At 41.5% G+C, this 237126-nt stretch overlaps 3 protein-coding genes and 1 long non-coding RNA gene across 10 annotated transcripts; 2 read left to right on the top strand and 2 right to left on the bottom strand.

Moving 5' to 3' along the window:
- Positions 1-16813: 16813 nt before the first annotated feature.
- Positions 16814-28103, bottom strand: fdx1 (ferredoxin 1). Its single transcript, XM_002937956.5, has 4 exons — positions 27886-28103; positions 22978-23102; positions 21034-21163; positions 16814-17604 (listed from the first exon to the last, which is right to left on the bottom strand). Exons 1-4 carry the CDS (start codon positions 28017-28019, stop codon positions 17490-17492), a joined length of 504 nt encoding a protein of 167 aa, XP_002938002.1. The 5' UTR covers positions 28020-28103; the 3' UTR covers positions 16814-17489.
- Positions 28104-46984: 18881 nt separating this feature from the next.
- Positions 46985-90890, top strand: rdx (radixin). Its single transcript, XM_002937962.5, has 14 exons — positions 46985-47266; positions 60952-61008; positions 67547-67630; positions 68499-68594; positions 70505-70779; positions 72392-72475; positions 72914-73060; positions 74632-74728; positions 76859-77022; positions 79055-79185; positions 82497-82657; positions 84151-84243; positions 85665-85928; positions 87750-90890. Exons 2-14 carry the CDS (start codon positions 60997-60999, stop codon positions 87912-87914), a joined length of 1773 nt encoding a protein of 590 aa, XP_002938008.3. The 5' UTR covers positions 46985-47266; positions 60952-60996; the 3' UTR covers positions 87915-90890.
- Positions 90891-97654: 6764 nt separating this feature from the next.
- On the top strand, positions 97655-178217 carry LOC108645819. 4 transcript variants are annotated; one of them, XR_004221396.1, is made up of 4 exons: positions 97655-97852; positions 101358-101853; positions 174848-174931; positions 177994-178217. It is a non-coding gene; the product is annotated as an uncharacterized LOC108645819 (long non-coding RNA). The 4 variants fall into 4 exon arrangements; XR_004221395.1 differs by having other exon boundaries at positions 97655-97868; XR_001924116.2 differs by lacking the exon at positions 97655-97852 and having other exon boundaries at positions 101158-101853; positions 178103-178217.
- Positions 178218-190201: 11984 nt separating this feature from the next.
- On the bottom strand, positions 190202-229674 carry lats2 (large tumor suppressor kinase 2). 4 transcript variants are annotated; one of them, XR_004221052.1, is made up of 10 exons: positions 228255-228575; positions 224960-225169; positions 222010-222545; positions 205649-205781; positions 202658-204168; positions 196962-197544; positions 195754-195936; positions 195293-195399; positions 192690-194349; positions 190202-190892 (listed from the first exon to the last, which is right to left on the bottom strand). XR_004221052.1 is itself a non-coding variant. In XM_031895589.1 (9 exons), the coding sequence occupies exons 3-9, from the start codon at positions 222352-222354 to the stop codon at positions 193858-193860; spliced, it is 3354 nt and encodes a 1117-aa protein (XP_031751449.1). In that variant the 5' UTR covers positions 222355-222545; positions 224960-225169; positions 229607-229674; the 3' UTR covers positions 190281-193857.
- Between the last annotated feature and the right edge of the window lie 7452 nt (positions 229675-237126).

The following is a 237126-nucleotide window of genomic DNA, read 5'->3' as shown; positions in this document are numbered from 1 at the left end:
GTGTCTATAGATCATAATCATAGGCAGCTTTATATCATGCAACATTACATCACTTTCTCGTTTGATGGAATTGATGCATTTATTCTGCAGTCATGGAAATGTATCCCAATGGGTTCCGTATAAAAGACCTGATTTATTAGCGAAGGAGGGGGAAACAAAACAGACATTGGGTCTTAACAGACATGTGCTTGTGCCTTTCGTCTTCCACAAAACATAAGTGTGGAACCTGGAGCCGTAGGTTCTACTGCATCGGAATGATGGCAGTTTTAATGCTGGGACCATAGATTCTAGAATGATAGAAGGGACATCCTCCTCACTTAGGGAGTTCACTAACTGTGTTTGGGTTAGAGTTTTGTCAGACAGCCCTAACAGCTAGATAGAATGTGTTGGTGGGGTTTTAGGGGTTTTAGACCCTGTTACCAGGGTAAAAGTGCAGGGCCTGGGTTGATTGGGCCCGGATTTTTTTTGAGTCAGTTGAAGACAGTATAAGGAAAGATTTTCATTGCAGAACAGATAAAAGTGGGGGATAGCAAGCACCTTAATAAGAAGCCTTTCTAGGGGTTTCTTTCCATGGTTGGAAGTGAACTATGGCGTAACTATAGAGGATTCAGACCCAGCAGTCGTAGGAGGGTTGTCCCTCTAGTTGTAGAAATCCCCTTTTCCTCTCTGTAAGATGTAAGCAAGTGGTTGAAAGACTCTGTGAGCCCAAAGGAGGCAAATAGTAATTGTAACCCCAGACATGTGGCTCCCTGCTCTATGCACTAATAGTATTAACTAAACCTAGAGCCCAGACTTGTGGCCCCTGTCAGATGCACTAATAAGATTATCAGACCTGTGCCCCCCCCCCCCCACTGCATATGAAATAATAGTTATAGCAGACCCCAAATCTATGGCTCCTAGCTGCATATCAAATAATAGTAATAGCAAACCCTAGACCTGTGGCCCCATGCTACTAAATGTGCAGTAATAACAGACCCCAGACCTGTGGCCCCTACTGAACATGAAATAATACTAATGGCAACCCTAGACCTGTGGCTCTCCCTGAATATGAAATAATAGTATTAGCAGGCCCCAGACCTGTGGCCCCCCGCTGGATGTGCAGTTATAGTAACATCAGCCCCCAGACCCGTCATCCCCTGCTTAATGTGCAATAATAGTAATAGCAGACCTCTGCCCCCCCCCCCACTGAATATGCAATAAAAGTAATAGCAGACCCCAGACCTGTGCCCCCCCGCTGTATATGAAATAATAGTAATGGCAGACCCCAGACCTGTGGCCCCCCGCTGTATATGAAATAATAGTAATGGCAGACCCCAGACCTGTGGCCCCCCGCTGTATATGAAATAATAGTAATGGCAGACCCCAGACCTGTGGCCCCCGGCTGTATATGAAATAATAGTAATGGCAGACTATAGGCCTGTGGCCACCCACTGAATATGCAATAATAATAGCAGACCCCATAGATGTGCCCCCCACTGAGTGTGCAATAATGGCTGCTGGAGCACTTTGTTTGGGGTAAAATAGTGTATTCATGGAAATGAATGTCAATATATTCTCGAAAATTTGGTAAAACTTTCACTAATATTCTCATATTTATTAATTACAAATTATTTTGACTATTAATAAATACATCACTGAGTTTTTTTCTAACCAAAAAACTCAGGAGTTTGTGTGAGTTTCTAAAAACAAAACAATCTGATTTTTAGTAAATCTGCCCTTTATTGTTGATTTGAGTTTGTGGCTCCCACAGTCATATCATAAAATATAAAATGTAAATTGGGATGGCATACCTGGTGCGAAGTTGCAATCGCGCCGCCGCTTATACCGGTGGGATATCATATTGGGGAGATTAGTCGCCGCTACATCATGTGCCACAGCCCTAAAGGGGTAGTTCACCTTTATATTAAGTTTTAGTATGATGTAGACAATGATATGCTAAGACAATTTGCAATTGTTTTTTATTTTTTTGTGGTTTTTCAGTTTTGTTCAGCAGCTAATATGCCTTGGGCAAATCCATAAGGACGGCTAGAGGTCTTGCGAGTACTTGGGAGCTCCATCAGTAGTATAAGTTTAGGGCAGCTGCACAGGGCAATTTGTACAGCAGCTGCAGGCTATAAGGGAGGAGGCAGGGAAAACTTGATTGCTTTCAAACATAGGCTCAAAATACAATTTGAGAGCATGGGCGTAAGACAGTGTTAATAGGCAATGGGCTCCCTTTCTAATCCATGCAACTTGCAGCTCTCCGGATTTTGTTGGATGACAGCTGCCGCCAGAATCCTATGAACAGAGCCAGGCTGCTCGTGTCTGGCAGATGTGCTCCTGGGGGGGCCCAGAAGTTGCACTGTGCAGCCTCAGAGCAGATCTGGAGAGCTCTACAAACAGGAGAGATCTGCTGGTCATTACGGTCGCCCCTTTGACTTTCTCTGAGCTCTGTGCCGTGTAGCTTTGATGGGTTTACTGTAATCCTCCTATCTACATTATCAACATGGAGGATGAAACGAGGCTGTGCGTCACGTGTATAATCACTTAAGTGGGTCAAGTATTTTTGCAGTGATGTCATCCATAATTAGTATTCATTGGTACCATGCCGAGCGAGCTGGGAGTTGCAGTCATGTGGCTCATACACACATCAGGCTCGGGCTGCAAAGCAATGGAAGGAGCTGGAATGAGAAGGGAAAGCAATGACAATGTGCCCAATGGCCCCCGGTGCTGTTCCTTATGGATCCCTCCTGCAGACACAATCTGCACCTTCCAACATTTTGTTCCGACTGCTGCTCCGAAACACATGGGCCGGGGAGTTTAACACCAGTCCAGTTGCCCCACTTCTGTTCTTGTTATGATTGTATCCAGTCCCAGTTTCTCCTGCCAGTGGTAGGGCACGAGTGCCCACTGTTTGGGCCCTAAAGGCCCAGTGTTTTAGTAAATTTACCCTCTGCAGTGCTGGTGAGCAAAACAATATTCTGTTATCCAGAATGCTCATGGCCAGCGGTTTTCTGGATAAGGGATCTTTCCATAATTTGGATCTCCATACCTTAAGTCTACTGAAAAATCATTTAATCATGAATTAAAACCAATAGGATGTTTTTGCCTCCCATAGGACTTAATTATACCTTAGTTGGGATCAAGTACAGGTACTGTTTTATTATTACAGAGAAAAGGGAATCATTTAACCATTAAATAAACCCAATAGGGCTGTTCTGCCCCCAATAAGGGGTAATTATATCTTAGTTGGGATCAAGTACAAAGTACTGTTTTATTATTACAGAGAAAAGGGAATCATTTAACCATTAAATAAACCCAATAGGGCTGTTCTGCCCCCAATAAGGGGTAATTATATCTTAGTTGGGATCAAGTACAGGTACTGTTTTATTATTACCGAGAAAAGGGAATCATTTAACCATTAAATAAACCCAATAGGGCTGTTCTGCCCCCAATAAGGGGTAATTATATCTTAGTTGGGATCAAGTACAGGTACTGTTTTATTATTACAGAGAAAAGGGAATCATTTAACCATGAAATAAACCCAATAGGGCTGTTCTGCCCCCAATAAGGGGTAATTATATCTTAGTTGGGATCAAGTACAGGTACTGTTTTATTATTACAGAGAAAAGGGAATCATTTAACCATTAAATAAACCCAATAGGGCTGTTCTGCCCCCAATAAGGGGTAATTATACCTTAGTTTGGATCAAGAACAAAGTACTGTTTTATTACAGAGAAAAGGGAAATTTTTAAAAATTAGAATTATTTACTAGTGATGTGTGAAATTTCTCGCAGGTGAGGACTTGAGGCGAATTTCCGCGCTTTGCCAATTGGTGGTGGAAACATTCGGCACATGTGGACATGTGTCAATTTGCGTTTTGCAAATTTTTCACCATTTTGTGAATCTTTTTAAAGATTCACTCATTTTTTGCCAGACAATGGATCACATACCTGTATATAATTAGAGTAAGATAGCAATACAGCCACAGATGCACGAGATTTAGAAAGCGATGTCCCAATATCTCAGGTAAAAGCCAATACATCAGCCACACTTTGTACCTGCAGTATGATTGCACTAAACATGTTACCCAGTCACACAGTTCTGGCTGTTCCATCCCACCACAAATCCAGCTGCCTGGAAGAAGTCAAGAGTAACTAGGTACCCCATCTAAAGCTGAAACCCCAGGCTTCTATAGGTATGCCTCATTATGGTGCCCAAAACCAACCAGCAAGTACAAATATTTTCCATACAACAGCCTCTAGTACATCACCTTAGCAGCAACTATTCCTTTTGTCCTAGCATGCCAAGGAAAATTTTGCGAACCAGAAGTTACAGGTCCTTTTCAAAAAATTAGCATATTGTGATAAAGTTAATTATTTTCTGTAATGTACTGATAAACATTAGACTTTCATATATTTTAGATTCATTACACACAACTGAAGTAGTTCAAGCCTTTTCTTGTTTTAATATTGATGATTGTGGCATACAGCTCATGAAAACCCAAAATTCCTATCTCAAAAAATTAGCATATCATGAAAAGGTTCTCTAAACGAGCTATTAACCTAATCATCTGAATCAACAAATTAACTCTAAAAACCTGCAAAAGATTCCTGAGGCTTTTAAAAACTCCCAGCCTGGTTCATTACTCAAAACCGCAATCATGGGTAAGACTGCCGACCTGACTGCTGCCCAGAAGGCCATCATTGACACCCTCAAGCAAGAGGGTAAGACACAGAAAGAAATTTCTGAACAAATAGGCTGTTCCCAGAGTGCTGTATCAAGGCACCTCAGTGGGAAGTCTGTGGGAAGGAAAAAGTGTGGCAGAAAACGCTGCACAACGAGAAGAGGTGACTGGGCCCTGAGGAAGATTGTGGAGAAGGACCGATTCCTGACCTTGGGGGACCTGCGGAAGCAGTGGACCGAGTCTGGAGTAGAAACATCCAGAGCCACCGTGTACAGGCGCGTGCAGGAAATGGGCTACAGGTGCCGCATTCCCCAGGTCAAGCCACTTTTGAACCAGAAACAGCGGCAGAAGCGCCTGACCTGGGCTACAGAGAAGCAGCACTGGACTGTTGCTCAGTGGTCCAAAGTATGTCATTCGGAAATCAAGGTGCCAGAGTCTGTAGGAAGACTGGGGAGAGGGAAATGCCAAAATGCCTGAAGTCCAGTGTCAAGTACCCACGGTCAGTGATGGTCTGGGGTGCCATGTCAGCTGCTGGTGTTGGTCCACTGTGTTTTATCAAGGGCAGGGTCAATGCAGCTAGCTATCAGGAGATTTTGGAGCACTTCATGCTTCCATCTGCTGAAAAGCTTTATGGAGATGAAGATTTCATTTTTCAGCATGACCTGGCACCTGCTCACAGTGCCAAAACCACTGGTAAATGGTTTACTGCCCATGGTATTACTGTGCTCAATTGGCCTGCCAACTCTCCTGACCTGAACCCCATAGAGAATCTGTGGGATATTGTGAAGAGAAAGTTGAGAGACACAAGACTCAACACTCTGGATGAGCTTAAGGCCGCTATTGAAGCATCCTGGGCCTCCATAACACCTCAGCAGTGCCACAGGCTGATTGCCTCCATGCCACGCCGCACTGAAGCAGTCATTTCTGCAAAAGGATTCCCGACCAAGTATTGAGTGCATAACTGAACATAATTATTTGAAGGTTGACTTTTTTTGTATTAAAAACACTTTTTTTTTATTGGGCGGATGAAATATGCTAATTTTTTTGGATAGGAATTTTGGGTTTTCATGAGCTGTATGCCACAATCATCAATATTAAAACAAGAAAAGGCTTGAACTACTTCAGTTGTGTGTAATGAATCTAAAATATATGAAAGTCTAATGTTTATCAGTACATTGCAGAAAATAATGAACTTTATCACAATATGCTAATTTTTTGAAAAGGACCTGTATATGAAGGGGGCGCTGGGTCTTTTTTTAGATTCCATGTAAAAATAAAAAAATCCACTGGAGAGCCAAATGCGTTCTGTGTTGTTTATTAGTTTAGAGATGCATAGCACTACATGTTTCGGACCAGTCTGCACCAGAGGAAGGACCCCAGAGGTCCAAAACATGTAATGCTATGCATCTCTAAACTAATAAACAACACAGAACGCATTTGGCTCTCCAGTGGATTTTTTTATTTTTACATGGTACGTACTAGTAGACCTGGCGAAAACTATACCATTGTGATTGAGCCTCTTCACCGAGTTTCACATTTTGTGGCACATCAGTTGTATTTTTCTTTTTTTAGATTCACCTGAGATCCAGGGTAGGCTTCTCATTATGGTGCTCTTATGAGGCAAGAGGAACATGGCACTCTGCATGTCAGAGATACTTTATTATTACTGTGTATTGATAAACTGCCAACGTATTCAACATACAATAAATAGGTTTATAAATTGAACATACAGAATTATAGACAAAGCAACCAACAACCTACACAAGAGGTGAAGTTGGCCCCGACAATCTATAAGGAGAAGGGGTTGAGACACAAGGTGTGGGAATGGGCAAGATCAGATGTCGGCAAGGTGAGAGATGTAGCACAGGGTAATGCATTTAGCAGCCTTCTGAGGTTGTACTAAACTAAATGAGGAAAAGCTTCTCTAAATAAATACACTTTAAGACATATTTTGAAGGAAGAAAGCATTCATTATGGACTGGAGAGGGGCAGTCTCTGGAGGGGAAGGCCAACTAATAGAGACTTACAGTAGTGCAGGTGTGATATGATAAGAGAGTCAATTAGACAATTGACAGCATCTTGGTTGATAAATGGTCATATTTTGAAAATATTTCTTAGGTGAAAGTAATGATTTGATAAGGGACTGGATATAAGGAGTGAAGGACGGGGCAGAATTGAGGATAAACCCAAGGCATCAAGACTGGGGAGATGGGGTGATAATGGAGTTGCTAACTGTAATAGATACCTCAGGGACATTATGGGTGTTGGATGGGGGAACCAATTCTGTCTTAGAGAGGTTTAACTTAAGGTAACGTTGGGACATCCAAGTAGAGATAGTAGACAGGCAGGAAGAGACCCAAGGTAAGAGCTCTGAGTTGGGATTAGGAGAGGAGAGATAGATCTGAGTATCTGCAGCATAGAGGTGGTATTGGAAACCATATGAGTTGATTGGTTTGCCAAGGGAGTAAGTATAAAGAGAAAATAATAAGGGGCCCAAGATAGAGCCGTGAGGAACCTCAACAGAAAGAGAGATTGAAAGAGTGATCTGATAGGTTAGATGAAAACCAGGACACTTAAGAGTACACGGCTCATAAATAACTGTTGGCAGCTATCGTTACCAAGTAACATTCATGCTGTAGGATACAAGTTCATCCTCTATACATTAACCCAATAATGGGGATTCCCTCATCCCAGGAAACTTCACTTGTACAGTAGAATTTGGGACAACGGAAAGATCTGGAAAGACAATAGAAAGAACTATAGGCTAATGCTTTTCTCATTCTATATGGAAGAGAAGGTGTAGGCATCAGTAGGTGTTTGTAGACCAATGAGGCCAAGGCAGGACTTAGTGCTCATTGTTTCAGCCCACTACATTTAAAGCCTAATAGGAAGGCCAGCAGTGCAATTAATATAAATAGTTATTTGGATGAATCCTCAGCAATAAACAGGCTCCCGTGAGTGCTAATGAGGCCACCATGGACTGTTTACTGTTGAGTCTTCCACACTATGAGCAGCCGAGCAAAACTAATTGATAGTTTGGAAAGAAGAACTTATAATTACTGTTTGGAGGGGAACATTGAATGGAGGCGCTAAATATATTCTCATAGAATCCATCATCAGAAAGGCAAATCTAAATAAACCCAGTTTGGCGCGGCAACATTCTCACAGTGGAGGTGATCCCAGATTCATAGTGCTACACACTTGTCATTTGGTGAACTGGCCCTTTAATTCAGCAATTGAATTCAGTGACTTGTCAGCCTAATGGAAAGCAACACAGGCCGCGAGGGAAACTGAACTCTGTGTAGCAACAGTTACACTTTCAGCACCAAAGAGAAAATGATCAGTGTATAAATGAAAGGTAGAGAAATCTGTTTATTGGGAGGAAGGCTCCCCTGGATAAGGACTAGGGGGAGCCATGCAGTGCAGAGTACAGTTCATTGGCTGGAGCCCCCAGGATTTTGTTATAGGGACACAATCGAAGCATTTTTAAAAGAAGCAACTTCAAGCAACTTTGCAATTTACATCAGTTAAAAAATAAGCAGCCTCTTCATGATTTTTAATGTAATAATATGGTTTGGAACAGTTCCCTAAGCCCCGCCCCCTGTTCCCCTGCTGATCTGGCTGACTACTTTGTGACTCAAATAAAATGTAACAGTAGTCGCCTGTCCTCAGCCTGCCTTCAGCCTGCCTCCTCCCAATCCCACAATTCCCTGCACACATGGTGTCAATAAGGAAAGGAACATCAGTGCAATGCATTGTGGGTTATGTAGTTCCTGCATGCTGTCTGTAAGCTGTGGAGAAGTTGTTACAATCTGTCACATCAATGTTTTAGTCCCTCCTCCCCTGCCAGGATTTCAAATGATGCAGAAAGAAAAAACTGTTCTGCAGCTGGATTTCAGTATTTATTGATAATTTTGAAGGAACAGATTACAGTAATCGATATATTAGGGGTTTCTGTGTTGTGTGGGGCTTTTTAATAAATTTTAGTACAGAAGCCGGAGTTCTCCTTTAACAGGGAATACAATTGTACAAAAATTCAGATTGGGAATAAAAAATGTAACTACAAACATTAAATGATAATTTTTCATCAAATGTGGACTTGGTCCCATAAATGTGAAATAAAATGAGCAGGGAAGTAACACTATAACCAGCCTGGTCTGTGGGGGTAGTCTTCTGTCCCAAAGCAGCCAATGTCAAACTCCATTCTGTTTTACTGGGTGTTAGAGACCAGAGGCATTGCTGAGCCCCTTTAATCTTACATAATGCAAAGACCCACGGGTGTTCCTGGGCACAATAAGGTGATTCCAGTTTGCTGGAATGTTATATGAACCCTGAAATACCGGCCCAGGTTCCAACACTGCTTTGCTGCTGGACTCCTCTTTTTGGGGGTGTAAATCAGTGGATGGGGGTGCCCAGCCAGAATGTAGGATGATATTTTCTTTTGTTGAAATTCTGGAACTATATGTGTGTTCACTGTCCAGATTTTTTTACACTATTTAATATTGCTATGCAATGTTTAATTTCATTTGCTTTTGATACTGGCAGGTATCATTTTATAAAGTGAGTAATGTACCCTTTAATATGCTTATATGCATATGTGTGTGTGTGTATATATATATATATATGCTGCATCTTTTTAATAGATTCTATATATAATGGTGATGTACTTGAAAATATTTTGACTATTTTGTTTAGGCCCATAGTGTGAATACGGCTGTATGTATGTGTGTTTGCACATGCCTTCATGCTTATGCACCGTCTGGATGCCACAGGCTGAACGTAAGGGGCTAAATATGAAAGCTTCCTATTGCTTAATAGAATAACCAAACTCTTCATCTGTCTGAACCTGACAGTGAATCCAACAGCGGTCATTTACTGGCAGGAACTAGGGGTAGGCAGAAGAGCCAGGTGCCTAGGGTGCAAAAAAATGGGGATTTTGGGCAAATACTTGTTTGGCTTTCTGAAGCTGCCTCTCTGCCTGGCAATGCATGATGGGTGCCTTGGGCTTGTCAGCATAGTGCATCACTTCTGTCACTCATCGCAACCACTCCACCCCCACGCTTGTCGCTTTACTTAACTCAGAGATTGCCAACTCGGATCCAAAATTGTCCGGTGGCATCTTGGACATGCCTCTCAATCCCTGGCCCTACCCCTGCTCTGCCCCTTAAATCCCCCCTTCCGACCCTGTCCCTCCCACCCCCAACATGCTCTCTGCTCCACTGCTTCACACAATATTGGAGGATGTGTGATGATTATATGCATTTCAATGGAGCAGGTAAATTAGAATTTGGGGGCAAATTACTGACAGCAGGACATGGACCTGTTACTGTGGAAGACTGGGGGGAATGGGGCTTAAATCTGGGACACTACCGACAAATATGGGGGGGAGTCTGTGAACTTTTGGGGAGGCTAAGCCTCACTTAATTTTAGTTGTCCACCTATCCTCCATTTCCATTTTGTTAACCCTTTCTTTGGAAACCATGAGACTTAACCTCTGAGTTATGGTGGGCATCTAGGGTTCCATGAAGTTGTTGCAGGGTTCTGTTTATAGTCCTAATGGTACGTAAGTCCTTACTGTGCAACAGTACTGGCTATAGGTTAGTGAAACAAGCACATGGATTGGAGGAGTTTGCACACTGACCTGTAGCTGAGTAGAGGTCTCAAAAAGAAGAAAATGATTTTAGGGCTCTGGCTTGTGGGGCCCCTGGATATCATGTTCTTTGGTAGGCCCTTGGTGTCCCAGTCTGACATGGTGCTATTGGGCAAGCTGTTGTTCTGTGGCTAAAGTCCAGTTTTGTCAGCATTTAATGACATCCCACTGATGCCCTTGTTACCCGCCCACCCCTACATACCTTGAGTACAGAATGTTGGGATAGAAAGATATAAAATATATGATTTTTTACGATATTTCTTTGTATCCATCCATATGCGTGCCACCTGTCCTTTTCCGCAGCATTACATTCCATACATGCCGGCTTATGGCTATTTATATTTTGTTTGGCATTGTTATGGAAGCTACATTGTATATCTAGAATTTCTATAAAGACAGAACATGCTGATATGCTTATAGCGCATTTGTAAGGCCAAACCTTATGACAGTTTATTGGACTGTTACATATTTGGAGGCCAAGCGCATGGTAATGATTGACCCTTTTCCATCAATCGATTGGCATAAATGATAGTGAATAATACGGTACCTTGAGTGAAGGCAAATCTATACAGTATATAGCAAGATCCTTTGGTTAGAGGTCATTAGATAAACAGATCTTAGCTCCGTTTGATCACCCAAAGTGCTAGGTCAAAATGGTCCAACCTAATTGTTTCGCCCTGGCCCCAAAGATTAGATCACATGGATGCAGACCTCATGGCCACATACTACAGATTCCCATATAATGGCATTTCCAGCCTGCATGATCAACATTGGGCTGAACCCCAATAAGATATCTATTGGAGAGGGCACTGTTTGGCCCACGTGATAGTGGCCATTCAGGCACAGATAGTCTCATATGAAACTTCCTGCCCCCACAATTCCAGCGATTGCCGTCAAATCAAAAGATAGGAGTATTAAATGTACCAAGAGGCTTGGAATTTCAGAAGTAGGATTTATGATTTTAATTGGTTAAAATTTACATTTGACATTGGAGACCAGGGACAGCATGACACACTTTGTAAAGATAAACAAGGTTAGGTGGCCATATACTGTATGTGTATGGCCCACCATACAGTTTCCATCTGTCTGTGGGCCAATTGGTTGGCCCACATGGGCACCATAAGAAGCTAAAGAGGGTCCCAGTTATCCCATAACCCTGCTGCGAATGCATCTGCCCTTTTCTTCTTACAAAAATAAAAAAGATAACTTATACACCTACCCTCAGACCCAGTCCAACTGACCATCACAGAATGCTAGAGCTCAGTGTTTTGAAACTGAACAAGCTGCCCATGTCTCTCCCCAACTGTCCAGTTATCATACAAAAAATGATATTAGCAGCCAGAATTCAGTAATGTTTCTTATTAGACCAGAAGTATGGGCCAGATTCATACTCTGCATTCCTGATACCTGAGAAGACTTTGAAGTCCTCCAAGATTTATATGGTCCAGATTCCCAAAAATTAGAGACGGCTGCATGAGCCTACCAGCTCCCGACATTGTATCAATGTGAGATGGAGCAAAACTATGTAAAGGGACTGAATCCGTGCAAAATGTCTCGTTTTTTTATCCATATACATTTGAAAATCGGGGCGTCTAATGGACAGTCAGATCCACCGACGTATTGTATTTAGAGAATAGGCTGGTGGGAGGAATGTAAATTTGCCCCTTATAAGGCACTGGCAATGTCTCATCTACAGTAAGATATATAAAAGTGCTCCAACTAAAAACCTGCAGGCCATATGTGTTCCTTTAAGAGATTTGTATGGCCCAGAGTGCTCAGAAGCTCCATCAACCTCTTTAGATGACATCATTATAGTATAATCTGGCCCTTAAATCTGTAGGCTAGTGATTAATTGGCCCAATATGGAATAGGCTAAGAGAAACTCTTATATGGGAGTATCTGGACCTTTAAATATGTAACCTAGTGAATAATTGGTCCAATATGGAATAGGCTAAGAGAAACTCTTATATGGGAGTATCTGGACCTTTAAATATGTAACCTAGTGAATAATTGGCCCAATATGGAATAGGCTAAGAGAAACTCTTATATGGGAGTATCTGGACCTCAAATCTGTAAGCTAGTGAATAATTGGGCCAATATGGAATAGGCTAAGAGAAACTCTTATATGGGAGTATCTGGACCTCAAATATGTAAGCTAGTGAATAATTGGCCCAATATGGAATAAGAGAAACCACACATCCAGTTCTCAATGAATATAGAGAAGTCTGAGGGAGTTCTGACGTGTTGCCACCAGGCTTCTCATTTACAATATGAGCTAATTCGGGATCCTATGACCACAGTCACGCATCTCACGGGGTTCCTACTATGAATTTGATTATCATGGTTACGATATCCCGGGGACAGTAGATTTGGTTCGTTTTTAAAATCCATGAAAATGTTGTAAAGCAGTAACTGAAGGGATGAGCGTTATTTTGGGACATTGATATACAAAGACCACTCTCTACTCTGCTATAGATATTGTCATCCAAGAGCCTGGGGGGGCATTCCTTGCTAATGATGAGCACTTTCATGCTTTCTTGTACCAAAACAAAATCTATTTGTAGGTTCTATAAAAAGCAGAATTCTTACCGACATCTAGGAAATACCCCATGGAACTGTTTGATTCGGTGCTCACTGAATAAATAAGCCATTAATTAAGGTTAGGGAATATTGATGGTTCCCAAAGTTTCATAAACATTACTGTTACCATTAAAGTAGAAAAAGTGTCGCATGAAAGACCACTGAGTCCATCTAAGGGCCTGGCCTCCCACTAGGACTTCTCCCAGTATGCTGGTGAGCCACTCTGACGTTGAGTAGAAATCATTTAAAAAAGCACTGTACCAGGCCATGTTAAAATCTATGCAGCTATATGCATTGGCAGAATCAACAGAAAGAACCCAGATCAACCAATTAACATTCAGCTTTGATTGATCAACTGTAGATCTAATGAATGAAAAGATCTAATTAGTAGCTGTGGCCATTTATTTAACTATGGTACCCATTATGCTCCCCACTAAAGGCTTCCTGTATGCAGAAGAGAAAGGTTTGGGTTCTGAGGTACTCAGTATGGCATTTTGCCCCATTGAACCTTCCACCCTAAGGAACCAATGCTGGGCTGGATCATCTTGGTTCCACCAGTGACCCTGACACTCTGGACAAACTCACACGAGGGCCAGTGCCAAGTAAAATAGGTATACAGGCCCATGGTGATAATAGGCATAAGCTGATGGGCATCCTTATGCTGGGGCTGACCAAAAGATCCTCTGGTTGGCCAGACCAACGCTAACAAGTAAACCAATATGGAGGTTGGGGGAAAGGGTTCACTGTGTACGGTGGGCCATTTCTTATTGCACCCTGTGGCACCTCCTCTGCTGCAACACTCACAAGTTAGATGAGAAATCAAGGTCAGGAGAGTGCGGCCAAAGATATACAGATGTAATGTGAATGAGGTCTGAGCAACCAATGCTAATCCTGCTGAAATAAACATACTACAAAACAGGGCTACTTGTACAGATTTAATCATTTACAGAATAACAATGCCAAATCCAGATCCATGGCAGTCATTGGTTAAAGGGCTTTTACAACACATGAAAATTCTATAAAAATAGATTCTCATAGCTGGTAGTTAGTGTGATGTCACAAGGTCAATAGCCCCCCCCTCTAAAATATGAGCATATTAAGGGGGAAATTTAAAGGTTAACCCTCAAAACAAATGTGAATTTGTTCCTGTTGGCACTTTTGCTACTTTCCTTTTATAGTTTTCAAGATATTAGTAATTATGAAATATCTAATATAATGGATTTGAAACAACGGAATTGCTGAATTTGTCAGACAACATAGTCAGCTGAATATTCCTTCAGTGAGAAGAGAAAGTCCAGTGATGTTGCTCTGCTTAGAAAATAAAGTCAGTGAGTAGAAAAGAGTTACTTGACCTTTCTCTGGTCAGTTCTAAGCAGAGCAACATTATGTTATAACCGAACTGATTAGTTTAAGGGCTCTGGCACACGGGGAGATTAGTCGCCCGCGACAAATCTCCCTGTTCGCGGGCGACTCATCTCCCCGAGTTGCCATCCCACCAGTGAACATGTAAGCCGCCGGTGGGATGGCACACGCGGCGACGCGATTTCGACAAATCGCCGAAAATGCCTCGCGAGGCAACTTTGGCGATTTGCCGAAATCGCCTGCGCAGCGCGTACCATCCCACCGTCGACTTACATGTTCGCCGGTGGGGTGGTAGTTCAGGGAGATTAGTCGCCCGTGACAAGGGAGATTTGTCGCGGGCGACTAATCTCCCCATGTGCCAGAGCCCTAAAAGCTTCTATCTTAAAAACAATGCAAATGGTAACAGTGCTCACCTCTGAGCAATTTATATTAAGGGATTACATTTCCCCATTGCCCCAGGCGCAAGCGCTAGAGAAACTGCACCTTAGTATCTGTGCCCACTGGTGCTCCCTACCTTGTGCATCTGAATGGCAAGTTAAGGGTGCAGGTAGGGGCCACGATAAGGAGTGCCTATGTGCCACCTCTATTGCGGAACACAGGTAGCAATGTATTCATCCAGAGCACACAGGCCCTTGATCTCCATGGGTGCCCATGGCAGGGGAGGGTGCAACGTTTAAGGGGAAAAAAGTGTGATGACGGCTTGTACTTTGTTTTTTGCACTTTGTGCCCTGCCCCACTGTTGTAATTGGGTATATTAAGGCATAACCTGCCTCTATACACTCGTCATTTCTAATACCCTTATAATTTACAGCAGGGCTGATATGTGTGTAGAGAGAGACAGAAGCCCAACAAATACAGAGCAATGGAATCTGCTATCCTCACTAAGGAAGCCGTGCCCTGCATACAGATTCATGTACTAGACGTTAAAAATTAAGTGTTTAAATTAACTGGGTGTTAATGGTCCTCCACGACTACTGATGGCTGAGGGTTTAGGCCTCTCTCCTAAATGGTTTCACATAAACTGCATATGCATGTGGCTGTCACAGCAGGACCAATGGTTTGCCAGCAGGAGCATTAATTAAAACACAGGCTATTTGTGCAATAGAGTTATACTAATTTTGCCCTAATACATGTGGGAATAGTTAAGCAGGGGCCACTTCATTGCAATAGCACCTCCCCTGCTGAGTAAACACACAGCGCTGCTGCTTGTGCTGCTGAATGCAGAGATGTACAGGTAAAGGCAAGCACTATGACAGCTCCCATTCATGTATATGTGTGAGTGTATATTATATATAATGATTTTATATACAATGAGATGCTTTGTGCAAGCTGCAAACAGAAGAGAAGTCAAACTGTAGCTCTGGTTTGTGTCATAATAAAAGATAAATATAACAGCAGCACTAAATAAACAGCAGTGGAACAATGGAGCTTTCTGGGCTGAGTGGGAGGTCAGGGCAGATTCCACTCAGCTGCTTGGATAGGGTAGATTTCACACTCATTTGCTCCAGCAGCAAAAAGACACGCTGAATCGAGCGTTTGTCCCTATATATATATATATATATATATATATATATATATATTATGCACAGGAGTGGCCATCAGGCTCTGAACACAATGAACAATTCCTTAAAGCTACAGTGGCACTTACAGGGAACTGCTTGGAGAATCAGGAAATGCATTATCTCACATCTTCCCTATTATACACATTAAATATATATGTAAATACAGGTATGGGATCCATTTCCTGAAAATCGATTATCCAGAAAGGCCATTCCCCATAGACTCTATTTTATTCAAATAATTACTATTACGATTTCCTTTTTCACTGTAATAATAAAACAGTACCTTGTACTTGATCCCAACTAAGATATAATTACCCCTTATTGGGGCAGAACAGCCCTATTGGGTTTATTTCATGGTTAAATGATTCCCTTTTCTCTGTAATAATAAAACAGTACCTTGTACTTGATCCTAACATATAATGAATCCTCGTTGGTGGCAAAGTATTCCTATTGGGTTAATTAGTGTTGAAATATTTTATTATCAGATTTATGTATGGAAATCCAAATTACACAAAGATCCCTTATCCGGAGAAGCCCAGGTCCCAAGCATTTTGGATAATAGGTCCCATACCTGTACTACGAGAGCATATGCACAGACAAGGAGTAATCCATGCATGTTAGCGTGTTAGCCCCTTTACCCACAAAGGTTAATACAAGTTTAGGATCTATTATCTGGAATCCCTGGGACCTGGGGGGGGGAGGGGTGTAGGTTCCAAGATAAAAGGCCTAACAAGTGTCTTAAAATGTAATAACCCACCAGGATTGTTGTGCTATGAGCATGGCTTTATTCTGGCTCAGTTATTATTAAATACAAATAAAAATAAAGCAAATATATCAATCAGAATTGGAGAGTTCTTAGCTTTAGTAGGATCCTAAGGGAAATGGCTGAGATTACTGGATAAGGGGATTCAAGATAATAGATCATATACCCACAGTGACCCCCCCCCCCCCCCAGTGACATATGGCAACCAGAAAGCAGATTCATTCCAAGGCTAATGTTTAAAACTTATAACATTTATTATAATACTGAGCTGCCATTTTGCTTTCTCCTCCAAAGGCATTGTCCAATGACCACGATTGCTACATGGCAGCTCCACCCCCCCCCCCCCCCTCCTCCCCACAGGAAGTCATATATGGAAACAGAACAACCCTTCTACACATTTTTTCTACACTTTTACAATACACCAAAACCATGTAAAACCTGTCACGTGACTCAATGAGTTCAGGTCATGTGCCCTTTATATGCGCACTATGCTTGGGGCACAATGCTATTATACTTGAGCACAAGAAGACTTCTAATCCTGCTGGCCCGATTATGTGTAAGAAGTAGAAATGCCGACACGAGGCTGCTACATGATGTGCTGTTGTACGGCAGCTTTAGTGGCAGGATACCCAGTCCCACTGAGTATCACTATGGAGTCGCATGGGCAATCAATAGGGGTCTCCCATCCTCCAGCCCAGCACTGTGGGCAACAGGACAACTGCACAGACAACACTGAACTGTGAAACTGTGGAAATATACGTACGTACAAAATATATGTATTTATAGGTAAAATTAGAAATACATTCATATCATTGGTTGTATCTAGCACATAAAAGTTAGTGATAATTACACTGAATCATGAAATCTTATAAAAAGGCAGCGTTTTTCCTAAGTAAGTTCCGTGCCTCATGAACTCTTGCCCATATCCACTGCCTGCCGCACATCGGCCACAGACTCGGGCACCTTCACCGTCATTCCGTTCATGGATTTCTTCAGGCAGATCTGGCAGCCCAGCCGAGACCTGAAACAGGAAGCACAGAGATCCCTTATCAAACCATCAGTGTAATATGGCAGCACCCGCTTACTTGGGACAGGGCTAACTGGCCAAAACTCAGGCATCCAGAATCAGAACCAGAACTGATCTGCAAACTTCAGTGACTAATAATTCAATGTAAATTATCCCCCTGGCCAATACGTGACTTCACTTGTTATTTCCAGACTAAAACTGGCAAACCATGAATGGTGCCCAAAAGCCAACCTATTAGCCAGCCCACCCAATGCCATTAAAGAGAGCTTCTCAGAATGAGGCACTATATATTTCAGCAGTCATTATGCCACTTTACCTTCCAGTAGGGGCTACTTCCCTACTCACATTATTAAAGAGCACATACACGCTACAGGGCATTTCTTTATAGGGCACAAGAGCCATGAATAACCTGTAAAATATACTCTTATATAAGGTGCTTAGTGGTGTCATTAGTTATAACTGGAAGCTGGAAAAACCTTGTGTATTATAAGAAATATATTGTAACAAGTGAGGATATTAGGTGTCACCTTGGTGTAGGACCTGTATAAAAACAAAATAAGGGGTCCACAGATCCCTATATCTAGATGGGAATTTCTACAACTAAGTAGACAGCAATTCAACAGAAAATATTAGTAGAAAGGCAGCACCACCATGAGGCACAGCGAGGAATGGCATGTATAGAATATACTGTAGGCTAGCAGTATTTCTTGTGGTCCATTTAACTGTGGTTTACTGTGAATAATACAGAATCACTGTGTAATGCTAGCCTACACCGCCAGCTACCTGATATGGTGGGGGGGGGGGGGCTTACCGTATATACTCGAGTATAAGCCGAGTTTTCTAGCACTAAAAATGTGCTAAAAAAGGAACCCTCGGCTTATACTCGAGGCAAGTAGTAAATGAATTATACCTTGCATTTGGTGGGGCGTATTTGGCCGTATTCCCTGTCAAACCGGCAATCCGTCATGTTTGCATTTGGCGCGCCGTATGCCCTCTACATCCTCTGTATTTGTATTCCATTTCAAACTGGCCGTCGCGCACATGTCACTGGACTGGCTTGAACTCTGTATGCTGCTTATACAATAGAACTGGGGGAAATTATATCATGGTACCGTCACCGTAATCCCTTTCAAACCGGCCGTCGCACGGGGGGTTGGTGGTTGTGCGCAGCGTGACGTGTGCACGCGCGACGGCCGGTTTGAAAGGGATTACGGCGACGGTACCATGATATAATTTCCCCCAGTTCTATTGTTCAAGTCAGTCCAGCTCTAACTTCAGCTCTGTGTGCCCCTGGTAAGCAGTCGCTAGAGAAAGGACATCAAGATGCATAAGATTGCAGCTGCCATCTGTGTTTTATTAACAGGTACAGCAATCTAGGCTCTGCTGTGGAGCATTTTATAAATTATAGTGAAACCAGAAGTTTCCAGGTTGACTAGTAACTTTATTTGGTAGAAATTGATGCCATATGCATCTATAACGATTTGTAAATAGCTGTCCTGTAATAGCTGTAAATAGCGACTGCCGGTTTGAAAGGGAATACGGTGCGCCAAATACAGAGGATGTGGAGCTTCTGAAGCGAGTCAGTGCAGCAGCCAGTGTTGTCAGTCAGGCACTGAATGATCTCCCTTCAACATGTTCGTCAGTTTGTCGTGGTATGACCAGGCTACTGACACCATCATATCAGTCACTGAGAGTATCTTCAGCTCCATGGGGGATGCAGGTAAATGTCATTGGCTTATTGCATTTTAGACAACTTGCTTTTAATGCATTAGAGTGTGCTGATATTGGGGGAGAAGCATTCAGAAATAGTTATGGAATTTAGATTTTCATTACTTTCCTCCCTCAAACCGATGGGCAGTTTGAAAGGGAATACGGCACGCCAAATGCAAGGTATGATTCATTTACTACTTGCCAAAGTCACTATATCATATATAGCCAGGCAGCAAGAGGAACAAGTCAGTCACATGCAATTGTCAATTTAACTCGTATAGGTATTGGATAGGTAATACGGCGCTGCCCTTACTACTCGGACACAAGCTAGTGTGCAGGTGTGTTAAAAGAAATGGATGCCTAGGCTTATACTCGAGTCAATAAGTTTTTCCAGTTTTCTTAGGTAAAATTAGGTACCTCGGCTTATATTCAGATCGGCTTATACTCGAGTATATACGGTAATTGCCTTTTGCAAATAAAATATACTCTTTAATGTGTTTGTTCTATTTGGGGCATAAAAGCACAAAAATAAATTCAGTAAGCTATTATCTGACCTTAATTAAATACCTTGTGGGCACCATGCATTCTATATGTCAATAAACATTATTTCTAAAATGTACAGACAGGACCCCCAGTACATACAGGTCAAGTTTCCGTTAACTAAGGAGGCGGCTCTGATACACGAAAGACATATATGGCTGTTATAAATGTATATATAGTCTTTAATATTAAGTGCTATGAACCCACAGGGGCACTGGATCAATGCTATGTCTTACTGTGCTCAGTGTTGCAATAAGGATTATTGCCACAGTTCGGTGATTACATGGTTACGCCTCATTGGGCAAGTACAGAGCTGTAACACTGACACCATGTGGCCACTGCTGTGCACTACACCTTCACTTGCCAGTACCTGCTGCTTATGCACTTTTGTACCAATACCAATATCCCACTGCTATTTGATGAGTATTTTGGGAACTATACTTATAATATTATCTAGTTCCTATTAAAATGACATCCTCAAGGTCTTTTGACTAGAGAGATTTCTATATCAAAACAAGGATTGGTTAAAGAAATGCATCCTGGAAAAATTCGTAGGTACACTTATTGAATAATATGTATCTGGTTACCTGTAGACAAGCCATACATTTGAAGTATTATGAGGTTTTGTAACATGTATGTCCAAGGAACAATTTGCAACATAGATATGTCTTATTTGATTAGCCAGATCTGAAATTTTAGTTGTTTGGACATGAACAGAAAAAATGTTGAAGCAGCCCACTGATTAACAGACCCGGAGGAGAACTGACTTCTGCTACACTATTTCAGGAGTTTTAGATGCATAATGAGTGTATATTGGAAAGTAGTTAACACATGGGAAAGCAGTTTTTGGGTGAAGTACTTCTTTGTTTATAAAGCACCTTTATTTTTGTTACTGGCCCTCTAAAGTTGGTCTTTTCCTTCATTTACAGCTAAGGCTGCTGCCAGATGGGAGCCGGCCCACTGGCCTCTGCACTGAGGTGCTGGGTGCAGGAATATGTATGTATTTTCCACTCCTTGTGTTTGCACTCAGGCCGTGCTGGGGCAGTGCACCTCAGAGCAGATATATGATGGAGCAGAGGCCAGCTGATCATGGATTCTTGGCCTGCGAAAGTCAGACCCATCTGGCAGCAGCCTTATAGATAACTCAAGAGATTCCAGCTCTGTCTCCCTTACGTATCAGTCAGTCCGTAGGCCAGGTCCAACATGTCCATCTCTTCATCAGTGATAGGGTCCAGTTGCTGGAATATATGGTCTTCAAAGATAAGGTGGCAGGTAGAGCAGGCTAGCGTTCCTTCACACGCACCTGGCACATACACAGAGTGAGCGCATTAAACACAATGTTACACACAAGAAACGTGCATATTGACTCACTATTACATCACAAACACAGCTGGGTATGGGAGTCCATAGAGCAGCTACAATCCATAATGTCCCTATAGGAGCCAGCTGCTGCTATATGATTGGCTGCAGGTTGGTGGAAGCCCAGCCCACCTCCAAGTTTCAGACACAAGAACATGAAGTACTAGGGTGTGACCAATGAGGGGGGGGGGGACCCATTTAATAACAATGAAAAGAAAGTGTTATTCTATGCTGCATTCATTACAACTTTTACATTTTACAGATTACTGCTGCATTGGTACATGTAGTCGGAACCAGCAGTGCAGGGAATAGCAAGGGACAAATGGTGAATTTGAAATGTAATCAAATTCACCATTTGTCCCTTGCTATTCCTGCACTGCTGGTTCCGACTACATGTACCAATGCAAAAGTAATCTGCTTCCCTCCAGCTAATGCCTCCACAATGCCTTCTCTGTGCTGTGATTCTGCTTTACCAGACAGTTACTTATAGAACCTGCAAGCCCAAAGCCTAGGCTGGCCCCAGTGCTAATGAATTGTTTCATGTAGTGAAAAGCAGCAGTGCAGAGAAGAGGAAGGGGCAGGTACTGCTTTCAGAGGGCAGAAGCTTTAGTAATGGTTTAGTTATGGGATCTGTGGAGAGGCAAGCGGGCAAAGCGAAATGTAGCAGTGGGTAGCTTAATAAAGAAAGGGTTACTGTGCCTTTAATAATGTGTCATTCCTCTTTAAAAAGCCCAATATTACCCCAAATTGTACAGATAACCTTATTTGTAAATACAAATAGCAAATACCCTGAAAACCAGTGCATGGCAGCAGTAAACTCAGAAGCCCAAGGGACACCATAGCAAGTCCCTTCCCCAGATGCCAATGGATGCATGCTGTAGCGGGTAACATAGGGACCCACTGTGTATGAACGGCTTGCTGTCCCTGGGCTGTGTTTATTAAAGGAGCTTCCAACCACAGAGACCTGATATCATTATTCTGCCAGGATGCCGATGTCCATTAGGTTGATATCCCTATGGCTATTAAGCAACCACAGTCATCTTACCTTTGTACCTGTGGGTGGGTATAGCCTTGCCTCCTTCCCTTAGCCTGTATTTGTACTGAACATGACGTATGGGTGTAAATATACCTGGCCTACGTGGGTCATATCACCAGGCTGTGACCAGAGAAATAGTTCCTGTGCTGACTGGCAGCAGTTAGAACTCACTGGGCAGACAGTGTATTGGTGGGTGCTGTAGGAGTGTATGAGAGATGCACGGGTGCTGCTGGTAAAGTAACACAGCAGACCTCGTGCTGTTAGTATATATATATATATATATATATATATATTAAACGGGTGATTCACCTTTAAGTTAACTTTAAATAGGGTATAAAATGTCCTGTTCTTAGCAACTTTGCAATTGGTCCTCATTATTTATTTTTTAATAGTTTTTAAAGTCTTTAATGTCTTTCAAATAGGGGATTATCATCATTACTTTTTATTACTTCACTTTCTATTTACACCCTAACCTATTCATATTACAGCCTCTCATTCAAACCACTGCCTGGTTGCTAAGGTAAACAAGTCCCAAGTAACCAGATAGCTGTTATAATTCCAAACTGGAGAGCTGCTGAACAAAAAGCTCAGTGCAGAAAGGGTATATTATATATATATATATGATGCAGCCATAGCTCCCCTGTACATACCGTGGCAGTTAGAGAAGCATGTAAATCAGTACATGCCAGTTAGTGGCACTGCCAGGCCAGATAAACACTTACCGAAGCCATCAATGTCTAAGTTTTTTTCTACGACAACATCCAGTAGTGATTCCCCGACCTTTCCTTGTGCTACCAGGGTTTCCCCATCTCGATTTATGAACTTTACCGTCACTTTATCTTCAGAGCTACAAAACAAAAGCATAAGGATAAGTAATGTGGTGTGGGAGTAGTGTGTGTGGTGCCTCTAACAGCAGGGACAGAGCAAGCCAAAATCAGATTTATAAGGAGCTAAGGGCCCAATCAGCAGCTTATTGGCTGTGTACGAGGCCTTCCCAACTGATATCTGTCAGGTTAGAAAATTCTCTCTCACAACAAGCACTCTTAGGCACCATTATGACTTGACTGCTAAAACACGAGATCATCTAGATTTTGCCCAATCTGTTGGTAGCCACATCAGCTAAAAATTCGCTCCTTTGGTGGTTGCTAAACAAACAGATCTTTACCTGTTTCAGCAACCAAAATACTGGGCCACCTTAAGGCTAAACCTTAAAGCACCCACTCAATTATTTACTTGCATTAGTGCTGTGGCACACGTAGGCATTCTGGGAGTTTGGTCATCTGGGTGATTAGTAGCCCTGTGGGTGGGCGACCAAACACTCAGAGGAGCCCCCTATTGATTTCAGTGACAATTGGCTGCAGTTGTGAGGCAGCCTTGATTGCAGGCAAATGGCCAACTGGGAAGAAATCAGAGAGTTTTGTTACCCACCTATAATGTTAATAATCACCCCGGCACCCATAGCCCCACCACTCCGTATACATTACAGTGGCTCATAAATAAATACAACTGGTGCAGGTGCCAAAGTGTTTACATTTTTTTATTTGAAAAAGTCTGACTTTGTAGCCTGTACCATGGAGCTGTTAGAGATACCTTCCTGGTCGACTAGCAATCTGTGGGTTCTGGCCAATGCCAGGGGGGCCACAGTCACTATTTACTGGGCCGTGGTTGGGGGGCTGTTTGGGCCTCTATGTACTTGAAATGCCAGGGCCTATTTTAAATCCCAGTCAGTTTCCAGCTAAAAGTATTGGGACATAAATACCCAGAGGAATGCTGTAAGCACTTTAATCTGCATGGTGCAAGGCAGCTACACGAATCCTACTAATGATACCTCACAGCGTGGCGCTGAGCCTTGGTACAAACCCAAATACCCGCAGCACTGGAGCCATAATGGATTTATGTGGATTAAGGCACAGATATGGATTACAATGCCCTCTGGCCGGAAAATCAGAACAGGGCAAGACAATCATGAATTGACTGCTAATCTGTAGCTGAACTTTGCCTTCAAATTAATTAAGAAACACAAAACATATGTTTTGTGTTTGATTTACTTACCAATCGGACCCTTCACCATATTATATTCACGGTAATTTGGCACACCTAAGCGTGAAACAGCCAATTACCCACCATCCATTTATCTGCATATTTTCAACAAGTTTATTAATGCAACTGTCCTAAATCTCAAGACTACCTAATACTTATGCATAACACTATGTTTTGTACTGATATCATATATACAAAACCCCTTGTTACACTGGTTTTTCTATTTTTGTAAAAGATAATATCTTGCATATGTGGAACCCGATTGTTATATAAAAAAAAAAATAAAAACAATTATTAAAAAAAAAACATATGTTTTTTTTAATTAAAAATAATCTATGGTTTTTATAATTTCTTGCTGTTAACAGTGGATTGAAGGGCAGGCAGAGTATGGCACACGTAGGCATTCTGGGAGTTTGGTCTCCAGGTGATTAGTAGCCCTGTGGGTGGGCAGCCAAACGCTCAGAGGAGCCCCCTATTGATTTCAGTGACAATTGGCTGCAGTTGTGAGGCAGCCTTGATTGCAGGCAAATGGCAATGAAGCCAACTGGGAAGAAATAAGAGAGTTTTGTTACCCACCTATAATGTTAATAATCACCCCGGCACCCATAGCCCCGCCGCTCCGTATACATTACAGTGGCTCACAAATAAATACAACTGATGCAGGTGCCAAAGTGTTTACATTTTTTATTTGAAGAAGTCTCACTTTGTAGCCTGTACCATGGAGCTGTTAGAGATCCCTTCCTGGTGGACTAGCAATCTGTGGGTTCTGGCCAATGCCATAGACACTAAGTCACTATTTATTGGGCCGTGGGTGGGGGCTGTTTGGGCCTCTATGTACTTGAAATGCCACGGCCTATTTTAAATCCCAGTCAGTTTCCAGCTAAAAGCATTGGGACATAAATACCCAGAAGAATGCTGTAAGCACTATAATCTACATGGTGTAAAGCAGCTACATGAATCCTACTAATGATACTTTGCTGAACTTTGCCTTCAAATTAACTTAGAAACACAAACCATATGTTTTGGCAATTTTTTTTATAATTTCTTGCTGTTAACAGGAGATTGAAGGGCAGGCAGAGTATGGCACACACAGGCAGGGTAGGGCAGGCAGAATATGGCACACACAGGCAGCATAGGGCAGGTAGAGTATGGCACATACAGGCAGCATAGGGCAGGGAGAGTATGGCATACACAGGCAGTATAGGGCAGGCAGAGTATGGCACACACAGGCAGCATAGGGCAGGCAGAGTATGGCACGCACAGGCAGCATAGGTCAGGCAGAGTATGGCACACTCAGGCAGCATAGGGCAGGCAGAGCATGGCATACTCAGGCGGCATAGGGCAGGCAGAACATGGCATACACAGGCAGGGTAGGGCAGGCAGAACATGGCACACACAGGCATCATATGGCAGGCAGAGCATGGAACACACAGGCAGCATAGGGCAGGCAGAGTATGCACACACAGGCAGCATAGGGCAGGCAGAGTATGCACACACAGGCAGCATAGGGCAGGCAGAGTATGCACACACAGGCAGCATAGGGCAGGCAGAGTATGCACACACAGGCAGAGCAGGGCATTCACAGGCAGCATAGGGCAGACAGAGTATGGCACACACAGGCAGCATAGGCCAGGCAGTACATACAGTGACACAATGCTGGCACTGCTCCTTCAGTCTGTCTGAGTCATCAACAGGTGAACAATGTGGGGGCTTACAGTCTGAGTAGTAAACAATGCAGTGTGTGGACAATGCAGGGAAAAAAGGTGTAAACAATATAGGGGTTTGCAGCCTGACAACTCAATTAAGTAGTACTGATACCATTTAAAGCTTACACAAGTCACACCAGCCAGACAGGTGGCAAACCACACTAGGGGGGGGGGAGGATGTGGCCCGAGGGCCGCCAGTTAGCCAGCACTGGCTTAGAGTATCCCTGTAGCATGTTGGTCCCCAACCAGTTGCTCACAACCCCTTGGATGTTGCTCCCAGTGGCCTCAAAGCAGGTTATTTTTAAATTCTTGGCTTGGGGGCAAGTTTTGGTTGCATAAAAACCAGGTGTACTGCAAAACAGAGCCTCCTGTAGGCTGTCAGTCCACATTGGGCTACCAAATAGCCAATCACAGTCTTTTCTTGAGGTGCCAAATACTTTTTTCATGCTTGTGTTGCACCACAACTCTTTTTACATTTGGATGTGGCTGGCAAGTAAAAAAAAAGGTTGAGGATCCCTGCTTTAGCAGTTTAAGAACCATACAGGGTAGTTAGAGAGACACACTGGCATAAAGGGCAGTTAAAGAGACAAGAGAAATACATACACACACTGGCATAAGGGGCAGTTAAAGGGCCATACCTACACACTGGTATAAGGGGCAGTTAAAGAGACATACCTACACACTGGCATAAGGGGCAGTTAAAGAGACATACCTACACACTGACATAAGGGGCAGTTAAAGAGACATACCTACACACTGGCATAAGGGGCAGTTAAAGGGACATACCTACACACTGGCATAAGGGGCAGTTAAAGAGACATACCTACACACTGACATAAGGGGCAGTTAAAGAGACATACCTACACACTGGCATAAGGGGCAGTTAAAGAGACATACCTACACACTGGTATAAGGGGCAGTTAAAGAGACATACCTACACACTGGCATAAGGGGCAGTTAAAGGGACATACCTACACACTGGCATAAGGGGCAGTTAAAGAGACATACCTACACACTGGTATAAGGGGCAGTTAAAGAGACATACCTACACACTGGCATAAGGGGCAGTTAAAGGGACATACCTACACACTGGCATAAGGGGCAGTTAAAGGGCCATACCTACACACTGACAGAGGGCAGGGAGAGTAATAGTGAGTTAATGGGGCAGGGATAGAGACACACTGTATAAGCGCACAGTTACACACTGACAGAGGGCAGGGAGAGTAATAGTGACAGGTAATGGGGCAGGGATAGAGACACACTGTATAAGCGCACAGTTACACACTGACAGAGGGCAGGGAGAGTAATAGTGACAGGTAATGGGGCAGGGATAGAGACACACTGTATAAGCGCACAGTTACACACTGACAGAGGGCAGGGAGAGTAATAGTGACAGGTAATGGGGCAGGGATAGAGACACACTGTATAAGCGCACAGTTACACACTGACAGAGGGCAGGGAGAGTAATAGTGAGAGGTAATGGGGCAGGGATAGAGACACACTGTATAAGCGCACAGTTACACACTGACAGAGGGCAGGGAGAGTAATAGTGAGAGGTAATGGGGCAGGGATAGAGACACACTGTATAAGCGCACAGTTACACACTGACAGAGGGCAGGGAGAGTAATAGTGACAGGTAATGGGGCAGGGATAGAGACACACTGTATAAGCGCACAGTTACACACTGACAGAGGGCAGGGAGAGTAATAGTGACAGGTAATGGGGCAGGGATAGAGACACACTGACAGAGGACACACTAAGGTGACACAAGAGTATAAGGAGGGGGTAAGTGAATAGATGACACCCAGCAGCACCCAATGGGAAGGCAGTCCCACACACCCAGACCGGAGTGTCTCCTCACTCCCACAGCTCTCTGACACTTACCTGAAGGCCCGAATGTGCCCAGGCCCCAGGCGGCTGCTTCTCGGACACATTACTGTGCGCACAGCGGGGACACCGAGCCTGGAGCTGCCCAACAAGCAGCGAGAGATCCCGAGTAGTTTGTTTGCGGCTGCCATGTTCCCTGCTCTGACCGGACCTCCCGGAACCAAGGAAGTTTACTTGGCCCAGTGCGCCGGGCGCCCCGCCCCTTTCCCCACTACTTACCTGTAGGGGGCGCACGACACTGTGAGGCTTCAAATCCCGCGATATTTTCTCGCCGCGTTTTCTTATCAGTAGTTTCCACAAGTTTCATACAGATGTGCTGCGAGAAAGAGAAGATGCAGTGTAGGCCCTGGAATTGCGGTGTGACCCTGTCCCCAGCGGGGGCCCCTCATATACTGTGTGCCCCGGAGCCTCCGACTATTGTTGATAGTTATTGCCGTGTTATTGATGGGCAGGATAGCTGAATGAATGTCACATTCACAACCTTTTTACTACAACTCCCAGCATCCTTCGGGAGCCCTGCTTACAATTGCAATCAAAGAAGCCTAGCCAATACAGTGTTATCTCTCTAGGGGCTTACATGTTACTCTAAAAGGTAACCAGCATGGCTGTAACTAGATGTTATTGGACCCCACAGCAAATTTACTATAGGCCCCTAGACATCGCCGAATTGACCAATTCTACCAAAATATATTAAAATTGCTAATTTATTAGTGCTCTACTGGATCCCCTGCAATCACAGGGTTTGCTTCCCCTGTACAAATACACACACACTCTGTTTGGGAGACCCCCCCCCCCCCCCAATAAACCACTCCCCATTTTAATAGTAAATAATAACTGCATGCAGTGGCAATTCCATGTATAATTGCACAGAACTCAATAGGATAGCAGTGGCAATTCCATGTATAATTGCCCAAAACTCAATAGGATAGCTGTGGCAATTCCATGTATAATTGCCCAAAACTCAATAGGATAGCAGTGGCAATTCCATGTATAATTGCCCAAAACTCAATAGGATAGCAGTGGCAATTCCATGTATAATTGCCCAAAACTCAATAGGATAGCTGTGGCAATTCCATGTATAATTGCCCAAAACTCAATAGGATAGCAGTGGCAATTCCATGTATAATTGCCCAAAACTCAATAGGATAGCAGTGGCAATTCCATGTATAATTGCCCAAAACTCAATAGGATAGCAGTGGCAATTCCATGTATAATTGCCCAGAACTCAGCAGGATAGCAGTGGTAATTCCATGTATAATTGCCCAGAACTCAATAGGATAGCAGTGGCAATTCCATGTATAATTGCCCAAAACTCAATAGGATAGCAGTGGCAATTCCATGTATAATTGCCCAAAACTCAATAGGATAGCTGTGGCAATTCCATGTATAATTGCCCAAAACTCAATAGGATAGCAGTGGCAAATCCATGTATAATTGCCCAAAACTCAATAGGATAGCAGTGGCAATTCCATGTATAATTGCCCAAAACTCAATAGGATAGCAGTGGCAATTCCATGTATAATTGCCCAGAACTCAGCAGGATAGCAGTGGTAATTCCATGTATAATTGCCCAGAACTCAATAGGATAGCAGTGGCAATTCCATGTATAATTGCCCAGAACTCAGCAGGATAGCTGTGGCAATTCCATGTATAATTGCCCAGAACTCAATAGGATAGCAGTGGCAATTCCATGTATAATTGCCCAGAACTCAGCAGGATAGCAGTGGCAATTCCATGTATAATTGCCCAGAACTCAGCAGGATAGCAGTGGCAATTCCATGTATAATTGCCCAGAACTCAGCAGGATAGCAGTGGAAATTCCATGTATAATTGCCCAGAACTCAGCAGGATAGCAGTGGCAATTCCATGTATAATTGCCCAGAACTCAGCAGGATAGCAGTGGCAATTCCATGTATAATTGCCCAGAACTCAGCAGGATAGCACTGGCAATTCCATGTATAATACCCCTAGAATTCCTAGTAGGGCGAAACACTGGCAATTTCATATATAATACCCCCAGAACTCAATAGTATGATGACACTTGGCAATTTCATGTATAATACCCCCAAAGGTTAAAATTCATAATGGCTAATTAAGGCGGAGTAGAGGCAGTAGTAGTAGTAGCAGTGGCAATTCCATGTATAATTGCCCAAAACTCAATAGGATAGCAGTGGCAATTCCATGTATAATTGCCCAAAACTCAATAGGATAGCTGTGGCAATTCCATGTATAATTGCCCAAAACTCAATAGGATAGCAGTGGCAATTCCATGTATAATTGCCCAAAACTCAATAGGATAGCAGTGGCAATTCCATGTATAATTGCCCAAAACTCAATAGGATAGCAGTGGCAATTCCATGTATAATTGCCCAGAACTCAGCAGGATAGCAGTGGTAATTCCATGTATAATTGCCCAGAACTCAATAGGATAGCAGTGGCAATTCCATGTATAATTGCCCAGAACTCAGCAGGATAGCAGTGGCAATTCCATGTATAATTGCCCAGAACTCAGCAGGATAGCAGTGGCAATTCCATGTATAATTGCCCAAAACTCAATAGGATAGCAGTGGCAATTCCATGTATAATTGCCCAAAACTCAATAGGATAGCTGTGGCAATTCCATGTATAATTGCCCAAAACTCAATAGGATAGCAGTGGCAAATCCATGTATAATTGCCCAAAACTCAATAGGATAGCAGTGGCAATTCCATGTATAATTGCCCAAAACTCAATAGGATAGCAGTGGCAATTCCATGTATAATTGCCCAGAACTCAGCAGGATAGCAGTGGTAATTCCATGTATAATTGCCCAGAACTCAATAGGATAGCAGTGGCAATTCCATGTATAATTGCCCAGAACTCAGCAGGATAGCTGTGGCAATTCCATGTATAATTGCCCAGAACTCAATAGGATAGCAGTGGCAATTCCATGTATAATTGCCCAGAACTCAGCAGGATAGCAGTGGCAATTCCATGTATAATTGCCCAGAACTCAGCAGGATAGCAGTGGCAATTCCATGTATAATTGCCCAGAACTCAGCAGGATAGCAGTGGAAATTCCATGTATAATTGCCCAGAACTCAGCAGGATAGCAGTGGCAATTCCATGTATAATTGCCCAGAACTCAGCAGGATAGCAGTGGCAATTCCATGTATAATTGCCCAGAACTCAGCAGGATAGCACTGGCAATTCCATGTATAATTGCCCAGAACTCAGCAGGATAGCAGTGGCAATTCCATGTATAATTGCCCAGAACTCAGCAGGATAGCAGTGGCAATTCCATGTATAATACCCCTAGAATTCCTAGTAGGGCGAAACACTGGCAATTTCATATATAATACCCCCAGAACTCAATAGTATGATGACACTTGGCAATTTCATGTATAATACCCCCAAAGGTTAAAATTCATAATGGCTAATTAAGGCGGAGTAGAGGCAGGGCAGGTAGTGGAAGTGACCGTGTGACCTGCATTACACTGGGCCTGAACTCACTCACCCCCCACTGACATTCAGGGCTGAATTGTCAGATATAGAGGTAGAAACAATAGGAATTCTACCTCCACCTGCCTTTTCAGCCCTGAACATAGATTTTGCTCGAGTGCCATTGCTCAGCCTCGGGCTCGTTGATTGGTCAAAATCTTTTAACCTGACCGATCAACGAGTCGACCGATATCCACAGCCTTCTGTGATATTGGTCGCCTCTTCAAGCCGCCATACACGCACCGAATATCGTACAAAGCAAGGTTTCGTATGATAATATTGATGCGTGTATGGCCAGCTTTAGATTAAGGCTAATGCCCCACAGAGAGATTAGTTGTCCGTGATCTCTGCTATTGCGGTGACTAATCTGTCCAAAATGCCTTTCCACCGGTACAAAGAGTATCGCCTGTGGAAAGGCGTACATGTTGCTTCGTTTTTGTGAAGTTACGCAATGTTTCCTCCTGCAGGCAAGTTTGCGTGACTTTGGAAAAACAAAGTGATGGCAGTCAGAGATTAGTTTCATATACCCAATTTGTTTGGATAAGACCTGGCTGAATAGGTATGAAGTTCTTAATCTGACCAGTTACAATGGCTGACTATTTGCTGTTATTGAAACTATATTGCCCAAGTCAGCAGTTGGGGTGGGGTTCTAAGGAGTTTGGCATAAAAGAACACCCCTGTTTTGGGTCAGGAGCTTTGACTTGGACTCCTGAACAAGTGGCAGGACATTTGGATCATTGCTTGAAGGTCATGCACCAAAGGTAAAATATCATCATCTTATTATCCCACTTTACAGAGAATATTGAATCGTTCCTAGACCAGGGGGGTCAGTAACCCATAGCAAACAATCAGTGAGTGGCTTTTTTCAGCCAGATACAGAATGAACAATGAAAGCAAGCATCTGATTGGTTGCTGTTTGCTCAGAGTTTCTATATAAGCCCTGTGTGTGCAATTGTGTGCCAATTTGAGTTCTTCAGACTCTTATCTGCCAATGTATGGGAACCGCTGACCAATATTTGGCCAGATCTGTCAGATCGGGGACCGCATCAGCTCAATGTTGCTGTCTGCGTACCGATGGCTGCCATACCTGTCATTGTAATTCAATTGTTTGGCCCTAGGGGCAAATGATCAAATAAGCCCAATATCACCCACCTTAATGTGTATGGCCACCTTTAGTCACACACACAAGTGAATTAGGCTAGTGGAAGACTGTGGGAAATATCAGAAAACATTAAATTATGAGAACAAATGCCCTCATCAGAATTACTTGCAGAGGAAAGGCTGCTAAATCTATTTGTAAAATGGCCAAGCTGGACTCTGGTGTCAGTTTTCTATTTTATGTCTCTTGACAAACCTGTTCTTTCATGTACAATAAGGCATTCACAGTACTCCTTGTACCCTGTGCATTAATCGGAAAATAATGGGCTCTGTAGCCTTATTCATTCATGTCTCATTGAGCCACCTGGAGGCTTTCATGCTGGAGGTCCCACTTCTTGTCATACTGCATACTCTCTCATAGTTTTTCCGCTGTTGACTCATGTCTCACTCCTGCGTTGACAACTTTACATCAAGGCCTTGTCCTCAGGGCTTCAGCTTTTGTTGCTCTACACACACTCCTTTGGTAAACCCCTTTGGTCATTTGGGTTACATTATGTAGATAACACCCAAACTGTTCTGTGCAGATCTGACTTGTTAGCCATGGGTTACAAACTAAATTGGAATAAAATAGTGAAGCAAACCAGTTGATTAGCACTCTTCATATCTCCATGCTATAACCTACCCTACACAAGCATCCCTACAGTCTAATGGTGTGACAACAGGGTGCCTGGACCCCCACACAAAAAAATCCTTGGAGGGGCCCGGCATGCACAGCAGCCTCTACCCAGCCCTGCCTGCTTGCATACCCTGTTCCTGGGCTACTTGCCCCAGTGTAGGTAAGAGAGCGGCTGGGGGTGGTTGGATTTGTAAAATTTATAGAGGAAGCCCCCCAGCAAACAAGGGTTCTGCTTCCTCTTTAGGTAGACCATTGCTACAGCCCCAAAATACATTCTAAATAAGGTAACGTTTGTGTTTTCTATAATTCAAGGTCATTTGAAGTAGAAAAAAATACAAAAATGACCCAAATATGAATTTTAATAAATAACCCCTTTACTGTTTATGTTTGCTTTCCTCATTATTCTTTTCATATACGCTTAATATATGCTTAAGTATGCATTTGGTGCCAAAATCCACTCGGTGTGACTGCACTTGGGCCGATGCAGTGGAAAGTAGTTAGGAGCTTAGGGGCGGATTCTGCCTGGTGTGGCACTACCCATTTTGTTTGCATTAAAAGAATATTGCCATAAAGTTTTACAACATTGACATAGCTGGCAGATAGTTAGATAACTGATGCAATAAAACACTAAAACCTCTTGAAATTACTGTTATACAAAGCACTAAAGTGTTCTTTTGCTCACACCCAAAGGATATATTATCACATACATGAAAAATAATTAATTGAGTGTATAGTAAGTGCAAATAAAAGCATGATGGGAAGGAAAATATCAGGTTAAGAAACAGACTGTAAGCTTTTTGGTGCATGAACTTTTTCTTGTTCTCTTATTGCGTACTATTAAAGTATTGCAATTAAAGTACAGGTATCGGACCCCTTATCCGGAAATCCATTATCCAGAAAGTTCCGAATTAAAGAAAGGCCATCTCCCATAGACTCAATATTAATCAAATAATTCACATTTTTAAAAATGTCCTTTTTCTCTGTAATAATAAAACAGTACCTGTACTTGATCCCAATATAATTACCCCTTATTGGGGGCAGAACAGCCCTATTGGGTTTATTTAATGGTTAAATGATTCCCTTTTCTCTGTAATAATAAAACAGTACCTGTACTTGATCCCAACTAAGATATAATTACCCCTTATTGGGGGCAGAACAGCCCTATTGGGTTTATTTAATGGTTAAATGATTCCCTTTTCTCTGTAATAATAAAACAGTACCTGTACTTGATCCCAACTAAGATATAATTACCCCTTATTGGGGGCAGAACAGCCCTATTGGGTTTATTTAATGGTTAAATGATTCCTTTTTCTCTGTAATAATAAAACAGTACCTGTACTTGATCCCAACTAAGATATAATTACCCCTTATTGGGGGCAGAACAGCCCTATTGGGTTTATTTAATGGTTAAATGATTCCCTTTTCTCTGTAATAATAAAACACTACCTGTACTTGATCCCAACTAAGATATAAATAATCCTTATTGGAGGCAAAACAATCCTATTGGGTTTAATTAGTATTTAAATATTTTTTTTAGCAGACTTAAGGTAGGAGATCTGAATTATGGAAAGACCCCCTACCCGGAAAACCCCACGTCCCGAGCATTCTGGATAATGGGTCCCATACCTGTATATTGCAACTATTAAAGGACATGTAAAGCCTACATTTGCCTACAATGTATATCAGTTGGGCACTCTCCCACCCAAATGGCACCATTTGTACTGTACATATCCCCTCTGTTTGCCAGCACCATGACATTTTCAGCTTTCACCCAGTGGCCATTTTTCCTCTGATACATAATTGGATACATTTAAATCTACAAACAGCATACACACACACAGACCCTTATTCAGCATACATTTCATCAAGAATACAGACTCACACAGGCACAACTGACTCTGATAAAAGTTCTGCTTTGTTTGAGCTGAGCTCAGGAGAGGAGGTTAGGAGAAAAAAATTAAAGCAGACAGCTAGAGCTGAGTTTCTATGGGAACCAGCAGTGCCATCTCTTAACTGGCTGCTAGACTGGAGGCGTGTTTAGTAATCTGAGCTTAGAACAACTGAGCATGCCCACAAGTCAACAGCCAAAGCAAATCCCTGAAGGGGGGGGCGAGTGGGTTACAGGAAGAGAAGCAAATCTAAGTGATTAAGGGGATGCTGCCACCTTACTATTAACCTCTGGACAACCAGAGTGGCAGGTATTGAAAGATTTCAAAGAGGCTGTTCACTGATTACATTTTTGTGTGTGGGGTTTACATGTCCTTTAAATGATTGTGTTATCCCAGTTTATTACTCTATTTTTAATATGTTACAAGTTTTGTAATCTATTAAGGGCAGATATATAAAAAATGTTAAATATTTGTTGCCACTCCTGCCTGTTCTTACTTTAAATCCCCTGTTCCCAGGGTTGGACTGGCCCACCAGGATACAGCGAAAAATCATTGGACTGGAATTACAAATAGGCCCTCCAGTCATTTCAACTATACAGAGACCCAAATAGCCCCCCACCAGCCCACTAAATAGTGACTGTCTTTGGCATCTTACAGCAGCCCCTCTGGCATTTGCCAGAATCCACAGATTGCCAGTCCGGGCCTGAGTATGGCATAGTGAGGCATAGTGAAGCACAGCGGGAGAATCAGAAAATGGAGGTACGACAGCGGGGTAGCGTGGTGGGCCCTGGACTTGAGTATGCCAGTCTGATGTTGTCTGTTCCCAGTTACAGGGGTGTTATGTTGTCCAATCTAAAGGTGTTGCCACTTTGCTCTCCTGACAGTCACCAGTGCTGATGCATGGATTGACAGAGCTTAGGTTTTAATTTTAGCTTGTCAAGACTCCATTGTCCTCCATTGGAAGTTTCTAGAAAATTCTGTTGGTTAGAACCACATTGGGCATTGGTGAAACTTTCTCAAAGCAAATCTGCATCTTTCTCACATGTGCTCTAAATGTTTGTCCATGATCCAAATGATCAGTCATCTAAATCTGGCCCACCCCTGGGTGTCGACATTCTGCAAAGATCTACCTTGTCAAACAAGCTTTTCTTAAGGGGCATGGCATTATTACCCGTCAGCGGGCTATACTGAGAAAAGGAGAAATTGCATAGTCTGCCTGGAAGCTGTTTTTTATGTACAGATTTCTTTGCACAGTCACAATATATTTTTCTCTCATGCTTAAACCTGATATTGAGCATGACAACACTGAAAGGGCCTACAAAAGGATAAAGTATCAGCAGGTACAACATGATAACATAAGTACAACACTACACAATAGTACAGGGTGTCTGTTCTAGTCTAAAACATATTTAGGTTAAGCCCTGGATATTATATTGTACAAGTTAGGTTGGAACAGAGGGAGAACAGAGAGATATCTCATGGTGGTCTCTTCGTTTTCTGAAGTAATGCAAAGTTTCCTCCTGCAGGAACCTTAGTACTTCAGAAAACTGAAGTGACGCATATACCTTTTCATTGGCGATTTACTTTATTGCCTGTGGAAAGGCAATTTGGGGAGATTAGTCAGCCGAATTAACCATGGGCAAATGGCCATACGTTCAGATTTTAGTCTTCTTCCAATGAACATTCTCTTATCAATCATATGTTTAATTGCAATGATGTAAAACTAACATTCAGATTGAAATAATAGGATAAAGTATTAAATAACAAATCCGAGGATGTTCTGAACATAAAATAATTGACAGAAACCAATTGTACGAAAGTGACATCCCAGAAATACATTGTAGGCTCCTCAATGATATTGTCAGATACACAACACATAGACCCAAATTTGTGGAAAGGCCACAAAGGCCCGGGCCTAGGGCGGCACAAATTTGGGGGCTGCATGCCTCCTCGCCAAGTTCGCGCATGCGCGGTAGGGGGTGTACGCACCAATAGCACATTCATGAATGTGTGGGGGGGCACCGGACAGGGGGCGGCCTTGGGGCACCTGGATTGCAAATCCGACGTTGACAACACATGCACAGATTTTATCATTAGCTGGCCAAATCTTCTAACCTGACCAATCACCATGGTACAAAAATTATAGGGTGACAACTTGGAGCCGACACACGGTCCGAAAATCATATGAAACATAGTTTTGTACGATTCTATTGGTGCATGTTTGGCCAGCTTTAGAGAGTGAATCGTGATCGAGACCTTACTTGCATCCTCATCTTTATTTTGTGGATTTCAATATTGATTTTCTGAAAACATCTTAGTTGGATTTCCTTCTTCATAGAAGAAAGAACAAAAAATGGATGAGATGAAAATAGACTTCCATCTGGAGCACCTTTAGGGCTCTGGCACACGGGGAGATTAGTCGCCCGTGACAAGGGAGATTTGCCGAAATCGCCTGCGCAGCGTGTGCCATCCCATCGCCGGTGGGATGGTAGTTCGGGGAGATTAATCGCCCGTGACAAGGGAGATTTGTCGCGGGCGACTAATCTTCCTGTGTGCCAGAGCCCTTAGTCTCCAAACCATTGCTAGTGGAGAGCTTGTGCTCCCATCAGAGGCTGATAGCTGATTTTCACCTTCTTGAAAACTGTGTCATTAAGGATTGATGCAGAAAAATGTCTGATAAGTACCTTCTTGCCATGGTGCTACTATATTTTAACAGAGTACGTCCATATGAATATAGTCACTTAAACTTCTACGCTCTCTACTTGGCACATGACATGGAAGAGGACCCAACCACAGTGAAGTTAAACATACTCCCATGGGTTCTTGGGAGGAGCTAGAGAAAACTTACTGGGGACTTGCTACAAGCGCGTGACAGCTAGTGGTCATGCATGAATTTCAGAGCACTTGTTACCAGAGTGCAAAGATTTGATGTCCCAGCATTGTCCAACACTGGGGTTGGCACCACAACAAACCAGCACATAACAGCATTGCCATTCGCTGGATCGGGAGACCAGTGGCGGAACGCATCATCTACAATCCAGATGACCATCTTCCTCCATGCAGACAGTGTGATATTGCTGTGACAGGGTTATATGTGGAGAACTCCAAGACCAACTAAATGAAGAGGAAACCTTGTGCTTCCATCTGAGACCAATGCATATTTCCACCTCCTTGAAGACTGTGTAATTTAGGATTTCCTTTATAAGGATTTGTGCAATTAAATGGCAAATAAGTACCTTCTTGCCATAGTGCTCATATATTTTGAGAGAGCACATCTAAGGCCATGTGAATACAGTCACCTAAATTTCGTCCGCTGTCTTGCTCTGTCCCTGCCAGTGAAGTTGAACGTACTCCCATGGGCTCTTGAGAGGAACTAAAGGAAGTTTACTAGAATCTTCCTACAATCGCTATGGCAGACAATGGCTGATTATTCCTATACAGGCTGTTTCCTGAGCTACTAAAAACTGGCATTGCCAAAATCCCATGAAATTACAGCCATTATTTTTGTCACTTTACCACCAAGTGGAATTGGTTTAAAAACAAATGCTTATAAAGTTCACTAACTAGTCCACATGTGCACTGCATAGCTTCATAGAAACCAATGCAGTTTATGGTAAGTGAAAGGATATGGTGGAAAGGGGCTCGTTAAAATAAGAATCCGGGCAACAGGTTATACAGGCACCAGAGCTAATTACCAACCAGTAGCAACCTGCACCATGGGGGTTTTTTAAGTGCCCACTTCTAAACAAGTGAACTTGAATGTCCTGAACTGCATAGAAATGCGTGTGCTGTTTGATCTCATTTGTACTCCAGGTTATTGAATAAGCAAACACAGAAAAAGTACATTTGTACAGTTTTTAAATGAGCCATTTTCAATGACAAAAAGGTTTAGAACCAGCAACCAGCCTAAAAGTGAATTACCTACACAGGAGGCCTCTTTAATTACAAGCTTCCTGCGTGAGGTGCCTTTTTTCTAAATCCTTTAGTTCCCCTTTAATAGATAATCTGTGTCTATTTTCCTTTTGCATTCTTTTTCCAAGCTTCCATGACTTATAAACGGGTTATTTAACAGCCCCAATTCTGTCCTCCTCTTTTGCTCTGGGGCAACTCAAAGGGAGGGCATATTGGCCAGGGTAGACAAATTTATATTACAAAAAACAGAAGTTTGTCTTTCTAAGGTAATTAGAGGCTACTTTTGTCAGTGACACTCCACACGCTCAATGTGCTCTGGGTTGCTCTTCAGGAGCTAAGCTTACCTGTCATCAGAACTATCCAAAACAATAATAGGAAGTGGGGTTACATTGTTCATAGCAACCGATGCTTTGCAAATGATTACTAATTAATTTCCAAACCTAAAACATATAAGCACTCATTTATGACCACAGCCCAAAGGGTGGCTGTGCTAAAATGGACGCAACTGTTGCGTATTGACGCTATTCATTAAAGGTAATTGGGTACAAACATGCTCCTTGCACTCCAGTATATCTGAGCCAAGTGCATTCTGTCCATCATGTCATGTTGTGTGCATGTCCATCTATTATTGAAAGGGAATCCTGGGGCTACAATCAACCAAGGGTTACAATCAAGAGTAAGTAAGTAAATTAACAAACAACCCTTTTACATGCTGCATATTGTCTATTGAAGCTGCAAGCCACTGTAACTATAAATGCCTTTTAAAGTGTCTACACACTGATCTGCAGGCGTGTAAGTGATATGTGTGAATCACAGTCACTATTATGGTTGTGTGAATGGCTGTCATGTCTCTAGGGCTTTCTGCTCTCACTGTTTTTGAGAGTAATATACAACAATATCACACAATAAATGTTTACACTTTGGGCCAAAGACTAACAAGCTACTGTAAGCCAACACAAAACCCACTGCATGGTATAAAATATGCAGCTGGTTGGTAAAATACTGTGAGTACAAACTCCAATTTTCTTTAACAGTTTATGTTATGTAGGTCAAAAACCATGAATTACAAGCTTGCCAATTGATTGATGTATTGATTGGCTGTTTATGATGTTATATCCGTACAAACTGGTAGGGTGGTTAATCTCTGCGGGGCCTTTAATGGGCAACTCCAGCCCCTGCACTGGTTCTTGTGACATGACTTGCAGCACATTTTTCATTTATGGCAGCAGCACCGAATGACCACAGTTGTGTTATTGCAGTGGACGCCAACACAGGTACAGGAATGATTTTAGCTTGGAAGGGAAGGATATCAGAAATTCAGACAAAAAATTTTTGGGTTATAGTTCAGCACAAGTAATCAGTAGTATACGGCTGCAGATTCCAGGTGTCTGTGAACCACCCCAACAGTATATCATAAAATCAAAAAAGCAAAAAGAAATCAAGCAGCTCCAGGCAGCATTTGAAAACTGCAGTGAATTTTAATGGCAGTGTCAGCACACTACATGTTTCGGGCAGAGCCCTTTCTCAAGTGTACAAGTACAAAGCTTTGTGGGATTAAATACCTTCATGTGAAACAAACAAGCCTTTCCCCAACCCTTCTTCTTAAAGTGACAGCCAGTGTCCATTTGTGTCCTTAGTGAGTTCATTATGATCCATTGGTGAGTTCGACCATTATCAGAATACTTTCTTGTGAAACAAAAGCCTTTCCCCAGCCTTCCTTCTTAAAGTGACGGTTAATCCCACAATGCTTTGTACTTGTACACTTGAGAAAGGGCTCTGCCCGAAACATGTAGTGTGCTGACACTGCCATTAAAATTCACTGCAGTTTTCAAATGCTGCCTGAAGCTGCTTGATTCCTTTTTGCTTTTTTGATTTTTGAGGATATCAGAAATAAAGTAGGGGAGATGGAGAGCTAGAATTCATTGCATAGATCTGGTGTATGTGGGTAAGTGTACAGTAGCCTAATGTATTGTCACAAAACTGGGTTGTGTTATAATGGAAAATGGTTGTGGTGTGCCTAGTCCCCCATTCGGTGCTTGAAGGACTAAGGAAAGGGCAAGCTTTCCAAATAAAGTAGGACCAGGAACTGAAATGTATATTTTATATATGTCATACTCATCTACTATATGTGATGGGAAGCCGGAGCTCCCTGCTCCCATATGAAAAACATGGAGAAATAATGAAAGACAAAAATATCAACCACCTTGATTCTTGACATGTTTTTTGCTTGTTATTATACTTAATAAACTTTTTTAGTCACTGTAACCACTTGTTACACAAGGAAAGGTAAAGTCGCTGAAGGTGCCAATAAGTTAGTTACTGTAATTGCTGGTCTCTTACGCCAGGCCTCCTTCTTGAAAAACACACCAGCCTGGGAAGTTTTCAGCAGGTTGCTGCCATGTTCCCCTTCATACCCAGGTATCCAGTCCTTCGGGCTTGGTGTACGCTAAGTGCAAAACTAAGTGCACAAAAAAAAGTAGTAGCATGGTGGATGCCTGGGGAGGTAGAGAAATGTGTCAGTGTCCCTTCCTGCTAAAAACTACCCCAGGCTGAAAAGCACCAGCCTGGGGTAAGAGGTGACTAAGGTGTCTACCCCCAGTGACCTGTTCCTTTATACTACACATGTAGCATTAGCAGAGTTATTGGCAGTGTTTGCATTAGATAGAAGAGGGCTATCCCCACATCCATGTCAGCTCTGCAGTCAGATTTCTCATAATTTATATGGCTGTAGACTGAGGCCTTTAGTTTTCTATTTAAGCACAACACATGGGTGCCTGTAGAGAAAATACAGCCCTGGTTACAGGTGAACTCGTTTGCATACACCCCCTTTTTAGCTTTATATTGTTTTTTTTCTTAATTTCCTACTCCTATGGGCATTTACTAATGTTTGATTTTTTTCAACGCTAAAATATGATTTTGTTGTTGGAAAAAAAAAATCTGTAGTTTATTATGCAACAAAAGCATAAAATCTGATCTGGTAGAACTTTCATTGCTTTGTGGTTTTAGTTTTCAGGGTTTTTTTTCACACTTGCTATTGGACAACAATATGTAAAAGTTGCAGTTTTTAAGATTTTCCCTCGTCTTTTTTCATTCGTACTTTTTCAGTTTGAATCTTTTGATACATGACATTTGTGGAAATAAGTTTATATGTGGTTTTGAAAAAATATAAAACCACAAAAACTCAAATGTAAGTAAATTTCTGTAATTTGGATCTCCATGCCTTAAGTTTGCTAAGTCACTTGGGGGTGCCAAAATGTTAGGCGCCCCAGTGACTTTAATCGCTTCCCTTTTACCTCTAAGTGACTAAAGGCCCCCATGCACGGGCCGATAGAAGCTGCCGATATCGGTCCTTTGGACCAACTCGGCAGCTTATCGGCCGTGTAGGGGCAGAAACGAGAGGCCTGGCTGACCGATATCTGGCCTGAAATTGGGCAGATATAGATCAGCAAGGTTAGAAAATCCAGTCGGATCGGGGAACGCATCGGCTCGTTGATGCGGTCCCCGAACCGACTGCCCCATTGCCGCGTGCAGAATTCGAATGCCTCCCCGATATCGCCACCCGTAGGTGGGGATATCAGGGGAAGATCCGCTCGCTTGGCGACATCGCCAATCGAGCAGATCTGCCCGTGTATGGCCAGCTTAAGCCTTTCTTTCTCCTTTAAACAGCAATTAAACCCAATAGGATTAGGATTGTTTTGCCACCAATAAGGATTAATTATACCTTAGTTGGGATCAAGTACAAGGTACCGTTTTATTATTACAGAAAAAATCTGAATTATTTGATTAAAATGGAGTCTATGGGAGACAGGCTTTCTGTAATTCGGATCATTCTGGATAATGGTCATTTATTAAACTGACGTTTCTCAAGGTTACAGGACAGGAACAGAAATTGTTCCTGTCCTCTAACCTTGAGAAAGGTCTCCGCTGAGACCGAAACATCAGTTTAATAAATTACCAGTTTTTTTCACTTTGCAAGACCTGTGAGTGCAGTCTTACATGATGTTATATAGTTTTTTTTATTCTTGCACTGAGGCAAATATCTCATAGAAAGGGAGTGCAAACTATATGCTGGTATATATATGTATATATAGTAATTACATATGTGATTAATCAGCAGTTTCTATTAATCTAGGGAGGCTAAGATAAGGGAACTATAATGATATGACTGGTTGGACTGGGCTACTTTGAGAGTATTATCATATAATTGCCACATGGTGCATATCCTGCCCACGTTTAGTATCATCTGTTTGGTAGTGTGGAGAAGGCAGGGGCAATTGGGGCATGTATTGCACATTGCCCAGGGCCCTATGTCATACAGTGCAAAAGAAGTAACTTTTACAACAAATGTAAGAATATTATCACCTTTTATCAGCTTTTTCTTTATCCTCCTAGAGAAAATCTCATAGGTGCCTTCTTTGATGCTTTATAAATAGGTCCTGTAATTGTCCAGTATATTTTTTCTGGTTGGAGATACATCATACAAAAATGTACTCAAAGTGGTGTAATTAGATGTTACTGGGCCCCAAAGAAAATTCAATTTAGGACCGAAAAATATTAGTAAATTAAAGGAACAGTAACACCAAAAAATGAAACTGTTTTAAAGTAATTGAAATATAAGGTACTGTTGCCCTGCAACGGTAAAACTCGGGTGTTTGCTACAGTAACACTACTATAATTTATATAAATACGCTGCTGTGTAGCCATGGGGGCAGCCATTCAAGCTGGAAAAAAGGAGAAAAGGCACAGGTTACATAGCAGATAACAGATAAGACACCATTGTATTCTACAGGGTTTATCTGTAAGCTGCTATATAACCTGTGCCTTTTCTTCTTTTGAATGGCTGCCCCCATGGCTACACACCAGAGTTTATATAAACTCCAGTAATGTTTCTGAAGCAAATACACAATTTTTACCAGTGCAGGGCAGCAGTACATTATAGTTTAATTTCTTTAAAATACATACATTTTTTTGGTGTTACTATTCCTTTAACCTATTCTACCAATATATAGTGAAGCTGCTATTATTTAGGGCCTTATGGGGCCCTGTACACTCCTGGGACCCCCTGCAACCTCAGGGTCTGCTTCCTCTGTAGCTTTGCCCCTGTGCTTTAGAGAAAGACAGTTGACCCTGTGACTTGCCCCAGTGCACATTATTTATGCTCACAGACAATGTTTTATAGTCTCTCCATTAGTAATTAATTAAAGCAGTGTCCAAATAATAGCTTTCTATATTCCCTCAGGGGCTATTTCCCCTGCACTGACAGTAAAGTACACATGTGTTTATCTTGTCACCGAACTTGCTGCCTAGACTTTCCATAGTGCCTAGGTAATGATGAACTGCAATGTTTTAACCTTTTATATGAATTTTCCTTTATTTGAGTTATGAATAAACTTGGTACAGGTATCGGACCACTTCTCCGGAAACCTATTATCCAGAAAGTTCCGAATTATGGAAAGGCCATCTCCCATAGACTTAATTTTAGTTAAATAATTCAAATGTTTAAAATTGATTTCCTTTTTCTGTGTAATAATAAAATAGTATTTTGTACTTGATCCCAACTAAGATATAATTACCCCTTATTGGGGGCAGAACAGCCCTATTGGGTTTATTTCATGTTTAAATGATTCCCTTTTCTCTGTAATAATAAAACAGTACCTGTACTTGATCCCAACTAAGATATAATTACCCCTTATTGGGGGCAGAACAGCCCTATTGGGTTTGTTTAATGGTTAAATGATTCCCTTTTCTCTGTAATAATAAAACAGTACCTGTACTTGATCCCAACTAAGATATAATTACCCCTTATTGGGGGCAGAACAGCCCTATTGGGTTTATTTCATGTTTAAATGATTCCCTTTTCTCTGTAATAATAAAACAGTACCTGTACTTGATCCCAACTAAGATATAATTACCCCTTATTGGGGGCAGAACAGCCCTATTGGGTTTATTTCATGTTTAAATGATTCCCTTTTCTCTGTAATAATAAAACAGTACCTGTACTTGATCCCAACTAAGATATAATTAATCCTTGTTGGAGGCAAAACAGTCCTATTGGGTTTAAGTATTGTTTAAAAAATTGTTTAGTAGACGAGGTATGGAGATCCAAATAACAGAAAGATCCCTTATCTGAAAATCCCCAGGTCCTGAGCCTTCTGGATAACAGACCTTTTTTATTGTTGTTTTGTGTGTTTTCTTGTTTTATTGTTTAATGTATTTGCCCATTTATTGTTCAACGCTGTAGAATATGTTGGTGTTTTATAAATATGTGTTAATTATAATCTGTCTTAATTGCTAAACTTCTCTAATAAAAGGTTTACCGATACAGGTATAGGACCTGTTATCCAGAATGCTCAGGACCAAGGGTATTTCGGATAAGGGGTCTTTCCGTAATTTGGCTCTCCATACTTTAAGTCTACTAAAAAATCAATAAAACATTAATTAAACCCAATAGGATTGTTTTGCCTCCAATAAGGATTATTTATATCTTAGTTGGGGTCAATTAAAATGTACTCTTTTATTATTACAGAGAAAAAGGAAATCAGTTTTTAAATTCTGAATTATTTGATTAAAATGGAGTCTATGGAAGACGGGCTTTCCGTAATTCGGATCTTTCTGGATAACGGGTTTCCGGATAAGGGATCCCATACCTGTATATGAAAACAGTGCGGTATCAGCTATGCGGCTAATAATATCTAGAACAACTCACCCCAATGTCCCATTATATTTGACCTTCATGCTAACTAATCAGGTGCATCTACAAGAGCAAACAGACACTAGACTTTAGGGTGATCCCACCCCTAAGCCTTTTCCTTCCCACAGCAGCCAGCCTTGCAGTTTGGGATGCATTGATCTGAGGTCAAACATGCTCCGGGCAACGGTATTAGCAGACATTCATTTTCTTGTATGTTTTTGGAGTGTTGAAGGAAACAGGAGTACAGTATACAAAATAACATATAAACTGCTTCTAGGTAGTGTATTAGCTGAGATTAAACCTAGGACCCCAAGTGCAGCAAGGTGGCAATGCTAACCACTGAGCCACTCTGAGTTTAAAGAGGCAGTATAACTTCTTGTTCAACATGAATTCATGGAATAGAGCTTGTGCTGAACATAGTTTTTGCCTATTGGTGTAATTATGAAACATGTATGGTTTTTGTTATTTCTTGAGCTAAACAGGGCAAAAAAGTAACTTGAAGGTCCTCCATGTTTGGTCCTTGCGAGGTAGTGCACAGATAATCCCTCTGCATAATAGACTCCTGCTAACAAAAGAGGCAGAGAAGAGTTATATACCGGTAATCTAATAATCTATTGTGCAAGGACCAAACCCAGCATTTAAGGAGGAATAAAAGCTTGAATGTTCTATGGCCAAATGCAAATTTCAGTAGCCCCTTAAGACCCAACCCGCTATATATGTATAATAAAATACAAAATCATAGAGCATTATTCTTAAAGAAATGTTCCTCAGTCCTATTTGGTGGCCACCATGCTGGTTCTGCTACTTTTTCTGCAGTTCCTGACTAGGGTTGCCAGCTGGCTAGTAAAAATGATGGTGATTGCCAATGTTATAAATAGAGAAAAATCTAAAAAGATAAAAGGCCAATATTTTTTTCAGGAAAAGGTGGCAACTCTACACCCATGGGAAATATTTATATATGTTGACAACTATCTGCCAGGGGTTTTTGAGCCCCCCTTCTGCGACCCATAATCCCCTGACCCAATGGGAAAAAAATAGCATTTTCCATAAGGACAAATATTTCTTTTGGTTTGGAGGATTTTTTTTATCCCTCAAATTACAAACGCATTTTCCATTCACTCTATGATAGCAGTTTACTTTCCAGATGTACAAATTACAATCACCAACACAGTTTTTTTCCAAAGCAGCCATTTGTCTGTGGGAAACAGTTTCCAAATAATCGTCAAACGCAAAAAACCCGTTTCCCCTCGGCAAAAACTGTGGAGAACTTTCTGGATTATATTTAGAAAGTAAAGTCAACTAGGAACCGTTAGGTTTGGGTCGAATGAGTGGGCAAAACACAGAACACACCCCTTGCCCAAAGCCGCCCCCCTCCTCCCGTGTGTGAGTGCGGCCAGCCAGTCCCTAGCCCCACAGGCTCCCGGGCAGCCATGTTGTGTAGCTGCCAGCCCTGACTCCAGCCCCATCCCTCTGCCCCCTCCCTCCGCTCTATCCTCCCTCCTCTCCTTCCTCCCTAGGGAGACTGCGCGGCCCCAGCCCAGACACAGCCGACATCCTCAAGAGCTGCCCGAGTAACGGAGCTAGCGGGAGGGAGGAGGCGCCTCAGCCCTCGGAGCCCAGGCCTTTCTACAGGTAACGGGAACTTCCAGGGGGGAGAGAGGCAGGGCTGGCGGGCCGGCTTGGAAGCCTGCTGGAGACGGGAATAGTGAGGAGGCCGTGTGTGTGGGGGGGATTCTGGCAGACAGAGCTGGGAAGTTTGGCTTCTGCTGTTGTCTCACATAGACTGGCACCGACACACTTTGCTCTTTGAAAGGGTTAACTCTATTGGGCACTGCCTCCACTCTACACACAGTACTGCTGGGCACCCTGGCTATGGGAACAGCATAAATACTACCTGGGGGAAAGCAGCTCCATATTGCTTGGGCCACTGTATAAAGTATGACTTTAGCTAGCTGGGCCACTGTATAAAGTATGACTTTAGCTAGCTGGGCCACTGTATAAAGTATGACTTTAGCTAGCTGGCCACTGTATAAAGTATGACTTTAGCTAGCTGGGCCACTGTATAAAGTATGACTTTAGCTAGCTGGGCCACTGTATAAAGTATGACTTTAGCTAGCTGGGCCACTGTATAAAGTATGACTTTAGCTGGCTGGGCCACTGTATAAAGTATGACTTTAGCTGGCTGGGTCACTGTATAAAGTATGACTTTAGCTGGCTGGGCCACTGTATAAAGTATGACTTTAGCTAACTGGGCCACTGTATAAAGTATGACTTTAGCTAGCTGGGCCACTGTATAAAGTACCAGCATACTCGGGGTACTTCTGCTAGGCACCCCCACCATACTGACTTCTTATGGGGCACAGCGCCTCACAGTATGTATTGGTCTTTGATAAATATCTGTTTAGGATAACAGTGTCACCCCCACTTTAGGGCACTGCATAAAGTATTTTGCCAGGGACTCCCCACCATGTTCCTGGGCCACTGCACCGAGTAGTAACTTAGTGGGCATTCTCAGGGTATTGCTAGGGCATATTGTAGGGCATTACTGCTGCTGAGGGCACTTCTCAAGATGCTGCCACACTTGGCGCTACACAGGCTAACATTGTTTGCACTGTCAGGGCAGTGCCCAGTGAAGGAACCATAACAGTTGAGGGGGGGGGTGCAGATGCAGTGTGTGCCACTCATGGTTCTGCTCAGTTCCACAATACTTCAGCGGCTGCTGGTGGAACCGCAGGGGGTACCATTCATGCCACAATAATATATAAAGTACTGCCAGTACGGCACACTGCTCTGTACTTCTGGACGCACTGCCTTGGTTACATTTCATGACCATAGGATGCATGCTGATCTGCACCACAACACCGTATCATATTGTCATCAGCTTGTAAATAATATTTAGCCTGTCTCTCTAGGCTGATGTTGAGCTACAACCCCCAGAATCCACATTCAGCCATGTATCAGGGGTTGCTGGGAGTTGCAGATAAATATCAGAGCAGCGACAGATCCATTTTTGATGTAGACGGGTAATTGTACTGAATTGATAGCATGTAGAGGAGGCTGGAGCTTCCACATAGAAAGGCTGGATTTTGCGGTCCTGCCCCCAGCTTTTACTGTGACTGTTTTTGAAATGTAACTCCCATAAACCCCTGAGAGTTGGAGTTTAATTAGTGGACAGTGACTCTGTTGGGTACCCATTGGAAGCAGCTGTAGCTCGGGAGAAAGGGGTTGTAACCTGCCTATTGATTCCAAAGCTGGTATCCAACTTGTTGCTCTCCCAGCTGCTGGTGACATACAGAAGCAGCCCCTGTGGTTGTAGCTACAAAAGGGCCCAGGAAAGCTCCCTGTACATAGGAGACAGCTTGTGACATACCTGATAGATTTTTATTATTAACTATAATTAATACTTATATATAATTAATATAATTAATATTAATACTATTATTAATGCAGCGGCTGTTTCAGTACAAATGCCAGTATCCTGCAATTAACTGTTTTTAAAATCTCTGATTTAAGTGAATTGGTTTTTTTTTATTCCTATTTCCATCTGCTTGTAGCTTCCTTGTTGCAACCCAGACTACATGGCCTATATATAATCTAGTACAGGTATAGGATCTGTTACTTAGAACACCTCAAACTTGGGGTTTTCTAGATAAGAGGATAACCATACCTTAATTCTTCTAAAATCATTTAAACATGAAATAAACCCCGTAGGATTGTTTTGCCACCAATATGGATTTTTCTTGGAGTTTTCTTACCATCAAGTACAAGGTACTGTTTTATTTCAAATAAAAAGGAAATCACTTTTGTGAAATAGAATAATTTGCTTATGATAGAGTCTAAGGAAGATGCCCTTCCCGTAATTCAGAACTTTCTGAATAACAGGTTTGCAGATAACAGATTCTAGACCTGTACTGTATATGCAGATACAGAATAACTGTATGGGTGATAAATTATCACATCAAATGAATAAAACTTGCATGTCTTTTCCATTTGGTTAGATGCTTATGCAATATGCCTTATCGTTATGATCCCAACTGTAAGGCAGTCATGTTACCAAAAAAGTCTGGGCTCCCTTTGAGAAGGGATTGAGCTTTAAAGATTGAAGGGCCACATCTGTCCTAATAGTCTCTAGATGGAAACCACAAAATAGATCTGTACCTGAATAGGAATACGTAAAATAACTTACTAAAACTCTCTGTTCGCAATCTATTTTCTGGTTCCAAGGGTCACTAAAGGTGGCCATACACCTTATATGCCCACCTACGGATGTCGGGTTAATTCGGTGGGCATAGGCGCCAACGGAAAACTCAAACCTGCCTGATTGAGATCTGAGCGATTTCAGGCCACATGTTGGTCGGGGAGACCTTTTGTTTGTGCTTCTTACACACCTTAATGCATCAATTACCGGTAATTGATTCTATTATCAATTAATACTCATGAGCGTTCAGAGTCGCGGTTTTTTAGATGCCACGTGCGGCATTTTCTAGCACTTGATGCAAGTTCAAAAGTTAATACAATAGAGGGGTTGCATTTGGAACCTAGTACATTAAAAAAACGTGCATAAATTCAATATAAGCATTTTTATGCGCTCAGCATGCGTTTCTAAATGCATGAAAGAAGTCCCCTGTGTAAGAACCATTAAAAGGTATTTTAATATCAATTTTGAGTTTTGATTCAGTCATGATATTGGAAAAGCATTTTGCACCCATTAAATCCTGCTGTGGCTCAGAGTCTCCTGTTTACTAAACAAACCACAGCCTGTAGTGCTTTGCAAAATATAAAAATCTGCCATGCATTAACAAGCAGCCGCTCTCATTGTGATGCAAGGTGCATTGTAACGGTACAAGGTCTTTTATTTATAAATCCCATTTAAGAAATGCTAAATCTCTAACCCTGCCGCTATGAATTATTTATGTTTGAAGAGAGCCTACATTGTATCTCATTGCCATATGTTGTAAACTCCTGCATTGAGATGAATGGCGAGGGCCACCATACCAGATCAGGGACAGAGTCTATGGAACGTTTGTGTACCTGTGATGTTTTTCTGGTCGATAAGGAAAAAATTTTAATGTATTTTTAATCATAAGCTTGTTACATGAGTGATACTCCTACATAAGCTCTTGCTTATGTGTGCGCTGAAGTCACTAACAACACTTTAGTCTGATATCTGGCCAAGGATCTGCGGGTTTTCAGAGATGCCACTTCTTGGTTAATGATGGCCGGTGGGCAGTTGTGGGTTGGATCAGTTAGTGGGGCCAGGTTTCAGATATTGAACCCTTGCAGAATTCTTCTTTGGCCTAAATGTAAATTAGTAATGCAGGTATAGGATAGATTATCCATAAACCTGTTATCCAGGAAACTACAAATTATGGAAAAGCCATCTCCTATAGACTCCATTTTAATCAAATAATTCACTTTTTTAAAAATATTCTTTTTCCCTGCATTAATAAACGAGTACCTTGTACCAAGATATTATTAATCCTTAAAAAAATCCCATTGGGTTTAATTCATGTTGAAATGATACCTGTATGTGCTGATTCTTAACCAAAAGTGGGTCTGCATTCATTTTAGGGTGGGTCTCCATGTTTCCTTTTATTATGGAAAAATTTTCCTTGGATATAACTTTGGGAGGCCAGATCATTCCTTTAAATCTGCTGAGTAGGGATGCACCGAATGCACAATTTTAGGATCACCAAACGGAATCCTAATTTGCATATGTAAATTAGGATAAGGATGGGTTAAAGGAACAGTAACACCAAAAAATGAAAGTGTTCAAAAGTAATTGAAATATAATGTACTGTTGCCCTGCACTGGTAAAACTGAGGTGTTTGCTTCAGGAACACTACCATAGTTTATATAAATAAGATGCTGTGTAGCCATGGGGGCAGCCGTTCAAGCTGGAAGAAAGGAGAAAAGGCACAGGTTACATAGCAGATAACAGATAAGACACCATTGTATTCTACAGGGTTTATCTGTTAGCTGCTATATAACCTGTGCCTTTTCTTCTTTTTGAATGGCTGCCCCCATGGCTACACACCAGGGTTTATATAATCTCTAGTAATGTTTCTGAAGCAAACAAACAACTTTTACCAGTGCAGGGCAGCAGTACATTATAGTTTATTTTTTTTTAAATATATACATTTTTTGGTGTTACTGTTCCTTTAAAGAGAAACACTTCTGTGTTTATTTGACAAAAAGTCACATGATTTTAAGGATTCGGGCGAATCCAAATCCTGCTGAAAAAGGCAGAATCCCGAACTGAATCCTGGATTAGGTAATTCCCTACCACCAACCTAATGTCATAACAGATCTTTGTTTTTCTGAAACCATGCATTTAATTATAGGCAAATAGCGATTCAGTCTCTCCACCCAGTCACCCTACTCTAGCGGTGGGCAGAGTTTGTCTTTTTTGGGCCATGGGCAATGGGGGAATTAGTTGCGTGCGGTTAAATCTCGGCTACCATACTATTGTTCCCGAAAATGACTTCCCACTGGCAGTAAAGTGAATTACTGGTGGGAAGGCACATGCATCACTTTGTTTAATTTCCAGAAATCTAGGGCAGCAAATACATTTTTACTCCAAATCCAACAGGCATACAGTATAGAAGGTCCCTTGTGAGGGAAGCAATTACTGTATTAGACTGTTGCAGTATGTGTCTAGGGTTGCCAATACTGCCATATTGAGCTCTAAAGTGTTTGAACATTTTAATGGTTGTATGGATAATAATTATGTACATTTTATTTCCTTACCACCCATGTAGCCCTAGAGCGCCAGGTTGAACACAAGTCTGTGTTGTCCCTTTAATATTTCCATTAGACAGTCTCAAAGACAGAAAGATAAATTGAGGTACGATGACCCTTTAAAGAGCCTGTTGTGGCAGTGTCCTTGCAGTTATAAATGTATGATGACGCATGCTTACCGGCAGCTGCTACAATCCCATTATATTGGTGTGTTTCCATATCAAGGATTTCAGCTGTTTAGGAATACCTTTTGGCTCGTGGGTACTATAGCCTTATTATGTATGTACCAGGCTGTAGGCTGCCACCGCACTTTTAATTTTTCATTTTTTTTTTAAAGTGCCATTGAAGTTTTTGTTGTTTAGTGGTTGTTGAGTGGTCCCATGTGGTGAAATGCATCAAAGTGTCACCATACAGGGACGCATACTGAAACGCCGACAAGTAAGGGCCTTAAGGATTAAACACTTATGGGGTTATGTAATAAAAGGCACTTATTGGTTGCAAAGTCATTGTTTTATTCTGTGTGGTTGTACCCATGAGTGTTTTTGTATGCAACAGACTGCCCAGTGCAATTGATGTGCATTCCCAGTACAATAAAATAAATGCATGTTGGATGCACTTGCATTCTAAAAGGGCACATATAAGCAATACGTAGGTGTTCATGCATTTCAATAAACATACATTCAAATACCCGTGTGTAAGGGCTTTCCACAAACCGTTACAAGTCTACTGCTTAAAAAAAAAAAGTTAAAAATGAAAGCAAAAACCTAATTGATTGCTATTTGCAACTGCCTTGAGTAATTTAGCATCTATATATCAAATCTGTAGCAGTCTGGTAAGGCAGAAGGGGGATCTCCACTATGCACTTTACATATAGCAAAGATTTTCCATGGTTTTAAATGTTCCAAATATAGTTGCTCGCCAATGAAAAGCAGAATCCATCGGTCTGTTTTATTTTCTCTGCACTTCCACTTTTGAATCCTAACACAATGTAGGAGAAGACAGCAACAGGAGGACAACCAATGTACCTTGTATACGAGTCAGACCCCGAGAACAGAAAGGAGTCAACAAACATTGCGTTCAGTTGCAGTCACATAAAGTAAATTTAAAACAATTACAAAATTATCATAAATGTATAATGGAAAGTCTTTTAATCTGGCCACACATGTCCTGATATTCATACGAATTTCGGACCGGGAGTGAGGGCTCTGAATTATTGTCTCGATAATTTTCGCACCATGGATAACGATAAAATCTTCACATGTATTGTGTATCGGACAATATCCTTGGGGGACCTACAATTAGGGATGCACCGAATCCAGGTTTCAATTCAGCCTTTTTCGTCAGGATTCGGATCCATTTTAGGATGCTTTTGTTCTCTTGGATATCGTATTCAGTCAATAAAGAAAATAAAAAGCACAGTTCTGTTGATGTTAGATTAAGATGACCAATCTCCCAAAAAAACAGTGGCATCATTTCTAAGAAATTAATTTCTGGAGGGTCCCTGGGATACCTGAGAGATATACAGATGCGTGTGAATTTGTTGGTCTGTAGTGTAGTACTTACTATTGTATATTTATGGCTCACCAACTTGTGATGTGGGTGGGTTACAGGGTGTTGCGAAATATAATTTGATATTGCAGTAGCGCAGGATCATTATAAGTGATGAGATATTTACACGTACTGGAATCTTGTCAATAGTAAGCACTGCCCATACTTGTCTCATGTGTCGAAGTCGGTAAAGTAGAGGTACCTTTCAAAAGTTGATTATTGCTGACTGAAGGGCAGATTGTTAACAAATTACAAATACTTAGGGGAAGAGAGAGCTACATTATGGAGGAGAAGGTACAGTCTATACCAGGGATCACCAACATTTTTTTTTACTCTCGAGGTACATTCAAATGGAAAAAGTGTTAGGGAGTAACACAGAAAAAAAAAATGTACCTTGGGTGCCAAATAGCTAGGATTGGCTATTAGGTAGTACGTATGTAGACAGGCAGCCTATAGGAGGCGCTGTTTGCAGTACATTGGGGTTTTATGCAACCAAAACTTGCCTCCAAGCCAGAAATTCAAAAATAATAACCTTTTTTGAGGCCACTGGGAGCAACATCCAAGGAGTTGGTGAGCAAAATGTTGCTTACGAGCCACTGGTTGGGGATCACTGGTCTTTACCAAGGATAAGCAGCCTTGGGCCATCCAGATCCTGACCTATAACCGGTGACCTATAAGTAGAAAAATTTGTAGGTCAGCAGTGAGTTTAGATTTGTTATGCAGATGGATACAGGTAAAGTGATGGCTGCATGTTATCTGAGAGAGCCGCTTAGTTCCGAAGGCAGTGATCCATACCAGGCATTTGAATGACCTTATGCCAAGTTATGCTTTTGTGTAAAGTGAAATGAGGACATATGCAAGCCAGGACTGGATCGGTGTCTCCCTGATGGCATGGAGTTTGCTGACATGTCTGCATTGTGCAAGTGCTGTCTGAAACCAGACACAGAGCATAAGTAGCCCTGGAGGGATTAGGTTGACGTGATTAAATGTACTCTTCCGTCTTATGTATCGCAAGTGGTTGTAACATCTTTTTCACAAAGGTTCTTACTATGCGATAGGTGCAAAGGCTAGCTGTAGCTCAAGGCTCTCTTGTTACTATGTCTATCTATTGTGTACATTTTATTCTCTAGCTTGCACACTCAGGAGGTGCCCAGCTGCTAGTATTTGTAGTGGTCTGGAGACAGTACTGGGACCTCGTAGATCATTTCCACTGTAAACAGATCTTGCAGGTTCTGTACCCACCAGAAGGGACACACACACACTAGGGCAGTGCTGTCATAGAAGAGGCCCTGAGACCACATGTGGCCCATGAGGACATTTTTTTCTGGCCCACAATCTGATCAAGGGGGCCATACCATTTTTTGTATGACCTCATTATTTCAGTATGGAGGAGATAAAATCCCAATATCCCAGCAACACTTCGACTGCATTGTGATAATAAAATGTGTGCCTGTTCCTGACCAACCCAGTATAACTGACATTTGTAAATATACATTTAAAGAAATTGTTTCTAAATACAGAAGAACTAGCAAACCTTGCTACAGCTAACAGAGTCTGTTATCTGCAAGCACGCCTTTATCCTTCTCAATTAAAAGTTAATTTAAGCCAAAAATATTCCCTCTTTATAAAACAAGATTTGTGCTTATGAAGTATTCTATAATTCTATAATATTCTCTCACATGTAATGCTGCCAGTCTCTGCAGTAGTGTGAGCTGCTTATTGCCGGATCTCTACACTGGTTGCTTTCTTGTTGATAAATCATGGCTTATGAAACCACATCATTATTTAAACTTAAAGATTTAAGTTTAAATAATGACCAAACGACCAAATTAGCCCGATATTGCCCACCCGTAGGTGGTGATATCGGGAGAAGATCCCCTTGTACTAGCCCATGGGATCTACACCAGCCCAAGGCTACCACAGCCCTTTAGCAGTGAAGCCCAAATGTCTAGCCTAGTGTGTGCATCTTTGTGCGAGAGTGTGTGTGTCTTTACATATCACAGTTACAGCCCAGGGAGTTGCGAAGTTGGAGCGCTTTTGTTAAAGACAAAATAACAAGCATAAGTCAGAAGTTGTTTCCTATATTGTTGTCGTAGTCCCTAAGGCACTGCACATTACTATCCAAACGTGACTGCCGGAGTGAAAATAGCAGCTAAATGTCTAAGCCGAGTTCCGCAGTTACCCATATATCATATCAGCTTGTGCTTTCCCAAAAGCATTTGTTTAAGAAATTCTCTACATAGTTGTTTGACAAGGCATGAATAATCATGTCATTTATACAATAAATAGATGATTTTTTTTTATCACTGCAGCAGTGCATGAATTGCTCAGCAGTGCTTTTAAAGGGGATCTAAACCCAAAAATACAATTTTATTTAATGAAAGAAATTATAATTCTAAGCAACTTGTAAACTGCTTTGAAAGGAACTAAAACCTGAAAGCTTGCTGCAGTTCTCATCTTAGTCAGTAATGGTTGTTATATTTTACCCAGTAGATGGTTAATATGATATAGCGCCTTTGCCTAACTCAGTATATACTCATTAAACATGGTCAGTGGTTTTAAAGTTATTTGTAAGTGGAAATGGCAGTTGAAAGCAGCATTTGTTTATCCTTTTTTTGTTCTCCGTTTTTGACTTGTGAAACATTGTAGCACGAGTCATCCCTGCATCCTTTTCTTTCATGTTACCAGGGCTCAGAAAAGAAAGGATCAGGCAGATAGTGCTTTTGATAGCAGCTGTATTTACAAATCACTTTAAATTGTCATCGTCCATAGTGTTCTGTTTACACAAAATGTTCATAATGTCTGACATTTGCTTTTAGAGTAAAAAAACAGTACATTGCACTTGATGTTAACTAAGCTAGCTTATGTACTTTGGCAAACAAGTTTCTAAATATACAGTGGTGTGAAAAACTATTTGCCCCCTTCCTGATTTCTTATTCTTTTGCATGTTTGTCACACAAAATGTTTCTGATCATCAAACACATATAACTATTAGTCAAAGATAACACAAGTAAACACAAAATGCAGTTTTTAAATGAGGGTTTTTATTATTTAGGGAGAAAAAAAATCCAAATCTATTGCCCCCTGAACCTAATAACTGGTTGGGCCACCCTTAGCAGCAATAACTGCAATCAAGCGTTTGCGATAACTTGCAACGAGTCTTTTACAGCGCTCTGGAGGAATTTTGGCCCACTCATCTTTGCAGAATTGTTGTAATTCAGCTTTATTTGAGGGTTTTCTAGCATGAACCGCCTTTTTAAGGTCATGCCACAACATCTCAATAGGATTCAGGTCAGGACTTTGACTAGGCCACTCCAAAGTCTTCATTTTGTTTTTCTTCAGCCATTCAGAGGTGGATTTGCTGGTGTGTTTTGGGTCATTGTCCTGCTGCAGCACCCAAGATCGCTTCAGCTTGAGTTGACGGACAGATGGCCGGACATTCTCCTTCAGGATTTTTTGGTAGACGGTAGAATTCATGGTTCCATCTATCACAGCAAGCCTTCCAGGTCCTGAAGCAGCAAAACAACCCCAGACCATCACACTACCACCACCATATTTTACTGTTGGTATGATGTTCTTTTTCTGAAATGCTGTGTTACTTTTACGCCAGATGTAACGGGACACGCACCTTCCAAAAAGTTCAACTTTTGTCTCGTCAGTCCACAAGGTATTTTCCCAAAAGTCTTGGCATTGAGATGTTTTTTAGCAAAATTGAGACGAGCCATAATGTTCTTTTTGCTTAAAAGTGGTTTGCGCCTTGGAAATCTGCCATGCAGGCAGTTTTTGCCCAGTCTCTCTCTTATGGTGGAGTCGTGAACAGTGACCTTAATTGAGGCAAGTGAGGCCTGCAGTATTTTAGATGTTGTCCTGGGGTCTTTTGTGGCCTCTCGGATGAGTTGTCTCTGCGCTCTTAGGGTAATTTTGGTCGGCCGGCCACTCCTGGGAAGGTTCACCACTGTTCCATGTTTTTGCCATTTGTGGATAATGGCTCTCACTGTGGTTCGCTGGAGTCCCAAAGCTTTAGAAATGGCTTTATAACCTTTACCAGACTGATAGATCTCAATTACTTTTGTTCTCATTTGTTCCTGAATTTCTTTGGATCTTGGCATGATGTCTAGCTTTTGAGGTGCTTTTGGTCTACTTCTCTGTGTCAGGTAGCTCCTATTTAAGTGATTTCTTGATTGAAACAGGTGTGGCAGTAATCAGGCCTGGGGGTGACTACAGAAATTGAACTCAGGTGTGATAAACCACAGTTAAAGGAACAGTAACACTAAAAAATAAAAATGTTTTAAAATAATTAAAATATAATGTACTGTTGCCCTGCACTGGTAAAAGTTGTGTGTTTGCTTCAGAAAGACTACTGTAGTTAACAGAAATAGCTGTTGTGTTGCCATGGGGGCAGCCATTTAAATTGAAAAAAGGAGAAAAGGCACAGGTTACATAAGAAGATAACAGATAACTGTGTAGAATACAATGGGAATCTATGCTACTTATCGGTTATCTGCTTAGTAACCTGTGCCTTTTCTCCTTTTTTCAATTTAAATGGCTGCCCCCGTGGCTACACAGCTGGGTATTTATATAAACTGTAGTAGTGTTTATGAAGCAAACTCACAACTTTTACCAGTGCAGAGCAATAGTACATTATATATTAATTATTTTTATACACTTTCCTTTTTTGGTGTTACTGTTCCTTTAAGTTATTTTTTAACTAGGGGGGCAATCACTTTTTCACACAGGGCCATGTAGATTTGGAGTTTTTTTTCTCCCTTCATAACATAAACCTTCATTTAAAAACTGCATTTTGTGTTCAATTATGTTATCTTTGACTAATAGTTAACGGTTTTTGATGAGCAGAAACATTTAAGTGTGACAAACATGCAAAAGAATAAGAAATCAGGAAGGGGGCAAATAGTTTTTCACACCACTGTAAATAACTTTCTCTTCATAAGCAACAATTCCTTTGTACAGATTGCCACCATAGACATCGTTAGGTTTTTTATTAAAAAACGTTACCCTGAAGGCACATGAGATATTTCCTCCTCCAGGGGTTTGGCCATAAGATAATCACTAAAATCAGCCTCCTTTTGGCTATAATGAATACTGCCTGAAAGTGCCAGTAGTAAGGATGACGACATGGAGCTACTAGTAGCACCTACTTGTCATGGCTAATAAAATAGACAATACTGATGATAATTGTGTCTACATGTGTTTTAGCAGAGGCAATTTTCAGTATTGTCTATGGCTGGATATTTTCTGGCGTTTAGTAGCTGTGACAAGTAGCTGCTACTCGGTAGCTTTGTGTGTCTTCAACCTAATGGTTCTCTCACTTTTGATTGTGCTCAAAGAGTTCTCCTTTAACATTCATAAATTAATTCTTTCTGTTGCTAAAAAAAGTAGCCTGTGTGTGAACGTAGCATTACATGACATATGAGGAGGCTAGATTTGCATTTGTAGAAACATACCTGTGGTTCCAGTCTCCATGACATGTGTAGCTTTGGAAAAACAGTGCTACTCGAGCTTTCTTACCAGTAATTCACTTTATTGCCAGTGGGAAAGCGTTTTGGGGAGAAGCTAAGATTTGTCACAGGCGACTAATCTCCCTGTGTTCCAGTATTCTAATGGTTTCACTTTATATTCTAGGACTGGTTGTTCATCAAAGGCAAGCAATGCATTGAGCTGTTAGCAAGAGAGACTGTACATATGTGCTGTACCTAATGATCGTTACGCAAATAATGTTAATGGAATTAGTGTAGGCAAATGTGTAGCGTGGCAGGCTCAGTGCGTTTTGCATTGCTTTGCGTGAAGGTCAATTCGAGCTTTCCAGAGTGTGTCCCTTTTAAAGCACTGGCTGGAGTTCCCACTAATATGTTCAAAAATCAGAGGGCTGTAGATCAAACCATTATAGTCTGCCATGGTTTGAAAGGCAGTAAAAAACTTGTCCACTCTTAAGGTTACCAGACACTAAGATTCGCTCCTTCGTTAAGGACCACATTTTTCCACCAATATCGAATTAGTGACTGGAATAGGACCCGTTGGAGGAAGCAACACATCAGCGAGCAGATGTGGTCCCTGATCCAACGGGAAAATCCAAACCTGCCTGATTGACTTTTGTCCTTTTTGGATCGAATTTTAGGAAAGCTATTGGTCAAGTAGGTCCGTCGGGAGTCCTAATACACAGGCATCTGCTGGATCAGTCTAAAGGTGGCCTTCCCCGGCCAATTCTAGCTGCTGATATCGGTCCTTTAGACCGATTCTGCAGCTAATCTGCCCATGTATGGGCACGAATGACAGGCCTGGCCTGCCTGACCGATGTCTGGCCTGAAATCGGCCAGATCTTGATCGGGCAGGTTTTTTATTTTACCGTCAGATCAGGGACTGCATCAACTTGTCGATGTGGTCCGTGAAGAGACGGCGCCTATACCTGCCGTCCTGATTCGATCATTTGGTCCCAGGGCCAAATGACCAAATTAGCCCGATATCGCCCACCCATACATAGGTGGGAAAATCTGGAGACGATCTGCTTGCTTGGCGACCTCGCCAAGTGAGCAGATCTTACCGTGTATGGCCACCTTTAAGGACTTGAAGTGACCTAGGTGGGAAAATCTGGAGAAGATCTGCTTGCTTGGTGACCTCGCCAAGTGAGTAAATCTGCCCGTGTATGGCCAACTTTAAGGTAGTCACAGTGTTGTAGGTCGTATACAGCAGCCCTGTAAAAAATTATTAGGCAGGGGTATATTTTACAGCTTTATTTGCCCTATGATGTACATCACAGACTATGCTAGCTATAACCTTGTCCACACAGACCTAGAATGAAACTGTAGCCTTTCTGAGCATTACAATATTATCAGTATTAGAACAGGTAGCCAGTCAGAGATTCAGACTAACTACATGACATGTCAGTGGGATTGCTAGCAAAATGAGTGCAAGCTCCTCTATGTGAAGCTGTCTTTTTACATCCAACTTGTTTTGAAGTTTTTGTTCAATGTGGTATGAACGTTCTTGTAAAATTAAAGCTGTTTTTTCTGCAGGCAAGGACCATCCATTTGTGTGAGAGAAGAAAGGCAGCCGCGAAAATGCCGAAACCGGTAAGATTAAAATCACACTTTTTTCGTTTGTACTGAAAAAACATTATTATAGCTCTTAGCTTGTCTTACATGTGCACAGTAAGCTAGTGGGACACTGGTTTAACAAGGGTCACTGCCTTATAGTGATGAAAGGGCTTGTATCATCTCTTATTAGATCATATCCCTTGCTCCTGAAATATAGTTACTATTATGCTTTGTTTGGAATTGTTGTAGGCATAAGGGTTTTTTTTAAAATTGTTAAAAGGATTTAGAACTTGCAGTGCAGTTTTTTACCATCTTTAAAACCCCTCAGTATTTCCCATAGGGCTAAAGGATAAAAATATAATCAGGATAAAATATTAAACAATATATTCAGAACTGAGCAGGTTCTGTTTAGGAGGGATGGGGCCTTGATGCACAGAGCACTTTCTTGCTCCTTTAAACGGGGGTCCCAACCGGCGGGCCGCAGGCTGCTTTGCACCGGGCCTCCTCTGGTCCCGGCTGTGGTGGATATGTGTTGTGGCAATGACATTACAAACAAAGCATCTTGCGCTTAAAGGCGTGCATAACGACGCAAATGAATGCGTCCAACGCAGATACGAATGAACTTGTGTGAATAATGACGTGGATCATTTTATTAAATAAAGTGCATAATATAAAATAATTACATTTACATTATATGTGTAATAATTATATACTATGCATTGACTAGTTTATTGTGTTTTATTATACAAAATGAAGACTAGTTGCAAATTGTCTCACAATATCAAGCTCTTTATCATACTAAAAGTCAGTTTTAAAGGTGATCTACTCCTTTAAGAGGGAAATATACCCGTAGGCTTCTAACGTTCATAATGTTCCCTGTGTTTTAAGAAACATTGGTTCCCAGTTAATAAGCAAACACTTTCCTGCATTCTTACTTAGTGAAGAGAGCTTAAAGAGAGTTGAAAGGGAACCAAGTCTTTTGCAATAGAGAGCTTTTGTTGCTAATACTTTCTGATTATTTACCCTTTATTTGTCTAATGAAAATACATACATACAATGTAATGGTTATTATGGTAGTTTAGCAAGAGGATCCAGCCAAGGGCACACTGCACATTCCCTGCTTCTTTAGACTTTTCTTTAGGGCCCATGGGAATTTTTAAAACACTTTTTGGGTCCAGTCTCCTTTGCTGCCAGGATATTACATCACAGTTAAATAGTAATAATAATAGCTATAATGTAATGACACTTATGTGACATAGTAATATAATATGCCCATTTAAATAATAATTTATAAGCTCATAACTGCTAATTTAGATGGATTCTCCCATTGCATCATTTATTCCTTTTTATTTTATTACTTTTTTATGCACTATTTTGAGTGCTGTTATTTTGTTTAAGAAAGGAAGATGAAATACAGTTATGTGATCCGTTATCCGGAAATGCTTTATCCACAAAGTTCCAAATTACAGGAAGGCCATTAATCAAATATTTCAATTTTTTTTAATTGATTTCCTATGTTTCTGTAATAATAAAACATTAGCTTGTGCCCAAGATATAATTATTCTGTACTGGAGGCAAAGCAGTTTGTGCTGTCAGGCACGGTATTGTTTTGCTGTTATTCATATGTAAGATGTTGGGCAGTGATGTTGTGTGATCAGGCCTGGCTGGCATAGGAATTCCAGTGCATCCCACAGGGTTTAATTGGCTTGAGGTCAGGGCAAACCCATTCTGTATGGAGCTTTTATTTGGACATGGAGGCATTATCGTGCTGAAATAGGAAAGGGCCTCCCTAAATTTGTTGTCAAAGGAAGCACGGAAGTGTCAGAAATGTCAGTGTGATGTAAGACCGGCTGTTGGCAATTTTGGCTTAAAGGAACAGTAAGGGCAGTGGCACACAGGGAGATTAGTTAAATCCTTGTTGTCGCGGTCGACTAATCTCCCCACAATGGCAGACGTGTTGCTGCGATGTCAAAAAGTTGTCTTGAGAGGAAACTTCGGGCGACTTCAGGACATTGCAGCGTCGCGTATGCCATCCCACCAGCAATTTACATTCTAGCCGGTGGGATGGCATTGCGGGGACATTAGACGCCCACGACAACGAAGATTTGTTGTGGGGCAACTAATCTCCCTGTGTTCCACTGCCCTAACACCAAATAATGAAAGTGTATAAAAGTAATTAGAATATAATGTACTGCCCTGCACTGGTATAACTGCTGTGTTTGCATTAGGAAGTTTATATAAACAAAACTGTTGTGTAGATATTCAAAGGAGAAAAGGCAAAGGCACATAGCAGATAACAGAAAAAACACGATTGTATTCTACAGAGCTTATCTGTTATCTGCTATGTAACCTGTGCCTTTTTTTCCTTTTTCTAGTTGAATGGCTGCCCCCGGGGCTACACAGCAGCTTATTTATATAAATTATAGTAGTGTTACTGTAGCAAACAGACAAGTTTTACCAGTGCAGGGCAACAGTACATTATATTTTAATTAATTTAAAAAAAGAAATTAAATTTTTTGGCCGTACAGTGTATATACTGGCACTTCTTAATACCAACTGAGCACTAATTACTGAATTCACTATGGGTGGTTTTACTGTATTGTTTCTTTTTTCAACTGATAGTAAAATAATTCCATAATAGGGGAAATCTGGAATGTGCATTTTAAGGAGTGAGCTTCAGGTAAGCAAATGCAGTCGGCTAATTGCCTGTATCGCTTGCACAGTTGTCTCATATATTGCATGACGTGTTGCTTACTGGCCACTGGCAGATGTTGTATGTATGGAGGCCACATATATATTGTACAGAAACATGCCAGGATTCTACATCTGAGGAGAATGTGTAGCAGTATATTTTATAGAAAAACATCAGTCAATAGTGTTACTCGTATCTCCCATTGCCATTCCTATGTGAGCAGCCAACTAATGCACCCTGCACGCCTACTGGCTGGCTACAGGCAGGACTGATTCTTGCACACTGTACGGTTTGGTGGTACATCTGGGTAGCCTCATTGCTTTGATCTGCAAGCAGCGGTACAGGTATGGAGTCCCTTATCCGGAAACCCTATATACAGAAGGCTGTGAATTACGGGGAAGGCCATCTCCTTTAAGCAAAGCACAAATATTTGAAGCAAATTATTCTAATTTTTAAAAACCATTTCCTTTTTCTGTGTAATAATAAAAAGTGCTTTGTACTTGATGGTGACTAAGCTGCATGGATCCTACTGGGTTTATTTTATGTTTACATTTTATTTAATAGACTTAAAGGAAAATTAAACCCTTAAAAAAGAATATGGCTAAAAATGCAGTTTTATATACCATACTTACCACACCGGCATAAAGTTTCAGTATCTCAATAGCAGCAATGATCCAGGACTTTAAACTTATCACGGGGGGGGGGGGAGGTCACCATGTTGGAAAGTGTCTGTGACACTGCACATGCTCAGTGCTCTCTGGGCAGCTGTTGGGAAGCTGAGCTTAGGGGTCGTAGAAAATTATCAAGCAGAAAACAAGGTTGGCCTCTAATATAAGCTGATGCTACAGGGCTGATCATTAAATTCTGATTTAATGATCAGTGCTAATTGCACTGGTTTCAGAGCTGCCATGTTGTAATTATCTGTATTAAATACTAATCAGGCTTATATTGTGACATTTATATTCTATATATACAGTATAGTGTGACATTTATATTCTATATATACAGTATATTGTGACATTTATATTCTATATATACAGTATAGAGTGACATTTATATTCTATATATATACAGTATATTGTGACATTTATATTCTATATATACAGTATAGTGTGACATTTATATTCTAAATATACAGGATAGTGTGACATTTATATTCTATATATACAGTATAGTGTGACATTTATAGTCTATACATACAGTATAGTGTGACATTTCTATTCTATATATACAGTATATTGTGACATTTATATTCTATATATACAGTATAGTGTGACATTTATATTCTATATATATATATATACAGTATATTGTGACATTTATATTCTATATATACAGTATAGTGTAACATTTATATTCTGTATATACAGTATATTGTGACATTTATATTCTATATATACAGTATAGTGTGAGTGGGCCCCTAAGCTCAGGTTAGTGACAGCAGCACAGAGTATGGGCAGGGAATCAGCAGAAAAGAAGATGGGGGGCTACTGGGGCATCTTTGGGGGCACAGATCTTCCCTGCTAAGGGCTGTGAAAGACTGGGATAACTGATGGGGGGGCGGTGCCAAAATCGCCAAAGTTTTCTCTCAAGGCAACTTATGTGACTTCGGCAAATCGTGGCGCCACGTATGCCATCCCACCGGTGATTTACATTCTAGCCGGTGGGATGACATTTCGGGGAGATTAGTCTCCCGTGACAAGGGAGGTTTGTTGTGTGGCGACTAATCCCAGTTGTCACAGCCCCAAAGGGCTGTGGTTGCCTTTGGCTGGTACAGAAGCCTAAAATATAATGTACAACATTTCTGCCCTACTTCTTTAGTTGGGCTTTAGTTCTCTTCTAAGGTATGGAGATATAAATTAAGGAAAGACCCCTCATCTGGAAAACCCCTGGTCCCAAGCATTCCAGGTAATATATCCTATGCCTGTACAAGCAGTCAGAGGTATTCGGCACATTTCCAAAGTTAAACATCCCCACAAATGCTGTAGGCAAGTCCAGCTCAGAGGATAGTTATTTGAATTCAAAAACATCAGCTGATCAGCTTATATTGACAGAGGAGGGATTTTCCACTATAAAAGGCTATTCCCAATGTGACGTTAGTGGGAGCCGGCAGTATTATAGTCTGCAGTATCCGAGCCATAGCCGTCTTGTTTGTGTCACCTTATGCAACAGAGCTAAAGGCATTAACTGAATTAGTGCTTCCTCCTGCTCTGTTTACTTGTTGTTGCCTTACTGTAACTGCTACCATCGCTACCTTGATATTTTCTCTAGAATTTCAGAATTTTTGAGCCATGGCTTAATATTTCTAAAGGTGAATTTATTGCCCCATAATTCACCAACACTAAGAAAAATGTTAGAAATTTGTAAAATATATTAAACTCTGACAAATGACCACAGTCATTGTCATGGAGGGGCCACAAATAACCCGGTTAGATGCTGTCAGCATTAGATTTGTGCCACTACATCATGTGTAGCAGCAGCAGCTGCCAGTAATCCTTCATATAACAGCAACTTTGGCAATATTGGAAGGAAAAGCGATTGTGGGTTATTTCTTATTATATTTATATATAGAGAGTGAGTAATGAAAGTGATTAGCACCTCTAAAAATACACCAGGTAAATGGAAACATTTTCCCTGATCATCTGTGCACTTTATGGAATAACAAAGGGGAAAAGGAGCATCATGAGTGTTACACCTAAAGCTTTATTTAATTAAAGGATGTGTGTGTGCAATGCTATTCTGCTTTCCAGTATGTTCAGTTAGTAGTAGTATAATTTACACACCATTTGTTATGCTTCATTAAACCATATTAAACAGGCCATGCATATTCACATGGTTGGCCAGTAAATTGGAATAGAGGGTCATATCTTAGCAGAGATACTATCTGCCAATGCAGCATTTTAGACTATGTATACGTCCAAATTGATGGTCTCCCTAAACATTATGTGATTCCGTTGGATTGTCGCAAATCCCAGAGGGACTATTGTAAGATGCCAAACACAGCCACTATTGGGCTGCTGTAGGTCTGTTTGAGCCACTGTGTACTTGAAATGCATGGGCCTATTTTGAATCCCAGTCTGGGCCTGATTGGCTCCACCAGATGTTGATCAGACTGGGATGAATATCCCATCAGGTGAAGATCACATGGAGCTAAAGGTGCTATCCTCAACTGGTCTGCAAGGGACCCCCCTTGTAACTTGTTCTTTGGGACAAGGGGTTAAGCTGTCATCAAAAGACCTCCAACCAAAATAGCACAACAGCCACTGATCTCTGTGGTGGGCGATGGCCCTGAAAATGCTGTCATGGGCATATTGTATTCATTTGTTTTTTTACTTTAGGAAGATCAGTCATTTTTACAAGTAGATAGGATTTCAGTGTTTACCTTTTGTAGTATATTTAGATACTCACTTGGAAACCCAGCGTTTTGTAGTTAATCTGACTTCTGTTTTTTTAAGTAAATAATTGTCAGTGATCCAAAAAAAAATGAAACAACTTGGGTTTAAACCAACTGGAAGGTATCAGTTGAACTTATTTTTATGCTTTGTGGCACACGCAGGGTGGTACATATGACAAAATAATTCTACTTTCTGTGTTTTTTTTTTTTTTTTTAATCTGATGTGACTTTTGATGGTATTGCAGCTGTCTGTATGGTGTTTTTATCTGGGTCACTAAGCCAGTCTGGAAGGCTTCTTAGGTTTTTGCGGCTGATCGTACATAAACACATACCTATGAGCAGGTTATACGTGAGGAATTGATATTACATAATAACATTTGCAATGGAAAATGGTGAAGATACATGTTTTTATGTTCATAGGTTAACTTGAATTTTTGATCATGTTATCAATCATATATTGATTCTGTTTTTTCTTCTGTTTTGTGTAGATCAATGTACGGGTGACCACCATGGACGCTGAGCTGGAATTTGCTATCCAGCCAAATACAACAGGCAAACAACTGTTTGACCAGGTAAAATTGCTTCATTTCATATAAAAAACACACTTGTTTTAAAGCAGATTTTGCAGGCACTGTTTTGCTGACCTAATATAGTTTTTTGTAAAAATGTTGCTATTTAAAGGACAGGTTTAAAGCCAAGCCTTTGTCTCATGTGACATTATCCTTAAGCTGGCCTTTTTGGGACAAGGACCCCTCAGTGTGCCGATGCACTCCTTTTCCCGATGGGATTTTAAACCAGCCTGATTGACATCTAGCCAACATTGGCAAGCATTTGGCCACCTTTAGACCTACAAGCAGTGTATATGGAGCCACAGCGCACAGGGGTTACACACTCATTTTAGGACCTTTTTATACTTAAGGGATTGCTGGTGGCCATAGGGAGCAAGAAGGTGGGTGCAACTTGGCATAGACAAAAACCAAATCAATCATATTAAAGTATATATAAAGCAGGAACATATTTTCCAGTGCTGAACATGTAGGAATTCTACTATAACTGTGCTTAGGTTAATGCATCCTTGCAAAGAACATTGTTTTTGACTGAACTTCTCATATTATGCAAAAACTATTAAACAGTCATACTTGTGCATGGCTCCTTTTTTTCTTCTTTGTAGAAAGTCTTTGCTTCCTTGTCAGTAAGTTTTACAAGAAAATAAGATGTTTTTGAATAGGGTGTATCTTCCCTCGGCCTAGTGTCACCCAGGTGGGTTAGTAGGTTACGTGTTGCTGACTGGATTCATTGGTGGCTATTTTGCTCCCAGTAGATACAATGAGACTTATTTTTGATCCTTTTCTTACAGCAACAACTAATATCCCCATGTCACCTGTGCCTAAATGGAGAGAAAAGATGTAATTGTAACATTGACTTACTCTTGCCTTTTAGGTGGTAAAAACAGTCGGTCTGCGTGAAGTGTGGTTCTTTGGGCTTCAGTATGTGGATAGCAAGGGTTACTCTACATGGCTAAAGCTCAACAAAAAGGTTTGTTGTGTTTTTCTTTCCCTTTCATTATCTTTCCCTTTGTTCTTTCTGCAGTGCTCTTTGATTGTATTTATTAGACGTCTTTTCATTAGGGACATTAGGTTTAATGCATTTATTTTTAGACTTGCAGTTTGCAGGCACATGTGTTTGCCATAGTAGGCTCGCTGAATGAATGTGTTCTCGATTATGGCCTGAAGAATTATCTGCTAGAAGGCTAAGCAAAATGTAAAGTGTGTGGTGAAAGAAGTAGAATGAGTAGGTGCTGGATGGGAAGGGTGAAAATAATATAAGAAAGAATGAAGAGGAAAGAAGAACAAGGAGGAAGTGGGATGGAATATAGTAAGGGTCTAGGTGGGGGGGACTGGGGGTGGATAACGGTACAAGAGGATGGCTGGCAAGTGCAAATTCCAGGGTGAGGGTGGTTGGACAAAAGGGTAAAGTTGAGCAAGTGGGACAAGAAGGGTGTAATTATGTTGGAGGAATACAGGATGCTGAGGGTGTGGGCAAGGCACAGGGGAAAGTAGAACGGATAAAGGGTCATTTTCGTAATTTGGATCATCTTGGTTTGTGTGCTAAAAATGCATTTAAACTATAAACAAACCCAATAGGATTGTTTTGCCTCCAATAAATATTAATTATATCTTAGTTGGGATCAAGTACAGGTACTGTTTTATTATTACAGAGAAAAGGGAATCATTTAACCATGAAATAAACCCAATAGGGCTATTCTGCCCCCAATAAGGGGTAATTATATCTTAGTTGGGATCAAGTACAGGTACTGTTTTATTATTACAGAGAAAAGGGAATCATTTAACCATGAAATAAACCCAATAGGGCTGTTCTGCCCCAATAAGGGGTAATTATATCTTAGTTGGGATCAAGTACAGGTACAGGTATAGGACCCATTATCCAGAATGCTCGGGACCAAGGATCTTCATACCTTAAGTCTACTAAAAATTCAATAAAATATTAATTAAATCAGTAGGACTGTTCTGCATGAAATAAGGATTAATTATATCTTAGTTGGGATCAAATACAAGGTACAGTTTTATTTTTACAGAGAAAAAGGAAATCAATTATAAAAATCTGAATTACTTGATTAAAATGGAGTCTATGGGAGACGGGATTTCCGTAATTCGGAGCTTTCTGGATAATGGGTTTCCGGATAAGGGGTCCGATACCTGTACTGTTTTATTATTACTGACAAAAAGTAATCATTTTGAAAAATGTAAATTATTTGATTATAAGGGAATCTATAGAAGATGACCTTTCTGTAATTTGGATAATGGGTTTCTAGATAACGGGTCCAATACCTGTAGTGGTTTTAGTCCACAAACCGTATTCATTGAAGTTATGTTAAACAAGGGGGGTTTGCTGCCTTTTTAAAATAATTCTGTCTATAACATTTTTATTAAAGGTGAACTTCACTTTAATTAGGCAATGTAAGACTTATGGGGGACAATTGCTCACTTTTCCAGATTCAGATTTTTAGTGTTAAAAGACGCAGAAAAGAAGTTGCAACGTTTCAGAAATGTACTATGTGTCTAAATGGCTAAAAATCCGAATTAGACAGTTTGCCAGCTAAAACCTGCCAAGATCATGTAGAAGTTAATGGCAGATGTCCCTTCTCTTCCCTGGGGGATCATTCTTTGGCTTTGAAACTTTAGAGATTTGGGATTTTTACCATTTTTACTCAATTCAGAGGAGTCACAGTTGTCATGTGAAGTCAGAAAATCCTGAATTTATCTTGCGCCGACTTTCATTTCAGATTTTTTAGTAGATGCCAGACATTCGTGGAAATGAGTTAATTCAAATTTTAAGAAAAAAAAAAGAGAGAAATGTTGGAGTTTTAGTAAATCTGCCCCTTAATGTCCACAGACTGATATGCACTTGTATTTATTTGCTTTCAGGTAACACAGCAAGATGTTCGAAAAGAAAACCCTCTCCAGTTTAAATTCAGAGCAAAGTTTTTTCCAGAGGACGTGTCGGAAGAGTTAATCCAAGAGATCACCCAGAGACTTTTCTTTCTGCAAGTTAAAGAAGCCATATTAAATGATGAGATTTACTGCCCTCCTGAGACGGCTGTCTTGCTGGCTTCCTATGCTGTTCAAGCCAAATATGGAGACTACAGCAAAGAGGCCCATAAACCTGGGTACCTGGCCAATGACCGACTACTTCCACAGCGGTAAGTGATTGGGAAGTATTAGTAGCAGGAGGTAAAAAGTCTTGTGCCTGCTTACTCATTTCATTGAAATGGCCCATAATTCTTCCTCATATTGATTCCAGTCTGTGAAGATGACTAAAATGAAATGTATTGGTGCTTGTCCTCCTTTGGGAAGGTTAATACTATTTCAGCTTTCAGACAATGGCTTGAGGTCGCCAGGAGAGATCTGAAAGGATAGCTATTAAACCAGTTTGCCTTTATAAATCTGCCAGACTGTATTTGTCCTATATTTCGTTCGCTTACAGATTTCCCTTGAGATTACACTGGTTATTCCTACAAGGTCTAAATGTTTGATTAACCCACATTCTGTTTACATTTAAATATGATTTGTTAAATTCACCTGCTAGTTATCATATTATTTATAAAGCTCTGCACAATGTGCTGGCAATATATAAATGAATGATCAGGTTGATGAAACATACCAAGATGTCATATGGGGAGCCCCTCCCATGTTTTCCCGCCTAAATGTGACGCCAGCACGTCCAAAATCAACTCCTGACCACCCTCATTAGGAATGTGTGACTAAGCAATAGTGTTTGTTTGGTAAATATTGCTTGGAGACTTGCTGGAGAGCTTTTACAGGCAACAATCAAGTGCCAGCTTATAATTTTAATAAGGATATTAGAGTTCACATGGAACTGGCAATATTGTTAATAGGTATGTTTGAGGCAAGGATAAAGCCTACAATGTTTTAGGACATCTTTTCCATTTATTCAGTAATTAAAGATTCAGTTCTAGCAAGACTTAGCCAGCATATGGAAGCAGGTTTGCTATTACTGCCAAGTAAAAGTGCCCATACACAGGCAGATTTCAGCAGCCAATTCAGGCCCTTCAGACTGATTCGGCAGTTTATCTGCTCGTGTATGGGTACCCCCCCAATTGGCCTACCCAACCGATATCTGGTCTAAAATTGACATTGGATTCTTCCCGTCGGATCAGGGACCTCATCGGCTCGTTGTCTTCGGGCCGATGACCTATGTACCCACAATTTCAATTCGAATGAGACCGATATCGCCCACTGTCTGTGGGCATAGCGGGAGACGAACTGCTTGTTTGGCAACCTTGTCATGTATGCCATGTATTGCCACTTTAACTCTCATTAGCTGCAGAGTAATGGGTATTTTTGGAGTGGCAAATGGCAAGGAGCTTAATTGTTATGTAAGTGCATAACTTGGTGCCCAAGCCATTGTTTACTAAGGCAGCTGAGTATTGTAATTTGGAAAATCACAGATTTCAGATCACCGATAATATTATAATGATATAAGTATAATAAGAAGTAATATGTTAAAAACATGTTCCTCAATATACCCGCACAGGTATATTTTCTGTTAGTGGATAAATGAACTTGTTTGCAGAGTGGATTCCTTCTGTTAATGGCCAATTGAAATGCTAATACAGAGCAGTATCTTTTACCCCCGTGGCACTGGAGCACAACAATCATTACACTGATCTATGTGGGGTCTGTCCGTGTGCAGCATGTCTGCCCTGACCTTGCATTGAACTTCACATCAGTTATGGCCTCTCTTTATTGTTTTTATGATATGGCAGCTCACATGATATTATTTTTGTTTAGCGTTCTGGAACAGCATAAACTGACAAAAGAACAATGGGAAGAAAGGATACAGACTTGGCATGAGGAACACAGAAGCATGTTAAGGTACGGCACATCCAGCTGAGTAATTCTATATGCCGAAACTGCGGGACTGCTTAGAGTATTAAGCCTTTGCACAATCAAATCCCCTGTGTGCTCTTATAAACTGGCGTCTTGTTCTTAAATTGGGAACTTTCATAGTTAGAATATTTCAGACAGACTGTATTGATTGTTTAAAAATGAATATCTGTTCTTCAGATAAGGTTTTCAGTTTTTATTTTTGAGGCATCCGTGTGCACCCATACTGTTGTGTTTCCATGGATCTTCTTTATTTATAGTTGCACCCAGTGCAGAAATGGCTACTTTTATTTAAAAATGTAATGCCTTTAAAAAGGCTTGTCTGTTAAAAAGTCTAGCCCCCTGTTAAGAAGATTTGCAATAGGATAATCTTAATCCTGTTAATATCTCACTTGGAACATTTTTATGCCAATTGTGTATTCCCAGGGAAGACTCTATGATGGAATATTTAAAGATTGCGCAGGATCTGGAGATGTACGGTGTAAATTACTTTGAAATAAAAAACAAAAAGGGAACAGAGCTCTGGCTGGGTGTCGATGCATTAGGTCTGAATATTTATGAGCACGATGACAAGTAAGTATAGGAATCTTTTCTATATTCTTTGAATATCATTTAAGCTTGTATTGTGCCATATACAAGGGGTCCTTATTAACACTAGAAGATAGGAAACTGCTATGTGTTATAGAATTAACTGACAGAACTCGCCCAGAATTCACTCCGTTTAGGCACCTATAGCCTGATCTTAGTCACATCTGATCTTAGCGCTATATCACAGATAAGGCTGATGCCACACGTGGCATAGGGCTGATTTTTTCGGCAAGCAAAAAACCGCTTGCCGAAAATTCAGCCCTATGCCTGCTACTTGTGCCTGCACCCGAAAGAATGGAATACGCTCGGGTGCAGGCAAGACTTTGCATTCTCTCGCGTTTTCATGCGTATATCGGCTACATGTGCCTGCACCCGAGCGTATTCCATTCATTCAGGTGCAGGCACAAGTAGCAAGCGTAGGGCTGAATTTTCGGCAAGCGTTTTACCGCTTGCCGAAAAAATCAGCCCTACGCCTCATCTGGCATTAGCCTAAGCATCCTTTAGGCTCCTATGTGTGACGTAGCCCTTAGCATGGCCCACAGGTGCTTATATATATATATATATATATATAAAAAAAATACCCATCACTGGACACTTAAAGTGGGTTTATCCTTTATACGTGTGCTGTACATGTGCCAGTTGCTGAATGGGAGCTGTCTGGACCAAAATACAGCCTTTGTGAAAGTAAAGTCTTATGCCACCATTTTTATTGCTGTAGATCCAGTTGAATGGGATTTTACTCCCTTTTTAAAGATGTGTCCAGTTGTAGTCAGAGGTCTTTGTCATGCAGGTAAAAGAACCCCAAGTAAAAACACTTCAAGGAATGCATCTGCTTTCCTAAGCAAAGAATGCATTTATGAGTGGGTACCCTCTGTTCTGTCATAGGCATTGGCAGTGAAAACACCACTCATGCCATAGCCCTTAAACATTTGTCATCTAGTCTGTGTTTTTTTTTTTTTTATTTTAAGTAAAGTGTTAGTGCAACAAATCAGAATAAGTCACTTGTTGTAGCATTGGGGTTTCCTATAGACTTTTATTGTAGTGAATTTCCCACAGTTTGAGAAATATTTTTGAGAAAAGTCAAAAGTTTTCAGGGTGTTTTTTTAGATTGTTGGTAAAAGTTTTCATAAATCAAACAGCAAGGAGATTGCAAAATGTTATGAGGAAAAAACAATTCAGTGTTTAATTATGATATGTACCATAAGTGGAATGAGAGATTGTCAGGGGTGTCCTTCACTACTGAAAATATATCCCTCATTCCCAGTATAAACATAATTTTCTTGGTAATGTGGGCCGAGGTATTTGGCCGAGGTATTTTGAAGTAGAGTTTAAATAGACACACATGGGTTTGGTGCCTCATTTTCTTCTGCTGTGGGTTAGAAATGAAGGCCTCAGATTTGTGTTTGCTAACATGTATTTATAATTCACTGAGGCTGTAATTGTAGAAACATGTTGGTCAGGGAATGTGCAATTTACTTTGCTCTCTGCACCCTGCTATTTTAACTTCACAAATGCTCTGGTGCCTGTTTGTAATTTTTTTTTTCCTTTTCCTTAAGGTTGACACCTAAAATTGGATTTCCATGGAGTGAAATCAGAAACATTTCATTCAATGACAAAAAATTTGTTATAAAGCCGATCGACAAAAAGGCTCCGGTAAGATCTGTTTATTGTGTATTTATACTACTGCTACAGTATATTTCTGCTGTCTGCCCTTAAATGATCATATTATGCCAGTTACTTTGAAAGTTCATGTTATGGAATTTTTGGGTGTTTATACACTCGCACATATATACAAAGACACACACACACACACATATACAAAGACACACACATAATTCAGAAAGGCGGCACTGCCTTTTGACATTTATTGTAGAATCAAGCCATGACGTGAAGAAGGCAGATGCCTCTGGAATATTAATTTGACATGTACAGGTATATGGGACCTGTTATCCAGAATGCTCAGGACCTGGGGGTTTCTGGATAAGGGGTATTTCTGTTTCAACATTAAATAAACCCAGTAGATTTGTTTTGCCTCCATTAAGGATTAATTATATCTTAGTTGGGATCAAGTACAAGGTGCTGTTTTGTAATTGCAGAGAAAATGGAAATATTTTTAAATATTTTCAATTATTTCATTAAAATGGAGTCTATGGGAGATGGCCTAATTCAGAACTTTCTGGATAACCAGTTTCTGGATAATAGATCCCATACCTGTATATGATTTTATAATACATGTAATGCTAAGAACAGAGTCTTCTGCCAATCAGAAAGACTCCATTGGATGGTTACCATGGGTACAGTCCTCTTACAATGGGTCTGCACGGCTTTACCATGTAATCTGATTTCTGATATCAGTTTAGCCCAACACTTGTGTTGCCAAATGGATTTTTCTCCAGATGTAATATAGCTATTCCAAGGCATAAACCCTGAAAATGGACACGTTTTCTTTTATAGGCAGCAAAAGAACAGTATAAAGAGAAATGAGTGTGCATAAGACCACCCAGGCAACCTAGTATGTTGAAACAAATTGTCACCTACCCTAAACATACAATAGATTCCCACAGACTTGGATGCCAGAGATAATCCTTGCCTTGCACAGCCGTAGCAATTGGTACTCTGTGAACTATAGAATGCAAAAATAGAATGTGCCAAAATGACGTCTGTGAAACATAATGATTAAAACCTGCAGCTTGGCTCCATTTCTGTCTTTTAAAAAATGGGGAAATAAAGTAATCTGATCTGAGAGTTTACACTATAAGGCTAAAAAATGATGAAGGGGAACCAACTTCTAAACCACACAACACAGAAACCCCTAATATACCTATCACTGTAATCTGTTCCTTCAAAATCTATGAATAAATACCATTTTTATGTGCAGAAATCCAGCTGCAAAACAGTTCTTCTCTTTCTGCATCATTTCAAATCCTGGCAGGGGAGGAGGGACTAAAACACTGATGTTAAAGGAACAGTAACGCCAAAAAGTGTATAAAAGTAACTAAAATATAATGTGCTGCTGCCCTGCACTGGTAAAAGTTGTGTGTTTACTTCAGAAAGTCTACTATAGTTTATATAAATAAGCTGCTATGTAGCCATGGAGGCAGCCATTCAAAGGAGAAAAGGCACAGGCACATAGCAGATAACAGATAAAACACTATTGTATTCTACAGAACTTATCTGTTATCTGCTATGTAACCTGTGCCTTTTCTTCTTTTTTCCAGTTTGAATGGCTGCCTCCGTGGCTACACAGCAGCTTATTATATCAATTATAGTAGTGTTACTGTAGCAAACACACCAGTTTTACCAGTGCAGGGCAACAGTGCATTATATTTTTATTACTTTAAAGCTCTTTCATTTTTTGGTGTTACTGTTCCTTTAAAAATTGTAACAACTTCTCCACAGCTTACAGACAGCATGCAGGAACTACATAACCCACAATGCATTGCACTGTGATGTTCCTTTCCTTTTATTGACATTATGTGTGTGGGGATTAGGAGGATGCAGGCTGAGGACAGATGACTACTGTTAAATTTTATTTGAGTGTCAAAGTAGTGAGCCAGATCAGCAGGGGAACAGGGGGTGGGGCTTAGGGAACTGTTCCAAACCATATTATTACATTAAAAATCATGTTAAGGCTGCATATTTTTAATTGCTGTATATTACAAACTAACTTGAAATTATGTTTACTTTTCAAAACGCTTAAGTTGTGTTTGGGAGGAGTTCCCCCTTTAATGATTTTTTTTCTTTCTTTACCTAACCTATATGTACCTGCTGTTTATTTCTTAGGACTTTGTCTTTTATGCACCCCGTCTAAGAATCAATAAACGCATCCTGGCTCTGTGCATGGGAAACCACGAGCTTTATATGAGGAGAAGGAAACCGGACACAATTGAAGTCCAGCAGATGAAAGCTCAGGCTAGAGAAGAAAAGCATCAGAAACAGCTGGAGAGGTAGTGCCATACACCTTTAGCTTCTCTCATATTCCATTATAGAAATTAAAAAGCAAAGCATTGAATTCATCTTTAAAATCTCACCTCTTATAGGTGTGGTTTTGCGACTACCAAAGGCATCAAATATGTGTTTACTCTAGATATCTCCTTTATTGGCATTCATGGTGGGAGTCTAACATTTGAACCTTTAATAAAAGGACAGGCTGGCACAAACTGCACAACAGTAGAAAAAATGCAGTAAAATAATTATCTGAATGTATCTACGTTGGCAGAAAAAAGTATCAAGGGGCACTTAAACCTGGCTTATGATCTTATAGGAGTTATCAAAGCTGATTATGTCAAGTTTATGTCAAGTAGGAATTTACAGCAATTGTGATAAATATCTGGCACAGCCCATTTTTGAGATCAGTAAGGAGTGCTGTTATTTATACCACTTTACGGGGGCCTTTACGGGCTGACCTGACACAGTTTTAGCCTATGGACAAGTTTACTTGTTGCTAAAATGCTTATTAAAAAGGATGTAGACATTAAAAATTAAATTTTGCCTAATGAAAGAAATTCTAATTGTAATTCCAATATATATTCATTAAATATATTAAACGGTTACAACGTTATCTCTAAATGTAATTGCATTTGAAAGCATTAATTGTGTCCCTTTTGTATACTACTGGTTCATGAAGCATCACAGGTGTGTATAGAAATAGGACAGAGATAATACTTTCAGCATCACTTTACAGGGATATCTGATCCAATTTTTATTTTACAACCACGGCCTGGTTGCTAGGTTAAATTGGACCCTATCAACCAGATAGGTGCTGAAATTACAAACTGGGGAGCTGCTGATCAAAAAGCCTAATAATTTAAAAATCATTAAAAAATAGACCAATAGCAAATTGTCTTAGTATAATATAGAGAGTGCTATTCTATAAGTTAATTTCAAGGTAAACTAGCCCTTTAAGTAGGCAAAATTGTATTTTTGGTTTACATGCCCTTTAATGAGTAAAGGAAAGATTTTCTGGTACATCTCTTTGCCCAGGATTTCATATGACTTGGTTTCTTTTTATAGCACTTGTATTTATTACTCTAAAAACCTGGTATGTTTTGCTGTCCTGAGAGGGATAGAGAATTAGTTTGGAGCAAAAAGAATGTTAAAAATGAGTTTGATTTATCATTAAGTATAAGTTAAGATAACAACATTTCAATTATTATTCTCTATGAATGGATGGAGATAAAGACACAACAATTATAAAAGGAAGACTAGTATTATTTTCTGCAGTTGTGTGATTTGGAAAATTCCCTGCTCTCTGCCTTATTGCCTGGTTTGGTGCAGGAGGGGCATAGGGGTGAGAGCCTTGCATTAATTAGTCTGGGGTGGAGCTATTAATCAGCTCAGTGTCTGTATGAGATAATGAATAGCTCCCAGGATGTCCAATAAGCAAGGAGTTTGGGATATTCTGCATCAGATCCGTTTCCTCCGAGTTCTGCTTCCTTTATATGAAGACTTGAATTCTGAAGCCAATGTAACTCTATACAATGATGCACAATCGGGACTGTGTGGATCTTCCATGCCAACGGGTGAGCAGATTAGAATAGATTATGTAGTGCAGAGCTAGTCTGCCTTGGTAACTGCTCATCTTGTGTGCTGATCAGATTTGTTAGTGATAACATTTAACCCCGACAAAAACACCATTCCCAGGGTATGAATATTTCACTTATTTTTCAGGTGCATTAGTGCTGTTATGGCAGTTGCAGTGCGTATGGTATACACTGTTACAATGTAAATGCTACCTACAGAGGTAACACAGAGCTCATACCTACGGTAGTGGCCAAATGTATTGCTGACAGATTCAAGCTCCTGAGGATACTGTGTTCATTTGAGAAAAAATAAGCTGTTTCCTAGGATTATAAGAGAACGTAGAAAATTCTGCACGTGATAACCTGACGGAGCTCTGTGCCCCATAATGCCAGTTCTTAGGGCTGCTATTGTGAATGTGACCTATTTTCTGACTTACATGTGACTCCCATTGTTTAGGGCACAGCTAGAAAATGAAAAGAAGAAAAGAGAAATAGCAGAGAAGGAGAAAGAGAGAATAGAACGTGAAAAGGACGAACTTATCGAACGCCTCCGGCAAATCGAAGAGCAAACACTAAAAGCCCAGAAAGGTAATGGGGCCCCTTTGAAGAACTGAAAACTGTTAACTTGTATGTGTTGTTTTTTCATCAACTTCTGCCTTTTAAAGACTTTCTACTTCTTTCAGCCACTGGGAGTTGTAGTTCAGCAGCAGGCAGAACGCTACACTTTGCACACAGCAGCAATATATAACTGTTCTGCTGTGTATGACCTATAACTACCAGCACTTATCTGCAGCCTTTGGCTAAAAGGGTTAGTCTAACTAATCTGAACAGACATAAGGTGTGAATTGTCCTGCTGTATGATAAACACTGGTATTATGTGCAAGGCATGTCTTTGTATAATGCAATTGGATTATTTTCTTTAAAGACTTTTCGTTTTGTTGACTTTTTTCTTATTTTTTTTTGTTTTAATTCATTTATATGTGCTTAAATGTGGGGAATACTTAGAACAGAATACTAAGGGAAACTGGGACAGGGTTAATGGGATGTATATTTGTTTGCTTAGCTGGAGGATTGAGCAACAAACAGGTAATTATAGCTGTATAGTCTTCACATGTTTCTCAGTCATCCTAAGCAAATACCTGCCCTTTAAAGCTGATTATGCTCTTGGCTTTTAAGAGAGATTTGCATAATCATATAGCAATCTTAAACAGACAATAGAGAGAGACAGAGAGAGTAACTGATTGAAATTCTGTATAATGTTGCATATACTCCTAATATATTATATATATATATATATATATATATATATATATATATATATATATACTTGAACAGAAGGACCGCTTCACACAGGACTTATGAAGAAATATCGTTTTATTCACGCATCACAAATGGAGACTGACGTTTCGGCCGGACTCCCAGCCTTTCTCAAAGTAACATATTGTGCAAACTGAACACCTAAATACATTCAGTGGCGGGAAACAAAGTGATGACGTAGGACGTGACGTGTATCCAAACGGACCCAAAGTGAAATATTCAAACACCAACCCTTAATAAAACCAATAAACATATACAAGTGCATAATATATAGATATCTCGAGGGTTGTTCTAGTACTTCTTCTCTATATACATGTTCAATGGCACCCGTAATTTCTGCAAATATATTGGTGGACCTACATAAGTAACATCAGGTTAATCATATCGGACCGACAGAAATAGGTCATTTATGTGTACACAAAACTATTTCTTATTGTAATGTCTATATGTTAGGTTAAAATGTATTCGTTCCTATATAGATAGTTATACGGTGGTCACACCTCCGTGTGATGTAAGTGATACTATCGTTGTTGCTAGGACTGCGCTTACTTAGTAACTGAAACACACGATTTAAATACCATATATGGAAAAATGGAGACCTAAAAACATGAATAGTAAGTGACAGCGATCGGAACTATATCGCAGAGTCCCTGAAAAACATGCCAAGAAAATGTGTAAACGGAAAGGCAGATAGAGAGAAGTAAGATGGTGAGGCACGAAGTACTTACAGTGTCGAGAGGTCCATTGTCCATATAAGTACAGATTCAACATACGGAGGGATTTAGGAAATAGAAGGAAGCGATAGACAAATCAATAGCTGTCAAGCCGTATTGGTAAGCGGGCACATTGAAGTTATAGCGAGCTGTAGCACTTGCGTCATTAGACCGCTTCGGCTCAAAACTTCATGTAGATTGAGTGAATACCATGTACCATTACTAACATTACTAACATATGTTAGTAATGGTACATGGTATTCACTCAATCTACATGAAGTTTTGAGCCGAAGCGGTCTAATGACGCAAGTGCTACAGCTCGCTATAACTTCAATGTGCCCGCTTACCAATACGGCTTGACAGCTATTGATTTGTCTATCGCTTCCTTCTATTTCCTAAATCCCTCCGTATGTTGAATCTGTACTTATATGGACAATGGACCTCTCGACACTGTAAGTACTTCGTGCCTCACCATCTTACTTCTCTCTATCTGCCTTTCCGTTTACACATTTTCTTGGCATGTTTTTCAGGGACTCTGCGATATAGTTCCGATCGCTGTCACTTACTATTCATGTTTTTAGGTCTCCATTTTTCCATATATGGTATTTAAATCGTGTGTTTCAGTTACTAAGTAAGCGCAGTCCTAGCAACAACGATAGTATCACTTACATCACACGGAGGTGTGACCACCGTATAACTATCTATATAGGAACGAATACATTTTAACCTAACATATAGACATTACAATAAGAAATAGTTTTGTGTACACATAAATGACCTATTTCTGTCGGTCCGATATGATTAACCTGATGTTACTTATGTAGGTCCACCAATATATTTGCAGAAATTACGGGTGCCATTGAACATGTATATAGAGAAGAAGTACTAGAACAACCCTCGAGATATCTGTATATTATGCACTTGTATATGTTTATTGGTTTTATTAAGGGTTGGTGTTTGAATATTTCACTTTGGGTCCGTTTGGATACACGTCACGTCCTACGTCATCACTTTGTTTCCCGCCACTGAATGTATTTAGGTGTTCAGTTTGCACAATATGTTACTTTGAGAAAGGCTGGGAGTCCGGCCGAAACGTCAGTCTCCATTTGTGATGCGTGAATAAAACGATATTTCTTCATAAGTCCTGTGTGAAGCGGTCCCTTCTGTTCAAGTATCTATACGGTTGTGATTTGGACTGCACCCAGGCCACTGATCCTCTACATTATTGTGAGTGCCGTTCCTTCTACAGTAATCTATATATATATATATATATATACACAGTATATGGTCAATCTGTTCCAGCCTGTGTTCTGTTAGTCCCGGCAGCCAAAAAACTTCATGTATGACATTTGCCTAATCCTAAATTCACTGAAAACTCTGTAGCTCTCAAATGGATCATTGATGCATCACATGCAGTATAACCAGGTGAATTTTGTACTGCCATGCTTGGACACATGAACTTCTACCAAAGGGATACTCAGGTTAATTTTAAATACTACACTTTTCCCTTCTATTGCAAGGTTTGAGAAATGTAATTGCAAAATTGCAATTGAAAGTAGTATTTTTTTCCTTTCTGTATTGCTGTTTGTGTTTCTTGAAACAGTGTAGCAGGTCTGTTAATCAGCTGGCTTCTACTCCACTGGATCATAGAATAGATAGGGACAGTCTAATAATGCATATATGTTTTAAAATTTGTAATTAATGTTTATAATTACATTTTCGTTGTTTTTTTTTTTTTTATATATAATTTTTAGGCTTTTTATGCCCTTTAAAAGGTAAAGCCCAGATGAGCTGATTGCAGACAATGTGGTAGGTTTGCTTTTTGCTAACTACATCTAAAAAAAAAGCTTCTTTTTATGTAAAAAACAGAGTTAGAAGAACAAACCCGTAAAGCCTTGGAATTGGATCAAGAGAGAAAAAGAGCAAAAGAGGAAGCCGAGCGCCTGGAGAAGGAACGGCAAGCTGCGGAGGAAGCCAAGTCTGCCCTGGCAAAGCAAGCTGCCGACCAGATGAAAAATCAAGAGCAGCTGGTGAGGAAATCACATGTCTCAAATAATGCTTTGTACCATATGGAGGAATGCAGTTACCCAGTGGAATGTTTTATAGCACCAATATGGCTTGTGATATTACAGTGACCAAACCTGTCCGTTTGTCACAAATGAATTTTGGGAGAATGATTCCACCTTCTGTATCTTCCGTTATAATGACTATTAATGTGGGTGCACTTGTGGTATGATCTGAATTCCACAGAAAGACAGTGTTTATGCAACCAGACATACTAGCACCGTGCATTACATTCTTGCTGAGGAATAGAGGTCATTAGACTACTGCATACAATATTTTGCAGGTCTCCACACAACCATATACCCTGTTCCACCTATACCTGCTTAAGGGTATATGGACTGACCCATTTACACTGCAGTGTATCCATGGGGGAACCTTTGATCCCAGAGCCTGTTGAACCTGCAGCTATACCTTTTTACTTTTAACGTAGCCCAATGACACTGGAGAAGACATAATACTGACCTTATTAAAAACATCCTCTGTAGAGTTAAGTGAAACAGTGCAGTGTGTTTATTACCACTATACATGTATTTTATAAATAGTTCCTCTGCTGAATAGGGTTGCCCTCTCGCCGGTATTTGGCTGGCCTTGCAGACAAAACTGCCAGCTAGGGCTGTTGCCTGCATTATAATTTGTACTTGCCAGTAAATTTGTAATGGTTGTAACCCTACCTATAAATCCCTCCCTTTCCTGACCCTCTTTCCTGCAAATCACCCCAAAAAAGGCCCACCTCTGATCGGCCCCATTATGTTGTGGCCCAGCCCCCAAGCAACATCATTGCCCATCCCCAAACTAACGGCTGGTATTGTTGCAGAAAAAAAAGGTGGCAACCCAACTGTTAAGACAAGCAGTATAGTAGCCCCCAATCAATTATAGATACAAACTTTCAGAAAAGTAATGCACTGCTTACACAAATCACAATATTCTTCAGGTGAAGAACACATATTTTGTTGTAGTTTGAAAGGACCAGATGGCCAGTCTGCAGTCTTACAGGATAACACTCTTAAGGTCCCCATACACGGGCCGATAGTAGCTGCCGATATCGGTCCTTTGGACTGATTCGGCAGCTAATTGGCCCGTGTATGGGCACTTCCTACCCGACCGATATCTGACTTGAAATTGGCCAGATATCGATTGGGCAGGTTAGAAAATCTAGTCGGATCGGGGACCACATCGGCTCGTTGATGCGGTCCCCGAACCGATTTTACCTATGCCCGTCATTATAATTCGATTGTTTGGCCCCAGGCCAAAAGATCGAATTAGCCTGGATTCTCCCGATATCGCCCACCCGTAGGTGGGGATATCGGGAGAAGATCCGCTCGCTTGGCGATATCGACAAGCGGGCGGATCTGCCAGTGTATGGGGACCTTAAGTCCAAACTGAAAATTGTCATTTGGTAAAACGAACATTTGATGTCTACTACTCTCACAATGCGGGTTGAATTTTCATTCTCTTCTAGGCCGCTGAACTTGCAGAGTTTACAGCCAAAATTGCCTTACTTGAAGAAGCAAAGAAGAAAAAGGAAGAGGAGGCATCTGAGTGGCAACACAAAGTAATATATTCATAGTTATGATTATTTTAACAACCACATTTTATGAAAAATTGGGGAACAGTTTCATAAATAGCAAGAAAAAATAAGTAAATTGCCCTTGCCCTTGCTTGGGTTACAGTGGTGTAAGTGAGTAACTGTATATAGGGGTTCATAATTCCAATGGATTTGCACACGTGCTTAATAAATATCCATTCCTTCCCAGAGGTGTTTTGTTCTGAAAGCCCCGTAGTTTAAGGCCCCCCCATCGTGAGCAAGTAATTTGTATTTAGTACCAATGACAATGCTGAAAATGGCTTTTCTTGCAGAATTAAATCTGGCCCAGCATACATGTTGCTTACTAGCCAAACAACCATTTCTCCATAATTGTGACACTACTTATACATATGCCCCCAATTTGTCAAGTCACCCTGCTGAACCTGTCTTAGGTGGTTGGTACCAAAGCTGAAGCAATAATCAGCTAGGCATCGCATTAGCATGGTGTACAGCTCCATGGCTGTAGTAAGACTTATTGACAGATCAAACAGAATATCTTAATTTCATCAGGGACTACTCTTTTATCTAAGTAGGTCACTCACGACATGTAAGAATCCTATTCCCGCACATAACGCAACACAGCCGATTCCAAGTGTATTTACACCGTAATTTGCTTCTGGAGAAGCCTGTGATTACAGCAGTGGAAATGAAATAAATTGGCTTATTTTCAGGATGCATCTTATTCAGAGAGCACTGCGTTGTGCCGTTACCAAGTGATAAATGTGCTTTAACACCAAGTCCACCTTTAGAGTGGATTATAGGGCATTTCTCCTGCCAGCCAGTTCACAGAAGATTTTTCCAGAAGTAACAGAAAAAAAACCCTTTCTGTTGTCCAAGAGAAGGGGGCTTCCATTTCCATCCCTCCAGCAACTGTTCGAACAAATGCATCCAGGTGTTGCTAGTAACGTATGTGTGGAGAAGGGGCCATGGAAATTATTTTTTGCAGGAGGGGGGCTTGGAAAGTCAATTCCTGCAAATATAACCCCACTGTTCTGCTTATAGGGGAATTAACTCCTACATGATTTACCATTGTATAGGATTTTTGAAATTGCCCTTGTGAGGCTCACTTCTAGCCACCTTTATGAAGGAAAGGTTGTCTTTTCAGTTCTTCCCTGTCCCACTGGCTGTCTTGTTTCTTGCCAACCTATCATTTAGTAGTTTACTATCACTAACAAGCTGCTTATTGGAAGCACGTTTAGGTTATGTTACGTTCTCCAGTTAATGAGCTTGTAGTCGAAGTGAACAGCCCACAACATAGACGTTTCTGAAATAAAGTGTATAGGGACTTATTACTACTAGGTTCTACAAAACATTTTCAATGATTGCAAATTAAACCACTCTTTGACTTGGTAATGGAACTTTTTTTTTTGTCTGTTTTCATTGCCCAGGCATATACTGCTCAGGAAGATTTGGAAAAGACCAAAGAAGAGCTAAAGACTGTAATGTCAGCTCCTCCTCCTCCCCCACCACCGCAGCTTCTTCCCCCTCCACCTGTCGCCCCCACAGAGAATGAACATGACCATGACGAGCAGGATGAGAATAGTGCCGAGGCCAGTGCGGAACTATCCTCCGAAGGGGTCATGAACCACAGGAGCGAGGAAGAGCGACTGACAGAAACACAGAAAAATGAGAGAGTAAAGAAGCAGCTGCAGGTACACTGATTTCTGAGAATAATTATAATGTCTCTGCCAGGGTACAGTCTAAATCTGTGGCCAATGTTGCACCTGGTGTACAGAAGCAGATCAGCTCTCATCCGCAGCTCCATGTAGCTGCATTAAAGGGGTGGTCCACCTTTAACTTTTAGTATTTTATAGTATAGCCATCTCTTAGCAACTTTAACCTTTTTAGTTGGTCTTAATTTTTTATTTGTTACAGTTTTTAAATCATTTGCTTTCCACTTCTGACTCTTTACAGCTTTTTAAGGCTACAATCCCATTGTGGCTTTTTTTTTATTACTTATCTTTTTATTTGGTCCCACTTCTATTCATATTCCAGTTTCTCATTCAAACCACTGCCTGATTGCTAGGGTAATTTGGCCCTTAGCAACCATGTTGCTTCATTCAGGCTGAAGCTGTGCTTACAAAATGCAGGCAGAGAGAAGGGAACCATAAACCAGGTGTGACTTTGGCCTAAAGGTAACATTTTTGCCTTTACGAATCTACTGTAATGTCACTTATTGTTAGAGAGGTTTTGTAGGTTGTAGATATTATTGTTTATATCTGTTGGGGAAAATAAAAATGCAATGCCCCCACATGGCCAGTGAATGCATTACAGCCACAGAATCATCCAGATCAGTGCTGTCCAACTGGCGGCCCGTGACTCCACTCTGTGTGGCCCCCCACCTGTCTGGCTGCTTTGATGGCTTACCTTTGAGTAAGCTTTAAATGGTATCAGTACTGAGATTAATTGGCCCCCTGCATGGTTCTCACCTCAGTTTCAGGCTGTAATCAGGCTGTATTGTTTAAACATGTAATCCCCTGTGTTTTTCACACCTTTTAATACCTGCATTGTTCACCCCCTGCAGTGTTCACACCTCAGGCCCAGGCTGTAATCACCCCCATTGTTCACTTCTTCACACCTCAGACATAGGTACTGTAGGTACCTATGTAGGTACTGCCTGGACTATGCTGCCTGTGTGTATGACACACACAGGGAGCATAGGGCAGGGAGGGTATGGTACACACAGGCAGGGTAGGGCAGGCAGAGTATGGCTAACACAGGGAGCATAGGGTTGGCAGAGTATGGCACACACAGGCAGCATAGGGCAGGGAGGGTATGGTACACACAGGCAGGGTAGGGCAGGCAGAGTATGGCACACACAGACAGCATAGGAAAGGCAGAGTGCTGCCTGTGTGTGCCATACTCTGCTTGCCCTATGCTGCTTGTGGGAGGTGAACCTGGCAGGGGTTTGTGGGAGTTTGTTAGCCATTGGAAATAGCCATTAAATGGTCCCTAAGGTGTGTAATTATGTACTGGGGGTTGCTCTGCTATCCACAGGGGAGGAGAAGGCATATGGAATTTAAGGGTATATCTTAATATGACATAATTCATTCACATATGAATGATGGTTGATATCCCCACAGTAAGCACCAAGCATTTGGGATTTTGCTGTGCTACCACCATTGTGATAAAATAGGTGTGGTTTGAAGTGGGTGTGGTTTCAAAAAGGGGAGTGGCCAAAATGGGCTTCCATTAGCGGCCCTCCACCATGTATGCTAGAGAAATTCCGGCCCTCGGCACCGCAGAAGTTGGACAGCACTGATCCAGATAATTTCCCTTGTCAGGAAGACAACAGCACTTATGCTAAAAAATCCAATTATCAGAAAGGTTTTTTCTTATCCAACTCAATTAGAATTATGCCATATTCATTTAATACACCCCCAGTGGCTGACAACAAATTGTCAGATCTGGGAGTTATAAGCATCCCTTTTTTTTTTTGAGGCCTTTCCTGATTGGCTGTTTTGTTTGGACAGGCACTGAGTTCAGAGCTGGCTCAAGCAAGAGACGAAACCAAGAAAACACAGAACGATGTCCTCCATGCTGAGAACGTGAAGGCTGGGCGAGACAAGTACAAAACGCTGCGCCAGATAAGACAGGGCAACACAAAACAGCGTATCGATGAGTTTGAGGCAATGTGAGACTCTTGCTGTGCGACACATTCTACAGTATGCCGAACCATCGACCGAAAAAGTAGGCCTTTGCGGAATTGACGGCACGTGCCCATCTTGCCAAAGCACTTGTACCAGTCTGACTGTGGAGGTTAGATCTTAACCGAGACCATAAAAGAAGAATTAACGTTGCTTTAGTCCCGGATTTAGAATGGGATTGTTATTCTTGTATTTCTGTTGGTGATGTCTATTGTTGTCTGGAAGGTAGACATCAGCTACAAAAAAAGACTTCTAATTTCAAGCCCACAATATGACATGGCTTGTCTTTAGATTGTCTGATTAGTGCAAGGTTTATAGGGATTGCATATTTATTTTTTTCCTGTCACATTTGCAAGTAGGGATTATAATTTTTCTCTGCTCCCTTCTCCATATAGAACCATCCCGGACCGTGCTATACTGAAGATGTGTTCCACGCTGTAGCAATAAACACTCTTTCAGGTTCATTGTAAATTTGTATCAGTCCCAAAGCAGTGAGCAGCATATTTACTACCTCGCTTATACACGACAACTGGCCCTTCACCTTGTAATAATAGGTTTTACACACTATGGCAAGGGCATCCAACCTTCATTAAACTACAATTCCCAGCATCCACCGGACAGCCGAAGGTTGGACTTATCTCCTGTCTGGTGTTATAGGGAATATTTTGTATTTTTTAGTTTTGTTTAATGTTATTTTAGTGCTTATCACTGTTTATCAGCCTATATATTAGTTTGTAAGTAGCCACAGGTATATTATTTTATAGACAAAAGATAAAAAAATATAAATTGCAATGTATAAGGGACTCCCAGCACTATATACATTTATTACATGTTGCAGTTATATTTACCCGTTCCTCTTTATACCATTGCTGTTACAATCCTGAAAGCTTTTTTTTTTTTTTTTTTTTTTTTTGTTACCTCGTTATAGTGTTAATTATAATAGTTAATTATACTTTTTTTTTCAGTTATGAAGTATAATCTTATTAATGGGATTTATATCTGTACTAGGAACAATGTATGGAAATGTGTGTCATTTAGAATGCTTTCTTTTTTTTGTGAATCCCATTTAAAAGGCAATATATGTTATTTAATTTCCTGTAGATACAGACCTTTATTAGGCTGCTTCCAGCTTCAGAATTAAGGAAAGAGTCTTCTAGGTATGCCCAGCTGCAGCACACCATAAGTCCCGTTAGGGTTCAGCGGGTCATGTGATTGCTTAGTGTGCTCTGTTGACCTTATTGGCAATTAGCAAATATATATATGTTTGGTTTTTTTTTAATCATAATATCAGAAGTTTTTACACGGCTAATATTGTTTGTGTAACCCGAGTAACCCTTTCTGTTTGGCTTGGGCAGAACAGCTGCAGCAGGAAGCATCTTTTGTCATTTTTTCTGCTCTGCTCTATCACTCAGTATTACAGGAGCTATAGGACTGAGCAGAGAAGCGTCAGTAGACGCCTAGGCCAAACAGCTCGGGACACATCAATGTAAACAATGTAAAAAAAAAAGAAAAACCTGCTATTATGAAATGCAAACAAAAAATTGCAAAGTAGCACTCTGAGCATTGTTACTATGTTATACATAAGGCATGTATCCCCTTTAAGAGATATTTTAGCTTTTAGAAAGTGACTCCCATAAGCTATTTCAGCATTTTGCCTTGGAAGAATCATTGTCGCTCAGGAACTTCCTGGCAAGCAGACTATTGAATGTGAAACTGTCTTAAGTGAAAGAAACACCCCGTTCTGCTGTTATTGAGGTGCAAACTTGGGGTGATAGCTTTAGCTTTCTGTTGTTCTAGACAAATTCCGCTTTATCCAGCTAGGACAAAGCACGGATTATGAAACAGGGGGATAAAAATCAGACCCTTTTTCCCATTTATTTTGTTTATCCTGCCACACGTGATCTCCATTTAGGCTAAAATATGTTTTAGTAGCAACACGCACATTTAATCCTTAATCCTTTGCTGTAGATTTTGCCTCTCACAAACTGTCATCTGCATTCTAAGCAACTTTCCATCAGACATTCATTGTAGATTTTCAGTGGCTTTAATGTTATTTGTAAATGTAATTGCTATTGGTAGCACTTTATATTTTCTGTACTACTGGTTTCCGACTCCAGAAATAAAGTATCATAAGCCAGCTGACCTAAAAGAGAACTGACAATATTTATGACTGGTACAAGAGTCAGAACCAGGATAGAATGTAGAGAATAGACATGTACTGATTTCAATTACAAATAATGTTAAAAACCATAGGAAATGTCACCAATGTATATTGGAAAGCTTCTTAAAATAGCATTTTCTTTCATTATGCAGAAACAGTTTGTGAGTGGAGATTCCCTTAATGTGCGCTACGTTCCAATCCATGTTGATGCTGTGACATTGGCATCCTGTACCGCTCTGGGATTGGGTAACTGCTGTACTACTCATTTCTAGTGGCGATTGACAGACAGCAAACCAGCCACTCATAGGCTTTTCCTCTACATCCCAGAGGGCAGTTCTCTGCCAGATACTGGGAATTACAGAATTACTCTTAATATGATTGAAAGTCGAGGTACAAACAAGGGGAATGCTCATTCTCCCACGTAGTTGCCTTGGACATTGCATAAAAGGGAAGCTTGTAAGGGATCATGCCGCTGATCTGTTAACCCATAAGCTGCCAGAATAGATCTAAAGTGTCCTTTGATTGTATCTGTGCAGTAGGACACTGCCCGGCATGGGTAGAATTGAACTAGTATTTTTGTAACATGACGACAAGTCTTTTCTCCCAGCAGTCCATTAGAGAAAGGGTAGATAGTTACCATTGCAGAGAGTCATGATCCCAGCTGAGCGGGGAAAGCAAGGCTGAAGGCATATTCCATTAGGATCTCTTATGTCTAACCTTATCCCATGGCATTTTTGTTTTACATTAAAAGCTATGAATACAACTATTTTGGACTATGTTTAACAATAAAGATAAATTGGACATTTCATTTGACTCTGGGAGTGGTTCCTGATGCCTTTAGATTCATACAGACGGACATCTATAAACCTGTTTTACAAAATATCCTATCAAATGTTGTAAAAAATGGCTCAAGGAGCTTCTGCCTTGCTGCCCTGGGCTGGTGCTCCTTTTGTTCAAAACACACCAGGGGCAGATAAAATCATTCAGGGGACCTTTTGGGTGAGGGCTGCACTCTATTGAGCAGGATTCTCATTACCTCTTGAGTCTATTATCAGCTGTATTTTTGTATGTGTATTCCCTTCTGTTGTACAGCACTGCGGAATATGCTCATCCTGCACATGTTTATGATAATATTACAGTCCTCGCCCAATGGGAGCTTCAAACCTGCCAGGTGTTGATCATACAGGCAGTCTGTTAGTGACGGGGCAGTTTAAGGAGATTATCTACTGGCTGAAAACACTCCACATGCCTCTTATCTAGGTGGCCATACATGGGCCGATATCGTCCCTTGGACCGATTTGGCAGATTGGCCTGTGTAGGGGCAGGAACGAGGGGCATGCTCGACCGATATCTGGCCTGAAATTGGCCAGATAGCGATCGGGCAGGTTAAAAGATTTAGTCGGATTGGCTCGTTGATGCGGTCCTTGAACTGACTGCCCCATTGCCGCCATTATAATTTGATTGTTTGGCCCCAGGGCCAAATGATCGAATTAGCCTACATTTTCCTGATATCACCCACATGTATGGGCACCTTAAGACCTGAATAGAGTTGTTTTGTGTATAAAATGACAGTGACATAACATTTGCTGAACAGGCATAATATGTTTATCCAACAGTAAAACACAAAGGGTTTGTGGGTTATACAGTTTCTTGTTTTCCCCAGCAGGCACAATAGCATGACAGCAAAGCAGATAAACCACTTTATTTTATGAAAAGAAACTGATTTGAATGTCATCTAACATCTTTTTTTACAACAAATATTTCATGTAACAGATGAGCACAGTGACCTTGAGCAGTATATCAAAAATGATCAACTCTTTATTATACAGCACTGATAGAAGATATCCTTGAAAACAGCTAAACTGAGAGCTTTAATTATGGTGTCTAATGTTCGATTAGTCAAACCGATTATTTTATCTCGCACCTTTTGAAAGTAGCCCCCCCCTCAGTGATTTTAATCACTTACCTGATGAAAACCACACCAGCCCTGGGGTAGCTGCAAAAACATTTGAGAAAAACTCAAATACCTTATATTTGTGAGGTTTGCAAACTAAAAAAATAAATAAATAAAAACTGGAAATTATGATTTGAATTTGTGAGTTTTTGTGAAAAAAAAAAAAATTGAATTTGTTGATAAATAACCCCCTTAGAATGTCAGCTTCTTCCTAGCCAACACTGTTGTTCAAGGTAACTTTCTTGGGTTGGGATCAGTGTCGGACTGGCCAACCAGGACTCCTGGTAGGTCCTAGTGATAAAAAATAAGATGCCGAGTCTGGAGAAGAGGAAAAATATTGTAGACAGTTGCCTTTGGTCAAAAGTTTTCTGGTGGGTACCTGGCATCCCAGTCTGACACTGGTTGGGGTGGAAAGGACCTTAATTTAAGAGTTTTACTGTCAGTGTGAACAGCTGCTCCACTGCCATCTGAAACAAGCAAGGTCACCTGGGGCACCAAGGTAGGTCATCATTGCTACAGCTCCAATATGCTAGCTTATTTTTCAGCGCTTGGCAGTGAAGGCCCAAATTCCAAGGATGACTGAAAGCATTTACAAAGGCCACCCAGGAACAAACCAGGAACAAATAATGGACATTTACTTGTGCTGAGGTGCCATGAAGTCATCACAAGATACATCTCTTATAGCTTGTAGAACACTCTGGTTCAGTTCCCTCTCCCCTGGATGGGAAGTGGACTTGTTTAGAAGATCCACTGACAAATACTGTGGGTCTGGCATATGAACGCCAGTCAGATCTAATTGATTCTTCTTGGCCCACAAGAAGATTGCTTTGGAAAAATGGAAAATTCAAGTACTCCTTTGCATGGCCAGATACTGCCTCAAGGACAAAGAAGGCTAAAGTTGCCAGTGGGTACGAGTGACCTCCGATAGCTTTTACCTGATGCCCTGGGACAGAGACAGCCCAGGGTAAAAAGCCCCATACTATGTATATGAGATTTGGATAGTACACAGTGTAGAGTATCGCTGCCTTTCGCTGACAGGTCCTCCAGACAAGCACATGTTTAAATGCCCCAAAGTTAGAGATGAGTAATGACTGGAGTCAGAAATGTTGACCATGGTGGAAGTGGCCAAATGCTAGAGTGTAGTACTGATAATGCTGATCCATCACTCTGACTCAAACACTTTTGATCTGATGGCATGATGGGTGCATGAACCTACAAGTTTTGGATATTTATATAGTGACTAGCAGATACTCTGCTCAGACCATTTGTGTTAGCACCCTTGGGGATTTCATCTTCAACATTATTGCAGAAAGGAACTGATTTCAGTACCTTAAATCCAGTTAGCCTGTGAAGACACTATATAGCCTACACTACAGTAACCAGGCACTCCAACTATAATGACAGGTCCTCAACTGGAACAATCACTATGGAGTCTGGGTTTGGCAACAGTCAGAGGAGAACACTCCCTGCCAGAATACATAATGCTGATAGTAAAGTTTGGTGGTCTGTTTTTCATGGTTTGGGCTTGGGGCCCTTTGTACCATTAAAATCAAACCTTGAGGCTACATTCTTGACAAATCTGTTCTTTCTACTTTGTGGCACCACGTTGGGAAAGTATATTTCCAGTTTCAGCACAATAATGCCCCCATGCCAAAGTAAGGTTCTTACAGAATGGGTTTTCTGAGATGGGAGTGGAAGAATCTGACTAATCTGCACAGACCTTTGACCTCCTACCAACTGAACCCCTGTGGCCCTGCTTTTTCATGTTTTCCACCATAAGGATTCCAGTAGCCATATATATATATATATATATATATATATATATATATATATATTAGATGGATAGTGGCAGTCTCTGCTGCAACATTATTAGGCCATATTGTGCATGTTCTTGACACTGTAAAAGTATTGTGCAAACCAAAAAAAAAAATGCACAAAGAGTTGTGCCTGTCTCTGTGTGGCACATTGTCGGGATGTGGGATCCACTTGAATGGCGTCTTTCTTGTATGTTGGTCAGGGAGTGCAAGGGTGCTCCAGAGCCCTGTAACATATAAAAGGGCGGCTTTCGAACCAAAATTTGTTAGGGCCCCCCACAACACAAAAACCCCTAATATTACCTATCACTGTAATCAGTTCCTTCAAAAAGTAGGAAAAATACCATTTTTATATGCTGAAATCCAGATGCAAACAGTTCTTCTCTTTCTGCATCATCTGAAATCCTAGCAGGGGAGGAGGGACTAAAACACTGATGTTACAAATTGTAACAACTTCTTCTGCACAGCTTGCAGACAGCATGCAGGAACTACATAAGCCACAATGCATTGCACTGTGATGTTCCTATTGACATCACATATGCAGGGGATGCAGGCTGAGGACAGGCGACTACTGTTACATTTTATTTGAGTGTCAAAGTAGTCAGCCAGATCAACAGGGGGGCGGGGCTTAGGGAACTGTTCCAAACCATATTATCCAAGCAAGTGGATCTTCACCCAATATGCCCACCTATGGGTGGGCGACGCCAAGCTAAATTGATTTTTGGCCCAGGGGCCAATCAATCGAATTAAAATATCGGGCATTGGCAGGGGCGCTTCTGCCATTAGGCAAGTTGAGAAACAAAAAAAAAGCCGCTCCTGGTAACTTTAAGAGCCGAATTTCCGTTTTTTTGCGCTCTCTGCACTAGCGATCTCACCGCCCCCGGACCCGCTCCTGCGCTCAGAAGGTAAGCACTGGGGAGCGGGGGGGCGGCATCCAGGAGCCGCCTGAGGCGGCGATATGCCCAGAATCGCCCCTGGGCATAGGCACTGTTGGTTCGGGGAAAAATCAAACCTGCCCAATCAAAAGCTGCCTAATTTAAATACCCTCTCATATCACAAAATTTCTTTCTCCTTTTACAAATTTTACATTTTACGTCAAGCATACTAGAACACTTCGATCTCGATCTACAAGGGGAGCGAGGACAAAACACTAGCAAAATGGACTAATATGTCCCCACAGACAACAACACAAGACATATTCAAACTCGAGATTTCTATACTAAGTATGCACCCTCTTAAAATCATGCATTTTGAAGAAGAGGAGTTCCAACCTGATAATCATTATATATGATAAAAACAGATATGATAAGCAAACAATTGCAACAAATAGGGTTTTTAATTTTACAACAGGCGACCCGAAGATATTTCCTGCACATTAGTTGCTATTGGCGAGTAGACAGTAGGAAAATTTTGCACTCCAATTGCATGAATATACAAGGTACCATTAAAATGCTGCTCTTCCTCTGTATAAGGAAATGTTCAGAACAGTTACTTATGGACGTGCTTACACCTATCTATACATACACGCATATCTACTGCACATGTATTTATTTATATCTCGCTAACTGGTCCCTGCTATCTGAAGCCGTGCAATTTTGTTATCAGGTAAATTATTACAATCATCATCATGACACCAAGATAACTCCAACAAGCTATTTCCAAATATCCCTTATGCTGAGAGTGTAACGCAACCCCGCCTTCATGTTGTTTAATTTTAAAGTGATGAATTCTGAGACCTGAAGTCTATCTGCTTTCCATAGTTGCACATATTCTCTGTAGAGCAGAGGGACTTCAAAGTCCCAGAATCCATCACTTCACAATGGAACCGGATAAAGGTTGAGTTGCATTACAGTGAAACTCTGAGGAGGGGTGGGGGGGACAGACAGATAGCAAACACGCTGACAGGCTGTTAAGCTGGCCATACATACACGCACCGTTAATATAGTACGACACCTCGTTTCGTACAATATTCGGTGCGTGTATGGCAAGTAGATTTTGATAGGGCGCCACAGAAGGCGCCTGAGCAAAATCTGCCATCAGGGCTGAATTGGCAGAAGGAGGTAGAAATCCTATTGTTTTTACCGCCTTATCTGCCGTTTCAGCCCTGAACATTAGTGGCACATTGAACGATCTTTTGTGCGACTGATGGTCGCACGAAAGATCAAAAATCGCCACGTGTGTGGCCAGCTTTATGGTTTCCTTTTAATTTGTGCAATTAGGGAAGGCTGTGAAAAAATCAAAAAACATTTATATTTATTTCTAGAAGTTCAAAAAATGTTTATACAATTTTTCTGCATTAACCCAACAGAATAAGTTCATGTTAAAATAGTTGGCATATTTACCCTTTAAAGGAGAGTGTAAATTTACAGGGGGTGCCAAATTGTAAGACACCTGTCATTAATTCTAGTCATTTAGCTGATACCCAGGCTGGCACCCAGGCTTCTTACAAAAAAGGAGCAGCTTGGGGTACTGCTTGCTGAGTACCACACCACCATCTTTTTATAATCTCCAAGGTATCCACACGAGTCAATTCTATGAGGGCATATGAGTAATGAGCAGTTCTATATTGTGTGTATGTGTGCTTGCTTAGCCTTGTTCAGTGGGGTATGTCTGGGAGATCAGAGAAGATGGTAGTGTGGCAATCACAAGAATTCTTGTTGTAAGTGACTGTGGTTTTTACTTTCCATTAGTGCTTCTCAGTGGGACCCACATATACCCATATATTAGCTATGAGACCCAGAGCAAAGCCTCAGTACCTGTCTAGAAGTGATTGTGCAAAGGCTAGAATTCCTTCTTCACTACTGCGTGATACCAAGAGCTAGCCTGTCTCTGGCTTTCCCACGGCAGTACTGACTGGCAGCCAACTGAAACTGCAGGAAGGGAAGGGACCAGGGCTGCCACATTTATTTTTCCAAAATAGCCCAAAACTAGCCAAAATTCACTTTGAAAGTAGCCCAAAAATAGCCCAATATGTGCAATGAAAAAAAATTATATAAAAATAAAAGTATATATGGGAAAATATGCCTTTTTAAAGTGTATAATCACTACCTATTCCCTGTGCCCCCTCTCTAGTTATTGGGAAGGCTGATAATTACCTTCCCCCTGTGCCCAGTCCAGCTGGGAAGTCCCTACAGAAATAGATTCCGAATGTTGCATTAACCCCAGACATGATATACATATGGGTGCGTCGAACTACAACTCTCAGCAAGAGATTCTGAGAGTTAAGGTCCCCATACACGGTAAGATTTGCTCGCTTGGCGAGATCGCCCGCAACAAGGGAGGTTTGTCTCACAGCGACTAACTCCCCACGTGTCACGGCCCTAAATAGTGTATGTTACCCTGCTGCCCTTCTTACCTTTATGCTGGGGAACTTGAGCTTCACAGTACAAAACATCTATGTGATCTCAGCTGCAAGCAGGACTACAGCCAGGACTGCAAGAACAATGGCACCTTGTGGTAGAAAGAGCCTGATTTAAAAAAAAAAAAAAAAGCAAAAAAACCTGCTATTAAAAGGCATGATTATGAATTTAAAAGCCATAATTATGACTCTTAAAAGTACTAATTCACCAGATTTTTTTTTTTTAGTGGTGGCCCCACTGTTCTTCCGTAGCTCTGGCCTGGGGCTGTGAGGGTCTCTAATCTGCCAGTAACTGCTTTGCCTCCTGCAATGCCCAGCCTCATTCCCCGCCCAGTCCCAGCTTGACCCCGCCCCTCTCAGCACTTTCCACAAAGACTCCACCCACACGTCATGCCCTGCCTCGACTCCGCCCTTCCCATGCCCCGCCCCACCTCTTCCTCCCAGGAACACACCCTAACGCCTCCGTCATTCAGTGTCTCTGAGGTACTGCGTCTTCTCTCTCTCGGATTATCCTCTGCTTCTTCCCTCCATTGGACCGGTACAGAACCAGGATTTACACAGGTGGATTTAGTTCTGTTTATCCGGACAATGTGTCTCAGGGACCCGAATCACAGTGAGCCGCCTTGCAACGGAACCGGTACCGTAAGTGCTGGGTCAGGTACAGTAAGTGCTTAATGCAGCCCCGGTATATAGCCTGCTCTGCTAACTGCTCATTGCTACCACTAGCCCTGAAAGCCTGGGTCCTGTACCAGGTAATCTAAAGCTAACGGTCCCCTGCACCCCTTTTATTAGCCCTGAGATCCTATGGAATGTAGCAGATAAAGTAGTCTTCCATTGCACCCCCCTATCATTAATCCATTCATCCTATGTGCTGTAGCAGATAAGCTAGCAATCTACTGTTCCACTAGTCCTTTACACCTGTGTGCTCTAACTCCTATAAGCTAACAATCCAATACATTCTATATCATTTCCCCAGACCCCAGTTGTGTGTGCTGTAGCAGAAAGGCTAGCAATCTACTGTTCCACTAGTCCTTTACACCTGTGTGCTCTAACTCCTATAAGCTTACAATCCAATACATTCTATATCATTTCCCCAGACCCCAGTTGTGTGTGCTGTAGCAGAAAGGCTAGCAATCTACTGTTCCACTAGTCCTTTACACCTGTGTGCTCTAACTCCTATAAGCTTACAATCCAATACATTCTGTATCATTTCCCCAGACCCCAGTTGTGTGTGCTGTAGCAGATAAGCTAGCAATCTACTGTTCCACTAGTCCTTTACACCTGTGTGCTCTAACTCCTATAAGCTAACAATCCAATACATTCTGTATCATTTCCCCAGACCCCAGTTGTGTGTGCTGTAGCAGATAAGCTAGCAATCTACTGTTCCACTAGTCCTTTACCTCTGTGTGCTCCAACTCCTATAAACTAACAATCCAATACATTCTATATAATTTCCCCAGACCCCAGTTGTGTGTGTTGTAGCAGATAAGCTAGCAATCTACTGTTCCACTAGTGTGTGTCCTCTAACTCCTATAAACTAACAATCCAATACATTCTATATAATTTCCCCAGACCCCAGTTGTGTGTGCTGTAGCAGATAAGCTAGCAATCTACTGTTCCACTAGTCCTTTACCTCTGTGTGCTCTAACTCCTATAAACTAACAATCCAATACATTCTATATAATTTCCCCAGACCCCAGTTGTGTGTGCTGTAGCAGATAAGCTAGGAATCTACTGTTCCACTAGTCCTTTACACCTGTGTGCTCTAACTCCTATAAGCTAACAATCCAATACATTCTATATAATTTCCCCAGACCCCAGTTGTGTGTGCTGTAGCAGATAAGCTAGCAATCTACTGTTCCACTAGTCCTTTACACCTGTGTGCTCTAACTCCTATAAGCTAACAATCCAATACATTCTATATAATTTCCCCAGACCCCAGTTGTGTGTGCTGTAGCAGAAAGGCTAGCAATCTACTGTTCCACTAGTCCTTTACACCTGTGTGCTCTAACTCCTATAAGCTAACAATCCAATACATTCTGTATCATTTCCCCAGACCCCAGTTGTGTGTGCTGTAGCAGGTAAGCTTGCAATCCTTTGCTTCCCTATTCCCCTATTTTTGTGACACACAGTGAATTTTTGCGCTGCAAATTTTTGCACCCATTTAGCAAAACAGTCCGCGAATGCATGCCTGCCTATAAATTTCTCTTATCACTAATTATTACTCTTGCACCTCTGTGTGTGCTCTGCTGGATAATGTAAGAATCCATTGTATCCCCCTACCTACTGGTATTCTGGAGTGGGTACACTACAAACGTGCCTTACAGGCAGTGTAGCAGGTGAGCTTACACTCCAGTGCACTCAATAAACAATGCTGCTCTCCTCTGTATCCAGATAAGATAACAGTCCTGCACTAAAGTGAGGGGAGGGATATATGATATATATGTAGGCAAAATAAAAATGTAGTTTTGCCTGCTAGTAAATGGCTCCAGTGGAGCACATTACGGAGGTGACTGGGAGTTATAGGTAGGGCTGTGTGACCTATCACAGAATTGCTGCCTGTATCTCCAGCAGGGTGAGAGGAGCTGGCAGGGACACTGGGTGCTGCCATTACACCTGTTACCGGGAGCTCTCTGCTGGCGGATCAGGAAGCGCGCATAGTGCGGCGCTTACTCTCCAGCACCCAGGGTGTCATAGGGTTAAGCAGCTCCTAGAACAGAGGGGAGAGTTGCCATGCTGGTCAGTGCTGGGAGTTGCCGTTGTTAAATAACAGTGGGAAAGGCTGCCGGATTGGAATCTCTGCCCATAGTTAGTAAGTTCAACATGTTGCTGGCCCATCTAGCTCACACTCTACACAGCTTACAGCCCTGAGTATGTTCCCCTTGTTCCAATGGATCTACTTGAGCTGAAAGAATGAACAGATGAGAAGGAGCAGCGGGCCCTTCTGATTTGGGGACGGGATTACTGCGCACAACAGGGCACTTGAAGGAGAGCAAAAATTCCCCTTCTTAGCCCAGAAACCAACGGCTTTCCCAGTCTGAGAGGGTTCTGTGCTGGGTACTGGCCCTTATTGGCATGTAAGGGAGGGGTTTATAGCCCACAAACATGCAAATGACCCATCTGATGGCACTTCAGCGTGGGGCGCCCAGTGCTTCTCAGCCCACAACCACTGCCAACACTCTGAGATTTTTTTTTTATCTCTTTTTGAGATTTTATTATCCCTTTAATTAGTTTGAAAAATCACCAATAAGTGAAACTATTTTGCCTAAAATTCCCACAACCTTTCTAAGGATAAGCTGCTTGCCTGCGGCACGATTAGCCCTGTCTAACGAATGGCGGTCACTGCTGAACTGGTGCACTGTACAAGGTCATTCAACATTTCTTTGGTTCTGTCTGTATAAATTGGTCAAATTATGTGCCCTCCACAGATAAATATGTAAGGATTAACGTGCCCCCTACTGTAAAATATGACCTGACCTCCCTCTCCCCTGGGGCTGCATTGCTAGGGTTCCCTTTTCTCTAGCTCTACTTCTACCTCTGATTTACAGCTACAGTTGTTAGCATCCCAAGATGAGTGGAGGGGAGCAGCCAAGCCAGACATGAGTTATAAAGGTGTAGGGTAGGAGGCCATTGCCATAGCTAATATCATAGGCATGATGAAGGTGAGAGCCTTGCCTCAGGTGGCAGTGAGCAGCCAGTTACCAGGGGAAGCAAAAAGCCACCTCTGGCAACTTTGAACCAACTTTTCATATTTTAAACTAAATGTTTTTAGACCCTTTTTTAGACCCTTATACAAGTAAGTTGTAAGTGCAGAGTGGGAGTATATGGGGCTTAGTTATCTGCTATGTAACCTGTGCCTTTTCTCCTTTGAATGGCTGCCCCCATGGCTACACAGCAGCTTACTTATATAGTAGCTTTTCTGTAGCAAAAACACCAGTTTTTTTGCAGAGCAACAGCCCATTATATTTTAATTACTTTAAAACTTTAATTTTTTGATGTTACTGTTCCTTTAAACTTTGCTGTGCCTTGAAGTACATTATCGTCTGTATGGGAAGTCCAGCTTCTATTAAAGATGTCTCTAGTTAAAGCCTTAACAGCAAACTCTTAGGAGAAACAGAAGCTCACTGCTCATCACTTTGTTTTACAGGGGCAAGCAGGAGAGTGAGCTTTGGAGTTCCATGGACAACAAATGAGGCACAAAGAAGGTCCAGCCAATGGCAGCCGGGATCCCAAGACAATCAGTCGATGCAGAACTCTTCTAAGCTTCTGTACTCTTTACCACCTCAAAACAACGGACCAACCTGAATAATGACATCCCCATTCCATGATGGCTGTGGGCAACTCTTCGACCTGGAAACTTTTGTCTTCCTTGAGAAAGATGGGCTCCTTCAAGAAACTAAAGTCATCTGTTCTGCAGGGAAGATGCTAATAATATAAGTGATAATGAGACGGATGCTTAGAAGTATAAGCCCAGCAGAGTTCCTTTATCAAAGTCCACGCAGGATGGATATAATTTAGCCAGAGGGTCACAGTCTGATGGATCAGATGCCGAGGAAACAGATAATGCCTTCTGCCGCGCCTATAGATCTGCCCGTATTAATGAGCTAAGTCTCAATGCGGTGAGGGAAGAGAAACAAGAAGAGGTAAGAATTAAGGTGGTCACACATGTACCAATAGCGATGTTTTTTGCAACCATTGGTCGCAGGAAACATCGTTCATTCTCTCAACTAACGTTCAGGTCTGAATCGTCAGATATGGAGGCGGAAACCATAGGGATTCTACCTCCACCTGACGATTCAGCCCTAAAGGCAGATTTTACTCGGGCCCGATCACTGAGTCACATTGATTCCTCCCTGCAAACATACAGCATTTAATGTAACTTATCAGGAGTACTGTAAAGTCTATTTCACCTTGAAATGACACTACTTTATATAATGCTACACATTGATCTGTAGGTGTTAGTGGAATATTTTCTGCCAGCGCTGACCTTTTAATTTCTGATAATGTTTAGGTTTTTATTATTATTATTAGCTGAAGTAGAGATTTCGTTAGTTAGCTGTGTCAAATTGTCAACAAATACAATACTTTCCCACTATTTGAATGGAATTATGTATTATTGAGTTAATCTAAAGCAGGAATTTGGAATTGTTAGGGTGTGTGTGTAACGGTGCTGCTCTATCACATCCCAAGAAAGGGAGCATCAACATATAATGAAGCTAGAATTGTACAAGGGGAGGTGCATCTTTTGCTGTGCTGCTGCCCTCTTGTGGTCAGTATAGGTAACAGGGATCGTTGTAGTATTTATTCATTTATCCATTCGCATTTTTTTTACCTCAGAGGAATGTTTCCCACGGCCGTCGTGATGTGTTTCTAGGAGCAGCTCTCTAAAATCTAAAGGCTAAATGTATTTTGTTCAGAAATAGGGCCCTAGAAGGCATAGTTAATGTAAGATTATAATTTACCTTTTTTTTTTACGTTATGTGAAGTGAAATTTTTGTTGAGGAACGTTACTTAAAGGAGAAGGAAAGGCTAATAAAGAGTTGATCTCAAGCTGCAGGCATCAATAGTGCCCTTAAGTCTCCCCATATTTCACCTGTTCAGATGATCAGAAGCCAAACAGGAAGAAAAAACGCTGAGCTGGGTAAAGAAAGTTCCCATAATGCCTCACTCCTGTACCAAGACCAAGAGCAGTGTACATGCTCAGTTTGTAAGATTATGAGGAAGCTTCCTGCTGATTGGCTCAGATCCACATTCCTAAGGGGGGGGAGTGAGTTCTTAGCATTCTTGAGGGAGGGGGGAGCAGGAGAGAGCAGAAAGCTGCGTGTCTCTGGCACAGGAATTACAGACACAAGAAATCTTTTGACAGAAAAGTAGGTGCAGCATGAGTGCTCATGGCTGTATTTACTTAGACCTTTCTGATAAAGCTTACTTAGTTTTTACCTTTTTTTTCTCCTTTGAATTTGGCATACATGGGCCCCTGCAGGCCAAGTTGACAGCTTATTTTCCCATGTATGGGGCCCTTGGAAGGCCCGGTCTGACAGATACCTGAATGATTTTCAGAAAGATAGAAATCTAGTGGGTTTGAAAATTAAGTTGTACGAGAACTGTTTTGGTCTATTAATTTGGTCCCCGCCCCAGTGGGTCTCCATAGGTCCAGAATGTGATTTTTTTTATTGGTCATAGGGCTTATGCTCACAGCACCCTGATTTAGCCCAGCACATCTGTAGACAAATCATGCAGATATCCGTTCACTTGGCAAGTGTGCCAAACAAGTGGATCTCAAAGTGTATGGCTAGCTTACACTAAAACTGGGCCATAGATAGGTGTTCTGTCCCTGTGATTAAAGAGTATCTCATGCAATGAAAGCAGTGTGGGTGTTGCCCAGATAAAAGATCCCATTGCTGCAGGTTTGCACTTATGCTTCTGAGTGTGACACAAGCATGGTGCGTCAGTGTCTGGGTATGGTGCTGGGAGTCAGTGTCTGGGTATGGTGCTGGGAGTCAGTGGCTGGGTATGGTGCTGGGAGTCAGGGCTGGGTATGGTGCTTGGAGTTGGTTGCTGGGTATGGTGCTGGGAGTCAGTGGCTGGGTATGGTGCTGGGAGTCAGTGGCTGGGTATGGTGCTGGGAGTCGGTGGCTGGGTATGGTGCTGGGAGTTGGTTGCTGGGTATGGTGCTGGGAGTCAGTGGCTGGGTATGGTGCTTGGAGTTGGTTGCTGGGTATGGTGCTGGGAGTCAGTGGCTGGGTATGGTGCTTGGAGTTGGTTGCTGGGTATGGTGCTGGGAGTCAGTGGCTGGGTATGGTGCTTGGAGTCGGTTGCTGGGTATGGTGCTGGGAGTCAGTGGCTGGGTATGGTGCTGGGAGTCAGTGGCTGGGCATGGTGCTGGGAGTCAGTGGCTGGGTATGGTGCTGGGAGTCAGTGGCTGGGTATGGTGCTGGGAGTCAGTGGCTGGGTATGGTGCTGGGAGTCAGTGGCTGGGTATGGTGCTGGGAGTCAGTGGCTGGGTATGGTGCTGGGAGTCAGTGGCTGGGTATGGTGCTGGGAGTCAGTGGCTGGGCATGGTGCTGGGAGTCAGTGGCTGGGTATGGTGCTGGCAGTCAGTGGCTGGGTATGGTGCTGGGAGTCAGGGCTGGGTATGGTGCTTGGAGTCAGTGGCTGGGTATGGTGCTGGGAGTCAGTGGCTGGGTATGGTGCTGGGAGTCGGTGGCTGGGTATGGTGCTGGGAGTCGGTTGCTGGGTATGGTGCTGGGAGTCAGTGGCTGGGTATGGTGCTTGGAGTCGGTTGCTGGGTATGGTGCTGGGAGTCAGTGGCTGGGTATGGTGCTGGGAGTCAGTGGCTGGGCATGGTGCTGGGAGTCAGTGGCTGGGTATGGTGCTGGGAGTCAGTGGCTGGGTATGGTGCTGGGAGTCAGTGGCTGGGTATGGTGCTGGGAGTCAGTGGCTGGGTATGGTGCTGGGAGTCAGTGGCTGGGTATGGTGCTGGGAGTCAGTGGCTGGGTATGGTGCTGGGAGTCAGTGGCTGGGTATGGTGCTGGGAGTCAGGGCTGGGTATGGTGCTTGGAGTCAGTGGCTGGGTATGGTGCTGGGAGTCAGTGGCTGGGTATGGTGCTGGGAGTCGGTGGCTGGGTATGGTGCTGGGAGTCGGTTGCTGGGTATGGTGCTGGGAGTCAGTGGCTGGGTATGGTGCTTGGAGTTGGTTGCTGGGTATGGTGCTGGGAGTCAGTGGCTGGGTATGGTGCTGGGAGTCGGTTGCTGGGTATGGTGCTGGGAGTCAGTGGCTGGGTATGGTGCTTGGAGTTGGTTGCTGGGTATGGTGCTGGGAGTCGGTGGCTGGGTATGGTGCTGGGAGTCGGTTGCTGGTATGGTGCTGGGAGTCAGTGGCTGGGTATGGTGCTTGGAGTTGGTTGCTGGGTATGGTGCTGGGAGTCAGGGCTGGGTATGGTGCTGGGAGTCAGTGGCTGGGTATGGTGCTGGGAGTCAGGGCTGGGTATGGTGCTGGGAGTCAGTGGCTGGGTATGGTGCTTGGAGTTGGTTGCTGGGTATGGTGCTGGGAGTCAGTGGCTGGGTATGGTGCTTGGAGTTGGTTGCTGGGTATGGTGCTGGGAGTCAGTGGCTGGGTATGGTGCTGGGAGTCAGTGGCTGGGTATGGTGCTGGGAGTCAGTGGCTGGGTATGGTGCTGGGAGTCAGTGGCTGTGTATGGTGCTGGCAGTCAGTGGCTGGGTATGGTGCTGGTTTCCGGCCCCTGAGCCACCCAACGCGCCCCCCCCCCCCCCTCGCCCCATCGATAGATTGATCGTGAATTGTTCTAGCAGAGCCGAATTACCGGTTCTGGAAATTGGTCTCTTAAAGTAACCAGAGGTGGCTTTTTCCTGCCCCAGGTAACTGTCTGCTCCCTGCCAATGGAGGCAAGCTTCTCACCTTGTGTGTGTGTAATTGTGTGCTGTTTTAACACTACCCTGGGGTTGGCAGGCAGGGAGGAGCTGGAGGGGATGCAGGAACCGGAGGAGCCTCCTACTCTTCTGATCCAGTGAGTGGGCGGCACTGGGGGGAGGTAGAAGAGCATTCCCTATGGGGCCCCTGGGGGCCACTTCTCTACCTCTGCTGGGGAATGTAGTTTGTACACTCTTGTGGCACTTAAAGGGTTAATCTGTTTCCCTTGGAAACTTTAATCCTGATTATTTACCGAGCTGATCTATAAAGTATAGAGCAGTGCTTCCCAAACTGTGGGGCTGGGCCCCGGGGAGAGCTGGGAGCACTGACATGGCAACTCAGTGTAGGGGCTGGGTTGGGGGAGGCTTGGGGCAAAGTCCTTTCTGCAAATGCCCAGATTTTGAAGGTAAATTTAGGACAGAGCAGGTGGTTTTGGGCTGAAAATGTTGTGGGGAGTGTGTAGGATGGAAACGTGCTGAGACTGCAGAGCTGCCATTTTCCATTGAAATATAAAGGAGCTTCCCCTGTAAATATTCTTTCCCATTTCTCTGTGACACCTACAGTTTTGCACAAACATTCCGTGCTACATTTTACCCATAAAGCCATAGTGCATAGTACATACCAGCAGTATCCCCATTGCCCCCCATTGCAGGCTGATTTTAAATGAGACTTCACATTTGCCTTGGGAATGATTCTGGGTTGAGGGGGGGGGGGGCTGTTTTGAAATCACTGAAAGCTCAGCCTGCCCCCAGCACTGCATGGGGTCAAGTTTTATATGTAAAAAATAGCCCTTTATCATTAAGTGACTTGATTGAAAATGATAAACTCTGTTTGCTGAAATGTATTGCATTTCTTTACTTCCACTCTCATAGCACTTGAGCAGTTGTAGTCCCCTGCAAATAGAGTTTTTCTCTCTATACTCGCCCCCACCCGCCGACATACTTTAGCCGCTACCATACCCCTTGAGTTTTATTTCTGCCTACCCCATCCACTTTTGGTGATATGAATGTATGATCAAGCTTGTTAGCATTGTATGATGTAGCCCCGCCCTGTTCCCCCCCTATCCTCCCTCCCCTCAGCTTTACTTGATGGGAGCAGTTAGAAGGAAGGTGTGCGCTTGAAGAAAGGTTTCTAGCACTGAAGGCACAAACACAGGAATGTTTGTTATTTGTTGTCTTTATTGATTTTATTGATTTTGCCGCCTGTCAGCGGGGCCCCTGCTGAGCCTCCCACACCAACCCACTGCAGGGGACTCCGCTGAGTCTCTTGATTTTTTGTTGTTGTTTGGTTTCGTTGCTTTTATTGCTTTTATTGATTTTGTTGTTTTGTTGCCGCCTATCATCGGGGCCCCTGCTGAGCCTCCCACACCAACCCACTGCAGGGGACTCCACTGAGCCTCTCAATTTTTTTTGTTTTTTGTTGTTTCGTTTAGTTTTTTTTGTTTGTTGTTTTTTTCATTTGTTTTTGTTGTTGTTTTTATTGTTTTGTTGCTGCCTGTCAGCGGGGCCCCTGCTGAGCCTCCCACACCAACCCACTGCAGGGGACTCCACTGAGTCTGTTGATTTTTTTTAGTTGTTTGTTTTTTTTTGTTGCTTTTATTGATTTTGTTGTTTTTTGTTATTTTGTTGTTTTTTTCGTTGTTTTGTTGCCGCCTGTCAGCGGGGCCCCTGCTGAGCCTCCCACACCAACCCACTGCAGGGGACTCCGCTGAGCCTCTAAATTTTTTTTGTTGTTTAGTTTTTTTTTTTTCATTTGTATTTGTTGTTGTTTTTATTGATTTTTTGGTTTTGTTGCCGCCTGTCAGCGGGGCCCCCTGCTGAGCCTCCCACACCAACCCACTGCAGGGGACTCCGCTGAGCCTCTAAATTTTTTTTGTTGTTTAGTTTTTTTTTTTTCATTTGTATTTGTTGTTGTTTTTATTGATTTTTTGGTTTTGTTGCCGCCTGTCAGCGGGGCCCCTGCTGAGCCTCCCACACCAACCCACTGCAGGGGACTCCACTGAGCCTCTCAAATTTTTTTGTTTTTTGTTGTTTCGTTTAGTTTTTTTTGTTTGTTGTTTTTTTCATTTGTTTTTGTTGTTGTTTTTATTGTTTTGTTGCTGCCTGTCAGCGGGGCCCCTGCTGAGCCTCCCACACCAACCCACTGCAGGGGACTCCACTGAGTCTCTTGATTTTTTTTGTTTTTGTTTTTTTCATTTGTATTTGTTGTTGTTTTTATTTATTTTTTGGTTTTGTTGCCACCTGTCAGCGGGGCCCCTGCTGAGCCTCCCACACCAACCCACTGCAGGGGACTCCGCTGAGTCTCTTGATTTTTTGTTGTTGTTTGGTTTTGTTTTTTAGCTGCTTTTATTGATTTTGTTGTTTTTTGTTGTTTTTTTCATTGTTTGTTTTATTTTATTTGTTGTTTTGTTGCTGCCTGTCAGTGGGGCCCCTGCTGAGCCTCCCACACCAACCCACTGCAGGGGACTCCGCTGAGCCTCTAAATTTTTTTTGTTGTTTAGTTGTTTTTTTTTCATTTGTATTTGTTGTTGTTTTTATTGATTTTTTGGTTTTGTTGCCGCCTGTCAGCGGGGCCCCCTGCTGAGCCTCCCACACCAACCCACTGCAGGGGACTCCACTGAGCCTCTCAAATTTTTTTGTTTTTTGTTGTTTCGTTTAGTTTTTTTTGTTTGTTTTTTTTTTCATTTGTTTTTTTTGTTGTTTTTATTGTTTTGTTGCTGCCTGTCAGCGGGGCCCCTGCTGAGCCTCCCACACCAACCCACTGCAGGGGACTCCGCTGAGTCTCTTGATTTTTTGTTGTTGTTTGGTTTTGTTTTTTAGCTGCTTTTATTGATTTTGTTGTTTTTTGTTGTTTTTTTCATTGTTTGTTTTATTTTATTTGTTGTTTTGTTGCTGCCTGTCAGTGGGGCCCCTGCTGAGCCTCCCACACCAACCCACTGCAGGGGACTCCACTGAGCCTCTCAAATTTTTTTGTTTTTTGTTGTTTCGTTTAGTTTTTTTGTTTGTTGTTTTTTTCATTTGTTTTTGTTGTTGTTTTTATTGTTTTGTTGCTGCCTGTCAGCGGGGCCCCTGCTGAGCCTCCCACACCAACCCACTGCAGGGGACTCCACTGAGTCTCTTGATTTTTTTTGTTTAGTTTTTTTTTTTTTCATTTGTATTTGTTGTTGTTTTTATTGATTTTTTGGTTTTGTTGCCGCCTGTCAGCGGGGCCCCCTGCTGAGCCTCCCACACCAACCCACTGCAGGGGACTCCACTGAGCCTCTCAAATTTTTTTGTTTTTTGTTGTTTCGTTTAGTTTTTTTTGTTTGTTTTTTTTTTCATTTGTTTTTTTTGTTGTTTTTATTGTTTTGTTGCTGCCTGTCAGCGGGGCCCCTGCTGAGCCTCCCACATCAACCCACTGCAGGGGACTCCGCTGAGTCTCTTGATTTTTTGTTGTTGTTTGGTTTTGTTTTTTAGCTGCTTTTATTGATTTTGTTGTTTTTTGTTGTTTTTTTCATTGTTTGTTTTATTTTATTTGTTGTTTTGTTGCTGCCTGTCAGTGGGGCCCCTGCTGAGCCTCCCACACCAACCCACTGCAGGGGACTCCACTGAGCCTCTCAAATTTTTTTGTTTTTTGTTGTTTCGTTTAGTTTTTTTGTTTGTTGTTTTTTTCATTTGTTTTTGTTGTTGTTTTTATTGTTTTGTTGCTGCCTGTCAGCGGGGCCCCTGCTGAGCCTCCCACACCAACCCACTGCAGGGGACTCCACTGAGTCTCTTGATTTTTTTTGTTTAGTTTTTTTTTTTTTCATTTGTATTTGTTGTTGTTTTATTGATTTTTTGGTTTTGTTGCCGCCTGTCAGCGGGGCCCCCTGCTGAGCCTCCCACACCAACCCACTGCAGGGGACTCCACTGAGCCTCTCAAATTTTTTTGTTTTTTGTTGTTTCGTTTAGTTTTTTTGTTTGTTTTTTTTTCATTTGTTTTTTTTGTTGTTTTTATTGTTTTGTTGCTGCCTGTCAGCGGGGCCCCTGCTGAGCCTCCCACACCAACCCACTGCAGGGGACTCCGCTGAGTCTCTTGATTTTTTGTTGTTGTTTGGTTTTGTTTTTTAGCTGCTTTTATTGATTTTGTTGTTTTTTGTTGTTTTTTTCATTGTTTGTTTTATTTTATTTGTTGTTTTGTTGCTGCCTGTCAGTGGGGCCCCTGCTGAGCCTCCCACACCAACCCACTGCAGGGGACTCCGCTGAGCCTCTAAATTTTTTTGTTTTTTGTTGTGTAGTTTAGTTTTTTTTGTTGTTTTTTTTGTTTGTTGTTGTTTTGTTGCGGGGCCCCCTGCTGAGCCTCCCACACCAATCCACTGCAGGGGACTCCGCTGAGCCTCTCAAATTTTTTTGTTGTGTAGTTTACTTTTTTTTGTTGTTTTTTTTGTTTGTTGTTGTTTTTATTGTTTTGTTGCGGGGCCCCCTGCTGAGCCTCCCACACCAACCCACTGCAGGGGACTCCGCTGAGTCTCTTGATTATTTTTGTTGTTTGTTGTTGTTGTTTTTTTTATTTTGTTGTTTTGTTGCCGCCTGTCAGTGGGGCCCCTGCTGAGCCTCCCACACCAACCCACTGCAGGGGACTCCGCTGAGTCTCTTGATTATTTTTGTTGTTTGTTGTTGTTGTTTTTTTTATTTCGTTGTTTTGTTGCCGCCTGTCAGCGGGGCCCCTGCTGAGCCTCCCACACCAACCCACTGCAGGGGACTCCGCTGAGTCTCTTGATTTTTTTTAGTTGTTTGTTTTTTTTTGTTGCTTTTATTGATTTTGTTGTTTTTTGTTATTTTGTTGTTTTCTTCGTTGTTTTGTTGCCGCCTGTCAGCGGGGCCCTTGCTGAGCCTCCCACACCAACCCACTGCAAGGAACTCCGCTGAGCCTCTAAATTTTTTTTGTTTTTTGTTGTTTAGTTTTTTTTTGTTTGTTTTTTCATTTGTATTTGTTGTTGTTTTTATTGATTTTTTTGTTTTGTTGCCACCTGTCAGCGGGGCCCCTGCTGAGCCTCCCACACCAACCCACTGCAGGGGACTCCACTGATTCTCTTGGGTTTTTTTTTTGTTGTTGTTTTGTTTTGTTGTTGCTTTTATTGATTTTGTTGTTTTTTGTTATTTTGTTGTTTTTTTCGTTGTTTTGTTGCCTCCTGTCAGCGGGGCCCCTGCTGAGCCTCCCACACCAACCCACTGCAGGGGACTCCGCTGAGTCTCTTAATTTTTTGTTGTTGTTTGGTTTTGTTTTTTAGCTGCTTTTATTGATTTTGTTGTTTTTTGTTGTTTTTTTCATTGTTTGTTTTATTTTATTTGTTGTTTTGTTGCTGCCTGTCAGTGGGGCCCCTGCTGAGCCTCCCACACCAACCCACTGCAGGGGACTCCGCTGAGTCTCTTGATTATTTTTGTTGTTTGTTGTTGTTGTTTTTTTTATTTCATTGTTTTGTTGCCGCCTGTCAGCGGGGCCCCTGCTGAGCCTCTCACACCAACCCACTGCAGGGGACTCCGCTGAGCCTCTTGATTTTTTTTTAGTTGTTTGGTTTTTTTTGTTGCTTTTATTGATTTTGTTGTTTTTTGTTATTTTGTTTTTTTTTTCGTTGTTTTGTTGCCGCCTGTCAGCGGGGCCCTTGCTGAGCCTCCCACACCAACCCACTGCAAGGAACTCCGCTGAGCCTCTAAATTTTTTTTGTTTTTTGTTGTTTAGGTATTTTTTTGTTTGTTTTTTTCATTTGTATTTGTTGTTGTTTTTATTGATTTTTTGGTTTTGTTGCCGCCTGACAGCGGGGCCCTTGCTGAGCCTCCCACACCAACCCACTGCAAGGAACTCCGCTGAGCCTCTAAATTTTTTTTGTTTTTTGTTGTTTAGGTTTTTTTTTGTTTGTTTTTTTCATTTGTATTTGTTGTTGTTTTTATTGATTTTTTGGTTTTGTTGCCGCCTGACAGCGGGGCCCTTGCTGAGCCTCCCACACCAACCCACTGCAGGGGACTCCACTGATTCTCTTGAGTTTTTTTTTTTGTTGTTGTTTGGTTTTGTTTTGTTGTTGCTTTTATTGATTTTGTTGTTTTTTGTTATTTTGTTGTTTTTTTCGTTGTTTGTTTTTTTATTTCGTTGTTTTGTTGCTGCCTGTCACCACCCCACTGTTTTTTTGTTTTTTGATGTTTCGTTTTTTTTTGTTTGTTGTTTTTTTATTTGTATTTGTTGTTGTTTTTATTGATTTTTTGGTTTTGTTGCCGCCTGTCAGCGGGGCCCCTGCTGAGCCTCCCACACCAACCCACTGCAGGGGACTCCGCTGAGTCTCTTGATTGTTTTTTTTTTTTTTTTATTTCCTAACCTATTTTGTTAATTTTTTTTGTTTTTGTTTTTTAATTTCCTATCCTAACTAAGAATCCTAATAACTTGTCCCAGTTGGGAGAAAAGTTATGGATTGATCCTTAACAACCTAAAAAAGAAAACAAACAAAAAGGACATCATTTTGGAAATCTTGGAATGGCTGTTTAACATACAGACTAAGGGCTCTGGCACACGGGAAGATTAGTCGCCCGCGCCATCCCACTGGCGTCTTACATTTTCGCCAGTGAAAATCACGGCAACTAATCGCCGTGTCTGTCATCGCCATAAAGACGCGAAAGCAGCGCAAAGCTTAGCTTCTGGCTTTTGAGTGTTATGTAGAAATGAAAGCATTAAGTACGCATGATGTAGTGAATGGGGTGTATATAAACTAGTGAACTGCACATTAGAGAAAGGGATTTTACCCTACAAAGAATATAGTAATTTAAAGAGGCCTACCTTCAGTTATGTAGAAGTGACAACTTCATTTTATTCCATATCATCTTAACACATTTCAATCCAGCTGGTACTAGCAGACGGGTCAGTAGCCAAGAACTTACCTTCTGGCTTCTTTTTATCCATGATTTAAATGCCCACTAAAATTATATCCATCACCCTACAGATTCTATGTATCATTCACTTCAGTCCCTGCCCCCAGTGGAGCTTACAATCTAAGGACCCTATCACATTCTTATACAGTATCGATAGGTTTTGTTTGTGGGTTTTAAAATAGAAAAAAATGAATCAGTTTTTATGATGTAGTGTATTGCACAGAATGCTAAGGTTTTTCACTCTTTGCATGTTGGGAGGAGCACCCTGATTGATAAAGCCTGGCTTTACCCCTCAATAGAGCAGTGATACTCCGTAGCCTTCATACTCTGAATGAACAGGCACTGCCGTCTGTCTTCCGTAAATGGGGTATGCCTTCTTCCCCCATTACAGTCGAGCCGAAGCTATCAGACGCGAAAGCAGCGAAAAGCTTAGCTTCTGGCTTTTGAGTGTTATGTAGAAATGAAAGCATTAAGTACGCATGATGTAGTGAATGGGGTGTATATAAACTAGTGAACTGCACATTAGAGAAAGGGATTTTACCCTACAAAGAATATAGTAATTGAAAGAGGCCTACCTTCAGTTATGTAGAAGTGACAACTTCATTTTATTCCATATCATCTTAACACATTTCAATCCAGCTGGTACTAGCAGACGGGTCAGTAGCCAAGAACTTACCTTGTGGCTTCTTTTTATCCATGATCTAAATGGCTGCTAAAATTATGTGCATCACTCTACAGATTCTATGTATCATTCACTTCAGTCCCTGCCCCCAGTGAAGCTTACAATCTAAGATCCCAATCACATTCACACACATTAGGGTCATTTTTATATCATGGGTTTTACAGAGACTTTACCCCATTCACTTCAGTCCCTGCCCCCAGTGGAGCTTACAATCTAAGATCCCTATCACATTCACACACATAAGGGACATTTTTATATTATGGGTTTTACAGAGATTATACCCCATTCACTTCAGTCCCTGCCCCCAGTGGAGCTTACAATCTAAGATCCCTCTCTCATTATATAGTAATTTAAAGAGGCCTACCTTCAGTTATGTAGAAGTGGCAACTTCATTTTATTCCATATCATCTTAACACATTTCAATCCAGCTGGTACTAGCAGACGGGTCAGTAGCCAAGAACTTACCTTCTGGCTTCTTTTTATCCATGATTTAAATGCCCACTAAAATTATATCCATCACTCTACAGATTCTTTGTATCATTCACTTCAGTCCCTGCCCCCAGTGGAGCTTACAATCTAAGATCCCTATCACATTCACACACATTAGGGTCATTTTTTTATTATAGGTTTTACAGAGATTATACCCCATTCACTTCAGTCCCTGCCCCCAGTGGAGCTTACAATCTAAGATCCCTATTGCATTCACACACATTATGGTCATTTTTATATTATGGGTTTTACAGAGATTATACTCCATTCACTTCAGTCCCTGCCCCCAGTGGAGCTTACAATCTAAGATCCCTATTGCATTCACACACATTAGGGTCATTTTTATATTATGGGTTTTACAGAGATTATACCCCATTCACTTCAGTCCCTGCCCCCAGTGGAGCTTACAATCTAAGATCCCTCTCTCATTATATAGTAATTGAAAGAGGCCTACCTTCAGTTATGTAGAAGTGACAACTTCATTTTATTCCATATCATCTTAACACATTTCAATCCAGCTGGTACTAGCAGATGGGTCAGTAGCCAAGAACTTACCTTCTGGCTTCCTTTTATCCATAATTTAAATACCCGCTAAAATTATATCCATCACTCTACAGATTCTTTGTATCATTCACTTCAGTCCCTGCCCCCAGTGGAGCTTACAATCTAAGATCCCTATCACATTCACACACATTAGGGTCATTTTTATATTATGGGTTTTACAGAGATTATACCCCATTCACTTCAGTCCCTGCCCCCAGTGGAGCTTACAATCTAAGATCCCTATTACATTCTCATACAGTATCGATAGGTTTTGTTTTTGGGTTTTAAAATAGAATAAAATGAATCAGTTTGCATGATGTAGTGTATTGCACAGAATGCTAAGGTTTTTCACTCTTTGCATGTTGGGAGGAGCACCCTGATTGATAAAGCCTGGCTTTACCCCTCAATAGAGCAGTGATACTCCTTAGCCTTCATACACCGAATGAACAGGCACTGCCGTCTGTCTTCCGTAAATGGGGTATGCCTTCTTCCCCCATTACAGTCGAGCCGAAGCTATCAGACGCGAAAGCAGCGAAAAGCTTAGCTTCTGGCTTTTGAGTGTTATGTAGAAATGAAAGCATTAAGTACGCATGATGTAGTGAATGGGGTGTATATAAACTAGTGAACTGCACATTAGAGAAAGGGATTTTACCCTACAAAGAATATAGTAATTGAAAGAGGCCTACCTTCAGTTATGTAGAAGTGGCAACTTCATTTTATTCCATATCATCTTAACACATTTCAATCCAGCTGGTACTAGCAGACGGGTCAGTAGCCAAGAACTTACCTTCTGGCTTCTTTTTATCCATGATCTAAATAGCTGCTAAAATTATATCCATCACTCTACAGATTCTATGTATCATTCACTTCAGTCCCTGCCCCCAGTGGAGCTTACAATCTAAGATCCCTATCACATTCACACACATTAGGGTCATTTTTATATTATGGGTTTTACAGAGATTATACCCCATTCACTTCAGTCCCTGCCCCCAGTGGAGCTTAAAATCTAAGATCCCTCTCTCATTATATAGTAATTGAAAGAGGCCTACCTTCAGTTATGTAGAAGTGGCAACTTCATTTTATTCCATATCATCTTAACACATTTCAATCCAGCTGGTACTAGCAGACGGGTCAGTAGCCAAGAACTTACCTTCTGGCTTCTTTTTATCCATGATCTAAATTGCTGCTAAAATTATGTGCATCACTCTACAGATTCTATGTATCATTCACTTCAGTCCCTGCCCCCAGTGGAGCTTACAATCTAAGGACCCTATCACATTCTTATACAGTATCGATAGGTTTTGTTTGTGGGTTTTAAAATAGAATAAAATGAATCAGTTTGTATGATGTAGTGAATGGTGTGTATGAAGTAGTGTATTGCACAGAATGCTAAGGTTTTTTCACTCTTTGCATGTTGGGAGGAGCACCCTGATTGATAAAGCCTGGCTTTACCCCTCAATAGAGCAGTGATACTCCTTAGCCTTCATACACCGAATGAACAGGCACTGCCGTCTGTCTTCCGTAAATGGGGTATGCCTTCTTCCCCCATTACAGTCGAGCCGAAGCTATCAGACGCGAAAGCAGCAAAAAGCTTAGCTTCTGGCTTTTGAGTGTTTTGTAGAAATGAAAGCATTAAGTACGCATGATGTAGTGAATGGGGTGTATATAAACTAGTGAACTGCACATTAGAGAAAGGGATTTTACCCTACAAAGAATATAGTAATTGAAAGAGGCCTACCTTCAGTTATGTAGAAGTGGCAACTTCATTTTATTCCATATCATCTTAACACATTTCAATCCAGCTGGTACTAGCAGACGGGTCAGTAGCCAAGAACTTACCTTCTGGCTTCTTTTTATCCATGATCTAAATAGCTGCTAAAATTATATCCATCACTCTACAGATTCTATGTATCATTCACTTCAGTCCCTGCCCCCAGTGGAGCTTACAATCTAAGATCCCTATCACATTCACACACATTAGGGTCATTTTTATATTATGGGTTTTACAGAGATTATACCCCATTCACTTCATTCCCTGCCCCCAGTGGAGGTTACAATCTAAGATCCCTATTGCATTCACACACATTATGGTCATTTTTATATTATGGGTTTTACAGAGATTATACCCCATTCACTTCAGTCCCTGCCCCCAGTGGAGCTTACAATCTAAGATCCCTCTCTCATTATATAGTAATTTAAAGAGGCCTACCTTCAGTTATGTAGAAGTGGCAACTTCATTTTATTCCATATATTCTTAACACATTTCAATCCAGCTGGTACTAGCAGACGGGTCAGTAGCCAAGAACTTACCTTCTGGCTTCTTTTTATCCATGATTTAAATGCCCACTAAAATTATATCCATCACCCTACAGATTCTATGTATCATTCACTTCAGTCCCTGCCCCCAGTGGAGCTTACAATCTAAGATCCCTATCACATTCACACACATTAGGGTCATTTTTATATTATGGGTTTTACAGAGATTATACCCCATTCACTTCAGTCCCTGCCCCCAGTGGAGCTTACAATCTAAGATCCCTATCACATTCACACACATTAGGGTCATTTTTATATTATGGGTTTTACAGAGATTATACCCCATTCACTTCAGTCCCTGCCCCCAGTGGAGCTTACAATCTAAGATCCCTCTCTCATTATATAGTAATTGAAAGAGGCCTACCTTCAGTTATGTAGAAGTGGCAACTTCATTTTATTCCATATCATCTTAACACATTTCAATCCAGCTGGTACTAGCAGACGGGTCAGTAGCCAAGAACTTACCTTCTGGCTTCTTTTTATCCATGATTTAAATGCCCACTAAAATTATATCCATCACCCTACAGATTCTATGTATCATTCACTTCAGTCCCTGCCCCCAGTGGAGCTTACAATCTAAGATCCCTATCACATTCACACACATTACGGTCATTTTTATATTATGGGTTTTACAAAGATTATACCCCATTCACTTCATTCCCTGCCCCCAGTGGAGCTTACAATCTAAGATCCCTATTGCATTCACACACATTATGGTCATTTTTATATTATGGGTTTTACAGAGATTACACCCCATTCACTTCAGTCCCTGCCCCCAGTGGAGCTTACAATCTAAGATCCCTCTCTCATTATATAGTAATTTAAAGAGGCCTACCTTCAGTTATGTAGAAGTGGCAACTTCATTTTATTCCATATATTCTTAACACATTTCAATCCAGCTGGTACTAGCAGACGGGTCAGTAGCCAAGAACTTACCTTCTGGCTTCTTTTTATCCATGATTTAAATGCCCACTAAAATTATATCCATCACCCTACAGATTCTATGTATCATTCACTTCAGTCCCTGCCCCCAGTGGAGCTTACAATCTAAGATCCCTATCACATTCACACACATTAGGGTCATTTTTATATTATGGGTTTTACAGAGATTATACCCCATTCACTTCAGTCCCTGCCCCCAGTGGAGCTTACAATCTAAGATCCCTATCACATTCACACACATTAGGGTCATTTTTATATTATGGGTTTTACAGAGATTATACCCCATTCACTTCAGTCCCTGCCCCCAGTGGAGCTTACAATCTAAGATCCCTCTCTCATTATATAGTAATTGAAAGAGGCCTACCTTCAGTTATGTAGAAGTGGCAACTTCATTTTATTCCATATCATCTTAACACATTTCAATCCAGCTGGTACTAGCAGACGGGTCAGTAGCCAAGAACTTACCTTCTGGCTTCTTTTTATCCATGATTTAAATGCCCACTAAAATTATATCCATCACCCTACAGATTCTATGTATCATTCACTTCAGTCCCTGCCCCCAGTGGAGCTTACAATCTAAGATCCCTATCACATTCACACACATTACGGTCATTTTTATATTATGGGTTTTACAAAGATTATACCCCATTCACTTCATTCCCTGCCCCCAGTGGAGCTTACAATCTAAGATCCCTATTGCATTCACACACATTATGGTCATTTTTATATTATGGGTTTTACAGAGATTACACCCCATTCACTTCAGTCCCTGCCCCCAGTGGAGCTTACAATCTAAGATCCCTCTCTCATTATATAGTAATTTAAAGAGGCCTACCTTCAGTTATGTAGAAGTGGCAACTTCATTTTATTCCATATATTCTTAACACATTTCAATCCAGCTGGTACTAGCAGACGGGTCAGTAGCCAAGAACTTACCTTCTGGCTTCCTTTTATCCATAATTTAAATACCCGCTAAAATTATATCCATCACTCTACAGATTCTTTGTATCATTCACTTCAGTCCCTGCCCCCAGTGGAGCTTACAATCTACGATCCCTATCACATTCACACACATTAGGGTCATTTTTATATTATGGGTTTTACAGAGATTATACCCCATTCACTTCAGTCCCTGCCCCCAGTGGAGCTTACAATCTAAGATCCCTCTCTCATTATATAGTAATTGAAAGAGGCCTACCTTCAGTTATGTAGAAGTGGCAACTTCATTTTATTCCATATCATCTTAACACATTTCAATCCAGCTGGTACTAGCAGACGGGTCAGTAGCCAAGAACTTACCTTCTGGCTTCTTTTTATCCATGATCTAAATTGCTGCTAAAATTATGTGCATCACTCTACAGATTCTATGTATCATTCACTTCAGTCCCTGCCCCCAGTGGAGCTTACAATCTAAGATCCCTATCACATTCACACACATTAGGGTCATTTTTATATTATGGGTTTTACAGAGATTATACCCCATTCACTTCAGTCCCTGCCCCCAGTGGAGCTTACAATCTAAGGACCCTATCACATTCTTATACAGTATCGATAGGTTTTGTTTGTGGGTTTTAAAATAGAATAAAATGAATCAGTTTGTATGATGTAGTGAATGGTGTGTATGAAGTAGTGTATTGCACAGAATGCTAAGGTTTTTTCACTCTTTGCATGTTGGGAGGAGCACCCTGATTGATAAAGCCTGGCTTTACCCCTCAATAGAGCAGTGATACTCCTTAGCCTTCATACACCGAATGAACAGGCACTGCCGTCTGTCTTCCGTAAATGGGGTATGCCTTCTTCCCCCATTACAGTCGAGCCGAAGCTATCAGACGCGAAAGCAGCAAAAAGCTTAGCTTCTGGCTTTTGAGTGTTATGTAGAAATGAAAGCATTAAGTACGCATGATGTAGTGAATGGGGTGTATATAAACTAGTGAACTGCACATTAGAGAAAGGGATTTTACCCTACAAAATATATAGTAATTTAAAGAGGCCTACCTTCAGTTATGTAGAAGTCGCAACTTTATTTTATTCCATATCATCTTAACACATTTCAATCCAGCTGGTACTAGCAGACGGGTCAGTAGCCAAGAACTTACCTTCTGGCTTCTTTTTATCCATGATCTAAATAGCTGCTAAAATTATATCCATCACTCTACAGATTCTATGTATCATTCACTTCAGTCCCTGCCCCCAGTGGAGCTTACAATCTAATATCCCTATCACATTCACACACATTAGGGTCATTTTTATATTATGGGTTTTACAGAGATTATACCCCATTCACTTCAGTCCCTGCCCCCAGTGGAGCTTACAATCTAAGATCCCTCTCTCATTATATAGTAATTGAAAGAGGCCTACCTTCAGTCATGTAGAAGTGGCAACTTCATTTTATTCCATATCATCTTAACACATTTCAATCCAGCTGGTACTAGCAGACGGGTCAGTAGCCAAGAACTTACCTTCTGGCTTCTTTTTATCCATGATTTAAATGCCCACTAAAATTATATCCATCACCCTACAGATTCTATGTATCATTCACTTCAGTCCCTGCCCCCAGTGGAGCTTACAATCTAAGATCCCTATCACATTCACACACATTAGGGTCATTTTTATATTATGGGTTTTACAGAGATTATACCCCATTCACTTCAGTCCCTGCCCCCAGTGGAGCTTACAATCTAAGATCCCTATCACATTCACACACATTAGGGTCATTTTTATATTATGGGTTTTACAGAGATTATACCCCATTCACTTCAGTCCCTGCCCCCAGTGGAGCTTACAATCTAAGATCCCTCTCTCATTATATAGTAATTGAAAGAGGCCTACCTTCAGTTATGTAGAAGTGGCAACTTCATTTTATTCCATATCATCTTAACACATTTCAATCCAGCTGGTACTAGCAGACGGGTCAGTAGCCAAGAACTTACCTTCTGGCTTCTTTTTATCCATGATCTAAATAGCTGCTAAAATTATGTGCATCACTCTACAGATTCTATGTATCATTCACTTCAGTCCCTGCCCCCAGTGGAGCTTACAATCTAAGATCCCTATTGCATTCACACACATCATGGTAATTTTTATATTATGGGTTTTACAGAGATTATACCCCATTCACTTCAGTCCCTGCCCCCAGTGGAGCTTACAATCTAAGATCCCTATCACATTCACACACATAAGGGACATTTTTATATTATGGGTTTTACAGAGATTATACCCCATTCATTTCATTCCCTGCCCCCAGTGGAGCTTACAATCTAAGATCCCTATCACATTCACACACATTAGGGTCATTTTTATATCATGGGTTTTACAGAGACTTTACCCCATTCACTTCAGTCCCTGCCCCCAGTGGAGCTTACAATCTAAGATCCCTCTCTCATTATATAGTAATTGAAAGACGCCTACCTTCAGTTATGTAGAAGTGGCAACTTCATTTTATTCCATATCATCTTAACACATTTCAATCCAGCTGGTACTAGCAGACGGGTCAGTAGCCAAGAACTTACCTTCTGGCTTCTTTTTATCCATGATTTAAATGCCCACTAAAATTATATCCATCACCCTACAGATTCTATGTATCATTCACTTCAGTCCCTGCCCCCAGTGGAGCTTACAATCTAAGATCCCTATCACATTCACACACATTAGGGTCATTTTTATATTATGGGTTTTACAGAGATTATACCCCATTCACTTGAGTCCCTGCCCCCAGTGGAGCTTACAATCTAAGATCCCTATTGCATTCACACACATTAGGGTCATTTTTATATTATGGGTTTTACAGAGATTATACCCCATTCACTTCAGTCCCTGCCCCCAGTGGAGCTTACAATCTAAGATCCCTCTCTCATTATATAGTAATTGAAAGAGGCCTACCTTCAGTTATGTAGAAGTGACAACTTCATTTTATTCCATATCATCTTAACACATTTCAATCCAGCTGGTACTAGCAGATGGGTCAGTAGCCAAGAACTTACCTTCTGGCTTCCTTTTATCCATAATTTAAATACCCGCTAAAATTATATCCATCACTCTACAGATTCTTTGTATCATTCACTTCAGTCCCTGCCCCCAGTGGAGCTTACAATCTAAGATCCCTATCACATTCACACACATTAGGGTCATTTTTATATTATGGGTTTTACAGAGATTATACCCCATTCACTTCAGTCCCTGCCCCCAGTGGAGCTTACAATCTAAGATCCCTATTACATTCTCATACAGTATCGATAGGTTTTGTTTTTGGGTTTTAAAATAGAATAAAATGAATCAGTTTGCATGATGTAGTGTATTGCACAGAATGCTAAGGTTTTTCACTCTTTGCATGTTGGGAGGAGCACCCTGATTGATAAAGCCTGGCTTTACCCCTCAATAGAGCAGTGATACTCCTTAGCCTTCATACACCGAATGAACAGGCACTGCCGTCTGTCTTCCGTAAATGGGGTATGCCTTCTTCCCCCATTACAGTCGAGCCGAAGCTATCAGACGCGAAAGCAGCGAAAAGCTTAGCTTCTGGCTTTTGAGTGTTATGTAGAAATGAAAGCATTAAGTACGCATGATGTAGTGAATGGGGTGTATATAAACTAGTGAACTGCACATTAGAGAAAGGGATTTTACCCTACAAAGAATATAGTAATTGAAAGAGGCCTACCTTCAGTTATGTAGAAGTGGCAACTTCATTTTATTCCATATCATCTTAACACATTTCAATCCAGCTGGTACTAGCAGACGGGTCAGTAGCCAAGAACTTACCTTCTGGCTTCTTTTTATCCATGATCTAAATAGCTGCTAAAATTATATCCATCACTCTACAGATTCTATGTATCATTCACTTCAGTCCCTGCCCCCAGTGGAGCTTACAATCTAAGATCCCTATCACATTCACACACATTAGGGTCATTTTTATATTATGGGTTTTACAGAGATTATACCCCATTCACTTCAGTCCCTGCCCCCAGTGGAGCTTACAATCTAAGATCCCTCTCTCATTATATAGTAATTGAAAGAGGCCTACCTTCAGTTATGTAGAAGTGGCAACTTCATTTTATTCCATATCATCTTAACACATTTCAATCCAGCTGGTACTAGCAGACGGGTCAGTAGCCAAGAACTTACCTTCTGGCTTCTTTTTATCCATGATCTAAATTGCTGCTAAAATTATGTGCATCACTCTACAGATTCTATGTATCATTCACTTCAGTCCCTGCCCCCAGTGGAGCTTACAATCTAAGATCCCTATCACATTCACACACATTAGGGTCATTTTTATATTATGGGTTTTACAGAGATTATACCCCATTCACTTCAGTCCCTGCCCCCAGTGGAGCTTACAATCTAAGGACCCTATCACATTCTTATACAGTATCGATAGGTTTTGTTTGTGGGTTTTAAAATAGAATAAAATGAATCAGTTTGTATGATGTAGTGAATGGTGTGTATGAAATAGTGTATTGCACAGAATGCTAAGGTTTTTTCACTCTTTGCATGTTGGGAGGAGCACCCTGATTGATAAAGCCTGGCTTTACCCCTCAATAGAGCAGTGATACTCCTTAGCCTTCATACACCGAATGAACAGGCACTGCCGTCTGTCTTCCGTAAATGGGGTATGCCTTCTTCCCCCATTACAGTCGAGCCGAAGCTATCAGACGCGAAAGCAGCAAAAAGCTTAGCTTCTGGCTTTTGAGTGTTATGTAGAAATGAAAGCATTAAGTACGCATGATGTAGTGAATGGGGTGTATATAAACTAGTGAACTGCACATTAGAGAAAGGGATTTTACCCTACAAAGAATATAGTAATTGAAAGAGGCCTACCTTCAGTTATGTAGAAGTGGCAACTTCATTTTATTCCATATCATCTTAACACATTTCAATCCAGCTGGTACTAGCAGACGGGTCAGTAGCCAAGAACTTACCTTCTGGCTTCTTTTTATCCATGATCTAAATAGCTGCTAAAATTATATCCATCACTCTACAGATTCTATGTATCATTCACTTCAGTCCCTGCCCCCAGTGGAGCTTACAATCTAAGATCCCTATCACATTCACACACATTAGGGTCATTTTTATATTATGGGTTTTACAGAGATTATACCCCATTCACTTCAGTCCCTGCCCCCAGTGGAGCTTACAATCTAAGATCCCTCTCTCTCATTATATAGTAATTTAAAGTGGCCTACCTTCAGTTATGTAGAAGTGGCAACTTCATTTTATTCCATATCATCTTAACACATTTCAATCCAGCTGGTACTAGCAGACGGGTCAGTAGCCAAGAACTTACCTTCTGGCTTCTTTTTATCCATGATCTAAATAGCTGCTAAAATTATGTGCATCACTCTACAGATTCTATGTATCATTCACTTCAGTCCCTGCCCCCAGTGGAGCTTACAATCTAAGATCCCTATCACATTCACACACATTACGGTCATTTTTATATTATGGGTTTTACAGAGATTATACCCCATTCACTTCATTCCCTGCCCCCAGTGGAGGTTACAATCTAAGATCCCTATTGCATTCACACACATTATGGTCATTTTTATATTATGGGTTTTACAGAGATTATACCCCATTCACTTCAGTCCCTGCCCCCAGTGGAGCTTACAATCTAAGATCCCTCTCTCATTATATAGTAATTTAAAGAGGCCTACCTTCAGTTATGTAGAAGTGGCAACTTCATTTTATTCCATATCATCTTAACACATTTCAATCCAGCTGGTACTAGCAGACGGGTCAGTAGCCAAGAACTTACCTTCTGGCTTCTTTTTATCCATGATTTAAATGCCCACTAAAATTATATCCATCACCCTACAGATTCTATGTATCATTCACTTCAGTCCCTGCCCCCAGTGGAGCTTACAATCTAAGATCCCTATCACATTCACACACATTAGGGTCATTTTTATATTATGGGTTTTACAGAGATTATACCCCATTCACTTCAGTCCCTGCCCCCAGTGGAGCTTACAATCTAAGATCCCTATCACATTCACACACATTAGGGTCATTTTTATATTATGGGTTTTACAGAGATTATACCCCATTCACTTCAGTCCCTGCCCCCAGTGGAGCTTACAATCTAAGATCCCTCTCTCATTATATAGTAATTGAAAGAGGCCTACCTTCAGTTATGTAGAAGTGGCAACTTCATTTTATTCCATATCATCTTAACACATTTCAATCCAGCTGGTACTAGCAGACGGGTCAGTAGCCAAGAACTTACCTTCTGGCTTCTTTTTATCCATGATTTAAATGCCCACTAAAATTATATCCATCACCCTACAGATTCTATGTATCATTCACTTCAGTCCCTGCCCCCAGTGGAGCTTACAATCTAAGATCCCTATCACATTCACACACATTACGGTCATTTTTATATTATGGGTTTTACAGAGATTATACCCCATTCACTTCATTCCCTGCCCCCAGTGGAGCTTACAATCTAAGATCCCTATTGCATTCACACACATTATGGTCATTTTTATATTATGGGTTTTACAGAGATTACACCCCATTCACTTCAGTCCCTGCCCCCAGTGGAGCTTACAATCTAAGATCCCTCTCTCATTATATAGTAATTTAAAGAGGCCTACCTTCAGTTATGTAGAAGTGGCAACTTCATTTTATTCCATATATTCTTAACACATTTCAATCCAGCTGGTACTAGCAGACGGGTCAGTAGCCAAGAACTTACCTTCTGGCTTCCTTTTATCCATAATTTAAATACCCGCTAAAATTATATCCATCACTCTACAGATTCTTTGTATCATTCACTTCAGTCCCTGCCCCCAGTGGAGCTTACAATCTAAGATCCCTATCACATTCACACACATTAGGGTCATTTTTATATTATGGGTTTTACAGAGATTATACCCCATTCACTTCAGTCCCTGCCCCCAGTGGAGCTTACAATCTAAGATCCCTCTCTCATTATATAGTAATTGAAAGAGGCCTACCTTCAGTTATGTAGAAGTGGCAACTTCATTTTATTCCATATCATCTTAACACATTTCAATCCAGCTGGTACTAGCAGACGGGTCAGTAGCCAAGAACTTACCTTCTGGCTTCTTTTTATCCATGATCTAAATAGCTGCTAAAATTATATCCATCACTCTACAGATTCTATGTATCATTCACTTCAGTCCCTGCCCCCAGTGGAGCTTACAATCTAAGATCCCTATCACATTCACACACATTAGGGTCATTTTTATATTATGGGTTTTACAGAGATTATACCCCATTCACTTCAGTCCCTGCCCCCAGTGGAGCTTACAATCTAAGATCCCTATCACATTCACACACATTAGGGTCATTTTTATATTATGGGTTTTACAGAGATTATACCCCATTCACTTCAGTCCCTGCCCCCAGTGGAGCTTACAATCTAAGATCCCTCTCTCATTATATAGTAATTGAAAGAGGCCTACCTTCAGTTATGTAGAAGTGGCAACTTCATTTTATTCCATATCATCTTAACACATTTCAATCCAGCTGGTACTAGCAGACGGGTCAGTAGCCAAGAACTTACCTTCTGGCTTCTTTTTATCCATGATCTAAATAGCTGCTAAAATTATGTGCATCACTCTACAGATTCTATGTATCATTCACTTCAGTCCCTGCCCCCAGTGGAGCTTACAATCTAAGATCCCTATTGCATTCACACACATTATGGTAATTTTTATATTATGGGTTTTACAGAGATTATACCCCATTCACTTCAGTCCCTGCCCCCAGTGGAGCTTACAATCTAAGATCCCTATCACATTCACACACATAAGGGACATTTTTATATTATGGGTTTTACAGAGATTATACCCCATTCATTTCATTCCCTGCCCCCAGTGGAGCTTACAATCTAAGATCCCTATCACATTCACACACATTAGGGTCATTTTTATATCATGGGTTTTACAGAGACTTTACCCCATTCACTTCAGTCCCTGCCCCCAGTGGAGCTTACAATCTAAGATCCCTCTCTCATTATATAGTAATTGAAAGACGCCTACCTTCAGTTATGTAGAAGTGACAACTTCATTTTATTCCATATCATCTTAACACATTTCAATCCAGCTGGTACTAGCAGACGGGTCAGTAGCCAAGAACTTACCTTGTGGCTTCTTTTTATCCATGATTTAAATGCCCACTAAAATTATATCCATCACCCTACAGATTCTTTGTATCATTCACTTCAGTCCCTGCCTCCAGTGGAGCTTACAATCTAAGATCCCTATCGCATTCACACACATTAGGGTAATTTTTTTATTATGAGTTTTACAGAGATTATACCCCATTCACTTCAGTCCCTGCCCCCATTGGAGCTTACAATCTAAGGACCCTATCACATTCACACACATTAGGGTTATTTTTATATCATGGGTTTTACAGAGACTTTACCCCATTCACTTCAGTCCCTGCCCCCAGTGGAGCTTACAATCTAAGATCCCTCTCTCATTATATAGTAATTAAAAGACGCCTACCTTCAGTTATGTAGAAGTGACAACTTCATTTTATTCCATATCATCTTAACACATTTCAATCCAGCTGGTACTAGCAGACGGGTCAGTAGCCAAGAACTTACCTTGTGGCTTCTTTTTATCCATGATTTAAATGCCCACTAAAATTATATCCATCACCCTACAGATTCTTTGTATCATTCACTTCAGTCCCTGCCCCCAGTGGAGCTTACAATCTAAGATCCCTATCGCATTCACACACATTAGGGTAATTTTTTTATTATGAGTTTTACAGAGATTATACCCCATTCACTTCAGTCCCTGCCCCCATTGGAGCTTACAATCTAAGGACCCTATCACATTCACACACATTAGGGTCATTTTTATATTATGGGTTTTACAGAGATTATACCCCATTCACTTCAGTCCCTGCCCCCAGTGGAGCTTACAATCTAAGATCCCTATCACATTCACACACATTAGGGACATTTTTATATTATGGGTTTTACAGAGATTATACCCCATTCACTTCAGTCCCTGCCCCCAGTGGAGCTTACAATCTAAGGGCCATATCACATTCTTATACAGTATCGATAAGTTTTGTTTGTGGGTTTTAAAATAGAATAAAATGAATCAGTTTGCATGATGTAGTGAATGGTGTGTATGAAGTAGTGTATTGCACAGAATGCTAAGGTTTTTCACTCTTTGCATGTTGGGAGGAGCACCCTGATTGATAAAGCCTGGCTTTACCCCTCAATAGAGCAGTGATACTCCTTAGCCTTCATACACCGAATGAACAGGCACTGCCGTCTGTCTTCCGTAAATGGGGTATGCCTTCTTCCCCCATTACAGTCGAGCCGAAGCTATCAGACGCGAAAGCAGCAAAAAGCTTAGCTTCTGGCTTTTGAGTGTTATGTAGAAATGAAAGCATTAAGTACGCATGATGTAGTGAATGGGGTGTATATAAACTAGTGAACTGCACATTAGAGAAAGGGATTTTACCCTACAAAGAATATAGTAATTGAAAGAGGCCTACCTTCAGTTATGTAGAAGTGGCAACTTCATTTTATTCCATATCATCTTAACACATTTCAATCCAGCTGGTACTAGCAGACGGGTCAGTAGCCAAGAACTTACCTTCTGGCTTCTTTTTATCCATGATTTAAATGCCCACTAAAATTATATCCATCACCCTACAGATTCTATGTATCATTCACTTCAGTCCCTGCCCCCAGTGGAGCTTACAATCTAAGATCCCTATCACATTCACACACATTAGGGTCATTTTTATATTATGGGTTTTACAGAGATTATACCCCATTCACTTCAGTCCCTGCCCCCAGTGGAGCTTACAATCTAAGATCCCTATCACATTCACACACATTAGGGTCATTTTTATATTATGGGTTTTACAGAGATTATACCCCATTCACTTCAGTCCCTGCCCCCAGTGGAGCTTACAATCTAAGATCCCTCTCTCTCATTATATAGTAATTTAAAGTGGCCTACCTTCAGTTATGTAGAAGTGGCAACTTCATTTTATTCCATATCATCTTAACACATTTCAATCCAGCTGGTACTAGCAGACGGGTCAGTAGCCAAGAACTTACCTTCTGGCTTCTTTTTATCCATGATCTAAATAGCTGCTAAAATTATGTGCATCACTCTACAGATTCTATGTATCATTCACTTCAGTCCCTGCCCCCAGTGGAGCTTACAATCTAAGATCCCTATCACATTCACACACATTACGGTCATTTTTATATTATGGGTTTTACAGAGATTATACCCCATTCACTTCATTCCCTGCCCCCAGTGGAGGTTACAATCTAAGATCCCTATTGCATTCACACACATTATGGTCATTTTTATATTATGGGTTTTACAGAGATTATACCCCATTCACTTCAGTCCCTGCCCCCAGTGGAGCTTACAATCTAAGATCCCTCTCTCATTATATAGTAATTTAAAGAGGCCTACCTTCAGTTATGTAGAAGTGGCAACTTCATTTTATTCCATATATTCTTAACACATTTCAATCCAGCTGGTACTAGCAGACGGGTCAGTAGCCAAGAACTTACCTTCTGGCTTCTTTTTATCCATGATTTAAATGCCCACTAAAATTATATCCACCACCCTACAGATTCTATGTATCATTCACTTCAGTCCCTGCCCCCAGTGGAGCTTACAATCTAAGATCCCTATCACATTCACACACATTAGGGTCATTTTTATATTATGGGTTTTACAGAGATTATACCCCATTCACTTCAGTCCCTGCCCCCAGTGGAGCTTACAATCTAAGATCCCTATCACATTCACACACATTAGGGTCATTTTTATATTATGGGTTTTACAGAGATTATACCCCATTCACTTCAGTCCCTGCCCCCAGTGGAGCTTACAATCTAAGATCCCTCTCTCATTATATAGTAATTGAAAGAGGCCTACCTTCAGTTATGTAGAAGTGGCAACTTCATTTTATTCCATATCATCTTAACACATTTCAATCCAGCTGGTACTAGCAGACGGGTCAGTAGCCAAGAACTTACCTTCTGGCTTCTTTTTATCCATGATTTAAATGCCCACTAAAATTATATCCATCACCCTACAGATTCTATGTATCATTCACTTCAGTCCCTGCCCCCAGTGGAGCTTACAATCTAAGATCCCTATCACATTCACACACATTACGGTCATTTTTATATTATGGGTTTTACAGAGATTATACCCCATTCACTTCATTCCCTGCCCCCAGTGGAGCTTACAATCTAAGATCCCTATTGCATTCACACACATTACGGTCATTTTTATATTATGGGTTTTACAGAGATTATACCCCATTCACTTCATTCCCTGCCCCCAGTGGAGCTTACAATCTAAGATCCCTATCACCTTCTCATACAGTATCGATAGGTTTTGTTTTTGGGTTTTAAAATAGAATAAAATGAATCAGTTTGCATGATGTAGTGTATTGCACAGAATGCTAAGGTTTTTCACTCTTTGCATGTTGGGAGGAGCACCCTGATTGATAAAGCCTGGCTTTACCCCTCAATAGAGCAGTGATACTCCTTAGCCTTCATACACCGAATGAACAGGCACTGCCGTCTGTCTTCCGTAAATGGGGTATGCCTTCTTCCCCCATTACAGTCGAACCGAAGCTATCAGACGCGAAAGCAGCAAAAAGCTTAGCTTCTGGCTTTTGAGTGTTATGTAGAAATGAAAGCATTAAGTACGCATGATGTAGTGAATGGGGTGTATATAAACTAGTGAACTGCACATTAGAGAAAGGGATTTTACCCTACAAAATATATAGTAATTTAAAGAGGCCTACCTTCAGTCATGTAGAAGTCGCAACTTTATTTTATTCCATATCATCTTAACACATTTCAATCCAGCTGGTACTAGCAGACGGGTCAGTAGCCAAGAACTTACCTTCTGGCTTCTTTTTATCCATGATCTAAATAGCTGCTAAAATTATATCCATCACTCTACAGATTCTATGTATCATTCACTTCAGTCCCTGCCCCCAGTGGAGCTTACAATCTAATATCCCTATCACATTCACACACATTAGGGTCATTTTTATATTATGGGTTTTACAGAGATTATACCCCATTCACTTCAGTCCCTGCCCCCAGTGGAGCTTACAATCTAAGATCCCTATCACATTATATAGTAATTGAAAGAGGCCTACCTTCAGTCATGTAGAAGTGGCAACTTCATTTTATTCCATATCATCTTAACACATTTCAATCCAGCTGGTACTAGCAGACGGGTCAGTAGCCAAGAACTTACCTTCTGGCTTCTTTTTATCCATGATTTAAATGCCCACTAAAATTATATCCATCACCCTACAGATTCTATGTATCATTCACTTCAGTCCCTGCCCCCAGTGGAGCTTACAATCTAAGATCCCTATCACATTCACACACATTAGGGTCATTTTTATATTATGGGTTTTACAGAGATTATACCCCATTCACTTCAGTCCCTGCCCCCAGTGGAGCTTACAATCTAAGATCCCTCTCTCATTATATAGTAATTGAAAGAGGCCTACCTTCAGTTATGTAGAAGTGGCAACTTCATTTTATTCCATATCATCTTAACACATTTCAATCCAGCTGGTACTAGCAGACGGGTCAGTAGCCAAGAACTTACCTTGTGGCTTCTTTTTATCCATGATCTAAATAGCTGCTAAAATTATGTGCATCACTCTACAGATTCTATGTATCATTCACTTCAGTCCCTGCCCCCAGTGGAGCTTACAATCTAAGATCCCTATTGCATTCACACACATTATGGTAATTTTTATATTATGGGTTTTACAGAGATTATACCCCATTCACTTCAGTCCCTGCCCCCAGTGGAGCTTACAATCTAAGGACCCTATCACATTCTTATACAGTATCGATAGGTTTTGTTTGTGGGTTTTAAAATAGAAAAAAATGAATCAGTTTGTATGACGTAGTGTATTGCACAGAATGCTAAGGTTTTTCACTCTTTGCATGTTGGGAGGAGCACCCTGATTGATAAAGCCTGGCTTTACCCCTCAATAGAGCAGTGATACTCCTTAGCCTTCATACACCGAATGAACAGGCACTGCCGTCTGTCTTCCGTAAATGGGGTATGCCTTCTTCCCCCATTACAGTCGAGCCGAAGCTATCAGACGCGAAAGCAGCGAAAAGCTTAGCTTCTGGCTTTTGAGTGTTATGTAGAAATGAAAGCATTAAGTACGCATGATGTAGTGAATGGGGTGTATATAAACTAGTGAATTGCACATTAGAGAAAGGGATTTTACCCTACAAAATATATAGTAATTTAAAGAGGCCTACCTTCAGTTATGTAGAAGTCGCAACTTTATTTTATTCCATATCATCTTAACACATTTCAATCCAGCTGGTACTAGCAGACGGGTCAGTAGCCAAGAACTTACCTTCTGGCTTCTTTTTATCCATGATTTAAATGCCCGCTAAAATTATATCCATCACCCTACAGATTCTATGTATCATTCACTTCAGTCCCTGCCCCCAGTGGAGCTTACAATCTAAGATCCCTCTCTCATTATATAGTAATTGAAAGACGCCTACCTTCAGTTATTTAGAAGTGACAACTTCATTTTATTCCATATCATCTTAACACATTTCAATCCAGCTGGTACTAGCAGACGGGTCAGTAGCCAAGAACTTACCTTGTGGCTTCTTTTTATCCATGATTTAAATGCCCACTAAAATTATATCCATCACCCTACAGATTCTTTGTATCATTCACTTCAGTCCCTGCCCCCAGTGGAGCTTACAATCTAAGATCCCTATCGCATTCACACACATTAGGGTAATTTTTTTATTATGAGTTTTACAGAGATTATACCCCATTCACTTCAGTCCCTGCCCCCATTGGAGCTTACAATCTAAGGACCCTATCACATTCACACACATTAGGGTCATTTTTATATCATGGGTTTTACAGAGACTTTACCCCATTCACTTCAGTCCCTGCCCCCAGTGGAGCTTACAATCTAAGATCCCTCTCTCATTATATAGTAATTGAAATACGCCTACCTTCAGTTATGTAGAAGTGACAACTTCATTTTATTCCATATCATCTTAACACATTTCAATCCAGCTGGTACTAGCAGACGGGTCAGTAGCCAAGAACTTACCTTGTGGCTTCTTTTTATCCATGATTTAAATGCCCACTAAAATTATATCCATCACCCTACAGATTCTTTGTATCATTCACTTCAGTCCCTGCCCCCAGTGGAGCTTACAATCTAAGATCCCTATCGCATTCACACACATTAGGGTAATTTTTTTATTATGAGTTTTATAGAGATTATACCCCATTCACTTCAGTCCCTGCCCCCATTGGAGCTTACAATCTAAGGACCCTATCACATTCACACACATTAGGGTCATTTTTATATTATGGGTTTTACAGAGATTATACCCCATTCACTTCAGTCCCTGCCCCCAGTGGAGCTTACAATCTAAGATCCCTATCACATTCACACACATTAGGGACATTTTTATATTATGGGTTTTACAGAGATTATACCCCATTCACTTCAGTCCCTGCCCCCAGTGGAGCTTACAATCTAAGGGCCATATCACATTCTTATACAGTATCGATAAGTTTTGTTTGTGGGTTTTAAAATAGAATAAAATGAATCAGTTTGCATGATGTAGTGAATGGTGTGTATGAAGTAGTGTATTGCACAGAATGCTAAGGTTTTTCACTCTTTGCATGTTGGGAGGAGCACCCTGATTGATAAAGCCTGGCTTTACCCCTCAATAGAGCAGTGATACTCCTTAGCCTTCATACACCGAATGAACAGGCACTGCCGTCTGTCTTCCGTAAATGGGGTATGCCTTCTTCCCCCATTACAGTCGAGCCGAAGCTATCAGACGCGAAAGCAGCAAAAAGCTTAGCTTCTGGCTTTTGAGTGTTATGTAGAAATGAAAGCATTAAGTACGCATGATGTAGTGAATGGGGTGTATATAAACTAGTGAACTGCACATTAGAGAAAGGGATTTTACCCTACAAAGAATATAGTAATTGAAAGAGGCCTACCTTCAGTTATGTAGAAGTGGCAACTTCATTTTATTCCATATCATCTTAACACATTTCAATCCAGCTGGTACTAGCAGACGGGTCAGTAGCCAAGAACTTACCTTCTGGCTTCTTTTTATCCATGATCTAAATAGCTGCTAAAATTATATCCATCACTCTACAGATTCTATGTATCATTCACTTCAGTCCCTGCCCCCAGTGGAGCTTACAATCTAAGATCCCTATCACATTCACACACATTAGGGTCATTTTTATATTATGGGTTTTACAGAGATTATACCCCATTCACTTCAGTCCCTGCCCCCAGTGGAGCTTACAATCTAAGAACCCTATCACATTCACACACATTAGGGTAATTTTTATATTATGGGTTTTACAGAGATTATACCCCATTCACTTCAGTCCCTGCCCCCAGTGGAGCTTACAATCTAAGGACCCTATCACATTCTTATACAGTATCGATAGGTTTTGTTTGTGGGTTTTAAAATAGAATAAAATGAATCAGTTTGTATGATGTAGTGAATGGTGTGTATGAAGTAGTGTATTGCACAGAATGCTAAGGTTTTTCACTCTTTGCATGTTGGGAGGAGCACCCTGATTGATAAAGCCTGGCTTTACCCCTCAATAGAGCAGTGATACTCCTTAGCCTTCATACACCGAATGAACAGGCACTGCCGTCTGTCTTCCGTAAATGGGATATGCCTTCTTCCCCCATTACAGTCGAGCCGAAGCTATCAGACGCGAAAGCAGCAAAAAGCTTAGCTTCTGGCTTTTGAGTGTTATGTAGAAATGAAAGCATTAAGTACGCATGATGTAGTGAATGGGGTGTATATAAACTAGTGAACTGCACATTAGAGAAAGGGATTTTACCCTACAAAATATATAGTAATTGAAAGAGGCCTACCTTCAGTTATGTAGAAGTCGCAACTTTATTTTATTCCATATCATCTTAACACATTTCAATCCAGCTGGTACTAGCAGACGGGTCAGTAGCCAAGAACTTACCTTCTGGCTTCTTTTTATCCATGATCTAAATAGCTGCTAAAATTATATCCATCACTCTACAGATTCTATGTATCATTCACTTCAGTCCCTGCCCCCAGTGGAGCTTACAATCTAATATCCCTATCACATTCACACACATTAGGGTCATTTTTATATTATGGGTTTTACAGAGATTATACCCCATTCACTTCAGTCCCTGCCCCCAGTGGAGCTTACAATCTAAGATCCCTCTCTCATTATATAGTAATTGAAAGAGGCCTACCTTCAGTTATGTAGAAGTGGCAACTTCATTTTATTCCATATCATCTTAACACATTTCAATCCAGCTGGTACTAGCAGACGGGTCAGTAGCCAAGAACTTACCTTCTGGCTTCTTTTTATCCATGATCTAAATGCCCACTAAAATTATATCCATCACCCTACAGATTCTTTGTATCATTCACTTCAGTCCCTGCCCCCAGTGGAGCTTACAATCTAAGATCCCTATTGCATTCACACACATTATGGTCATTTTTATATCATGGGTTTTACAGAGATTATACCCCATTCACTTCAGTCCCTGCCCCCAGTGGAGCTTACAATCTAAGATCCCTCTCTCATTATATAGTAATTTAAAGAGGCCTACCTTCAGTTATGTAGAAGTGGCAACTTCATTTTATTCCATATCATCTTAACACATTTCAATCCAGCTGGTACTAGCAGACGGGTCAGTAGCTAAGAACTTACCTTCTTGCTTCTTTTTATCCATGATTTTAATGTCCACTAAAATTATATCCATCACCCTACAGATTCTATGTATCATTCACTTCAGTCCCTGCCCCCAGTGGAGCTTACAATCTAAGGACCCTATCACATTCTTATACAGTATCGATAGGTTTTTTTGTGGGTTTTAAAATAGAATAAAATGAATCAGTTTGCATGATGTAGTGTATTGCACAGAATGCTAAGGTTTTTCACTCTTTGCATGTTGGGAGGAGCACCCTGATTGATAAAGCCTGGCTTTACCCCTCAATAGAGCAGTGATACTCCTTAGCCTTCATACACCGAATGAACAGGCACTGCCGTCTGTCTTCCGTAAATGGGGTATGCCTTCTTCCCCCATTACAGTCGAGCCGAAGCTATCAGACGCGAAAGCAGCAAAAAGCTTAGCTTCTGGCTTTTGAGTGTTATGTAGAAATGAAAGCATTAAGTACGCATGATGTAGTGAATGGGGTGTATATAAACTAGTGAACTGCACATTAGAGAAAGGGATTTTACCCTACAAAGAATATAGTAATTGAAAGAGGCCTACCTTCAGTTATGTAGAAGTGGCAACTTCATTTTATTCCATATCATCTTAACACATTTCAATCCAGCTGGTACTAGCAGACGGGTCAGTAGCCAAGAACTTACCTTCTGGCTTCTTTTATCCATGATCTAAATAGCTGCTAAAATTATATCCATCACTCTACAGATTCTATGTATCATTCACTTCAGTCCCTGCCCCCAGTGGAGCTTACAATCTAAGATCCCTATCACATTCACACACATTAGGGTCATTTTTATATTATGGGTTTTACAGAGATTATACCCCATTCACTTCAGTCCCTGCCCCCAGTGGAGCTTACAATCTAAGATCCCTCTCTCATTATATAGTAATTGAAAGAGGCCTACCTTCAGTCATGTAGAAGTGGCAACTTCATTTTATTCCATATCATCTTAACACATTTCAATCCAGCTGGTACTAGCAGACGGGTCAGTAGCCAAGAACTTACCTTCTGGCTTCTTTTTATCCATGATTTAAATGCCCACTAAAATTATATCCATCACCCTACAGATTCTATGTATCATTCACTTCAGTCCCTGCCCCCAGTGGAGCTTACAATCTAAGATCCCTATCACATTCACACACATTAGGGTCATTTTTATATTATGGGTTTTACAGAGATTATACCCCATTCACTTCAGTCCCTGCCCCCAGTGGAGCTTACAATCTAAGATCCCTATCACATTCACACACATTAGGGTCATTTTATATTATGGGTTTTACAGAGATTATACCCCATTCACTTCAGTCCCTGCCCCCAGTGGAGCTTACAATCTAAGATCCCTCTCTCTCATTATATAGTAATTTAAAGTGGCCTACCTTCAGTTATGTAGAAGTGGCAACTTCATTTTATTCCATATCATCTTAACACATTTCAATCCAGCTGGTACTAGCAGACGGGTCAGTAGCCAAGAACTTACCTTCTGGCTTCTTTTTATCCATGATCTAAATAGCTGCTAAAATTATGTGCATCACTCTACAGATTCTATGTATCATTCACTTCAGTCCCTGCCCCCAGTGGAGCTTACAATCTAAGATCCCTATCACATTCACACACATTACGGTCATTTTTATATTATGGGTTTTACAGAGATTATACCCCATTCACTTCATTCCCTCCCCCCAGTGGAGGTTACAATCTAAGATCCCTATTGCATTCACACACATTATGGTCATTTTTATATTATGGGTTTTACAGAGATTATACCCCATTCACTTCAGTCCCTGCCCCCAGTGGAGCTTACAATCTAAGATCCCTCTCTCATTATATAGTAATTTAAAGAGGCCTACCTTCAGTTATGTAGAAGTGGCAACTTCATTTTATTCCATATATTCTTAACACATTTCAATCCAGCTGGTACTAGCAGACGGGTCAGTAGCCAAGAACTTACCTTCTGGCTTCTTTTTATCCATGATTTAAATGCCCACTAAAATTATATCCATCACCCTACAGATTCTATGTATCATTCACTTCAGTCCCTGCCCCCAGTGGAGCTTACAATCTGAGATCCCTATCACATTCACACACATTACGGTCATTTTTATATTATGGGTTTTACAGAGATTATACCCCATTCACTTCATTCCCTGCCCCCAGTGGAGCTTACAATCTAAGATCCCTATTGCATTCACACACATTATGGTCATTTTTATATTATGGGTTTTACAGAGATTACACCCCATTCACTTCAGTCCCTGCCCCCAGTGGAGCTTACAATCTAAGATCCCTCTCTCATTATATAGTAATTTAAAGAGGCCTACCTTCAGTTATGTAGAAGTGGCAACTTCATTTTATTCCATATCATCTTAACACATTTCAATCCAGCTGGTACTAGCAGACGGGTCAGTAGCCAAGAACTTACCTTCTGGCTTCCTTTTATCCATAATTTAAATACCCGCTAAAATTATATCCATCACTCTACAGATTCTTTGTATCATTCACTTCAGTCCCTGCCCCCAGTGGAGCTTACAATCTAAGATCCCTATCACATTCACACACATTAGGGTCATTTTTATATTATGGGTTTTACAGAGATTATACCCCATTCACTTCAGTCCCTGCCCCCAGTGGAGCTTACAATCTAAGATCCCTATTACATTCTCATACAGTATCGATAGGTTTTGTTTTTGGGTTTTAAAATAGAATAAAATGAATCAGTTTGCATGATGTAGTGTATTGCACAGAATGCTAAGGTTTTTCACTCTTTGCATGTTGGGAGGAGCACCCTGATTGATAAAGCCTGGCTTTACCCCTCAATAGAGCAGTGATACTCCTTAGCCTTCATACACCGAATGAACAGGCACTGCCGTCTGTCTTCCGTAAATGGGGTATGCCTTCTTCCCCCTTTACAGTCGAGCCGAAGCTATCAGACGCGAAAGCAGCGAAAAGCTTAGCTTCTGGCTTTTGAGTGTTATGTAGAAATGAAAGCATTAAGTACGCATGATGTAGTGAATGGGGTGTATATAAACTAGTGAACTGCACATTAGAGAAAGGGATTTTACCCTACAAAGAATATAGTAATTGAAAGAGGCCTACCTTCAGTTATGTAGAAGTGGCAACTTCATTTTATTCCATATCATCTTAACACATTTCAATCCAGCTGGTACTAGCAGACGGGTCAGTAGCCAAGAACTTACCTTCTGGCTTCTTTTTATCCATGATCTAAATAGCTGCTAAAATTATATCCATCACTCTACAGATTCTATGTATCATTCACTTCAGTCCCTGCCCCCAGTGGAGCTTACAATCTAAGATCCCTATCACATTCACACACATTAGGGTCATTTTTATATTATGGGTTTTACAGAGATTATACCCCATTCACTTCAGTCCCTGCCCCCAGTGGAGCTTACAATCTAAGGACCCTATCACATTCTTATACAGTATCGATAGGTTTTGTTTGTGGGTTTTAAAATAGAATAAAATGAATCAGTTTGTATGATGTAGTGAATGGTGTGTATGAAGTAGTGTATTGCACAGAATGCTAAGGTTTTTTCACTCTTTGCATGTTGGGAGGAGCACCCTGATTGATAAAGCCTGGCTTTACCCCTCAATAGAGCAGTGATACTCCTTAGCCTTCATACACCGAATGAACAGGCACTGCCGTCTGTCTTCCGTAAATGGGGTATGCCTTCTTCCCCCATTACAGTCGAGCCGAAGCTATCAGACGCGAAAGCAGCAAAAATCTTAGCTTCTGGCTTTTGAGTGTTATGTAGAAATGAAAGCATTAAGTACGCATGATGTAGTGAATGGGGTGTATATAAACTAGTGAACTGCACATTAGAGAAAGGGATTTTACCCTACAAAATATATAGTAATTTAAAGAGGCCTACCTTCAGTTATGTAGAAGTCGCAACTTTATTTTATTCCATATCATCTTAACACATTTCAATCCAGCTGGTACTAGCAGACGGGTCAGTAGCCAAGAACTTACCTTCTGGCTTCTTTTTATCCATGATTTAAATGCCCACTAAAATTATATCCATCACCCTACAGATTCTATGTATCATTCACTTCAGTCCCTGCCCCCAGTGGAGCTTACAATCTAAGATCCCTATCACATTCACACACATTAGGGTCATTTTTATATTATGGGTTTTACAGAGATTATACCCCATTCACTTCAGTCCCTGCCCCCAGTGGAGCTTACAATCTAAGATCCCTATCACATTCACACACATTAGGGTCATTTTTATATTATGGGTTTTACAGAGATTATACCCCATTCACTTCAGTCCCTGCCCCCAGTGGAGCTTACAATCTAAGATCCCTCTCTCATTATATAGTAATTGAAAGAGGCCTACCTTCAGTTATGTAGAAGTGGCAACTTAATTTTATTCCATATCATCTTAACACATTTCAATCCAGCTGGTACTAGCAGACGGGTCAGTAGCCAAAAACTTACCTTCTGGCTTCTTTTTATCCATGATCTAAATAGCTGCTAAAATTATGTGCATCACTCTACAGATTCTATGTATCATTCACTTCAGTCCCTGCCCCCAGTGGAGCTTACAATCTAAGATCCCTATTGCATTCACACACATTATGGTAATTTTTATATTATGGGTTTTACAGAGATTATACCCCATTCACTTCAGTCCCTGCCCCCAGTGGAGCTTACAATCTAAGATCCCTATCACATTCACACACATAAGGGACATTTTTATATTATGGGTTTTACAGAGATTATACCCCATTCATTTCATTCCCTGCCCCCAGTGGAGCTTACAATCTAAGATCCCTATCACATTCACACACATTAGGGTCATTTTTATATCATGGGTTTTACAGAGACTTTACCCCATTCACTTCAGTCCCTGCCCCCAGTGGAGCTTACAATCTAAGATCCCTCTCTCATTATATAGTAATTGAAAGAGGCCTACCTTCAGTTATGTAGAAGTGACAACTTCATTTTATTCCATATCATCTTAACACATTTCAATCCAGCTGGTACTAGCAGACGGGTCAGTAGCCAAGAACTTACCTTGTGGCTTCTTTTTATCCATGATTTAAATGCCCACTAAAATTATATCCATCACCCTACAGATTCTTTGTATCATTCACTTCAGTCCCTGCCCCCAGTGGAGCTTACAATCTAAGATCCCTATCGCATTCACACACATTAGGGTAATTTTTTTATTATGAGTTTTACAGAGATTATACCCCATTCACTTCAGTCCCTGCCCCCATTGGAGCTTACAATCTAAGGACCCTATCACATTCACACACATTAGGGTCATTTTTATATCATGGGTTTTACAGAGACTTTACCCCATTCACTTCAGTCCCTGCCCCCAGTGGAGCTTACAATCTAAGATCCCTCTCTCATTATATAGTAATTGAAAGACGCCTACCTTCAGTTATGTAGAAGTGACAACTTCATTTTATTCCATATCATCTTAACACATTTCAATCCAGCTGGTACTAGCAGACGGGTCAGTAGCCAAGAACTTACCTTGTGGCTTCTTTTTATCCATGATTTAAATGCCCACTAAAATTATATCCATCACCCTACAGATTCTTTGTATCATTCACTTCAGTCCCTGCCCCCAGTGGAGCTTACAATCTAAGATCCCTATCGCATTCACACACATTAGGGTAATTTTTTTATTATGAGTTTTACAGAGATTATACCCCATTCACTTCAGTCCCTGCCCCCATTGGAGCTTACAATCTAAGGACCCTATCACATTCACACACATTAGGGTCATTTTTATATTATGGGTTTTACAGAGATTATACCCCATTCACTTCAGTCCCTGCCCCCAGTGGAGCTTACAATCTAAGATCCCTATCACATTCACACACATTAGGGACATTTTTATATTATGGGTTTTACAGAGATTATACCCCATTCACTTCAGTCCCTGCCCCCAGTGGAGCTTACAATCTAAGGGCCATATCACATTCTTATACAGTATCGATAAGTTTTGTTTGTGGGTTTTAAAATAGAATAAAATGAATCAGTTTGCATGATGTAGTGAATGGTGTGTATGAAGTAGTGTATTGCACAGAATGCTAAGGTTTTTCACTCTTTGCATGTTGGGAGGAGCACCCTGATTGATAAAGCCTGGCTTTACCCCTCAATAGAGCAGTGATACTCCTTAGCCTTCATACACCGAATGAACAGGCACTGCCGTCTGTCTTCCGTAAATGGGGTATGCCTTCTTCCCCCATTACAGTCGAGCCGAAGCTATCAGACGCGAAAGCAGCAAAAAGCTTAGCTTCTGGCTTTTGAGTGTTATGTAGAAATGAAAGCATTAAGTACGCATGATGTAGTGAATGGGGTGTATATAAACTAGTGAACTGCACATTAGAGAAAGGGATTTTACCCTACAAAGAATATAGTAATTGAAAGAGGCCTACCTTCAGTTATGTAGAAGTGGCAACTTCATTTTATTCCATATCATCTTAACACATTTCAATCCAGCTGGTACTAGCAGACGGGTCAGTAGCCAAGAACTTACCTTCTGGATTCTTTTTATCCATGATCTAAATAGCTGCTAAAATTATATCCATCACTCTACAGATTCTATGTATCATTCACTTCAGTCCCTGCCCCCAGTGGAGCTTACAATCTAAGATCCCTATCACATTCACACACATTAGGGTCATTTTTATATTATGGGTTTTACAGAGATTATACCCCATTCACTTCAGTCCCTGCCCCCAGTGGAGCTTACAATCTAAGATCCCTCTCTCATTATATAGTAATTGAAAGAGGCCTACCTTCAGTCATGTAGAAGTGGCAACTTCATTTTATTCCATATCATCTTAACACATTTCAATCCAGCTGGTACTAGCAGACGGGTCAGTAGCCAAGAACTTACCTTCTGGCTTCTTTTTATCCATGATTTAAATGCCCACTAAAATTATATCCATCACCCTACAGATTCTATGTATCATTCACTTCAGTCCCTGCCCCCAGTGGAGCTTACAATCTAAGATCCCTATCACATTCACACACATTAGGGTCATTTTTATATTATGGGTTTTACAGAGATTATACCCCATTCACTTCAGTCCCTGCCCCCAGTGGAGCTTACAATCTAAGATCCCTATCACATTCACACACATTAGGGTCATTTTTATATTATGGGTTTTACAGAGATTATACCCCATTCACTTCAGTCCCTGCCCCCAGTGGAGCTTACAATCTAAGATCCCTCTCTCTCATTATATAGTAATTTAAAGTGGCCTACCTTCAGTTATGTAGAAGTGGCAACTTCATTTTATTCCATATCATCTTAACACATTTCAATCCAGCTGGTACTAGCAGACGGGTCAGTAGCCAAGAACTTACCTTCTGGCTTCTTTTTATCCATGATCTAAATAGCTGCTAAAATTATGTGCATCACTCTACAGATTCTATGTATCATTCACTTCAGTCCCTGCCCCCAGTGGAGCTTACAATCTAAGATCCCTATCACATTCACACACATTACGGTCATTTTTATATTATGGGTTTTACAGAGATTATACCCCATTCACTTCATTCCCTGCCCCCAGTGGAGGTTACAATCTAAGATCCCTATTGCATTCACACACATTATGGTCATTTTTATATTATGGGTTTTACAGAGATTATACCCCATTCACTTCAGTCCCTGCCCCCAGTGGAGCTTACAATCTAAGATCCCTCTCTCATTATATAGTAATTTAAAGAGGCCTACCTTCAGTTATGTAGAAGTGGCAACTTCATTTTATTCCATATATTCTTAACACATTTCAATCCAGCTGGTACTAGCAGACGGGTCAGTAGCCAAGAACTTACCTTCTGGCTTCTTTTTATCCATGATTTAAATGCCCACTAAAATTATATCCATCACCCTACAGATTCTATGTATCATTCACTTCAGTCCCTGCCCCCAGTGGAGCTTACAATCTAAGATCCCTATCACATTCACACACATTACGGTCATTTTTATATTATGGGTTTTACAGAGATTATACCCCATTCACTTCATTCCCTGCCCCCAGTGGAGCTTACAATCTAAGATCCCTATTGCATTCACACACATTATGGTCATTTTTATATTATGGGTTTTACAGAGATTACACCCCATTCACTTCAGTCCCTGCCCCCAGTGGAGCTTACAATCTAAGATCCCTCTCTCATTATATAGTAATTTAAAGAGGCCTACCTTCAGTTATGTAGAAGTGGCAACTTCATTTTATTCCATATATTCTTAACACATTTCAATCCAGCTGGTACTAGCAGACGGGTCAGTAGCCAAGAACTTACCTTCTGGCTTCCTTTTATCCATAATTTAAATACCCGCTAAAATTATATCCATCACTCTACAGATTCTTTGTATCATTCACTTCAGTCCCTGCCCCCAGTGGAGCTTACAATCTAAGATCCCTATCACATTCACACACATTAGGGTCATTTTTATATTATGGGTTTTACAGAGATTATACCCCATTCACTTCAGTCCCTGCCCCCAGTGGAGCTTACAATCTAAGATCCCTATTACATTCTCATACAGTATCGATAGGTTTTGTTTTTGGGTTTTAAAATAGAATAAAATGAATCAGTTTGCATGATGTAGTGTATTGCACAGAATGCTAAGGTTTTTCACTCTTTGCATGTTGGGAGGAGCACCCTGATTGATAAAGCCTGGCTTTACCCCTCAATAGAGCAGTGATACTCCTTAGCCTTCATACACCGAATGAACAGGCACTGCCGTCTGTCTTCCGTAAATGGGGTATGCCTTCTTCCCCCTTTACAGTCGAGCCGAAGCTATCAGACGCGAAAGCAGCGAAAAGCTTAGCTTCTGGCTTTTGAGTGTTATGTAGAAATGAAAGCATTAAGTACGCATGATGTAGTGAATGGGGTGTATATAAACTAGTGAACTGCACATTAGAGAAAGGGATTTTACCCTACAAAGAATATAGTAATTGAAAGAGGCCTACCTTCAGTTATGTAGAAGTGGCAACTTCATTTTATTCCATATCATCTTAACACATTTCAATCCAGCTGGTACTAGCAGACGGGTCAGTAGCCAAGAACTTACCTTCTGGCTTCTTTTTATCCATGATCTAAATAGCTGCTAAAATTATATCCATCACTCTACAGATTCTATGTATCATTCACTTCAGTCCCTGCCCCCAGTGGAGCTTACAATCTAAGATCCCTATCACATTCACACACATTAGGGTCATTTTTATATTATGGGTTTTACAGAGATTATACCCCATTCACTTCAGTCCCTGCCCCCAGTGGAGCTTACAATCTAAGGACCCTATCACATTCTTATACAGTATCGATAGGTTTTGTTTGTGGGTTTTAAAATAGAATAAAACGAATCAGTTTGTATGATGTAGTGAATGGTGTGTATGAAGTAGTGTATTGCACAGAATGCTAAGGTTTTTTCACTCTTTGCATGTTGGGAGGAGCACCCTGATTGATAAAGCCTGGCTTTACCCCTCAATAGAGCAGTGATACTCCTTAGCCTTCATACACCGAATGAACAGGCACTGCCGTCTGTCTTCCGTAAATGGGGTATGCCTTCTTCCCCCATTACAGTCGAGCCGAAGCTATCAGACGCGAAAGCAGCAAAAATCTTAGCTTCTGGCTTTTGAGTGTTATGTAGAAATGAAAGCATTAAGTACGCATGATGTAGTGAATGGGGTGTATATAAACTAGTGAACTGCACATTAGAGAAAGGGATTTTACCCTACAAAATATATAGTAATTTAAAGAGGCCTACCTTCAGTTATGTAGAAGTCGCAACTTTATTTTATTCCATATCATCTTAACACATTTCAATCCAGCTGGTACTAGCAGACGGGTCAGTAGCCAAGAACTTACCTTCTGGCTTCTTTTTATCCATGATTTAAATGCCCACTAAAATTATATCCATCACCCTACAGATTCTATGTATCATTCACTTCAGTCCCTGCCCCCAGTGGAGCTTACAATCTAAGATCCCTATCACATTCACACACATTAGGGTCATTTTTATATTATGGGTTTTACAGAGATTATACCCCATTCACTTCAGTCCCTGCCCCCAGTGGAGCTTACAATCTAAGATCCCTATCACATTCACACACATTAGGGTCATTTTTATATTATGGGTTTTACAGAGATTATACCCCATTCACTTCAGTCCCTGCCCCCAGTGGAGCTTACAATCTAAGATCCCTCTCTCATTATATAGTAATTGAAAGAGGCCTACCTTCAGTTATGTAGAAGTGGCAACTTCATTTTATTCCATATCATCTTAACACATTTCAATCCAGCTGGTACTAGCAGACGGGTCAGTAGCCAAGAACTTACCTTCTGGCTTCTTTTTATCCATGATCTAAATAGCTGCTAAAATTATGTGCATCACTCTACAGATTCTATGTATCATTCACTTCAGTCCCTGCCCCCAGTGGAGCTTACAATCTAAGATCCCTATTGCATTCACACACATTATGGTAATTTTTATATTATGGGTTTTACAGAGATTATACCCCATTCACTTCAGTCCCTGCCCCCAGTGGAGCTTACAATCTAAGATCCCTATCACATTCACACACATAAGGGACATTTTTATATTATGGGTTTTACAGAGATTATACCCCATTCATTTCATTCCCTGCCCCCAGTGGAGCTTACAATCTAAGATCCCTATCACATTCACACACATTAGGGTCATTTTTATATCATGGGTTTTACAGAGACTTTACCCCATTCACTTCAGTCCCTGCCCCCAGTGGAGCTTACAATCTAAGATCCCTATCACATTCACACACATTAGGGTCATTTTTATATTATGGGTTTTACAGAGATTATACCCCATTCACTTCAGTCCCTGCCCCCAGTGGAGCTTACAATCTAAGATCCCTATCACATTCACACACATTAGGGTCATTTTTATATTATGGGTTTTACAGAGATTATACCCCATTCACTTCAGTCCCTGCCCCCAGTGGAGCTTACAATCTAAGATCCCTCTCTCATTATATAGTAATTGAAAGAGGCCTACCTTCAGTTATGTAGAAGTGGCAACTTCATTTTATTCCATATCATCTTAACACATTTCAATCCAGCTGGTACTAGCAGACGGGTCAGTAGCCAAGAACTTACCTTCTGGCTTCTTTTTATCCATGATCTAAATAGCTGCTAAAATTATGTGCATCACTCTACAGATTCTATGTATCATTCACTTCAGTCCCTGCCCCCAGTGGAGCTTACAATCTAAGATCCCTATTGCATTCACACACATTATGGTAATTTTTATATTATGGGTTTTACAGAGATTATACCCCATTCACTTCAGTCCCTGCCCCCAGTGGAGCTTACAATCTAAGATCCCTATCACATTCACACACATAAGGGACATTTTTATATTATGGGTTTTACAGAGATTATACCCCATTCATTTCATTCCCTGCCCCCAGTGGAGCTTACAATCTAAGATCCCTATCACATTCACACACATTAGGGTCATTTTTATATCATGGGTTTTACAGAGACTTTACCCCATTCACTTCAGTCCCTGCCCCCAGTGGAGCTTACAATCTAAGATCCCTCTCTCATTATATAGTAATTGAAAGAGGCCTACCTTCAGTTATGTAGAAGTGACAACTTCATTTTATTCCATATCATCTTAACACATTTCAATCCAGCTGGTACTAGCAGACGGGTCAGTAGCCAAGAACTTACCTTGTGGCTTCTTTTTATCCATGATTTAAATGCCCACTAAAATTATATCCATCACCCTACAGATTCTTTGTATCATTCACTTCAGTCCCTGCCCCCAGTGGAGCTTACAATCTAAGATCCCTATCGCATTCACACACATTAGGGTAATTTTTTTATTATGAGTTTTACAGAGATTATACCCCATTCACTTCAGTCCCTGCCCCCATTGGAGCTTACAATCTAAGGACCCTATCACATTCACACACATTAGGGTCATTTTTATATTATGGGTTTTACAGAGATTATACCCCATTCACTTCAGTCCCTGCCCCCAGTGGAGCTTACAATCTAAGATCCCTATCACATTCACACACATTAGGGACATTTTTATATTATGGGTTTTACAGAGATTATACCCCATTCACTTCAGTCCCTGCCCCCAGTGGAGCTTACAATCTAAGGGCCATATCACATTCTTATACAGTATCGATAAGTTTTGTTTGTGGGTTTTAAAATAGAATAAAATGAATCAGTTTGCATGATGTAGTGAATGGTGTGTATGAAGTAGTGTATTGCACAGAATGCTAAGGTTTTTCACTCTTTGCATGTTGGGAGGAGCACCCTGATTGATAAAGCCTGGCTTTACCCCTCAATAGAGCAGTGATACTCCTTAGCCTTCATACACCGAATGAACAGGCACTGCCGTCTGTCTTCCGTAAATGGGGTATGCCTTCTTCCCCCATTACAGTCGAGCCGAAGCTATCAGACGCGAAAGCAGCAAAAAGCTTAGCTTCTGGCTTTTGAGTGTTATGTAGAAATGAAAGCATTAAGTACGCATGATGTAGTGAATGGGGTGTATATAAACTAGTGAACTGCACATTAGAGAAAGGGATTTTACCCTACAAAGAATATAGTAATTGAAAGAGGCCTACCTTCAGTTATGTAGAAGTGGCAACTTCATTTTATTCCATATCATCTTAACACATTTCAATCCAGCTGGTACTAGCAGACGGGTCAGTAGCCAAGAACTTACCTTCTGGCTTCTTTTTATCCATGATCTAAATAGCTGCTAAAATTATATCCATCACTCTACAGATTCTATGTATCATTCACTTCAGTCCCTGCCCCCAGTGGAGCTTACAATCTAAGATCCCTATCACATTCACACACATTAGGGTCATTTTTATATTATGGGTTTTACAGAGATTATACCCCATTCACTTCAGTCCCTGCCCCCAGTGGAGCTTACAATCTAAGATCCCTCTCTCATTATATAGTAATTGAAAGAGGCCTACCTTCAGTCATGTAGAAGTGGCAACTTCATTTTATTCCATATCATCTTAACACATTTCAATCCAGCTGGTACTAGCAGACGGGTCAGTAGCCAAGAACTTACCTTCTGGCTTCTTTTTATCCATGATTTAAATGCCCACTAAAATTATATCCATCACCCTACAGATTCTATGTATCATTCACTTCAGTCCCTGCCCCCAGTGGAGCTTACAATCTAAGATCCCTATCACATTCACACACATTAGGGTCATTTTTATATTATGGGTTTTACAGAGATTATACCCCATTCACTTCAGTCCCTGCCCCCAGTGGAGCTTACAATCTAAGATCCCTATCACATTCACACACATTAGGGTCATTTTTATATTATGGGTTTTACAGAGATTATACCCCATTCACTTCAGTCCCTGCCCCCAGTGGAGCTTACAATCTAAGATCCCTCTCTCTCATTATATAGTAATTTAAAGTGGCCTACCTTCAGTTATGTAGAAGTGGCAACTTCATTTTATTCCATATCATCTTAACACATTTCAATCCAGCTGGTACTAGCAGACGGGTCAGTAGCCAAGAACTTACCTTCTGGCTTCTTTTTATCCATGATCTAAATAGCTGCTAAAATTATGTGCATCACTCTACAGATTCTATGTATCATTCACATCAGTCCCTGCCCCCAGTGGAGCTTACAATCTAAGATCCCTATCACATTCACACACATTACGGTCATTTTTATATTATGGGTTTTACAGAGATTATACCCCATTCACTTCATTCCCTGCCCCCAGTGGAGGTTACAATCTAAGATCCCTATTGCATTCACACACATTATGGTCATTTTTATATTATGGGTTTTACAGAGATTATACCCCATTCACTTCAGTCCCTGCCCCCAGTGGAGCTTACAATCTAAGATCCCTCTCTCATTATATAGTAATTTAAAGAGGCCTACCTTCAGTTATGTAGAAGTGGCAACTTCATTTTATTCCATATATTCTTAACACATTTCAATCCAGCTGGTACTAGCAGACGGGTCAGTAGCCAAGAACTTACCTTCTGGCTTCTTTTTATCCATGATTTAAATGCCCACTAAAATTATATCCATCACCCTACAGATTCTATGTATCATTCACTTCAGTCCCTGCCCCCAGTGGAGCTTACAATCTAAGATCCCTCTCTCATTATATAGTAATTTAAAGAGGCCTACCTTCAGTTATGTAGAAGTGGCAACTTCATTTTATTCCATATATTCTTAACACATTTCAATCCAGCTGGTACTAGCAGACGGGTCAGTAGCCAAGAACTTACCTTCTGGCTTCCTTTTATCCATAATTTAAATACCCGCTAAAATTATATCCATCACTCTACAGATTCTTTGTATCATTCACTTCAGTCCCTGCCCCCAGTGGAGCTTACAATCTAAGATCCCTATCACATTCACACACATTAGGGTCATTTTTATATTATGGGTTTTACAGAGATTATACCCCATTCACTTCAGTCCCTGCCCCCAGTGGAGCTTACAATCTAAGATCCCTATTACATTCTCATACAGTATCGATAGGTTTTGTTTTTGGGTTTTAAAATAGAATAAAATGAATCAGTTTGCATGATGTAGTGTATTGCACAGAATGCTAAGGTTTTTCACTCTTTGCATGTTGGGAGGAGCACCCTGATTGATAAAGCCTGGCTTTACCCCTCAATAGAGCAGTGATACTCCTTAGCCTTCATACACCGAATGAACAGGCACTGCCGTCTGTCTTCCGTAAATGGGGTATGCCTTCTTCCCCCTTTACAGTCGAGCCGAAGCTATCAGACGCGAAAGCAGCGAAAAGCTTAGCTTCTGGCTTTTGAGTGTTATGTAGAAATGAAAGCATTAAGTACGCATGATGTAGTGAATGGGGTGTATATAAACTAGTGAACTGCACATTAGAGAAAGGGATTTTACCCTACAAAGAATATAGTAATTGAAAGAGGCCTACCTTCAGTTATGTAGAAGTGGCAACTTCATTTTATTCCATATCATCTTAACACATTTCAATCCAGCTGGTACTAGCAGACGGGTCAGTAGCCAAGAACTTACCTTCTGGCTTCTTTTTATCCATGATCTAAATAGCTGCTAAAATTATATCCATCACTCTACAGATTCTATGTATCATTCACTTCAGTCCCTGCCCCCAGTGGAGCTTACAATCTAAGATCCCTATCACATTCACACACATTAGGGTCATTTTTATATTATGGGTTTTACAGAGATTATACCCCATTCACTTCAGTCCCTGCCCCCAGTGGAGCTTACAATCTAAGGACCCTATCACATTCTTATACAGTATCGATAGGTTTTGTTTGTGGGTTTTAAAATAGAATAAAATGAATCAGTTTGTATGATGTAGTGAATGGTGTGTATGAAGTAGTGTATTGCACAGAATGCTAAGGTTTTTTCACTCTTTGCATGTTGGGAGGAGCACCCTGATTGATAAAGCCTGGCTTTACCCCTCAATAGAGCAGTGATACTCCTTAGCCTTCATACACCGAATGAACAGGCACTGCCGTCTGTCTTCCGTAAATGGGGTATGCCTTCTTCCCCCATTACAGTCGAGCCGAAGCTATCAGACGCGAAAGCAGCAAAAAGCTTAGCTTCTGGCTTTTGAGTGTTATGTAGAAATGAAAGCATTAAGTACGCATGATGTAGTGAATGGGGTGTATATAAACTAGTGAACTGCACATTAGAGAAAGGGATTTTACCCTACAAAATATATAGTAATTTAAAGAGGCCTACCTTCAGTTATGTAGAAGTCGCAACTTTATTTTATTCCATATCATCTTAACACATTTCAATCCAGCTGGTACTAGCAGACGGGTCAGTAGCCAAGAACTTACCTTCTGGCTTCTTTTTATCCATGATTTAAATGCCCACTAAAATTATATCCATCACCCTACAGATTCTATGTATCATTCACTTCAGTCCCTGCCCCCAGTGGAGCTTACAATCTAAGATCCCTATCACATTCACACACATTAGGGTCATTTTTATATTATAGGTTTTACAGAGATTATACCCCATTCACTTCAGTCCCCTGCCCCCAGTGGAGCTTACAATCTAAGATCCCTATCACATTCACACACATTAGGGTCATTTTTATATTATGGGTTTTACAGAGATTATACCCCATTCACTTCAGTCCCTGCCCCCAGTGGAGCTTACAATCTAAGATCCCTCTCTCATTATATAGTAATTGAAAGAGGCCTACCTTCAGTTATGTAGAAGTGGCAACTTCATTTTATTCCATATCATCTTAACACATTTCAATCCAGCTGGTACTAGCAGACGGGTCAGTAGCCAAGAACTTACCTTCTGGCTTCTTTTTATCCATGATCTAAATAGCTGCTAAAATTATGTGCATCACTCTACAGATTCTATGTATCATTCACTTCAGTCCCTGCCCCCAGTGGAGCTTACAATCTAAGATCCCTATTGCATTCACACACATTATGGTAATTTTTATATTATGGGTTTTACAGAGATTATACCCCATTCACTTCAGTCCCTGCCCCCAGTGGAGCTTACAATCTAAGATCCCTATCACATTCACACACATAAGGGACATTTTTATATTATGGGTTTTACAGAGATTATACCCCATTCATTTCATTCCCTGCCCCCAGTGGAGCTTACAATCTAAGATCCCTATCACATTCACACACATTAGGGTCATTTTTATATCATGGGTTTTACAGAGACTTTACCCCATTCACTTCAGTCCCTGCCCCCAGTGGAGCTTACAATCTAAGATCCCTCTCTCATTATATAGTAATTGAAAGACGCCTACCTTCAGTTATGTAGAAGTGACAACTTCATTTTATTCCATATCATCTTAACACATTTCAATCCAGCTGGTACTAGCAGACGGGTCAGTAGCCAAGAACTTACCTTGTGGCTTCTTTTTATCCATGATTTAAATGCCCACTAAAATTATATCCATCACCCTACAGATTCTTTGTATCATTCACTTCAGTCCCTGCCCCCAGTGGAGCTTACAATCTAAGATCCCTATCGCATTCACACACATCAGGGTAATTTTTTTATTATGAGTTTTACAGAGATTATACCCCATTCACTTCAGTCCCTGCCCCCATTGGAGCTTACAATCTAAGGACCCTATCACATTCACACACATTAGGGTCATTTTTATATTATGGGTTTTACAGAGATTATACCCCATTCACTTCAGTCCCTGCCCCCAGTGGAGCTTACAATCTAAGATCCCTATCACATTCACACACATTAGGGACATTTTTATATTATGGGTTTTACAGAGATTATACCCCATTCACTTCAGTCCCTGCCCCCAGTGGAGCTTACAATCTAAGGGCCATATCACATTCTTATACAGTATCGATAAGTTTTGTTTGTGGGTTTTAAAATAGAATAAAATGAATCAGTTTGCATGATGTAGTGAATGGTGTGTATGAAGTAGTGTATTGCACAGAATGCTAAGGTTTTTCACTCTTTGCATGTTGGGAGGAGCACCCTGATTGATAAAGCCTGGCTTTACCCCTCAATAGAGCAGTGATACTCCTTAGCCTTCATACACCGAATGAACAGGCACTGCCGTCTGTCTTCCGTAAATGGGGTATGCCTTCTTCCCCCATTACAGTCGAGCCGAAGCTATCAGACGCGAAAGCAGCAAAAAGCTTAGCTTCTGGCTTTTGAGTGTTATGTAGAAATGAAAGCATTAAGTACGCATGATGTAGTGAATGGGGTGTATATAAACTAGTGAACTGCACATTAGAGAAAGGGATTTTACCCTACAAAGAATATAGTAATTGAAAGAGGCCTACCTTCAGTTATGTAGAAGTGGCAACTTCATTTTATTCCATATCATCTTAACACATTTCAATCCAGCTGGTACTAGCAGACGGGTCAGTAGCCAAGAACTTACCTTCTGGCTTCTTTTTATCCATGATCTAAATAGCTGCTAAAATTATATCCATCACTCTACAGATTCTATGTATCATTCACTTCAGTCCCTGCCCCCAGTGGAGCTTACAATCTAAGATCCCTATCACATTCACACACATTAGGGTCATTTTTATATTATGGGTTTTACAGAGATTATACCCCATTCACTTCAGTCCCTGCCCCCAGTGGAGCTTACAATCTAAGATCCCTCTCTCATTATATAGTAATTGAAAGAGGCCTACCTTCAGTCATGTAGAAGTGGCAACTTCATTTTATTCCATATCATCTTAACACATTTCAATCCAGCTGGTACTAGCAGACGGGTCAGTAGCCAAGAACTTACCTTCTGGCTTCTTTTTATCCATGATTTAAATGCCCACTAAAATTATATCCATCACTCTACAGATTCTATGTATCATTCACTTCAGTCCCTGCCCCCAGTGGAGCTTACAATCTAAGATCCCTATCACATTCACACACATTAGGGTCATTTTTATATTATGGGTTTTACAGAGATTATACCCCATTCACTTCAGTCCCTGCCCCCAGTGGAGCTTACAATCTAAGAACCCTATCACATTCACACACATTAGGGTCATTTTTATATTATGGGTTTTACAGAGATTATACCCCATTCACTTCAGTCCCTGCCCCCAGTGGAGCTTACAATCTAAGGACCCTATCACATTCTTATACAGTATCGATAGGTTTTGTTTGTGGGTTTTAAAATAGAATAAAATGAATCAGTTTGTATGATGTAGTGAATGGTGTGTATGAAGTAGTGTATTGCACAGAATGCTAAGGTTTTTCACTCTTTGCATGTTGGGAGGAGCACCCTGATTGATAAAGCCTGGCTTTACCCCTCAATAGAGCAGTGATACTCCTTAGCCTTCATACACCGAATGAACAGGCACTGCCGTCTGTCTTCCGTAAATGGGGTATGCCTTCTTCCCCCATTACAGTCGAGCCGAAGCTATCAGACGCGAAAGCAGCAAAAAGCTTAGCTTCTGGCTTTTGAGTGTTATGTAGAAATGAAAGCATTAAGTACGCATGATGTAGTGAATGGGGTGTATATAAACTAGTGAACTGCACATTAGAGAAAGGGATTTTACCCTACAAAATATATAGTAATTTAAAGAGGCCTACCTTCAGTTATGTAGAAGTCGCAACTTTATTTTATTCCATATCATCTTAACACATTTCAATCCAGCTGGTACTAGCAGACGGGTCAGTAGCCAAGAACTTACCTTCTGGCTTCTTTTTATCCATGATCTAAATAGCTGCTAAAATTATATCCATCACTCTACAGATTCTATGTATCATTCACTTCAGTCCCTGCCCCCAGTGGAGCTTACAATCTAATATCCCTATCACATTCACACACATTAGGGTCATTTTTATATTATGGGTTTTACAGAGATTATACCCCATTCACTTCAGTCCCTGCCCCCAGTGGAGCTTACAATCTAAGATCCCTCTTCATTATATAGTAATTGAAAGAGGCCTACCTTCAGTTATGTAGAAGTGGCAACTTCATTTTATTCCATATCATCTTAACACATTTCAATCCAGCTGGTACTAGCAGACGGGTCAGTAGCCAAGAACTTACCTTCTGGCTTCTTTTTATCCATGATCTAAATGCCCACTAAAATTATATCCATCACCCTACAGATTCTTTGTATCATTCACTTCAGTCCCTGCCCCCAGTGGAGCTTACAATCTAAGATCCCTATTGCATTCACACACATTACGGTCATTTTTATATCATGGGTTTTACAGAGATTATACCCCATTCACTTCAGTCCCTGCCCCCAGTGGAGCTTACAATCTAAGATCCCTCTCTCATTATATAGTAATTTAAAGAGGCCTACCTTCAGTTATGTAGAAGTGGCAACTTCATTTTATTCCATATCATCTTAACACATTTCAATCCAGCTGGTACTAGCAGACGGGTCAGTAGCTAAGAACTTACCTTCTTGCTTCTTTTTATCCATGATTTTAATGTCCACTAAAATTATATCCATCACCCTACAGATTCTATGTATCATTCACTTCAGTCCCTGCCCCCAGTGGAGCTTACAATCTAAGGACCCTATCACATTCTTATACAGTATCGATAGGTTTTTTTTGTGGGTTTTAAAATAGAATAAAATGAATCAGTTTGCATGATGTAGTGTATTGCACAGAATGCTAAGGTTTTTCACTCTTTGCATGTTGGGAGGAGCACCCTGATTGATAAAGCCTGGCTTTACCCCTCAATAGAGCAGTGATACTCCTTAGCCTTCATACACCGAATGAACAGGCACTGCCGTCTGTCTTCCGTAAATGGGGTATGCCTTCTTCCCCCATTACAGTCGAGCCGAAGCTATCAGACGCGAAAGCAGCAAAAAGCTTAGCTTCTGGCTTTTGAGTGTTATGTAGAAATGAAAGCATTAAGTACGCATGATGTAGTGAATGGGGTGTATATAAACTAGTGAACTGCACATTAGAGAAAGGGATTTTACCCTACAAAGAATATAGTAATTGAAAGAGGCCTACCTTCAGTTATGTAGAAGTGGCAACTTCATTTTATTCCATATCATCTTAACACATTTCAATCCAGCTGGTACTAGCAGACGGGTCAGTAGCCAAGAACTTACCTTCTGGCTTCTTTTTATCCATGATCTAAATAGCTGCTAAAATTATATCCATCACTCTACAGATTCTATGTATCATTCACTTCAGTCCCTGCCCCCAGTGGAGCTTACAATCTAAGTTCCCTATCACATTCACACACATTAGGGTCATTTTTATATTATGGGTTTTACAGAGATTATACCCCATTCACTTCAGTCCCTGCCCCCAGTGGAGCTTACAATCTAAGATCCCTCTCTCATTATATAGTAATTGAAAGAGGCCTACCTTCAGTCATGTAGAAGTGGCAACTTCATTTTATTCCATATCATCTTAACACATTTCAATCCAGCTGGTACTAGCAGACGGGTCAGTAGCCAAGAACTTACCTTCTGGCTTCTTTTTATCCATGATTTAAATGCCCACTAAAATTATATCCATCACCCTACAGATTCTATGTATCATTCACTTCAGTCCCTGCCCCCAGTGGAGCTTACAATCTAAGATCCCTATCACATTCACACACATTAGGGTCATTTTTATATTATGGGTTTTACAGAGATTATACCCCATTCACTTCAGTCCCTGCCCCCAGTGGAGCTTACAATCTAAGATCCCTATCACATTCACACACATTAGGGTCATTTTTATATTATGGGTTTTACAGAGATTATACCCCATTCACTTCAGTCCCTGCCCCCAGTGGAGCTTACAATCTAAGATCCCTCTCTCTCATTATATAGTAATTTAAAGTGGCCTACCTTCAGTTATGTAGAAGTGGCAACTTCATTTTATTCCATATCATCTTAACACATTTCAATCCAGCTGGTACTAGCAGACGGGTCAGTAGCCAAGAACTTACCTTCTGGCTTCTTTTTATCCATGATCTAAATAGCTGCTAAAATTATGTGCATCACTCTACAGATTCTATGTATCATTCACTTCAGTCCCTGCCCCCAGTGGAGCTTACAATCTAAGATCCCTATCACATTCACACACATTACGGTCATTTTTATATTATGGGTTTTACAGAGATTATACCCCATTCACTTCATTCCCTGCCCCCAGTGGAGGTTACAATCTAAGATCCCTATTGCATTCACACACATTATGGTCATTTTTATATTATGGGTTTTACAGAGATTATACCCCATTCACTTCAGTCCCTGCCCCCAGTGGAGCTTACAATCTAAGATCCCTCTCTCATTATATAGTAATTTAAAGAGGCCTACCTTCAGTTATGTAGAAGTGGCAACTTCATTTTATTCCATATATTCTTAACACATTTCAATCCAGCTGGTACTAGCAGACGGGTCAGTAGCCAAGAACTTACCTTCTGGCTTCTTTTTATCCATGATTTAAATGCCCACTAAAATTATATCCATCACCCTACAGATTCTATGTATCATTCACTTCAGTCCCTGCCCCCAGTGGAGCTTACAATCTAAGATCCCTATCACATTCACACACATTACGGTCATTTTTATATTATGGGTTTTACAGAGATTATACCCCATTCACTTCATTCCCTGCCCCCAGTGGAGCTTACAATCTAAGATCCCTATTGCATTCACACACATTATGGTCATTTTTATATTATGGGTTTTACAGAGATTACACCCCATTCACTTCAGTCCCTGCCCCCAGTGGAGCTTACAATCTAAGATCCCTCTCTCATTATATAGTAATTTAAAGAGGCCTACCTTCAGTTATGTAGAAGTGGCAACTTCATTTTATTCCATATCATCTTAACACATTTCAATCCAGCTGGTACTAGCAGACGGGTCAGTAGCCAAGAACTTACCTTCTGGCTTCCTTTTATCCATAATTTAAATACCCGCTAAAATTATATCCATCACTCTACAGATTCTTTGTATCATTCACTTCAGTCCCTGCCCCCAGTGGAGCTTACAATCTAAGATCCCTATCACATTCACACACATTAGGGTCATTTTTATATTATGGGTTTTACAGAGATTATACCCCATTCACTTCAGTCCCTGCCCCCAGTGGAGCTTACAATCTAAGATCCCTATTACATTCTCATACAGTATCGATAGGTTTTGTTTTTGGGTTTTAAAATAGAATAAAATGAATCAGTTTGCATGATGTAGTGTATTGCACAGAATGCTAAGGTTTTTCACTCTTTGCATGTTGGGAGGAGCACCCTGATTGATAAAGCCTGGCTTTACCCCTCAATAGAGCAGTGATACTCCTTAGCCTTCATACACCGAATGAACAGGCACTGCCGTCTGTCTTCCGTAAATGGGGTATGCCTTCTTCCCCCTTTACAGTCGAGCCGAAGCTATCAGACGCGAAAGCAGCGAAAAGCTTAGCTTCTGGCTTTTGAGTGTTATGTAGAAATGAAAGCATTAAGTACGCATGATGTAGTGAATGGGGTGTATATAAACTAGTGAACTGCACATTAGAGAAAGGGATTTTACCCTACAAAGAATATAGTAATTGAAAGAGGCCTACCTTCAGTTATGTAGAAGTGGCAACTTCATTTTATTCCATATCATCTTAACACATTTCAATCCAGCTGGTACTAGCAGACGGGTCAGTAGCCAAGAACTTACCTTCTGGCTTCTTTTTATCCATGATCTAAATAGCTGCTAAAATTATATCCATCACTCTACAGATTCTATGTATCATTCACTTCAGTCCCTGCCCCCAGTGGAGCTTACAATCTAAGATCCCTATCACATTCACACACATTAGGGTCATTTTTATATTATGGGTTTTACAGAGATTATACCCCATTCACTTCAGTCCCTGCCCCCAGTGGAGCTTACAATCTAAGGACCCTATCACATTCTTATACAGTATCGATAGGTTTTGTTTGTGGGTTTTAAAATAGAATAAAATGAATCAGTTTGTATGATGTAGTGAATGGTGTGTATGAAGTAGTGTATTGCACAGAATGCTAAGGTTTTTTCACTCTTTGCATGTTGGGAGGAGCACCCTGATTGATAAAGCCTGGCTTTACCCCTCAATAGAGCAGTGATACTCCTTAGCCTTCATACACCGAATGAACAGGCACTGCCGTCTGTCTTCCGTAAATGGGGTATGCCTTCTTCCCCCATTACAGTCGAGCCGAAGCTATCAGACGCGAAAGCAGCAAAAAGCTTAGCTTCTGGCTTTTGAGTGTTATGTAGAAATGAAAGCATTAAGTACGCATGATGTAGTGAATGGGGTGTATATAAACTAGTGAACTGCACATTAGAGAAAGGGATTTTACCCTACAAAATATATAGTAATTTAAAGAGGCCTACCTTCAGTTATGTAGAAGTCGCAACTTTATTTTATTCCATATCATCTTAACACATTTCAATCCAGCTGGTACTAGCAGACGGGTCAGTAGCCAAGAACTTACCTTCTGGCTTCTTTTTATCCATGATTTAAATGCCCACTAAAATTATATCCATCACCCTACAGATTCTATGTATCATTCACTTCAGTCCCTGCCCCCAGTGGAGCTTACAATCTAAGATCCCTATCACATTCACACACATTAGGGTCATTTTTATATTATGGGTTTTACAGAGATTATACCCCATTCACTTCAGTCCCTGCCCCCAGTGGAGCTTACATCTAAGATCCCTATCACATTCACACACATTAGGGTCATTTTTATATTATGGGTTTTACAGAGATTATACCCCATTCACTTCAGTCCCTGCCCCCAGTGGAGCTTACAATCTAAGATCCCTCTCTCATTATATAGTAATTGAAAGAGGCCTACCTTCAGTTATGTAGAAGTGGCAACTTCATTTTATTCCATATCATCTTAACACATTTCAATCCAGCTGGTACTAGCAGACGGGTCAGTAGCCAAGAACTTAACTTCTGGCTTCTTTTTATCCATGATCTAAATAGCTGCTAAAATTATGTGCATCACTCTACAGATTCTATGTATCATTCACTTCAGTCCCTGCCCCAGTGGAGCTTACAATCTAAGATCCCTATTGCATTCACACACATTATGGTAATTTTTATATTATGGGTTTTACAGAGATTATACCCCATTCACTTCAGTCCCTGCCCCCAGTGGAGCTTACAATCTAAGATCCCTATCACATTCACACACATAAGGGACATTTTTATATTATGGGTTTTACAGAGATTATACCCCATTCATTTCATTCCCTGCCCCCAGTGGAGCTTACAATCTAAGATCCCTATCACATTCACACACATTAGGGTCATTTTTATATCATGGGTTTTACAGAGACTTTACCCCATTCACTTCAGTCCCTGCCCCCAGTGGAGCTTACAATCTAAGATCCCTATCACATTCACACACATTAGGGTCATTTTTATATTATGGGTTTTACAGAGATTATACCCCATTCACTTCAGTCCCTGCCCCCAGTGGAGCTTACAATCTAAGATCCCTATCACATTCACACACATTAGGGTCATTTTTATATTATGGGTTTTACAGAGATTATACCCCATTCACTTCAGTCCCTGCCCCCAGTGGAGCTTACAATCTAAGATCCCTCTCTCATTATATAGTAATTGAAAGAGGCCTACCTTCAGTTATGTAGAAGTGGCAACTTCATTTTATTCCATATCATCTTAACACATTTCAATCCAGCTGGTACTAGCAGACGGGTCAGTAGCCAAGAACTTACCTTCTGGCTTCTTTTTATCCATGATCTAAATAGCTGCTAAAATTATGTGCATCACTCTACAGATTCTATGTATCATTCACTTCAGTCCCTGCCCCCAGTGGAGCTTACAATCTAAGATCCCTATCGCATTCACACACATTAGGGTAATTTTTTTATTATGAGTTTTACAGAGATTATACCCCATTCACTTCAGTCCCTGCCCCCATTGGAGTTTACAATCTAAGGACCCTATCACATTCACACACATTAGGGTCATTTTTATATCATGGGTTTTACAGAGACTTTACCCCATTCACTTCAGTCCCTGCCCCCAGTGGAGCTTACAATCTAAGATCCCTCTCTCATTATATAGTAATTGAAAGACGCCTACCTTCAGTTATGTAGAAGTGACAACTTCATTTTATTCCATATCATCTTAACACATTTCAATCCAGCTGGTACTAGCAGACGGGTCAGTAGCCAAGAACTTACCTTGTGGCTTCTTTTTATCCATGATTTAAATGCCCACTAAAATTATATCCATCACCCTACAGATTCTTTGTATCATTCACTTCAGTCCCTGCCCCCAGTGGAGCTTACAATCTAAGATCCCTATCGCATTCACACACATTAGGGTAATTTTTTTATTATGAGTTTTACAGAGATTATACCCCATTCACTTCAGTCCCTGCCCCCATTGGAGCTTACAATCTAAGGACCCTATCACATTCACACACATTAGGGTCATTTTTATATTATGGGTTTTACAGAGATTATACCCCATTCACTTCAGTCCCTGCCCCCAGTGGAGCTTACAATCTAAGATCCCTATCACATTCACACACATTAGGGACATTTTTATATTATGGGTTTTACAGAGATTATACCCCATTCACTTCAGTCCCTGCCCCCAGTGGAGCTTACAATCTAAGGGCCATATCACATTCTTATACAGTATCGATAAGTTTTGTTTGTGGGTTTTAAAATAGAATAAAATGAATCAGTTTGCATGATGTAGTGAATGGTGTGTATGAAGTAGTGTATTGCACAGAATGCTAAGGTTTTTCACTCTTTGCATGTTGGGAGGAGCACCCTGATTGATAAAGCCTGGCTTTACCCCTCAATAGAGCAGTGATACTCCTTAGCCTTCATACACCGAATGAACAGGCACTGCCGTCTGTCTTCCGTAAATGGGGTATGCCTTCTTCCCCCATTACAGTCGAGCCGAAGCTATCAGACGCGAAAGCAGCAAAAAGCTTAGCTTCTGGCTTTTGAGTGTTATGTAGAAATGAAAGCATTAAGTACGCATGATGTAGTGAATGGGGTGTATATAAACTAGTGAACTGCACATTAGAGAAAGGGATTTTACCCTACAAAGAATATAGTAATTGAAAGAGGCCTACCTTCAGTTATGTAGAAGTGGCAACTTCATTTTATTCCATATCATCTTAACACATTTCAATCCAGCTGGTACTAGCAGACGGGTCAGTAGCCAAGAACTTACCTTCTGGCTTCTTTTTATCCATGATCTAAATAGCTGCTAAAATTATATCCATCACTCTACAGATTCTATGTATCATTCACTTCAGTCCCTGCCCCCAGTGGAGCTTACAATCTAAGATCCCTATCACATTCACACACATTAGGGTCATTTTTATATTATGGGTTTTTACAGAGATTATACCCCATTCACTTCAGTCCCTGCCCCCAGTGGAGCTTACAATCTAAGATCCCTCTCTCATTATATAGTAATTGAAAGAGGCCTACCTTCAGTCATGTAGAAGTGGCAACTTCATTTTATTCCATATCATCTTAACACATTTCAATCCAGCTGGTACTAGCAGACGGGTCAGTAGCCAAGAACTTACCTTCTGGCTTCTTTTTATCCATGATTTAAATGCCCACTAAAATTATATCCATCACTCTACAGATTCTATGTATCATTCACTTCAGTCCCTGCCCCCAGTGGAGCTTACAATCTAAGATCCCTATCACATTCACACACATTAGGGTCATTTTTATATTATGGGTTTTACAGAGATTATACCCCATTCACTTCAGTCCCTGCCCCCAGTGGAGCTTACAATCTAAGATCCCTATCACATTCACACACATTAGGGTCATTTTTATATTATGGGTTTTACAGAGATTATACCCCATTCACTTCAGTCCCTGCCCCCAGTGGAGCTTACAATCTAAGAACCCTATCACATTCACACACATTAGGGTCATTTTTATATTATGGGTTTTACAGAGATTATACCCCATTCACTTCAGTCCCTGCCCCCAGTGGAGCTTACAATCTAAGGACCCTATCACATTCTTATACAGTATTGATAGGTTTTGTTTGTGGGTTTTTAAAATAGAATAAAATGAATCAGTTTGTATGATGTAGTGAATGGTGTGTATGAAGTAGTGTATTGCACAGAATGCTAAGGTTTTTCACTCTTTGCATGTTGGGAGGAGCACCCTGATTGATAAAGCCTGGCTTTACCCCTCAATAGAGCAGTTATACTCCTTAGCCTTCATACACCGAATGAACAGGCACTGCCGTCTGTCTTCCGTAAATGGGGTATGCCTTCTTCCCCCATTACAGTCGAGCCGAAGCTATCAGACGCGAAAGCAGCAAAAAGCTTAGCTTCTGGCTTTTGAGTGTTATGTAGAAATGAAAGCATTAAGTACGCATGATGTAGTGAATGGGGTGTATATAAACTAGTGAACTGCACATTAGAGAAAGGGATTTTACCCTACAAAATATATAGTAATTTAAAGAGGCCTACCTTCAGTTATGTAGAAGTCGCAACTTTATTTTATTCCATATCATCTTAACACATTTTAATCCAGCTGGTACTAGCAGACGGGTCAGTAGCCAAGAACTTACCTTCTGGCTTCTTTTATCCATGATCTAAATAGCTGCTAAAATTATATCCATCACTCTACAGATTCTATGTATCATTCACTTCAGTCCCTGCCCCCAGTGGAGCTTACAATCTAATATCCCTATCACATTCACACACATTAGGGTCATTTTTATATTATGGGTTTTACAGAGATTATACCCCATTCACTTCAGTCCCTGCCCCCAGTGGAGCTTACAATCTAAGATCCCTCTTCATTATATAGTAATTGAAAGAGGCCTACCTTCAGTTATGTAGAAGTGGCAACTTCATTTTATTCCATATCATCTTAACACATTTCAATCCAGCTGGTACTAGCAGACGGGTCAGTAGCCAAGAACTTACCTTCTGGCTTCTTTTTATCCATGATCTAAATGCCCACTAAAATTATATCCATCACCCTACAGATTCTTTGTATCATTCACTTCAGTCCCTGCCCCCAGTGGAGCTTACAATCTAAGATCCCTATTGCATTCACACACATTACGGTCATTTTTATATCATGGGTTTTACAGAGATTATACCCCATTCACTTCAGTCCCTGCCCCCAGTGGAGCTTACAATCTAAGATCCCTCTCTCATTATATAGTAATTTAAAGAGGCCTACCTTCAGTTATGTAGAAGTGGCAACTTCATTTTATTCCATATCATCTTAACACATTTCAATCCAGCTGGTACTAGCAGACGGGTCAGTAGCTAAGAACTTACCTTCTTGCTTCTTTTTATCCATGATTTTAATGTCCACTAAAATTATATCCATCACCCTACAGATTCTATGTATCATTCACTTCAGTCCCTGCCCCCAGTGGAGCTTACAATCTAAGGACCCTATCACATTCTTATACAGTATCGATAGGTTTTTTTTGTGGGTTTTAAAATAGAATAAAATGAATCAGTTTGCATGATGTAGTGTATTGCACAGAATGCTAAGGTTTTTCACTCTTTGCATGTTGGGAGGAGCACCCTGATTGATAAAGCCTGGCTTTACCCCTCAATAGAGCAGTGATACTCCTTAGCCTTCATACACCGAATGAACAGGCACTGCCGTCTGTCTTCCGTAAATGGGGTATGCCTTCTTCCCCCTTTACAGTCGAGCCGAAGCTATCAGACGCGAAAGCAGCAAAAAGCTTAGCTTCTGGCTTTTGAGTGTTATGTAGAAATGAAAGCATTAAGTACGCATGATGTAGTGAATGGGGTGTATATAAACTAGTGAACTGCACATTAGAGAAAGGGATTTTACCCTACAAAGAATATAGTAATTGAAAGAGGCCTACCTTCAGTTATGTAGAAGTGGCAACTTCATTTTATTCCATATCATCTTAACACATTTCAATCCAGCTGGTACTAGCAGACGGGTCAGTAGCCAAGAACTTACCTTCTGGCTTCTTTTTATCCATGATCTAAATAGCTGCTAAAATTATATCCATCACTCTACAGATTCTATGTATCATTCACTTCAGTCCCTGCCCCCAGTGGAGCTTACAATCTAAGATCCCTATCACATTCACACACATTAGGGTCATTTTTATATTATGGGTTTTACAGAGATTATACCCCATTCACTTCAGTCCCTGCCCCCAGTGGAGCTTACAATCTAAGATCCCTCTCTCATTATATAGTAATTGAAAGAGGCCTACCTTCAGTCATGTAGAAGTGGCAACTTCATTTTATTCCATATCATCTTAACACATTTCAATCCAGCTGGTACTAGCAGACGGGTCAGTAGCCAAGAACTTACCTTCTGGCTTCTTTTTATCCATGATTTAAATGCCCACTAAAATTATATCCATCACCCTACAGATTCTATGTATCATTCACTTCAGTCCCTGCCCCCAGTGGAGCTTACAATCTAAGATCCCTATCACATTCACACACATTACGGTCATTTTTATATTATGGGTTTTACAGAGATTATACCCCATTCACTTCATTCCCTGCCCCCAGTGGAGCTTACAATCTAAGATCCCTATTGCATTCACACACATTATGGTCATTTTTATATTATGGGTTTTACAGAGATTACACCCCATTCACTTCAGTCCCTGCCCCCAGTGGAGCTTACAATCTAAGATCCCTCTCTCATTATATAGTAATTTAAAGAGGCCTACCTTCAGTTATGTAGAAGTGGCAACTTCATTTTATTCCATATATTCTTAACACATTTCAATCCAGCTGGTGCTAGCAGACGGGTCAGTAGCCAAGAACTTACCTTCTGGCTTCCTTTTATCCATGATTTAAATGCCCGCTAAAATTATATCCATCACTCTACAGATTCTTTGTATCATTCACTTCAGTCCCTGCCCCCAGTGGAGCTTACAATCTAAGATCCCTATCACATTCACACATATTAGGGACATTTTTATATTATGGGTTTTACAGAGATTATACCCCATTCATTTCATTCCCTGCCCCCAGTGGAGCTTACAATCTAAGGACCCTATCACATTCTTATACAGTATCGATAGGTTTTGTTTGTGGGTTTTAAAATAGAATAAAATTAATCAGTTTGTATGATGTAGTGAATGGTGTGTATGAAGTAGTGTATTGCACAGAATGCTAAGGTTTTTCACTCTTTGCATGTTGGGAGGAGCACCCTGATTGATAAAGCCTGGCTTTACCCCTCAATAGAGCAGTGATACTCCTTAGCCTTCATACACCGAATGAACAGGCACTGCCGTCTGTCTTCCGTAAATGGGGTATGCCTTCTTCCCCCATTACAGTCGAGCCGAAGCTATCAGACGCGAAAGCAGCGAAAAGCTTAGCTTCTGGCTTTTGAGTGTTATGTAGAAATGAAAGCATTAAGTACGCATGATGTAGTGAATGGGGTGTATATAAACTAGTGAACTGCACATTAGAGAAAGGGATTTTACCCTACAAAGAATATAGTAATTGAAAGAGGCCTACCTTCAGTTATGTAGAAGTGGCAACTTCATTTTATTCCATATCATCTTAACACATTTCAATCCAGCTGGTACTAGCAGACGGGTCAGTAGCCAAGAACTTACCTTCTGGCTTCTTTTTATCCATGATCTAAATTGCTGCTAAAATTATGTGCATCACTCTACAGATTCTATGTATCATTCACTTCAGTCCCTGCCCCCAGTGGAGCTTACAATCTAAGATCCCTATCACATTCACACACATTAGGGTCATTTTTATATTATGGGTTTTACAGAGATTATACCCCATTCACTTCAGTCCCTGCCCCCAGTGGAGCTTACAATCTAAGAACCCTATCACATTCACACACATTAGGGTCATTTTTATATTATGGGTTTTACAGAGATTATACCCCATTCACTTCAGTCCCTGCCCCCAGTGGAGCTTACAATCTAAGGACCCTATCACATTCTTATACAGTATCGATAGGTTTTGTTTGTGGGTTTTAAAATAGAATAAAATGAATCAGTTTGTATGATGTAGTGAATGGTGTGTATGAAGTAGTGTATTGCACAGAATGCTAAGGTTTTTCACTCTTTGCATGTTGGGAGGAGCACCCTGATTGATAAAGCCTGGCTTTACCCCTCAATAGAGCAGTGATACTCCTTAGCCTTCATACACCGAATGAACAGGCACTGCCGTCTGTCTTCCGTAAATGGGGTATGCCTTCTTCCCCCATTACAGTCGAGCCGAAGCTATCAGACGCGAAAGCAGCAAAAAGCTTAGCTTCTGGCTTTTGAGTGTTATGTAGAAATGAAAGCATTAAGTACGCATGATGTAGTGAATGGGGTGTATATAAACTAGTGAACTGCACATTAGAGAAAGGGATTTTACCCTACAAAATATATAGTAATTTAAAGAGGCCTACCTTCAGTTATGTAGAAGTCGCAACTTTATTTTATTCCATATCATCTTAACACATTTCAATCCAGCTGGTACTAGCAGACGGGTCAGTAGCCAAGAACTTACCTTCTGGCTTCTTTTTATCCATGATCTAAATAGCTGCTAAAATTATATCCATCACTCTACAGATTCTATGTATCATTCACTTCAGTCCCTGCCCCCAGTGGAGCTTACAATCTAATATCCCTATCACATTCACACACATTAGGGTCATTTTTATATTATGGGTTTTACAGAGATTATACCCCATTCACTTCAGTCCCTGCCCCCAGTGGAGCTTACAATCTAAGATCCCTCTCTCATTATATAGTAATTGAAAGAGGCCTACCTTCAGTCATGTAGAAGTGGCAACTTCATTTTATTCCATATCATCTTAACACATTTCAATCCAGCTGGTACTAGCAGACGGGTCAGTAGCCAAGAACTTACCTTCTGGCTTCTTTTTATCCATGATTTAAATGCCCACTAAAATTATATCCATCACTCTACAGATTCTATGTATCATTCACTTCAGTCCCTGCCCCCAGTGGAGCTTACAATCTAAGATCCCTATCACATTCACACACATTAGGGTCATTTTTATATTATGGGTTTTACAGAGATTATACCCCATTCACTTCAGTCCCTGCCCCCAGTGGAGCTTACAATCTAAGATCCCTCTCTCATTATATAGTAATTGAAAGAGGCCTACCTTCAGTTATGTAGAAGTGGCAACTTCATTTTATTCCATATCATCTTAACACATTTCAATCCAGCTGGTACTAGCAGACGGGTCAGTAGCCAAGAACTTACCTTGTGGCTTCTTTTTATCCATGATCTAAATAGCTGCTAAAATTATATCCATCACTCTACAGATTCTATGTATCATACACTTCAGTCCCATCCCCCAGTGGAGCTTACAATCTAAGATCCCTATTGCATTCACACACATTATGGTAATTTTTATATTATGGGTTTTACAGAGATTATACCCAATTCACTTCAGTCCCTGACCCCAGTGGAGCTTACAATCTAAGATCCCTATCACATTCACACACATAAGGGACATTTTTATATTATGGGTTTAACAGAGATTATACCCCATTCATTTCATTCCCTGCCCCCAGTGGAGCTTACAATCTAAGATCCCTATCACATTCACACACATTAGGGTCATTTTTATATCATGGGTTTTACAGAGATTATACCCCATTCACTTCAGTCCCTGCCCCCAGTGGAGCTTACAATCTAAGGACCCTATCACATTCTTATACAGTATCGATAGGTTTTGTTTGTGGGTTTTAAAATAGAAAAAAATGAATCAGTTTGTATGATGTAGTGTATTGCACAGAATGCTAAGGTTTTTCACTCTTTGCATGTTGGGAGGAGCACCCTGATTGATAAAGCCTGGCTTTACCCCTCAATAGAGCAGTGATACTCCTTAGCCTTCATACACCGAATGAACAGGCACTGCTGTCTGTCTTCCGTAAATGGGGTATGCCTTCTTCCCCCATTACAGTCGAGCCGAAGCTATCAGACGCGAAAGCAGCGAAAAGCTTAGCTTCTGGCTTTTGAGTGTTATGTAGAAATGAAAGCATTAAGTACGCATGATGTAGTGAATGGGGTGTATATAAACTAGTGAATTGCACATTAGAGAAAGGGATTTTACCCTACAAAATATATAGTAATTTAAAGAGGCCTACCTTCAATTATGTAGAAGTCGCAACTTTATTTTATTCCATATCATCTTAACACATTTCAATCCAGCTGGTACTAGCAGACGGGTCAGTAGCCAAGAACTTACCTTCTGGCTTCTTTTTATCCATGATTTAAATGCCCGCTAAAATTATATCCATCACCCTACAGATTCTATGTATCATTCACTTCAGTCCCTGCCCCCAGAGGAGCTTACAATCTAAGATCCCTGTCACATTCACACACATAAGGGTCATTTTTATATTATGGGTTTTACAGAGACTTTACCCCATTCACTTCAGTCCCTGCCCCCAGTGGAGCTTACAATCTAAGATCCCTCTCTCATTATATAGTAATTGAAAGACGCCTACCTTCAGTTATGTAGAAGTGACAACTTCATTTTATTCCATATCATCTTAACACATTTCAATCCAGCTGGTACTAGCAGACGGGTCAGTAGCCAAGAACTTACCTTGTGGCTTCTTTTTATCCATGATTTATATGCCCACTAAAATTATATCCATCACCCTACAGATTCTTTGTATCATTCACTTCAGTCCCTGCCCCCAGTGGAGCTTACAATCTAAGATCCCTATCGCATTCACACACATTAGGGTAATTTTTATATTATGAGTTTTACAGAGATTATACCCCATTCACTTCAGTCCCTGCCCCCATTGGAGCTTACAATCTAAGGACCCTATCACATTCACACACATTAGGGTCATTTTTATATTATGGGTTTTACAGAGATTATACCCCATTCACTTCAGTCCCTGCCCCCAGTGGAGCTTACAATCTAAGATCCCTATCACATTCACACACATTAGGGACATTTTTATATTATGGGTTTTACAGAGATTATACCCCATTCACTTCAGTCCCTGCCCCCAGTGGAGCTTACAATCTAAGGGCCATATCACATTCTTATACAGTATCGATAAGTTTTGTTTGTGGGTTTTAAAATAGAATAAAATGAATCAGTTTGCATGATGTAGTGAATGGTATGTATGAAGTAGTGTATTGCACAGAATGCTAAGGTTTTTCACTCTTTGCATGTTGGGAGGAGCACCCTGATTGATAAAGCCTGGCTTTACCCCTCAATAGAGCAGTGATACTCCTTAGCCTTCATACACCGAATGAACAGGCACTGCCGTCTGTCTTCCGTAAATGGGGTATGCCTTCTTCCCCCATTACAGTCGAGCCGAAGCTATCAGACGCGAAAGCAGCAAAAAGCTTAGCTTCTGGCTTTTGAGTGTTATGTAGAAATGAAAGCATTAAGTACGCATGATGTAGTGAATGGGGTGTATATAAACTAGTGAACTGCACATTAGAGAAAGGGATTTTACCCTACAAAGAATATAGTAATTGAAAGAGGCCTACCTTCAGTTATGTAGAAGTGGCAACTTCATTTTATTCCATATCATCTTAACACATTTCAATCCAGCTGGTACTAGCAGACGGGTCAGTAGCCAAGAACTTACCTTCTGGCTTCTTTTTATCCATGATCTAAATAGCTGCTAAAATTATATCCATCACTCTACAGATTCTATGTATCATTCACTTCAGTCCCTGCCCCCAGTGGAGCTTACAATCTAAGATCCCTATCACATTCACACACATTAGGGTCATTTTTATATTATGGGTTTTACAGAGATTATACCCCATTCACTTCAGTCCCTGCCCCCAGTGGAGCTTACAATCTAAGATCCCTCTCTCATTATATAGTAATTGAAAGAGGCCTACCTTCAGTTATGTAGAAGTGGCAACTTCATTTTATTCCATATCATCTTAACACATTTCAATCCAGCTGGTACTAGCAGACGGGTCAGTAGCCAAGAACTTACCTTCTGGCTTCTTTTTATCCATGATCTAAATAGCTGCTAAAATTATGTGCATCACTCTACAGATTCTATGTATCATTCACTTCATTCCCTGCCCCCAGTGGAGCTTACAATCTAAGATCCCTATCACATTCACACACATTACGGTCATTTTTATATTATGGGTTTTACAGAGATTATACCCCATTCACTTCAGTCCCTGCCCCCAGTGGAGCTTACAATCGAAGATCCCTCTCTCATTATATAGTAATTTAAAGAGGCCTACCTTCAGTTATGTAGAAGTGGCAACTTCATTTTATTCCATATATTCTTAACACATTTCAATCCAGCTGGTACTAGCAGACGGGTCAGTAGCCAAGAACTTACCTTCTGGCTTCCTTTTATCCATGATTTAAATACCCGCTAAAATTATATCCATCACTCTACAGATTCTTTGTATCATTCACTTCAGTCCCTGCCCCCAGTGGAGCTTACAATCTAAGATCCCTATCACATTCACACACATTAGGGTCATTTTTATATTATGGGTTTTACAGAGATCATACCCCATTCACTTCAGTCCCTGCCCCCAGTGGAGCTTACAATCTAAGATCCCTATCACATTCTCATACAGTATCGATAGGTTTTGTTTTTGGGTTTTAAAATAGAATAAAATGAATCAGTTTGCATGATGTAGTGTATTGCACAGAATGCTAAGGTTTTTCACTCTTTGCATGTTGGGAGGAGCACCCTGATTGATAAAGCCTGGCTTTACCCCTCAATAGAGCAGTGATACTCCTTAGCCTTCATACACCGAATGAACAGGCACTGCCGTCTGTCTTCCGTAAATGGGGTATGCCTTCTTCCCCCATTACAGTCGAGCCGAAGCTATCAGACGCGAAAGCAGCGAAAAGCTTAGCTTCTGGCTTTTGAGTGTTATGTAGAAATGAAAGCATTAAGTACGCATGATGTAGTGAATGGGGTGTATATACAGTATCTCACACACAGTCAAGGACACAGACAAAGAGTAGACGGTCGAAACTGTTGTTATATGGAAGTAAACAAAAACATAGCAATCAGTAAGTAAAAACATAGCAAATAATGGATGTAAAAAAACACAGGCAGTCATTATTGGGGGTCAGTCTATGGGGCATTAGGTTACCAATATATTTATACATTAATATTCCCATTTGTTTAATGGAATTAAATGCTTTGATATGGGGCAATGTAGAGCGCAACGTTTAAAAACTGAAATGAAATCTAATTCATAGAAGCGATCTAAGTATTTATTTTTCTTAGGAGTAAAAAGTATATTTTCTAGTTAATTAAAACATTTGAGATTTTCCAACTCATCGAAAATGATTGGGACCGTGAGATTTTGGTGTGAGTGCAAATTAGAAGTGTAACATGGAGGAGCCCATAGCAGGGACAACTTACCGTTTCTGCTGTTAAAGTGATCTGAAGTGTTTAGCCAAGCTGTAACGGTTATGCACGCACGGGTGGGGTGATGACATCAATGTTGCCATGGGAACCCATTGTGACATCTGCAGGCTTCCTTGAGCTAAATGACCTGAGCTGCAACAGTTTTGCAATGGGTGGTCTAATGACATCAGTGTTGCCATGGGAACTCACGATGACATCACCGGCAGGCCCTTGAAAAAAAATTAACCAACTGGCCAGGATGCATAAAGTAAAAATGATAATGAGAAATCTTTAAAAATATATTATTTTTGGGTTCATACACATTTTTCACTGTACTTTATTTTTCAAACACACTTTAAAAAGTGTCATAAAATCTAACTCCTAACATATCCATTCCTTGAGTTATTAATTTGCTTTTAAACCATTAACCGTTTATGATGACAAACAATTCTTAATCTATAAACCAGCAAATTATAAGAAGGAGACACCGAGCTTTTGTGCTAATCTCGCTGGTTTTTAGCGCTGAATAAAAGCGTGAGAGCCCATAGGGGCTTTTGTAATAAAGGGAAACTTTGTCAATTTTAGGTTTCAGGCTTTATTGCTTGGAAACTCACGGGGGTTTCCTTTATGATGTACCACAAATTATTGTCATTATTCTTTGACATATTGATTGTTTGTATATTTGTTTGTTGACCATAATTAAAGGAAAACTATACCCCAGAATGAATACTTACAGATGGTTTATGTTAAGTGACCTATTAAAGACTCTGGAATATATATATCAGTAAATATTGCCCTTTTACACCCTTTCCCTTGAGCCGCCATTTAGTGATGGGCTGGGTGCTCCCTCAGAGATCACATGACCAGAAATAATGCAGCTCTGACTGTAACAGGAAGTAGGGTGGGGGCAAAAAACAGAACTCTGTCCATTCATTGGCTGATGGGGCCTAGCATGTATGTGTGCCCTTGGCTTGTTTGTGTGCACTGTGAATCCTATGATCCCAGGGGGCGGCCCTTATTTCTATTTAGGATTACCCAATAGCATTTACTACTATAAAAGTATATTTCTATGAAAATGGTTTGTTTAGATGAAGCAGGGTTTTACATAAGAGCTTGTTTATGCAATATATATTTATAGAGACCTAGCCTGTTTAGAGGTTTAGATTCCCTTTACAATTGTTTCTCATTACTTACTTACTTCCATAACTGCCCTCTCTGCAAGTGGGGATGACAACCCCATTAAAATATATACATACAGTATGGGTTTGAGAAAAGGCCATTTTGGGCCTGAAATGGTGCTTGTATTTTCCTTGATGTAGCCACTATGGAATAAAGGCTTTTTTATATAAAAAATGGTGCTGTTCACTACATATATAGTTTGAGTTACACTTTAGCTGATCCTGATCTCCCACTCTCTACATATTCTCATTGTGCCCTTGCTTCATGGGACTGCATCTCCCACCCCTGATCAGGTACTACATGTGTAACTGAGGTGCTCATAGGCTTCAGAGTTCTGCACCTTCCCATCCAGATCCAGAGCACTGCATTTCAGCCCCCGCTACATGCACATTTATACCCTCTTCCCTCAGCTTTCAGTAGCTGTACCACATTGAGGGTTGGGTCTGGCTCTGCTCAGCATTGGCAAGTACCTAATCAGGTCTGCAGGCAAATAGAATTTTGCGAAGCTCTTGCCCCTGCTGTGCCACATCCATATTCCCTTAGCTATTAATGGCACGGCATGATCAATGTTTATAATGCTGCGCTAAGGTTCTAATGCTGCGCTTAGGGGCACCAGCGTTGGGCTCGGTTGCCAAAGGTGAATTAAGTGGTGTGAGATTATCCTTTTTGTTTCTTTGTTCTCTCCTGTGTACAGCTGAGTAATGAATTCTCAGGTACAGTGGTGTAGGTCTCCCTGTGTATAGGGGCAGGCACTCAATGAGCAGCCCAAAGCAGAGGCAGCCTGACTTGTTTTGTGTTGTCATAACACTCAGGGGCAGATTTGCTAAGACACGAACGCTCGGAGCATTCATTCGAAAGCTCCAAGCGTATTTTCACCGAATTTTTCGTCATTTCGCGACTTTTTCGTACACTTGTGCGAAAAAATCAGAAAGGTTTTCCCGCAGTTTACAATCATTCGGTACTAAAATTTACTGACTTTCGGATGGCCAATACGATATTATCGTGACTAATACGATTTGTTTGTAAGCATTTTTGTGATATTTGCGATCTTCAGAAATTTTCCTATACAACCTGAATTTATCCCATTCGGGATTCAAACTCGTGATTTCATGAATGTGCCCCTTAGCCTTAGGCCAGAAGTGAACTGCTATAACAAGGTACTTAAAGGCATGTCCAGCAATCACATCATACGTTGGTACAACCAGTTATGTGTGCAGAATACTGTGCACCTATCAGATTACAAAGGTAAAGTGTCAATCATCATTGGGGCACGCCTATGAAATGACATCATATTTGTGCGCCCAGCGTTGGAAACAATTCACAACAAAGACAATTACAATAAAATAAAGCCCTGGTTGTGTATGTGTTGGCATTGTGTTGAACAGATGCACAGTACAGCGGATACAGGGGGCAGGGAGTGGGCATAGATGGGGCAACAAGGACTAGTAGAGCAGCAGAAAGGGATCATGGGAAGAATGTAACAGCGGGAAAATGTGTAATCCTGAGATTGAATTTGAATTGCACTGAGAAATATAAGTATATAATATCTGCAGCTTATATTGCAGGTATCGGGAATTTCGGGAAATCTGCAGAAATCAGAAGGAGCTGTAGAATGTCTGCATTTTCGAGTCACCTGACAATAAACACAGGTAAGTGATTTTCAGCCACATATCAGGCAGGCAGGCTCTCCTGAGAGACCCGTATACAGTATGTGCCAGTAAGCTGCAGGCTTGGCCTGGGGGGGCTGAGGGGGCACCTTTATTGGCTTGTGCAGGGCCTTAACTAGGGTTGCCACCAGTTGGGAATAAGCTTTCCAGCCAGCAGGGGGCAGCAACAACAGGGGCAGTCAGTGACGTAGGAGGGGCATGGTGGTGAGGAAAGGGGTGGAGCAATGACGTCACAGAAGAAACGGGAAAGGAGAACAAGGAAGAGGAAGGGTAAGTTTGGGGTGGGTTCTGTGTAGATTAAAGGCTATAGGGGTGAATAGAAAGCTTAAGAGGGTAGGCCACGGGCTGAACTTCAGGGTATTACATATTTACCAGCAATTACATTGCCAGTATAATTATAAAACTGGCCCCAGCCTTGGCAGGTGTTTTACCAGCTAGGCCGGAAATATTCCAGCGGGGTGGCAACTAAGGTTGTAACCACACCCTTTTACTATGAACCTCATGTTGTGCTGAATCCACATCCTGCATGGCTAGTTAGCAGTTAATTTACATGCGTGCTGCATGGCTGCTCATAAATCACTTCAGTCTGCAGCATGCATTCACACTCATTTCTGATTAGCCATGCAGGATGCGCATTTAATATGTGTCCGGTATTAATGGGGTGAGGTGGCAACCATAACCTTAACTCAAGTCCCCCCCAGAGGGAAAATGCAAAGATTCAAGTGACTATTAGCCAAGGGCCAATGTACAGCTTGCTCTGTTTCACCCTTAAACCTGTAAATGCCTTTTAAAGTTGTGCTGACAGCAGTAGGGAGTCAGCAGCTGGCAGTTAGGTGTATAAATGTACAATGGCAGGCTGATTGTAACAGTTTTAAATTGCTAGCTATAAATAAAATGGCTGCAGAGGAGACCTGTAGCTACTTACAGCCTGAATGTGGGGGTAGTTTCAGGGCGCCATTGCAGACTTGCCCCTAAGGAATCAATGGCAGAGGGTAAGTTAATGCCGAGCGCTGGAAGTGACACAGTCCCCACTCCAACAGTTTGGGACACAGTTGTGTGCAAGCACAATTCCACACACGTTAACCCATCGCACACCGTTGGATAACTAAGCACTATGAAATGAACCTGTAGGTGGCAGCAAACCAGCAGACAAAGGGGGAGGGATTGTCATAATGGACATAATTGACAAAGAAAAATATATGGAAGAATGTGAGAAATTATTAGGAGATAAGGATACATATAAAAAATTAAATCAGGATCCAGGACAAGTTTTTAAAAGGAAACTTGAAATAATGGTAAATAGAGCAGAGGGTGCAGGAGCCATAACAAAGAAGGAGAAAGAATTTTTAATGGTAGAATACCCTAGGTTACCAGTCTTCTATATAATCCCGAAAATCCATAAGGACTTAAAGAATCCCCCAGGGCGACCAATTATATCGGGGATCAATTCTCTGACTAGTAATTTATCTCAGTTCTTAGACATTAAGTTGCAGAACTATGTGAAACAACTACCCTCATATTTAAAGGACTCAACACAGATTTTAAACATAATGGAGAAAGAAGTTTGGCAGGAGAATATGTTACTGGCAACTTTAGACGTTAAAAGTTTATATACATCAATCAAACACGATCATGGGCTAATAGCAGTAAAACACTATTTAATGAGAGATGGGAATATAGAGCCAACATTAAAGGAGTTTATTGCAGATGGAATAGAGTTTATATTGGGTCGTAATTACTTCTGGTTTAATAATGAATTTTACTTACAGACGTGTGGCACCGCCATGGGGACACGAGTCGCCCCCAGCTATGCCAACTTATTCATGGGGATGTGGGAAGAAAACTCCCTGAAAGGCTGGGAGGCGAACCTCTCCCTGTGGCGGCGCTACATAGATGATATTATTATAATTTGGAAGGGAACAGAAAATGAGCTCAAAAAGTTTGTCACCCACCTTAATGATAATGATATGAACCTAACATTTGATTTAACTTATAGTTCGGAAAGAGTTAGCTATTTAGATTTGGAGTTTTTTATTCAAACCGGTTGATGTTAATAATTATGTGATGGCCTCTAGCAACCACGATCCCTTATGGCTGAAAAATATACCTTATGGCCAGTTTCGGAGAATTAAATAAAATTGCAGTGAAGAATCTGATTTTAAAGATCAAACAAAGATATTAAGTGATAGATTCAAACAAAGAGGATACAAACACAAAGATATCGTGAGAGCAAGGGGGGAAGTGATAAATATTGAAAGAAGAGATCTATTAGAGTATAAAAATAAAGGAAAGGAGAATATACCAACAGATAGGATAGATTTTATTACACAATATAACCCCCAATCAAAGGAAATAAAGAAAATAATAAAGAAACATTGGGGAGTTTTACAGCTAGATAAGGAATTGTTTTCCCAATTACCAAAAGAACCAGGAGTGATATTTAAAAGGGCAACAAACGTAAAGCAAAGAATTACACATAGCTGTATACCCCCCCAAAAAAAGAATACATTTTGTGGGGAGTTAGCGGGATACTATCCATGCTCCTTGTGCAAATCCTGTAAATATGGCGTTAAGGTCAAAACATTTAAATCGAGAGTGACAGATGAGAAATTCGAAATAGAAACATTAATAAAATGCACAACAAATAATGTGATCTATATACTGGAATGCCCATGTGGCTTGCAGTATGTAGGCAAAACTAATCGTACTATAAGGGAAAGATTGGGAGAACATGTGAACAACATTAAAAAAGGCTTGGAAACACATAGTGTCTCCAAGCACTTCAAGTTAGTTCACAATAGCAACCCTAGTGGATTAAAATGTTCTGGCATAGAAAAGGTTAATTTGGACTGGAGAGGAGGAGACATAGTAAGAACCACATTACGTAGAGAGTGTTGGTGGATTTATAAATTGAAAACCCTAACCCCTTTTGGCCTCAATATAGATTACAATCTTAGAGCTTTTTTATAATGGTTTTACAATTTATTTATTTATATATTTTTTCCTCTTTTATACAACCTATGTTATTCAATCATGGTTTGTAGCATTACTACCTAATACTAAATGGGATTCAGCTGGAGGGTGCAATCAAGAGACTTTTGGACTGATAAAGTTTTTTAAAAACTTTAACTGTGGGACCCCTTAAATACACAGACCAAGGGACATGACATCATCGCTCAGAGGAAGCCAGTCGGCGAAACGCGTCAGCGGTGGAGAGAGACGCCAAAGGGAGAACGCGAACGGAGAGATTTGCAAGCCAGGATCAAAGCGAGTACTGCAGATCGCATAAAGAGACTGATAAGCAAGCAAGGATCCAACGCTGTTTACAAAAGGACTCCCGATGGGCGCAATTTTTATGGCGTTTGTGAGTTTAAACTTTTAATATGTTTTAGAATAAAGTTTCAGGATTTTACACATGTCCGTTGTATATTTGTCCAGCAGCAGGAGAAAGTGGAAAAAGAGAAGCTGGGAGTTATAGTTCAACCACGAGGGAATTTGTTACAAGCTCCAAGCCCACAGTGTTGGTCTGTAAGTATATGCACAATTGGCTAAGGATAAAAAGAAGTCACGGAAAAGTGTGAAATACGGAAATTCACTTATTTAAATAGACACGAACTTTAAACATTTCGCGGTGGATTGTATTTATGTGTTTTCACAGAAAAGTGAAGTAAATTTAGTAGCGGTGTTCAGTAGATTTGTTTTAGATATAAACACGTTTTAGAGGGGTGATTATTAATATCTCATTACTGTATTACGCTATTTTTTTATTTATTTTACTTTACCCCATAAGACCTCATCTGGGAAGTCTGGACAGAGGAGGGCGCTCCAGAGTTAAGTATTTTTTTTGTTTAAACCGAAGCACAAGGTATCTGGAGTGGGTTATACATTTCATTCACACTGAAAAATTGTTTTGTTTCATAAAAGGTGGCAGCAACAGCGCAGAAATACAGAACTGCAGCTAACTGGCACAAAGATTTTCCTTCTGGAAACAGAATTTAATTACTTAACAAATGTTAACATAAGAATTGTGATCGACCCCCAGTGCCCATGTTTGTTATTCAGTTCCATTCTCCTCTAAACCAGTTCCAGATACTAAGCCACAGACTCCAGTTCTTCCCAGAGGCTTCCCACGTGGCTAGTGGCTACTGCTTTATATCATGCTATATAAGTACATTCTTTAGCTATTGGGCTGGGCTTTCCCTGCTTGCTCCTGCTAATATTATGACGTTTAGAAGTGTAAGCCCAGCAGAATGCCGATATGAAAGTCCATGCAGAACGAATAGAATTTGCCCGATGGATCACAGTCTGTCGGAGATGCTGAGGGAACAGATAATGCCTTCTTGAGGAGTACGAGTATCAGTCTCACAGCATCCAGCGTGCCTATGGATCTGGCTGTATTAATTTATCCAATACTATAAAGCTTCTGCATCGCAGAGCCCACTCAGGCCCTTGTCACCAGTTGGCCAGGAGCACAGTAACTCTGAAATTATTGTGAAAGACTTATAAGGCAGTCAGGTTATTTACAGGCAGCGTAAAAGTACTGACAAGTTGAATCTACCTCTAACCTAAAGTCTAACAGCCAGAAACCGAGTACAAAAGGCGCCGCTAAGCACTTCTCCAGATTCAGATAGAATGGCTACGACTCCAGAAAGAAGGGCAAAGAGATGGAGAAGTCCTATTAGGGCAAAAGACTTTGACAGGGTATTAAAAATAATGAGAAATGTCACCGATGGGCATTGGAAAAGAGAGGGGAGTAGGTGCACATCTCCGGCCCCCGAGGAATCCCATAGAAGTAGGCCCAACAGTCGCTTGCATGACGATTACCCCCAGAAGAGTGTCAACAAATACAGACGGAGGTAGTGCTTTTATTGCCCCGTCCTCGTTCCGCTGGCTGTATGTCTTCTTAGCTATACCGACTCCAACATGGATTATCCGGAATTTCTGTGAAATCTGTAGAGAGGAGACAGTGTTCTGGAAGCCTCTGAACAGAACCCTGTAATAAATCTGATAATCTGAAACCAGTTGGATAATGAGGTTTTCTATGCAGACGGTGAGGAACCAAAACCTCACACTCCCTCTGCCACCGGTACCCCTGTCAGACCCACCGCTCCTAAGCCTCAGAGCCCCAGTATGGAACTGTACAAATCAGCCATTTCCATCCATTGCCAAAATCACAGCACTTTGTCACTGAGCTCAAGGGAACGTGAAGAAAGAACAGAACCAACTGCCCCTAAGGTTGAGCGGAGCCCCCCGTCCTTTAAAGCCTCTGCAAAGCCAAGTTACTATGAAGATGGAAGGTGGAAGTCTCAATGTGGTCAGAAAAGAAAAACAATAAGGGCTTTGGCACACGGGGAGATTAGCCACCCGCAACAAATCTCCCTTGCCGCGGGCGACTAATCTCCCTGAAATGCCATCCCACCGGCGAGAATGTAAATTGCCGGTGGGATGGCATACGCGGTGCCGTGATTTCCCCGAAGTCACGAAAGTTGCCTTGAGAGGAAACTTCCGCGATTTTCGCTGCGTATGCCATCCCACCGGCAATTTACATTTTCGCCGGTGGGATGGCATTTTGGGGAGATTAGTCGCCCGTGACAACGGAGATTTTTTGTGGGCGACTAATCTCCCCGTGTGCCAGAGCCCTAAGGGGTAAGAATAAGAGAAGAACCACACTGAAAGCCAATTAGGAGCTCTTGTTTGTGTTGAGTTTAAATGACCCCTTTGTATACTTGCACTGGTTTTGTGATTTCCCTTCTGGATTATTATGAGAATAAGGTGTTGAAAGTGGATGGTAGTAGTATTACACATACATGTATGGGGGGCAGGATGTGTTTATACAGGTATAGGACCCGTTATCCAGAATGCTCGGGACCAAGGGTATTCCGGATAAGGGGTCTTTCCGTAATTTGGATCTCCATACCTTAAGTCTGCTAAAAAATCAATAAAACAGTAATTAAACCCAATAGGATTATTTTGCATCCAATAAGAATTAATTATATCTTAGTTGGGATCAATTAAAAGGTTCTGTTTTATTTCTACATAGAAAAAGGAAATCAGTTTTAAAATTCTGAATTATTTGATTAAAATGGAGTCTATGGGAGACGGGCTTTCCGTAATTCGGAGCTTTCTGGATAACGGGTTTCCGGATAAGGGGTCCGATACCTGTACTGCATCTTGTGCAGCCTTCCCTGGAGTCACATGACTATGGTAACTCCATGCAAACACAAAACATATAATGTAACTTATCAGGAGTACTGTAAAGTCTATTTTTCCTTGAAATGACACTACTTTATATAATGCTACACATTGATCTGTAGGTGTTAGTGGAATATTTTCTGCCAGCGCTGAGCTTTTAATTTCTGATAACATTTAGGTGTTTATTATTATTATTATTATTATTAGCTGTAGCAGAGATTTCGTTAGTTAGCTGTGTCAAATTGTCAACAAATACAATACTTTCCCACTATTTGAATGGAATTATGTATTATTGAGTTAATCTAAAGCAGGAATTTGGAATTGTTAGGGTGTGTGTGTAACGGTGCAGTGATCTCCGCACACAAGTTTCTGATTGCAGAAAAGAAAGTATTGGAAACACTGACTGAAATGAATTGTATCACATCCCAAGAAAGGGAGCATCCATACAGAACAAAGCAAGAATTGGTGGTGTAACTTTTACTGTGCTGCTGCCCTCTTGTGGTCAGTATGGGCAACAGGGAATATAGGTACATAAGTTATAGGACCTGTTATCCAGAATGCTCAGGACCTGGTATTTTCTAGTTAAAGGGTATTTCTGTAATTTGGATCTCTATTACTTAAATCTGCTAAAATACATTTAAACGTTAAATAAACCAAATAGCAATGTTTTGCCACTAGTAAGGAATAATTGTAGCTTAGAATCAACTACAAGTTACTGTTTTATTATTACAGAGAAAAATGTATTTTTTAAAAATTAAATGATTTGATTAAAATGGAGTCTAATTTGGAGCTTTCTGATTAATGGGTTTCTGTATAACAGATCCCATACCTGTATATATTCCCACGGCCGTCGTGATGTGTTTCTAGGAGCAGCTCTCTAAAATCTAAAGGCTAAATGTATTTTGTTCAGAAATAGGGCCCTAGAAGGAAGGCAGAAGGAGGAAGAGGGTCGCTCGCAGGTACCCCAGGCCGGCACTGGTTTCTACTAACAGGAACACCGACCCAGGGTGTCAGGTAAGTGATCATAATCACTGGGGGGTCCTAACATTTTGGCAACCCCCAGTGATACCAGTAATCATACCTTTCCTTCTCTTTTAGAGCAGGATTGTGTATTAGGTGGCACAGTGATCATGATAACTATCGTTCCTTGGTGGGAACGGCTGTAACACAATAGCTTTCTGTGTGAGCCATGGATGCCATCCTGCAAGTAAGGAATAGGGTTTATCCCAGCCATCTGGTGAGTAGTGAATAATATAAGTCCTTCTTAATTGGTGAATTGGTGCCTGTAAGTGACCAGACTGGTGTGGCTGTTGTATAGCAGGTATAGTAGGGAGAGATGGTGCCTATAGTAGCAGTGGGGATAATAGCCTCTGGGAAGGGACTGGGGCTGTGGGATAGCAGGTATAGTAGGGAGAGATAGTGCCTATAATAGCAGTGGGGGGGATAATAGCCTCTGGGAAGGGACTGTGGGATAGCAGGTATAGTAGGGAGAGATGGTGCCTATAGTAGCAGTGGGGAGATAATAGCCTCTGGGAAGGGACTGGGGCTGTGGGATAGCAGGTATAGTAGGGAGAGATGGTGCCTATAGTAGCAGTGGGATAATAGCCTCTGGGAAGGGACTGTGGCTGTGGGATAGTAGGGAGAGATGGTGCCTATAGTAGCAGTGGGGGGATAATAGCCTCTGGGAAGGGACTGGGGCTGTGGGATAGCAGGTATAGTAGGGAGAGATGGTGCCTATAGTAGCAGTGGGATAATAGCCTCTGGGAAGGGACTGGGGCTGTGGGATAACAGGTACAGTAGGGAGAGATGGTGCGTATAGTAGCAGTGGGGGATAATAGCCTCTGGGAAGGGACTGGGGCTGTGGGATAGCAGGTATAGTAGGGAGAGATGGTGCCTATAGTAGCAGTGGGGGGATAATAGCCTCTGGGAAGGGACTGGGGCTGTGGGATAGCAGGTATAGTAGGGAGAGATGGTGCCTATAGTAGCAGTGGGGGGATAATAGCCTCTGGGAAGGGACTGGGGCTGTGGGATAGCAGGTATAGTAGGGAGAGATGGTGCCTATAGTAGCAGTGGGGGGATAATAGCCCCTGGGAAGGAACTGTGGCTGTGGGATAGCAGGTATAGTAGGGAGAGATGGTGCCTATAGTAGCAGTGGGGGGATAATAGCCTCTGGGAAGGGACTGGGGCTGTGGGATAGCAGGTATAGTAGGGAGAGATGGTGCCTATAGTAGCAGTGGGGGGATAATAGCCTCTGGGAAGGGACTGGGGCTGTGGGATAGCAGGTATAGTAGGGAGAGATGGTGCCTATAGTAGCAGTGGGGGGATAATAGCCTCTGGGAAGGGACTGGGGCTGTGGGATAGCAGGTATAGTAGCGAGAGATGGTGCCTATAGTAGCAGTGGGATAATAGCTTCTGGGAAGGGACTGTGGCTGTGGGATAGCAGGTATAGTAGGGAGAGATGGTGCCTATAGTAGCAGTGGGGGATAATAGCTTCTGGGAAGGGACTGTGGCTGTGGGATAGCAGGTATAGTAGGGAGAGATTGTGCCTATAGTAGCAGTGGGGGGATAATAGCCTCTGGGAAGGGACTGGGGCTGTGGGATAGCAGGTATAGTAGGGAGAGATGGTGCCTATAGTAGCAGTGGGGGGATAATAGCCTCTGGGAAGGGACTGGGGCTGTGGGATAGCAGGTATAGTAGGGAGAGATGGTGCCTATAGTAGCAGTGGGGGGATAATAGCCTCTGGGAAGGGACTGGGGCTGTGGGATAGCAGGTATAGTAGGGAGAGATGGTGCCTATAGTAGCAGTGGGATAATAGCCTCTGGGAAGGGACTGGGGCATAGCAGGTATAGTAGGGAGAGATGGTGCCTATAGTAGCAGTGGGGGGATAATAGCTTCTGGGAAGGGACTGTGGCTGTGGGATAGCAGGTATAGTAGGGAGAGATGGTGCCTATAGTAGCAGTGGGGGGATAATAGCTTCTGGGAAGGGACTGTGGCTGTGGGATAGCAGGTATAGTAGGGAGAGATGGTGCCTATAGTAGCAGTGGGGAGATAATAGCCTCTTGGAAGGGACTGGGGCTGTGGGATAGCAGGTATAGTAGGGAGAGATGGTGCCTATAGTAGCAGTGGGATAATAGCCTCTGGGAAGGGACTGGGGCATAGCAGGTATAGTAGGGAGAGATGGTGCCTATAGTAGCAGTGGGGGGATAATAGCTTCTGGGAAGGGACTGTGGCTGTGGGATAGCAGGTATAGTAGGGAGAGATGGTGCCTATAGTAGCAGTGGGGGGATAATAGCCTCTGGGAAGGGACTGGGGCTGTGGGATAGCAGGTATAGTAGGGAGAGATGGTGCCTATAGTAGCAGTGGGGGGATAATAGCCTCTGGGAAGGGACTGGGGCTGTGGGATAGCAGGTATAGTAGGGAGAGATGGTGCCTATAGTAGCAGTGGGGGGATAATAGCCTCTGGGAAGGGACTGTGGCTGTGGGATAGCAGGTATAGTAGGGAGAGATGGTGCCTATAGTAGCAGTGGGATAATAGCCTCTGGGAAGGGACTGTGGCTGTGGGATAGCAGGTATAGTAGGGAGAGATGGTGCCTATAGTAGCAGTGGGGGGATAATAGCCTCTAGGAAGGGACTGGGGCTGTGGGATAGCAGGTATAGTAGGGAGAGATGGTGCCTATAGTAGCAGTGGGGGGATAATAGCCTCTGGGAAGGGACTGGGGCTGTGGGATAGCAGGTATAGTAGGGAGAGATGGTGCCTATAGTAGCAGTGGGGGGATAATAGCCTCTTGGAAGGGACTGGGGCTGTGGGATAGCAGGTATAGTAGGGAGAGATGGTGCCTATAGTAGCAGTGGGGGGATAATAGCCTCTGGGAAGGGACTGGGGCTGTGGGATAGCAGGTATAGTAGGGAGAGATGGTGCCTATAGTAGCAGTGGGGGGATAATAGCCTCTGGGAAGGGACTGGGGCTGTGGGATAGCAGGTATAGTAGGGAGAGATGGTGCCTATAGTAGCAGTGGGGGGATAATAGCTTCTGGGAAGGGACTGTGGCTGTGGGATAGCAGGTATAGTAGGGAGAGATGGTGCCTATAGTAGCAGTGGGGGGATAATAGCTTCTGGGAAGGGACTGTGGCTGTGGGATAGCAGGTATAGTAGGGAGAGATTGTGCCTATAGTAGCAGTGGGGGGATAATAGCCTCTGGGAAGGGACTGGGGCTGTGGGATAGCAGGTATAGTAGGGAGAGATGGTGCCTATAGTAGCAGTGGGGGGATAATAGCCTCTGGGAAGGGACTGGGGCTGTGGGATAGCAGGTATAGTAGGGAGAGATGGTGCCTATAGTAGCAGTGGGGGGATAATAGCCTCTGGGAAGGGACTGGGGCTGTGGGATAGCAGGTATAGTAGGGAGAGATGGTGCCTATAGTAGCAGTGGGGGGATAATAGCCTCTGGGAAGGGACTGTGGCTGTGGGATAGCAGGTATAGTAGGGAGAGATGGTGCCTATAGTAGCAGTGGGATAATAGCCTCTGGGAAGGGACTGTGGCTGTGGGATAGCAGGTATAGTAGGGAGAGATGGTGCCTATAGTAGCAGTGGGGGGATAATAGCCTCTAGGAAGGGACTGGGGCTGTGGGATAGCAGGTATAGTAGGGAGAGATGGTGCCTATAGTAGCAGTGGGGGGATAATAGCCTCTGGGAAGGGACTGGGGCTGTGGGATAGCAGGTATAGTAGGGAGAGATGGTGCCTATAGTAGCAGTGGGGGGATAATAGCCTCTGGGAAGGGACTGTGGCTGTGGGATAGCAGGTATAGTAGGGAGAGATGGTGCCTATAGTAGCAGTGGGGGGATAATAGCCTCTTGGAAGGGACTGGGGCTGTGGGATAGCAGGTATAGTAGGGAGAGATGGTGCCTATAGTAGCAGTGGGGGGATAATAGCCTCTTGGAAGGGGGTGTGGCTGTGGGATAGCAGGTATAGTAGGGAGAGATGGTGCCTATAGTAGCAGTGGGGGGATAATAGCCTCTGGGAAGGGACTGGGGCTGTGGGATAGCAGGTATAGTAGGGAGAGACACCTACTAACAGCAGCTAATGCCTCCCACCACCACAGCCTAAACACAGCATTGGTTGGTGCAGCTGGAAAACCGGGGCCCAATTCGTTTATTGTCTCTATAAATAAAAGCCATTCACTTGTTTTCTTATTCTAGCACTTTTGCAATCATTATCTACACACATTGCTGGGACGGAGGCTTAGGGCTGTGCAGCCTGTAGCACAAGGCCAGGGCGGCTCTGACACACAGGATTAAGCTCACGCTGCCTATGGAGCTGCTGGAAGCCACAGGGTGTTGCTGTTTTATTTCAACTATAAAATGTGTCTTTTCTGAAATATGTGAAAATAAAATGTCAAAATTGCTGCTTGTCGGTTGGGCAATGACTGCTGGCTACATTCTGCCTCAGGAATTTATCAAGCTCTTCACATAAGAAATATAAATGTATGTCTAAGTTGAAAAGCATCCAAAGTATTATTGAAAGAATGGGACCTGGCAAGAATCCCCTCCCCTCAATCCTCATAAAGCATTCCATGTGAGAGCAGCACAGCCATTAACTCCTCACGTACTGGTTGTGCTACATTTCCCATTGCGTTATTACTAAACCCCAGAAATGCAGAGGAATGTACCTAAAGAATATGCCGGCTGGTAAAACCCAAGATTTCCTTCATTGTTTAAGCAGATAAATTGTGTGGATTTGAAATAATGGAAAATAAATCCACTCCACACTTTTTTCAGGCGGCTTGAATGGATGTTTCCCAGGTGTCCCCTAATGGCGTGTTTAGGGTTCCACCTCACCAGTAATACACCGGCCCAGCCAAGGCTGCCATTACCAGCAATATACATGGCAGCAAACGCCTAATTCCAAGTCACCTAGAACCTGCCAACCAGCCAAATCTGACAGGGTTTGTCCATTCGTGGTTCAGCCCCCTCCCATTATAACTCCGCCCTCAAACATCAGCCCGCCCCTGCAGAGCCACAACTCTGCCCCTTTCTGTTTCATCACCCCTCCATATGTATCAGCCGTACAGCCAGGAATAAAGGTGGCAATCCTAGCAATGGTTGTTAGACTTTATAAGTTCAAGCCCTTATTTGAAAGTTTAACCTATGGTCAGGGCCCCCCCCCAGCTAATAACAAGCTATATCCAGGGTCTACATCACGAACCACATACTAATACTACATGTTGTTACGTTAGCCCCAATCATTTCCCACTGGTGACATGGGCTCCCTGAGGGGTGGGGGGGATCTCTGATAAGGTTCTAAGATCCTGTTTCCCACTTTTACACACAAAGCATGAGGTGCAAAAACTTTTGACACACCCACTTCTGGAAAAAAACCCTAATTTTGTAGGCAGTTATAAATAATATACGGTGCTGGTTTCACATTGTGCTAAAAATGAATCCTATCTGTAAAAATGGCCCCTTTATTGTTGCTCCCTATAGATCCTATCACTTCTCTGTTCATATTTGAAATGAAGGGTGGGTGTGTCCTAATGGTTTCTGCCAGAAGCACAGTAGGAGGAGAAGAGCCAATCACAGCCCTGCAGTCACACAAGCAAAGGCGTCAGTTCCCTATCAGGTCAGCCTAGCTGCTGATTGGTTCCTGTCCTACAGCGCTGTGTACTGAGGTCTGTCGTCCCCTCCCCATCCAGAGAATTCAGCCAGCAGGAAGTGGCACAGGTGGGCGGGACTAGTGGGGTGTTGGTGGAATTTCTCAATAAACAAGTCTGAAACACAACTTTTTTTTTTTTTTTAAGCATGATCCTTCTATATCTAGGAGTATAATTCACTGGTAAATTTATAATTTTTTATAGGATTTGTCTCCCTTAATATATTTACCTCCAAAAAAAAAATGGTTTTACCCATATCGAAGGATGTAGGAGGAGCCAAGGGGGTCAGGTGACAGAAGATCACTCAGTCTTCCTCCTGTCCTGGAATAGCAATGATTGGCTGGGGGACGACTCTCTTGCCATGGGGACAGCTTTAAGAGGTGGGATTGTTTCATGGGGTCAGCCCCCCTAAAACTAATGGTAACCTGCTCACTAATACAGATACATTCTATTTTCTTATGCATCTTTCATACTTTAAAAAGAGAATCCCCCCCCTATGTGCTATAGTGGGCGTTTCCATGCTCTTCATTGCTAGCAACCGTCACAGAATGAGGCACAACCAGGTTTATTTTATTTAGATTTTTTTTTTTTTTAATAAATTGTGCCAGTAAAAGCTTTCCAAAGGCGATGATATATCAATAAATAACAGTTCCTGAGAAAGAAACTACCAAAAATAAAGGCTGTGGGATAGGTGGAAATGACAATAAAATGGCATTATTATTATAAAAACAAAAAGGATTAATACTGAATGTTACAATGTCACAGCACAAGCACAGAATAGGGCAAGGCACAGCTCTCATACCAATGTAAACAAGAACACAAGGGTTATGGGTTCTGCTTTATAGCAAAATAACATGTAGCTGCTTCGGGAGCTCGATGGCGACTAATATACGTTACACTCACTAAAGCATTTTATACAGAATAACAGAAAAACTGTTTATAGAAAGCAGGTCATTTAAAGTTGTGAAAACCCCCCCCCCAACATGAAATCGGTTTGGATATAAATGAGACCTAATGAACACTTGGCTCTGCCCTGGATACTTACCTTTTAAGACTGGCATGTTGGTCCTTTACTAAATTAGAATTACCCATGAAGCACCTTGGGCCTAGTCACAAACACAGTCTCTTCTATAGGGGCCTAAGAAACACACTGCGAGCCAAACAGTCAGAAAGACTCCTTTGTACAATAAGGCAGGTCTAGTTTGTGACAGGGGAGTGTAAGTCACATCTGTCTGATGGTTTTATTTGATTTTGAATTCAGGCCCCTGATTGGATCAGCCAGGCACACCCCCTATTCATAGGAAGCTTTCCACTCAACCCCCAAGGGAAGGCTGTGAAGTAAGCGTTATGATGTAAAAATCCAGCTCCATTAACTGTAATTAATATGTTGGTGGTTAAACATCTCAGGCACGCAAGGGGTTAAACCACAAGGCCCATCCACGGGCTTCTATTAGTCGGATGTTAATTGCACCCATTTTGGTTCATAAACAGAAATGCATTTCCTGTTTTCTGCTCGCCTGGGTATCTCCTGCCAATCCTGTGACCCAGGACACTTCATTCCTCTATATCCAGATTTATACACGTTTCACTAATTAGGAATGAATTAAGGCTGCAGAGTTTAATTACATGCTATATGGAGTATGGCCTCCAAATGAAGCGGCTTCTAGCCATTTAGCCTATGGTACAGGTATGGGATGAATTATCTGGAAACCCATTATCCAGAAAGCAAATTACAAGAAAACCTTCTTCCTTAGACTCCATTTTGAACAAATATTTTCATTTTTTACAAATGATTTCACTTTTCTAATAAAACAGTACCTGTACTTGATCCCATCTCACATAGAATGAATCCTTATTGGAGCCAAAACAATCCTATTTGGTTTATTTAATGTCTACTTTTTTTTTTGTAGACTTAAGGTATGGTGTTCCAAATTACAGAAAACCCCAGGTCCCGAGCATTCTGGATAACAGGTCCCATACCTGTATATGGTTTAAAGGTGGCACGTGCCCCGTCAGGCACAAGATAGAGGGGGGAAAGCTACAACATTAGCCCCTGCTGATAAGGGACATTTTGCCTATTTATGTTTGTTATCCCTACTGCCTGTAAATAACTGGGGGGCTTCTCACTGTGACCGGAGAAAAGATTTTCAAACTGTGGGCTACAAGGCATTTGGGCTTGTGAGTTCCTTTAGGGTACTGGCACCAAATGCCCAATGGACCATGACCCTAAAGGCTGATAATGGGGTTCAATAATATGAACCCCATTTGCAACCTACATCTTTTGGTATAAATAAGGAGACCAGTTGGTAAAGTCACATGACTTCCAGGAAATAACCTTCCACCCAAACAGAAAAAAAAAGTCCCTTGATTTCTCTACGCTTTATACAATGTTTTTCAGGAATAAATGAAATGTCTGAATAAAGGTATACTTCCTTATATACCAAGGGGATGGAGTTACCTTCAAGCATTGAAGCAACAACTGAAATTTAATAAAGAACATAATGAAATATATTTGTTAAGGGGAGGGGTAAAACACAAACCCCCTCGGTTACCTGCTAAACAGCTACAGCAAAGAACAATAACAAAGAAAAACAAAAATATCTGTTTATTGAAAGATGGCATTCATCAACAGCACATACTCCAAGCCTCGCCATCGGAGCCATCTCCTGGCCTCCTCTTCTGCAAACTGTCACCCAACGCACAGCACGCTATTAAATATATATATCCCACGCTTCTCCTCTCTAATGAGAGCGCCCCCAGGGCCGGCCTGGGAACCCGCAAGGAGTTACACGTAGACCCATGCAGTACTCACACCAAACACTTGCACACACTCTGCAGTAAGGATGGCAACATTCATGGAACGCCAGCCCTCGCCAGAGTTTAACTCCCAGCAGAGCCACAAGGCCGGCAGCTGGGAGTTGCATCTTCACAAGTTGCCCCCCCCCCCCATAACATCCCAGCATTCTAAGCAGCAAGTCTCCTCTGCGGCGCTCGAGAGCTCCATTGTTGTGTTAACCCCTTGCATGCCAGGGAAGACTGCAACATATATAGCTTATCAGCAAAAGCACAGTTGTTGGACTTCTTGTCACCCAGAGGTTCAAACACTTCTGAAATGCAAAAAAATGTGAATTTAAAAAAAAAAAAAAAAAGCAAAAGCAAACTCTTTTAAAGCAATATTGCACAGAATATATATATATATATATATATATTTATCACATGTTCTGGGGTTAAACGTTTCTGTTTCTGGTGTGGTTTTTAGGTGCAATCCAAATGTTGGCAATATATATATCTATATAATATAAAGATTTCTGGTATATTTTACAATTTACAATAAGTTTTTTTTGTTGTCATATTATTACTACCCAGCGAAGTCCTGCAGCATTAGATTCAGTACAGCCAAGCGCTTTCTCCAGGGTCTTTTTCAGATTTTTTTTTTTCCTTCATTTTCTATTTGTTTAATTTCTTTTTTTTTTTATATATATTTTGTTCTTAAAGCTAATTACAACTTTGGAAAAGATATACTGGGAACTGCAGGTATGTAGCTTTATCTATCACTCCATTTGCAGGCTACAGTCGCTTACAGGGATATTCTCAGCCTGCAGATGCTCCAGCTGTATACAAAGGATGGCACTTAGGCTAATGCCACATGGGGCTCATTCTCAGTCTATGGAGAGATGCAGGCCAACAATCAGCCCCTACGCTGGCATCAAACTGTACCTGTACCCAAAGGGAAAGGCTGATGCCAACATAGGGGCCAATTCTCAGCCTGCATTTATCCACTGCCCAAGAATCAACCCCCTGTGACATTAGTCTCCATTCTTCAATTACCTTTTAGCATGTTATAGTTAATGAATTATTTGCCTCTCTCATTGGCCTGTTTCCAGCTTGCAATTTAATATGCTGTTGTGGGTTGCTGACTCTGGAAGCCAAAAACCTATTGCTGTATGAGGCTACACTTGTGTTACCTTTTATTACTTATGGTTCTATTTAGTCCCTCTTCTATTCATCTCATTCCAACCACTGACTGGTTCCTATGGTAAAGTGGACCCTAGCAGCTAGGTTCCACACTGGAAAGCTGCTGGACATAAATCCAAACAATAAAAACTGAAGACCAATTGCAAACTGACTCTTTTAGTATCTGCCTACATTAAAGTTAATATATAAGGCCAACAATCCCAAAAAAGCTGGATCTTATTAAAGGGTACTAAACTGTAGTAGATGTTTAATCAGTATCACTTTTTTAAGCTTTTTCCCAGATATTTATTGTTTTGTGATTTTTTTTTTTTACCTTATTTCCTACTGCAATAGGTCACAGACTGACTTTTTGGTCTAACGATATTGTCCAGCACGGATGGTTTGGAATGCCCAGTCAGTGTGAGCTAGGCTAATGCCAGACGGGACAGATTCTTGGCCTGCGGATAAAGACAAGTCGAGAACCAAGCTCTATGCTGGCATCAGCCTGTCCCTGCACCCGGAGCCATTGCAACAGCCCAGGGCGGGCCACATGGAGCAGATTTCAGTAGCGAAATGCATATTTGCACATTTCAGTGCTAAAATCTGCTCCAGCCTTGCTAGACATACATCTCGAGCTTGTTTGCTGTTGTGTGAGGACTGTTAGCACATCAATGTGGTTCTCATATAATGGGATTTTCAGACCTGCCCAATAAATATCTTTTTTTTTTTTTTTTTTTTACCGGATATTGATTGGGCATGCGAAAAAAGGACCAATAAGCTGCTCAGTTTGGAGGGGCCGAACCAACAGCAATTAACAACTCAAAAAATAAAACCTATTTGTCATACATTAAACATTCACTAAAGTTTGTGTATATGTTTATAGCCAGGCCAGTTTCCCCTTAATAACAATGACCTGCTAGCTTAATCTACAGTACAAGGAAGAGCCATACATTTTTCAGGAATCCATTTTGTTCTTTACATGTTGCCCTTGCCCTGTATATTGCTTTGCATAATAATAACTAGTAGTTCTGAAGGGCTTAAGCCTAAAAGGCCCATATGTTCATCTTCTACTGTAGAATTAAGTGCTGATGTGAATATCAAATGTTCAGTTGACGAGGATGTTTGTTTCAAAGTTACATTTCCATGTAGATGGTAGAAATATGGGTATTAGAAAAGTGCTTTCTATTATTATTAGGTTATTGCTGAGAAAAAGCACTATTAGAGCGAGTTATCTCAACCAACATGGAATAAAATCTGGAAGAGTCTGGAAAACCACAGATCCAAAGATCCAGTTCATGGCGAAAGCTTTTCTTGCTGCCCAACTCATAGCCTGTAGAAAAACCACTTTGCTGGTTGGAAATGCATCTCTCTTAATATTCCCAGCACAGATAATAAGGATCTGGCTGGAGAGAGTCAATGATAGATCCCAAATACACCATTACCTGTCCTGGTGCAGGGGGTTAAGTCCATTGAGACTGAGGAACATCCTCACAACCTGAAGGAGTAAAAGAGCAACGTGCAGAACATGCAAGCACGGGAAGGGGACAGTATTTACATGCCCCTGATAACAACGTGACATGCTTGTCTCTCTGTAGCTGTGCAGCTATCTGTTACGCGGTACTGTAGTGCTTTTGTGTGACCAGCTAAGAATTCCCAGAATTCCACTCCACCCAAAGGAAGCGAGTCCATCTCCACCACCCAAACGCAGACTGATTTGCTTTGGTTTATCAGTGAGGAATTCAGATGTCCTGTCTTTGTGCATATTTGACAATGAGTTTACATTTCTAATGATGAGGGAGTGTTCATCTGTACCTGCGCGCACACACGTGCACCACAGGAAACATACTCCACCGAACACTTTATTCTTTAATACTTCTGCAGTACTTATGATATTGCACCACTAAAACTGACATATGTTAACCCCTTCTGCTATGAGAAGGCTTTTGAGCCTTGTTATCAAAGAGCATCTTCAAATGAGCCCTAGAAACACACAGGCAAGGCATGAATTTAAGGCACCAGTAATGGTCATGGCTAAAATATAATATTCCACCGGAAGAGCCAAGCACCTTCAACAACGTGAGGGTAATTCAGTGTGAGCATAATATCCATTCTGAGCTCTCACACATACACAGGCTGGCAGCCTTCTGACTCCCTGGAGGCATTTTTATCTTCCTCCTCGGTTTCCTCGCACGACGAGGTCTCTAATTTGGAAGGCTTGGGATACCGAAAGGGGTAGCCATGATCATCGAAGAACCGTCGGAAAGTGAACTCATAAAAGGCATGCTCGGTGTGTTTGTTTCCTGAACTCATAAGAGTGTCCCAGGTCACAGTGCTGTCTCCACTGTCATTGCATGGATTTTCCTCCTCCACCGGGTCAAAATTAGAGGTATCCATTGGGTGACTGATTTTCGGAACATAAGGTGCTGGTTGATGTCTAATATCAGAAGAAAAATCCATTGAGATAAAGAAGGGGTGGGCCTTAATTTCATCTGGCCCATTTCTTCCAAGTCTGTCTTCAGCCCCGCAGCACAACGCTGTGATCAGATTGGTCGCCTCGGGACTCAGGTTGATCTGGGAAGGAATGTGAAGGGTGTTCTCCCAATGTATGACCTGGAAAAGTAAACGGATTGCGGTTAGAGCAAGAAACAAAGAAGCAGTAAAGGGTGTACAAAAAAAAGGTACATTTTAAAATCATATACACTGTATATGTCAAGGCTGTTTTTTTTATTTATTTTTTTTGGAGAGTGATATTACAGCTATAGAAAACTGCAGGAAAACAGCTATTAATTATATAAAAGGCAACTGGCTCCACTGTAAATGGTCATGTAAACAGTAATGTTAAAACTACCCTTTTTATATTATATCATTATATATTGGGGCCTAATTAGTTTTGAGTGGATAATTAATATGCTCGATGGGAAAACTTAAACATCACCGTACTAAGGCTGTAAATCTGAGGTCGGAGGATATATGGTGGACTTTTATAATTAGGCACTTAAAAAGAATCTTAGCCCATGATGTAAGCAAAAAACCCCTGCACAGACCCCTCTGCCCAACCAGACTCTCCCTACCTGAGCAGAAGAGGCAGAAAGGTGTATCTGGGTTGGCAGCTGCCATGTCTGGTTGCATTGTGTCCTGCCCCTGGCTCCCAGGCACTGATCACTTAACAGGAGCATGTGTAGTAGAAGCCAATCTGTTGCTTCTGGTGTGCATGCTCCTGGTCCTAGATCACTGCCACAGACATGGACAGGAAGCAACGCAGTCATTTCCTGGTACACGCAGTGCTTTGTGTGTTAAAAATGGCAAAATACCTGCCTGTTGAGTGTACAAGAGGTTTACTTGTTCATTATGTTCATTTACGCAGCACTGTTGCAAAAATTATCATTCCATTCCCATCAGTCCCTGCCTCAGAGGCAGAGGTCCTTGTCACAGTCACACACTATGGGGCACGGGGAGAACATATACAAGAGCAGAGGATGCCCCGCCCTTTCCCTAAATACGTGCTGTAGTGTGGATGTGCTGGAGGAGATCACATGAATGGATCAGCACTTACCTTTAGCTGGGTTTCAGTTGGATTTGATGCAAGGAAGGGTGGCTGTCCCACCAGCATCTCAAACAGAATGACACCTACACTCCACCAGTCACACAGCTGAGTGTAACCTGCACAAGAACAACAGAGAGCAATTAGTGTCAGTCACAAAAACAAGAGGTTCTAAAATCAACCCTATAAACAGAAGAATTTCCAGGTCATAAAGGGAAAATACTCTATATAAGCAGAGTTTATCTATATAGTTCTAAGGTGTTCACAAGACTATGAAAAATCCTCAGTAGAACCGAGTAAACCAGCCTTTTCTCATATACACCTGGCCACCCAGGGCAGCACAAGTGATAAGCAAGATTGGGGGGTTAAGGAAGCAAAGAAGATCAGACCAAGGTGTAAAGGAAGTGGCTTTGCCCAATAGAGGGTTCCCAAGTGTTTTGGCCGTACTTATCCGTCCAACGTATTCATTATACCTTTGCGCAGCAGGACCTCTGGGGCTATATAATTAGGCGTGCCCACTAAAGAATGAGCCAAACATCTATGATGCTGCCTTTTAGCTCGCTGTTCTAAAGTCTTTAGCCGGTCTCCACATCTGCAGTTGGATACATCATCCCACAGCTCACTAGGCTCCATGCTGTCTTGTCGGGCGTGGTTCCCTAGAGAGGAAGCGACAAGAATTGTTCTTTATTATATGGAAACGGAAACGGCAATTTAAAAGCCTGGAAGGAATCCACGCAAAGTCTAAGCTGCCTTCAGGGTTTTTAAATACAAACCTGCGTGGAGTCGACTATGAGTAAAATAAATAGCCAGCAATTATCAGCCCATTCTTTTGAGAGCTGGCATATCCTCCCCCAAAAAATTATAACATGTACTGCAGACTGGTATATTGCAAGGTAAGAGTAAAGCAAATACTTCACACCTCATTTTTGTGCACAGGAAGTAAAATGACTTTCAGATTAATTAAAAAAAAATGTTTAATTTGCTGGCAGCACTGTACTATATTGAACGATTTAGCTACATGCCCAGTGTAACCCTGGCCAGGCCAATGGCTCTAGAAGGATAGACAGTATCACTGCAATGAGCTTTGTATGGACATAAATACACTTTCTATTGACTTTTTACAAACTTTTAAGCAATGGCAAAGCTGTCGCGAATTCCATGGCCCTCATTTACAATATGTATTTAAGTTACTGCTTTCCCTATTAGGTCTGCTTGTATGGTGACAGCTTTGTGGGTCTTTATCTCTGAGCCAATTAGAGACAGTCTGATCATTTGGAACCCATTTGGGCCATTGATCAGATCATAATGGAGGCTTAGGAAACCCATCATTATGGTCAATGACTTGGTGAAAAATTGGAACTACTTCGCAAATAAGACTTTGCTTTTATTTTATGACTGAAAATGATCTGAGCCAATGCCATTGGTATGCAGTAATCTGGCATGCCATGTTCTTAGAAAGCAAGGATAATACAAAAAAAAGTCCTGTCCTCATACAGGCTAGAGCCATACGGGTGCACTGTGAAGGCCACATCCAGCACCCAGGTGTCCCATGGAACAATGCTAAACTAAAGCCTCTTTGTATTCGGGCAAAACATAATCCTTAGGATTAGAGCCTGTAGCAGTAACCGCTGGGTTCACACACAACCTGTTCTACAAACTAGCAATATATTTTACTTCTTACCTTTTTGGTAATATTTTGAGTTATGAGTCCACCTAAAGCCAGTGCACAGGCCAAAGTCAGTCAGCTTGATATGCCCATCTAGATCTATGAGGATGTTGTCCGGTTTGATGTCCCTATGGATAAATCCCATTTTGTGGACACTCTCAATAGCGAGGGTTAGCTCCGCAATGTAGAACCTGGCAAGGTGCTCTGGAAACACCTCCATGCGTATGAGAAGGCTCATCATGTCCCCACCTGGGATGTAGTCCATCACAAAGTACAAGCTATCTTTGTCCTGGAAAGAGTAGTAAAGTTTCACTACCCATTCATTATCAGCCTCGGCCAGAATGTCCCGTTCTGCTTTTACATGGGCTACTTGGTTCCGGTTCAGCACGTCCTTTTTCCGCAGGGTTTTCATAGCATACAGTGCTTTGGTGTCCACTTTGCTTGCCAGACACACTTCCCCAAATGCTCCTATTCCTAGCGTCTTGATTTTTACAAATAAAGACTTATCCATTTTAGCCCTCTTTAATCTGTTATAATTGGACTCCTTTTGATACAGGATTTTCCGCATTTGCTCTTGAATGGCTTCACAGAGGCCAGCCTGTCGGATCAAAATGATAATTGTTACTACACTTGGCAACAACATTGTTTTAAAGTTTCCAAGTGGGCTTCACGTAGATGCTAAGCACCACTGGGTACAAGGGCATAATACATGTAATATAACAGCCTGGAAATCTACCCTGGAACAGCAACCAATGGCAATCAATCAGACATTTACTTTCATTCTTCCAAAGCTGGTCATACATCTAAAGATCCTCCCATTTATGGAGGTAGCCTTATCTAGCCACACATGTGCAAGTTGGTCATATGCAATCATTTGTCCCCTGGTCCAATGATACAGTCATACAGTGGGCCAATGGAGACCCCAATGGTCAGAAAAGGACTGCATCAGTATTCCAATGCAGTCCACACCAAATGGGATTTTCAAATTGGTGCAATATTTGTCCAGATATAGGTTATGTAGGCCATCGTGCCCAGGTCAATAAGCTGACAACTCTGTAAGGGCCAAGTCAGCAGCTGTCTATGGCCACAAAAACTACTCAAAGATTGGTTGCTCCAGGTTTCTGTTCCAAGGCATTTGCACCAGGTTTTTTTGAGTTGTATTATATAATTACAAACATAATGAGGTTCATTGGATAAAACTGTAACAGACACTGTTCTAGAAAGTTCCTAGATTCTCTTGTTAGCAGTAAGAAGCCTACCGTGTGCCCACAACAAATCAAATGGCTATAAATGAGCGAGCCTATGTTTGGTGCTAAAGTCACGGGACACGGAATGAAGTATTTTGTGGTCTGATGTCATAGCCACAAACAGGAAGGGCTTGCATTCTCAGTGGTTTATTCCTTCTCTGCGACTGTCCCGTCTTTGGGTTAGACAGTCCAAATAGAAATGATGCCATAAACAGCACCTAAATATAGCAAACCCGACCTCCTGATTAAAGCTATGGCTATTTCTGAGTTCTGCAAATGCCCAAAGCACTGCTAAACGAACCAATGACACTCTGGCTACTGACTGGCTAGCGTGTCAGTAAGGGGCACATTTTGTGAGGCTGCAAACAGCCTCTTTGAAATCTTTTAATACCTGCCAATCTAGTTGTTCAAAGGCTAATAGTAAAGCAGCAGCATCCCTTTCCTTTTCCTCCTCTAACCCACTCGGCCCCCTCCTGTAGGAATTTGCTTTGGCTGTTGGCTACTGAGCATGCTCAGTTCCAAGCTAAGGCAGTGAATCTTTCAGCTCAGATTACTAAACACGTCCCCTTTATTCTAGCCACCAATAAAGAGATGGCAGTGCTGGTTCCTATAGAAACTGTGCTCTAACTTTGATGATGTGTCAAAGGAAAAATGGCCACCGGGTGAGCTGCCATTTGTTTTAGGAAAATGTGATGGTGCTGGCAAGCGGAGGGGATATATAGTAACATAGTAACATAGTAAGTTGGGTTGAAAAAAGACATACGTCCATCAAGTTCAACCATAATGCCTATATATAACCTGCCTAACTACTAGTTGATCCAGAGGAAGGCAAAAAACCCCCATCTGAAGCCTCTCTAATTTGCCGCAGAGGGGAAAAAATTCCTTCCTGACTCCAAGATGGCAATCGGACCAGTCCCTGGATCAACTAGTACTAAGAGCTATCTCCCATAACCCTGTATTCCCTCACTTGCTAAGAATCCATCCAGCCCCTTCTTAAAGTTATATAATGTATCAGCCAGCACTACTGATTCGGGGAGGGAATTCCAGAACTTCACAGCTCTCACTGTAAAAAATCCTTTCCGAATATTTAAATGGAACCTCCCTTCTTCTAAACGGAGTGGGTGCCCTCGTGTCCGTTGGAAGGACCTACTGGTAAATAAAACATTAGAAAGGTTATTATATGATCCCTTTATATATTTATACATAGTTATCATGTCACCTCTTAAGCGCCTCTTCTCCAGTGTAAACAGCCCCAACTTGGCCAGTCTTTCTTCATAACTGAGACTTTCCATACCCTTTACCAGCTTAGTTGCCCTTCTCTGGACCCTCTCTAACTCAGTAATGTCCCGTTTGAGCACTGGAGACCAAAACTGAACAGCATATTCTAGATGGGGCCTTACCAGCGCTCTGTAAAGGGGAAGAATAACCCCCTCCTCCCGTGAATCTATACCCCTTTTAATACAGCTCAAAACCTTGTTTGCCCTTGCAGCTGCTGCCTGGCATTGCTTGCTACAGCCAAGTTTATTATCTACAAGGACTCCAAGGTCCTTCTCCATTATGGATTTGCCTAGTGCAGTCCCATTAAGGGTATACGGGGCTTGCATGTTTTTACATCCCAGGTGCATGACCTTACATTTATCCACATTAAATCTCATCTGCCACTTAGCTGCCCAGATTGCCAGTTGGTCAAGATCCTGCTGCAGGGATGTCACATCCTGGATAGAATTGACTGGTCTGCAGAGTTTTGTGTCATCTGCAAACACTGATACATTACTCATAATACCCTCCCCTAAGTCATTTATGAACAAATTAAACAAAAGTGGACCCAGTACAGAACCCTGAGGGACCCCACTGAGGACCTTATTCCAAGTAGAGAATGTACCATTAACAACCACCCTCTGTACCCGATCCTGTAGCCAGTTTTCTATCCATGTGCAAACGGCTTCACTAAGACCAATAGACCTTAGCTTAGAAAGCAGTCGTTTGTGGGGAACGGTATCAAATGCTTTGGCAAAATCCAAATAGATGATATCTACTGCATCCCCACTGTCCAGCTTCTTACTTACCTCATCATAAAAAGCAATTAAATTGGTCTGACATGACCTGTCCTTCATAAAGCCATGCTGATTACTGCTCATAATGCCATTCTCCACTACATAATTTTGAATGTGATCCCTTAACAAGCCTTCAAATAACTTGCCCACCACGGATGTCAAACTTACAGGCCTATAATTGCCAGGCTGAGATCTTACTCCCTTTTTAAATATGGGAATGACATTCGCCTTCTTCCAATCCCTAGGTACCATACCTGATGAAAGAGAGTCTGAGAATATCAGAAACAAGGGCCACTGCAATTCTGCCCCTAGCTCTCTCAGTACCCGAGGGTGTATTCCATCTGGCCCAGGTGCCTTGTTTACATTTATCGTGTGTAACCCTTTAAGCACCATATCCTGCGCCAACCACTGTGTAGTTGGAGCTGAGGCAACAGTGCAGCTATTGGGTGGGACTTGGCCCACTGGCTCCTCTACTGTATACACAGAAGAAAAGAACTGGTTAAGCACATCTGCCTTTTCTGTATCCGCTGTAACCATATTGTTATTATAACTCAATGGGGCCACACCCTCAACCTGCATCTTTTTACTATTAATATACTTAAAAAACTTTTTGGGGTTAGTCTTGGCCTCGGCCGCGATGCGCTCCTCATTTTCTATCTTTGCCTTCCGGATTGCTGTTTTACAACACTTGTTATAGTGTTTATAATCATTAAACGCAGCTACTGTCCCCTCTGACTTATATTTCTTAAAAGCTTTCCTTTTTCTCCCTATTAACTTCTTTACCTCAGAGTTAAGCCACATAGGGTGATTCTTAACACTTCTACTTTTTCTTATTAATGGAATAAATTGAGAACAGTAATGATTTAATATCATTTTAAATGACAACCATTTCTGCTCTGTGTTTTTATCAGAAAACATAATGCCCCAATCTATGCCCTGAAGCGCTGCCCTTAAGGAGCTAAAATTTGCCTTCCTAAAATTCATTGTCTTTGTTGCCCCCGTGTAAATTTGTTTCCTGCACCAAACATTAAATGAAATAACATTATGGTCACTATTACCCAGGGGTTCAACCACTTGCACATTTGCTATACGTTCTGGGTCATTAGAGATCACTAGATCTAGTATAGCATGGTTCCTGGTTGGCTCCTCAACAACCTGTGACATAAAGTTGTCATGCAGCAAGTTTATAAACTTGTTCCCATTTACTGTCCTGGCAGTACTATTGCCCCAGTCAATATCAGGGTAATTAAAATCCCCCATTATTATCACTTGCCCCAAACTAGCAGCCTTTTCTATTTGCAACAGGAGCTGGGCCTCCTCCTCCTCACTTACATTAGGGGGTCTATAGCATACCCCTACAATTAGTTTGGTAGATTCCTTACTATCTGTGAGAAGCTCAACCCATAAGGATTCAGCTCCCTCTGTTAACCCCATCACTTCCTCCCTAATATTTGCTTTTAATTCCTGCTTAATGAACAGACACACTCCTCCTCCTTTTCTATTGCCCCTGTCCCTCCGAAACAATGTATACCCCCCAATATTAACTGCCCAGTCATGAGACTCATTCAACCAAGTTTATACTGTACAAATTATGCTGTTTTGGTGGGGAAGATGTATCCAATTTATATACATGGTAGGCAAACTTAGGTTTTACATGTCCTTTAATATACAACTGTTGCTAGTAATAGAAAACAGCACAAGATTTTGAAGGTATCCATGTTTGGAATCAATCAATCAATAAACAGTGCGTAGTGAGTTATAATCAGTACTTAGTGTCACATGACTCTCTGAAACATGTGTATTATGATAAACAATGTACTCCCATTGTAAAATATGAGGATATGAAAAGTTAATTTGGAGTTCCCTGACCTGTATAGAAGTAACCCAGCTTCAGCTTCATGCTTTTATAAGGTCAGGGAACTCGTTAGTGACTTATAATACCATTATATTTTACAATGAAGGGTAAATTATTCACTATATCAAAGCAGAGCCATGACTATCCTGTATTGATGTAATAATGAGTCACATGACTCACTCAGACTTATCTTATAACAAATAATATAAATATTAGAGAATATTAGAAATACTGGAGTTCCATGACCTGTATAAAAATGGTTTGTGGCCTGGTAACTTTATATGGTCATGGGACTGACTATGTTATCAAAGCTAAACCAACCGATATCCATGGTACATGGGAGCTTCTTAGTAGATTGGTAATTAGTTTCATCAACTTCTCTTCAAGCCCTGATCATTCAGCTCATGTTGAAAAGGGGTGTATACTGTCCCTTTAATCATGTATAAAGGGCAGCTTACTAATCCCTGGCACTTACTATAAAACACTGATCAACAGTGTAACACACAAAGCAAAACCTGATATAAAAGAAGTAGAAAAAATAAAGAAAGCAAATACTTCGGCCATTTCTTGTTCCAGTTGTAGTCTCCTGTTGATTTTCTGCTGGTAGGTCTTTAGAACATTCTCCACGTGTTGTTCCATGTAGAACTTATAGGCAAAAGGCGAGTAGCTTTTTATTCTGGACTCTCTCTTTTCCTCATCTCTGCTGTTTTTGCGCACGGGAACGGGTGATGTTTGAATCTGCTTTTTATCCTTCCCTGATTTAACAACTTTGGGGGTCTTGCTCACTTTGCTAGGTTTTGGTTCCCCATTGGCTTCATCTACTGGACCACACGGTACATTCTCAGAAACACGAAGGTTCTGGTCCATTCCCTTGCATAAGGCATTTAGTTCATGCTGTTCTGGGTTGTTCTGAAGCAAGAGATGTTTTGGATAAGGAGGTGGTGGAAATCTCATATCTTGATTGCCATAACCTACATCCATGCCATACGCATTTGCTGCTCCCATTGATGAGGTGTGTGGCTCCACCATCTCTACCTTCTGTGTTTCTAATTTTTGTGCTTGAGCAGCTAGCCAGCTAGGATGTGAGGGGCCTACAGCAGTTTGTGGCTCAGGTCTCGCCACCCTCATGCTCTTTACCGGCTGGAGTATATGAGTAGATGTGACAGTAGTGACAGTATTAGGTGCAGTCATGGAAGAGTCAGGTTTGTTGGGTGGGGTCTGTCGCATCACCACTTGCTTTTGTTGTTGGTGGTTATTGAAGGAATTAGTACGACTTGGCACCTGTGAGTCCGGTCTGAAGGACACATGCTGCCTCGGAGAAGAGTCTAAACCTGGGCCTTGCAGAGAGTCCCGGCAAGGCTGTGAGTTTTGCCATGCATTGCCAATATCATAGAGATCCATGTTCAAACTATTTCTTGATGGCGTCAACAGGGCTTGTGGAGTGTCTGAAAACTCATTACCGTATGGTGAACCTCTGGATATCACATGCATCTGATGAGAGGGAGGACTCGTTTGCTTGTGGTGAGTGTGTGGCATGTACAGACCAGAAGGAGCCTGTGTATAGGCATGTCCTGGACTGGTCTGGGGTATATTAACATAGCCTCCATCTTGCTGCATCTTGTTTTGAAATGATGGTGTTCTCTGCACGCTATAGCCCATGGGATCCCCTTGCACCATCATGTGCTGCCGGCTATAGTGTGGACTACTTGAGGCATGAGGCGTTTGTATTGGCAGACCTGGGCTGTTGTGACTCCCAATAACATAATTAATCACAGCAGACTCTGCGTTTGTTACATATCCCTTCTGCTGGTGGCTGACAGGGGAGTTGTGAGCACCTACTACAGGGAGAGGCCTTTGAGACGGGCCATTCAGTGTGGCAGGCTGAGGTGAAGAAAGCAAGTAGTCCATGTACTGCCGCGGTACCTCACTGAGGACATTGGCACCTTCTGCTGCAAAGCCAGGCCCTTCATAAGCTGCATTGTTCACCGGATGATAAGGAGAAAAGGTCTCATTTGATCCTTCAAAGTTTGCTCGGTGAGATACACTATTAGGAGGTGTGACTTTTCCTTAAAGTAAAAGAAAAGATAATCAGTAAAAACCTTAATCCAGCAGTGCTATATTTGTTCACAGCAATAAATGGCCACTATAGCCAGTTTCTCAGGACCCTTTTTGAAGGACTTGTCATAGTTCCAACAAGAGTGATACAATGTGTGGACCTGCCATGCCAAGAAAGAAATATTTTGTTGTTTATTAAGCCCAGGTTAGCCCTGTTGGGGCATCAGAAGCCCAGACGTCCACCGGATTTGTGGATGACAGCCCTTATCACTTCAATTAATATAACCCTATGCAGTGCTTTAACTTACATACCGATCTAATCTCTTTTCTTCCCTCAGGCCTTACCAACAGTATGTGTTTGCTGGATATCCTCATAGCAGCAGCAAATGAAAAGGGAAACCGTGACAGATCCACCTGGGCTACTGATTGATCTCTCTCGGTTACTATGTGGGTTCCACAAAACATGCACTGTTGGTGAGGATAAGAGACAGGTTGGAGACTTGTCAGAAAGGAAAAATAATAAACCTCTCAATAATGGATTTATGCCACATAATTGTCATGGCTTAAAGATTCCATGATCGGAAAAATAAGTAGCACTGGCTGTTTTTGTGTCTTTTTATTATAGTCGCTAATGTAGTGTAGTAGGGGGCAACTCCAGGGTATAATGTCTATACACATAAATGTAGCCAGGCATTAATGTCACTCTAGCAATTATAAAAGGAAAATTAAAGTCTTTCATTAAAAAAAAAATATTTTCACAGTGAATCTTATTTTAGCTACATCTGAATATTGGATAAAAGTTTTGTACAACTTTATAAAAAAATAGTATATCTAGAATCTCGGCCATAAAGAACTTCTGTAGTCTGCCGTAATGGAAATAGAAATAGCCACTACTTAATATAACATTACACATTATTTGCAGGCAGCTATAAATATTTTTTATTCAGACAATAGTGTTATTCTTGATAAGGGCAAGTTAACCACAAACTATGATGTAACATGGAATACCCTTCACACTTGAGCAGTAGCAATAGGCTTTTACTGTGGCAAGCAGCATTATATTTCCTCCAAAGATAACATGGCACACGTCAGCCAAAAGACCATCCAAAGGCACATTATAAGCGCTTAAGATAGCCAGAGTTATATTAGGCTAGGCTGATGCAGGCCAGTGGAATCCAATAGTAATAATGTTAAAAGAGATTATTAGACCACACTGTTGTTGGATAACAAAAACCAAAACTCTAGTTTGGCACTGATCCCCCTCGGCGAATGCGTGGGTTTACTGGCAGAGGCACATAGGGTTGCACACTGGCAATGATCAAATCAATATTCAAACGATCAAGTAAAGTAAATCAGCCTGTGGACAACATGAATGGTCAAGTATAGAGGTAGAAACGCATTGACCAATTACAGAGAGCTGTAAGGCCTTCCTTTGAGGCAAGTTAGTTCCAATACAGAGTGTTCTGACCCACGTGTGTGCTATATCCGTACCTGGTGATGTCTGCTTGATCACTCGAACAATCTGCTCATTCCTCGGGTCCAGATAACCCATCTTACTAATATACTCCAAAGCAGCTTCAATGCTCCTGCTCCCAGTCTGCTTCAGAGCGCGTACTGCCATTTCCTAAGGGTAAACAAAAGCGCATATAGTAACTGTGCGACACCAATGTTCTCTCCAGGATTTTGGCTCGGGAAATGTGCAGTCAAATTATGTTAACATTTTTCAACTTAAGAAATTATTTTAATTAATAAATAAATCAGCATAAGGGGATAATACAGTGTTTTCCCCCAAAAGTACACATCCCAAACACTGTCAGTTTGCCCATGCTTGACTGAACTGGTATTTGACCAATTCCATCACCTTCTGTTGAGCATGTGATCAGGGTTTGTTTTCATATCAATTGGGCTCTGCAGAAAATCTCATCCATTTAAGGCTATACTGGCCATGGATAAGGTCTGGAGCCTTCAACTGTACACAGGCCCCCAAAATAATCTGATTTTAGGCCCAGGGACAGAGATCCCCTCATTTGGTGATGATGCCGGTTGAGCAGATCTTTATGTGTATGGGCAAGCTTTTTGGATCAGACTCAAATGCTCAAACTTTAAAGGCCTAAATAATTAGAGTTACAGAACTGCCGGACTTATAAACTAAACAGCTGAACATCCTTGTGGATTACCTAGTTTGCTCTTCCTAAAATCACTCTTCTTTTTACCAGATCATATCCTATAGCTAACTGGATGCTAATGTTAACTGCACCAGGGGCAAAAGTAAGTTCCAACTGTTCTATCATATTGTTACCCTTCCCAACTTAGCTGATTGGTACAGGGCAGTAACTCTATGGACTTCAATCAAGATAAGGCAGAATGAAACCTAAACCCCTCTTTCCCTGCAGAGCCCCCTCCCCCCTTAAACCAGTTAATCTTAATACTGCCCCCAACTCATACGTTGCCAGCTGCCATCTATATCTGTCTGACATCTTGTCTCTGGCTTTCTAGTGGCCAGAGCCAGCACAGTTGCTCCAAGCCAACATTAGCTGCCAGAGAAAAGAGGTCAAGAGGCCAAATACGATGGATGCCAAGCCTTCTTATGCCTTTATCATGGGGTCCAAGAGAGTGGGGCTGTACTGGGGAGTGAGTGGCACAGTCCAAGACAGAGAAGGAAGGCTCTGCAGGGGACTGGAGTGGTATAGAAGTGGGATCTCACGGTTAAAACCAAACTAAGGGGTGCCACTCCTGCTGTATCCAACTCCCACCGGCCTGTTTCCAGTTGCCCACATCCAAACCTAATCAGGTCATAGTTTATCCGTGATACTTTACCACTAAAATAATCGGCTAAACATTATATACAATCACATATGGCGAACAGACAGCAAAAAGCAAATAAGTGTTTTTACCATTTTCTGATTTAAGGGCAAGTTCCTCTAGCATGATGTACGCTGGTGGGATTCTAGGAATTTACGGTTGGTGTGTGTATAACTTTGTGTTCTGCTGTTCTCTAGTCTGAAATGACATTTCATCACTCTCACTAACCCCGGTAACCAGGCAGTCGGCTGAATGGCCGACAGAAAGATCATTAGATACAAACATTGCACTTTTTAATGTTATTCATTAAAGGGCTGGTTCACCTAATTTCCAGCTCTCAAATGAGGGGCCACTGACCCCAACGGCAAAAATACTGTGTGAAGCTACAATTATATCGTTTTTACTACGGTTTTATTATTTATCTTTCTATTTAGCCCCCAGACTCTTATTTAGGCCACATTCTGGTTAAGAGGGTAAATAGAACCCTAGCAACCAGATAGCTGCTGTGTTTCCAAACTGAAGAGCTGCTCAACAAAAAGCTAAGTAAAAAAAACAATAAAAAAATGAAGACCAACTACAGACTGTCTCAGAATATCACTGTCTACATCATAATAAAAGTTAACTACTCCTTTCAAGGAGCTTTCCTTGTACTGCTGTATAGATGTGCTACGTGCCGTGGTGGTGGAATCGTGCACAAGTGTGCCTATTCTGGCAAACCCTGGAACTAACGCTACCCAGAATTCCATGGTTCCCATAGCAGGTTGTGTCAATAGCTGCAACAGACCTGCACCAAAAGCAGCACAAACTAATGCCATTTTACTACTCAATGCCAGACGCAACCCCCACTGAAAAAATGTTAGCCATGGTTGTGGCCGTTTTGACGCATCAGACACAACCGCAATGGACGCTACCCTGCTGTTGACTGCAATAGCAATGGAATTCTTCTGCACAGTGATTATTAAGGGTGAATTTTCTGAATACTAGTGAATCCTTTGGGGAACGGAGTTAAGAAGAAATCTAGATTGAGACCATGTGTGACGAGCAGAATTACGAGGACGGTCTATAAATTGTGGAGCGTGCTCATTCTTGCCATTCTCCTGTGGGAAAGTCAACATTTCATACCTACTTATTGAAGACAGATTTCTAGGAACTGTATATATTGGAAGGGAAGTGCTAGTGTGAGCTTCTGTCCTCTCAAATGCAAAATAAAATTGGTTGAGAAAAAAAAAAAGGTTCATTCTTGTCTTAAACCCTAGCGATGAAACCTTTCAACTTCAATGGTATGGACTTTATTCAGCAAAATCTCTCAGTTTAGCTCAAGAAATATTTATATAAAAGACAAGAGGGATCATTTATGGCAACCTGCAAGGGGGATAAAACATGGCCACTGCACCGGAAATTGCATTTTGCTCACTGCGCTTGTAGACATAATGGGTTGAGAGAATTTTCTTACACAAGAGGCACAAAGTATGTTTGGCACAAGCCCTCTTTAGTTACACTGAACAAACGGGTATACTGCCCCTTTAAACTGAAAAGTTAAGAAAAGTAAAAGCTTCCATTGATTAATAAAAAATAAATATCAGGATAAAAAGACTTAAATGGGTTGTTCCCCTTCAAGTCAACTTTTAGTTTGTTATAGAATGTCCTGTTCTCAGGAAGTTTTCAGTCGGTCTTCAATTTTTTAGTTTTTTTTCCCCTTTCTCTTCAGCCTTTCTAGCTTTCAAATAGGGGTCGCTGACCCTGGCAGCCAACAAATTATAGTTTTGTGAAGCTAGAGTTTTATTGTTATAGGTATGGTCACCTGATTACTTTCTGTGGATTTCAGTTTGGGTAATGGGAGGGCGAGCGTGTGGCTAATTCTACAATCAAACTGGGGTCTTCTGAAAGGTTTATAAATATGATCCAGATGAAAATAAAACAGAATACTAAGCATGCACTGCCCCCTCCCACTATTTAAAAATGGAAGTTCTAATTTCTACTATTTCCTAAGGTTTTGAATGTTTTCTCTTTTTACAGCCCCAAGCCTTACTTTATTTTTACTTTGCTTTTTAAAATGTTACTCTTGAACCAACAAATGTATTGATTTTAGCTGTAATATTGGTGTGTAGGCGCCATCTCAGTGCATTGTGCCTGAGTCTGAGCTTTCAGAAGGAGCCAGCGCTACACATTAGAACTGCTTTCAGTTAACCTATTGTTTCTCCTACTCCCATGTAACTGGAGGAGTCCCAAGCCAGACTTGGATTTCTTACTATTGAGTGCTATTCTGATATCTACTGGGAGCTGCTATCTTGCTCCCTTCCCATTGTTCTGCTGATTGGCTGCTGGGAGGGGGGATATATCAACTTGCAGCGCAGCAGTAAAGTGCCACTGAAGTTTATCAGAGCACAGGTCACATGGCTGTGGCACCCTGGGAAATGAAGAATATGGCTAGCCCCATGTGAAATTTCAAAATTAAAGTTTTTGAAAAACAGATTACGATGCAGGATTCTGCTGGAGAAGCTCTATTAACTGATGGGTTTTGAAAAAAACACGTTTTACCATGACAGCATTACTTTAAGCTGCCAGTGGGCTGGCCATTAGTGTCAAGGCTTAGCAACCCAAGGATCTTATAGCAACTGTAGATGTCCTCAGTCAAACCAGGTCATAAACAGCACTGTCCATTGTAGGGATAATGTATATCTTGCACGGATTATGACCTTAAAGTAACATGGAAGATATCTTGTGAGCAAGAAGGTTTGTGAGAAAATATTTCAATGGGGTATTTCACACAACCCTGGGATACATGTATAATAATATATATATATATATATATATATATATATATATATATATATATATATATATATATATATATATATATATATATATTATATATATATATGGGCATTGACCCAGCAACGGTTGGTAAACCAATGACCCAGTCAAGCTTGGGTTAAACCAGGGGTGGCCAATACATCGATCACAGTTCACCAGTCAATCCCCCGTGGATTTCTGGTGGAATTGTGATGAAGCCTGGGATGCGTAAGTGCTGAGTGAATACATACGTACGCATTCACGCCGCACTTCCGCATCCTTGGTCATCGGCAGATTGCCGATGAAAAAGGTCTGGCTACCCCTGGGTTAAACCAATCAAGCTTTCACTTCAGTTTTCACCTCTGTATTAAAACTCTGCTGCGTAATACTATGGAATGCATGAGGGCCACCCATGTGTTTTAACAAAAATACTGTACTTGTTGGCATCATAGATCACAGGATGGTCCCTGAGAAATTGTTGCATTTGATCATACCACATCTGAACGCATGGAGAACAAACTCCATGTTTAATTTAAAAATATATTAAAAGGGTAACTATGCTATATAAGAAGATTGTGCGGCTATCTTTGGAGCCTGAATTCTTTTGCAGAATGAGTTGTAAATGTTGCGCGTTGGACACATAGCTACATAGCTGGGAGTGCAACCTGACTAAGATGGCACAGCCTGACCCTGGGAGACAGATGCTTGCCACAATGGGTGGCCTTTCTATAATTAGATTTCTGCCCTTGCACCATGCATTTCGCACTTTGTACCCTGCCCCACAGGTTGCGCAGGTCCGTGCACTGCGGTATGTTCCATGGGATTTGCACGTGAGTCCGAGTGCCTCAGACACGTAGAAATGCAATTTATTATTGAACAGGAAAGGAAAGTATATTTCACTTGACAACCGATTATTTCTGCACAGAGCGCCCACGCTGAAAGGAGTTACCCAGTAGGGATTTAGCAAACAATATAGGGTGTTTGTTTGGCTAGTTTACACTAAACATGTTTCTATTAAAACAAGGATACTCCTGTGAAAGACATGCATAGTTGTAAGGTTATTGCCCTGGGGTAAAACAAAGCAGGCATTCTACCATTTGACTTGATTTATTGGGCTCCATGTAGGTTTCCTTTGAACTTGCCAGAGCGAGCAGTACGGCTTCCATGAATTACTATAGTATGCATGAGCCCTGCCCTAGCCACTGCAAGGGACACCTGGGAAATGTTGCCGCCACATTCTCCTATAGTAAAGGTTTCATTTCCCTGTATTTTGTATTGTATGGCTAAACCTTCTCAAGATAACAAATTCCTATATATAAATATGGCAGCGATGTGCGGAGTCCAGTCACGGGTTTAACCTTTGGTCAAGTGGGATAGGGGTGAAATTTGGGCAACCATGGAGGTTTTGGGTTGGGTGCGGGTCAGACAGTTTGCGGGTTAAGGTGGGTAGAGTTTTTTCTGACCCGCACATCACAAAAATAAGGTACCTTTTCTATTGTCTTGTCTACTTTACTTTGTTTGCACCCTACTAGCTTTCCATTCAAGATTTCCTTGCAATCTGACATAACCCAGGGCTTTGGGCTCACTCTCAAAAAGGATCCTTAAAAAACTCTATCCTTAGTTACGCATGCCATTTTCCATTTCTGCCTCCAAACCCCATTTATTTCAAGGTAATGTTGTCAATGAACTGGAATACCAGTTCCACACACCACTCCCTGACTTGGCATGGTGGCCCCCTTTGCTAGGGAAACATGCAAGCTATCTCACACAATTGTGCCTTACAGGACCATATGTTAGGTGTATGGGTTTTGTTCTCCTTTAAGGACCTAAGTTAGGACCCCAGGAGTGGCTACCTGCCCCAACTGCATTACTGTACTCCCCAAACACTGGACCTAGCTTCAACTGTGCCTGAACATATCCAAGAAAGAAGCATGGTGACAAACCCCACTGCACTACTGTACTTTGAGAACAGCGAGGGCAAAGGGGTTTGTGCTGGGGAAGCAGCGGTGTGCCATGGTTTGGGAGGGTGGAGGCCACTATAGGGGTCCTAACTTCTGTACATGGGTTTCCTTCTCCTGTAAGCTGAAAGGTAATAAAAAAACAACTCATCAGCTTACATTCCAATTGTGAAATCTCAAACTCAAAAATTCCACCAGTTGATGAAATCACATCTTACAATCCTAAAGTTCAAAAACAAATGGAAGAATGTATGGAAAATCCCCTCCTCTACTACTAAACACCTCTAGTTCCTTAAGAACGAATGCACAGATGCACCCGTTGCCTTTCTGCACTACTATGCATCTGTTGCACACTCAACACTCTATTGTGCCAGTCTAGTCTTAAGAAGGAAGCACCAAAAGACAGCAAACAAGCAACAGCATTGCTACTAGCACTTTACAGCCACAAAACATCAGTTTAATGGGCCCAGTAACCTGGTTGGAACAGAGGTGCCATTAACAATGCGGTAACTCTTGAGTGAGTGAAAAAATACACAAAAACACCAAAACTAAAAAGCACCAGCAAAAGTTTACTTTTTTTTGTTTAATTTGATAAATCTCAAAAATTTGCAGCTAAAAAAAAAGGGGGGGGGAGCTGCCAATAATTGCTTTTTTGCCATAACGATTTGAAAGAAAAAGCTTTAACACATTTTACAACATAAAAATCATCCTTGATTTTGAATAAATCAGCCCATACAAGTTAGGAGAAATAAATATATGTGTATGTATGTCATTTTGTCCACTTTTAATTTTTTGAGCACACTAGATTAATGGAGAGAAAATATTCCAAGGTCAAGGTATTTGCACACAGAGCTGCAACTGAAAAATGACTGAAATTCTTCATACATAGCTGACCAGATGAAGATTCCACAGGGAGGCCAAACCCGATCCTTTAGGGAGCAGCTGTAGGCTCCTGAACACCCGAAGGTTGGAACAAAATAGTCTTTTATGTTACATTCTCTGTTAATAGAGGAGAGGAACAACTGACGTGAGGTGGGTGTAAAGGTAAACGATAGGTTGGGGGGGGGGGGTATGGCCAGCTTAACAGAACATCAACTTGCCATGTGTAACAGCCCTAAAGGTGAAGGACACACAGAGCTAATAGTAGCTGCTACTAAAATAGACAATGCTAATAATTTACTGATCATTTTCCCTACGTGTGTTTTAGCAGAGGCAATTCTCAATATTGTCTTTGGCAGGGTATTTGCTGTTGTTTAGTAGCCATGAAAAAATAGCTGCTACTAGTAGTTCAGTGTGTCTTCATCCTAAGGGTTCTACTACTGTCTTGAGCTGCATGGCATTAAAGTGCCGCCTTTTCTAGAAAATAACAACCTTCCTACCTTTTTGACCTTCTTCTCTAATAATTACATTGGCATCAAGCACCATTTTATCTGCCAGGTTAAAAAAAAAAAAAAAAAACCAGGTGGCAACCATATCAAATGGAGTTTGCAGCCTTGAATTTATTGAGTTTATAATAACAAAAGTAATATTTTGCAAAAATAAAAAAGTGGTCCCTTCAGTGAAAAGTTGCAACTAGTACTATTCTAATATAAATGAGAGGACTAATGTAACTGATACTTATGATACTCTTGTTTTAAAGAGGAAATGGTTTTATACTGGGAAAAACTACTTTAAAACCGAGATGACAAGTCTGTATTCAGCAATGGTTCAGTATCTTAAGGGTGAAGACACAGAGCTACTAGTAGCAGCTACAAAAACAGAGAATGCTGTGTTTTACCAGAGGCAATTCTCAGTATTGTCTATGACAGGGTATTTTCTGGTATTTAGTAGCTGTGACAAGTAGCTGCTACTAAGTAGCTCCATTTGTCTTTGCCTTTAGTCTATAACAAATAAAACTGACTATCCAGTATGGCCAATGTTCTGTCACACAGCAGAGCATCAGGTTGTGTGACGTCCCTGTAGGATCTTTTATTAGGTTGGCATCTAGTAAATACCTTCAGAATACTCAGGTTTCAGGCCAGATAAATTAATTTTTGTAGCTGGCTTTCAGAAAATACGCATATCCAGTTGGGGTCAGGGACACAGCAAATCATTATACTGATGTCACTGCTGGGTCTCTTGACGATTGGTCCTTAAGGTGGCCATACACGGGCCGACTATAGCTGCCGATATCGGTCCCTTGGACCGATTCGGCAGCTAATCGGCCCGTGTATGGGGAGAGCAGATCGGCCTGGCCGACCGATATCTGGCCTGAAATTGGCCAGATCTCGATCGGCCAGGTTAGAAAATCTGGTCGGATCGGGGACCGCATCGGCTCGTTGATGCGGTCCCCGATCCGACTGCCCCATTGCCGCCCACATAATCCGATCGTCTGGCCCCAGGGCCAAACGATCGGATTATTATTTTTTTTACCTAAATGGTCCCCGATATCGCCCACCCGTAGGTGGGGATATCGGGGGAAGATCCGCTCGCTTGGCGACATCGCCAAGCGAGCGGATCTGCTGGTGTATGGCCAGCTTTAGGGTTGTTTACAAAGATATAGTCCAGAAATGCACAGATCTCAGCCTCACTGTTGTACTGATCTAACTCTCAGGAAGACAGGGGAGAGGGAACTTCCTCAGTTTGAAATCATGGAAATCATTTCTTGCCTCTTTATTATAGGATTGTCGACTTTTCAATCCCCGTCAAATTTCCAGTTTGACTTACATTATTGTAAACATAACATAACAAATATAATTATCCAGCTTTTCATTCTTACAGTCAATATTCTGTATGTTTTTGTGTGTTTTCTACCCCTGAAGCTGAAACAGAGGCCATCGCAGCTAGGAGGAGGGTTTAAAACCAAGCAACAAACAAACAAACAAAAAAAAGCTATGAGTAACCTGTAAAAAACATGCTCATAAATAATGCTTCGTGGGGCCATTGGTTCTAAAAGGTGTTTTTTTTCTAGAAAAAAAAAAATACCCACATTTCTATTTTTTTCTTTTTCGCTTTCTTCTCTTTTGATAACATAACATGGATGTATGTCTAGGAAGATTTTCATTTATCCGGGTGGTGATATGCAGTATCTACTAGAATTAAGCCTAAAGTAAAAAGTACAGTTGTTTAATACTTAATTCTACTAGATTACTGAACATGAATGTATAACAAAGAGGGATCTTTCAATCATCTAACAACCAAGGGCTATAGAATAATACAAAGTGGATGCACCATAGTTTAGAAAAGGGATCATATAAGGGCCCTTGCAGTTTAGTAGGTTCTGGACTGCATTCATGGCCCAAACTGGATTTGTGGTCTAGACTGATCAGAATATGACACGTAAAGATGACTGTTTTTGTACCGTACATGAGCCGACTAGCTTCTAGTTGGTTTAAACGATAATGAATCAGCAACTGGTACCGGCCCTGTGTTGTATAAAGGAACTGTGTTTTTATACGGTCACATAGTTCCTCAGTGATTAATAATACCCTTATAAATTATTATTCTTTATTTATTCCTAGGCACATTACATAGGTTATACATGAGTTAAGAGGGCCGTACACGTAACAATTATGGTCTTTCGTTCATACCTTCCACTGACATTCAGGGATGAGCCAGATATGGAGGAAGAAACAACAGGAATTCTACCCCTAGCTCTAAACACAGCTTTTGTTCAGGCGCTGTTGAAGGCACCCAAGCAAAGGCTGCGTTTAAGGCTGAATCAAAATCTTTTGTCCCATTCGATCAATGAGATGACCAATATTCAATGATTTTGCGATATTGGTTGTCTCATCAATCCACCATACACGCACCGAATATCGTATGAAACCTCGTTTCGTACAATATTATTGATGCATATATGGCCAGCTTAACATCAGTCCCTGCCCAGTGGAGCTTACAATCTAAAGTCCCTATCACATTCCCATCAGCCCCTGCCCCAGTGGAGCTTACAATCTAAAGTCCCTATCACATTCCCATCAGTCCCTGCCCCAGTGGCGCTTACAATCTAAGGTCCCTATCACATTCCCATCAGTCCCTGCCCCAGTGGCGCTTACAATCTAAGGTCCCTATCACATTCCCATCAGCCCCTGCCCCAGTGGAGCTTACAATCTAAGGTCCCTATCACATTCCCATCAGCCCCTGCCCCAGTGGCGCTTACAATCTAAGGTCCCTATCACATTCCCATCAGTCCCTGCCCCAGTGGAGCATACAATCTAAGGTCCCTATCCCATTCCCATCAGTCCCTGCCCCAGTGGAGCTTACAATCTAAGGTCCCTATCACATTCCCATCAGCCCCTGCCCCAGTGGAGCTTACAATCTAAGGTCCCTATCACATTCCCATCAGCCCCTGCCCCAGTGGCGCTTACAATCTAAGGTCCCTATCACATTCCCATCAGTCCCTGCCCCAGTGGAGCATACAATCTAAGGTCCCTATCCCATTCCCATCAGTCCCTGCCCCAGTGGAGCTTACAATCTAAGGTCCCTATCACATTCCCATCAGTCCCTGCCCCAGTGGAGCATACAATCTAAGGTCCCTATCCCATTCCCATCAGTCCCTGCCCCAGTGGGGCTTACAATCTAAAGTCCCTATCACATTCACACACACACTAAGGTCAGTTTTATCAGAAGCCAATTAACCCGCCTGTATGTTTCTGGAGTGTGGGAGGAAACTGGAATACCCAGAGGAAAGCTACCTAGACATGGCCCCATCTACAGTATTTGCTGCATGGCCAGAATGAGAGAGGTGACTGTTCAGAGGCCTCCCACCGTGCGCTGCAGCCCGAGGGGTTAATTGCAAGTATTTTGCATTCCAACTATAAAGCTTCCAGTACACTTAGAACAGTGTGGTCCTGGAAGCGTGTGCTTTGTGGGGGGGGGGGGACAATTTCCTTATAGCTACACCAGCATACCGTAATGTCAGGGGAAACATGTCAGGATAATTACTAGCATTCCTACGCTTTTATACAAGGAGGCGTTGTCTCTTCCTTAGGACTGAATTGGCTCAATCAGAACTAAGCATGCTAAGTCATCTATAGCAAAATCTAAGCTGCCCTAAAAGTGCCAAAACTTGTTCAGATCCCACAGGGAGATAAATACAAAGCCTACACGCCTAATGGGCAATCATGCCTTGTTCTTAGCTAATCAGGATTTATAATGTCTACAGTTATGTTTTTATAAGGAAATGATGGCGGATTCACTGCTTGAGGTATCAAACTGTATCAGTAGGGCCCCAGAGACATGGAAACAATAGGGCATATGTATCAAAGAATGAAAATACAGCTAGCTACAGTTCATCTTTGGGACATTTCACAGCTTTCTATTCATTTTTATAGGATTTTTATAGTGATATTTATCGAAGGGTGAAAATACAGTTTCCTCTATTTTCATCCTTTGATAAATAGAGAGCTAGGAATTTCCCTCTGAGGACACGTTGATGTCTACATGCCAGACACACAGTACTTTTTTTTTTCCCCAAGTGTCCAATGTGGAAATTAGTAAGGGCTAATGATATTTTGGGGTCTCTACATGACACTGGTTGGTAATCCTAGGCATTTGGGGCAGCAGCCTGTTCAGTGGACCCATGGCAATCACATTTAGCAAGTTAAATATTTGTTACCTAATGATATATGGAGATAAGACGTAAAGGTAAAGTGCAAGCTTTAAAAAAAAAAAATCTAAAAAAAATCGAGAACTGGAAATGGAACGAATTCTGATATCTAAAGTCTGACACAGAGGGAAATAGGATTGCCAAGAGCAAAAACTACAAAGTTGTGTCATTACGTGACAACGTGACAATATTCAGACAGAAACAAATGCAGTAAGAGACAGAAAGGTTAACCGAATTTGAAACTCAATTGCAAACCAAAAATACATAAAGTGTTCCACCCTGCTCCCATTGTGCGGGAGTTTCCTGTGCCACAGCAAGCATTTCAGAAATTCTCATCACATGCACTTTTTTTACGCATGGATCAAAGAACACATTAAAGTCTCTTATTTCCAAATCCAAAAAGTCCCTGTAATGACACTTTTCTTCCTGAATATTATGCTGATATACTGGCTCACCCAACTAGGTCAAATAATGGTTCATACCAATACCGATTACAGACACGTGACAAAAGGTTAAGTAAAATACTGTCCTTTTGGTTTTTACTTAGTACTTTGTCTCCGACTAACAATTGTTCCAACTGTAACAATTAATCTCTTTATTTTTTTAAAGAATAACTTCTGCTCCACTTCACTTTTTGCAGTTCTAATGATTCAGATCATCAGACAATTAAAGTTGTCCAAGTGGCCCACAGGCTGAATGGTCAGATACAGTGAAGGATCGCCCCGTGTATGGGCGCCAATAGAAAGATAAGCTAAAAAAAATAATAGATTTGCTAACAAATGCCCACAAGCAGCTGACAGGGGCACAACTTGAGTGCTGATGGACCACACTACTCGCTGTATCCATTGAATGTTTGAAGCTTTTCTCTGTCCAGGGTAACTGTGGCAAGTGCTACTTTCTGTGCAGGGCTGAAGACCAATTTGTATTGGCCACATCCTTACAGAAAGAATTCATAGGGACAGGCTACAGAGGTGTGACCACATGCAAATAAATCATTTGAAATAACAAATGAAGCCAGACTCGCAACATGAAGAAACCCCTTATCCTTTTTTGGATTGTCAAGATTGTAAGTAAACCTGCTGCTAAGCAATCTGTAAAGCAGGGGTCCCCAACCTTATTAACCTGTGAGCAACATTTAAATATAAAAAAGTTGGGGAGCAACACAAGCATGATAAAGGTTCCTGGGGGTGACCAAAAAAGGCTTTAATTGGTTATTTTGTAGCCCCTATGTGGATTGGCAGACTATAGGAGGCTCTGTTTGGCAGTACCCATGATCTTTGTATATTGTAAGCTCTTTTGGGCAGGGCTTCACCTCTTGTATCGGTTATTGATTGCTTTATATGTTACCATATGCCAGAAAGACAGACCTGGTGTTGCATGCTTCCAGCTTTTAAAGGACATGTTAACCCCCACAAAAAAAATTAATCCGTGAACAGCCTCCAAACACACCCTCCAGTCTAGCAGCCAATGAAGAGGTGGCACTGTTGGTTTCCATAGAAACTCTGCTCTAAATGTGCACTCTGCTGGAGAAACATGGTTTTTCTCAAAAGCTCCTCTCCTGAGCTCAGTTCTCATTACAGGGCACAATCCAAGCAGGATTTTCAGCAAAGTTACCTCTGCCTGTGTAAGCCTGCATTCTTCATTGCATGAACTTAATAGCACACATGTGCTGAAATTTAAACAGAAAAACTTCCCGTAGGGCTACAGAGTTAAAGGGGAACTCACAGCAACAGGTTACCAAGTCGATGAAATTGGTAACAATATCAGACTCTTGCACAGACCATGAATGTAAATTATTCAAACCCTAATCAAGACAGGCAGCGAGCAGAACAGCCTGCTAATGGCATCAATGATCAAAAAGCCTTTATGCAATCATAAAGATAGGCTAAGGGTGCCACAGTAATATTAATGGGCAGATTTACTTACCTACACAAAAATGTAAAGATCGCCACCCAAAACCTGGCAAGCCTTTAATTTGTCTCAAAAACTCCCTTGTGGAAAAAAAACATTTTTTTTAATGTCGTTTGGCAGCAAGCCGAAGCAATCGACTGCTGAAAAAAAGGTTCATGCCCCACAACAGGTGGCCAATGTTAAGTGTATCTGCCCCTAAGTGTAAGATCTACTGTTGACAGTCTACTATGCATTTATAACCATTGTATAAAATATAATTTAGGGGCGCTGCAGCTACCCCGGGCTGGTGCTGTTCTCTCCTAACAGGGGCACCAGCCCGGGGTAAAAGGTAAGTGATTGAAGTCAATTGGGGGTGCCTAACATTTTGGCACCCCCAAGTGACTTTGCCTTTCTTTCTCCTTTAAATGAAAGCAGTGACAAGCAGGCTTGGTGCCAAAATGCACTTGTGCTCCTAGGTCCACCTTTTCTTCCTCCTATTAGCTAGCCATACACAAGCCACTTAAAAGGGTGGTTTACCTTTAAGTTACTGACCCCAGCAACCAAAAAGGCTAATGCTCAGTAAGGCTACAATTTTACCTTAATTACTATGACAAACACAAGGCCGCAGGCTCCATTTATAACTACACAGTTTACAGAATATTAAAGGCCTGACAACGATCCCCAGCAGATCGAAACGCGTAGATATGGAGGTCTAATAAAGTATCTATGGTTGGACTTTATGCCGTGAGTGCCGTTTCTGAAGGTATATTATATATATATACATATATATATATATACATATATATATATATATATATATATATATATATATATATATATATATATATATACATATATATATATATATATATATATATATATATATATATATATATATATATATACACACACACACACATACACAGACAGTGAACCGCACTCACCAGGACGCAACACCGGGATTTCTTGCCGTTTATGCAACTTTAAATATATGTTTTGATTTTTTCACAAGAAATCCTGGTGTTGATGGTCTTTTTTATACTATTGGAACCTTTTACCGAGCACCCGACATATGTTATGTAGCGGTGTGCCATCCTTTGTATATATATATATATAAACTATTATTATTGTATCTGTACATCCAATATTTCTGTCCACATTAGGGCCTTTATCAAGGAAAAAGCACAAGTAAACACACTAGTGATTTTATACCCAAGCCTCCCTCAGTTCAAAAAATGGCACCCCAATTATATGACATCACACATTCCAAAGTCAAAATCAATTAACTGTCAACTGTAAAACAGGACCTAAATATGACTTAAACATATATATAGTATGCCATATTAAAAAAAAAACACCTCATAAGCAGAGGCCTAATTTAATAGCCCATTAGGTAAAACCATTTAATATGCCTGGGTGCTGCTACATTTAAACACAACAAAATTATAACTGCAGGCGAGACCGAAGGACTTTAGATAGCCATCAATAAAAATAAAAGTAAGCTAAGCCTTGAATTCCGAGACCAAAATGTAATGGAGATGACAAGATAAAATAGGCTCTGGCTAGCTGCAGCTTAGTGTGAATGCCTCCTGTCTGTGATGTGGCCCCCTGAAACAGAGCAGAGAGCTGAAGCATATACAGCCTACTGTGCGCAGGAATGCAGACGGATTAGCCGAGTTAAGCTGCCGACTCTCCCCTCTGCCCCCCGAGGAAGGAACTTGTACAGTGTATATGTACATATAGAATGATGACTTTCATATATATGATGCAATAGACACGCAGGGAAGGAAAATGTAAAACTCTAATTCAAATTTTGAGCATGGGCTCCCCTTCCACATGCAGAAAGCACTCATGTTACAAGGGTCTTTATGGGATTGTGTGCTCTTAACATAAGGATGTTTCCAGGCTCCTGAATAACTTCTCTTTCATTTCTGAGTCCTTTTACTTATGCCCTAGTTTGTCTGGGTTATCTGCCCGACCTACACTTGCCAAAAACAATATGACATTTCACTGGTAAATGTACGACCATGTTTACAAGAATGGCTTTTCCAAATGGGGTTGCCCCAGTGTGGCCAATCATTTTCTTCTATAAAGATGGAAGGGAATCGGATCACAATCCAAATCAATGACAAGGTGGAGGTAACTCTAACATAAGTGACTGTCATGCAGCATTAGTCCAGCGCCAGCACATTTCCCTGCCCCAGGATTGGCAGATATTTTAGGTTTAAATCCCTCTTTCCAATATACAATCTGTTCAGGTTCCCTTATCTCATATCATGGTCCCAATGGTCATAGAAACATTAGTTACTATTATGCTACAATTTATTTGGCAGCACCAACCCACTGCCGCCAAACACGACCAACCTAACAGTCTAACAGGACATTGAAACTCTGCACATAACAAATGAGTTTGACTCTTTCTACGTTGGCTCAGGGCATTGTACAAAGCAGATTCATCAGTGCTTGAGATAAACATCTTCTAACCCCTAACTTATTCCTATTTAAGGCTTTTAACCAAACTTTCAGTATTTTTAGCATTTAAATGGTTATTTGCCTAGTTGCCTATTGTTTTAACCAGGAAAAATCAATGTTTTTTGTTATTTATTGAGCTAAACGGGGAAACTAAAGCTGCTCCATGTTTGGTCCTTGTCAGGTAGTAAAACAGTAAAACACTCAATAAGGAGCAAAATAAAATCCTATTGTCTCTCCCATTAAGAGTGCAAGCACTCTAGTGCCCTTTATTGTAGTATTATTCAAGCCACGGAGTGTAGGATGTGGCAAGTCCACATTTTAAAGATTAATTTTAAAGATGAAGAGCCTACCTGGTCACAACCCACATTCACCAGCTCTTGTAGCATCTGCCTGTTCACTTCCACAGCTGCCGCATTCCCCGATTCGTTGGCAAAGGGCAGCAGGGAGTACCTGATTTCTCGCAAAGCCTTTTGATAAGGTGCAAACTTTGCCGGCTGGCGAAGCTGTTGCTGCTGCTGCCTGGCACCATCTTTGCTCTGCAGAACTTTAGGATCCAGCAGGGTTTCTTGGGCTGGCCCAACAAGCAGTCCCTGGGTTGGAGGTTTCGAGGGCTGTTTTAATCCCTCGCGTATTTCCTGCAGTCTCTGCCTGCTGTTGCCAGAATACGTTGTGGCAGGAAAAGTCTTTGGCCTCATGGCTAATTCAGTTTAGTCTCTACATACACTTCTTATTGCTGTGCTGCTACGCTCTATGGAAAATGGTCCATGTTTATACATCTGCAGTATTGACGCATGACGCCTACAGGTCGGTTGCTCTTCTTATTGCCGAATGACTAAATTCACAGCACCACTGTGGTTCATTTATGTCACACATCCTTATTTTCAGCCTGGAAAAAAAATTAAACACGTTAGTGTGATGAGTGTGTAAATTTAATTATCAGAAATTAGGCCTTCTATAGCCTCTCAGCAATAGGCCTCCCTAGAATAGGGTCCATACGACTTGTATAGTCACACAGGGCCCAAAAGCAAAATGTAACAATGTGCAACTTTGAAACCCAGACCTGACCCAGATCTAAAACTTGCACTTGGACCTCCAACCCACATTTTTATCCACTATCCAAACTGCAACTACCTTACCTGCAGCATGACATGCAACATGATCAAAAGTGGGCATGGTGGGGAAAAAAACCCAGCAAGTTGAAACGAGTAAAACCTATACACGCATGGGGCATCGTCCTTGGCTCAGTTACCATTTGGTAGCAGATATGGGCACCTATTAGATCGTGATCTCATTTGCAAACAGCTAATCCTTCTTGGGACAGTTAACAGCAGACGATTTATAGATTCTCAGCACTAAATCTCACTGATGGAATTAACCAAAAGCAACCAATCAGATTTTTGATTTAATCATAGCAATCAGATCTTTTCACCGGAGCAACATGACAGAAGATAATGTTATTTACCAATTTAAAATTGCCATATTGCAAGGAATGACAGCAGCTGGATACAGCCATTTCACCGACGGCAGTGCTACCACACCATAGCGGCCACTGGCAGTCAATGCAGCCACCAAGTTCCCACTTCATACAGGCTGTAGAAACGTACACTCACCCGATGGAGCACGCTGTTAGGCTACTTTACAAAACTAAGGTGAATATGGAGCATGGCGAGGCCTGCTAGGGTCCCCAACACAAGTTAGTATCCCATAAGCAGGAAATGTAACCGTCACATTTACACATGGGGCTTTGGGTACATAATCCCAGAATTTCATACACCTATGAAATGGATTTCCTGCACATCTTCTTTCAATTACACCCATACAAGTAACTTCCACACGCTCGGTAACGGGTCAGCGAGGAAGGTTATAGCCACATCTGGTTGCATTCTTCCACGTGCATTGGTACTGGTGCTCCCTGCTCACAAGCAGCATGTACACCGCTGCCTTTACACACTTCCTCCTGATGCTAAACCCATTAACGGTCAATGCGCACATCCTACAGGGTAATAAATGGGCTCCATCATAGGAAATCAAAAATAGAAACAGGCAGGCACTCCGGATTTTTTTTCCTCAAAACGTAGAAAAAGGCAGCCAAATGGAAGTTTACATTAAAAAAGTATAAATTTTATTAGATCCATATGTAAAAACAAGAAGCCTTACGCGTTTCGTACCATGAGGTACTTAATCATAGGCTCATAATAAATGGGCTCCAACTGCACCCAATCACCCCTGTGCAGACACCCACTCTGTGTAACAGGGGTACAACTATGGCTTCTGGCTCAAGTGAAGATTACAACTACACCAATGCCACATGGCTGGTCTCTTGCTGTATTTAATCACATCAGAAAAGGACTCTCTCTATAACCTGCTAAGAATGCACTAGTCTAGTGACTCAGAAAAGCAGTTTCTAAATCCACTATTACAACAGATCACTTCCCCCAAACATTTGTAAATATAATCACCACTAAAAGCAGTATCTGTCTGGGCTGTTTACATGTTGTGCGTTCCTGGTCCTGACTCCTGAAACAATGAAGCAGAAGCCAACTCATTGACAGATTTCAAGAGCTTGGCTTCTGCCAGGTTATTTCAAGCCAGAATCAGACAACAGGAAAGGTTAAGCAAATAATGTTAAAAATCACTGAATATGTATCAGTGTATAAAGGTATGGGCCATGTTATCCAGAATGCTTGTGACCTGGGGTTTTCCAGATAAAGGATCTGTAATTTGGATCTCCATATATCTTAAGTAAACTAAAAAATCATTTAAATATTAGTTTAATCCAATAGGATTGTTTCCTTCAGTAACAATCAATTATATATTGGGTTGGATCAAAAAAAAATAAAGAAAAAAGGAAATCATGTTTAAAAATCTGAATTATTTGATTAAAATTGAGTCTTTGGGAGACAGGCTTCCCTGAATTTGGAGCCTGAAAAGTTCCTTAGCATGACATTTACTTTAATTTTTATTAAAAAAAACAAGACGGTTTGGGTGCCAAAAAGGCAACCTTCTGTGCTCCAGCTTCTGCTGACCTCCAGCCAGAGAAAGAGGGTTTGGTGACAGTTGTAGTTCAGCTGAAGCAAAACAATTTTGTTCTTCCTTTAATTATATAATTCCACTAAGCTGAAATTGCTGTGGTTTTTATCCTTGGTCAAACTCCAATACATTTACTCGGGGGCCCACCAACACATGGGTGCTAAGAAGGCCCGAGCAGTTAGAGGATGTTTACAGAGTGTTGACAAATGTGCTTTAAACACCAATCCAAACAAAAGTCCAGGCAGAAGAGTCAGGAGCTTTGAATGTTACCTTTGCTGGTCTCCCTGAGCTCCTTGCGCTGCTGTCTCCTTCTTCCCAACATTTCCACAGAATAAGCCTTTGTAGATTATAGGGAAACACAGAAATAGGACGGCTCCCTTTCTCTTTGGGATAGCGCTGGAAGTTCTGCTTTTCCTCCTCCTCTGCCGCCTCCTTTTTCCTCTTGGCGTCAGCTCCTCAGTCACAGAGGCACATTCCAGGCTGGGGAGAATTTACAGTCTGATTAGAGATCCTAAGCACAGGCAAAAAAAAAACCATGTGCCTTCCATTCATAGGAAATAATCTGGGCCTAAACAGCCAAGCACAGGGCTTTATTTTTATTGTTGTTTCCTACTGAAGGAGAGCAGCCACCTTCCACCAGAGAAAACACACCCCACATGTTTAACAGATGGATAGAAATGCAAAGAGAAATCCCTTAAGATTACCCAGAGCAGGGACTCTCCACATGCTTTGAGCTAAAAATGCCAGAGGTCCTGCAACTGTGGCATAGCAGGTATAGTAGGGAGAGATGGTGCCTATAGTAGCAGTGGGGGGATAATAGCCTCTGGGAAGGGACTGTGGCTGTGGGATAGCAGGTATAGTAGGGAGAGATGGTGCCTATAGTAGCAGTGGGGGCATAATAGCCTCTGGGAAGGGACTGGGGCTGTGGGATAGCAGGTATAGTAGGGAGAGATGGTGCCTATAGTAGCAGTGGGGGGATAATAGCCTCTGGGAAGGGACTGGGGCTGTGGGATAGCAGGTATAGTAGGGAGAGATGGTGCCTATAGTGGGAGTGGGATAATAGCCTCTGGGAAGGGACTGTGGCTGTGGGATAGCAGGTATAGTAGGGAGAGATGGTGCCAATAGTAGCAGTGGGGGGATAATAGCCTCTGGGAAGGGACTGTGGCTGTGGGATAGCAGGTATAGTAGGGAGAGATGGTGCCTATAGTAGCAGTGGGGGGATAATAGCCTCTGGGAAGGGACTGTGGCATAGCAGGTATAGTAGGGAGAGATGGTGCCTATAGTAGCAGTGGGGGGATAATAGCCTCTGGGAAGGGACTGTGGCTGTGGGATAGCAGGTATAGTAGGGAGAGATGGTGCCTATAGTAGCAGTGGGGGGATAATAGACTCTGGGAAGGGACTGTGGCTGTGGGATAGCAGGTATAGTAGGGAGAGATGGTGCCTATAGTAGCAGGGGGGGCGATAATAGCCTCTGGGAAGGGACTGTGGCTGTGGGATAGCAGGTATAGTAGGGAGAGATGGTGCCTATAGTAGCAGTGGGGGGATAATTGCCTCTGGGAAGGGACTGGGGCTGTGGGATAGCAGGTATAGTAGGGAGAGATGGTGCCTATAGTAGCAGTGGGGGGATAATAGACTCTGGGAAGGGACTGTGGCTGTGGGATAGCAGGTATAGTAGGGAGAGATGGTGCCTATAGTAGCAGTGGGGGGATAATAGCCTCTGGGAAGGGACTGGGGCTGTGGGATAGCAGGTATAGTAGGGAGAGATGGTGCCTATAGTAGCAGTGGGGGGATAATAGCCTCTGGGAAGGGACTGTGGGAAAATTGACAATAGCCACAATTAGACCTCTGTAGATAGGTTCCTGTGGTCTGAAAACATTTAGCTGAATTGCCCAGTATCCAATAACAGCAAACTGCTAAGGCCTTTACTCCAATCACAGTTCTATGTAACTCCATATTAATCCAATACTTTGCCATACATGCCTGTTCCCTGTTGTACAGTCCCATTGCATAGGGCAGCAATTACAGACAGATTCATTTCTGTTTATTGGCAGGTTAGTTTGAGGGGATAAACTATATGTGAGCAGAAAAACAACTTTAGGACTGAAAAGGTTATAGCCATGTAGGAATGTATTTCCTGGTAATCATGGGATTGTCTTTATGTTCAACCTGGAAAAAAAAGCAGCAGCCCTGCCATGCAGCTATCCTTCTCACTATTTAAAGGACCTTGCCCTTTGAGGCTGCACAAACAAAAAAACTTGTGTGGCACAACATGGTGCAAGAATACATATTGTAATGCAGAGATAGGGGGTTCTGCTTGGGAAAAAACTGTGACTGTGCTTCCAAAACTTGTCTCCAAGCCAGAGATTTTAAAATGGGCACTGGAGACTGGGAACAACAAAGGAGATGGTGAGCAATACCACTGGTTGGGCATCACTAACATAGATGGTGATATGCAGAGATAATTTGCAATTGGTCCTTTTTTTTTTGCTATTTACCTTTTTCTTCAGCAGCTTTCCAGATTTGAATTTTTAGAAGCTATCTGGTTGCTAGGCTCCAATTTGCCTTAGCAACCAGGCAGTGGTGTGAATGACAGAGTGGAAGAGGAAAGGCTAAAGCTGCCCATAATGCAGTGATATAAGCGTAAATGTAGTTTGATTTTTGGACTGTATGTGGGCTCCAAATGATCCCAATAATACCGAGGTGATCAGTCGTTTAGTCGATTGGACAGGTTAGAAAATGTTAGTGCTTGGGGTGTATGTGACGGCGCGCTTGGGGAGTATGTGACGGCGCGCTTGGGGTGTATGTGACGGCGCGCTTGGGGTGTATGTGACGGCGCGCTTGGGGTGTATGTGACGGCGCGCTTGGGGTGTATGTGACGGCGCGCTTGGGGTGTATGTGACGGCGCGCTTGGGGTGTATGTGACGGCGCGCTTGGGGTGTATGTGACGGCGCGCTTGGGGTGTATGTGACGGCGCGCTTGGGGTGTATGTGACGGCGCGCTTGGGGTGTATGTGACGGCGCGCTTGGGGGGGGGTCACTTTCCTACCATTGGTGTCTGACAACTATTTCATGTTCAGAAATTCCTCTGATTTGATATTTTTAGGGCTTTAACTTACAATTTCAGCCCTAACATTAGTTCGTTGCATTTAAACATACGATCGATATCTAAACGTTCATCAGAAGAAGGCTAAAATCTGAACTTGGATGGCCGGCTTCAAACAGAGATATAAGTACCAATAACGGTGTAGCCTCACAGAGCAACAGATATTTGTGGTTGCTAGGGTCTGAGACCCCTAACTAACTAACCCAAGCACATGGAGGCAGAGGGGTAAATAGTGTCAGAACTATAACAATTCACTATGAAGCCCAATGGAAAAGTTGCAAAGCACAGGGCATAGGGTAGGGAAGTGGTAGGGAGCCTTGGCGGGGGCTAGGGCCATGCTGTCACTGCTCCTGAGGGAACATTCGGGGTCGGACGCGCACGGACAATACGTGTCATTAGCTTGTTCCCCCGGACCCCAGCGCCCTCCCCCCAACACCCGCAGCTCTAGCACTAGTCAGTTTACCGGAGTTCCGCTCGGTGCAAGCCAACAGACGGTTCCGCTCTCCGCCCGTCCCCGCCGCCGCCGCCGATAGAATGTAGCGGGTTGGACTTGGGCGCCCGCCGCATTGTTTGCATTCCATTGCGGTCACGTGGGAGCCCCTGCCTGCGTCATCGACGTGGAGAAGCGGGGATTGGCCGGTGTGTGAGGGGGCGTGGCCCCGGGAATCCTTCGCTTTCCCTCTCTCCGGCCTGTGGCGCGATTAACTTGTTCTGTGCTGAGCTCTCAAAGTTACCACAGAGGCCGCCTGATGGCTGTGCGCTTTATCCTTCTACCATTCACCTCTACAGCACCATTCTGCCTTCTGTAACCCTTCCAACCCTCAGCTTTAGCGTCTTCACAGCCCATTTGCGCCAGCCCATCTATTAACGTGATACTGACACTGCTAGGGTTTCAATTACTGAGCAGCACAAGGAGTGGTTTGACCAGAGACTAATATGTTTATAGAAGATGGACCTAAACAGAAAAATAAGTAATAAAAAGTAACTGCTGGGGTCAGTGACCCCCATTTGAAAGTTAGAAAGAGTCAGAAGAAGGCACATCATTTAAAAAGTATAAAAAATAAATAAGGACCAATTGGAAAGCTAAAATTATAACTAACATACAGACAATGCTATGATAGATGTAAAAAGGGGTTAATTTTTTGGTGTCAGTATCTCTTTACCACCCCCAGCATCCTTAATTGAGTACATTAACCCTTTCTACCCCAATGCTGTCACACCTATCCATATGGACTGTAAACTATCATAATAGCTCCCTGTGGCTATCTTGTTATTGTAATGACGCGTCTCAGTGCCCTCTGAAAAAACAGGTTGCTATATGGCTTTGCTTAGTAACCCCCCCTCTCCCCTGCCAGCAGCTATAATATCACTCTATACACTGTTTGGACTAATTATATGACCCTCTAAGGCAGTGCTGTCTTATTACAAGTAGTGGGCCAATTATATCTGGTAGAGTCTATGTGAAGTGAAGTCTATGGAGCCTGGGGACCATAAAAATCCTTTGGAGCACCACATGCAGTGGTGTAACTACTCTGTGCTGCCCCCAACCCCCCTGCAAAAACCTTCAGAGGGGCCCAGTGCAGAGTAGTAAACTTACATAGGCTCCTTGGTCAGAGACTTTGTTACAAGGGGGTCATTGGTCAGAGAACCCACTAAGAGGCTATTTAGTCTTGTCTATGTGTGTTCTCTTTCCATCTCATGCCTAATGTGCTCACTATTTCCATTTAACAGGTATGTGAAAATCTGGTCTCATTTCTAAACATAAAGTCAAAGCTCAAAATTGAAATCCACAAAGGTATTTTGTTGAATACACACCCCTTTGTACTAGCCTCTGCCACCTCTCACTTGCCTTGAGGAGATAGTGCTTGCAGGCGTGTTTGCTTGCACGTGGAACTAACTTGCACCCAATTAATTAGTTACTTACATTTTTTATGCACTTACAAATGCCAAATGCATGAGAGTCAGGTGTTTCAATCAATGGGATGATAATCAGGTTTGAGCGTGGGATGCCCGGCGTTAATTACATAACGGAAATCCGGCTCCTCACTATCCAAGTCTGATCTTTGCAACAAAAGTTTGTAGAAGTCCTGCAAATCCGCCAATGCAAGAGACATGTATCATGGCTGAAACAAAAAAGATTTCTGAGGACCTCCAAAAATCACTTGTTATTGCTCAGGCTGGAAAAGGTTGAAAAACTAATTATAGAGAATTTGGACTCCATCAGTCAGGCAGGTCATGTACAAATGGTGGCAAACAAAAGTCACAACAACAGCAAGCATTTTGGGAGATCTAAAGAAATAAAAATGGCCTATAATGAACTAAAGTAGTCTCTGGCATTGGCCGATGTCAATATTCATGGGTCCACTATCAAAACAATGGTGTGCATGGCAGGGTTGCAAGGAGAAACCACTGCTATGCAAAAAGGAATTCTACCAGCAAATTTGAACCTAAAAACAAAGTCCACCAAAGAATGGATGAACAGAAGAAAGTTTATGTTTTGGAACAGCCAAGTCAAAGTCCTGATATTAATCCTGTAGAAATGTTGTGGAAAATTCGGAAGCAGGCAGTCTATGCGAGGAAGCCTGACAACATCCCTGAGTTGAGGTTGTTCTGATTTCAGGAATGGGCTAAAATTCCCAAAAACTGATTTGCAGGACTGATCATCAGCTCTCGGAAATATTTAGTGGTAGTCATTGCTGCCCAATGGGGGCACACCATTTATTAAAAACAAAGGTTCACATAGTTGTGCCCTACACAAAATGTAACATAGGGTCCTTTTTCTCAAGAGATAAATGAACACACATTATGTTTTTGACTAATTTGTTTAATGGGATTCTCATTATCTAGTATTAGGGCAAAATGGTTTGCAAAATTTCAGACACCACTGTATGGGCTATTGTAGTTCCTACACTTGTGTGCACTTGTACAATGCAGGTTAGTTAGTTGATAAGATATCCTACAAACTCTTGTTGTTTAACTATTTGCTGCCTGATGGGCGAAATGCTCTATATCTGCTACAGCTTGGCTATAAGGGAGTTGTTAACCTTGAGACTGTGTGTACATTGCCTCTGTAATGCTTGTGATAAGACATTGCTGAAGTTCCATTTCACTGCAGCTGTTGCAATCTTTTTGGTGACTGAAGGCTGACACGCATGGGCCAGTCGTTCAGTTTTGGGAAAGTCTGGTATTTGTTCTGAGGTATCACAATAAAGCAGGCACCTTCCATATGTGTGGGTCAGCTGAGATAATCTCTCATGTGTGAACAGAGAATAATCAACTCAGTTTGGTTGTTCTTTCTGTCCAAGGGGATGAAAATGTGAAAGCTGGCAGTATGCTTCCAGAAGCATTAAGCATGCAGCGGTACAAGTATTAAGGGTGAAGACACGGAGCTACTTATTAGCAGATACTTGTCTTGGCTACTAAAAGCCAGACAATACTGAGAATTGCCTCTGCTAAAACTCACATAGGGGCCCATTTACTTACTCACGAACTGGCCGAATGCGTCCGATTGCGTTTTTTCGTAATGATCAGTATTTTGCGATTTTTCGGCTAATTGTCGCAACTTTTTCGTTGCCATTCCGAATGTTGCGCAAAATCTGGCGATTTTTTCATAGCGTTAATACTTGCGCGAAAAGTCGCGACTTTTTCGCAGCTTTCGCGCCGAGTACGAAAGAATCGGATTCATTCAAGCTTCAGTATGGTGACTTTTCTTGGGCCAGGTTGGAGCTGCAGGGTGCCATTGAGTCCTATGGGAGGCTTCCAAAATCATGTTAAATCTGAAAGTTTCGCCCGCCGCTTACGAGCGCTCAATACGAAAAAGTCGCGACAAGATACGAGCGCATCGTAATGGCTACGAAAAACTCGCGTTTTTTCACGCAAATCGTATTGGTAACGAAAAAGTCGCGACAATTTCCGCAAAGTCGTAAAGGCGCCGAAAATTCGCAAAAAATACGAAAAAGTCGCAAAATGTTCGTTTTCCAATCGGAATTTTCCCAATTCGGATTCGAATTCGTGTCTTAGTAAATGTGCCCCATAGAGTCAATTACGTATCAGTAAAAGTAGTTGCTACTAGTAGCTCTGTGTGACTTCAACCTAAGGGCAAAGACGCACGCAGAGATTAGTCGCCGAGACTTTTTATAAACACAGTCGCGGCAACTAATCGCAGTGACTGTCCCACCACAGAATACTACTGAAGAAGCTGAGACTAATTGCTCGCAAATTTCGATGCACGGATTAGTTGCAGTGACTTTTTAAAAAGTTGTGGCGACTAATTGCTGCTTGAGTCTTTGCCCTTAGGGTGTAGCCGCACCAGAGCAGATGTAAATAGTGCTGCAGCGAGAAGCTGCCTTTTCTAGAAAAAATTAGATATGGTGACGGGGGCAAAATCAGTTAACTCCCCCCTCCCTCCTACAAAATTGGAGGGGGGTTTAAAAGCTATGCACCTCAGAAAGCAATGAAATTGGTGGGCCCAGTACTACCCCTTGGGCTTATGCAACCCCACCCTCACCTTGTATTGTTGTGAAGTGATGGATTCTGGGACCTGGAGTACCTCTTGCTTTCCATAGTGGATGATGGATGGATTCTCTAGAAAAGTCCCAAAATCCATCACTTGACAAGGTTTGACTGGGGTGGAATGATACATTGATAATTTATTTATATATAAAATACATGTATATAATGTATATATACAGTGTGATCTATTAGCCAGAATGCTTGGACCCTGGAGATTTCCACATAAGGAATTTGTTTGTAATTTGGATCCAGGGGCATCTCTTGCTCCTGAGCTGCCTGAGGTGGCCGGAGGGGGGGGGGGGGGCGCATCGCAAATAGCTACCAGATGCTGCTATTTGCTGCCCCTGGTAATTTCGGGGGCACTGCTACCTGAGGCAACCTCATTGTAACAGTGCCCCTGTTTGGATCACCATACCCTTAGGGTAAGATTTATTAAATGTTTTCCCACAATTTGAGACTGTACTTGAGAATATTTTTTGGAAAACCGAATATGTCAAAAATTGATGTTAAAAAGACTGGCAGGTAAAAACTGCCTAGTTTCTATAGACGTCAAAGGGACATCAAGCAGTGGTATTTTATTATTTTCCCGTTTTTTATTAACTGTTTTATTAACAGATAGAATTTTGTGGTTTTTGTGTGCTCGGGAATTAAAAACAATGTTGTGTGTAATAGAAAGGTGCCCTATGCTACAGGTCTAGTGACCCACAGCAACCAATCAGCAGGTAGCATTTACTGGTCAAATGTTTAATAGCAAACATCTTATTTGTCACTTTGGGTTACTGCCTCTTGGCAAATTTGCCTTATACAGTATTGCCTTTTATCATGAAATAAACTCAAAATGCACAAATGATATGCACCTAAGGAATCTCTCGCTAATGCTGTTGAACAGTGGGAAAGAAACCTGTAGAGACAGGCATTGCAAAATGTTAATAATGGGTTTCAAGGTACGCTTATATCAAGGCAAAAGATATCTAATATTGGTGCCACTGGTGCCTTGCAAGGCCAGAACAGTTTCTATATTTCAGCTATAATTACAATTAGACTGTGGCACAATTGTCCAGTCGAGCTGCACCATGGCTGTTATATTGCAAAACTGTTAATGCTGAACATCAGTGGAGCCAAGGTTGTAACTGGCACGCATGTAATGCCTTGATAAGGCTGCATTCCTTGGAAATGTATTAATGCCCTTCTGCAAAACAGAATGCGACACACTATTCCATGGCATCAGAGGGAATTCCTGCCAGTAAGATTACATTTATTATTTGAGCCATATTTCACAGAGACTTTGGTAAATGCAGCAATCCATATGCCTTCCCACTGGAAATTTACTTTATTTCCAGTGGAAAGGCATTTCAGTTAGTTGATTGCTGTAGGCAAGATTATCCGCGGGCGACTCATCTTTCCGTGGGGCATCACCCTTTGTGTTAAAATACATTGTGTTAAAATCCAAAGGTGTGTATTCATGCCGTTCATGTGGATGTGAATGTAGATCTAATTCAAGGGTTCTCACAATGGGTTCTGTCGGTAGACTCAACAGACGTATAGCGTGTAAAGAACCAAGCGCTTAAGGCAGTTAAATGTTTCTCTCCACAACTGATGCTATCGCACCAAATCATCAAATGGCAGAGAGGCTGCTGTAAGATGCCATAGACAAATGTTTGGGCCTCTGTGTACTTAAAATACCAGAGTCAGTTTTGAATACCAGTCTAGATGTTATCCTACCTCTGGAAATTTTGACCACAACTTTGGCTCCAGTCGCACATTCAAGAGCATATGTATTGACGCATCAGGCAAAATTTGGGCAGGTGCAAAGCAAAGGTGGGCCACAATGACACAGGAAATCTACAGAAAGCACTTTGCCTTTTGAAAACGGAATTTTCACACTGTGCTGCATACCAGTAGCCATGGTGGGGTTGGACCCCTAATCCTCCATCCTATAGCAGCTGGAATAGTGCTGAGGAATGTAAATGAACTGCCTGCGATAGATCTTTGATATCGCAAATGACTAAATGCTCCGAAATGCCTTTCCACCAGAAACAATAGTCGCCAATGGAAAGCCTTTAGCATTGCGTTGGTTTTTCCGAAATCGCACAAAGTTGCCTGCAGCAGGAAACTTTGCACGATTTCAGAATACCGAAGTGATGCAATGGCCTTTCCACTGGTGACTCCTTTTGTTTCAGGTGGAAAGGCATTTCAGAACAGTTACCTGCGATAGCAGAGATCTATCTTAGGCAAATGAACCGTTCTGTGAGACATCAATCTTACAGAGGTCATGGAACACCAAGGTGGCTCCTAATATCCTTATATTTTACAACAGGGGGTACATTATTTCTTATAATACCCAAGATTCAGTGAGTCATGATATAAATTACATCACTAAGCACTGATTATAAGTGATCATATCAACAAGCACCGTTTATACACATAAAATGTATAGGATTTTTATGGCTCTTGTGTAATTTAATGTTATCGGCTATCATGGGGTTCATTATCAGATATTTATTTAAAAAATATATATAACAATGTCCTATTAAGGCTCCATTACAAGTGGAAATTATTTATTAAATGTGTATAAAATGTATATTAAAATCAATTTTTAGGGGGAGCAAAATATTCCTGGGGGAAATTAACAATTACAATCTCTTTTGGTTGATGGGCCGAGCTAGTTCCTTGGCAAGTCATATTCCAGTGCCCCCCCACATTCTGTGCAGTGGGCCCCCAGAGCTTCCAGAACTGGGACCAGCCATAGGGAGTAACTTTATGCCTCATTCTCCATGAATACATACTATTGTCACACAGCATAAATTCGCCAGATTTTGTTGTCGCTTTCGGCAATTACATTACCATTCTGACTTCTTTCTATTCAAGGCCATGTCGAATCATTTGGCCAGCGGAGTCTGAAAACAGAGCCTTAAGCAAGAAGCGTGTACACTATATCCATTGTTTGACTCACATCATTTCCTGAATCTCTTTCCTCATACACCCCCCACACCCCATGTGACTGGGGCCCCTGCTCACCAATTCAGCCCTTGGTTTCTAAATAGATTAAAACAAACATTCTTGCCACTGTAACCCATTCAGGCCCAGAATGGAAGCACAATAGCCAGGAATGTTAAGAATGCAAGCGAGTGACATTCCAGGAGAGAATAGCAACTTTTGCAATTACAGTCACCCAATATCAACAATTGTGGGATTTGTACGTTGGGCCCAAGGCATTCTTTTAAGGCTATTCAGCAGGGGATATTTACCAAGTAAGCTGCTCTTCCTAGGAGAATAGGGCTTCCGGCTTTTCAGCGTGCCACCTTTCACAAGGTGAATGTTAAGAGACACTTTATTTAGTTATTACACATTTAAAGCTGTTGCTGGGCATAACTGCCTTTGCTTCTGATGATTTCAAAGGCAAAATATTACTTCAATATGGAATTCACATTTATATAAATCAGTGTTTCTTTTTCTACATTTTGATGCCAGCCTAACTTATTTGGCCACCCAAAAATTAGCCTGATTTAATCATTGAACCCATCAGGAGAGGATATCTCTGTGGCCCTATACTGAGCTCATCTAACTAGCCGTCACCATCAATAACCTGATCAGACATCATTTCGGTAGGCTGTCATTTTGTTCCATATAAAGACTAATACCGTCCCACTCCCTCAGAGTTGGCAGTCAATATTGTCCCATGTACGTCTAAGCTTCAGTAATCCCATTACGTTGGCTCTTCACTTTCTGGCCCAGAAAGAGATACTCATGAGAAGGTAAATTAGTGTTTTCCCTATGACTGACATGAAGCAGATGACTGCCCCCTAGTGTATAAAGGAAGTGGATGAGTCTCTTGGCTTCCCCTGAAGAAAGATGAGAGGCTGGTGTTCCAGCCCGGTAAAAGTGGTAGTAAAGATTGTTAAAGCTTCAAGGACATGTAAACCCTACCATGTATAAAGGTTAGGCACATCTTGCCCACCCAAACTAAATAATTTGTACTGCATATATCACCTCCATTCATGAGAACCACACACAAACATTCACCAAAAAATAGCAGCATTCCCCTGGTGGCCATTTTTCTTCTGACACATAAAGATGTTTCTCCCGCAGAGTACAGCTGAGTTCCTAAGGAAACCATCAATGCCATCTCTTCAGCGGCTGTTAGACTGGAGGGTGCGTTTAGTTACCTGAGTTGAGAAAAACTGAGCATGCTCAGTAGCCAACAGCCTAAGGCCCCGCCTAAGGAAAGGGCTGAGTGAGTTAGAGGAGGAGAATGAATCCCAAGTGATTAAGGCAGCGGTTCTCAACCTGTGGGTTGGGACCCCTTTGGGGGTCGAATGACCCTTTCACAGGGGTTGCCTAAAACCATTTGAAAACACATATTTCCGATGGTCTTAGGAACTGAGACACTGGTCCTCTATGGTTGGGGATCACTACAACATGAGGAACTGTACTAAAGGGTCGCAGCATTAGGAAGGTTGAGAACCACTGGATTAAGGGGATGTTGCAGTTTAACTATTAACCTTTTAACACCCAGTGTGGATTAAATGTTTCTGTGGGGGTTTACACATGCTTTCAGTATCCAGCCCTTGTAATTATCTAGGCCTAATAAGTGGAAAGGAAAAATGAGTCCACATGTGACTTATTTATTAATAATTAACATGGCTTTTTAGCTTGGCGGTTAGTCGCCGTAACTGAATTTTAAAAATCGCGGCGACTCACCCCGTCTGTCTTCGCCCTAAAAAAGTGGTAGGTTGAGGGGAAGGCAGGGGGCCAGGTAAGTTTTAATCTCTGTTCCAGGCATCCCTGCAAAAAAGTCTTTTAAAGAGCCTGGCGCAAAGTTG

This window comes from Xenopus tropicalis, chromosome 2 (assembly GCF_000004195.4).
Source record: "Xenopus tropicalis strain Nigerian chromosome 2, UCB_Xtro_10.0, whole genome shotgun sequence".
Lineage (NCBI taxonomy): Eukaryota > Metazoa > Chordata > Amphibia > Anura > Pipidae > Xenopus > Xenopus tropicalis.
This window is presented reverse-complemented; position numbering and strand designations above follow the sequence as displayed.

Bases quoted from the DNA above. Each gene is read 5' to 3' on its own strand.
- fdx1 (XM_002937956.5), bottom strand. From the start codon at position 28,019: ATGGCAGCCGCAAACAAACTACTCGGGATCTCTCGCTGCTTGTTGGGC. The intron at 21,164-22,977 runs GTAAGTGTTTAT...TGTATGTGCCAG, and splicing joins CTTAGACATTGATGGCTTCG to GTGCGTGTGAAGGAACGCTA. The intron at 17,605-21,033 runs GTAAGGGAGACA...TTCCTGTTTCAG, and splicing joins GCCTACGGACTGACTGATAC to GTCTCGGCTGGGCTGCCAGA.
- rdx (XM_002937962.5), top strand. The intron at 67,631-68,498 runs GTAAAATTGCTT...CTTGCCTTTTAG, and splicing joins GCAAACAACTGTTTGACCAG to GTGGTAAAAACAGTCGGTCT. The intron at 73,061-74,631 runs GTAAGTATAGGA...CTTTTCCTTAAG, and splicing joins ATTTATGAGCACGATGACAA to GTTGACACCTAAAATTGGAT.
- lats2 (XM_031895589.1), bottom strand. From the start codon at position 222,354: ATGAGGCCAAAGACTTTTCCTGCCACAACGTATTCTGGCAACAGCAGG. The intron at 204,169-205,648 runs GTACGGATATAG...TTTTACTTTAAG, and splicing joins GATCAAGCAGACATCACCAG to GAAAAGTCACACCTCCTAAT. The intron at 195,400-195,753 runs GTATAATGAATA...GTTCTTGTGCAG, and splicing joins AGAGGTCCTGCTGCGCAAAG to GTTACACTCAGCTGTGTGAC.